Source organism: Phalacrocorax aristotelis, chromosome 3 (assembly GCF_949628215.1).
Source record: "Phalacrocorax aristotelis chromosome 3, bGulAri2.1, whole genome shotgun sequence".
Classification (NCBI taxonomy): Eukaryota; Metazoa; Chordata; class Aves; order Suliformes; family Phalacrocoracidae; genus Phalacrocorax; species Phalacrocorax aristotelis.
The window spans coordinates 83,028,975-83,240,132 of NC_134278.1; the positions used below are offsets into that span (position 1 = coordinate 83,028,975).

Genomic DNA, 211,158 nt, shown 5'->3' on the forward strand with positions numbered 1-211,158 from the left:
GCTGCCCGCGGCCCTGGGCGGCGGGCGGAGGCGGCTGCCCGCGGCCGGGGGAGGCGGTGAAGAGTGCGGCGCGGCCTGCCCAGGCGGCGGCTGTGGCGGCGGGGTTTCCCGTCTCCCCGCCGCGTTTCTCCGCGCTGCGGAGGTTGAGGCGGGCGCGGCGGCGGGGCCGCCGGGGCGGGGTAGGAGGGACGGGAGGGCAGCGCGGTGGGGGGGAGGGGGGGAGAGAAGGAAGGAAGGAAGGAGGAGCTGCCGCCGCTGTGAGGCGGGCGGGTTGCGGGGACACACACGCACACACCCCCACACACAGTGTGCGGAGGAGGAGGAAGGAGGAGGTTGTCGCCTTGGCGCAGCCCCGGCACCCAGCGCGGCGGGGCCGGCGGCGGCGCGCGCCCTGACTCCAGCTCCAGCAGCTGAGGTAAGGCGGCAGTGAGGGGCTGCGCGCGCGGGGCGGCGACTGTTGGGGTCGACCGTTGTGGAGGTCTGGCGGCGGCATCATCGCGCCCTTGGCGGATAGCGGCTCTGCCCGCCATCCCTCCGCCCCGCGCCGTAACCTTGGGCTCCCAACTCCGCCCGGGGCAGCCGCCGGGCGGCTCTGCCGGCTCCGGCCCCCGGCCTCGCTGCACTAGCCCGCTGCCTCTCAGGAGGTGGAGGTACGCGCACACGTACGTCTGTGTGTGTCTGTGCGGGGTTTTGTGTACATATGTGTGTGTGTGGCTGGTGAGCGAATGATTCTTCTCATCCTCGCTGCCAGCTGTGCAGCTTGCTGTAGTTTCTGAGTGTATCCGGATTTTGTCAGTGCTGGGCGGTGTGACAAATGTTTCTGTGTAGTTAAGTATAACTTTCTTGTGGTGTGATTTTTTTTTCTTTTCTTTTTTTTTTTCTTTTTTCTTTTTTTTTTTCCCTCGGAGAAATGAAGCGCCTTTTGTAGATTTTGGTTTTTTCTTTCAGATGAATAGAAAGGTCTCTCGGGATACAAGTGCTTGTGTCGCGTCTGTTTGTGTGATTTACAAGATGTTTTTAAATCACTTAAATTTCAAGGCGAGGTGCAAAAACAACATTTCTGTTTTGCCAGCAAACCTATGTACCGTATTTGATGCATGACTTTGAATTATGTGCAGTCGGACACCTGTTACTTAATCCTGTTTATCCTTTGCAGTTACAGTTACCCAGCCTCGGTCGTCTTTTTGTAATATCTGAAAATAAATTACAAGTATCTTTTTATGTTGACATCTACTAGAAACCCAGGAATCTAATGCATTTGTGAGGTATATAATGTATGTTAAGGAATACTTTCTCAAAGAGAGATGATTTTGGAAAGTTATAGGATAATCTTTATCTCTAGGGGAGTTTATATAACGTTAAAGTGTCCATGGGGATGCATCTGTAAGAAAGGTTACCAGTAGGGGCTACAGAAAATCAAAGTCTTGCACAGCATAAATCTTCAGTAAAGCATGCATCATGTTCTCTTAATGCATAAATAGTGTTCGTGTTTTCCAAACTTCACCTGATGTTGCACCATGGAATTTTCAGTTTAATAATTGGAGTTAATGAGGATCCTAGAGAAAACGTTGCACTTCTGATTCTGCAAGAGGATGGAGCAGATTCTTTCATAACACATTTGTGTTGATGTTGTATTCTCTAGTTTAATTGAGCCGTTTCAGCAAGCTCATGATGTTGCTTGCTTAGGTTTATTTTCTCTAACTTCTCTAAGTGTAATGTTGACAGTATTTGCAGGTTTCCCCAAGATCAAGGGTGCCTAATATTGCTATGTACAACAAAATAATTATTGTTATATAGAGCAGAATGATTTTGTATTATGTCTCTAAATACAAGTTGGGAACAGATTTATTTCTCTCTGCAACTGATAATTTCATAAATTAATTAAAAAGAAATTACAGATTTCAGGGATGAGAATTCTCTTCCGCAACTGTTAATACCACTCTGCCTTCAAATGTCAGTTTGATTAATCTCTTGGTGATATTGCTAAAAACCAGGTATTAATATGAAAGTCAAACTTCTGGTGAAAATACAACTGCATGTAGCTGTCAAAATAAAATTTTAAGATCCAATTTGATTGCTGGATGTGGATAGGTACTCACTAGAGTAACAATGCTCTTTGTTTTATAGACATGTGCCCACGCACAGGAGCTTTGTTCTAAAACAGTGTTTTCTGTCATGAATTTATGCATAACCTACACTCTCTGCTTTTTCTTAGCATGCAACGAAGAAAGAACCTTGAGGGGGAAGAGAGAAAGACCAAAAGTGGGAGGAGAGATGAATTTCCCTCACTGACAGAGGAAATACCTCTGTTATATATCATCCAAAATCACTGGTTGTGTTTTACTTTCACCTTTTCTAAAATAGTGGCGAGTTTTTTTGGCTTGATATACTCTGCTGACTTCTGTGGCAGACTTCGGCCATTTGTTCCAGTAATATCTGGCTGTGATGATGAACTTGGGGCTATGCTCTGAGCCTGTCAAATATTTGTTACCACTTTGTAGGAACTGATGGCTTTATTTTCACCAGGTTTACATATACTGTGTTGAAAACTCGTAGGGGTATAATTTCCATGCTTATTGAGATTACTTATTTTGTATTTCTTTTTCATTTTTTTACTTGTAATTTTTTTGTAGTCTACTGGCATTGCTTAGTGGTTACTTTCCTTGGTGTTTTTAACAGCCCAGTTGCTATTCCTTGCTGTTCATAATCTGATGAAGGCTGAAGTCTAAAACTTGTTTTAATGTTTTTCCTTAAAGCTGAATTAATCCCTTTTCCAGGGGAAAGGGAGAAAGTTGCAGAGGAATACTTACCAGAATTTTAAAAATGAGAACAAAAACTTAATGTGAGCATCTTGCCCAAGAGTGGCTAGATATGAAAATTGATACCTCATCAGTCTCGGAGAAGGCTGGTTTCCTCTATACTTTAAATCATCTGTCCCATTAGATCTAAGGAGTTGTTCTAAATTAGTTTAGAAGTGACATTTCCCAAATCATAAAATCTTTGGTTGGTTGTTAGTAGAAATCATTAGTAAAGGTTGCATAAGCATTATTTGCAGGATGGCTAATGAGTAGCCTGGGCTTAGTTCCATTTTCTCATAAATAGATGCATTGTGCTACTTCAAAAATTGCAAAATTGATGGCTTGAGTTCATTTGCTAATTTTGCAAGATACGTAATACATCCGGTTTTGGGAAGACTCTTTGTCTGCAGAGGTTGCACATAGTGGAGATGTTTATGACCCAGACTGTAAACTCTTTAAAAGTTCTTTGACTATGCTGTTTAGGACATCTTAATCTTATGAAAGATGCATGTGTAATGCTTACCACATCAAAATGACTTAAGTGCATGCATCAAAGGCTCAGATAGATATTATTTGGTGGGACTTTCTGAGAGCAGACTTTGTGGTCCTCTTGCTGGTGCAGGAAAAGTGTGTTGACTTGACTTTGTCCTGTGATTTTTGGCCTTTGTATTCCTAAAGATCTGACCTGTAGAAGGTTTGAATATATGGGATGGCAAAAGTGTAAATACCAAAAATGCTGTGCTTTGACATTAACCAGCCTCCTTTGCTTATGTTCTTGCCTTGTGAGCACTTAAGCTATGAAAATTTGTCTTGTTGGTCCTCACCCATCATCTTATGGTAGTGGTTTCTGGAAGTTTTGTGGACATGGATAGAGGCTTGTGAAACTGTGGAAGACAATGGAGTCCCAACCATTCTGGCATTAATTAATTAATTATGCCTAGTAGTAACTTCCATGTTCCAGGAAGACATGCTGATGTATCTGAGTGCCTGGAATAGGGCCACAATATGGGGAAGATTATCAGAACAGCCTTTTTGCAGCTGTTCTCAAAGTGCTAGTGCTGGGACTCCATAGTTTTCAGAGCAAGATGCTTCCGAGCAGTTTATGTGAGGCACAGAAATAGATGGTGCAGTACAATTGTTGCTTTAGAGATTCCTCTCCAGTAGACTTGTGGATGATCAGTTGCTGACCTTTCCCCTGAGATGTTGTCACTGCTGGGATCTTGGAGAAAAATCAATACATACATCCCTTCCTTTTGAAGATCTACATCAGCTTATATGAAGTACTGAAGTGCTGTGGTTTCTTCTGTCAGTACAAGTCATTCTAGGTATCATCCACTGAATGAAGAACTCATTAAAGCCATATGTGTGCAACAGCAAAAGACACTTAATTTTTGCAGAATAATGAAACAAAACTCTTCCTTTCCACCAGAGAGCCCAGCCCTTAGGCAGACTTACAAAGTCATACTGTCCTGTTTGTCTTGTTACTAGGCTTGGATGAATGGGATTTGTGAATGGTTGTAATGTTCTGTTTCACCTTTGGAGTTTGAAGAAGTACCAGTTGGTCTTTGTGTGAGAGCGAACATGTTCCTGGGGAGCAGTGCAGGTGTCACTGAAAGGTTAGGTTGCCTTAATGTAGCATATCTCCTCATGAGAAGGGAGAAATATGGGCTCTCCAGCTTTTAAGGCTGCTTGCCTTTTTCATGGTTTAGGCTTCCATGGCAGATGGGGCTATTACTTTGATCTTTCAGTGGCTTCCCATTCTTTTCCATCGCCAGTTACTGGTGTTGAGCCCAGTGTTGATCCTGTCCCACCAATGGCTAATAGCTGGTTGTGGGACAGACAGCCTAGATCAGAGACCATAGGTATGGTACAGAGCAGTCTCACCTGTCCTCCCCTTTTAATGATCAACTTGTTTAATGAGTAAGTGAATCTATAATCTGACTTTCTGTAATTGCTGCATGCTGTCTGATAGAAAATCTGTTCCATAACCAGTAAGTGCTTATAGTTCCTGATGTTGTCTCATCTTAATTTTTTTAATAGCAAGTGATCAAAACTTGAGTTAGGTTGGTGATTGGCAGCTGTCATATATCTAAAGTTAGGGCCTCACTTTCCACTTTGTATGGAACCTGTTATCATACCGTGATGAGGCCCTACACTTGGACAGTTAATGGTTTCTTGCTTGGTCTTTTCTCAAGATAAGAGTTTATTTCTTTAAGCAGTAACAGTAACTGGGAGCTATGGGTAAATAAGGTGAGACAGGCACGCACCCCTGCCCCCTCATTTCTGAAGAAGCTTGCTCTATTCAGTTGACTTTGCGGCTCTCAAATTGTAGCTTTCTTTGAGCTAATCTTGCAATTGGCAATTTTAGAAGACCATGAGAAGTCTGATGTTAGATGCTAGGTTCAAGAGTTACTGTGCAGATTGAAAACATTGTCGCTTTCAGATGTTGTACTTACAGATTATTTACTTGAAAAGTTTTAATCTAGGCTTGGTGTCTGTATTCTGTTGTTTTTATGTGTAATACCATCTGAAAATATGAAGAGAGAAAAAATTTACAGATGTCATCCACCTATCAAATAGTTATGTAAAAGCATCTTATATCTGCAGTTGGTCTAGCAATATGCCATCTGTATTCAACTTCAGAAATGTTTGCGTGCACTTTGGTAAGGAAGAAATGGGTATGAAAAAGGTATTAAAGAGTAAGCTATTTATTCTTGAAGTTATGGATAGATTTCTTTTTCTAACAATTTCTATATTGAACTTGAGCACACACACTCCTGCAGACTGGAAGCAATCAGTCAGGAGGTTAGTGACTGATAAAGGGGGCAAAAAGAGTAAGGACTTGAAAGATTAATAAGTAGCGTCTCTTGGATTGCAGTGATCTAGAGTTTCCACGATCCTGTGAACAGTGTGATGTTGTGGAAAATAACAAGTAATAAGGAAGGTCTTGTGAGATGTAAGCTGTGGTTTTGAACAAGATAGGTTGTGTGAAAGAGCTTTTCATAACAAAGTGGTAACTTTTCCTCCTTGATATTTTAGGCCATTCCAAAACTCTACAGGGTTTTCTGTTCCCATTTTTCTCCTTGAACATATTTATTTCTCATGCCTGAAATCGCCACGTCTCTCACTTGCTTTTTGGTTTTCCCTCCTAAGCATGTGGAGATGTTTGTTATTGATGTTGCTGTATCTGCTATGCTTGTTGCATGTACAGATCTTCTCTACTTTCCTCTTAGGTGGGGCTTTGTTTTAGATTCAGGATGCTTGTCCTTACATCTGTACTGCTGTTGCAGCTGCTAAAAGGAAATGTGGGGAAGAAAGGAGTTGATAGCTGTAGTAAGAGCCTATTTGTTTTGAAATATACAAATTAGGATAAAGGTTCTTAAAAAAATAATTTAAAAAAACAAACAACCAAACCCAACAATTTTGAATATGGGTAGCTTTATGGACATTGTGGTTTTTTTATGTAGACATGAGAGGGACATGTTACTCTAATTCTTACAGAATTCCCCTCGGGAAAGAGTGAGTGGGAATGGAGGATGAATGCCTTATTGGGAAGTAGGAAAGAGACCCATGACGTGGTTACTCTGGCTGGGCTAACGTGGTTTATTGAATGAAACCAAATTGGTATAATCCTTTCTGTGAAAGACCCCGATCAGTGAAGGAAAAGCATTTTTGAAGAAGGAGGGGTAGAATGGGATGAGGGGTTGGTTAATCCACAGTAGACTTGCGGCAGAGATGACAATGAAGCATAACTCTGTTAAAGGAGAGGTTGGGTGGCATGGTGTGGTGATGAAATGGACTGTGTATTGCTCCTAAACCTTGACTGCAAGGCAGAGATGGGCTGTTGGATGATTTGATTTGATTTTTTTTCCTTCAGATACAGTTCCTCAGGATTGGTGCAGATTAATTGGGCTCTCTGCTGGATTCATAGAGCTGTACTGCATATCTGACATTAGCAAAGAATAGACTGAGTAATTACTGCTTTCTGGTCTTTCAGTCTGTATTATTTGTGTACCGCTTCTCTAGCAAAATATGCTTTAGGAATAACTGTCATACATTAAATGACAAGGGAAGGTGGAATGTGATTGCAGGTATATCAGAGCAGCTTGCAAATTAGGTGCTGCAGTCTGGTATAAGAGCTGTTAGTCGCAGGTAATGCAAATACTTTGGCATCTCTGCTCAGCTTGTGATTTTCATGTTGGAAATCTCCTGTATCTGTGTATGCTGCAGGTGCAGGGGAGCTCTTGGAAATTCCCCTCAGTGTGTCTGCCATCCCTCACATGATGTGCCTAGCTGCTCTGATTGGTGAATTCCCATGCTGAAGCAGAAGGTGGGGGTTTCCAGGGGTGGGGAGGAAAGGAGGGGAGATCTGTGACCTTGGAGAATAATTGAGGGCTCAGATAGGGTGGTCTGAGTAGGGAGGAGATTCAGCTGCTGCTCGTTGTCCTGGCAGGTAGGACTGCCATATTCTCCCAGGCACAACAGCTGGGGCTGTGAGACCCTGGTAGGCTCTTCTCCTTGCTCTAGAGCTAGAAGTTGCCGCTGCTGTACATCTAGATTTACACTGGGGAAGAACTGTTGCTCCTGTAATCTCTCTGCTGCAACTGAACAGATAACAGTAATTTTCCTTTTTCCCCAAGTCCTTAAAATCTGGCAATATCTAGCCGAGTCTGGCTGTTCTTTTTGCTGATGCTCTGGTTTTCAGCTATGAAGTACATAGTGGCTTTTCATTGACCCGTGACTATAGCAGGTGGCAGGGAAGACAAATAACTTTTGAGAAGCCCTTGGCCCAGGCCAGAACAAAATGGATGTAGATTTTTAGTTGCACAGGCTGCTGCTTCCCTGCATTCAGATATCATTGGTATAATTTTGCTAACATCAAACAGACCCTCATCTACTTGGATGCATCCTAAAGCACTAGGTATGTTTGGCTCTGCATGCTTTTTTTAATTTCTCTTCTCCCCAGACTGAGGAAGTACTGGAATCTGCACAAATGCCTAACTTGGCCAACAGGTGCTGATAAAATGGTATCCTTTGAGATATCCTGATGAGAGCAGAAGGTTAACTTCTAAAAGTCATACAGGAATAGTTAGTAAGTGCGTGCCATTTTGTGTGTGTGCCTTTGTACAAGAAGAATCTAAATTAGTCTTTGCATCAGGTAATGGAAGTATTTGCATTGCTTTCATGGGAATGATAGCAATCACTTCCCGTGTTGAATTAATGAAGACTGAAACCTTGGAAGAAGCATATGGTACTTAACTGGACTTGTCCCAGAGAGAGTTAAAAAGTTGGCTTAGTGCCGGTCAACTTGGTAACCTGTATTGGTCCCTTTGTGAATGTATGTATGAATTGTGGTGCATGGGAGCAAGTTCTCTTTTGCAAACTTAGCTGTTAAATATCTTTACACTGAAAGACAGCTGGTGATCACTTAGTGTTCTGTATTGAGCTGTTAGTAAATATGTGTGGGCACTGGGGTGGAGAGGAAAAAGAAACAACAGTGATTGTCTTCTGTGTTTTGCTCTTCTCTCTAGAGAGCTGTGTGATCCTCACTATAGAGAATTGTTGAGTGCTGTTGTTCCTGTTGCATGCTTTTGGTTGATTGGTGTGGAAAGTATAAATCTTCATTTCTGCTAGTCTGGTCGAGTTCATTTAGAAGGATTCTTATTAATGAAGTCTGTACTGCACAGTTGTGGTCCGTGTGTGGATAGGGGAATCACAGCTCACTTAGACATTTATCTAGTAGTCCAGATTGCATATAAAAACTTAATAACCATTTCTCTGCTGCATCTTCACTTTCAGTGCTGATTCTTTCACTGAATTGCAGCCTCAGAAAAAAAGAAAATGTATTGGTCTTTGGCTACAATGACAGTCTGCCAGTTGATTTTGAGTGTGGTTTTTTTTGTTTGTTTGGGTTTTTCTTTTGTGGGGAAGAGGGATGTTTGTTCCTTTTTTTTAAAGGTAGATAAATGGTTCTCTCCAAGTTTTGTGCAGATCTCTGTGTATTAGTTTCTAACAGAGTTCCCCTGGAACTAAAAGCCTTGTGTAATGTAAATGCATTTCCAGATGTGAAGAGATGAAGTGTATGTTTGCAGTAATTCTTTGCTATATAAAAATGTTTATCTTGTAAATGCTTCTTGTATTTTAAAACACATAAGGTGAAAGCAATACTTATATGAGTAGCCATGAATTGGCATGAAGTAGACTACTTAAAAAAAGAGCTTTATTGCTGGGGATGTTTTTTATAATGATCTTTGTGACACTTCAGTTTTCAAAATTAAATCAACTGAATCAATCTGTCAAGATATGCATGCTCTGATTTTTTTATATATATTTGGTTTTAGTTATGCTCTGTTAAATAAAACTGTGCCCTGTAATCTTCACTGATGTTATCCTGCTTTCATTTCTAATTTATTCTTGAGAAGACACTGCTTGCTTTAACTTAGTATGACTACCTCCCCTCCCCACAGCAGAACAACTGAAGATGAATATTGTGAAAACAAAGATATAATCACAGGTATTTGATATGTTAAAAATCTATTGAATTGATCTGAAATTATGCAGAAAGATATACAGGTAGTTCTTCAGATAGTTCTAAATCGTCAGATGATTGATATGGTGAGTAGATTCCCATGATTGAGGTGCTGAGCAATGTGATGATTACTTTAAGGCTTTTGAAAACTGGAAAAAATTTTGATATTCACCAGTAGAAATGGCAGAGGGAATTGCATTGCTCTGTTAACTGTTGCATTATATGGTTTTTAAGAGGTTGGCTCCATCCCACTGTAATTTAGTGTCAGAATGTTCTCTGTGTATTTTCATGTAACTTTCATTCTCTCCTTTTTTTAAATGGAATTTTCTTTACAGAACACAATCTTAGTACAACAAAATATGAGAGATTTCCCAGTTACTTAAAATTACATTAGCCTTTTTGTGGGCTTAGCTTTTGAATGATTTGTTTTTTCTTTTCCCTTAGTAAAGGCTGGTGACATCTAAAAGAATAACCCCTGCCTTTAGCACCATTTAAATACTTGTGAAGACCTTCATGAGTAATTTGAAATTTTAATCAAAACTTGGACTGCGAAAGTGTTGCTTTGCCAGGTTAATCTGAAAGACCTGTGGATATATTTCTTCCAAGTGTTAGAGGTAGTAATTATCAGGATAAGGTGTCAGTTTTGTGAAGACCTGTAAAACTGTATACCTGAAAGTTGTAAAATTGTAGACCTAAGGTATTTGTTAGGTGAGGTACATATCTTCCTTAAAGTAATGGTAATTTAAATGATGATGACTGCTTTTCTGGTAATATTGCTTAATTTCAAAAAACGTTACATGGAATCCCTCAGTTACTAAGAAGCCATCTCATAATTTCAGTTAAAAAGTAGGTGCTTCTGTATACATACTTTTTGCCAAAGTTGAAGAAAAGATAATACTTTTAAGTTAATTTTAAATGATGTAAAGGAATTCTTATTTAAAGATGACTGAAAGAGGATGAATTTTTTTCCCTTCCATCTCTTCCTGCTGTCATCACATCTCAGGTTTTAGAAATGAAAGAATGTTGTCTTAAAGTTTTTGACAGGGCATTTTTTGCTTAACTGAATTGTCTTGAGCTCAGCTGGTAATTAGCACATCTCTTAATGACAGAAAGATAATTTAAACAGAGGTTGGCGATGTCTGACAAAAGTGTGGGTGTTTACAAGCATGTAACCTAAGTCCATTTGAACCTTGTATTCAACTGAAAATCACTTTGCACCTCATCTAACATGCCTTTTGGAAGCTTGTTGCAATTTATTTGTCCTTTTTTACTGTAATACTATTGCAGCTGGGTTTATACATCTGTAGTTTTATCAAGCAAGATTCATTGGCCAAATTCGTGCGTGTCCACTTACTGGTCTATTCCTTTCATCATTAAAAGGGAAGACAAGAGTAGAAAATTACTGTGAGGAATACATCACCAGATATGTAGTTTGTTCTGCTCTCAGTGCAGCTGTTTCTGAGCAAAGCCCATGAGATATAGATTAGTGAGATGGTGTTCTTTGAAGAACTGATGAGAAGTAGGGTATATAAACTCCAATGTTTATCTCAGTCTATCTTTCTTGTTTGGGCTTGATATGGTAAGTAGCTCTGTAGATCATGTCTAGCTCTGCAGTGCTAGTATTGCTTTCCCATTTGGGCTGTGTTTTGGCCTTGCAAAAGTTAGAACAAGTCACTTAATTCTTCCCTTCCTTGTGGGTTCTCATCTTGAGAAAGAGATGTATCTTGGAAGGTGACAATAAAATAGTAAAGCCTGGGTGATCCTTGTCTGCAGAGTGTTTTGACATCCTTTGGTGCTGTAGCTGTTGATTATTATTACTATTTTGTACCAGTGTACTCACTGCCTCTGAAAAGTTGACGGTTGCTTAATACCGATCAGAAGCAAAGCAGAAGACAGGAGGAGCGGGGAGGGGGGGAAGAAAAAGGCTATTCTGTCCAATGGATAATTGAGTATCTTTTGTTTCATTGGGGTTTTTATAATCTTGAAACTTGACCTGACGAAAGAAAGGTAACAAGAATCTAAATAGTGCCAGGAGTTAACCTGGCAGTAGGTATGCCATCTATGAGAAATAAAACTGACCTGAGTACAGCATGCTGCAGCTGCACAAACCCAGCCCTTCAGAATTTGAGATAGGATTAGATCAGTCTTCAGGTTTTGCAGGTGAAATACTTCATTTGGCTTCAGAGCTGCATCTGACATCATCCTATTGACTATACAACCAAGATAGGTCCAATTATTCCTTCCAAAATGAAGTGTATATCCACAAACTTGTCTCAAGATGCAAATGTTTCTGACTGTAGCACTAGGCTGACATGTACTTGCTAAAAATGCTCTTTTTTCAGGAAAAAGAAAGCCCCTTAGTTTGTGAGATCAGCTGCCAAAGACTGCACTTTTTCAGGATGGAGAAAAAAATGCTGAAATTGTAGATCACTGTATTGAGGCGGATATAACTTCTTAAAAATTAATTTCTAGCTCAGTTTCAGCAGAGCAAAGAGTGGCTGTTAGGACACATTTGATCCTGCAGTAAGTGTGGTGTTATTACTGGGTTAGAATACGTAACGTTTTGTGTCACAGGAGGGATAGGGGCCCAGCCTGAAAGCTCTTTCAGCTGTTTGATACCGGTTTGGTAATTCTACTGTCTACCCTTCTCCTCTCCCTGTCTTTTGCATATAGGCACATCTGGCTGAGGAGGACTTTTAAAATTATATTTTGTTGTTCTAAACTAGGGCTCAGGTTAAATACAGTAAGACACACACCCCACCACTCCCAGTGTTTTCATTATGGTATTTTTTCAATACTTATCTTAAATGTCATGATAATGCCTGACATGGAGGCTCATTGTATTGTGAACAATGAGATACACAATAGCCTTCAGAAGTGCACATCGGAACAATGTGCATACTTCCAGTTTAGCCCTTAAAGTATGAACTAAAGTACAGCACAATGTAAATGTCAGTTCAGGAATGTTAGGTAGGTTTGGTATGATCCCTCAAGGATTCTTCCTTCATGTCCTAAATTGCAAGGTTTCTGGGGCAGTAACTATCCTTGCGTTATTTATTTTATGGCATTTATTATAATGTGGCCTTTTTTTTAACCTGATTGGTACCTATTTGATGATACCTCAGATGAGACAGTACACTGCAACATGGTGTTTTTAACTAGAATGTATATATACACACACTATTTTATGCAAGTTAAAAAGAAATGGCATCCATGCTGTTCAGTTCAACATGCTGAAGTGTCTAGGGGTATAAAGCAGCTTTCAGAATGATTATGACAATTTTATATCTTTTAATATTCCAATTGTGGAGACTTCTTTTAGCGTGATAAGAGGGCTTTACAGAAGCCTGCAGTGTATGTGTTAGCAACAGGGAATCTGGTAAATTACTTCTTGACCTTGAGTTCCAATTGCTCCATTTCAAAATGTAGCAAATCAGGGGCATGGGCATGCTATGCCAGGACAAACTCACAGGAGTGCAACTTAAGGTATGGAGCAAGGCATTGCTCGTACTGTGTAGATGGACATGTCATGCAGTATCAGAGGCCATTTTGTTTAATGCCTTTGTTAAGGAACAGATCCAGCTTTGATTTATAGACCAGCAGTAGTTCCATTCTTTTCAGTTTTATCAGTATATTAAAAAAGGCTGCCTGATAAATATCCTATATCAAACTATAATCTTTGACACCAGTCCTCCAGCAAAAATGTAAATGCGCTTCTTAGGGAATCCTCATACCTAGAAATAGCACTGTGTAAACCTTGAAGTCAGAGCATAACTCAATAACTCAGGAGTGGGGTTTGTGGTTGGTGGTGTGTGTTTTTTTGTTTTTTTTTTCAACTGTGGACATAGTCTTAATCAGCAAAGCTTGCTTAAAGGGACACTCGCAAGTCAAAACCATACATACATACAAAAAAATATTTTTATTTCCAATGAACTGAAGTAGCTGCAGGTGTCAGGCCTGCCACTGAGCATCCCTGTTAATTTTAAAACTAATTTAAATGGGTTGTATTATTCCTGTTTCCTCCCTCTTTCTTTTAGTTCTGTGAGAGGCAACAAAGAACAAACTGTGAACAAACTACTGCATAGATGGGTGAGAAAAGAAATAGAAGAGACTGGGCAGAAATTGTAATCTAATATACAGAGCAGAGATGTGGAAAGATGTTTCAGCTCTTCTAAAAATTATTTGATGCTTTGCAGTCTTACAAAACTCAGTGATCTAATAGTGGTTCTGGAATCTTTTTTTAGGCGTTGTACACACTTGTTAAAAATGCGCTTTCCCTCAAAGAATTTGTAACACCAGTACAGCAGGGGCCTAGAGGTGAACACAATTCTTAGTATATAGGCAACAGAATGAAAATGAGGAACAATTCTAATTACATCTGGTAAATATCAGACTAAAAATGCAAGTTGCATGTTTTAATAGTTTTTGGTCAAGTGGGACTTGAAAGTTATTGACTTCCCCTTAAAGTGTAAGTTTTTACCTTGGGCAACCTAGCACAGACCAATACTACATACCATCACAAGAGATGTGTTTCAATAAAGCGTGTAGCATTGGGCAGGGGTGTTTGCACAATGAGGCTCTGTAAACCTCTGTTATAGATGTGTAATGCTTTGATCTGTTTACTGGACAAGTGAAAAATGAAACTGATGTCTCCCATTTTTTCTTTAGGAGAAACTAGTGGACAGGAAATCTGGCTAGTGGTATCAGATTTTGCCCCACAAAATTGTATCAGTTTTAAAAAAGAGGCATTGTACTTGCAGCTTCATGTTTAAACTCGGTGTCAAAACGATAAGGCAGAATAATGCGAACTGATGCAAACGGTTTTCTTACATGGATTTCAACTCCTGTGCTAGTATCTGGTAGAATATATTTATTTTCTTGAATTGAAATACAGTGTTATTTCTAGCACAATAATGCCACTTCTAGCTAGCTGGTTGCAGCCAGATTCAGAGACAGTAATAAAAATTGTTTTGAAATGTATGTCTGTTTAGTGTAATTTTTTCTTTTATACTTCACATTATTCAGTGACTAAATATGTTTACTTTGAATGGGATATGTATTCTAGATGGTAGAAGCAAGAAGCTTAAACTGTGTTTAAGCTAGCTGTAATTTAATTTCAGCTCTGTACATTTTTGTTGAGACAAGAAAAGCTGCTGGCATTTAGGCCTTGCAGTACATTTTGAAGTGACTACCAATCGGATTCTGCTATGGAATTAAAACAAATTGGAAAGCAGAGTGAGAAGGAGGAAGAGATATTTGTATGAATTGAATGTCTATAGCCTGTGGTTTGCCATCCTCTGTTGCTTTTCTTGATAATGTCTGGTTCTGTAAATGTCTTCCCACCACTTTCGTCTTGATTTTGCAGCAAAGCAGTTTCATTGTGGTATAACATCTGTTAGCATAAAAATGGTTGTAAATATATTGCTGCATCTTCACTGGGCAGCCCAGTAGGAAGGAAAGAAGGGATGGGAGTATTCTCTAAAAAAACACAGATGGTTTTAATAATTAATAATGTTCTGTGAAAATAGTTTAAAAAAAAGGTATAACTTAATATGACTGCTGAAAAAGGGACTGTATGAAAAAGCTGAGTGCATCTCTGATAGCCAACCCTTCCAAATGTACCATTAAACTTTCCTAGAGGAACATACCTAATGCGATCAGCTGTGTACTTTCCTGTGTGTTATGGGACAAAGAGGTTTGGATAAAAGGGCGTGCCCTGTCTGTGTTATTTTGAAGTGTATTTTGTAGTATGACTGATACTTAATTATCTCAGTAAATAGTCAAGGGGGAAAGTAATGCTGCTTAATCCCTTTCTCTTGCTGTTACAAAGGATTGGGATAATAAAAGTGTACATGAGAACATGCCATGCTGGAGTTGCTTGTCTACATTTCAAAACATGAATGACAAGGAAACAAGCTCCCAGCTTCTGATACATGGGGCACATCTTAAAAAGAATGACTGAACTGCAGTAGGATTTCTGTGGTGATGCTGAGCTTTTGCTGGAGACCTCGGATGACTGCATTTTATCTTACTGATTTTAAAGTGCTGGCATCTGGTGGCTTGCTGGCCTGAAAAGGAGTATCCATCCTCTTCACATCTTTTCACCTGCTGCATGTTCCCCAGTGCCTGCACTGGCTGCCCAGCTGCACGTTGGACTCTGGGGTTGCCCCTTAATTTCTATTTTCTTTGGGTATGGTGAGACACCTCTGAACTTCACTCTTTTTTTATGAAAATAATTAATTTCATTGGCCCAAGCAGAGTAAAAGCATTTGCCCGTAATTGAGTTGGATTCTTTGTAATGCCATGAGCGAAAGTTTGGATTGTTAATGCTTTTATCAGCAGGGAGTAATTTCATAGATTGAAAATCTCTTAACTGCAGCACAATAATTTTTGTTCCAGAGATTTACTACAGGTGACTGTAAAAAGAGTACTACCCCTTCCAGCCATCCAGCCCCCCTCCAGAAAAACCAACCAAAACCCCCCCCCCCCCCCCCCCCCAAAAAAAAAAACAAACCACAAAAACCAACAACCAACCCACCAACCAACAAAACCCAGAAAAACCCAAAACTTTTTTGTTTGGGGTTTTTTCCCCCAACGACCAAAGAAACCCAAACAAGCAAACATTTGACTGTCCTAAAACACAGGCAGAACTACCTGCAGGAACTTTACGGTAGTGTATAGTTGTTATGTCCAAAATACCATGAAATTCTTTGACTCAAATTGTAGATTGTTTTTCCTGTGTTTCTTAGGCCTGCATGTCGATAAGTTTGTAGTACGGTTTCATATTGCACAAATACTTCTGTTGTATGTGGCTTGGCTTAACTTCTGTGGTTTTATCGTATAAATACAATTAGTTCACTGCAGGAAGAAGTCAGATTTTATTATTTACAATAATTTTGGAGACTGTACTTAACTATTATTGATAGATATGTTTTTCCTAAAGTATAATTTCTGGGCTCCTAATTATTTAGGGTCTGTGGAAATAGTCTGCCTGTTTCAGGAATTCAGTGTGCTGAATCTTGCTCTGCAAACACCAAGAAATACTTTTACTTTTCGATGTAGCTAGATGCATCCCCATCCTGAGTCAAGAACTCTCTTGACTCATGACTCCATGGCTGGTGTCAGATGTGGGACTAGTACTAAAGGCTGTATTGTGTGTGGCACTAAAGGCAGGTCATGTACTTTATTTGTTTAATACATTTCTGACTTAATTTAGTGACATTAAATGTAAGTCTTTAATAAAACCATGTGGTTTATGAATTGGATTTTCACTGTGGTATTTCTTTGGCAGAAATGGATGAAATGTTGTTTGGGTTTTTTTACAGTTTCTGAAGTTATTGACCAATAATTGTGTTTAACTGTGTATTTAGCTGCTTCTTTTGTTTCTGTCAGTGGATCATACTGTCCAGTTTTTATTTACTTGGGAACAGCCAGCCGTGTGCCCCTTAGTGCCATCCAGGTCAGTATCAGTGAAGAAAAGGTGCAGAGTTATCTGGTAACTGAAGAGGCTCCCGATCTTGTGGGTTAGTATGTGAAATGTTCCAGAAATATATTCCAGAGGCTCAAATTATGTAATGCTTTGAGCAGGAAGTCACCAAATTGTGTGTAGAGTGTGTCACCAGCAACAGACTGTCCCTGGCAAGGCTCCACTCCAGGAAGGAGCTGAGGTTTCTCAAAGGCTTCACATGAGAATGAACAATTTGGCAGGGTGGCCTTTGCTAGAACAGCCTGCTTTATTGAAGGCAGGACCTGGCAGCACACAGCAGGGCTGTGCCCCGTTAGGAGGTAGGGGTCTGACATAACATTGTTTGGGTAAGTGTGGTTTCCTGCCCACAAGTGTGTACCAGCTGGCATTGTCAAAAGACCTAGTGGTAGAGTGAGAGGGATTTTTTTTTTTCCAGGTTTTTTGGTTTTGTGTGCTGGTGGGTTTTTTGTGGGGTTTCTTGAGTATTTTTTCTCCAGATCCTGAAAAAAATTACAAAGTAAGAAAGGACCTTTTTAGAAACTACATGTCCAGCTTGGTGTGTACAGAATTTAGGTCTACAAAATGTTAAAAATTGTGTGTCTAAAAATAATTGGATAAACTATGGCTGATGTTCCTTTTTAGCACAAAATGAGTGAAGGTTTGGTAGGTAGTGACTGTTTCAGAATAGCTGATATTGATGGACTAAAGTTGTCATGTTTAAGATTCTAATGGTCTCTTCCAAGTGGGTACTTTAATTAAAATGAGGCAAAAGGTTCTTATTGGAATTCTAAAGCGTCAGTCTCCTAGTGGCTAAATCAAGGAAGTGCTCTTTGTCCCTAGCCCAGTGTCCGTAGCTGGGACGTGCCTTCCTGCCAGGTTACTAGGTGCTTAAGTCATGTGAAGAGAGGGAAAGGAAGGCAACCTAGATGATATATTTAAGGTGACAGGAAACTTCAGGTGACTAGTCAAGAAACAAGTCTTGCCTTACTGAACAGTAGTTAAGACAGCTGTTGTGGCCAATTATGAACATTGGACAGTTCAGAATTTGATGTCTCAACACCTGGCTAGGTGTTCAGTTGCAACTGAGATCCTGTGGTGTCTGTCTGGTTAGGTGCTCAGGAAGTGAGGAACATGAAATTAATGATCCTTTGCAAAAAGTAGGTATCAAGCTACTTAAGACCAGCTTATTTACCTTTTTTAAAAAACTATTTGTTTGTTTCTTTGGAACAACAGATAAAATAGAAAATTCCTACAATTTTCACTTAACCTTTACAGCCAGCTGTGGAATGAAGGCTAAACCTGAGGCGGCAGCTGCAGTCCGCTTCCCTCCCCGTAGTTAGATTACTGTGAATTACAGATTGCTCAGTATTTCTGCCTCTGAGACTTGACTCTGACTCTGTTTCCCTCAAAGAAATACTTAACTGGTGAAAAGAAAAAGTTTTAGTATTTGCATAACTAAAAAGAAACTGATTTTTTTTCATTAAATTTATGAGATTGTACTCTTCTGTTTACATGGAACATGGACAATTTTACCCAGAAAGCTGTAAATTATTAAAACCAGTTGAGAAACAGATTCCGTTTCTGTTACATGCATTAGGTATGGTATGATGCTACTGATTACAGTGTAGCTGTGCTGGATTTTACACTGATGTAATCGTGTTGAAATTTGACCACAATCTGCAAGAGAACAAAATTATCTGAGGTGTGTACCTCATTGTGGACTAATAGAGTAGCTTGTATGCTTGGAAATATTTTTGTAATGTCTTTGTTTTTCCAGCAGAAACATATTTTGAATAGTGAGTTTATTTTAGCATTAAGTTGGCTTTAGCTGAAGCAGAAGTAAGTGTAAGGACACTTTTGTGGGCAGCTGTGGGGTGGTGGAGATCCAGTGATATCTTGTCACGTCATTATGAGCTACTGAGGCCAGCTGAAAATGAGAGACTTGGAGGCATCAGGAAAAAAATCAAACAAAGGCACTCTGTAGTCTTTTACAAGAAGAGCACGCTGTCATTATTTAATAAGAACAAAGTACCTAGCCATCATCCTCTTAAAGTTTTTCCAAAACATAAATAGACAACTTGGGACAATTCAACAGAACAGGAAACTCTTTAACTGCTCTTATTGCTGTAATTGTGATTGCCGTCGTTCTTAGTTCCTTTAGTGTACTACTTGGGCGTTTTATGCACTGTGAGTATTCAAGGCAAATGCTAGACCTACAACATTCTCTGGCCTCTCTTGGTTGAGACCCTTCTGTTCTAGAACCTCTCTGTTTCTAATCTTGCTGAGGCTTTTTCTTCTTTCTTTATTTCTCTCTTCTGTACCTCATAAAACTTAAAAGGTATCAGGTCAGATTTAATCCTGAGTATGTGCCTAGTGGATGCCTTCAATTATGTTTTCATATATTTTACTTTATAGGAAAAAAGATGAAGTTTAATGAAAGAGAAAAATACAGCTTCTCTCCTAATGTGCAGGAGCTCTTGACAGAGATTCGAGAGAGCTAGAGTTAATTTCATATTATTGTCAATGCTGACCACTTGTTTTTTCTTTTAAAACATCTTCTCTGTAATACATCAATTTCTAATGTAAATTTTGATTTGACTTTGTTTTTGAACACACTTCTGTCCTTTTCATTCCGGTTTCTATAAATCTGCTGCTTTACTTGCTAAGTGGCTGTTGTGTTCATGTCCACTTTAAGCTTTCATACAAATGACATAGAAATAATTGAGTTTGTGCATTTAAAAAAGGGGGGGGGGAAGTAACAGCAAAGCAGTTGGTATTATTGATGCAGGTGTGACAGCCACAGGATCTGCACAAGTGCTTCCTCCGAGGAAGCTTGGGAAGAAGTCAGATTTTCTTTGAAGCACTCAGCTTTCTGATGCACAGAGTATGTTGCAGAGGATGAAAATACTAGAATGTCACTAGAACCCTGCTCTGACCCTATGGCTGCCCTGATGTCTGGAGCAGAGGGAACAATGTGAATCCCTTTACCCACTTGTGCTGCCCAGAAGCACGAATTGTTGAATGCCCCTGTGCTGCCAAACCCCTCATACAAATAGAAGGGGGAAAGACACAAGTGGACATCAGTGAATTAGCTGATGCTTTCATCCTTCTAAAGTGTTGGCAAAAGCAATGGGAGATGTATGTTTTAGCACTAATAATGATGGTGTGATTTACTTTTTACCCAAAGCTGGGATGAGAAAGAAACCTGATTATATACCTCAGAATAATTTCTTTTTTTCTCTGCTCCTGACACACTGCTCCATTCTTGGCCTCCATTGTGTAGGGTTATTTTCTAGTTTTAAATGCTTGGAAGAATGGGTACTATGTTAGTTTTACCTGCAGCAATGATGCTTTTGCTTAGACAACAAAGACAAAAGGGAATTTCAAAAGAAAATTAATTTCAAACCAAAAACTCGCTGAATGTGCAATATTTGTGCTTGCTATAGTATACATATTCTGATCCATATGGAGAAATTATTTCTGGGTGAAAAAAAGGTCCTGAAGTAATTCACTGTGTTTTTATTAGGTAATTAAATACTAGTATACACAATTAAGGCTTCCTTCTTTCTTTTTTTTAGGTAAAGGAAGACGTTCTCTACAATGGAAACTTCTAAAGAATAATTTCTGATTTTTCAAAAGGTATGTGTTTTTCTGTTCTTTTAATATTTGTGTTTTTTACCAGAATACTTATCTCAGATTTAAAATAGGGTTTAATGTTTCACTGCTGTGCTGTCCATCTTAGTAGAGCGAGAAATGTAATCTGACAAAACAATGGTTTGGGTTCACGAGAGGAGAGAAGTTATTAGAAATTCAGGTCAAATCTGCAAATTCAGTTTGCTGCGCTCTCCTGAAAACTAGATGCCCTGACACAAGAAAGGAGTATGTGTGCAAGGATGATAAGTGACACAAACAGGTGGGGGTGTTCTAGGTCCTCAGTGGCCTCATCTTTTTATAGTAGCCTAATGTTCTGGGAAGTACAGGTAAGTAATAAACTGATCTTTTGTTTCCCATCCCTCAGGTCTGACTAAACTGCAGCGATATTGTGGAGCCATTCTTAAAACAGCTGCAAAGGCAATTTAAGTGTTCTACTCTCTATGTATGTATTCCAGCAGATTCTTCTCACCTCAAATTTGTGGAAAACTGGTGGTTGGTAGTTTGTTTTTAAATACTTGGGGTTGAGTCACTTGCACACCAACTTATGTTCACTTCATACGTACTCATAGTCTGTAGTTTTATAATCCCAATGGCATCAAGGATTCTTACTCTGTTGGCTTCTGCTGTCTAAAAGCTACTTTTTCTCCAGAAAATCAGCACAAAATTCCACTTGTTTCAGCATCCAGGCCTTAAGCAGGCCCAGAAGGGTTGGTGAGGCAAATGCTAGTTTCTCAGTAATACTGAGTTGAGAGCTCAACCTTGCCCTGTTGGGCAAGCCATTCAGTTTAGCTTAAAGTAGTTCTTTGATGCCTGTCCTCACGGCACAGGAGCAGAGCACTGCACATGCAAGTAGAGTGTAGAACTTCATTCACTGTTCTTTCTACTGAAACTTTTGTACATGACCATGAAGAGATAGTGCATTTACTTTTTGTTGCTGATATAAAAATGTATCTAAATTTACATCAGAATTCTCTGATATAATCTGAGATGATTTCTCACATGAGGAATCCAACTGCAGATAGATCTGTGGTGGGGGGATCTTTCACAAGAAAATTTCAGTACAGAAAAAGTCATTAACAGCAAAGGCTATGGTTGTGCTGGTTTTCTAGAATTTTAAAATTAGAAGTAATGGTACAATGGTTGTAGGCAGTGCTTTACATACATAAAACCTTGGTGTTAAATTCCACTTTTGTTTTCCTTATTTTTCACTTCTTGATTTTTGGTTTATCCCTATGTTCTATACCACAAGGATTTGGGGATTCATTGCACTGTGACCTGGCATTCTATCATGATTGGTTTGTTTATTTGTAACTAATAAAAACAATTCTTCTGTGGGCACAGTACTGTTTGCTAAAATAACTAAAAAAGAGAAAATTAAACCTACGTTCACCAGGAATAGCTTTCGTGGAAAGTAGAAACTACTGTAAATATTTCCTTAGAGCAAAAGTCTGAAAATGCAGACAATGTTGACTTCCTATCCAGGTGTAAGCAGTAGAACTTTTACTAGAGATTTAGGATGGAATCATACCAGTGGCAGAACTGCTGGGTCAATTGTCTCATTCGTTAAAAATCAATAAAGTTGGAGATGAATCAGTTTACCTTGAGTAGCTGTTGCATTTGAGCATCTTGCATGCTTTCAGAGCAAACCACTATGAAACAGAGGGAAAAGCCACTATGTATGGAGTTAGGTGAAGGAAGAAGTTAGGGATGTTGCTTTTCATTTTCCACTTGGACCCATTTTTAACCATTTAAACATAGCATGCATAAGGCTATGCTGTAGGTTTTAAACAACATGTTGAAAGTAAAAGACTTCAAAAGCTTCTGGAATTTGCTTTTCCTTTGTTCCAGAACGTCTGAATTTACATCAGGTAGATGTGAAGAGAAATTGGCTCAATAACAAAACAAAACCAAAACAAAAATAGCCCCAGGCAGTCACAATTTGTGCAGTCAGTTTCAGGGTCTGTGAGCAGTGTACTGTAGTAATACTAGTTACATAGAGGTTTTCAGGCAGCAAGCATGCTAAAACATCATATTATTAAAGGTTAGGAAAGGCCATCATGCATTATTGTCTCTTTAATTACAGTGTCATTCTAGACAGTATTTCTTCAGAAGATGAGGTCAGCCAGTGCATCCTTACAGGTTTATTCTGTTTATGTAGTGGTGGGAGGATGGGTGTGAAGATGAGAGATGTTGCCTTTATCATAACACATCATTACCTGTAATGATGCTGCCTTTAATGCCATCAGGAGCTGCAGGAACTTTTTCCCCCTCCCTGCTCTGAAAGAGATGGAGCTGAAGAGAGAACTAGCTAAAAAAAATTTTTTTTTTATAAACTATGGTTTCCAACACTACTGGAAGGAAGGAGTGCTGAATCTCTGTCAAAGTCTGTAATGTGAATCTTGGCATAATGTTCACTGGGCATTCCTGACTGGACTGATAATTAAAACAATGTACTGATTATCACAGTTACCTCGTTGATTTTATTCATCACCACTTTTTAGTTGGTTTTTATGGAGGTGAAATAAGATCCCTGCAGTATTTTTACAGGTTAGAATTGCAGTATTGATTGGTAGATTAAATGACAGTCAGATTATTTGGCATGTGTATTTCTGATGAAATTACTTGCACCCTTGTGTGGGTACTCGTGTGCCACTCTGTCTCAGATGGGGACCTAAGAGTAGCATTCAGCCCCAAAGGTATTCTCAGTTATCACTGTATCTTATGTTCAGTAAGATCCAGTTATGTGCTGCCTGTGTTAATCCTATTTATGTGATGGTGAACTTGGTCATTAAAAAAAAAAAGAATTATATTTACATGGAAAATAAGAGTCTCTGATTTGGGTACAGCCCAGCATTATGGAAAAGAGTCTGCTAATAATTCTGTTTAGGATTTAGCAGCACACTGGAGCAGTCTCTGGTTGACTCTGTTTATCCTGTAGGCAGGCAATAGTTGAATTGGATTATGGTGAAAGAACATGAATAAATTTCTCAAACTGATGTCTGACTCTCCCCTACTTGGAAAAAGTTGGAATGCCTTCTTGACTGAATGAAAGTGAAGGGAGAAATGCAGATTGGAGCAATCCCCAAATATAAGTTGAACTGTAAAAGAAAGTAAGGATTCCCACTACTAAAATGCTGTCCATTAATGTGGTTTAAAGATGCTTTTGAATAACTGGATCCTTAGCCTGGAATTTAAGAGCATCTAATGGACTACAGGTTACAATCACAAAAGGTCGGCAAGAATATTAGGAGCTAGTGTTAGGCATATTTCTGTGTGTTTGACTTTCTTTTGTTTCTCTTTTACCTGTTTCTGTATGTTCTGCAGCTGTGCAGTCTGTATTGAGTTCTAATTTTAAAAAAAGTACTTTCTGTATTTATCTTTTAGAGTTACATTAAGGAAAATACTGGGGTACTGGCAGGTTCCTTCAGGGTAGCAGTTCTTATGGTGTAGGTAATGAAACAGGCTTGAAGAGAGATACTCTCAACCATGTTCTTCCAGGTTATATAAATAGTGTTTGTCCACCCTGCTGTATATTCTGGACTGAAACCTGTTCGTCAAGGGGTCTGTGTGGTCTGTTGGACCCTGGCAGGGTGGGGGCAAAGGGCAGAGCAGCTGAACCTCAAGGCTGGTAGAGCGTAGGAGTGAAACGATACAACTTTGTCTTGTGTTCAAGAAGATCAGCAATAGTACAGTTAAGTGTTAATGAAGTTTTCCCTTACCTTTGTGGTTGCAGAAATAGAAGACTTGCTACTGGCTCTTCTAAAACCTAGGTTCTTAAGAGTATTGAATCTTAATAAAATACGTCTGCTGTGATCTTTATAGCTGAAGCAACTACTGTCTTTGCTTTAAGAGTTGAGGGAGTAGTTGGTAGATTTGCATGACTAACTTGTTGGCGTTTCTTGGGCGTCCAAAATAGTGCCATATAGCCACAGACATAATCTTGTATCTGTGGAAGTACTGTACGTGGAAACACAAATGCTGTTAATGTGGTGCTGCTCCCACCAACATACTTGTAAGAATGTACTGTAACTTCTAATGTAACATTGCTACTTGCTTTACTTGAAAAGACCAAACCTTGATGAACTTTTTTGTATGTAATCTTTCTGCTACAATCACAGAATTATTTTGTGCCTGTTTTCCTTACTCCAGTGTGAATCTACACTAACTCCATTTGTCACACCCACTCAGCATATCATAAATGAGCATGGATTTTAGTCCTAACGTATTTGCTTCCTGACCATTATATTGGGCATGGTAATTGCTCCCAAAATGGAACTGATACTTCAAAGGGGAGAATAAAGAGAAGTTGCGCTCTTGTTAGAGACAAGTGCAACTTGCTCAGTTTGTTCTGAAAATAAAGAGGTTTTAATCCTAGCTTTAGGCCGTCTCTCCACTGTATATCTTCTCACTGTCCCTGATAAGCACAGCAGTTCAGATATTTTGTGTGGGCGTTTTCCACCTGAGCTGCATTTTGCTCTGTAGCATGTATTTTGGCCATGAATTCTAATACTTTTCTCTTAATCAGGTCTGTTGAATCTTAGTCTGATTCTTTATACATGTTATCTCTGGCTTCTGGAAATTGAGTTCTTTTAGCTCTGCAAAGTTGTCTGCTGTTTGTAAGCAACATGCGTAGCTTACTTTGGAGTATACACTGAGTTTCTCTTCAGATGGACCATGTTTTCTTTATAAAAGTTCTCTTAGCACATTTTCTAGGTCAGGAATGCTTAAAATATCTTCTGTCATTAAAACTTGGAGTCAACAGTATAAAACAAAAATAGAGAGGCAGAAGAAAAATAAATGAAGCTTACCAGATGAAGCATTGTCTTCCAAACATTCCCTGCTGGTTGTGATGATCTAGTCTTTTTACTTTTCTTTGAAAGACTGTTCTGTTTAATTACAGCAAAATCCAGTGATGGGTAGACCTTTGTGGTGAGAAAGGTGAGCATGGAAGGAAAAGAAAATATATACGGTCTAAGACTGAGAAAGGTTGATGGTTCAGAGAGAAGGGAGAGCTCTAAAAGCAAGTGAAAACAAAAGGATACAGATAACTTATGGCAGTAGTTATTGTCTTAGTTGCCAGGTTCCCTGTAGTTTCACGTACAATTAAACTGATGCTCTAAGATAAAGAAAGTAGTCCCCAGTCTCACTCCCAGCCTCTAATTTCTTGTCCCTGGATACTTATTCACACCAAACGCCTGTGTGAGTAACTAGTAAATTGGGTAACTGATCTGGCTGAAGAGCAGACCTGCTAAATGAAATTCTGAAAGGTTCTTTTGCACTTGTGCTGGCAGAGCACAAGTTAGTGGGGAAAGAATGAGTAACTGGTAGACTTCTGTAGAGGACTCTTGAAGTTTACCAGACTACTGTCTCAAATTTTTCATGTGTCTCTGAGACAAGAGGTGTATATACTCCATCATTTCCATGGTGTCTTAAACCATGCCTGAATCTTCAGGCATTCTAATGCAGAAAAAGGGAGAAAACAAATCTTGGCTCCTGTATATTTTGGTTGTTTATGGTATGAGTTGTCTTGGGCTGAGAGAAGTTGTTTTCTTTTGTCTGGGTATTTCTTTAAGTGACAGACTTGTAAATTTTCCCCATAAGATTTATCTGCCACTCCCAAGGAACAAAAAGACTTTTTGCTGTTATTTGAAAAGGTATAGGTATGTTATACAAGGAGCTAAGCTATGGTGTTATTTTATTCAAAATTCGTATTTCATCAGTGCCCGAAGTTAGAACCTTGTTCTTTTAAAATGTGTAAAGACCTGGTCTTTTATGCAAAGGTGCATAATGTGAGAAGAACTGGTCAGAAAATGTGAGGCACAAAATGACAGCTCATATTGTTAGGCCTCAGTAAAGCCTGAATAAAACTGAGTTTTTGCAAACCATTTTTTCTGTGCAGGCTCAGCTTGCTAAGACATGTTCGGTTCTTTGTGGTTTCCCCTCTTCTCCCCCGCCCCCCCTTTTTTTCTTCTGGGTCGCTTTCTTCCTTTGTGGTGACTTAAATTGGCTCCAGGAGGAAGCCAGAGCACAAGAGTCTGCTCTAACTATCCAGCAGGAGTATGTCTGGAAATGGAGAGGGCAGAGTAGAAAGGAGTGGAGGAAACTATTCCCTTCCTGGTTTCCTAACCTAAACTCAGATGGCATGATTCAGCACAAAAGCTGAAGGGCAGTGGTGGCTGAGGCAGATGTAGTGAGTAACATTCCCAAGGGATTCCTTTGCAGACAGGTCAGTGGGATTTTTGCCACTGACCTCAACTGAGGCCAAGTGTATGAAGAAGAGAAACGGAGAGTGAAAGAATAAAGAGAACAGCCTGGAAGATATGGGAAGATCTGCAAAATAAATGAAGCAAGATTGGAAAGTGGGAAATGTAATCATAGAATTGGCAGATATAGAAAATACATATGAAGTGGGGAAGGAATCAAGAGGTTGTGTGCACAGCTGAGTTTGGACAAAATGTTTTATTAATTTCTGACTTTTCTCCTGCTGAAACTATCTGCCAAGCCCTACTACTGGTAACACCAAGATGACTTTGCCCAGTAGATGTTTTCTTTTAAACTGATGTGTCGTCTTATGCTACATAAATAGTGCATTCATCTTTTCGCTCTTACTGTTTTCTGGTGAAGCCAAAAAGAAAATTACTAAATTACTGCTGGAAAATGCATTGTATTTGGAAATTTTTTTTTTTCCTTCCAGTATTTTTAACTTCTCCTTACCCCAAAACTGGATAATTTCAGAGGGATGTTTTCTCTAATTACATTGGTGGTCTGGTTTAGAGGAGCAATGCTTGGTTTAGCATTTAAGTAGATTCTAATCAAAGGCAAAACTCCACATCATCCTGTGACCTTCCCAGAATCTGCTATTGTTCTAGTGTTCTTATCTGTTGTAATTTTGTTGCTCTTAAAATGAGTATTGCATCGGAGAACAGGGAGTGTGTGTGTGTGAGATAGTTATGGAGTCTGCCCTATTGGCAGCTGTTTGCCTAAACAAATCCTTTTTGATTGCAGTACCTGTGAAAACTGGAATCTGAGAAGATGGCATGTGCTGTTCTGCATCAGAATGATTTCTTGCAGTAAATGGAAATATCTGTAGTGAATCAAATTTGCATTCAAAACTTCATTTATAATTATTGTGCTTATTATGATTTCATCTTTCTCGGTGTACATCCTCTTAATCTACTAAGTGTAAATTTTCCAAACTCGACAGGTTGCATAAGCCAGAAAAGTAGGAAATAACTCCCAAAACAACTGCTGCCAGATCTTTGAAGCACGTATTGAATTATTGGATCTGAAACACAATGTGTAAGAGTTGTTTTGCCAAGTTTTGAAAGTTACAGTATGTGGAATGATGAGACTGCCATCTAGTTTTTTTCTGTAAAACAAAGGGGAAAGAAATATGGAATGTTGTTTATTGCTTAACGACCCACATTCCACTTTTCAATTGTTTATATTTTAAACTGTTTCTTCTTTTCAAAATTAATAAGACTTGTTAAACATTACAGTAAAGAGTAGTAAGTAAATCTACTTAGATTTCATAGCTGCAGTTTTTGCAGACTGAAAACTTGGATTGTAAACAAGATAATTACAAGATTGTTAGCAGTTGGGAGCACATCTTTGGAGCTGCTGTAGATGTTACAAGAAATTCTTGTGCTGACATATAGACTGTTTTTTCAGGATCTGTGGAGTCCTTTTCTCAGGCGTTTGTACATTTGGAAGACTTTGGCCAGTTATACTTGTTTTGCAGTGACTGTTTTCATAAATGGCTTAATGATCAGAGTCTTAATAAAAGGGTCCAGTGCTTCCCTTACCTCATTAAATCAGGTCTAGATGGTCAGATGTTTATATCCAGCTCCTGTTTGTGAGCAAACAGGTTGCTCAGTCTGACAAAAATTAATTGTAACTTTTTCCTGCAAAGCTATATTTTAGCCTTGAGAAAGCAACCCATCTTCCCTTCTTTAGAGTCCTTATGGGAGGAGAAAAGCCAGTTACCTCAGCTATTAAAATATTTGTAGCTTGTATTTGGTTTGAACTCACCCAGGCTGAGCAGCTAGCTTTATGAATTTGGTAGGTCCTTTCCATTGAGGCGGTTGGGCATCACATTAATACTTGGTTACTCTGTTCAAGTGATTTCTGAACCTTTCCCTTTGAAAACTAAGTAAATGAGATTTTAAATTTTGTCTAGTAAGACTTGGTTTTGCTCATGTTGAACTTTACCTGTAGTCCACATTTAATTCCATCTCTCAATGGCAGATCAAATATTCTTTAATACCTGAGTTGTTATAAGGGAAGTTTTTATTCAGACAAATTGGAACTTGAGTTTGCTGAATTTGAAGCTGGTGCCCATCTTTCCCTTTAAAAAGCAGTTCTGCCTGCATTGACTCCGAAAGATTCGTATCAGACATTGGTGTGGTATTTGGCTGTGGTGAAACTAAGTGAGGTGAAGTCTTTAATTAGATATAGTGTCTTTTATCAGACCGAAAAACATAGTTATATCGGGGGGGGGTGGGGGTTGGGGGGTGGAGAATAGAAAAATATTTAGGCATACAAGCCTGTCTACAAGTCAGTTGGGTCTATCTGCCTGAAAACTAGTTGGTTCTTTTCTACTTCTTTCTATTTTCTGTGGTGTTTTCTGTTGCCACATAAAATTTGGAATCAGATTTGTCATTTTTAGTACTTCACTTTTTCTGTGTTAATCGACAGATGCTGTAAAACTCTAGTAAAATTTTTTACAGTTGCTTTAATGTCTGTTTCATCTTGTGAGGTTTGCAAATTGGAAAGACCATAAGTAGGTATCAGACCCTAAGAAAATACTTCAAAATTATTATAACCAAAGCAAAGACATTACAGCAAATGCCTTTAAATATGAGGTAATACAGCTAAAGCAACACTGTACCGAATGGCTAATCCATGAGAGCTGGATCCTATTCTGTGATGCAGGAGCACATGGTTGTGTCCTGAGTATTCCTTATTAGGGTGTACTCTTCTACTCTAGTATGATTCTGCAGCCTACCAACTCTTTCTATTCATCCAGTGGGATCCAGGGAGAGCTTTAAAATGCTAGGGCTGCCTGCAAAGAAATGGAATCTGTCCTATCTCCTAAGACTGCATCTTCTGGAAGGCCTGTTTCTGTGTGGTATGGTTTCACTACTGTAAAAGATGCTTTGTAAACTAGATGCCTGAGGCTCATGTTGCTAAAACACACTCCTACTCTGGCATGTCAAATACAGACATGTAGAGCTGGGTACAGTGGATAGTTGAGGGTGTGTTGGTGGGAAGTTGGTTTTCTTGTGCTCTGTCAAGTTAGTGTGTTCAGGAATTTTGTCTGGCTGTACCCTCTCTGTCCCTTCTTGTCTTGGTGGTGCACATTAGCTACTGAACCTTGGCAGCAGGGTTATACAAGACAGCAGGTGACAGAAGAGCAGTCAATGATGCTGTTGCATCTGTTACCTGTTCGTTGTACTTGTGACCTCAGCAGAATGCACTGGAGTCAATGGTATAAAACCAGAACGCACGCTGTTTGACAGCTTACTGCTTATCCTTATATGTGATCTTTGCTGTACTTTTTTTTTTTTCTAAAAAGCTTCTGCCCAGAATGCAAGGGGTTTGTTTCTGTGTCTGAGTATTTTTGCTGGCACTTGATGTGACTTGAATATAAACAATAGGAACTTGAGTCAAGTGGTTAAATGTTAAAACAGCTTCCCATGTGTTGGTTTACTGCCAAGGAAAGGTGAATGTTCAGCATAAATACTGTATGTAAACACTAATCAAACATTTATTGTTGTTGAATCAATGACCTGACAAGAATGCAGTTGAACTAAAATGTACAGGTTATATTTCATGGAAGTGAAAAGTTCTATTAATATTTGAAGAATGGCTTTAATTAGTCTGACTGTTGGTGGGTGTGTTCATTTTCTCAATGTACATCCGGTAGAGCATTTTTCACCAACTTATAATTGGCAGTTTCCCTTAGGAAATAATCATTATTGGTATTATAAAAGCACTTTGTATCTATCACATTTGGGAAATGAAAGTTTTGCAAAGGTCAGAATACAGTGTGCCCCCAATTATGCTAATAACTCACACCACAAATGATCCCCTACAAGGTTTAATAGCTTGGTAGTCCTCTTTAGATTTCCTTAGAATAGGAAGAATTAATATTACATTTTGACACGTTACAGAAAGGTGAATAAAGAAACCTTCCTTCTCTCTAGTTTTTGAAGTTTGTACCTAAATTCTCCTAGTGACCTGGGGATCTTGAAGTGTTGGGTGGTGGTTTTTGTTTTGTTTTGGTGTGGGGTTTTTTTTTCTTCTAGAATTCTTTTAAAAAGCATTTTGTTCCACTTCACTGTGAAATCAGTATACCTTTTTTTTAAGGAGCCCAGGATTGCAAAAGACATGTTTTGATATTTGGAAATGTCTATACATTTTATCTGGAATTTGACAATATAGTCTAATAGACTTTGATCCTTTAGCTATTGGAGTGTGCTGAAGTAATTTAAAATAACCTGTTTAAAAATGATTTTAGAAAACCCAAAAATCTAGAATTTTAAAGCAAACTAAATTTTGATTTTTCTTTGTTCCTGTCAAGTGAAATACCCCTTGTGCAATATCCCTCAAAGGAAACATCTGCACTGCACTCCAAAGATTCAAGTAACTAAACCATCCAGAAGTTTTCCAAATATTAGAACAAATCTTCAGGATATAATTACTTAATTATTTGATACTGGATTTTCTCACTTATGTAAATGTCTACCAGACAGATTTCCTTTGAACCAGTAGGTATGTGTTGCTTGAAATGGCACTATCTTTTTGTAATTTTGAGATTAAAACATTAGTAAAAGGCTAGCTGTATAACTTACTCCTGAGACTGATTATTCTAATACACCCACAGTCACTGTGCATCTACTGAGTTGTTAAAGAAGCCATTAAGGGGCCAATCTGAAAAGTATCATTTGCAAACGTCTCCAAATTGAATTATGAATGTCTCTGGTAAACAAAATGTTTGCTGCACTGTGTCAGTTCCACTTAAAGCTCTGGCTGTATCAGGTACGTGTGTTTTGTAACATATTTTGAAGAGCTAGAAAAGGCAATGAAATACATAGCTCAGATTAACTAATCTCTATTTTTAGTGTAGAGACGTTTTTAATTTTACATGTTTTACTTTAAAATGTTCTCCTTTCAGTAAAGTGTTGTCTGTAAGCTTTACTTCAACAGAAATGCAGATAGTTTTAGTCTTTTTAGATGAGCTGTAAGAGAGGAATAATGACATGGGTGGAGATTGAAATAGAGGGTGGTTTGAAATTGGCATACATTGATTTTTTTTTTTTTTTTACAAGCTGCATTAGGAAAGCTGCTGGCTTCTGCTTTGCTGAAGGTATGGTTTTACTTCATACAGCCATTAGGGTTTTAGAAAGACCGCCTTCATTAAATGTCTGTTATAAGAACATTCCTTTATAACAAATTTTCAAAAAGCAGTACTAGCAAGGCCTTTCTCCTGCAAATGCTTCTGTATTGACTGCATTCTGGTGCAATTGACCACAGTGTAAATAAAGAGCAGGATGTGAGCAAGCTGCTGGTAGGCTTAAACTTGAATCTTGATTATGTCCTCCTGTAACTCTTTTTCTGTTTTGGTGTTTCTTTATCTTTTTTTGTCATTGTCAATTGTGATATGTCCTTAATACTAAGTGCAGAGACTGTTAGTCTCTGCTTGCTGTTTGTACTTAAGTTTTCTCCATAGGCAAATTTTTCTTTGGCATAAACACCTCGGTTCTCTGAGGGGACATTATTAACTGTAGTCAAGCCAGGCCTGTTTTTACCTAGATTATTTCTATGCAGAGACATACAATCCTGTACAGAAGGGATAAAGACAAATTTGTCAAATTTACCTGGTAAAATGCATACACATGTGATTCAATAAAGGATTCTGTTTTCCGTAGCCAACCTACAAACTCTGGTGTACAGTCCAAAATAAATTTTCCAAAACAAATTCTAAGTTTTCTGTATCAGGCATATAACGGAAGAGAAAGTTAGGGTCCAAAAGCAGGCTTATTTAGTGTGTGTAGTAAAACACATGACAGTATTTACAATTGGCTAGACGCAGCACTCCTTACTCAAGTATTGCTTCATTAAACTTTCAAAACAGTGTGGACTTTATTTCATAGCTATGTGAACAATTAAATCCTCTGAAATTTTTGTGACTGTCCTAATTATTTTTTTCATGTGAAGCTTGCTAATGCAGGTCTCATTGCTGCTCACTCTGCCAGTGAGTCAGGTATGTCTCTTGATGGTACTTGTGCTTTTAGATCAATGGGGACAAAGTGATCCAGTTTTTCCTTCCTTCCAGGTGCAATTACGGGTCTCAATATAATAAAAATAAAATGATTTAATATCTGCCGAGGTTCATACGGCATATTTTCCATTTATTTTAAGTTTGGAAGCTAAAATATCTTAATTGATAATCCCATAAGGTTTATTTTTTCATGAGCTTTCTCTTCTCTCTGAGGTTCTGTATTTTCAGGGTATTGCTAGTTCTGTAAATTTAGCTATCAAACTATTGCAATTTAAGGCCAAATCCTTCTCACAGTTGAAAGAGAAAATCCAATGTTTTTGTTGGAGTAGAATCAGATTTAAGGAGCAGAGCCTGAATAGTCTTTAGTTGCTCTAATCCCTGAACAGCTTTCCAGCCAGGATGCTTCACAGGCACTGTAACATTTTATATCAGCTGAGTATCCCTTGATGTGAAATATAAAAAAGATATACGTTCATGAGCATGCTATAGCCCGCTAAAATCAGCAGGATCAGTTTTTCTGGTTGCATTAATGGGCTTTAAGAGAGAAACCACATAGGCTTTTGTTGTGGTTCCTGTGGGTTTTTTGGTTGGGTTTTTTTTTTGACCCTTCTTTCTCATGTTACACTTCAATTTATTTAATTTGATTGGCAAAACTGTTGATATGATGAGGTCTTTTCACAAAGTCTTGCAGCTCCTGTGGCAGTTATACATTAGTTTGGTGCTTAAGTATCTCATATGTACATGTCTCTATAAGCATAGAATCTTGGAATCATTAAGGTTGGAAAAGACCTCTAGGATCGAGTCCAACCACCAACCCAACACCACCATGCTTCCTAAACCATGCTTTGAAGCGCCATGTCTACCTGTCTTAAATACCTCCAGGGATGGTGACTCTACCACCTCTCTGGGCAGCCTGTTCCAACACCTGACCACTCTTTCAGTAAAGAATTTTTTCCTAATATCCAGTCTAAACCCCCCCTGATGCAGCTTGATGCCATTTCCTCTCATTCTATCGCTAGTGACCTGGGAGACCAACACCTGCCTCACTAAAACCTCTTTTCAGGTAGTTATATAAAGCAATGTCTCCCCTCAGCCTCCGCTTCTCCAGACTAAACAACCCCAGTTCCCTCAACCTCTCCTCATCAGACTTGCCCTCTAATCCCTTCACCAGCTTCACTGTCATTCTTTGGACACTCTCCAGCACCTCAATGTTGTTCTTTTACTGAGTGGCCCAAAACTAAACATAATATTCAAGGTGTGGCCTCACCAGTGCTGAATACAGGGGCATGATCACTTCCCTACTCCTGTATGTTAGTCTCTTGCACTGATGTGCTTTTGCTGTTATCTTGTAGTCCCCTGTAAATCTATCAGCTGACAGGTCCAGTGGAGATAGCGTTGATCTGTGGTGCAGGAATAGGTCAGTTTTGTTCAGTCACTGTGGATTGCTCATATTGCTTTCTCACACCATTTTTTCATTAAGTAGTCTTCAAAGAAGCCCCTCTGTCTGTCAGCAGAGCAGTTAGCACAGTGAAGTTAGGATCTCTGCTGGTACCATGATGTACTTTCTCATTCCTAGAATTCTTGTTGCAGGAACCATCCTGTTTGAAGTATTCTTGCTCTCAGCTTTCCTGTTTGCATCCTAGTTGCATTAAGATTAAAAGAAACCTAGGAAAAGAGCATTGTAAGTGTGTTCTGGTGCCATGATGTGTCAGTCCCAATGATGACTCTTATTGACTGAACAATTAGTTAATTTTTTAGGTAGGCAAGAGCTGGTGTTCTCATTGTAACTGTTGTACTGAGCAATTTCAAAAAGCAACCAAGTTTTAATTATTGATTAGCAAGCTAATATGAAAAGAAAAAAATATGACAGACCAGAGTCATTGGCAGAAGAGTACTGGGTCAAGGATTTGTGTGACTTTTAACATGCCAAATTAGTATTACCATTTCTTAGATATGAAGAAATGTATCTCATGAACTTATTCTGAATTTAGTATAGTTTCAGCTAACATTGCTCTTATTTTCTCCACAGGATTTGTATGATGAGAAATATCTATAGTCAGCTTTTCTTTAACCGAACCCTGGCTTTGCCCTGTAACAGAAAATGCTAAAAATTGAGGAAGCTGTATCAGGCCCTTTTGTTAGGTGGAGGCTTGTGGAAAACGATTTTGTTGCTTTCCGTGTATGTGCAGAAGGACAAAGAAAAGTTCTTCCCTGTGGCTTCTCTAAGTCCTAATAAAAAAGCTAACCAAGCTAGAAGTTTCTACATGCTGTCGAGCTAAGCAAAATATACGGCTGCTTCTTCCCCCCCGTGCTGTTACTGAGACCTTATTCAGAGTAAAGAAGCGAAATGTGTATTTATTTGCTACCATGGCAACAGATGAAAATACCTCTCTCCTTAGCGTGTATGGGAACATTGCTCTTCTGGTTTGGGATGCCAGGATTTCACCAGCTGTGCCTATCTTAGGCATACTGGCTGCAGAAATTAAAACTAATTAAAAGCTAATTCTAGGTTACCATTAGGCTAGTTCTACTGAACTCCTTCCTGGCCTTGTCATGGATAATGTGCTTTTCATCATGAATGGATTCTTCTATCTTGTCTTTACTGACAACGTGCAATCCAATGCTGCTACATAAATGGTTGTTCAGTCCCTTCTCAGTAAAGTGCTTTCCCATAGTGTATTTCAGCTGTATGAATTTGCATTCTGTCTGCAGAATTGTAAGAAATGTTAGAAACAGCTCCCAGGGGTTTGGTGAATTAAAGCATTGTTGAAGAACTGCTGAATAAGACGGTAGAGCAGCATGTAGGTAAACATTTGTTGGAGTTGATGGGGTAGATACGCTGGACCACAGCAGTCGCTGTTCAGAGCTAAATTGAAGGACAGCAAAACACAGAATTCCTTCAAAAGTCCAAAGCATCAGGTGTTAGATTCTGGTTTTGTTTCTGAAGACGTAAGAAAATATGTATCACACCTAGAAAAGTAGCAATGAAATAGGGTTTGTTGGCCAGTGCCAGCTAAATGGTGTAAAAGGGAAACCCGTATCTTATGACTCTTGATTTTTATTTTTGTGCTGATATTAAACATACAAGTGGTTTTAATGTACAGTTTGAACAGTGGCATGTAGAATTTTGTACAAACAGTGGAGGGAAGTGTCACAGTTGTTTTGGTTTTTTTTCCTGCTAATGATTAATCTCTCTTAAAAAGAACTCGAACACATCAAACCCAGAACTGAGAGCTTTTTAACCTCAGAAGGAGTAGTCTCAAGTCCAGTTTCTATCTCGCAGGTAAAAATACATTTGATTATGACAGGTAAGGGCTGAAAATCGAACTCAAGCATCCTCACTTATAGGAGGAAAAAATGCTGATCTGCAGAGAAAACTATATATCAAGAAAGCTGTTATATAAGGAAAACTATACATAGAGAGTATATATTACCTCTCTTTTGTCTGTGCACAACTTCTGCGGGCTTTTGGAGGCAATAATTAAGGAGAATTTGGGGAACCAGAAGGCATAGTGCTGAACACTTGAAAGCAAAAATATGTGGAAATTGTAAGTAAATACTTCGAGAAGAAAAACAGTGATGCTCTGAATAACATAATAAAAGAATAACAGGACAAGAGGACCTTTTTTAGAGAGCTAGTCTTAAAGGGTATTATGTGGGGAAAAGTAAGACCAGTGGCATGGGTAACTTGCTGAGTGAAAAAGGGTGAGTCTGCAACAGAAGTGCTGAGGGTAGAGGTCAAGTATCGCACACTGGCTCTTCCACTTCACTGGAAGTGAAGACCAGGTGATTTAGCAGGAGGCAGGAATTGTCTTAAAAATGTGAGTGGCTATTCTTTGGTCCTTCGGTGTGCCCTGTGATACAGTTCTGTACTTTTGACCAAAGAGCTGTCTTTTTCATGTCCATAACATCACAGATGTGCATGTGTCCTTTTATGTCTGGGTAAGGGCCATGGGGATTACCATGATGGTCTTACCATCTCCGTTGCCTTTCCTTTCTCTTTGCCGACAGATGCTAACACCAGGGGGAGAATGTCAGCTGTCCTTTCCTCAGTTTTCTTTTTCTGGTATAGCAGCAGTGAAGAAAAGGATGTGTTTTTTTCATGGAGGCTCCTTGGATACTGGGGGGCTGAAGGGTATTTAGTAATCAAAGAGAAAAAGCTGCCAAGTTACTCCAAATAGTCTGTGGTTAATACGCAAGAAAAACATACTGTGACTTTAGCTAACAGGAGAAACTGTAGTCAGTCAATTGTTAGCATAAAGGGAGTTTGAATAAGTGAGTGATTATTTCCATAACATTTCAGTAGTTTCAAGGTATGTATTCTAAAAAGTTTGATGTGTCATCACTTAAAGTACCCCCCCCCCCATATAATGCAGGAGAAGAGAAAAGCCTCCTGGAGGCTAGCCATAAGGTTTGTTGTACAAATTTAATTTAGAAAGAAAAGTGAATTTGCCTGACGTTATAAAAAACAACTTTGTGTCCTGTAAGCTATTTCCTATTTGTTGTGTATGGGAAACTCTTGATCAGTGGAAGGTAAGGTCAACGTAAACAGCCCGCTCCCTAAATAATTTAATATTGATATGGTGTTTAATCTGTACTAAACAATAAACAGGGACAGTCCTTTTTTGTTTACATAGAGATTAGAAATATAATTATATTGCCCTTCATTCTTCTAGGTTTTATTAGAAAAGACGTTGAAGCCAAATGGAACAGGAACAAAGCTAATAATAGGTCTTTTATAGAATGTGACTTCTTTTTATTTTGCCAAACTAGAACATTTTTATATCCTTGTGATTTTAGATTGACTCTTTTGTAAAAGTGGAAAAAGGGGGATATACAGATTTGATTTAGATATTTTATTTCAGCTGTGTTGATTCAGGGCTGCTTGTTTTCTGTGAGCTCCATGTATAGTTTTTAGTCTGTTGTATTTTTTTAGAATTGAAGGAAACAGCTGCCTCTGCTTTCTTTCAGTCATGAAACATCTCTAAAGGTGTTCTGTCCAGTTTGCATATTTACTTTCTTGGTGCTTGCATGTGAACATGTGTATACGCTTACCTGCAGTTGCAGTTGTAATGTCAGTTGTGAAAACAGACTTAATGTTCCTGTAAATCACAAGGCAGAATGCTGGAGCCTCAGAGCTGGGAATGGGGCACACTTGTGCATGTTACTTTAACCTACAATTTGGCTTATTTCCTAGCATGCATTATGCTCACACTTCTGTGTATGTTTCTAGATGTTTCATACAAGAGTATTTGCCTATGTAATTTTTAAGACAGTACTTTTAAGTGCAGGATGGCAACTCTTACAGTGCTTCTGGCAGAAAAGGAATATGTAGGTGTGTATGAATAATTGAAAGTCAGTGATTAGGACCATTATTAAAATAGGAAGCTACTGTGACTGTATTTTCTGCTCATTGTCTCTGTTCTGTCTGTTCCTCCTGTAAGTGGTATGCTTGGCTGACAAAGTTCAATATTTCTTGCTTCCCTTTGGTGTTATATTTTTGTCTCACACAGTAGTGGCATTCCACAAATGATAACTACCATAGGTAGAAATTGAGTCTGCGGCAATGCTGTGTTACTCTCACCACCAAACCCACTGGCCTTGCAGAAGTGGGAATGGCAAAATATTTGTGTTCCTTGAGTGCAGTGGGGAAATGTTCCACAGGGTGATTGTTCTCCCCCAGCACGCATACCCTGTCTCTTCCCTCTCAGCTTTTGTAATAGGTGCTGCTTGTGTGCAACACTGGGAAGGGGCTGAGGTTTCTGCATGGGCTCTGGGTGGGAAGTTGAGTCTCAGAGCTGAGCCTGGCAAGGAACTGGGCGCCAGATTTGGTGCAGTGCCTCTGTGCTGTGGGAAGGCATGGAGCGACTGTTCTCATGGAGTGGTTTTTGGGCAGTTCTGATCAGTGACAGGGATTAAGGCAATATTGCCTTTGGGGATTTGTGCTGCTCTCTCTCCATGGGAGAGGGAGAAGACAACAGAAGAGCATGAGCTGGGCTGTTTGAGACTTAATATTTAGTGGCCCTTCTCTACTCCCCCCGACAACTGCTGACAACTTCCCTAAATGTGGGTGGAGTTCACCCATAGTGAAAAGGCACAGGCACCAGTATGTCCATCCCCGACCCCTGTAGGCGTCTGGAAATCCTTGCAATTGGCAGCTTGACTCCACTTCAGTATGGTTCTGGATTTCCTTCCTCCCCTCCTCTAATGAAGGAGGGATTCACCTTTTCAGATATAGAGCGGTAACCTCCTTCTCCCTCCTCCCACTTCTCTCAATTATCAGGTGTGCACTATATCTAGGAGTCTAATTTTAAATTAACTTGTCACCCTACATCCCATCTGTAGAGGTTTACAATTTTAAACCAATTGCCTTTGAGGTGACTTTATATACTGTTCCATTAACATAAACATATCAATTCTAGGGCACCTACAGTCTACAGAATAAAATCCCCTCTAGAGCAAGGCATCTTCAGGGAAAAGAGGTAGTTGGCAACATTGTAACATTGTAACATTGGGGCTGTTGAATTACTTGTAATAATTATATTAATACAAGACATTTTAGGGCAGTTTTAGTCTAGATTTTTTTATCTTGGTGGTGTTCACCTGTGGATATTTTAGTATGATGTAGGAGAGAGTGAAACTATTGTCTGAATGTGTGAATATTTGCATGGCCAGCCACCCAAGGTCTTGACCTCCCCTTGAAAGTGTTTTTACATTAGTCCTATTGAAGAATTATGTAAGTAAAATGATGGGAGCTTAGATTGTATTCGAGGCTGTTAAATCCCTGGATTTTGCTGTTGTATATCACAGTTCTCAGTGACAGTGAGACTCCTGTGTGATGCTTACCCTGTCTCAACTGCAGGAAAGGCATATTCACACTTAGGCCAGCAGTCTGTTATGGTCCAGAGGCTGCACTAGCTTGGGGCAAGAAATGGCTTTCTATGATTGGAAAGAGCAATATTTAGTTTAATGGTATAATGCATAGTTTGTGCTTCATTCTTTATCCTGAGATAAACAGGGTTAGTATCATGATCCAGAAGAGTAATTTTCCTTTGGAAAAGAGATTTTTCTTCCTGTCTGATGGCCCTACAGTTCTATTTTGCCAGCAAAAAAGTGATTTCGATTTCCATAGACTGTGACATAACTGATAGTTACTTTTAAAGCAAAAGAGAGCCTGCCTTGCACTTCTGTGGCAGAAGAGCTGAGACATAAATAATCTGAATCCCAAAAATTGGTAGAGTTCTGTCCCTTTCCCATTAGCCTGCAAGCATCTAACTCTGTTAGGCTCCCTTTTGAAGAAAAGGCAAGTTAGCGCTGAAAGGTCTCTTGGAAACAGCAGCATTGGGGGACAGGAGCCACAACAAAGGCAAAGAGAAGGTGCTTGTGAGGGAAGGCAGGGAAGAGATGGAAGAGTTTGGCAGAGCTGTAGTGTAGGGCCAAGGGAGGATGGCAGGTGTGTCAAATACCTGGATTAGTGAGGGACTAAATTTTAAAAAAAGCTGTTAAGTGCAAGAGCAAGATTTTCTTGTTCCTTTAAGAAAACAAAACAAAAAACTGGAGCTGGTTGTTCTAAAAGTACTTGAGCAGATGCTAAACAAAATCTTCCATTGACCATTTAAAAATTCAGTAGGCTGTTTGTCTTTTAGTTTGTGTATGCTAGTTTGCATGTTGTGTATGTAGTACAACTTGTGATGCATAAGTAGAAGAATACAATTATCTTCTGGAACTTTAGATGGTCAGTTAAGAGTGACAACAAATGAACCAATTGAGAGAACCAAAATACAAGGTAGCAAGAAGACTGGGGATTATTTATTCCAAAACACCAACAAGGAGCTGTATGCTTAGGATTGCAGATAGGCCACTAATTTGAACATAATTTTCAGGAATTTATTATGCAGGCCTTATTTCCTGAGACAAATATGCACAAATGCCATTATCTCTGGTTCAAAGGGAGTCAAAGTACAGTGAAATGGTAGAGTATTGTCTATAAAGAGTGTGAAGTATTCTTTCTTTAGAAAGAATGAATGCGCCTCAAATGGAAGACTTGCAGGCAGACAGGTGTCCAGCCATACAGTGTACTCAGAGGTGATCTTGCAGAATGAAGTTGAGGAGGCTGTTTAGCTCAGTGACAGTAGAATATTTTCCACAGCTGTGCCTAATTAATAGCTCCTGTGTAGACCTGGTTTTACTTTGTGGAGGGGTAAAAAGACAATCAGGTAGTGAAAGTGAGCATAATACTGCCTGTGGAAATAAAGCTGAACCATTTTAGGTTTTTAATCTTTTTTCTCTTTTCCCTTTTTTCTTTTTTAAAACTTCATTATAAAAATCCAGCTATTTCTTCAGTTAGTTGCTAAGTCTTCTTACAGTGTGTATCACGCAGTTCTGTGTAGTCGCATATATGAGGGCAGATGGCTGGAGATCTGGTAAAACTTTGGACTATGGTTCAGTTATCTTGCTGCTTCCTACATGGCTAATGTTCTGCAGTCACTAAGGCTTTGTCTAGAAATCCTTTCTTATGCTATTTCTTTGCTTATGGCTTAAGGAAAGTAAAATCTCTAACCATACAAATGTGCTTCAGATTAATACTGTGTGCGTAGTAAAGGCTAGTTGGTGAGACAGAAGGCCTACATTCCTGGTATTTACTTATTTTTAAGTAAACACATCTATTGGACTGACATTCACGTGTGCTGTGTGTATACGATCAAAAATGCCATCTCTTCCATGACACAAGTGTCCATAATACTTTAAAAAGACTCCAGAGTATATGCTGATGCAATTTTTTTTATCCTTAATGTCACTCTATTTAAAAAACATTCTTGAACAATGAAGCACATGCTGTACGTAGGAAAAAAGGGTATAAAAAAAATTTTAAAACCCTCAAATCTTGGTTTGATTTCCTGCCTCCCTCCTTCCAAAATAGACAAGTAGTATATTGTCCTGCTGGACTTCGAACTCAAGGAGGGAGAAGAAAATATACAACAAACTTTATATCTATCTGTCTATATCTTACCTGTAAATATGTGTCTATCCATATGTATATATACACATATTGTATAACTATAAATAACATATAAAAATGTTTATAAAAATAGGAATATGAAACCCCTCTATACTACTGTAAAGAGAGACAACTATATATAAGCCCCTGTGGGGGACCTGGAAGATCTGCCTGTCCTAGCCTGAACAGGGCTGCTGGAAGCACTTGGTTGGTGCTGGAGGACACTGACCAGGTTTGCTTCCATGGAAAGTTGCTAGGCATAGGAAAACTGTGCTTGTGGAAAAACTTGCTGACATTGACTTTTCTTTTCCATAAAACACTGATTTAATTTTTTTTTTTTTCAGGAGTTGTCACACGCTACTGGAAAAGTTGCCTGGTGAGAATATTCTGTGTGGTTTTCATTTGTAGTCTCACTAGCTGGTTTGGCTAAGTGAGATGTGACCTGGTGAGGGTTTTTCTCAGCTACTGGAAAACTGCAAAACCTAGAAAGCCAATAATGTTGCAAAACAAACTGCTAAAACATTTTGACTTCTCCTCAGTAATATTTGACCAGTAGCAAGTCACCTTCCAACTGGTAGATTTTAGCTTTCCCTTTTTTATTTATCAGAAGGTTACCACAAAATAAATAGTGGTGTGGTTTTTCATTCTACTGGTAGAATTCAACTTTCCCCTTTATATTTATCAGAAGGTTACCAGGAAATAAATAGTGGTGTGGGGGTTTTTTAATTCTTTCCCCAGTTTACTTTGTGCACTAGACAGTGCTCTGTAATTTATAGTTCTACTTTTTCTCTTGAATAGTCAGGTGTGTTCCTGTTTCATTTGTGCTGGAGATCCATTTAAAGGTTAGTCAGTCCTAGGAGAGAGAAGTATTAAAAAAAAAAAAAAAAAGAAAATGAAATAGGAAAATAGAAGAAATTGGGGGGAACTAGGGAGAGGACAGTAAAATGAAGTTTACTGGCTTTGTTTTGTTAATGTATTCGGATTGGTAATATTTTGTTTCTTAGATGTCACTCATAGCTTCATTAAAAAGTACTAATGAAAGCAACATTATTTTATACTGTGTCTAGATGTAGGAAAACTACTCCTTACTGAACTGGCAGTTTCGTTGGAAGTGGAAGACTTCAGTTATTGGGGCATGATGTTAATGAAATTGACTGCTAGAATCATGATGTCCTGCTGTCTTAGTGTGGTGCATTTTTTTGTCTTACTTTAAGAGCTTGCTGCTTTCATTCCTACCCATCCTTTTGCTTCCTATTTTATGAGGGTACAAGAACAGGAAAGCAACTGAACTGACCCAACTTTTTCTGTGGGTATCTTTTTGGGAGCAAATTGAAAGCAAAAGGCCAGGATGGAGGTGTGTTGCCTGGGAGTAAATGCAAGAAATTTTATTTATAAAGGTGGGCTTCCATCAATGCCAGCAGATTGCTTGGGCAGGTGTCTGAAATGGCTCAGTGCAAGGAGCCAGTAATCCTGCGTGTTCTGCATGGCTCAAACATGTTACACCTCGTGGTCCCAACGCAAAATTTCAAACTTGTATCTGCATTGCAGTTGGATGATAGGACCTGTCTTAGCTTCAGACGAAGTCAGGTACGCTTGTATGTGCCCTAAGCGCTTTGTTCATTTTTCTGTTTTGTAATCACAGTTTAAAACTATGTCAAGAAGAAGTAGGTATGGAAGGGAGGGGCATATCCAGTATAGGAAGATGTTTTGAGGTGTTAGCAGCTATGAAATGGCTTACTCCTGGTGCCACTGTACTGCTATCTGTTCAGGCTTTAAAGGATTTTTTTTTGGTGGTCTGCAACATTTTTTGCTATAAAACTGAAGATTAATCTTTTATGTTTTTTTTCCCATATTAGTAGTGTAAGTTTTGGAAAGTGGGAGGGCGTGGAAGTTTGCCAGTGTTAATGAGGTACAGTTTTCTATTTTAGTTTGGGAACTTAGCAAAGGCAATTCATGGAAAAATTGTGTTTTATAAGTATGAATAGTGGCTGTTCTGTGTTATTTAGATACTGTTTCATAATGTGCAGTTCAAGTAAGTGCTCAAATAATAGAAATATCAGTAGATTTATGGAGGAAAAATGCTACTTAAACACAAACTTGTGTAAAAAAAAAAGAGTTAAAATATAGGTCTCGGACATGGTTAATATGTATTGGACAACCAGATCAAGTTTAACTATTTGTTTGCTTTAATTATAATTGATTTGTGTAAGATTTCTTTGTACTAAGCTGTTTCTGCGATGCATCAGCTTGTTTCATCCTTCATGAGTAAAAAAAATTGCCTTTCTGATAGCATGCTAAGCGATGATCTTTTTGATTCATTAAATGTAGTAATGCACACACTAAACACATTTGCTGTCAATTCAGGGTTTAAAAGAAAACAGATTTCAAAGTTTAAGACAGGTGTATGCTGCTGTACAGTTTTGTTGCTTCTAAATGCTGATCATATTGTGGCACAAATGCTTTATGAATATTTATTAGGACATTGTTCAAGCTTGCCCAGCTATATTCCCACACTTAATTTATTTGTAGACTATAGGAGAAGAGTACAAAAAGGTCTTTCTCAGTACATCTCTACTTTACTAGTGGAGTTATGTCAACTCAAGTTGAGGAATGCTTAGTTTTCAGCTCTTCTGAGAGAAGGGTGGTTCTTCTTAGATAAGTGTTTGCAGTAGTTTAGTCTTTTTTTAAAATGAAATAAAAAAATATTAATTAATATCACTAACAGCAAAACCTAAATTATTTTATTCCACTTGCAGCTTTTAGAATAGGCCTTTAAATATCATTTTACACGGAGAAAATTTGATTTGTCGAATGTCATGCAATGTTACTTGTTGGGACCATTTTCATTAATGGTAGTGTGAATAACTGTTTTCCTGAATTTATTTTTGTGATTCTGCATGAGAAAACACAATCTTAATAAGCTCAGTGTGTGGAAAACTGTTATAAGTTATGTTTTTGTGGCTTCCAAGGGCTTTGTTAAGGAGCCTGTGCTTATGAAAATAGAGACGAGTCTTCTGTTAGTCAATGAAGACCATTTGGGTGACAGGAATATGTGGCAATTCTTATCTGTCCTTTCATCTGTGAGCTAAAAGAATTAAAATAGCTTTTAAGAGGTACATGTTAATAGCTTTACCAAAGGCCTAGTGCAGACTACATCTTGTAGATTCCTTTTGTTTTCTCTCCCACGTGCGATTCAATTCCTATCCCACTTTGTCCTTCATTGTAGGCTTGGCTTGCCGGCCATTTTCCATAGGACAGGCTATTAATTTGTCTTTGGTATGCCCTTGGTGATAAGAACGTAGCTCAGGAATAGGGTTTGTTTTTCTGAACTCCCTGGGACATGAGCATATAAAGTCTGTCTGTCTTCCCCCACCTTTACTACACTGGGTGGTGTTTAGTGTAAAATGCGGTATGTGGATTGTATTTCTTTTAGCCCTCCTGGAAAGAAGGGATGTTTTTGGTTTGATTTCTGGTTTTGGGTTTTTTCCCCTATTTTTTTTAACTTAGGTGATTTTTACAATTTGAATTCCACTTTACATTTTAAAAATAAGCCTAGTTTAAGATGGAATTTAATGATGATCTGATTACATAGTTTATATCAGTAAGAAATACAAAAGAAACTTATTTGAGGCTGAAACTTTAAATGCAGTCAGCTTTCCCCATAATGGCAATAACCACTGAAGAACTGGCATGATCTTTGAGAATCACAGGATGGCAGGGGTTGGAAGAGACCTCTGGAGATAATCTTGTCCAACCCCCCTGCTTGAGCAGAGACACCTAGAGCAGGGGGCACAGGAACACATCCAGGTGGGTTTTGAATGTCTCCAGGGAAGGAGACTCCACAACCTCCCTGGGCAGCCTGTTCCACTGCTCTGTCACCCTCACAGGAAAGAAGTTTTTCTCATGTTGAGGTGGAACTTCCTGTGTTCCAACTTGAGCCCATTGCCCCTTGTCCTGTCATTGGGCACTACTGAAAAGAGCCTGGTCCCATCATCCTGACACCCACCCTTTAGATATTTGTAGGTATTGATGAAATCCCCCCTCAGTCTTCTCCAGGCTAAACAAACCCAAGTCTCTCAGCCTTTCCTCGTATGGGAGATGCTCCAGTCCCCTGATCATCTTGGTAGCTCTCGGCTGGACTTGCTCAAGCAGTTCCCTGGCCTTCTTAAACCGGGGGCCCCAAAACTGGACACAGTACTCCAAATGTGGTCTCACCAGGGCAGAGTAGAGGGGGAGGATAACCTCTCTCGACCTGCTGGCTGCACGCCTTTTAATGCACCCCAGGATATTGTTGGCCTTCTTGGCCAGAAGGGCACATTGCTGACTCACGGTCAACTTGTCCACCAGCACTCCCAGGTCCTTCTCAACAGAGCTGCTTTCCAGTAGGTGATCCCCCAGACTGTACTGGTGCATGGGGTTGTTCCTCCCCAGGTGCAGGACCTTGCACTTGCTCTTGTTGAATTTCATCTGGTCCCCCTCGGCCCAGCTCTCGAGCCTGTCCGGGTCTTGCTGGATGGCAGCACAGCCTTGTGGTGTATCAGCCACTCCTCCCAGCTTGGTATCATCAGCAAACTTGCTGAGGTTACACTCAATTCCATCATCCAGGTCATTGATGAATATATTAAAGAGGGCTGGACCCAGCACAGACCCCTGGGGAGCACTGCTAGTGACAGGCCTCCACCCAGACTCTGCCCCATTGGTCATGACCCTCTGAGTTCTGCTGTTGAGCCAGTTCTCTGTCTAGCTCACTGTCTACTCATCCAACCCACACTTCCTTAGCTTGCCTGCGAGGAAGCTATGGGAGACAGTGTGAAATGCCTTACTGAAGTCAAGATAGACAACATCCGCTGCTCTCCCTTCATTGACCCAGCCAGTCACACCATCATAGAAGGCTATCAGGTTGGTCTAGCGTGATCTCCCCTTGGTGAATCCATGTTGACTACTTCTGATGACCTTGTTGTCCTCTACATGCCTGGAGGTGACCTCCAGAATGAACTGCTCCATCACCTTTCTGGGGATGGAGGTGAGGCTGACTGGCCTATAATTCCCCAGGTCCTCCTTCTTGCCCTTTTTGAAGATTGGAGTGACATTTGCTGTCCTCCAGTCCTCGGGCACCTCTCCTGTCCTCCGTGACCTTTCAAAGATGATGGATAGTAGCTCCGCAAGAACATCCGTCAGCTCCCTTAGCACTCGCGGGTGCATTCCATTGGGGCCCATGGATTTGTAAGGATCCAGTTTGCGTAGGTGATCTCTGACCCAATCCTTCTCAACCAATGGTAAGTCTTCCTTTGTCCCAATTTGTCCTCTCTCCCCTGGGGGCTGAGATGCCTGAGGGCCAGCCTTAGCAGTAAAGACCAAGGCAAAGGAGGTGTTCAGCAACTCCACCTTCCCTGCATCCTGCGTCGCCAGGGCCCCTTCCTTGTTCAGCAGTGGGTCCACTGTATCCCCAGTCTTCCTTTTACTGCTGATGTATTAAAAGAAGCCCTTCTTATCTTCGACATGCATTGCCAGATTTAATTCCAAGAGGGCCTTGGCCTTCCTTGTTGTATCTCTGCACACCCTGACAACGTTCATATATTCCTCCGTGGCCAGTCTCTTTTTGCACATACTTTGAGCTCAAGCAACTTCTGACAATGGGGTATTCCAGAGGCAGAGTGTGTTTTCTGTGTTTTGGTTCAATCAGCTATTCCATTTGAGTGATTAGCTCAGTTTGGTCACTGTTGAGGAAGTTGACTGAGAACTGAAGACAGTATCTTGTTTCACCTTTTTTTTCTGTGTACGAAAGTAAGGTATTAGGAGACAGGGCTACACGTCTGAAGTTTTGGTAAACATAGTAAAGCAAATTTGTTCTGTTCTTTCACTTACGAGAGTACCTTTATTTTGAGTGAAATCAGCTAAATCTAAAGTATGGACTAGAATGCTGCAAATTCAGATCATCTGCTTAAATCAGTGCTTTCCCCAAAGTAGTGAGATAAAAACAGACACTATTTCTTATTTTATTTTGAGATTAGGGTGTTTTAAAAAAGAAAAGGTGCTCTTTTTTGCATAGCTGACTCATACGTTTCTGAAAGTCAGCCTTTCCTAGGTTCTGCTTATGCACTCTTATATATGGGTTGATTTATGTGTCTGCTTATGAGGAGAAAGCTGTGTGCAAGGCCCAGGCAAATTTGCTTTTGGTTAATCAAACTGTCCTTGGTGTCAAGACAGCAGCTGTGCAATAGGACCAGCAGAAGGCATTTTTAAAATACTTAAGTCTCAGTATTGTGAAATGGAAGGTTACTTCTGCTGTTTTGTGCATGTTTGGTGGCAGGAATACTTCAGGAAATACTGTGTGACCAGCCAGGTAGTAGCATGAGAACACTGTAGTGTTCTTCTGTTTTTCTAATATAGTTGTAAGTCCACAGGTGTTCACACTGGGCTGCTGTCATACTAAATTAGGTCAATTCTTATACCTAAACTGCTTAACAGCATTTTAAGGGTCAAATCACGTAGCTTGATGCAATGCAAAATTACAGCCTTCTTGGTTTAAAATAATGATTAAAAAATGTACATGCATAATAAGGAATGTGTTCTTTAATATAAGTACTTTTTTTGCCCCCTTAAACCGCAAATATTAGCCTGTATCTTCAGATGGCAGTAACTTCAATAAAACTTATTGTTTTCATCAGACATGTGTTCCTTCCTTTTTCATACTTGCCAGGGAAGACACTTATTCTGTGTTCTCATGTAATTACTTTTTCCTGGTATTCACTGGATAACAACAGCCGCCAATGTTCTGATCTCTTATAATCATGAAATGTTCCACGAGTTAATTTCTGTAGCTAACTTGTGGTAATTTTGAAGTAGTTGTAAGCCCTTACGCTGTTTGCTGGCTTTGTTTTTCATTTTACTTCAAAATTGTTTTTTCATCTTTATTTTTGGTTCAGTTGAAGAATAGTGCATCAAGCCAGTGGTCAACACAGTCATAAGTGCTTAAAAGCGCCCTATTCCTGCACTCTCCTGAGCATTCTGTATTTCTCTGCCCACATTTTCATACTGAGCATTCAGAAAAGAGCTGTGACTGATACGAAGGTTTTTGTCATGAGTAACATTCTCAAGTACTTACACTACAAGATGTAATCAGTGTAGCAATATTGGCCTTCTGGTAAAATGCAGTGTTTCTAATGACTTCATAATTTCGTACATTGGGGAGATGAAGTGAATTTTTGATAAAGTTAATTAACATGCATAAAGGAAAACTTCACTTTTTTTTTGCAGAGGAAGTTCAGAATCTGTTGCATTGCATAAGTAAACTTACAATGCAATGGATGTTTCCAGATGTTTTAAAAATTCCTTTCAGTTACAGTGTAGTCTAAATGGAGATTTCCACAATTTTTAAAACCCAAAGCAACCCTAAAGCAACAGGAGCTGCGAGAGAGAAATGGGAGTGACAAATGTTTGCAGAAGGTATAAGATTAGAGGTTAGATGGGGGATGAGTTAAGCAGAAAGGAAGTATTAAGCTACTGTGCAGAAGAAAGGTTACATAAATAATTATTTCTACATGCACAGGGAAGTATAGATATAGTATTAGGGGACAGATTGTCTACCTCTACAGGTAGGATTTATCTTGCCTAGCTTTGGCTGCCTAAAGCTAGGCATGTGTTTAAGCTGTTGTTTTGTCTCCTAAAGTAGCAGGCGAGAACAAGGCACCTTTGGGGGAATGATTCATCTGTCTTTTGTTTTAGACAAATATCCTGGGATGGTATGAGTTGTCTAATGTTTTGCATCTGTTAGAGAGCACTAGACAGATAACTTATCTTGGGCACATAGCTCATAGGCTCCTGAGGTAGGAGAGGGAGATCTCATCTGTGTTAAAGTCATGTTCCAGCCTCTCATTTTCTCTGTAAATTGAACTGCAGTTAAGGTGATTTGTAGTCCTTCATTTTTTACAGCTACCACATGTACTGTTGTCCAAGGTTTACACAGAACCATTTTTTCCTTGTGTTATTGTTTGATTTCAAGTAGTTGCTTTTGCAATTGTCAAGTTGCTAAAAAAATTACTCATTTTGAAGTGATGCAGTATATAACCTGTAACTGAATTTTGTTCAATGTTATATGATCAAGTAAATAAACACTTTGTGGTTTGTGTAATTAACAAAGGGAAATAGTAGGCACTTGTTTTAATTTTAGAATAACTGAAAAAGACTATTTGTGGTTTTTTCCCCCCGCAACAAGCAGATAAAACCTGAACTGAAAACTAAACAGAAGATACATAATAACACAGCTATGTTCGCTAATGACAGTATCCGCAAAAATATGCGTTTGGTCTTTATCCTCACGCATCAAAACATCATCAGAAACTATTCGCTTGCTTATGGCCTGCATAAATATTGTAACAGTAAAGGTGGAAGAGATCTGTCATGTTCTTCCTAATGGATTAAGAATTTGATCTCACTTTTTTTAATGAGAAAGGTCACAATTACTCACTATTAAACAGAAAGTCATTCTAAAGGTTACAGAACAACAACTAACTTTTAGCAATGACACAATAGTTTTTGGCCTTTATATAGTTTGTAATTGGGCATTGCTTATTGACCTTCACTGATTAAAATTTTTTAAGCCTCAAATTAATACCTTTTTATTTTATAAAACTTTCATAAATGGAAGACAGCAAAAAACGTTGTCTTGCACACCTCTGCCACTGAAGGAAGCTTCTTTTTCTCTCCATCCTGCTAGTCAGCTGGCAGTTTATTGTGGTGGGTCTGAAGCCTTTGTCTCAGCCTCAGGCAGCTGTAGGAACAGGGCGGGGGGAACGATGACAATGATGGGACTCAGTTCTGCTCCCCTCTGAGTGCTAGCCTGTGTTGAGACTCCACAGCCCCTTCATTGCCATACCATCTTCCTCGCCTTCCTGAGGCCTGCCTTGCCTTATCCCTCCTATTTAGGGTGCCACAATAGAACTGGGAACTGAAAAGGGAAGGCTGTCATCTTCAATTAGTACTTGTTGTCTCTCCTTCTCCCACCTTGAACTACTGTGAAGAGCCTGGTTCATTTCCATGATAACACCATCATAGCTACTAGTGGAGCAGCTGATAGGTGTCCCCCAAAGCCACCCTTTCTCCAGGGCAAACAAGCCCTGGCCCTACAGTCTTGCCCCACAGGGCAAGTGCTCTAGGCCCTGGTGGTCTTGTGGCTTCTGCTGGACTTGCTGCAGTTTGTCAAAGCCTTTCTGGTATTAGGCATCCACAGACTGGACGCTATTCCAGATGCAGTCTAACAAGTGCCAAGTAGAAGGGGATAATCACCTCCCTTGACCTCTTAGCTATGCCCAGGATGCTGTTGATGCTCTCTCCTGCCAGGACATGTTGCTGGCTCATGCTCTGCTTGCTCTTTGCTGCCTGGACACCCAGATCTCTTCTTTGGAGCTGTTGTGCCCAACCACCTAGGTTTTTATGCACCTAGCTGTCTGGCTCTCAGGACCATAACATCCCAAATGGGAGATAAGGAGTAGGCCAACCTGTTCACTAATAGTTTCCTTTGTTTTCTCATACTAGCATTAAACTTGTGCAAGCCTTCATGTCTAACAGTGCAACGTAATTCTTGGTTATTCATCACTACATTATAAATGACTGAAATAAACCCAAGTTACAGGTGATTTGCTGATATTTATACAGCCTCCTGATTACTCTGAGAATATGGTATGTGTGTATGTCCTTTCCATGCCTATATCCACAGCTGGCTACAGAGGCAGGATCTTCTTGTTCCTTTGCCAAAGACAGTTCAGCAGCCTTGTATTTCAGCAAGGAGCTTAGTCTCAATGTATTCTGATCATCATATTCCTCTGCAAGAGCAGAGTGAAATTAATAAGAATCCTGATCAATTTTGATGATTCTCACAGGTTTCTTAAAAGCAATTTTAAAATTAACTAGTTTTTCGTTCTTTTGATTCTGAGATTTGAAGTGGAAAAGCAGTTTCGCATATTGATAGGGTATAGCATATAACTATATACATGGAAAGGAATAAATTACTGATGATCACAGCTAGTGTTTTTATTTGCTTTGAAGGCAGACTATGCTCATAACAAAAAAGCTGAACTGAAAATAGTTTGCTTTCTCCTGAAATATACTGAATAATAAGATAAATTTTTTTAGTCTAACATTCTCATTTGGTTTTCTGAAACTTGATACTATCACAACTGGAATAATTTAATAAATAGCACCTCAGTACAGGATGCTCTAGCTGCAGTGCATTTGGAGTGAATGTTAGTTTTCTAATCTATGCTATATCATACTCATCCATGTAAATAAGCAGAGCAGTACCCAAATCATGTGAGGGTTTCACTTTGGAATGGCTTTGGGCAGGATTCTTTTTGCTAGCCTCATATTTTGAGCTGTGGAAAAACAATACTTCAGGTCTTCAAGCTGCATTAAAAAGTTGAATGAGGAAGCAAAACTGTGCACTGCAGAGGTGTAGTGGAGCCCTGGATATCTGGGTTGATGATGATCATGTTCTGCTGCAGTCCTACCTTAAAGGGGAGCAGGGCCTCTTCTGGTAGGGATTACCTTGATACCTTGAACATCCATACTGGCATAATCTACAAAGGACTATCTAGATGAGATTGTCAGATAACATAATTATGGTAGCTCAGAATAAAGCCATTATTTTCTGAAATCAGAGTAAGTATGGGCTGTATCATTTTCACATGAAAATACAGTCCCAAAGGTTGATTAGAGATACTATGGGAACAGCCCCACCTCTTTCCCATGTATTACCAGGAGGCTTTTTTTGGAGGGGAAAGATGACAGCCCCAAAAGCAAAGAGCTTGTTACCCAACCACCTGTACCTTCTGCACAGAACTGACTTTCCTGTTATGTTAGAGCTGTTAGCTTCTTTCTTCTAGAGGCTCTAACATTTTGAGTCTTCTGCTTGTATTTACACATCTTTACCAACTCTATTTTTTAGGCAAGGTCTTTGCCAAGAGTACTGAAAGCTCTTAAAATTTTGTCCAGTTCTTAACACAAGAATACTCTTGTTACATTTTTTTGCAGCATTTAGATAAGGTGATTTTACCTGTGTGGGAAAGTCAAATAGGTTCCTTTGCCACAGAACCTGAGGTTTAATTTACATAATTTGCACAGTCTTTTGTATGTTTGTATGCAATGGCACCACAGGTTTTACATAGATCACATGGTCTGCCTTTATTTGCTTGGATTGACTGCTAAGGGCCGTAAGTTACAAGTATCTACATGATGGATGATACTAATATAGTAGTACCTTACAGCTGAGGAATTTGAAGCCCTTTGCGAGCAATAATTAATTAAACCTCCAAAAAGTTTAATGAGGTGGCATTATCTCCTGTCTTACAGACACGGAGCATAACGACTACATGTATTGTTCAAGATAAGGTAGCCAGGCATTGTCTATTAAAGCCCAGACCCCCTTTTTATAGGGTCATGTTCTAATCCACTTTGTGTTTCTAGTGCTTTGAAATTTGCTGATACTTACTCTGTAAGGCAACTTTTTCATCTCATTTGATCACTGCTGTATGAGATGATCCTTGGGAAAAACAGGGCATTCCACCAATCTGCTTATATTTTAAGTCTCCAGAAGGGAGTAGGCAATAAATTCTGTCCCTTCAGTACTGTCCAGGCTAACCCAAGATATAATCGCATACTTCTTCTTCAGACAATATTTTATGCTATTACTTTGCCTGTAGGTACAAAGAACAAGATTATGGTGCTGTGGTTTTTTTCCTTAGTGTAGCCAGTGTGGAGGGGGTGGGAGCGGGTATTACTGATACTCATATAAAGACAGCATTAACAGGGAAAGAAGGGAAGAGAAGGAGTTTGGAGCACTTCAAGAGCTGCTCATGTAAGAGTAAGTGTGATTTTAAGAAATTTTGCTCTTTAAAACTACTACTTGTGGTTTTATAAAGAGTTTATCCTGTTTGAGGTTGAATGATGTCAAAGACACTATCTCTGTTTTGGCATGTGATATCACACAGCAGCTGAGGCTCTTTGGCTTGTGAGACTTTTTCAAGTGAAGAGGGAGCACATGTTCCAGTAGGAATTTCAACATTGGCGTGTGCTTCCTTAGGGGGTGATGGGGATGTCATGTTGCGTCTGGAAGGCAATCTGGAATGCTGCCCTCACTGAATTTCTTTACAAGTCACAGTGAATGAAATAATCTGCTTTCTGTCAAAGGATATTATGAGAAGGAAGAAGATTTTTTTGATTAACAAAGTACTGTGTAATAAACTAGCTGACAAAATCCTTGTTTGGCTTGGTGCTTGTTTTAGGAGCCTTTCTAAAAACCTTGTCTCTGAAGTAGTCTGCGATAGGTTAAAGTATACATCCAGTGTAAAAACTCTTCTAACGTAACTGCTGACAGCTTTTAGTTTAGTGCTTCAACAAAACCTTAATGATGTCACTCTTGAGAATTCCACTGGTGTGATAAGCAAATAGTCATCTTGTGTTTTGATTTCATTAGAAAATAAAAGAAATAAGGAAATACGTAAAATTTTTTTTAAGCCTTTGGCTTTGTTAGGAAATAACCTGAGGACTACTGAAGTTAGTATTTCCTGCTTTAGTGTAATTTATTGCATTTTATATTACTTTTATGCACATCAGTTTTTGCAGAGTGTCTCAATGAGGTGAACTGGAAAACAGCTGTGGTGACAGACTTGACAAAAGCTTTCAGACGGCTGTAGGCAGTGTTTGAGATGCCAAGCACACAAACACAAGATGCAGAGTCCTCACCCAGAAATGTTTGGAAATACAGCTGATCACAACTTGTTTTATCTTCAGAAAAAAATTTCGTGATAGTATCAGTACAATGATGACAGCCCAAGAACTGAGTCACTCAAGAGAATGGAGGCTAGGCAAAAATTAATGTAATCAAATATGTGTTTTTCCATAAAATCTCATTTTTGAGTGGAAAACTTTAAAGTAGACCTGTTAATAATCTGGGTAAAAGTAAGACAAGATTAAGTGAGGAAGAAACTATTTGAGGAGGAAATTCATTGAGTTCAGGCTTAGTGTTGGCTTTCATCAATGTATTACCATTTCAAGGTGGTATTGCCAATATTGCTGTTTCGAGGAGTGGAGAAGTGGAAGGGTGAGCGGCAGAGAAAGTGCATCAGAGTGTATGATGGTAGTACTAATGGGGCAACATGGACAGATAATGAGAGAACAAGGACTTTTCTGAAAGGTGTGTTGGCTTGCTGGTAGGAACAGGGATGTAGCCTGGATTGCTTGCTCTCCCATGCAAAACTGAGGCAGGGAGAGTTTGGCAGGGCATTTCCATGTTGCTGGAAGCGTAAGGTAAATGGCCCATGCTCACCCTTGCTTTAGTAATGTTGGTCCCTGCCCTCTCCTTTCTTCCTGGTAAATCTTTCCTTAAGCTGAGGCAGGGTGAAAAGCTGGGAATAGTATGAGTTTTACCACCTGAGCCCTTTGCTCTGGAATTGCTCTGTTTGCTCATTTGCCACGCTCCCATGCTCCAGTGAATTTTCTTCCTCTGCTTTTAGGTCACAGGTTGCTTGGCAGAGAAGGCAGAAGGAGGCATTTCCTATTACAGAACGGAAGTTAATGGAGGTGGGGAATGAGAACCTCTGCTGCTGGCTGCTTGGGGATCCTAATGGTCCTAACTGCTTGTTGCCTATCCTTCCTCGTTTTAGAAGCTAGGTATTGTATCCTTCTCCCTAGCTCAAAGCTCCTTATGTGCCATCAACTGATTTATGGATTTATGTTTAGGGAGTCTTGGCTGTACAGAATTGAGTATCTGTGCTCAGGGAGAAGCTAGCAAAAGCTGTATTTGTTGTGAAGATATATATCTCTATATATATCTCCTTATAGTAAGAGTTCCCTGCTGTAACTTGCTCAGGAAGTACTGTTCATGCCAGCAGCAGCTTCAAATTCACAGGTTGCAGGTGACTAATTTCACAAGTCAGGCGATGTACATCTTCCCTACTTTCTCTAACTTCCGTAACTTCATGTTCTTTATCCTCCCTATCCTACTATGAGATCCTTCTGCTCCAACTTGAGGTATACCTTTCTCTTTGTGCTTTCTACCTCCTCCCCCTTCATACTACACACCTTCCCATGTGTAGCCTAGGTTTTTATACCTTTAATCCCAATTTTTGCTACTCTGGTTGCATATTTCCACAGCCCTGACCTGAGAGCATGGTTCCTGCCTTAGGCTGGCACAGTGCCTGTAGCTTAGGTAAACAAACTGGCTTCACAAGGTTGCACCTGCCAACTTCCATTCTTGTATGAGGTTGTAGCAAGAGCAGCAGCAGCTCTAGACTTTGCTTATGGGCAGGATCTAGCAGGAGGAAAGACGTGCTTTCTCTGTGATTCCTTCTAAATTTTGTATGTAGAAGAGTCAGGAACAGCCTCCACTGCGTGTTATCAACATATCACTTTGAGGAAGTTTACCTGCCAGACTTTACAAAACACAGTTTGATAATCTTACAAAAATAACCTTTTTCCCAAACTTGTCTTAAATGAGCAGCAGGACTATCAGATTTAGAAGTTTTTAATTCTCATTCTCTTTTCCTTTTTTTTTAAAGTGGGTGGGTTTGGTTTTCATGAAGGTGGAAAACTATTGAAATGTGTTTCAAATCCTTGATGCTTCAAGGGCTACCATATTGGCCTGACACGGGGGTAGGCAATAGTTTACCCTCCAAAGCTGCTAATGAATACCCAAAGGCAGACTAGGAGTCTATGTAGTGTTGCACATGGAATTCACGCTCTGTAAAAGTTAACTGGTTGCAGTGATTCCCCTCACAAGAAAACTTACCTGTCTGAGACTCTCTGGCTTTTGTTTGACTGCCGGTTAAACAACTTTGTTACTTTATAAAATTAATTATTATTTTTTCTTTTGTGATACTATATGATAATTAAATCCAAGCATTTTCCTTCCTGCATTCCTGCTAAGATAACTTAGCATCAGAATCATAAGGTAATTCTTGTATGGCTCAGGCTTCAGAAGTCGAGTCATTAGATTTGTCAAAAGCTCTTAAAATTTAACTCTTCCCTCATAAATAATTGGTGAGATTTTGAGAAGGTATCAGTTCCTGGCTAAACGAGTCCCACATTTTCAGAACCATAGAGTATCTAACAGCTCTCAGTACAGACAATGAAATTATTGAATGGTGTTGCAGTCATTTCAACTATTGAGTCATGCTGTTGCTAGAATTCCACAATAGGTATTTAGTTCCCAAGCTATTAACAAGCACTGCGTGGAAATGAAACCAGCCTTCTTTTTTTTGTGCATGTGTAGAAGTGTAGAATACTTTTTAAAAACAGTATATGCAAAACTTTCTGCTTTTTAGCTTACATGTTAATTGTATATGTTATGAAAGGTAAGTAGAATTATCTGTTGCTATTTTACCTTCTAAAGCCGATGGTTTCTTCATATTTTTGCACTTTATTGCTAAAATACATTTCTTATTAAACAAAATGGGTAGTTGAGTAGATTGAATAATAAACTTCTGATATGCCTGAAGAAGAACTATTTCCCTGACGAAGATGTGTACATCAGACAATATGCAGAATGAACAATGCATTCTTTTATTATATGTTCAAAACAGGCATAGTTTCTAAAATTTCACAGATATTTTTTTGCATTGTCACACTACAGCTTAAATGCATGATGTTTTTTGCAGTGTGATCAGTGTATTAGAAACTGTGATAACTTGCATGTGGCAGGAGTAACCTGAGTACAGACAATTGACTGGATTGTCTACCAAACATGACTGGGGCAGGCATAACAGTTTGTCTGAGATGCATCTGCAAATCCCAATGTACAACTGGAATTAGTTATGAAGACCTGAGGAAAACACCTGTTACTGCAATAATTATGACTGAAGAGAAACTGTGAAGCTACCGTGAAGCTTGAAATCCCCTGTAAAAACAACAAAAAAAACCCCAAAGCTCTTCACTTACCTCCTGTTTTACCAGTCACTTCTTTCAGTGTTCGCCTGGCCTCTTTCATGGTTAGAAAGCAGGAGAAGTTCCTCTCAAGGTGATGCTTTACAGCTACTACTGACACCCTGTTCTGCAAAGGTGTGCATTTTTGCTTCATGTAGGCATGGTGGGAAATTCTGCTGCTTTCCCTGGCAGTCTGCAGAATTACTTGTGATTTCAGTGTCTGGTAAAATCTGTGGCAAAATGCCAGTCTAGTTTAAGTAAAACTAGGAATTCAAAAGCCATTGTTTTCCAGCCTGATACTCCTTTTCATTTGATTTAATGAAGTATTTCTTTAGCCATGAAGAGCTGGACTGAAATGTCAGTGATATCCATTATTAGTGCCTGTATGTTATTTAGAGGGGCTGATCCGTAGCAGCTTGAGCTGTATAGATTATTGCTATGGATGTGTTTTTAAAGTTTGTGAAAGATTAGGTGTTTAGTAAATGTGAAGTTTTCTGGTTTTTTTCCATTAGTGAAGGGTAGTATATTTAGATTGCATTATATGGAAACGAATCCATGTTCTATTTACAGACACCCAATAAGGATTCATAATATGAAGAGAAAATTGGGTTCTGAGTAGCCAGAAAGATTTAATTAAACATGATATAAAATTAACGCAGCCTATCTTCAGCTTCCTTGAGATCTGAACAGCTATAAACAAAGGGGCTCTGGCTGGTTGTACAAGTGGATTCAGGGTATTAGTGTTCCGTGTGTTTTCTAAGTATTGACTGATTTTTTTCTTTTTATTATTATTATGTGTCCTTATACCCTTATGAGAGCTGTTCCTGTGTCTGAGGGCTGTTAAGACTGGATTTTTTTTTTTTTCCAACTTGCAGTGCCCATTGGCGCCCAGCATGCACTCATGTATTAGTAGCATTGAGATTTTTTTTTTTAAATTGGGCTTATCTCTAAGCACAGCAGTAAATTGAAACATCTCTAACTCTTGGAATGAGTATTACTTTGAGGGGCTGGCAGTGAGTGGCCCTTCTCCTCAATACCAGGGGGGTGGTGCTGACACAACTCCAGTTTTCTTGCTATTGGTGTGTGAAAGTACTGGGGTGGCCACATTTGTATTTGTTTTAATTTAGGACCATGTCTTCACTGTTCCTGTCAGGGTTTTCATCAATGGGACCTGTGTGAGAAACACTTTAATCTCAGTTTTACTATGTACTGAGGGGGCTACTTCCAGCCTCCTATTAGTAGAAGCACTGCACATCACACTTCTTGCAGGCCTACATTCCAGTTTTTCTTCATTAAAGGGATTTTTTTTTCTGTCTCTTTTTTTTTTCTTTTTTTTTCTGGTAGTGCTGTCTACGCCCACAGTTACAACTTATAAATACTACTTGCAAGGCTGTTTTTTTCTAAGAGCTTTTATTGCTTTGTTCACATTTAAAAACTGTATGTCATTCTGTTTGCCAACTCTTTAGTCTCTGCATGTCACCAAGTACTGTTTGAATGGTAAATGATGGTTCCAAATGTAAGAGTTTCAAATTAATGAGTAGTGTGAAGCACCAGAATGATTTCTAATATGAATGAGAGTGTATCTTGTATTGTCAGGGAGTGATTAAATAAGTAGCCTAAACTGTGGTCAAACATGAAAGGAAGTGGAATAATTTTAGTGGTCTTTTCCCTTTTCAGAAATGAAACTTAGCTTAATGAATGAGCAATATCTTGGATACACCAGCATCACTAGCTTCACCTCACTGATACATGGATTACTCATCATTTGATTTGTTTTAGGTAATGTTTAAAGCTGGTTGAATATATACTGACAGTGTGAAATTGATTTTCACCTCCACCCTTAACCCCCAAAGCTGAGCTGTCAGTCAGGTTCTGTGGTAAATGCCAGCTTTTCGGGAGACCAGTACACTTTCATCTCAGGTTCGCTGTCACCAGAACCTGCTCTTCTGAAAATCTGTTTGTGAGCATGAAGGTTGCGCTGTGTATGCTGAAAACACCTCTGAGAAGTGAGGATTTTTGAAGTGTCTGAGTGGATCTGGTCCTACTTATGGGTACACAGTGTGTATCCATCAAATAGCCTATTAGGCACATTGATACAAGTCTGTGTAGAAGCTGAATATATTTTAGGTAGTAATTAAAATCTTTTGGCATTATCGCTTCTCGTTTTTTGTGGGATAGAACTTTTCTTTTACAACTTTGTCATCACTTCACCTCAGTTTTGTGTTACAGCTACCATAATTCAATCTGAAAGGATTTACTGTCTTGATTTTAAACAAATGAAAGCATGTTTTAATGTTTGAGTATGCTTTGTTGAAGCAGACTATTGGCAGCAAGAAACGGAAGTGTTGGCCTTAAGTTAGAGGAAGTTGGCAGACAGTATGGTCCATTGCAGAACTGAAAGCTGCAATAGAGGAAAATATCCACAGAAAAATGTAAATTGATTGTTTGCTACTCTTCCATTACATCAGTAAAGATTTGATCAGCTTCAGATGAGATTTTATCTATTGTAGTTTCATAGTAGTGGTTTAAGTAATCAGAAAGGGCTGAAAATGAGATTTTAAACTTTTGATGCTATAAGATATTCCACCCTTCCAGGCACAACATTTATTTATACAAGCCAGAGTTTGCATTAGCTTTAATGAACAGTTGTGTCTGTGTACACCAGTTCAGCTTAAAGAGGAGAAATTCACACAACCTCCCCAAACTGGAAGCATACCTTCAATGGAAAAACTCTTCAGTCTCCATGGACTCCAGCTCAATCTGTGACTGAAAATCAAAGAAGATATAAGGTATTTATGTGAAGGACAGAAGTATGTGGTGTGGTGGTAATGAGGTGAGTCTAGGGATGAGGCTGTGGGAGTGAACAGTTCTGCTGGTATCTGCCGGCTGCCATTTAGGACCAGAGCCTTTTGGTGACCTTTGGCAAATCACACAAGCTCTCTGCACCTTGTCTTCTGTGCAAAGAGGATATGCCTTCTTCCTGGTAGTGTTTTGAGACCTAATTAAGATTTTCCAAGCAATTGCAGAACTTTGGATGAAAGGTATGTGCAGAAAGCATTATAGTTAACAGGAGCTTGTCAACGGAGCTTTACAGAATTAGTAGACTCTTGTAAACCTGAGTGCCTTTTTAGAAGCTTTTCACTACATCCCATCACTAAAAAGCTTCATTTGTAGAGAAAATATTTTAAGGTTAGTGAAAAATGTTTATTTTCTTGTACTGGGATATTCTGTGTGCATATCAACTCACATGCCTTACTGTGTTAGGGATCTGGAGGTTTGGGAGTGTGTGCATTGCTCTAGGCTATATCCACGTAAGGGAAAAAATTAGTTAGACTGTGTCTACAGATACTTACCCATTTCTCCTGTAAACATACGAGTTTTAAAATTCTTTTCTATTTTCCAAAGGCAAAAAAAATGCAGTTAAAAATTATTGACTTGACTGCCTTTTCTGGTGCATTTTCCTTCTCTACATTTGGCATATTCAAGTATTGCTACTACTGGAAGGAGAGATTGGACTGCTGGTGACTTTTAAGGCCATTTTGCTTACTCCTTTTATATGGGAAACATAGGAGTCACTGGACCTAAATTAGACTCAGGAGGGCTGCATCACCTGTATCGGAAGCAAGTTGTGGCTGGCTTGTGTGGTACCAAGAAGATACTGCCAGTATGCAGTAGTTACAGTTATTAAAAAAAAAAAAAAAAAAGGCAAGTAACACAAGTAGTGGGTGCAGTACCACTACCCCATAGTGTACACTAATGAATACTGACTCTGTAAGAGATGGCGAGCTCTTAGTTATACGTGCACTTACTTTAATAAGAGCACAAGGCCCAGCCTCCTGCTCTAGACAAGCATAGACTTTTATAGATTGGGGCCAATACTTGATGACACTGATTATTAATTTTCTGCAATTTAAACCATAAAAATATTCCTTACAAAATGGATCTGCAAGTATACTCGGGGAATGTATAATGGAATTGTATGTAATGATCTGGGTGGTCTGCTGGGTGGGGCTGTTTTGTATTTGACTATTAAATCTATCACCAGGCTTTCTTTCACAGCAGTTTGCTGTCCGGTAGGAAATGTATGTCAAGCAGAATCAGTATTATCATTCCTTTTAACTGGCCTCTGCTTTTAATCATAACTGGAAAATAGTATATATGGTGGGGCACTGAAACCATTTGTCACAATGCTTGTATTGTCTTCTTCAGCTGCGGTATAGCGTTCATTTACCTCTCTCATAGCATGTTATTTCCGTTTGCAGTACAGCATGAGGGAATTCTTATTTCATTTCCTAGAAGAAGCTTTTGGCAAAATTAGAAGGCAAGTAACTCATCTTTGCCATGTTTTGGCTGTTTTTTTTTTTGTCGTCTGTTTTGCGTTTTTGGATCAGCAAAATGGGAAATAACTGTGGAGACAGCACCAGATAATTTGGTTTCTTGGTGAGGTGGTGTTATGAAACAACAGGCAATGATGATCTAGTTGTCTGATGATGATGTGATGAAGCAGACACAGGTATTTATTTGCATTATGCTGTGATTTATCACTGTATTTATCATGGAGCACTTGAAATTTGGGATCTCTGTCCTGAATTTAGCATTTTGCTTGCAGACTTTAGGCCCTGCTTAGCTTGTCTTTTAATGGAGAGACGGTTCCTTGTTAAAGCACTATTGGCTTGCTTAAAAAATCAATGGAGAGACACGGAAGGCAGAGGGCTAGTGTGATAGAATGGCATGTGCTAGCAGATCATTTCACAGGTTTGCAGTAAGGGCTAGTTTTGTGCTAGGATAGCAAATATGACTGATAATGAATGTCCTCTGAGGGTCAGCCTCAAGCAAAGCAGTGACAGGCACTGAATCAACTGGTGGAGTTCCCTGGTGAGAGAGAAGGTACTCTCTCACAACAGCATGTGGGTTGCCACTGTGTGCGTGGGTGGAAGTACCTGACTTTGGGGTGGCAAAGGGTAATTAATTTCCCCTCTTTTGCTGCTTTTCTTTCCTTTATGCTCTGTACAAGTCATTCTGGCATAATGATTTTGTTGTGCCCTGCAGTACAGGGTGAGACAGTTCAGTCCTTAGGAGAAGGAATTGATTTCTCACAGGGAGGAGGTCTGATGGAATAGCACTGTCAGAGTTAAGTTCTTGCTGTGGTTACGCTATGTCTGTCCTGCAGCTAGCTGTGTAAGTCCAGCATCAGGAGTTACGTTTGAAGTGGCTCCCGTCTGCCTTGCTTGGGTGGGTGCCAGCAGTGATGCAGCAGTGCTGAGAGAGGTGTCAGCATCACTGGAGAAGAGGCTGTGTCTGGGCACCCATGCCAAGAGGCAACCCCCTGCAGCACCGCACTGATGGGCCTCCCTGATGTTGGCAGCCTGAACGCTGGCTGAGCGTGTCTGTGCATGCGGCAGTCCCACCTGTAGCAGCAGCGTTAACTGTCCCCCCTGTTAAAGGTTGACAGATTTAACACTGAAATGTTTTCAGGCTTTTTCTTGTCATTTGTTTTTTTTACAGAGAAATTGATGTATAAAGCAATGGTTAGATTGAGAATAGCATTGGGGTGAACAAAGAAGCAAACCTTTACTTATTTAAGAATAAATCCCTATTTATGATTCTGTACAGTTGCTTTGTGCAATTAGACTTGTTTGGATAAGAAAAAAATATTTGAAATTTAGTTTCTGGTAGGTTCTGATTGATATAATTAAACTCTCACCTGAATTTAAATTGTATTGATTATGATTTTGCCAGTTAATATTGGAATGCTTTTATTTATTTATTTTACTGGCTAATGTAATTGAATGAGTACAAGGCCAAGGGTGAAAGCAGTCATCTTAGTAATAATTTATTTATCTACTCTACAAGAGAATATGTATTTCTATTTTAATGATGGAAAACTGATAGAGCTAAGATCAATCTTCCCGTGTAGGTTAGGCCTCACTTAGTGGTAAGTACTAAACACTTGAGAAATATACCTTTACTGTTTCTATTTAACTTCTTCGAATAAATATTTTAACTTCTATGAAGCGTTTTTTCTAATACTTTTCTTGCTGTCAGATGCTTTTTGCATCCTTCAGAATATCTGAGCTATCTTAAAGGTTACAAACCTGTAGTACTAGTATGCTATAATTGAAAGACAACAGAAAAGAAAATGCCCAGTAAAACACAGAAGATTTTTACCTTGACAGTGGTTAATGTTATTTTTAATGTTTCCTTTATGCATTTAGTCAATTAGGACCTGTAAGCACATCCTTCGTGAGCAGTTCCACTCTGAAGTTGCGCACTTGGTCGCTTTCCTTGTCGCTTGTATTTTTGTTGCTTATTTGATTATTAGCTGGAGAACATTTATGGGAGTGGTAGAGTGTGCAATTATCTTTCACTCACACAACAGCATGCAACGAAAGCATAAGACATTGAAAAATACCACCATAAAATCATAAAAATGGGCCAGCAGTCTGATAGATTGAAGCTGTAATGAGGGGACTGTTATTGTTTAGTTTGAAATGCATCAGATTTTAAGTCAATGATACCTTCCTTAATTAACAGCCCTTCTAATTAAGGGAGAAGTGTTGAATTGTAATCTCCTAGTGGCATGAAGTCAAAGAGCTTTTTATGGATGGGTGGAAGACTGTTGATTGCATGGGGAAACAGGTGATATGAAGGGATGGCATGGAGCTGCTGGTAGGGGACAGCGGGGGAGTGCAAGTTGATGAACAGCAAAGGTTCACGGACTTGAAGGCTGCCTGGATACATTACTATTAAATTATGGTGAGCGTAGTTGGGGTATGCATAAGACATTTTCCTTTTCAAAAATAAATGCAATAAAATAAATACCAGTTGAGTTGAATTAATCAGTTGTGAACCATTTGTTTATTCAGTTTTGTTTTATAGAACTGCAAATAAGATGGTTACACATACACAGAGGCATAACTAGCCTAATACACAGTGATTCATATAAAGCAGCATTTTAATTCAAACTTGCAATTGGAAGTTATCTTACATGTCAGCTGACAGCTTATGTTTTCTTTTTAATTAGTTGTGCACATAACTGATACTGATTTTTTTTGGCAGAGGACTTGGCTTGTTGTGCCACAGACTTGTGCCTATTACAGCATAGAAAAGTTAGCAATTTGACATACCAAAGGATTTAAGAGGCTTTCTTCTGTAAGTTCTTATTCTTCCTTATTGAAAAAAAGACAAAACTTTGCAGAGACTGTGGGAGATCCTGTAAACTGTAATAAAATATCATTAATCTATTACAACTTAGCCTACAGAGTTACGTGAGTAATGCAGTTGTCTTAAAATAAGCAGAATGGTTCAAATACCTATAGAAAAGTTATGAAACATTGCAAGAACCTTTATGTAAATGTTAAGAACAGACACTTTATGTGCAAAGAATGAAGCAGTATTTGTAACAGAATCTGGTAAAGCATACCCCCTTCAAAATTCACTGTTTGTCTGGCTGGACAGGAACAGAGATCTGAATTATACATACTAGGGAGTTATCTACATGAAGAACTTCCATTGTAAATCGCTATTTTTGACTGTAGCGTGGTGAAGACTATTCCATGTAATCTGTAAATTCAGATAGGCTATATCTGTACAGCTAGTGATAGCTCTAGGCTTAAATCTGCAGCTGAACCTAAACAGGTTGGTGATGTAAGCTACCTACATGATGTCTGTTGTGGTAGTTGGAGCCTGCAGTGAGCCAGCTGACTTGCCAGGCAGGGAAACCCTGGGTGTCTGGTAGGGGATGCTCAGGTATTGCTGAGATTTCACACATTGTGCGCTGTACAGCACAGGCACAGTATCGCTGCAGGCCAGTCGCAATTACTCCGGCATTTGATCACGGTTGCTGCTAGCTGAAAAGTGTGGTTGCCCCTTTTTGATGTACAGGGCTTGTCATGCCCTGTTTCCTTCCAACAACAAACTTCTTGTATTGATAAAAACCCTAATCTAGTTCTGCAGGTAATTCCCTTTTCATCTATTTTAAGGCTTTTTAAATGCATCTTTCATCTCACTGTCCATGTAGCTAGAAGAGTCATGCTGACTGTCTCTTTGCATGTGGGTCAACTTATTCATGTTCAGTTGCTTTGAGCCAACAAGTTCTGCCTTTAATGTATGAAGATTCACGTTCTTTGTATAATTTCCTATCATTCCTATTTCCAGTCTTCAACAAGTCAATCATTTTGATAACTTGAAACCGGTCAGCTACTGTAGTGGAGAAAATTTATACTTAGGGAAGTTCCTGATTTTGCATGGTGAAATAACTTGTTAGCCTTTATGCCTTTTGAGTTTATTTTTTTTTTAATGAAAATGTTCTTTTGTAGAGACTGGAAAAAAAGGAGCTTGAGTTTATAGCATACAAATTTTGGAAATACGATGAACCAGGAAGTTGCTAGACAGTTTTCTGGTGCTTTTGACAGTCAGACTATATTTGACATCACGGTTTACGTTACAGATAATGTTAAATAGCATATGGTAACATTCTTTGGATGAAATTGTAGCTTCTCTTAAGTCAGTGACAGAATTCACATTAATTTCAAAATCATACTAATTGTCTGATTCATAACCAAAATTCTTTGAAAAATGGTATCCTTGGAAGAAATTGTAGCCTGCAAAAGCCAGGAATGCAGTTTACTGTTCTACTACCTTGTGGAGTCTAGGGGAAAGGAGAGAGTGAACAAGTATTGTAAACTATGTTTAACTGGGCAGTTTTAGCGTGGCTAGTGAAAGCTCACAGAACAGATCTTAAAAAGTGATTGTAGTTTTACAGCTCAGCTGTGGTTTTACAACTCTTGCAATACAAGTTTTTTTTATACACTAACTAGCATGAATTCTTTGGTTTCTTTCTGTAATCTTAATGTATGGCAAATATAAGAGACCAGAGAGATTTGTTTGGCTTTAAAAAAGGAATGTGATGTGGCTTCATTGGTGGTCCTCTTAAACCACAAAATAACTGTATTGTAAATTATTTAATGTGTTTTCTCTAAGCTCGTTCTAGACGGTTCTGTAATTAGGTCTGTAAGGGCCAAATGCAGTCCAGATTAAATCACTTGCATTCCACCTGAAGCACTGAAGCAGGCTTTGGACTATATGCACTAAGTGGGAGTAAGTGATAAGATCACAATGAATAGTCCCCCTGTTCAGTAATGATCATGGGGAATTCTAAGAATGCCTAAAGAAAAGCATCTTTCTTACGGAAAGAATGTATTTGTAGCTTTCGGAGATTTAGGTTGAAAGGAAGTTATATAGTGACTATGCAGACTATTGCCTGTATTCTTATAAGAAAAGCAAAGCCCAAAAACATTACTGTCAAGCTATTTCAAGTTCAAGTGGAGAATTTATCTCATCAAAATGATATAAATCTTAATTTGAAAATTATAGAAGTATATAGATAAAGAAATATTTAAAAAATAATATAAGAGAAAGATATCAAGTTTTGCATTTGTCCTTTAGGTCATTTTGTCTGATGACCATGATAGGTCATTAGGCACTTTGTCTTTTATCACTCTTGGTTTTGCTTATTGTTTGATTTTTCTGGAGCTCTACAAAGAAATCTTGAATCTTGTTCCATACAAGAGCTCCCCTGAATGCCCATCTGTTTCTAGATCTTGCTTTTAATCAGTTTCCCCATAGAATGGATTGACTGATGATTTTATTCTCAGTTTTGCAAATAATTATTTTTTAGCCATACTGTTTTTCCATGACAAGCCTTATCAAAGTGAGTACAATCATAGGCTTAAATATATGCAAGATTAAAAGATCAAGGCCTTTCTGTATTAGCATGCAACTTTATACAACTTCCAAGTAGTCTTTCTAAAAGTCCAAAGTGAAATTATTATATAGGGCTTTATTATGTTTTCTGTTCAGTGTGTTCTCTTAGTTGCAATCCAGGACACTTTGGACTGATCTTTTGTTTGTTATAAGGTGACAGGTAGAAGTACTTGACAGCCTACTCTTGCTTTTTTAAAATTTTTTAAAAATTATGTTGGATAATCTTACACGCCAAATGCAGTAGTGTTTTCATGATGTTTTCTTCTATATAAAACTTCATGAAAACAGTAGTAAACAGCAATGATCTATGAAGCTTTTTGTGGCATTTTACTGGTAACCATTACAAAATGAAACAGGGTTAGCATAAAGTTTGAGTAAGAGTTAATTAGTACATTGAAATTGATTAAAGCATTTAGGTGATGAATGACAATTTGTCATTTTGATAGTGAACTCAGAATAAAAATCTTTGCCCAAATTGTCTTATTAAATTAAACGCAAATTTCAACTGCTTACATCGTATACCTTCATCCAAGTGGTTGGACTATATGGAGTTTGCATATTTCCTTTATAAATTATACTACTTTGTTTCTTTACTATTATAATCTATTCATATCTCTAAATCAAATGGAAAATGTTGTCATTGCTTAGTTTTTATTGTTGGTATTGGAAATGTTTAAGTTAATGGTCTTAATGGAACTTTTTACTCCAGTCTGTATATGTTTTCATTCAGTTCTAAATAGGATCATTTGACCATAGGAAGATCATGTGTATTTGTGCGTGTTCTTGAACTCTTACTTGAATAAGAAGCTTCCAGTGCTGAAACCATTGCCATTCAAATGATATGAAAATATTCAAAGCTCATTTATCATGTGTAAGTTCCAAAAGGAATGCTTGGAAGGCATGGGAAAAGCCTGAGGACCTCACTGTTGGCACCTGCGGAGGGTGGAGAAGGGAGTGCACAGTCCTGTTCTAATCCCTCAATGTTGGCTGATCGATTTGGCACAATGATTCCAGTGTGGCTGCTGTGCAGTGTCAGTTTTGTGTCACTCCTGAGTCATTGGTGAAGGAATGCCTCTGGTAACCAACAATGGGTTTCATCAAGCTGAATGAGGCTCTTATTGCTGTGATCAAAGTATTTCCTTAGCTTTTTCTCTCTGTTCCTGCCACAGCCTGTCTTATAGAAGGTTCTTGCTTACTTTCTGTGGCAACCGTGGGCTTCTCTTTGAGCATGCTGCAAATATTTGTAATTGGGGTATGGATATGTGTTGATATTTTTCTTAAAATGGCCTTGTGATTTAGGAGATGTTCATTATTTTGCTTTGAATGTTCTAAAGTGAACACAGAAAACAATACAGAAGATTGAGTACAGTGCTGCAGGAAAGAGGAGTGATGTGTAACTTTATCATTCCAAGACAGAATGAGTTCCTATGAGCTCCTAAGGCTTAAGGCTACAGAACAAATTTGTTGCTGGATACTTTGAGCAGGCATAGATGAGTCTTTGCAAAGAGGGATGAGAGGGATTTTCATGTCAAAAACATATACAAGAACAGCCCCAGAACCCAAGGATCTTCTGTGGAACAGAAGGGTGTGGCCTTGGGCCCACAGGATTAGTGTGGTGCCAGTGTCTACATAAAGTAGCTGTAGGAGAAAGACGTAAGCGTCTCCAGCTTGCTGTGGGCTTATGCAATTTAAATTCCTTCAGCAAAGCAGCGAACTTCAAACTGGGTTTGCTCAGATAATACTGGTAGCAGGTGGTTGGGCAAGTGAGTTTGCCCAGCTCACTGTGTATGTACAGGTGCTTATTGTGTTCAGGTGAGAAGGCTGCATGCAGGCAGATACCCTGAGGCTGCAGGTAAAATCAGTGTGACAGGAGACCAAGATAAAAGCAGAGCTTTTACTCTCTTCAGGAAGAGCCATCTCTCTGTACTCTTCAAAAGTAGTTTCCTTTATCCCAGTTGTAGAACCTCTGCTATAGTTTATTGGCATCGGTGCAAGTATCTCCGTTGACAAATGTGAATCCAGGATTTCCCACTAAGGATATAATGGTGGGCAGGTCATTGGCCGCAATACATACATACACCAGAGCCAACAGAAAATGCTTGCATCAAAAGAGAAGCAGCAAGTGCAAAGTCCAGCAAACAGTTAAGAGTTTTTAGTTCTCTGTTTTCCACGTCATGCTGTAAATGTAGCATGTTACTGTATGCTGATTCTTAAAATCTCTTCATTTTTGAATACTCACTTTCTTCCTCACATCCATTTGGACATGACTTTTACTGGTCCTGTTATGACCCTCTGTAGAAGTCAATGTTCCTTACATTTGTAAAGCAGCTTGAAATCACAGCCTTTAAATCCTTTAAAACATTAATCCCTAGTTCCAGCATTTTGTAAGATGCCAACTGCTGTTAACATGCTGCAATTAAAGCACACATAAGGTGGTGCTGAAGAAAAAAAGATGAACGTGTCTGGCGTGCATGAAACGGAAATATGAGGATGCAGGTCCATCCTGTGTTGCCCTGGTTATAAAGCTTTTTTAGCAGTTCCCTATCCCAGCTCAGTTTTCTTTCTCTCCTTATTCAACTGTCATTTACTATACCCTGAGCTGTGCTCTTGTATGTGTTTGTCAATCAAAACCTTAACCCTCATCAATGAACTGAGTGTAGAAGAAAAGAGAAAGAAAGAAAGGTAGGGTTTGGTTGGTTTTTTTTCCTCCTAAAATAATTTGTCTCACAAACAGCTGCACAGATGTAGCCATGTGAATAAGATAGCAGCAAAATGCCAGTTTACTTAGTTATGCACAAAAGGTGGTGGGAACCTTGTAAAATGTCTTTGCCACAGGGAAATTGTAGTGGTCAGCTTAGATTGCACCTGCTGAAGCAGCCTCCCTAAAATAAGTACCAGTGTTCCTTGTGTAGCTCCTGTGTTCTTTGTATAAGTAATATATATGTTTTGGAGGGCCATCAGAAGCAGCTCACACCTGCCTAATCCAGGTGTTTGAACTTGGATGGACAAACCCCTCACTTTCCCTACTTGCTACAGTGTGTTTAGGAATTTCTCTAAGATCATGGTTTCTACTAGGTGCCAAACTAGGCAGATCTGATCAACTTGATCTGGGCAGAAGTATTTTGCTGTTGTTAAACTATCAAGACTGCTTTTCTTCAAGAAAAGAAAACAGCACTGCTGTTCCCCTCTCCCCTCCTACCTTTGTACCCATCCAGCAGTGTTGTGAATGCTGGGTTTACTAATCTTCCAAGTGGTCTAGAAGTTCTTGTATTATGAAAGAAATCACTGCTCTGCCTGGAATTCTACTGCGGTGCTTCCAGTCATAAATTTTACATACTGAAGCATACTACTAGAAAGCATATAGCAGCTGACACTACACTGGGGACCAGAAAGATTTTGCATTGTTGGCTTTGGCAGTTCTTAGATCTAAACATTGCTCTGTTATTATTTTTATTGTGTTCTCTTATAGCAATTGAATGTTTGAGTTTTTAGAAAATGTTTGCTATTCCCTCCCTTTTGGGTTAGTTACCCTGGTCATACAGTAGCAGTGCCATTTATGTTTGAATAGGTTGTTAGCTGTGAGTCTAACCACTTTGTTGTTGTCTCTTTGTTGATCAAGTCTCCAGGAACAAAGTTCACTGAGTATATAGAGAGCTGCAGAGGCTTTGCAGTGGGAAGCAGGACATCTCAGCAGCAGCTGTGCATTCACTCATCATGGATTTTTTTTTCGTGACTTCAGCTTTAGGTTGGAGGTAGACAAGTAGACTCTGTGTAAGCCCTGCTCAGCAGGAATGAAAACATCCCTGGGTTATCAACACTGTTTCCAGCACAAATCCAAAACACAGCCCCACACTAGCTACTGTGAAGAAAATTAACTCTAGCCCAGCCAAAACCAGCACATAGAGTGATATCAGTTGTCTTTGCAGATCTTTTTATATATCATTAGTGTTCATTAGCCCTTACCTCTCAAAGTATTACTTATTCCTTTCCAGACATCAACAAACTTCTCATAAATAATGCATTTATTTTTAAGAGAACTCAGAAAATTGTACAAAATTCTCACGTGTGCTTCTATGAAAAATTTCAAATGGTATTAGCTTGTACTGTAGACTGCAGAGCATGAAGAATGTGAATGACCCATCAATATGGTTGTTAAATCAGGTTGAGTTTGTGTTTGCTTAGTGCTTGGCTGATCTTGGCACTTGGTTGACAGCAGGCTGGCTGGGATTTAATCTGCATTAGGCATGGGCAACGTTTGCTTATCGAAGGGCAGGAAAAAGAAGTGACAAGTCGTTTCAGCTCCTGCTAACATGGTATGACTGTCATATCAAGCTCTGCTCTTGTGGACTGTGTTTCGTGACTTAATAGGAAGGTAGGGTTTCATGACTTCATTTCCAGAATTGCTATTTAGTCCCCTTAAAGATTAGTTTTTTCTCTTATCTCACAGCTCCATCTACTGTTGGTGCACTTGCTTATATTCAGTCTCCATCTTCAGATTTCTCTTAAACTCACATGTAGAGCTAAAAGCTGTTTTCACCTTTCGTGCACTCTTACTGTTTGTTACCTCCTTTGTCCTGTTTGGGCTCCCCCAAATTCCTCTGCTTATTCACTCTTGGCCTTGATTTACTTCAAGTGCTGTGAGCACCACCATGACAATACTCCTGACTGACAATTTTTAGGTGTTATTCAGTTCTCTTTGGATCACAGACTGAAGACTGTATGAGGGGATTGCATGCCAGATGTTAAGCATCTGTTGGAAATAGCTGTTTATCTGTGCACACATCTGTTTTCCCAATTTCTTACTATGTCACATTTCTTTTACTGTAACAAACTTACCTTGATAAATGCAGTCTTACTTCAGTCATACCAATTCAAATGATTCCACAGTTTTTAGACAGTTCCTTTGATGGTGTCATTGTCCTGTTTGCTTCTCCCTCTCCTGGCTTCTTATACATCAGACACAGACTGCCCTTTTGTACTTTCAAGGCTCTTCATGATTACCAGTGGCTGTCAACTCTACTCTGTTTCTCTCAGTAATAAGAAATGTACTCTTACTTCTGATCAGTCCAGGACTCAAGCCTTTCCTGTTTGTGGTTTTTTTTTTTTTTTTTCCCCATTCTCAAGACCTCTGTACTCTAATTTTTGTGGCCTCTTGCAGCAAAAAATACCGCTATAACATCTGACAAGCTGCCTCGTTACCCTTCTTTGGCTCCTCATCTAAATTAGTCTATTTTCTATAAACAAATGACTGAGATTCTTGTACAGGAAGTATTACCTCGTAATTTCCAAGGCCCCTCATACCCTTCCAGTTTATCTATGTGTATCTTTGACAACTTTTTCCATGAGCTGTTTGGGACATAGAATATCTTTGGTTCTGTTTTGGTATAACGCCAGACAAAATAGTGTGTGGCCTAGGATTGCAGCACTGAGATGGTGAGGAAATAAAGATGGTGCTAACGTGCCCTTGCTAAATATTTCAGTTGCAATAACTTATGGGTGAGACTTGGCCACATGGCAGGCAGGATGCTTAGAAACTTCCGGGACGGATGTGCAGGAGGATCTTTGTCCTCATAATTTGCAATGTTCATGCCCTACTCCTGTGTTACTAGTCCCATGTTACTGGAGCTTCTCTGTTACTCGTTCTGAAGCAAAATCTTTCCAACTTCATGTTGCTCATCCAAGGAAGACATGAAACAAAAACAATTAAAATCAGCTAGCATTTATTCCAGGAAGATATAAATGTGGCAGCACTGTTCAGCTGCTCCTTTGTGATGATTAATAATCATTCAGGATGCTTTATGAACATTAAAAACTGTCGTGGCATGGTGCAGTGGGGAATGGTGCACTTCATCCAGAGCTTCCAACACTACCAGCCACGATTTATCATCTTCTGTGCAAGGTTATATAGCAAAATGTTGCCCATGAAAGACTTAACAGTGATGTAACCAAGTCCTGTTCTGAAGTGTTCATCTTGATACTGTACTTTTGTGGACTGTGGGTGGGGTGTTTATGCCAGTAGAGAGATACAGCAGATAACACCATGTTCTATACTGATCATCTTGTTTTATTGCTCCACAGAAGGAAGAGTTTCCTAGCACATCAGTCTAATTAGACCACTCTTTATCCATCCAGTCCAGAACTGCTTTGTAAGTTGCTTGCTTATAAATTAGAAATTATAGTTAAGTAAAATTTGCAGATGTGGTGCTAATGGATTCTGTCCCTCTCTCAATGTATCAGTTTAAACTTCCTGTCCACTATTGTATGACTCTGAATCAGGGTTGGGTTTTTTTTGTGTGTATATATATATGTGTATGACTTGGCCTTCACATCTATTATCCTGTAATTAGTAAAATGAAACTGATTAAGAATATGAGGACAAAGAGGCTGTTACTTTGGCACATAATTGCTAGGTCTTACATGTTTCACAGCAGTATTGGCTTATAATATTTTGAAATCTCAGCCTGCCACCATCTTCTGCTGGTTTCTGTGGAGATGTCAGACTGTGAACCTCATGAGGACACAATTTTGCTCTTACAGAACAAAAGAAAACACACATGCTTTCTTTGCATTGTGGCGTAATCGCTGCTGGAGTAGCATATGTATTACAGAAACAGGAACACCTTGCTGATGTTGGAAGTAAGGTCAGAGAGCTGGTAGTGTCACTGAAATCTTTGTGATCTGATTCCATAGCTTAAGATAGCCAAGACCCAAAAGAGACCATGTTATTAACTGAGGAGGCAGCTTGGGGAGCAGTGGGGAGCAACTGTAGCATGTGGGGCGTAGGTTGTTGCCACTGGAAAACCAGTGACTGGTAAATTCCGAGATAGCTATTAGTAGCATTATGTCCACAATAAAAGCCTGCTAGGTTTGTGAGGGAATAGTCAGGGGTCAATGACGTGTGGGTGACCAGCTTGTGAAGGACAACCTGATGAAGCAGCAGATAGAAACACACTTGGTTATAGCAGGGCTGCCTAGGCAGCTATTAGGATTCCAGAAGCACTCCCAGTCTGCAGCTTAAAAAAAAAACCGTAACATAGCTTTTGCACTTGTCTAACTCTTGTTTGGCAATTACTAACCTCAGTAATTTTCATGACAAAACCAAGCCAACAAAAAGGTCAGCCAAATGTTCCATCTAGTTCTTGTTCTCACCAAATGGGAGACATCTTCATGATTGATTTTTGTACTCTGTTGCCATGCATGAGTGTCATGCAACACTGGTAACAAATGAAACTGTGAGGTGCAAAGCCTGCAGACTAGTAAGAAATATTGGATTAGCAGCCTACATTTAGAAGTACTTTTTATTCCAGCCAGAAAATCCAAGATTTCAAGCCCAAAGAAAAGTAACTATTCCTCCAGACATTTCCTTGTGGTGCACCTGCATGTCTTGCTCCTTAATGCTTATCTGTGTGTTATGAGAGCCCAGTGCTGTGGTCTCTAATCAATCTGTTAAGTCCTCCTGGAGAAAATAGGATGAGGTTCAGTGATAAACTACTGCATAGCAGTTAATATGGAGTGGTCAGTCTGCCTTAAGTGCTCTCATCTGCTGGGCAAGTGTCACCACTGCCTCTCGATCACCCAAGTGAATCTCATGGAGGACAACGGAGAATGTTTCAATCTTTTTCTCTGCAATTGGTGCTGTGCAGAAAAGTCTACACATACACAGCATTGAGGGAAAAGGGAGTACCATCTGGTACAGGCATTACCTGGAATTGCATTTTTTACCCATAAAATAGTTTTAGTCTAGGCCAAACAATTCAGCATCTCATATCCCCAGCTCCATATTCTCCATGGATATACAAGAGTATCGCTCTATTTGGTTTTCTCCTTTGCCATTACATGTGACTCAAGTGTCACTGATAATACTTAATCTGTTTGTTACTATTAAAGCCTGAATCAGTGATTAGAACAGTTGAAAAATATTACCATTTTCCTGGAAATACAGCTAGGGCTAAGCAGTACTTACTAATACAAACTAGAGAAATTGTGGGTGGATGTTGTATTCCCAAGCGGTGAAATAGTTGACAACAGCACGGCAGCTGACAAACAGCAACAGAGTCTTTTTTGGCATTCATATGAGGCCAAAGAGAATACATGCTGTTCAGGAATCAAGTGGATAATGAAGTATTTGGCTATAGTAGAACAACAATATCCAGGCTGTCCTGGAGTGCAGAAAAATGTTTGTATTGTTACTGAGCTGCAGTGGTTGTTTGGTGCAAATGGATGCACGTGTGTGTATGTATATCCTAAATGAAAATGTGTCTCCAATTATTTAAACTTCAAAATACCGAAAATGATTAGGTTACATTTGAACTTACTTTTAAATTAAAGTGCTCTTTAAGAATGATAAGTGTTTACTTAAAACCAAAACAAACTTCAGCGTCGGAGTCTAGTGCTAAACCTCTGACAAGATTATGTGACCCCAAAAGGCTCATCTTAATCAACTGCATTTGCATCCTGTAATTAAGCCTTATGATAGCCTTGCTGGCTTTGAATATTTTGTGTAGCTTGGAAGCCTGTTTGGACCTTTCTCGGAGTCAACTAGGTTTTTCACAGTAATCCTGAAAGTAAAAACCTGTACATGAGGACCTTGAAATAACAGGTATTAGAGAACTTTCTTTTATTTTAGTTAAATACACAGGATTGCACAGTGGATGAGATCTGTTTAGCACAGCAGCTTGCTGGAAATACTAGGCATGAGAGCTCATATTCAATAAGCAATTTTTAAAAAATGCAGAATTTGTTTAAAACACTTTGGCTCTTGTTGTGTCTGGTGCTTCTTGTATAATAAAATAACACAGTGACTTTACAGCAATTAACAAACTCCTTGTTTTGATACACCCTTGGTGCTTCAGTGTGAGTTGCCTAGCAATGTCAGGCTGCTGATAAAGCCAGAGCTTTTGCCTCGCAAGGGTACATATATTACCTTTCTGTCAGGTGTCACCACTTCTGCTCCTCAATCTTTCCTAAACGCTTGGATGTTCAGTTGTCTTTTGTGGATTTTTTTTCTTTTCTTTTTTTTGTCTCCTTGCTGCTTCTGTTTGTTACAGTTAATTGTTGTAAGACCAGGATGAGACACTGTGGTGAGGATGAGTAACAAAAGGAGCCAGGATATGTTGTTTGTTACAAAAACTTGAGTACCCCTTTTGTGAAATTTAACATTAGTTGCTACAAAAAAAAATACTTGCCCTTTCTTTCTGTTTTTCAAGTATGTCATACCTTGATGCTCTCTGCTACAGGCAGTGTTTTGTATTCTGTTTGCTGAGCTGGTGAAGTCTAAATGTTTCATAAAAGCCTCTTTGGGAGAAGGAACCAAGCAATTTCTCCTTCATGCTAGCAGCAGGGTTATAAGGCTTCATAACTTCTTACTCTCAGAGGTAGGAGCCAGAGAAAAGGGAGGTGGGCCAGACTTGCAGAATTGGGGTGGGGGTGGAGGTGGGGGAACCACAAGCAGCAATTTATTGCTCTAGTTCTAATCTAATTTACTGAGTCACTCTTCTGCTTGAAAGGTTTTGTATTCTCGTGTTGCACTGTGGTTCTGTAGTTTCGAGGCCATCATAAAAATGAAGGGAGGCCTGGAGGAAAAGATATAGGCATAGGCAGCAATCCCACTGCTGTCTCTCCTTGGATGTCTGTGCCTGGGTTCCGAGGGTGGAATTTTAGTCAGAGTTAGCAGATTAGGTTATGTATCTGTTAGTTTGGTTTCCCGTTATTTAGAGCTTGTTCTTATGAATTTAAGTTGATTATACAAACTCATGAAAGGAAAACTCATCAAGAAAACCATTTAACACAAAAATACTGCTCAGAAAATTCTGACCAAAATGTAGTTACGTGCTTGGTCTGATTAGGTATTGCCTCATGGCCACCATTGGTGGTAGGATCTTTGGTCAGGCCTTGTATGATCATTGTGTTATTGGATGGATACAAGTTAAAAGCCAGTGTTTTGTTGCTGCTTTTCTTTTCCAGGCAAAAATCAAAACTGCACAGGTGACATCACAATGTTAGCAAGTGTAAGGCACAGCATATACCAAACTGCAAGGAACAACCTGAGGGAGCAAAAGACATTGCTGTCTAGCATTTGCTTTCCTCTCATATTAGACAAGCTCTGTTTGCTGCCATCCTGTTGACTCAATCCCTGTAATCAGTAGTGAGCACAAAAACGGGAGTGTGTTTGGTTCTTCCACAGTGAGAAAGGGGTGAGAGCCTGCTGTGCCCCCTAAAGATGCATGCTTGTAAAACTAGCGTCACTCAGTCTTTAGGTTTTGATGAATTCCCTCCTCTTCCCCAGCACTTCAGTAATAAGGATGCCACCATGCAGCTGCCTTGTTATTTCTTGTTGTTAGTTAGAGAAGGACCAAAATCAGAGGAGTATGTGGCTTTGAACACTTCAGTTACTGGCTGAAGGTCCCAGTCCAACATCTGATGAGCAAGATGCATGCCTCTCACCCTCTTTTTCCTTTCCTTCACAAAAAAGTAGGTACGCAAAGGGCCTGACACTTAAGAAGCATGCAGAGGTCTTCTTGATGATTAACTGAGGCTTGTCTAGAGACCAGTGCTAGCAAAGACTATATCTGGCCATTCAAAGACATAGAGTCAAGACCTGTGTTCTCTCAAGTTGGTTTTCAGGGGCATGTTTGTATCCCCTTATGAATTGATGTGGACTTTTTGTACAGACACCGTAGGTCTCTCATGTTTAGCTTAGCAGTTTACTCATTAACCAATGAACTCATAAATTCAACGTAGACGTTAAAAGTACCAGTAAGTCATCTACCAAGTTCAGCTAGTTGTGCATAGTGTGCATCTACATGCTGCCGAGATAAAAAAGCAATTAAACAAAAAACCCCAGACATGACAGTGTACCTCGTGTGTTATTAGCAATCAGCAGTGTTACTCAAGTTAGCAAGCCTGTTAACAACTTGGTATTAAGATATTTGTCTTTTACAATATTACCATAGTATCTTAAAAAAAACCGCAGCCATACAGAGAGCCCCAGGACTTCACTGGGTTTGAAAGTGGGCAAATAGCCTACAAAAGAAGTTTTCTGCCCAGAACAGAAATAAACCGTGATCAGGGAATGACTTGTAAGAGTTAAAATTGGGAAGGTCAGGGCTAAAGAAGTAAGGTAGGAGTGTTTTTCTGGAAATGTCTAATTACTTGCAGCTGTGAGAAGAGGTAACTTTTAGGACTGCTGAAAATTAATTGAAATAAATACAAATCTTTATACACTATTTTAAGTTTCTTCCTTTGTTTTCTTTTGCCTGTCCATCTTTGCTTTTTTTCTTGCATGTGTCTCAGAAAAATTTATATGCAATTTATGTTAATTATCCCAGGAAATTCATAACAATGATTGAATTACATTCAAGAAAGCACTTATGCAAGTCTGAAATCTCCTTTTTACAGTTTTCTTTCTCAATTTTGGTCTATAAGAAGTCTAATTTATGTATGTATAACATACTATTCATTTGTATACACCCAGGCAGTGTATTTTCCTTGTAGAAACAATTTGTGTACATGGCTTCTTGCCAAGAAAACAGCTTTCCTGACATTTAGTATATCTCTGTGGCTCAGTCTGTCAGTTTAACTGACACAACTCATTTGCAGAGGACCTGTTTGCTGCGCAGAACACCTCTGAGTAACTGCCTTGACCCATGTGCTGGGATGTTAGTCATGGAGGGTGGCTGTGTTGGTATGGAGAAGGAGAAAGAGAAACCCAACATGACCTGTCTGGTTGCACTCCACTCTAAAATGGGCATTTCCCTGATCAAGGCCAAAACTAAATTTTAATAAATACCTTTAGAAAGGTCTCTTTGCATTGACCTTCTCCCTTCTTGTAAGGGAAAAATGCTGTGCAGAGATACAGCAGATTTTTTTTTAGACACATCTTTTGGGTTTTTCCTTACCTAATTCTAGAGTAAGATGTAGGCTTGGAAGTCTTTGACTCTCTGTATCTTAGCTTCAACTGGAAAAATAATTCACCTTAGGTATGTTCTGATTGTTAGAAATGAAAGCTTCATTTTGTAGTGGCTGCAGGAATTGTAATTCTTCGGGTCTGCTAACTGGTAAAAAGGTCCAGGCAAAAAATATGAGGTACAAGATCTTTTGCTGGACTACTTTCAAGTTGATCTGGGATGATAAAACCTATTTCAGGCCAACAGTCATTCTAAGGTTTCCATGGAGATTAATGTTGTTAGAGGAGCAACATCTGAGTGCAGTTTGCTAGAAAACAAGGCTATAATGTTATAGTGGAGAAGTCTTTGCATTTTTTGTGAACTCAGAGTAGTGCAGCACATTTTCTGAGTGGATTGCAATTTGCTTTTGATTTGTGCTGAACATGAGCTAAAGTAATGCTTTTGCAGTGTGGTGGTTTCCCTGCAGTTTACCTCTGTGATGATTTCGGTACCATCTCATATACTATCTGTTTTGGCTTCGATTGCTGTTGTCTTTACTTGCATATTTTGTGTATTCTCATATTACTGTATTAAAGTCTCTGCATTTTCTGTCTGCACTGAATTGCCTTGCCTTAAGGGTGATGCCCAGGTTTCCCTGTGAGTATATTTGCAATGCATGAGCATCAAAATTAGAGTAAGTTACAGCTCCGCTGAGTTTTCTGAAACTTAGGAGCTGCCACGAAGGATGGTAGGCATAAGAGAGGGGAGAAGTGGCAAAGTGAGAAAATATGGAAGTTTAACAGAGGCATGATTTAAAGAAAAAAATTGATCCTTAAGAATGTGGAAAGGGTTACCATTGCGTGCAGTTTTATAAAGATTAAAATGCCACTTTGCTGTGGAAAGATTACTGACCAAGGAACCGAATGCTTTAGAATCAGTACTGAAGGCACAGCATTTTTGCATGGGATTTTTGCAAAGGGGGGAGGGATTAGATCTGAAGGTGCCTCGATGCCACTGAAATTTTGTAGCTGTTCAGCAATTCCTGAATGGGAAGCAGGGTCTGCAAAAAGCGCTGGTTTCCTATTACTACCTAGGGGTTGTTTTTTCCTTAGTTCCACAACTGCAGTTTTCCTATGCATTATTTGAGGGATTCTTGTAAAGTTAAGTTTACCAAAACAAAAGTCAAGAAGCAGTACATAAATTTGGCCAATTTTTCGTGTCTGATCAGAAAATTGGGGGGGGGGAAGTTGTGTGTTCAAAATAAGAAATATGGGGGAGAAAAAGTCTTAAGATTTTATGCTTACGTTGAATTCAGTTTTTTTACTAAGCCATTTGTTGCTTCTACAGCACTGCCTATACATAGGTGCTTGTGCATACAGGCGTGTGTACTGAAGAACAGTCAGGATAACAGAAATGGTGGTAAACAATGTCAAGCCTCTGCTTTGCATGTTTTTCTCAGAAGATTATTAAACAGAGAACAGTATTTTCTGGAGCATCTACTCTTCTTCAGTCACCATGCTTGGCTCATGTTCCTTAACTGTAACAGAAACATCTTTTGTGTAGAGGGAAGCACCAGACTATGCAAACTTGCTTGTGTGACTTGCACAAATTATCAAAATGTACTCATATTTTAGATAATTTATTTTTAGAAAGTGAAGTGGCAAAGCCCCAATGAGCTCAGATCCTTTTGTGTCTGAGTTCCACAGAAAAGGAATTACTTTTTTCCCTTAAGCCAGTTTCTAAATTCCTGAAATGCAAAGCTTATGCAGCAAGAGAATGGGCTATTCTTGTACAAACCAACTGACAGTTTCTCCTGAAAATCGGTACGAGTTAATACATTCCACATGTTCTCTGCCCCAGTTTTCCAAATAGATTATTTTGAAAAGCTAAGTAAGCCTATCTTTATTTTGCAGGAAATGTTTGGTGCCATTAGGCAGCAATGCTGTTGAAAAGAACAAAGCTGGAACAGCTTTTGATAATGTCCTCTGAGAAATGGCCAATTGCGATACAAGTGATATGAACAGGACTGTTTGTTCTCACTGGGTGCTGGACACTGAAAATTCACCCACTTCTCTCATGAGCCTAAAAAGGAGTGCAATTCTTTTGAAGTCTTAAACATTGAGCCATTTTGAAAATCTGTCCCTGTATGTGCAATGCAAAGAATGCTATATGACTGTTTTACAGTGATGCAGTGATACATGTCTGACCATCATCTGGAGGGCTGAAGCTTTTGTGTTTTACTTGATTTAAAAAAAGGGGAAAATCTGTTACGGGATTATGTCCTATGGAGCAATACAGTCTTCTTGCAGGCCTGGGCGTAGTGGGTTAGCGAGTTTCATGCTTGGATAGTGGGCGTTATCTTGATGATGTGGGAAGTGAAGCCTGGGTGAAACAGCTACAGGCTGCAGTATTGTTCATGTTACTTTCTGTGAGGATTAAGTTTTAATTAAATGTTCTGTAGTCCGTAACAGTGTTGGAGCACCTTTGTGTTTGTTAAATGGACAGAGGAAGTGCAGAGTAGAGGAAAGTTATGGAGAAAGAATATTGTTCTATATGTTTTTAAGCACGTTCCTTCTGGAGAATAATTGTTAATGTCTACTGAGTCATGCAGATGGTTGCATAATTGATGTCTACATGCAAGTACCCACCCATCCTTCTCAATTTCTCCCTTCAAACAATGCTTTTTGACTCAGTTCTGTTACTAGCATACTATGTTTGGCAATATTTTGGCATGGTGAGTTTACTTGACAAAATACAAAGCTTACTTAAACAAATATAAAGTAATGGCCTGATAAATACAGAGATAGGAGTCACTAAGTTTACAGCAGAGCATACCATCTTTTTTTAACATTGCTGGTTCTTCGATATTTTGCTATTGTTAAAAAAAAAAAAAAACAAACCACAAACACAAAACAGATGTATGTTATCTCCTTAACTTCCCCTGACCTGTCACTTTTTTCTCTTCTCTTTGCCCATCGTGCCAGCAGCTTTGGCAATGACGAAGCCTGTTGTAGGTTCTGACCTCCATACCTGTACAGGTGTAGAGGCACCACACCTACTGGTACAGACTCTTCTTGGCCAGATAAAGAAGAGGGGGAACCCTCTGCCTAGGCCACATTTCAGGAAATCCTTTAATGTTTCCTGTTGTTGTTTTTAAAAACTGATTTCCCTTTCCACCAAAAGCAAGAGGGAGTTTATTTTGTACAGTAACCTCACAAAACTGGTACTGTTTTGTACCAGAAAGGTAGATGCATAAAGCACAAACTAAAAAGGAACATCAGACCATTTGCCTTAAACTGTAGCCATGTTGGACCTTGGTTGGCAGGAGCAAGGAGGGCCTCTAGTTGTAGAGGAATGAGAGCTAGGACTTCTTGTGTTGGATGTCTCGCATGGACAGTCTGCAGTATACAGCTCATAATTTCAGTTTTTCAGTTTAGAGGCATGAATGTTATGCCCTTCAAGTGCAGCATTTATACATGGAAGTGGACATTTTTAAGTACACACTCTGCAGATAGCTGCATGGCTGACTACTTGTTTATCTCAGCAGGAATGTCTGCATGCAGAGTTCTGCAGGTGCAGCCAGCATGCAAAGGTTTTTCCCATGATCTTTAGCCATCCTGTCATTTTAGAACAGTGCGCTGTACGTTGATATCTGATGCTCTGAGGCTTTTTAATCAACTTTACTATGCCACCATAATACTGTTTGTTTGCTGCAGGGGTGTTTGCTTTTAGGGTCAAGTAATTCACTTAGTGGAAGATTTTTGTATTGCCTACATCACGAAGAATAGCAAACAGTAAAAAGCTAGCAGTTCTTTACATATTCTTAAGAAAAGAAGCATTTTAATTAAATATTGTTTGATTTGTGTTTTGATGTAGTAGCATAAAACCCCCTGATATGTCTGTATGTCCTTCAGTTTATAAAAATGAGGGTTTGGTTCTGCATGGGGAAAAAAAAAACACCTGAAGTTAGTAAAAATTACCTCTTATTTGTTCCATATTAAGAGCCTTGAAGGTGCTCTAAAGTATGCAGGGAGAAGAGTTTCTGGCTCCTTCAGTTTGTACTCAATAAGGTGGTAGTACTGAGTCTGTGATGTCAATTGTCCATAGAAAATCATCCAAGTTTGACAAATTTATAGACTTTAAAAGGGTGTTCCTTGTATACTCAGAATTTTACACCTAAATTGTCCAAAGATTTTGAATCCGTCCCCGTGTCCGTCCGTCCCCCCATCCTCATAGTGTGAATGTTGAGGTAGGAAAACATTAACTGGCTATTTCTGCTGTAGAACTGCAGCATAAGCAGAGTTGCCTGGGCTTGGTACAGGAGCTGCAGTCAAATGGGAGATTGAACCAGTGTTTGAACTGAATCTTGGTAGGTATTGCCTGTGCGAGGAGCTTCCCTGCCTAATAAATAAGTTTTAAATACCTCACCAACAGTCAAATATGAAGGGGGTGGGGGGGGAAATTGGAATAAATGGTGGAGTCAGAATTTGGAGGACATGAGCAATTTGTATTTGGAGCAAGGAGACAAGGGATGAAGGAAGTATCATGATAAAGGAGAGAAAGAAACAAGATGGGTGTATGAATTTGGAAAGGAGACAAAGTGGCTTGAATAATACCAGAGGAACTCACCAGTTCAGCAAAACAGGGAGTCTGTGAAGAGCTGGGGGATGTCTGAACAGAGGAGACAAGTGGAAGGGGGAGACGTTTTGGGGTGTGTGTGGAAGGTGCAGACAGGGCACCAGGGTTTATACATACAGAGCCTGGGAATAGGAGAGGAGAGCTGCCTTACCTAGTCATGTTTGGTAATAATGAGTGAACATTAGTTTCTATCAAGTTGGAATTGTGATTTATCATAGAAAAAATCCCAGCAGTTAAACCAGTACACTCTTCTTTGTCTCTGCTATAGCTGTTCTGTAGAGTTGCCTTCATCCTAGGGACTGAGAGGTGTGGCTGTAAATGTTGTCAGAAAGATCGGGGCAAAAAAAGCTCAAATATAACCTGCATTTAGTTTCAACTTTGCTATTTCTGCTTCAGTTCTAAAAATACGGCTTCCATGTCCAAAGCTTGTCTGTTTTCTTTTCAGCTATTCTCAGTTAAAGTTACTGGGTAATATCTGTAAACTTCATGTCACCTAGAGTGCTGTACTAGCTTCATCAGTGTACCTCATGTGGATAACTTGAAACCTTAATAACTGGTAGAAATATATTGCACTTTTTTCCTTCTGCAATGTAAGTTTATTTTTACTTCTTTAAAATCAATGTGTAGACTTCTCTTTTTTTTGAAGTCTATGAGAAAACAGTGAAAAAAAACCCAGCAGGGCCACATGAGGGAATTCCATATTTATTTTTGGCATTTAATTTCCATGAAGAGGAGGGTCCTGTTGATGCAGAACATCTTTTTTTTTTTTTTTTCCCCCCAACTTGCAAGTGTTATGGAAGCATTAAAAGTTAGTTCCTTGTTGTCAAGATTCCGAAATAGATGTTTGCTTATTAGATGAGGTGTAATATTTGTGTAACTTTGAAAACAGCTTTTGGGCTGGCATTTTATAAGCAGGATATGAAGCTGTATCATGAGGAAAGACCATTACTTCTCAAGTGTGTGTTTCATCTGCAGAATTGATCAACTTATGGACAGTGTACCACAGTGACTGAAGAGCTGCATACAGATAACTAGTAGTATAAAACCAGAAGTAGGTACAGTTATAAGTGTTCTTCTCTATGTAAAGTATGGTTCGTTGTAGCTAAGGTCTCATGCTTGACTTGTGATCTTACCACTGCAAACCTCATAAGGAGATGTCCTAAAACTGAAGAATTAGAGCTTGGGAAGATTAAACATCATATATAGGAAAGGTGATTGTTGTATTTAAAAATAAAACTCTCACCTGCACTACCTGAAAAATCTGTGGAGATAAATTTATCACATGTAGGAAATCACTCCAAAATACTAATTCTCAAAGAAAATTGAGGAAATGCTTTGGCTTCGACCTCCCATTTCTTTTAGAAGAAAATATCAAAGCCACAAATAAGCTCTAAGAGGGCCCTTGGATTGCAGGATCACTTTCTTCTTTTCCAGTTGGTGGTCAAGTTAGTAAATTTGAGCAAAGTGGTGGTGGTAGCAGGGGGGAGGGGAGGAGGGGCTTAAAATGCACTATCCTTTTGAATGCAAAACTTTTGGGGGGCAGATCTGTTCCGAGGTTGGTCAGCACAGTACCTACCAAACCCCAGCAGTATCCAGGACTTCATAGTTAAAACACTGTCTGGGAGGTGTGCACTGTAGTGAGGAGTGATGGAGAAGCAAGGAACAGATTTTATCAGGCCTGGCTGCCAGTACTGCAAGCTAGAAGCTCTCCTGTTGAGGCCCAGGCCCAGGTCTGCGTACACAGTGGGAATCGTTTTCTTTCAGCTCTGTGTGCAGGAGATGCTGTTTGCTGTTGGAATGTGAATTGCCCTTGAAAATGAGGTTGTCATGAACAAAGCTGTACTTGGTGCCTGACAATTCTGAATTACTGGGCTACAGGTTGGTGTTCCTTAATAGCTAAATAGAGAAGTCTCTGGTATTTCCAGGGGCTATCACTGCATTCGTAGAGCCCGGGTGCTGCTCCACAGCACCGAAAGCAGTTGTCTTCCAGAGTTCAGCTTTGACTACGCTGGTACTTTTCCTGGCCACAAAGATAGTTGGATAAACCTAAGAACAACACCTATCTTCCTAGAGGAAAATTGGAATTGGGGTTGGATTTATTGCTTCTCTTGATCCAGCTTTTGTCGTCCACTTTAATGAAAGTGTGGTTAGACTCCTTGTGAGGAAATTGCATATTTAACTGTAAAACTGCAGATGTAGCTATTTTCAGAAATCTACCTGCCCATCATTGTACAGCTAAAACTGGCTTGTCTTGCCTCAGACAGAGGGATGACAAGATCTGCAAGCTAGCCAGCCAGCCTCTCTTGCCCCTTAAAGATTATACTGCTGGAATTCTTTTAAATACTGTTCTGCACAGAGTCCATGTAAATTAGCTAATTACCAGCCTCTGCTCAGGCTTCCATGTGGAACAGAATGATTTAATTTCTCTAGCATATTCTCTTGGCGCTTCTGCATGCAGAATATGTTGCTCTAAAGGATCCCTTGATACCAGATCCTTGGCAGTGTTCCAAAAGGAGTTCAAGTTAAAAACCATTCAGCGTAATCCAAGGGTTGGTAAACCTCGATTTGTCACCTTCCCTGCATCATATAATTTTATCATCTGTAATGTGGGCTTTCCTCTTTTCTCACAGAAGTAAAGATATGATCTTGCGTAAGTGTTTGAACTGAATCAGGGAGTATTGCTGGCAATGGTTATGCATGTTTTATTACTCTTGGGAGAGTAATTAAGCTGAGATGAAGTGATCATATGAATCTTAATTTTTGCAAATTCATTACACATTAAAAAAAAAGACTATATAGAGTTCTTAGAATGTGCTGAACTTGGGAGGAGAGCTGCTTTAGGTGCTGAGGAGCAGCACCGAGGCTCTATGAATGCAGTGATAGCCTTTGGAAATACCAGAGACTTCTCTATTTATCTGGTAAGGAACACCAAACCTTAGCCCAATAATCCAGAATTATCAGGCGCCAAGTACAGCTTTGTGCATGACAACCTCATTTTCAAGGACAATTTGCATTCCAACAGCAAATAGCATCTGAGTAAATGAGTGTAATTATCTTCCACTACGATTTTCAGTTTCACATTGTGCTTAATTTAAAATGTGTGCCACTGTCAGAGACAGTAGTAGTGTACTTTAATTCCCATTGAAATTCTTGTGAAAGAGTTTATATGTAGGGTAGAGGAATATTTTGACTGGCTGAGTGTAAATTATTTAAATCACAAAAAGTTTTGGCATGTGGCCAGATTGAAGCTAACAGGAAAAGGAATTTGTTTAAGAGGTTCTGTTTCTCCTCAGTAGTTGGGTCCAAATCCTAGAAATACTCTCAATATCTGTGAACTCAGTAACTGTACTACAACTGTCAAATCTAAATATAGGTATAAGCACTGGTAAGTAGTAGCCAGCTAGTTCTATTAAGTGGAGCATGCTGATGTCATTGATGATTCCTTTAATGGTAGTTGTATTCTTTAGCTGTCTAGATACCATTAAAAAAAACATGCCTAAGCCTCAGGCAGGAAGGAGTAGTGCCTACATGTTATTTATATTGTAAATATGTTATTTGATGGTTTATAAATAAACTGACCTTTCCTCTCTATCTATGTAAGGCAGGAGCTGGAACCCCTGAAGCAGCCAAGGGTGACAAAAGCTTAGATAATTAGGACAATAGTAATGATAGTAAGTAGGAATGAATTGGGGCTCAGTATCATGGCATATCACCTGCCAAAAAGAGTTATTCCTCGTCTTTACCAAGGTGGGTGGGCCACCTATACTTAACCTAGAAAAGCAACATGTATAATAAGCCTTGGCAATCAAGAAGAAGTTGTAGATCAACTAATTACATGTTGTAGGTTGCCTGTCTCTCATCTTACTACAGTGTTTCAATGACCAGAGATATCACAATTTCAAATTGAGAAAATGGATTTTATTTTCATTATGTTTAATAGTTAAACAATAGTGTTCTTTCCCTGTAAAATGGTAAACTTGGAACAAAAAGAACAGAAGTATGTATTGGAAGTTCAGAAGATCAGTGTAATGTATGTGTTTGTTTAGTAGAGCTTCCCTTTGTTGTGTCTTTCAAAAATAGTGGATTAAGGCCCCATTTCAATTTATTTTAACAGCACCAATCTCATAAATACCAGCATAAACAGAACACACACGCATACCCCCGCAAAGCACAGAGTAATTGCTAGGTGAAGCTAGCTGTAATAGGTGTAGTTAACCCTTGAGCAGTTGTAGATGACAGTATTGACGACATAGTTGGACCTTCCTAATCACATCTTTGTTTAGATGGGACTTCATGTAGGTTTGTCTCAAAGCTCATGTGTTTTCATTCTTCCTTAATTCCTTGCATCTTTTTAATCCAGGCTGAAGCTGGATTGCAAATTTTAGGTAGTAAATCTCATGCAAGAACTATAATATATTTCAGTGACATAACATAAGGATTGTGTGGAAAAGTGCTTTGGACCCTAATTTGTCTTCTATTTTAAAAGCTAAAAGCAGTCTGGCACTAAGCTAAAATTAAGTATATTTTGCAGCCCCTAAAGAACTCTATTCCTACTTTTTGGGCATCTTTACTTCTATAACAATTAATTTCGAATCAGACTAAATTTAAAAAGGAAAAGTATTTCAAAATTGTGTAAGCTGGAATGTACGTAGCAAAAACACTTGCCAGCTTTTCTTCAAATTTGTAATGGCTTATTCTTTAAGCAAAACATTCCCAGCCAAGTTGCATAAACTGGGATGCTGGACTTTGAAGATCACTTCTGTCCACTGGCCCAGCATGTGCTCCTATCTTCACTGTCACAGCATGCATGTTTTGTCATTTCTGGCAGAGCCTGCACATCTGAATTCCTGATTATAGGTCATACTGGAAATCACTATTTTTAATTACCACTTGTATTTCAGGGGGAAAAAAAAGATCATTTACAGTACTGTGAACTTGCTAGAATTCTTCAATTAATACCTACTGCTGAGTTTCCAAAGAGCCTGAAGGGAACGTAGCTTCTCTAGGTGTCCTCAAGACAGGGCTTAATGCAAGTCCAGTACTGAAGCTGACAGTCATGCCGGTTTTGGTTATTTTGTTTTTGTTTTGGATTGGGGGGGATTTATTACAGTCTTCCCCATGACTTCTGAATGAATGGTAATTACTGGAGTTTGCGTGCTTCCTAATTGTGTATGGTAACAAAATTCTAGGAAGGATTTGCTGGAGTACCCAATTTTGGGCACAGTGCCTCAGAGGAAGCGTGGTCCCTGGACAGAGAATTGAAAGGAGAGAGGTGGTATGATTAGAGTATGAGAACAGAGGAAAGATTGAATGAACTGGGATTGTTTAACCTAGAAACAGTGAAGTCTTCAGATTGCCAGTTGGATTTTTTGATTGCATCCAGTCATCAGCTAGAAAAAGCTGATAGCAGCTTATCTGTGTCCAGTGTTACTTTTTGTCTTTTGCCATTTACAATACTTGTGTGTGCTCTGAGATTGCTAAGAGATGATATTTAGTGAGTAGCAGTAACCATTTGCTGTGCGGCAGTGTTCAATGCCTCCTGTCAGTCTCTTATACATCTATGGTGTGGCTCAGGTGAAGGGCAGCACCAACCAGCAGTGCGTCTGTTCAGAAACAGCTTTTACATGGAAACTGAAAACCTTAATTGCCTCAAGAGTTTGTTGCAAATTTGTCATTCAAAAATACATGTAATTCAAAACAAAAAAATACCGGCCATCCTAAAATTGAGGCAGTCATTAGCCATTAGATATTATCTTTTAAGTACTATGCCACCTTGGTTTGCCCCCATTTTATTTTTTTAAAGATTTCCCTTAAGCCTTGCCTCATACCTGTTCATCTCCTCAATGGCCATTAGATGAAAAATTGTACTGATACATTGGATATCAGCTTTACACTTGTTTTACTCATGTCCGTTGCTGCCACTTGATGCAAATGTACCACATGGGAGTGCAAGTGATGATTGCTCATTTCACACCAGAACTGATGTTTTCAATACTACCCTACCTGAGATCTCTCTGAGACATCCTGCTTGTTATATTGTGCAGCAGACATTTGACATATCTTTGCCAGCTCAGACTGTAACCTCCCTCTGTGCTGTGAGGTAGTTTGCAGGTTGCCAGACTTGTCCAGATATCTGTTGTACTTTGGGACAGTGATAGTGGGATCTGCAGGTCTCTCCTGCAGATCTATGAACAAATGTCCCATGGGAATGCTCTTCTCTTCCATCAGCCACCTGGAGCTCTTGTAGGCAGAGTTGATTAATTGCATCAGGCAGGTAAAAAGACCTGTGCTTCCCTGAGCAGTATGGAAGTGTTTCCAGCATGCTGCTTTCTGATTGCCTGCCTGCTTGTCTCCCAGTGAAGGTCTGGGCTATGTCTGGGGCTCCAAAGGGTCATTCATTTTTGGACGCTAAGCTCTAAGATGCCAGCACTCTAGAACAAAAGCATGAAAATTCACTCCAGTATCTTACCCTGAGTACTTAAAAGCATCATGATGCATTGTCTGCTGTGTTTCTCTGCTTCCTGCAAGATGCTTTCAAGTTTCCAACTGGTTGGGTTTTATTAATTATTATTGTCTTTGTAAGTTGTGGCATTAATTTTTCCATCAAGTGACAACCAAGCTATGAGGCAGATGACGCTGCCTGTCCTAAACACTGTGTGGAGTGAACATGTTGTCAGCTCTCTCTCTCATTAGTCATCCTTAACATTAGAACATTTTATCAGTTGTATAACTTAGATTGCAGTCTCTGAAAATGATCATTGGAAAATTGATCATTGGTTAACCATGGGTTTTAAATACCTGAGAGGTTTCTGCAAAGAGAAAAGGAAAAATCCATGAACCATGGTGTCTAGTGTAAAAAATAGGGAAATCATTGAAGTGAGAATTATTTAAAGTAGGAAAAACTTTTTTAGGCTGAATAGGTTGCCTGCAGAGCTTGTTGCCTTCAGAGCACTGCAGGTGTCTGTGCAGACGTTAGTCATGTCTATCAGAATGTAATGGGTTTGGCCCTTCCAGGGCCTGGATAATTGAGTAGATGACTTTTCTGAGTTTCGTCCAGTACAAACACTACATTGTCGTCATTGTTGTTGGTTTTGGTTTACTTGGGTTTTGGATTTTTTTGTGTGGTTTTTTTTGTGTTTTTTTTTTTTTTTTTTTTTTTTTGGTGGGGGGGTTTGTGGTTTTTGTTTTGTTTTCCTTCTTTGGAAGGAAGAGATATTCTGATGAAAACTTTCTTCTAAAGACACATTCAGAAGATGTGCATTTCCATCAATTTAATACTGCAGAATTTGGTGGCTTTCTATCTGAAAAGATGTACACATCTTTCATGAAGCCAATGTCATTATTTAACAAAAAATGTTGAAGTTGTTGTACATGAACATTCAGAGATCTGCAAAACTGCCTGAAATCAGATATTTGCTGAATTACTGTGATTTAGTCTGTCAATCATTTATTAAAACTAACAGCTATGTCCCTTTGCCCAACTCTTGCAATCTTCTAAATCCTTTAGAAACAATTAAATTTTGCACAAAAATTTTAATAAGATCAATTAACAAAATAATGAAGTATCTCAAAACAGGCTCTGTGCATTAAATAATGCAAGTTTATGTTTATATTTATATTTACATTTTAAAATCATTATATATATGTATGCATGTGTGTGTATATATATATATAAAATCTGAAAAGCTTCTGTTAAGATACGGGCCGTTCTGAATGTGGTTGGCAGCACATCAGAAGATAAATCTTCCTGATTACTTTGGTCCTTTTAGTCACTAAATGTCAAATTTAGAAAAGTGTATTCATTTTATAAGAGAGAAATAATTTCATGTAAAGCTACCCAAAAGCGAAGATCTTATCTGGTAGCAGAACCTGCACTTGTTAATTTTTCCAAGCATGTAGAGGACAGTGAGAGTTTAGGCTGAAAAAAATCAGATTAAAATTAAGCTAGTGTTTATTCTTCATTATTGTAGTTCACCAACTAGTCAGAGCATTTGCAGCTGAAACTCACTTTGATATGCTCCTATACTTGATGACGTCTTTATATTGATTTTAATCTGTCCTTTTAAGTGTGCCCAATCTATTTGTATTGCTCGCCCTGTGTTAAGTGATCACTGCAAATAGGAGTACGAGACTTGCTACCTTTAGTATGACTGAAGCCATATTTTCAAGCAATGACCATTCTGGTATTCACAGTTAGAGTATCTAATAAAGGTGATTTAATATAGAGGGAGTTACACAGCTAAGCAAAAGTTTAAGTTGAGCTATAAATTACAGATTCCTCTGCGGCATTTAGATTGTGAATATTTGGAGTGTATCTTGGGGAAAATGGTTTTGGATCCAAGAGTATTCAAAGCATGGAGTAAGAATGAATAACCTGCAAAACAGCATGAAAATATTGTAGATCCAACATGTTGACATTACAAATTTTACTTTGGTTCAACTGTTAGAAACAACAATTTTGCTAGCTATGATGGAAGAGTACCAAAATGAAGTAGAAGCAGGGTGCTTGTTTTGTATTTGACTTGTATGATAATGGAAATCTGTCAGATACTTCTGTGGGGAAATTTTTCAAAATAGATTGGAGTAAATCCCAATGACAAGAACCAAAATTGTATGCTTTATGCTTCGAGAGAACTTCTAGGCTGTCCTAGAAGAATTTGGTAGGTACTGGGGCAGTATGTGACTTTCAGAAAGTTGACCTTATGAAAATGTAAAAAATCATAGGAAAAAAATTAGTAAGCAATGTGATGTTCAAAGGAGTGGACTGGGAGATCCAGGAAGAAAATTGTAATGCCCTCAGTACCTTCAGGGGAATTGGATTTTCAGGGGCCTAGCTGTGCTTTGATGTGGTTTTGACTTCAGGCACTACTTGGATCTGATTTGCAAGTGTATTGAAACGTGTAGTAGTGCAAGTAGTGGTTCACTGGAGTTATAGAAGGGTGTGAGTTAGCTGTGTCTTGGAGCTGATTCTGGCCATTTCACTAAGCTTTTTATTACTATATACCCCTGTGCTCCTGTGGAAGTGTAGTCTATGGTTTTCAAACCTGTAGATCAAGGAACTGTACATATCTAAATGAGCAAACTTCTCCCAGCTGGTTATTTGGGTGTCTATAGGTGCTTAAATGAAAGCACAAACGTGGTAGTTGTGTGATGGCAGATGAGGGGTTCTGGTGAAAATAGACCCTCTGGTATATAAAACTAATATCATTACACATCTGGTGGATGATAAATAAAATTATTCCCTTAGATAATCTGTTTACTGCCATTCGTAGTATTTTTCTTGCCTGTGAGAGGGGTCTGGTTTTCTGGGGAGCCTTCCAACCATCTGATGAACAATGCTGTATATAGTCAAGTTTATTACTGTACTAGAATTTGATTTTTAAATCCTGAAAAGATTTAAAGAGGAATTTTGCCCTTCTACCTCATCTTCCTATTTTTTAAAGGAAGAGTTGAATGTATATACAATGTGCTGAAAATTAAGATAAAAATATCAAATGGTGCTTTTTTAATTTAATTGATTCTTCCTGCTGCATACGTAAATTTTAACTTCAGGAAGCTGATTAACTATATTGCAGCATATGTTAAAAAAAAGATTAGCAGTCTGTGAAAGAGGTAAAATTGTACTATTATAAGCTTTGGGTGGATAAAATGTCTTATTCAATAGTATTGCCTGATATTTTCTCTTCAATTTTTTTCTTTACCATTTATTGCCATTTTCTGCCCATCACAAACTTATTCCAGTAATTTTCAGTAAATAATGTAAGACTTAAGCACAGATTTTTGCCACTCTATTGGTATGAAGCAGAATAATGTTATGTTACTAGAGCAGGAAATGAAACAAGTTAGCTTTAATTTTCTCTCTTCTTTCTGAGAGGTAGTATTAAATCTGGCACTGTATATATGAAGAGTACACATCAGGTGCATGCAACAAGAATTCATCACAAGGAAGAAAAAACAAGATGAAATGAAGGTGTTAGGTAACATCACCTATATAGCATCACTTTAAAGACACTAATGTTTAAAGAAAGAAAAAAGTATAATTTGTCAGTGCCTGTTAACTAAACTACTTTCTCTAGTCCTGAAACATTTTTCTTTTGTAAGATACGACATGCTAAGATTCTGTGATGTTGAAATAGGGTGAATGTATGATGTATCCAAGACTGTACTCATGTTATTAATTATCTTTAATCAGTTGGTCCTGGCATTGTCTGCAATGCACAAAACCTTAAGTACTATCACTTTCAGTTCATTCCACTAATATTCCTTACTGTTGTTCTTGTTTTCTGCTTATTATATCTGGTTAATATGGATATTAACAATATCTATTCCTGTTGCTTATTCTTTATTAGTGGTTATGTACAAGAAAATAGTCCCATGACTGGGTTTAGCAGAATCTGAATCTCTAGGTTCTGTACGTTTTGAGGCAAGACTTGCTAGTAAGGCATAAATTCCATTTCATTAAGCAGGTGGGACTGCCCTGGGAGGAAAATAAAAAGTTAGACTCGATATCTGGTTCTTCATCAAGGTCTAAGTCCACTGGGTTTGCAGTCTCTGTGACCATTTACAACTGTGTTTTCTTGCCCTACTTTGATTCAGCGTCAGAAACCTATTTTAAAAAATATTTGTTGACTGTATTTACATTGAAACTGTGCAAAGACCTTTATAAATGGTATATAATTAAGAGCTGAGCATAATTCTCACAGCCAAACCAAATGATATGTGCTAACATTTACCTGGAGGTTACTCAGGTTAGTGATTCTGGATCCAGCGTCCCTCTGTCCGTCTGACTGGGTCTATATTATTTTTTTTCTCCTTAACCTACAAGCTGTCTGCTGAGAGATTCATTCTGCACCCATCTCCAGTGTTTTGCAAGCAACTTTTTTCCTCCTCCTCAATCAGAATATTAAAAAAATATATTTCTACTGATGTTTCAGATGGCTTGTATCACTTGAGACATGTGAGGTGCCTCAGAGTACATTATACTGATGATAAATGTCTGTTACTGCAAGAGCTTCAAACTCTTCATGCAGCCAGAGCTGTACAAAACCATGCAATCTAACTGCTCAGGAGGTATCCAAAAGGAGTAACTAAAATTTTTGTGTGTTTGCATTTATTTGTCTCTGATCTTAACGATATTTCAGAGACAATTGAGTCAGATTTCAAAGTTTTATTTGCAACCACATGGAAAATGGATGCAGAGATTCTTGTTTAGTCGTGTGTTGTCAAGGGCTTTGGGAGAAGTAGAAAATGTTGTGAAAATTTTGATGAAAATGTTGTGTCTCACACAGAGTGATACTGGCTGGCCTTCTGCCAGCAGAATGATTGGGATCTGCAGCCTTTGCACCTCCCAGGTGTCCCACCATCCCACTTCTGTCCCATTGTTTATAACAGAGGCATTGGCCTTTTCCCTGAAGTTGACTGAGCAGTTTTATTTCATCTCTGTATGTTGACTCTTAGCACTTAAAATTGTTTGCTTATGTCTTCTACAGAATAAGAAAAAAGTAGGTTGGCATGCCATTCAAGATGTTCTTGAGATGGGTCACTTGAATCTAGCAAGAGGGTTGCTTACATGGAACCAACGCTTGCAAATGCCTTATGGGGTTCTCTTGGGTCCTCACTAGGAGCTGATGTGTAAGCTGAACACAGGTTGGAGTCAGTGGGGAAAAAATGCATGTTTCTTTCACAGTTTAATTTGCTTCAGTTTCCTGAGTTTGTTTCAACTTAATCCATAAACAACACTTTTATTGAAGTAAACTTTAAATTGTAAAGGCTAGAGTACAAACTTGGGGTTTGGAATTCACCCATGCTTTGCTCAAGTAATCTTACCTTGCTTGTACTGCACCTGCCTGGAGATGCTCACAGCTAGAAGAAAGAAATCTGTTAGAGACCAGTGTTTTCACAGTCTTGATATGCTACATAAAATCAGGTATTGTTTATATGTTGTGAAAATGAGTATTACAGGCACGCTGTTGGTACCGAGTATGGAGGAATTCAGTAACTGCAGGCTGTTAGCCTGAACAAAGACAAGTGTTACTGAAGTGTCTTTGAGAGTATTGCTGCAGTCTAAAAGCAACTCTGATTGCTTCAAAGATTGCTGTGCGATATTTTAAGGCTTTCAGCCAGCCTGTTTTGAGTGACTGTAAATGTACTGCGGAACAGCATTCACACTAGAGTGTTGCAGCAGAAGGTATGTTTGCCTTACATAACATAATGGGTAGAAAACCCCAAGATCCCTGGGCAAGCACTAAATGGAAGCAGCCTAGCTGTAGTAAGTGGAGCTCTGCATGGCTGAGAAGCAGACAAAATTAACCCGCACAGTTCTGCACAGTTCTTCTAGCACCTCAGAAAGCACAGCAAAACACTGCCAGCTCAGAGCTGACTCCCACATCTACATGTTATGCTGCACAGCATAAATGTGCCCACTGAAGACTTGAGTAAAACATTCATCTGCTATTGTAGTCTGAGCTGTTACCAGCTTGTGTACCAGATATACCTGAACTTTGACCAGTGTTACCACTGAGGGACCACCTAGTTCAGGTTGGAAACATGACTGAATTCATGCCAGAAGATTTTTGCATCTGAAGAAAACGGTGGATTGAGGCATCACCTTCTCCAGGAATCCTGTGTACTCTTGATGCAGGAAAAAAGGGAGGTGTCTTAATACCCATGTGTGGGTGGAGAAAAAATAATCTTCATTTTTATAATTATTTTTTTGTTTGCTTGTTTAACATTGAAATTTTAAAGACATAGCACATCTTCGAGGATATTTTTATAAAACAACATTGAGTTAACTAGTCTCATGGCATGTCATCTCTAAAGCAGGTCTGTGGGGTTATGTCTTAATTTCAGCCACAGGTATGATTACAGAGTGGGTCGCTTTGCTCTGCAGTGTAGTGTTGCTGATTAGACTTCGTGTTCCTTGAGTTCAATTTCTGGCACATGCCAGAGACCGCAGTTAGAGGGGTGCAGGTAGCATGGTTGGAGCTCTTATTTATAGTTGTGCCTTTTTGTTAGATTTGGATCTTGTGTCAGATTTTGTCCTGGTATATCAACCTGGTTTCATACTTCTGCTCCAAAACAAAGCCACACCTTCTAAGAAAGGCAGGTTTGGGTAGAGATGATATTATCTTCTGTCTATCCAAACCCGATCTGAAAGCAAAAGGAAGTCTGATTTCTTTAATTGTGACAGACTACTCTGTTACAGAAGCTTGGAAAGGGCAGCCTTTGTTTCCTAGATCTGATAGTTCTGCCACAGTGATGGGTTTGGCCAAGGAACTTACTACTTCTTATCTTGTGTGCGAGTTTGGATTTCCAATGGAAAGTGCAGTTTCTCTGCTTATCACATCAGCACCTGCATGATCTTATAGTCAACCTGATTTTTCAAGTATTGCCATCTTGAACTTTAAAATCAGGTGGTTCTTTAATGATAACTTCAAAAACCACCTAAGAATAAATTTTGTCCATCTTTGTTCTGCTCAGTGGTTCTGTTATCTGTTTCTTTATGCTCACACAACTTTTATTAAAAAAAAGTTAGCTCTTGAAATGTTTTGATTTACCAGCAATAGTAGCTGTAGCTGTGGGCTGTGGGTTTGCTTTTTTACATTACAGTAAGCAAGTTCTTAAACACCTTTGTAAACAGGTAAGTCTCTGCTTAATGCAGAGTTTGCAGTCTGTTGTAAAATTTACAGAAATATCCAACTTGTTTCAGAATTGGTAGATCAGTCCCGACAAAACAGACTGCAGAGAATCAGTGCTGAGAGAAAGCACACTTGAAGTCAACCAGTTTTCAACATCACAGTGGTCTTTCCCAGTAGCATGTGTGAGACCAGCTTGGCTGCCCTGGTATTGCAGTTCACTGCCACCATAAAAGTTCATGCTTTTGCTTCTCTCGAACATGCACTGCCAGTCTGTCCTTTACGCTTGTTCTGGTCATGACTTGACTTCTGTGTGACTGGGATACTATGCACAAAGCTAGCAGAAAATAACAAGTGAATAGCTTTCCACCGCCATACAGTGATGAACTCACCAAGCTGAGATCACTAGGGCTAGCAGGAATTGGATCATCCAGAAGGAAGCAGAAGCAAGGGGTAGGACCACTCTTTTCAGGGAGAGGGAGTTGGATCGGCTCCTTTTATCAATCCTGATCACTCCAAAAGGGCTCCTTTTTTGCTGGCACTCTGAACAAGCAGCTGTGTTGCATTTTCCTGGTTTTTCTGCAGTTAGGTTACTCTGGTTACCTCTGATAGGTGGTTGTCTCCAGCACACACTGGTAACAATTAACTTGGGTACAGTGGTGTCCACTGCATTGCCTGTTTACAAAGCTATTAGGTATTTGTGCCCTTAATGTGCTTAATCAAGGATACTCTGAGGTGGGCACAGTTAATTCACTTTCTTACACACCAATCTTTATGCATGTTAGTGTGCATGCTGCAGTGAACAATATTATTGATTAACCCATAACTAGCCCATGCTATCGAGATTCTGGAGAAAACAGCTTTCCCTTCCAAAGTTACATTTCTACTGTAACTATAAAATCTGTTCTTTCGGTTTCTGTGCCAGCCACTTCTGTTTCAGGAGGCAGTAGCCTCTCTATTCCCCGCGCTGCTTTTGTCTCCCATCCAAAAAAACCTTGTCAACAACCTGGTATCTCAGTAAGCACAGCCTGGGTGCCTGCTTTCAGGAGGCTTCTGCCAGCTGCTCAGCATAAAAAAAACTTGCAGACCACTCTGTATTACTTGGGGTGGCATGGGGCTTTCCAGAGAAAGACCAGCCAGGCCTATTCCCTTCTCCCTACATGTGCCATTTTACTCAGATGCCCAAAGGAACTGTGCATATATGGAGCAAAGAAGGGATTTAATTCAGCAGTGCCATGGTTTTGCAAAGCACCCTCTGGATGGGAACTGTACAGAAACAAAGATTTCAGGAGAGTGTGCTGATAAAAGGAAAGATTTATTGATCTAAAACCTATACTAATTTTAAGAAAACAAGCAAACAAAAAAAACAACCCCCAAAACAAACCAACATGCAACCTTCCAGATCTAAGCTTTCTACTTGCATGTGTAGTTATTTCACAGAAGGCTCATTTTAGACATTGGCACCTTGCTCAGTCTGTTCTTAGTTGTTTAGTGTAGTTGTGTAGTATCTGAGTGCTTTGAAACCAATAAAATCATTTTCCCTGATGATGCTGAAAAACCCCATTTTTGCTTTTAACAGAGGAAAACATTGTGACTTGCTCAGGAAAAACAGTATCTTAATGGGATAGGAAACCAGAAGGGCTCAGTGGTGGGCCTGTACTGTTACTGTACGGATCTTTCTGCCCACAGTTTCTTAATGTGGAAAAGCTTCCATTTTCTTGCCTTGAAACAGCCTTGCCGTAGATATTTGCAAACCCATAGTTGTCTTCCTGTGGAGTGGCCGGTTGTCTCTTCTTCAACTCCTCTGACTGGCAGTGCGCTTTATGGTCTGATCACAGAGAACAAGAGTGAGTTAGGATCTTGGATGAGGTTGAAGAACATTTTAAACAAAATATCCTCAGGCTGTTAAGACTGCTCTGGGAACAAACAGGGTAGGGGAAGATGGGAAGTGCAACTTTGATATGTGATTTGATAATCCCGTTGTGACTGTGCCAAAGTGATGTTTCTGTTGTATCCCATTGTCCATTAATTCTTTTGGCAAGTTGTATTTCCTGTGGGAGTCAGCGACAATGAGTGGCATCCAGGGATAGTGTTTCTTCTCGAGCTTTTTCCATGGTATGCAGCTTAGTTTCCAACATGCAAATTGCACATGCTGACAAGAATCAGATGCACCTGTTCCCTGACCACGACCCACTCCACAGATGCAGATTTATAGAGTCTAAAAAGAAAGGACTGAAGCGAGTGTACCAGTTAAGCTGGCTAATTTCACTGCCAGAGATATTTTTAGTATAAATTGTGTACTTGCATCTAAGTTTAGAGTGATTGTAATTATGTCAGAAGTTTTGTTATACAAAAATAAGCAGCTGCTAAAGGCTGAGGGCAACTAGGGACCACAAAGCATTGAATGCACTGATTCACATGTGGAAACACTTTTTCCAATATGCCCATGATTTCTTGCCTAAACTCTACCTTTACTGCCTGCTACAGCAAAGCATCTTGTTCTTTATCAATCTGAACAGAAATTCTTCTGGGTTTCTGCTTTTCTTGTTCACTGGACTGAGAGGTGCATGCTCTGTCATCTTTTCCTCAACATCTGCACTTTGATTATAACCTCCAGATTTTTCCTTGCAAAGCAACACTATACAGTTTTGTATGTGTATATTGTGTGTGTATTCTTCACATTTCCCTGGGTTCCTCTTTAAAATCTTGGAAGATTTATAAAGATGGCAGAAATGTATTTATTGTATGTATGCAGAAAGTGTTGTCTGCAGAAGTACAGCATGCAAATTATTGTGCTTACCAAGAAAGGAGCAAAGAGGTTTGCTAGCCAAGGGCAAAGAATTCTCTTTAAGTTTTCAGTCAAATAACAGTCTAGACATTTTTATCACATTAAACAGTCTAGAGCATTTAATAGGTATGTGACAGGAAGAAAAGCTGTCTGAACTAGCTGACCAGTTTTCTTATAGGGAAAAGCCTGCTGGGCCCAAATTTTTGTTCTTTGTGAAGGTGGTTGTTGTGCTGGAAATGTTTAATGGTGATATATGAAGCAAAGCTCGTTTTATACATGTAAAAATGGTGCCCTAGCTTTCTACAGAGTCTCCTGTGCTTTGTATGTGACACTGCTCTTGATTTTCATGGGCACTATACTTGATGAGTGTGTGTGCCACTTGTTACTGAACTGTAGGAGGCCAGAGTGGATAGTGGCAGCATTAGCTAAGCACCACAGAATGCTTCAGTGCATGTAGCCAGTGCAAATGGCAAAACATTGTCTTTGCTAGGGTCCTGTTATCAATTTTTATGGCATAACAAATTGCATATGTTTTCCACTGCATCTGGTGGCTTCCAATCAGACTCCTATATCTTTGACCTCCACCCTCTCATCTAGAATCAGTTCTTTAACTTTCCCAGGCGTTTTTCCCATGTGTCCCTTTGTTTGTCTGCAGCACGGGGGAATGCTGAACTCCTCGTCTCTGGGAGCCCTGCCATCCCCACTCCCAAGCTGTCACAGTAAATAATCCCACTTTGCTATTGCCTGGAATGTTGGCATTGTTCTTGCCACTTCTTTCTTCTTTACCCTCCCCCACATAGGCACCAGTGTTTTGTTTTGTTAGTGTATATTCCACCCTGTTCCTTCCTTTCCAGCGTTACTGCAGAAATCCAGCTTCATACTCGGAATAATCTCTAAATCTCTAAAAATAGCTTTGCTTGTGCTATCCCAAACCATTTCCATTTCAGCTATTCCAAACTACCCACTGTTCTTTTCTAGCATTGTGAAAATGCTGCTACCTTCCTTTTTCACTTTATCGGTGTTGGCCTGCTCAGGCACTTCATCATTCTGTTGAAGCGCATATCAGTGTCAGACATCCCATCCTTGCTTCTGCATTTTTCTGTTGTTAGTTCCCTTCTCTTTTCAATCCTTGTGCTCTTGCCTACACATCTGTTCCATTTCTTTCTCCCCTAATGGTTGTCCAGAATCAAGAATGTCTTCATATTCCAGCATGACGTGCATACTCTCACCTTTCTAGGGAGAGCAGAGAAAGCGCTGTGTCTTTGTGCCTACATGAACATGTTCCATTATGTACCTGTCCCAGTATGAGGGCAAAGGTATCCTTCATTCATACTGTGTGTCGCTTTCCATCCCAATAGAAGTGGAGATCCCAGCAGCAGGCCACAAGAAAGAGCAGTGATGAGGCTTGGAGAGGTAGCAGCTCCTCCTTTTGTTTCCTGCTGTTCAACACTGAATTGCATCTTCATGTTAGGAATTTAGAGAAAGTTACTCCCCTGACTCTATTTTCTCCAGTTGGTCTGGAAAAAACTGAATAAATTGAACCTCTTCGCATGCTGTAAAGCCTGTTGTTTATTAGGAGATGTTAAATAACTGTTCAAAATGGGCTGTGTATGGCAGCATGCCATACCAGTGCTCCTGACTAGCAGGCTGGCTCTCCTTTTGGTCTCCATACTGGACAAATAGGTTACATACTAACACTTTTATTTTTATTCCTTTTTGAATACTATGTCAAGTCATTCACTTGGAGTAATACATAAATTGAGATGCTTTTCTTCCAGGAATTTTGGTATATGTTATGAATAGTTGAACAAGGCAAAAATGCATCCAGCGGGAATATTTAGAGAGGCTGCTGGCTTGGAACAGTCTCCCACCCCTCTCTTCAGTAGCTAGCATGCCTAGTTTGGTCCATTTTTTAAACAAGCAATACATTAATATTCAGAAAGATGTTTTAGGGACATTGTTCTAAAGTAATGTAAACAACTGAATACCTCAATAATGACTGTATTAGCACTCTGAACTGGTTTATCAGATAAGTTTATCTCAGATGTCTCATGCAGCCTCATTTTACCTCAAAGAGACAACAACTGTCAATTTGATGATGACTGATGTGACAAGAAGCATAGCACAATGTTAAGAGAGTTGTTCAGTTTTTGATTAGTAGAAACATATTCAGATTGCACTGTTACTCTGAGGCAGGGATTAGTGAAAGAGACTGATGCCATGTTTTATGCATCCCCATCTTCCATTTATGGTTAACGACGAACTTACTACCAAAAGGACTGGTGATATTTATATTTTATTCTTGGTCCCATTACTTACACAGTCTCTTACTCTGTCTCTGTTGCTTTTAGAGCTTCTGGGCAGTGGCAGAACAGCCATTTAAAAAGAAATCTGGCTGAAACAAGTTTACAGGAAATGCTTACTCTGACACCTACCTATGATAATGAACTAACAATAATAATAATTTGAAGTTCAGAACAAGTTGCTTTTCCTTTTGAATCTCTAGGAAATTAAAGCTATAAATAGCTGATAACCTGGTATATCTCAAACATGGCTGTTCATATTTAGACAGTTGGCCTGCTAGAAAGAGGGCTTCTAGATTTCCAAATTACAGGCAGCATTTTATTTTTAGCCTTGCCTAGTTGTGATACATTGTGTTTAGAATGGTGGCAAGCTCATCTTCAGATAAATGACCAGTTATTTATTAATGAGTTACTACTGGGTGTTAGCAGTGATTAAAGGTGTATAACTTTAATAACTTTTAGCTCTGGGACACCTTGCTGTCAGCACTTTCAAACTCTCTCTCTCTCTAAATAATTAGCATCACTAAGTATGTAATTAAGACAAGCCTTGCTAGCCTCATTTTTTAGAGGTGGGGAAAGGAAAATGGGAAATGGCGAAGTGTTCTTCCCAGGACTCTAGAGCAGTCTGGCTAAACATGAACTGTAACCCAGATCCCTTGACACCCAGCTAGCCCAAAGAGGCTGTGTTTTTCCTGAACAATTGGTGATGAATGTTGTTTCTGCATACAACATCTAGAGTGTTTGGGAGTGAGGAAAGTAGAGAAATTGAGCCTATACAACATTGTTTAGGCCAGACAGTTCATGATTATTTTTTCCCCCATCTGTTAAATGTCATCCCAATGCATAGAGCTGCTTTTTGCACAGTAGTGTTGAAGTGCACACCATGAGCATTACGTGTGTTTCTTCTCCTGATACTGACTGGAGGGAATCAGAGAAAGAGCCTTTAATAAAGACAATTAGTGTGTTCTGTTTCTTTGGTTTTTTCTGTGATTTGAACCTGAAATATTGGCAGAAAAATAAAATTCAGTCATTAACACTAGAGCTCTGAGGGAGCTGCAGTCTGTTCCAGCCATGCATTAGCTAGGCCAGGCTGCAGCTGCTCTGCAGTTGCTCTTATTGAGCTCAAGTTGTGTCACAGAACTGAGGAAGGAAGAAAGGTTGTGCCTACAACTCTCAGCTGCCCAGGATATGGATTTACTGCAGTTGCTGGGGCTGGGTGGTTAGAAAGGAGATGGACAATTTCTATTCCAACCAATTGATAAGGCTGTCCCTGCATTCCCCTGCCTCCTAGCTGAGATTTGCTCCGGGGCATGAGCCAACATGCGCGTGAGCAGGATAACAGGGGCAGTAAAGGATGATGAAAACAAGAAAAAAGATATCAGGTGGAAGGAAGGACTGTACTGATCAAAGGCAGATACTAGGTCTAGGTTACTTGCTTTTCATTCTGTATTATCTTCTCTTCTTTAAAGAATCACAGCAGCACAGAATAGTAGGGGTTGGAAGGGACCTCTGGAGACCATCTTGTCCAACCCCCTGCTTGAGTAGAGACACCTAGAGCAGGGGGCACAGGAACACATCCAGGCAGGTTTTGAATGTCTCCAGGGAAGGAGACTCCACAACCTCCCTGGGCAGCCTGTTCCACTGCTCTGTCACCCTCACAGGAAAGAAGTTTTTCTCATGTTGAGGTGGAACTTCCTGTGTTCCAACTTGAGCCCATTGCCCCTTGTCCTGTCATTGGGCACTACTGAAAAGAGCCTGGTCCCATCATCCTGACACCCACCCTTTAGATATTTGTAGGTATTGATGAAATCCCCCCTCAGTCTTCTCCAGGCTAAACAAACCCAAGTCTCTCAGCCTTTCCTCGTATGGGAGATGCTCCAGTCCCCTGATCATCTTGGTAGCTCTCGGCTGGACTTGCTCAAGCAGTTCCCTGGCCTTCTTAAACCGGGGGCCCCAAAACTGGACACAGTACTCCAAATGTGGTCTCACCAGGGCAGAGTAGAGGGGGAGGATAACCTCTCTCGACCTGCTGGCTGCACGCCTTTTAATGCACCCCAGGATATTGTTGGCCTTCTTGGCCAGAAGGGCACATTGCTGACTCACGGTCAACTTGTCCACCAGCACTCCCAGGTCCTTCTCAACAGAGCTGCTTTCCAGTAGGTGATCCCCCAGACTGTACTGGTGCATGGGGTTGTTCCTCCCCAGGTGCAGGACCTTGCACTTGCTCTTGTTGAATTTCATCTGGTCCCCCTCGGCCCAGCTCTCGAGCCTGTCCGGGTCTTGCTGGATGGCAGCACAGCCTTGTGGTGTATCAGCCACTCCTCCCAGCTTGGTATCATCAGCAAACTTGCTGAGGTTACACTCAATTCCATCATCCAGGTCATTGATGAATATATTAAAGAGGGCTGGACCCAGCACAGACCCCTGGGGAGCACTGCTAGTGACAGGCCTCCACCCAGACTCTGCCCCATTGGTCATGACCCTCTGAGTTCTGCTGTTGAGCCAGTTCTCTGTCTAGCTCACTGTCCACTCATCCAACCCACACTTCCTTAGCTTGCCTGCGAGGAAGCTATGGGAGACAGTGTGAAATGCCTTACTGAAGTCAAGATAGACAACATCCGCTGCTCTCCCTTCATTGACCCAGCCAGTCACACCATCATAGAAGGCTATCAGGTTGGTCTAGCGTGATCTCCCCTTGGTGAATCCATGTTGACTACTTCTGATGACCTTGTTGTCCTCTACATGCCTGGAGGTGACCTCCAGAATGAACTGCTCCATCACCTTTCTGGGGATGGAGGTGAGGCTGACTGGCCTATAATTCCCCAGGTCCTCCTTCTTGCCCTTTTTGAAGATTGGAGTGACATTTGCTGTCCTCCAGTCCTCGGGCACCTCTCCTGTCCTCCGTGACCTTTCAAAGATGATGGATAGTAGCTCCGCAAGAACATCCGTCAGCTCCCTTAGCACTCGCGGGTGCATCCCATTGGGGCCCATGGATTTGTAAGGATCCAGTTTGCGTAGGTGATCTCTGACCCAATCCTTCTCAACCAATGGTAAGTCTTCCTTTGTCCCAATTTGTCCTCTCTCCCCTGGGGCCTGAGATGCCTGAGGGCCAGCCTTAGCAGTAAAGACCAAGGCAAAGGAGGTGTTCAGCAACTCCACCTTCCCTGCATCCTGCGTCGCCAGGGCCCCTTCCTTGTTCAGCAGTGGGTCCACTGTATCCCCAGTCTTCCTTTTACTGCTGATGTATTAAAAGAAGCCCTTCTTATTATCTTTGTATAACAAGAAGGGGATGTAAAACACACTATGGTGTAAGGTGGGTGCTGAGATGAAATCTGGCCAGCATTATGACTTCTAAGATAGATCCAAAACTTTCTGATCAGTGCCGTGGGTTAAATTGCACAATGACAATCTCACCTAAAAAATTATAAAACCCCATGTATTTTCATGGTGACTGTAGTTTATAGGCTTTATTCGGGGTACCAAGAAATTTGTAATTAATTTAAACTTTCAGCAAATATCTGTTTCTAACACACTCCCACCTGTCAAATAATTAATGCGGCTTTTGATATTAACGCAGTTTAGACCAACGATTGCCAAAGAAGTTCACCGAAGCTTTGTCTGAAATGTTAAGCCAGCGATGGGGCTCACTTCTATTCTCTCAGAAATCATCTAGAAAGCCAGTCAGAATTAAACCCTGCAAACTATAATATCACTTCCCTAATTTTAGATATTAAAGTAGCGTCTATGTTTCTCACAGTTTATTATTTTTTAAAATGTCTGTATATTTTGAACAAACTCATATTAAGTCACGTCAAAACTATAATAAAGTGTGGCTTGAACTAAAGTACCTGACCACAGAAGGGATTATTTCAAACACACAGAGATTTAGAAGTTATTACAAAAATGTCATCTTGACCTTTCATTACATTTTATTAATACAAGGTCTGAGTCTGTGCCATTGTTTAGAAACAGACAACTCTGTCCTCAGAATGTGGTCGTGGAGCAGCTGGTGTGTGTAGTTTGTTGTATTTTTGTTTGAAGTGCTAGCTTGTATTATTTCCAAAACTTTTCTTTGCACTTAAAAATGAAAGACTACTGCTCTTAATCTGGTTTGGAAGTTTGCGTTGCCTTTTCTATGATATTTGTAGATAATAAATTGGTTTTAGAATTTTAGACGTTTTATGTCCTAGGATCCCCAAGCTCTTGCATTCATAACAGGAATGATACTCATTTAAGGTTATTTGGTGTTTATCTGTACTCCCACCTGAATTCTTCTTAGGATTTTAATTTCAAACATTTATTTATGTCTTCCTATCACATTAAAGTACAGGAATCACTTCTGCTTGAGATCTTTTGGAGCACTAAGCCCCAGAAGGACGCTAGAAGGAAGAAACTGAAGTTCTAAATATCAAAATTGCTCATGGTTTTAATTTAAATAATTGACACAAATATTTCATACAGGTCTATTTATCGGACAAAAAGGGAGAAGCACTACTCACTGACTTAAAAGATGTATTATCTGTCAGCTACAGTTTAAACAACAGTAGAAATTAAGTACTGTATTAATTACCCAAAAAGCATATTGAAGACTCTGGATTTTTAACAAATATGTTAAGTCCCTTTCCTTTACAGCTCATTGCTGTAATTATATAAGGTCTCAGATTTTATGAGACTGTAAAGAGAGAATTTGTGCTTAAGTAATTCAGAAAATACTTGAGATATTTTGCAAGTCCTCATATTTGTGATTTTTTTAAAAAATCATTCCATCAAGTAGCCTTTGTTTTAACACTGTCTTCAACTGAAAGCCACAGAATGCAGTAATTAAACTTAATAAAAGTCACTGCTGGTTAAAGCAAGATACATTGTATACAAACATTATGTGCTATAGCAGTTCAGAAGAGATCTTGACAACTATTACTCAAACCATTGCTTTCATCAAAGTCATTCAATTTGTTCTTTATTACTACCTGGGGAGGAGATGGCTTCTAGGAAATGGAATGCTTGACATTATACTAAAAATAAATCTTGAATATCTCTGATACTTCTGCTTAACTAAAGATGAAACTGTAGCATCTTCCACATTTTTAGACAACTTAATTTTATATACAGTTAGTGTCTATTGTTGGAATGAGACAAAGTAGTGGAAGTTCTAGGTATAGGTTTTTCATCATATGTTATGAAATGAAGTTCACTTGACAGCTCAAAAGCAGAAAAGTTACTATTAGATGGATACTGAATAATACGCATAAATGAAAAGAAATCTTCATTTGTCGTATCTTCTGATGAGTCAGATTGCTAAACTTTCCATAAAATTGATGGCATTATGAGCATGAGCATGTCCCCTCCTGAAGTCATCCCTTGGGAAGATCTGTACCTTTCCCCTTATTTTTCACCTTTATTGTTCCAAAATTAAAGATGTGAACACCAGATTTTCTATCACCAGAAGAAAAGCACAACATTAAAAATAACTTTACTTATACGAAACTATAAGCTTTACTGAATGTGTGGTTCATTATTTTTTAACACTTGAATTTTTACTAACTCTGTTATGATAGCTGTGCATTTTGGCTAACCATGCAAATCATACTTTTCCTAGGAATGTGTGTAGATAAGCTTCTGTTATTGCTGTAGGAGTTTCCTTGTGGACTACGAGTAAAAACGTACCTTTTTATTTTAACACTTTGCTGTTGAAATTGCCAAGTTGCTTTTGTTTTTCCAGGCATTTCAAGCAGCACCTATCTAAAGCTCATTTTGGTCAGTAAGTGAAGCTAATAGTGTTAGTTTACAATGGTGGCACACAAGGACCAATCCCAGTCCTGTCAGAAGCTATGTGACGAGTCCAGATGACTCCATGATCAATTCAAAAGGGAAAATCTGCTCCAGTGACTCTGTGTTACTGCTGAGCATAGAAATAATTTGCTTTCTCGGGACTACAAGTGTTTGTTCTGAGGATGAGATGGGTTAACAGTCTTTCTGTTTTTCAGTAGAGCGATATTCATGATATCAAATTTAGGCTTCTTAATAGAGTGGAAAGAAAGGACCTTAATTTAGGTTCAGATGATTCAGCTCCATTAATGAAAGACGCAACTATGATCAGTAGGATTAGCATTTGAGCAGGTGACAAAATTAGATGGTTCATTGTTATTGACATTGGTTTGTTTTCTATTTTGGGGGGAGTTGGTAGTTACTCCATTAAATATAAGCATTTCTCATGTTGGATTTTTCTGCTGATTCTGTGTTAGTATTAGTTTGATTAAGCTGTCTTTTATCTTTATGGCCATAATCAGGGCTTTTTATTTTTCCTGTAGAGCATTAAAAATTCTATAATTTATGAGAAATAAATAGTCTATTTCTTGCATTGAATTTCTTGAATAGGTAATGTCTGTTGTATCACATTTCTTTTGAGAATTAATGAACTTTGAGTTTATAGTGACTTCTAGAGAAGTCTGTTCCCTCAAAGAATTTGGAAGTTTTCTTTTTTTCTGAAATATTCCTGATGCTGCTGTGAACATTTCTTTAAGATTATTTTGTGTGAGGTTTGTGTGTGTGTGCAGGGTTAAGTTGTTGGTCTGCACTGCATAAGACAAGCTGATAATGCACTCCAGATTTTTTTCACCTCATTCCCTGTTAAGCAGGCTTCTACTAAGTCAATTAATTTAGAAGTTTGTGAGGAATTAGGCCTGAGTGAATCATTTGTCTGAGAAGCTTTCCTTAATGGGTTATTTTAAATATCTTTCTAGTTGTCAGAACATAGTCTTGTTACACTGTTGAAAATGAACCTTACCCACAGTAAGTTTATTTACATAACCAGTATGTCTCTTTACGTACCATTCACTTCTCAGAAAGTGGAATGTCCGCCCCTACCCCCCCCCTCCCCCCCCCCCCCCCCAAAAAAAAAAAAAAGGTTGAGTGTTAAATACATGGCAGACAGTGAGAGTTTTAGAATGAATGGGAAGGCTGGGAAAAAACTGTAGATATTGACAAACTTGGAAGGCCTTAGGACAAAAAGAAAAAACATCTAAGGAAGCTGGGAGGTCATGTTTGGGTTCTGTGGTCTTTCCTGGGAATTCTACTTGTTAGAGATAATGGCTGTCATCAGAGGTGATGACTGAATCACAATTCAGACCTTAAGTTAAGGCAAGAGCCTCTCACTTTCAGCATTATAGCATAAGCAATTGTTTTCTGCTGTCAGCAACAGATTCACTTATTTCTTAGCCTGAAGCAGAGCTCTGCAGCCGGCAGCCTCACTGAACTTGTGTGAAATGCTGAAGAAGAGGTTAGTTAAGAATAGGCCACTTCTAGTTTTGGGCTTACCTCTTAGCTGCCCCTGCATGCCAATGCATTGCAGCAATTAAAAAGAAATGGAAGATGAGACAAAACAGAAAATAAGACCGTTACTAGACAATACGTGTTCAAACGCCTGAGCTCTGATGTATGTCTTTTGTTGCTTCTGGTGCTTGTTTTTGGGAGAACTGTTTTAAGTTGCTTGCATTAGCTGTGGAAATAATGTGTTTAAAAATAACCTGCTGAAAAAGCGCTCTTTTTAAAAAAGATAAAAGCAACAAAAATTGACTGCGGAAGAGCCTGAAGAGCTGTGAAATCTTAGAATTGCTTTATGAGAGAGAGTGGATACTGCAGAAATTCAGCAGTGTAGCTCTCACCATTAATTTTTACATTGGACTTGGACTGTAGTGGCTTTTATTTTCTAAATTTTCATAAAACTTAGTCTGAATTTTAAGTTCTAGTGTAGAAACCAAAGTTTTGCGTTTAAAAAACACCCTGTCTCTACATTTTGCATATGGTAATGCTGGTACATTTAGGACCAAATAAATTTGATGCTGAGGAGAAAATGTATGAAGATCTGGGTTTTCTTCCTGCAAATCTCTAGAAACAATTGTAGTATTTGAATATGAAAGTACTTCAGAACCTCATTACAAAATGAAGGCGGTATTTTTATAAGAATTTCAGTGTTGTACTAGATGTTTAGCCTTGGACAGCTAGTTTCTCACTCTAGTCCACAACACCGCAGGTACACTTTCTGGACTGGGCAATACTCCATAGAATCATAATATGCTTTGGGTTGGAAGAGATCTTTAAAGGTCATCTAGTCCAACCCATTGCAGTGAGCAGGGGCAACCAGATCAGGTTGCTCAGAGCCCCGTCCAACCTGACCTTGAATGTTTTCAGGAATTAGGCATCTACCACCTCTCTAGGCAACCTGGGCCTGTGTTTCACCATTAAAAAAACCCAAAAAGGTATCAAGGTCTGCTGATGTAGATCTGGTTGTCTTTGTTATGAAGAATCTTGTTTACCCAAGAGGGGTGGTGGTCAAGGATACTTCAAGGGGGGAAAGAGTAGGAAATACATTAGTTCTATTTTTTTTTAAATTACTTCCTTGTATCTGTAAGAGAAATATACATGCCTGGGCAAGATTACTAAACTCAGGATAGTGTTCTGTGGGTGCTTATACTTCACCCTTGAAACCCATATAGCCAGTAACTGGTGCAGGTTAAAGGCTGTGTGATTCGAAGTGGTAAGTGGTGAAATGGCAAACACAGTGTGTGGAGCCTCCTTGCTCTTCGCTCAGCAAGAGATGATTCATTCCAGAGGCAAAAATCATAATTGCTAAAAAAAAAAAAAAAAAAAAAAATAAAAATTTACAAGTAGTGTTATAACATTTGGGGATAAGCAAACTGCGGAAATTGTGAGTTGCTGTGTTTTAGATTGGGGGGATCAGCTCTAAGGAATACTGCTGTCCTTTCCAAAAGTGTCTCAACATTGACAGGATGTTTATGGGATCCAAGGAGCATCCTATCCATCACGCTAGCCAGCTCTGTGGGTTAGTTTAGAGTAACACCTCTTTCCACAAACATTTGTCTGCTTTGTATTAACAGAATCCTTTCCTTCTCCTGTTCAGCTACACCTTGTCCTTCTTTTGGTCAAAGAATGAAAAAACCCAGGATTTATGGTCCCTCCACCCCCCACACCCCCGATTTAGCTTAGTACAGCCAAGCTTACAAACGAGGAAGGCTTCTGTGTTAAATAATGCTATTCTGGATATGGTTAGTTTTGTGTCCTCCCTCTTTGGGTACTCAAGTGAATCAAAAGGTGCTTTGTTCACGTGATCCAAATCATGTCTTCTGGCATAAATCAGTGTTGAAAAAAAGGGAGATAGCTCTAAAGCCATTTAACAACTGCACTTCAGAGACTTCACCTACTTCTCTCTTGTGGTAATTTTTTTAATCCTGAGGTGTATTTTATACAAGTGGTCTTTCTGCTTTTGTGAACGGTATGTATTCAGAGGCATTTTTATACTTTTAAGAACCCTAAGTCAGTGAGAAGATTTTGATTTTAATTTTTAAAGGCTGATTAAAAGTTTTAAAATTAAAATTTTACTGTCTTTAAATTTAGTTCCTAAATCTTTTCTCTCTCCCAGTTGAATCTGCACATTGTTGCTAAATCTCTTTAAAGAGAGTAAGTCTTGATTCTCATCATAGCGAGGGTATATACATGCATATATTTGCAACCATATGAATGTTAGAATGTCGTGTTTGTTTGGGTTTGATGTGTGGGTGGGGTTGGTTTTCTTTTTTACTTTCTTTGAACTGCGTAAAAATTTCTGAAGATTAGTAGAGCTCCAAAGAGTGACGGGGTATATTTTCTATTAATTTGTTTATCTTAAAAGCTAACAGAGTTATGGAAGAATGGATTTTTGAGAGGAGTGTAAGGAATGCGAGAGACTGAAAAGAGCTTTTCTAAAGGCAGAGAGAATTTTCTTCACCTTCTGCACAGCTGCCAAAGCATATGGCTTTAAAATCTTGTTTGTTACAGTTCATCTGACTCCTTGCTATATGTACTCAAGCCATCTTTCCCTCACACTTCATCTGTCTCTGTTCATCTGTAAACTGTATTGACCTGTTAGAGAGCAGAGCTAGAGAAGAGATTGGTAAGATGGTAAATAACAATGAGCTTGAGTCCCTGAGACAGAACTTGATTGCTTGATAAATTATGAGCAATCAAGTGTGTTTTCTTGCAGCTAAATGCAAGGTTATGCAAGTAAGAAGACAGACTGTAATTCTGGTTTGTATGACGTAGAGCTGTGTTGGGCTACTATGTTCTGGTGCAGACCCCTGACTTTAGAAAGGCAGCTGGAAAAGTGGAGAGGGCTCAGGCTGACTCCAAGATTTGAAAAATGTGCATTGCAGCAGAAACTGAGAGCTCAACCTACTTAATTTATCAGCTATGAAGTAACAAGACAACTTCATCATACTGCGTGAGTACTCAGACAAGGAGAAGATATCCGTAAAGGAGGGATTTTGACAGAGCTATATTTCTGTGACTAGACAATGAACTCAGCAAAGTTCAAATTGGTAATAAAGTGCATGTTTGTAGTGCTAAGATAATAAGTCTTTCTGAAAGATAAGTGTCTGTTCAAGCACTCTTTACATTCAGGATTCAGACTGTCAGGTGCTGAATGGAATGTTATGACATGTCTTATACAGGAGTTCAGAGCAGTTGCAGAGCTTATAGGTTTTAAAATCTGTGTCTGCATGGGGCTCAATGTCAGTAATAAAGGGTAAAGGCCATGTATTTAGGCTAGGGGCTGTGGAAGAATATTCTTCACAGTCTTAAAAGTGTCGTCACATTTCCTATGATTTAGCGCAGAATGGATCTGCTTTTCCTAGAAGGGCTTCACATGCTGGCAGTATATATTGGTGCATGAACTACCTGTCATATTTGAAGTATCTTTTCTTCTTGGGAATGTTCTGATAGTAAAAGTCATTTAAACAGATAAGGGAGTGGTCAAAATGGAATGTTTATCACTTCAGGTGTCTATGTTTTAGGTTTCCTTTAGATCTAAGGTCTAAGGGATATTTTCCAAGACCTTTGAGGATCTGTTGTGTAGTATGGGGTTTTGCTGCATTTTGTTTCAACTTTGCCATTAACAAAGCCTGTGAAGTCAGAAAACAGCCTTCTGAAGCTGTGTCTCTCTAAACGTAGCTTTGCTGTAAGAACAAGCACAAAGTTTTCAACTTTGCTGAAACATGTTGAAACATGTTGAAACATGAGTTTTCAACTCATGGTGATTATACTGAGCTACTGTATGAAGTCTATGAGCTGCAGAGAACAAGATGCCATCATGCTACTACAGTGGGATTGCTGTCCTATTATGAAGCTTCCTCTGTGGAATGAGGAAAAAGCAGCTCTATGCCCATGTAAACTGAAAGAGACCCTAAAATTATAAGTGTCTTTTAAAAAAATAATAAAAATTTAAGAATTTGGCACAGTCCATGAGAGGATCTCAAAACATCTTATGGTCCTCATGAGGAAGATATTATTATTATTTTACAGAGTGGCAAAAGCCAAATGCACAGGTCTGGCAAAAAGGAAAGAGGGCTTTTGATGAGGTACTAAATGTAGCTGATTGCTTCTTGGACCTAGTTCCTTGTCCTCTGTTTTGTTCAAAGGATCTCTTCGTCGGGGGCAAAAAAAGTACAGATGAGTAGTCTTAAATATTGTTTAGCTTCTTTTTTTTTAATCAGAGAGTACAGATATGTTATTTTGAGTTTTTATCTCATTTTCAACAAAAGTGAATACTTAATGGTGTGTGTGTGAGAGAGAGAGATATATCTCACTGTCAAATTCTATTTTTGATAGTTAAGGACAATGAGTTCATTTATCTTATTCCTAAGGCATTGGAAACATAATGTGTGTTTTTGATATTCCTGTATCAACAACTGGAAAAGGACAGGCAGTAAAGAGATGGCAGCATCAAAATGTATTTTGCACTTTTTAGCAGTAAGGATTTTTTTTGGTAGAAAACTATCAAAAGTAGCTGTTCTTAAAGCTGGTGTTGGACAGAGTCTTTTAACAGTATCCTCTCAGTTCTTCTATTCTTGTTCTTTTTCTTGTTAGAGCATTTTTGATACAAATGAAAACAAGACAGAGAAGGAGGATACAAAAAATTCTCAATTTAAAAAAAATTCTTGCATCTATTCTGGGTTTAAAGTTCAAAGTAAACATTTCTAAGAATATTGTGCAAGCACTGTTACCTAGTGGGTGATATTTTAGTCTACTATTCAGAGTTTTGGCCTACTGAAACACTACAAAGATGGTTTTCATAGCATAGATTACACAGGCTGTCATGCCCTCCCTTGAAATTCACTTATGCTTTTTATTCTTCACACTTAGACAAGCTTTCCTTGGGCTAGGTGCCTGCATTTTAACGGAGTAAGAACTGTATGAGTTATGCTTAGCCCTATGTTATGCTGCTAGAGACGGTCAATAGTAGATGAACGTTGTCAGTTGTCAGAGGAGGGCTAGGCCAAGCAGACAAGAACAGGGTAAGGTGGTGTTCACCTGTGAAACAGGCAGTAGCATTTGGGGTCAGATTATTGTGACTGTGTGCTGTCTTCGTCCTCAATATACTGTTTCACAGAATGATTTGCTGACTTATGTGAGTCAGTCTTACCTGCTGCTTCCAAGTGTATTCCCTTTCATGCAATACTTTCTGGTCCAGTGTATAAAGGAATACCCAAGATAGCGTGTGTCATAGATGGCAATAGTAAGAAGGAACAATGCAGATGCACTTTATTTCAAATAAAATGAACTTCAGTATTTTGGAGTAAGTAGCTGGGACATTTCTGGTGTAAAGCAGCATAACCTCAAAGATATCACGGTGTTGGAAAGGATATGGAATAACTCATAGTGTTTATAGTAAGGTCTGTAAGTTATGACTTCTGTATTATATTATAATTCTAATTATATTCTAAATTTAGTTTTGTTCATACTCCTAAACTTGCAGAAATGCACAGTGCTACTAGCTAATTTTGTTCAATGCTCTATACCCCATCTAGTTTTTTTCCCTATGAATTTTGACTTATGTATTATCTGTATCTTGAGTTATGTATAAAATACCACTGAAAATACCCGTGACTTTATTTACTATAAATGGATTTTGAATTACAAAACACAGAGGAAAAATGTGTTTTGCCTATGTAGTATACAATTTAGAATGTAACATAGAATGTCTAATCATTTCCTGTAAAAAAGAAGCAATTGTGTGTATTACAGGTTGTGGTATTCAGTGTCACCCAGGCCTGTGTTAATCCCAGCCTCATTATACTCTACAAGTGATGTAGCAGATGTTTAAACTGAAGCAATGTTACAGTGCACATGTTTTTTTTTCAAATAATTAAGTTCAGATACACATTTTACAAGTATTTTTCATTTTAAAGTTATGAAACAAAAATAATCTTATGAGGAAAACTCTTTATATGGAAATGCACTGTGACTTTTTAATACTTCTGCATGAAGGGAAAAGCTAAAAGTCACTTTTTTCCCTGCTTAGACTTTGAAACACTCCTTTTCAAGACAGTAATTGAACACTGCTTTTTCATTCCATTTCAGGTTTTCCTTCTGTAATCATGGCAAAACCTTATGAATTTAACTGGCAGAAGCCAGTTCCCTCTTTTATGCAAGATGGAGCTGTGTTTGATAGATATGAAGAGGTAAGAGGCCAGCTGCATTTCATTTGCTATTCTCCTTTAAATATGTAGATGTTACAGGATATTTCATGTTTTGCTTTCATGGTATACAAATAAGCTTTAAAATAACTCCAGAAATGTGTGTTGGGACGAAATACCAACACACTTTATTGCCATACAGATTTTTGCTTTTAAAAGAAATAAATTAAAAATATCTTTAATCCCTCTGATCTGAAATAAGCCCTGAGGAAGAGAAAGGGCGATTTGGATCAAAATATCTGTAATATGCATAAGGCTCTCATCTTTGCAGACTCATAAAGCACATTCCTGAACAAAGTGAATCCTTACATTTTTTTTGTACATCTATCAAATTGGTGGGGGAGTGTGTCTTTAATATATAAACTGAGGACCTGAATTTCACAAGGGAAAGTAAGAGAACACAAAACATATATATTCTGATTCAAATGCATCATTTGAGATCTGGAGTGGGTTTACCTCCTTTAGAAAATCAACCTGTATTCTATTGGAAATATGATTACTATGATCCCACCTTCTGCTGTGCTTTTAATTGAAATCTGTTAAAAGATTACAAAACAGGACATTTTACACAGGCAGCTGAAAGAAATTGTTGAGACATTTACCTTATACTCAGCATTGATATGCCTGTGAGAATAATTTTATCAGGGTCTATTTTCAATCTTATTTGGACAGGAAGTCTCTAAAAGTTGAAGGTATCTCAGTAAGTGCCTTCAGGGTTATTAGTATTTTCCTCTTATCTTTTGAAATGTAAGTACAAGGTATTTTTTAATATGACGACTGCCAAGATAGGCACTGTTATTTAATCCTGTCTTTTCAGTTTTGTGGACAGAAAAACTAAGATGATATTGGTGGATGCTGAATTCCTTAGAAAGGAAGTTCATAAAAGCTTTATTTTTCTTTGGCAAATTCTGCTCCAGAAACATTAAAGGCTTTTACTTGGGTAATTTGTATATTTTATCTGCAATTTTACAGGAATCTTCAAGGGCTGTAAAAAATACCAGTGACTCAGAAATTAAGTTCTGTAGCCTGTAAACAGTGAGCACTTGATGGTGTGGCTGTTTGATATTATCAGATATATGATATATATAGACTATTATTTAATTGTGTTGTGGCAGTAACTAGATAGCCCACCCAAGAGAGAGACCATTGTTTTAGGAGTGCTATGCAAACATAGCAAGACCCAATCCCTGTGCTATCGGGCTTGCAATTTTCAAGAAAAATGTTTCAGATCTAGGCTTTTAATGTGCATGGAAACTCTGTGCTTAATTCCCCACCCTAACAGAAAGGTCACGCTTGAGAAAAGAGAAATGGTAAGTGAACTAAGGTCATACAGCAAGTCAGTGCAGAACTGGGGCTCAGGAATCCTAGTACAAGGTCTGGGTGACTGAACAGCTCTAGTACAGAATGAGAAGTCTTTTTTGTGCCCAAGGTTCATTGAATGGCTAGAAAAATCTGGGTCATTGTCATGTGGAGCAGTGTCTTGATCCATCTTTTGCTGATAAATGAGTCCCTTAACCAGCCGGATTACAGAATTATGGAAAAATCTGAGCCTAGAACTGAGTTATCTCAGCAGAATATGGGAAATAAAAATCAGACCTGCTTAGGAATCTTACTGATCATGTTTCATCTATGTGGTCTGATGGCAAGTGCTTTTTTTAACCATACATGAACACAAATTGCAGAAAAAGTAACTTGATGAACAGAGTTAAGGCTAGGGTGGAACATCAACATGAGTGCAGTTTACATAGGCACCTTTGTGAAAACATTTTTGGTATATCAAGAGCTTTTTGATAGATGGGGACACAGTAAATGACAAAAAAACTTGCAGCCTTTTATTGTGTGAGTAATCTTTCTGGGAAATGCAAGAGGCGCTCATTTTGATTGGTAGCTAGCTGCATTTTTATATGAAACAGGACTCCAAGGGCTGTAAAACTAGTAAATCTGAGGTGTCTGGCACCAGTAAGTTTCATGAGGGATGAGTGCTAGGCTGAGGGCAGGAAAATAGGAGTTATGGTGGAGAAAGATGGGCAGAGCAGTGCATGCTGGAAACTCATGCATAGAGGTGTTGGCTCAGGCTGAGCTGCAGCGACTTTATACTTTCTATCTCAGCTCCCCAGCCTGCAAAATTAACCTAGTTGTTTGCTACTTGGATGGCAAACTGAAACGTGTCAGTCCTTAAAACCTGTAAATCTTGTTTGAGGACCTAAAATGTTGTCCAGGAGTGGTAGACACCATTCAGTAATTAATGTGTCCAGAGAAAAGGAGCAATTATTCCAAACACAACGTTTTCCCTTTGTGCCCGTCTAGGAGGGCTCAAGGACATTACCCCACTGTGGATCCGGGAACTTGCTTGACCAGTGGCAAGCCCAGTATCAGGTCAGGATAAGACCTGACCAGAATGTGACCATTCTCTCTCCCACCCAATGCCCTCATTCCATGGCAGAAGCCAAAAAGGCACCTGTGACTGCCTCAGGATGTCCTGCATCCCAGGTTGGGCTGGGGGCCTGCCTCAGAGTAACTCAGCGAGAGCAAACTGTGCTGGATAGACTTACTGACTTAAAAGGATGCTCCACAGATTGAAGGCATTGGAGTTTTCACTTGGTTTTGTTACCTAAATTCAAATTCTCTCGTATGCAAGACCTTTGGCTTTGAAAACAGCCATGTAAAGTCGTGTGCTTGCTGCCCTGGCTATGTGCACAGCAGAGGACATGGCATTTCAGAAAGTTACCTCAGTCCATAATGTAGAACAAAGCAACGGTCTCTGAAATGGTAAGCGGTGCTGTAGTCTGCATGCATGCTTGTTGGTTTTCTGTTACGGAAGTCAGGAAGTCCTGGATCCTTTTTTTTTTTTTCATTTAAAAAAAAAGTGATTGATTCTGCGTAGTGTTATCCTGTTTTTAGCTTAATTCATGATGCATTGAGGCTAGAGGTGTGTGGAGGATATTTCTTTTTTAATTCAGCTAATCTGATTTTTCTGCCTTGTCTAGTCTCTTTGGTATGCCATTCCTTCTTGATTTGTCTACAGATCAATATCCTTCAAACTCTGCTTGCCAGATACTCTGGCTACAAAATGCTTACAACATGCATACTGTCATACTCTAACAGAATAGTGCTTCCCAAATTCTGCATGTTAAAATGAAAAGTGTCATTTGATCCTGAAGTTAGTATTGGCAAGTTAAATATTTGTAACCTTTATGTAGTTGGAAGCATTAATTTTTAATAATTTTAAGTTCCATTTCGGTAAAGTTTTTTATTATGTAGGAATCATTGCTTTTATTAAACAAAACAAATCTTTATAGTTGCAAAGGAGTAGGAAAATACTAATTAAGTGTGTCCTAATGTCTCAAATGGCAGCAAAAAATCAAATCATTAAAAATGATAATTTTTTAAAAGCCTGTCTCCCTCATTTCTGATTGCTTTGGGAATAGCAAATTCTCCAGGAAGGTATTTGGAGAGAAATGTAACAATCTTTTATTTTTGAACACAAAATAAGTTTATGACATTTGTCAAACTGACTAATGTAATGGTCTGTATTTTCTTTTCTATAGGAATCTTTTGTCTTTGAAAGCAACTGTCTCTTCCAAGTGGATGAATTTGGCTTTTTTCTGAGATGGAAAAGTGAAGGAAAGGTATATTAGAATTATGTTAGGAATATGTACTAGATATTACTGAACTTGGTTTATATTCTGGCTAGTTTTTTAAAATCTAAAATACTGTGTTAGTTTATTTACAAAACAAGCTCTAGTCCTATTCTTTTACAATTGGCCTAGTGAAGTATTTGAGAGGGAATTAACTAATATAAAAGGGAAATATACTGCTTAGTGTTAATTAACAGTGTTTGCAAATAAGTGCTATTGTTTGGTTTTGCTGCAATTCCTAATGGAGCCATGTGTCAACAGACCTTTGAACTTGTACATTTTTTTGCCATTTCAGGAAGGACAGGTGTTAGAATGCTCCCTGATCAACAGTGTTCGTTTTGGAGCTGTACCAAAGGTACTCTATAGTTAGTTTATACTCTTCGTTTAAATAAAGAATGTTTAAACTGAAGGTGAAATGCAGGTTGACATTAATTTCTCTAAAAAATACCAACAGCACAGCTTTTATTTTGCAATCACAGTCTAAAATTTAAGTTTTAAAGTAAAGTAATTTGGTGAGATTGCAGTAAGAAGGTTCTGTCATCTGGTCTTCCTGATGTAGTGCAGTGCTCAGCTTTCAGGATGCAGCGAAAGCTGAACAACAGACATTAAGAGCACATATCAGGAGTTTTAAATTATTTTGTGACAGTGTACTGTGGTACTTGATTTAGGGATCTGGGAAAAATGTTTCATATTCAAAAATTTGTTCACATCTGTTTAAATTTTGTATCTTCTTGCTACATTGACATAAAATGTAGAAAGTTTTGTTTGCATCCCTCTTTATACAGGCAGATGGTCAGAGAGTGCAGCTGGTCACTGTCTGCCATTCTGAAGAATATCAACAGAAGTACTAGCTAGGAGTTCTGGAGAAACCCAAAACTTTGGAAATACTTTCAGTGGTATTCTTCAGAAGGAATATGTAGAATTTTCTGAGGTGAATTGTGGGCCTTCCTCTTCCAGGCCTTTAATTCAGAGATTTGTTGTGAAGCAAGATACCCATTAACACCTATGCATTTCCACTTTCATGTGTTAAGTGTTTCTGTGTTACCTGTAGGTAACTATCGCTTAGTAGTTCTCTTGGCTATCCATAGACTAAAATCTTTCCCCCATAGAGAAGGGGCATGAGAAGTGGTGGTGCAGACAACCCCATGCTTCATGTGCAGGCAACATACCAATACGCTTCAGACTTCACCTCTGTCTTTACATAGGTAATTTGCTCTTTATGCCCATTAAACCTGTAGCACTTGACCCTCAGCAGAGATACCAGCTTGTAAGACGTGTCATTAAGAAACAGCCAAAAAGTCACACAGATCATAACTCTCAGTAACTATGGACTTAACTAGATTGGAATAATTTACTTAGAGATTAATACCGCTCCTCTATTTTCATTCCTTGGGGTGATTGATTTTTCTTTTTTGTGATGAGAATATATGTAATTTCTAATTTAACTTTCTAAAATATATTTAAAGTACTTAATTTACTTTTGAGTTCTCACAGTCATGTTCCTAATTGTTAGAATATATTGTTTTTCAGGTTTACGCACAATTATTCTAAGTGAAAGCAGTCATTTAAGATGATTGGCAAAGGTTTAAAGGTGTTAATATATATGAAGATGGAAGTGCATCTTTCCCATAGTGCATTGCATAATAAAAGTTTTGCAAATGTAACCAGCTATTTATTCTGTTTAACAGGATCCCAAAATACTAACTGCACTTGAGGCTGTTGGAAAATCGGAAAATGAGTTGGAAGGACGGATAGTGTGTGTTTGCAGTGGCACAGATCTGGTGAACATCAGCTTCACTTTCATGGTAGCGGAAAACACAGAAATAGCCAAGGTATTTCACAATTAAACAGTGTTAAAAGAAGGAAAGCGCCTCAGCAGCACTCCATTGTTTTTCCTAAGTCAGCCAGCCTACTTGGCTGACTGAAATACCTGTTCTAATGTCTGCTGCCACGCTCCAAAAAAGGGTAGCAAACATCCATTTGGAGCATTTTATAACATGTCTGCGTGCCATGGTGAAAAGGAAAGTGACTTTTACCAGCCTTTGCATGTATGGAGATTTATCAAAAGTAGATGCTGAGACCATTAAATGTAGGACGTAGCATTACCTTGGTTGTTTAGTATCTCCGTGTGGGGCTTGTACTGCAGACTATGTGATGATTATGCAGTAGATCTGTAATACACAGGGATACTGAAGGGAAGTGTAATTACTTTCATTTTCCTGGTGGGTGGAGCTCAACCCTCCAAAATTTTGTTCAACAATAGCCTAATTGTATTGTGTCGTTCATATTATTTGAAAAGACAAAAAGCAGGAAGGAAAATTCTCTACAGCTAAGGTGATTCCAGTATATCCAGGTTCTTTTCTGTTTCCCATTGACATGGAACAGCCTTAAGAAAACAATGGTGGTTTTTTACACGTCATCTTTCATGAGAGCTTAAGATTGCAGTTCATGATGCAAGTTCTGTGGCTCCACCAAGGCCTGCTACTCAATCTGTCTGCTATAAATTGCTCTGAGAAACTTGATCCAGAGTACTGATAGTAGCTACTAGCTTAGACCCAGAGATTCAAGGGATTTTAAAAATACACACATCTTGCTTTTCTCTTCTGATTGTATGTACTTACGGTATATGATAATCTGTTTTGCCCGTGAGATAAAGATTGACTAGTGATTGGTAACACACACCTGCTAAATCTTCTTTAAAACTGAGTATTTGTTTGCTGAATGCAGGATCACTAAATCCCTTGGCAGACCTGGTTCTTTCTTCATTGCTTTGAATCCATACCTCTTTAAACACTGGCAGTACTGAGTAAACTCCATGATAAGGAGAAATACTTGTATAACTTAGATGGGTACACTAAATTGATTTTACTGTGTGTATTTTCAGCAGACTTTCAGGGAAATGGCATGCCACAGTTATGTTTTGAAAACATTTAAGAAGCAAAGAAAAGGAGATGCCGGCTTTTATACTGTTATATTTAACACAAGAGTGTCTCTGATTTATTCTGGAAACAGAAAGTTGGAGTTGAAATCTAAGGTGGCTTAGGAACTTAAAAAACTGTATTAGACTAGTTGGTTTCTGAGGAGTATGTTGGTCAGTTGCATAGACTGTCACAACTGGTGAGCTAATTATACTGTCTAAAAGATCTACGGCTTCATTAACCACCAAGATACTTAACAAAAATGGTGTGTCATGCTGCGTCAGCTTGTGGGTAGGCTCTGAGAGGCCTGTAAATGTGAGAGTCCTGCAGCTGGGAGTCTTTCCACCAAAATACATATCCAGAACTTGTCAACAATGGTGATCCACCTGATCTGATACGTTTGAGGCACAAGGGAGAGGGTAAAGTAGATCAAGCCAAAAACAATGTAGAGCTTTCTAAGTTGCCTTCAGTGGGTTTCTGGGCATATGGGAAGTAATTTGGCCTGTACTGTATTGGTCTTTTGTAGATGGTAAGTACATCAACTGGCTAACATCCCTCTGTGCTAAATAAAATTTTCTAGAAATTATCTGCACATATAGCTGTTCCTGCTTAATTCTTCCTGTTTTGTTCATGAGAAGACATCTATCTTCTGGGACGTAGTGAATCTCCGCTAGAACAAGTGAGTCTTTGCATGGCATTAAGTAGCTATGCAGCTACAATTTAAAATAGGCCTTGATTTAACCAATGTTCAAAAGTAAGCCCCCCTTGTGGAGAAAAAGGGGAAAAAGGGGCAATGATTGTAGCTTAAGCAGCCCAGATACACGTAAAGAATGTGTCTGTAGTGGTTTTGGCTATTCCCTCTGCCCCATTGCCTTGAGGAATGTGAGCATTACTTGCTGTAGATCTTTTGCCCCTTCCTCAGATAAGCCAAGGTTGTGATTGGTTGGCACTTGACTGGGATACTTTAGAACAAGGAAATTTAGCGTCAGATCCAAATACAAAAGTCCAGAACATTTCTGGCCAGAAAGAGGGCAAAAAGGTATTTGGCCTCTCTAGATAATAATTTACAATTGGAAAAGAAGTAGTTTTTACTCACCGAAGGCTGGGTTATAATGGAAATGAGTAACCATGACAAAGAAGAAAGTTAATGCAAGTTCCTGACTTCTTCAGGCTACCCGTGTTAAGGAGTGGTGTCTGTGGGAAGCAGATTCTGCCAGGTTCCATAGAACAGGGTGGCAGGGCATGGAGACAGTCTCTTAGGGGTGCCCCAGCTGTGGCAGGGGGGCATGCACAGAGCTGCTGCCTGCTATGGGCAGTGGTGAAGCCTCCCCTCCAGGCAGGGCTTGTCACAGGCTGTTGGTTGTGATCTGTCATCATCTCTGCACTGGAGCAGCCCTATGTTCCTCTGCCTCTTGCGGTGATGTGCTCAGCAGGTCTGGCCAAGTCATCGCTGAGCTCCAAGTATAGCTGCTCCAGCAACAAGAGTGTGTTTACTATCTCTCCACTTGTCTCCAAGCCCCAACTCTGGTATTTACATTTATCTACTTAAATTTTATTGTTTTTTTCAGCTGAGAAACTGGTTTTCATTTCCACTCTTAAAGCAACCATAAAATAGGGTGTACTCTCTCTGATTGTGAGCAGCTGTCATGGTCCACTCCTAAAGCAACTCCACTGTGGTAGTAGAGAGTGACTATAAAAGGTGGAATTTAAAATCTAATGTTTGGACTCCTCATTAAGTGGGCTTATATAAATTAGACACACGCACACGCACACGCCATGTTGTGAGCGTATGTGTGTATTTTTCTTTTTTACTTCCCAGATGGACGTTCAGTGACCTAGTAGTCTGATAATCTGCTTTCCTCAATCTAGGACATTTGAAAAGGCCAGTGAGTATTTGGAGGTGAATTTCCTTAGTGCAGAAGTGATGTAGTGCTGATGTTAGGCCTTAGCACATGGCATGTAGGCTCCCTATCCAAAGGTGACATTAAGTCCAATAAAGCTCTTGTAGTTCAGCAGCCCAAAATCTGAACTTCTTGTCTTCTTTGCTCATCCACTGTGGCAATGCATTAAGGAGTTTAACTTAAAAGATTAACCTAATTCAAGTCAGCCCTTTTTACATCCTTCAATGTTACTGCATGCCAGGGATAAATTTGTACTGACAGCTGTTCTTTCCCAGATCCAGCTGTGTTGTTGGGAAGCACCATCTCTCCAGCTGATAGTTTCTGCCCTTCTGCCAGAAAGTATTGTTCCCACTGCCCTGCTGGCAGAGGACTTTGTGAACTTTATTAGGGGCAAACACTCCTTGCTTACTCCAAGGAAGAGCCATAGGGTTATTCTCACGTCGCCTATTTAGGGGCAAAGCTCACAGCAGTGTTCAAGAAAACCTGATGCACACCATTCCACTGATGATAGGTAGGGATGGGAGCAGCCACCAGGGAGATAGGGTGGGAAGGGGAGTGGAGTAACCTTTTATACTGGCGTAGCTGCATTTGTTAGAAAATAGATATTTTCCACAGGTGTGTTACTCACTGAGACAGTGAATCACACATTAATGGCTAATCTGTGAGACACCAGAATGAATAGCAGGTGCTGAAATGCATTATTGCTCATACCCTGACAAACAACATAAAGGTAAAATGCAAGCTTTATAATACAGCTAATAATACAGCGTTGAAAATGACTGCAGATGAAAGCATTTCATTTTGACATTCTTAAACTTCTCATCTTTTCAGTTGGGATAGTCGTCTTCATTTTTAAATTTACTTCAGTTTGTTTAAAATGGGTAAATGGACTGTCATGTTTTGGTAAGACCAGACTGATCACTTCTGTTGCTGTTTCTACTCTATGGCTCATCTCGACTTACAAAAAAGTTCTGGTTCATTTGACCCTGACTTTTTTTTTTTCCCATGAAACAAGCAATTAATTATTTGCCCAAATCCCATTGCTAGGAGGGCACCCAGAAGGTAGCAGAAGATTCCCACAGGAATATCCCACAGTCACATTAAAGAAAATTCTATTTTCCGATAGCTTTGGTTTGTTTTGATGTTTCAAAACAAAACTTCGCAAGAAACCTGCAGAATATAATTGAACAGAACTACAGTCTACTGCTGTTCTCTGTGTCCCATTATTTTAGTATGTGGCTTATGTTTCATAATCTACATGATAAACATTTTAAAACTATGACTGTCTTAAATACATGATCGCTGTTTACATATTTAGGTAGCCCTCAGCCAAGTATGTAACACACTGTTCTCTAGAGAAATCTTCATATCCTAGCCAGTCTGCAGTTAAGCGTCTGTGATGCTTGCTTTTGTGCTTTTTGTTGTTCTTTCTTGGCTATGCCAGGTTATCAGTAAGTTATCAGAAAGTTATCAGTAAATTGAATAATTGAAAGTTATCAGTAAATTTGGAGTTATCAGTAAATTGAAAACTTCAAACTTCAGTCCTTGTTCTCTGTAGCCAGGAGGTCGATTTCACTGTATGAAGCTCCACTATGTTTGTCTTAGTCTGCATACAAAAGCATACAAAGTGAGTTGTCCAGAAGCTTTCAGAGTAGACTCCTCCAATGCTGGAAAAATCATTCTGGGGTGAAAAGCTTTTTTGAAGGGTGGAAGCACCATGGACACGTCAGGCAACTCCCAATACAGAGTTGTGTGAGCCTCAGCTTTCCAGATGAAAGATTTGAAAGTCATAAGAGTCCCTTTTATCTTTGTAACAGAATTTTCACAGCATTATCTGCAGGTCTGTGCTGCAGCTGGTCAGGTAAGGGATAGGTTTTTCACTGGTCTAGACTCCTTGCTTTTGCTGTCGTGTACTTAAAGATACAGTAATTTTCATAGAACAGAAATGACTTCTGAGACATCTGTGTTGAGAGAAGGGGGACATCTACTGGTCACAGCATTGCTGGATGAGGGCAAAGTACCAGGGAATCCTGCCAGGCCATGTCTATCTTGGTAAGGAGCTGGGAAACATGGTTCTGTTGTCCGTGAGTTTCCTGAACCTTCAAGCTATCAAGCCCTTGACTCTGACAGCCAGTCACAGGCATGGAATACAAAATCAGAGGGCAATGCATTCTTGCCTCCCTAGCGTTCCCGATGCTTGAACTAGGGTAGAGTGCAACTGTGGAGAGACTACACTGAAAAAGTGAATGTAAAATCTCAAGACAATACTGACCTAATCTGTAAATAAGCAATTGATGACCTTGTCTAGAATTTAATGAGGGGTAGGTTATGGTGATTTTTAATCTTTCATAATTTTTGTCCTTTTTAACCCTCCTAAATGAGAGGTTGATGGCTAAAAGAGAGCTGAGAGGTCAGGCTTATCTGTGTGCCCTGCTACTGCTGCCTGTGTTTCATTGATGAACCCTAGCTAACACAAGGTTGCTAAGTGCCTCAGAATCATCTGAGTACTACAGCAAAAGCTGGAAGAGTGCTGCTTTTCCTTAGAGAGATGTTTGATGCTGTTGGATCTTGTTAGAGAAAAACAACACAGTCCACCTAGTCCGGCTTGCAGTGTACTTAGATTTTGGCCTCTTGTGTCTGCTGAAGGATCAGTGTTTAAGGTGTACTTGTCTTTGTTTTTGTTTCTTTTCATGGTTGTTGTTTCTCTAGGATTAGATAGCAGGGCCCAGATTCCTCTTTTATATGAATCTGGAATAATTCTTGGTATATGTAGAGCCATTCAGGAATTACATTGACAGATTAAAGGTACTGAGCCATATTTTGAAAATTGGAAAATATTTAGTACTAACATCAGTAATAATCAAATGTATCCTATATTTTTATCAGAAATTGTTATCGTGTAACTACTTTCTGTAAGACCCAAGTGAAGTGTTTCCTATCTATCTCACTTCAGAATTTAATCTTGTTATAGGATTTTCCTCCTTTGGAGAGGTAGTGATTTGGAAATGCTGAGCACAGAAGAAATAGGATCTTTTTTTCTGTTTACTTACATAGGTTTACAGGTCTTTCAGCTTCATCTGTAAAATAAGAAGTGCTGTCATAGCATTACAAGCGAGGCTGCTGCTATATTCTTCGTTGCATGTTAGCTGAGAAGAATCTGGCTCTTCTTTCATCCCTTCCACAAGGTCATCAGACAAGTTTACATTAAATCTGGGAATGGTTTGTTGTCAGGAAAGCAATATATTACCAGCTTGACATTTGTCAGAGTATTCAGGCTTTGGATATTCTGTGAATATCTGTGCACTGGATCACAGTGCCTTAAAAGTGATGATTGGAGACTATTCTGGCTCAGAAGGACAAAGAGTTTGAATGTGTTGCACTGAGCATGTATATTAATCTATGGGTGAGGAATTTTGCTTCTATTAATCTATGGATGAGGAATTTTGCTTCTATGAGTAATTTTGCTTCTATGTAGTATGTTCACAATCCAGAACATTTCTTTTTCCTCAGCTCTCTTATTCCTAGTTAATTTGGGACCAGCTGGTAACTGTGGGGAATATCTGATGAAAGGCTCCAGAAACTGCTTTAGCCCCAAACTGAAGTGCAAGCAGCCAGCTGCTACATTGTAGTGCAGCTGTGTGGTGTGGAACAGATAGGGAAATGTGTCTCTCGAACTGCCATGTCTTGCCCAGGGGGCGTCGTGACAACATAAAGATGATTCATAGATGGACAGACTCTTAGGTTACTCCCTTGCTTGGTGCCAGCAGAGATGTGATGCTTTTGTGCTTTATCAGTGTTTGGCTGTAGTTCTGTGCTCTTTTGGTGTAAGAGAATGAAGTTCCTGATTTGGTATCTCTATCAGGAAAGGGCATTATAATTGAAAATTGCTTAGGGAGTCCTTTACAGTGGGGGATCATCAGGACAACTCATGCAAAGAAATTACTTGGTGAGTGGTTAGTGTATTGATTTCTCTGTACTTGTTTGTTGGGTGGGTATTTTTTTTGTTTGGGTTTTTTTTTTCTTTTTCTAGCAGTGTTCTGTTCTGGCAGCTGTTCTCCATGTACAGAAGTAGCTTCAGAACTGAGTGCTGGGTAGCCTTACTTTTAAATGTTAGATGTTGTTGTATCTGGTGTAGTTGCAACCCATCGCCTTCAAACTGGAATGGATCTCTGTGTGTTTATTTCCTATTGAAATGGTGACATTGCCAGTACTGCATCGATGTCATTTTTAGCAGGAAAGAACAGGAGTTTTGAAAGACTGCAGCTTGTTCACAACATGCATTTTGCGTTATTTAATTTTGGCAGGGGTTTTTTGTTTGCAGTGCATATGCCATTTTACTTTATGTGACAGTATTGAAAGGTTGAGGAGCTTTTAAGGGACTGCAGACTAATCTAGACCATATGAGGATAAATTTTTGTATAGCTGTGACAGTGTTAATACAGCAGTAATGTTACATTTTACTTGTAAAAAAAACAAACCAACAAACAAAAAAATGCACAAAAAACCAAACATAGATAGTTGTTGATAGTTGAATGATGATAGTTGAATTTTGACAGTTCTAGGAGATGGAAATATAGGTAAGACTTTTTCAGGCATTTATCCTGAAATTATCTCAAGCACTATTCCTCTTACCATCTTAGGTGAGGGAACATTTGTAGGAAGAGGTAAGTGTTGCCTAAGTCTGTCAATAGCTTCCAGTTATATCAGTTCTAACAAATAATATCATCGTTCCCCATGCACCTTGCTTGCTTTATATCCCTAGACAGTACCTCCATACTATGACTAGCAAGCCATCTTATTCATGCAGTTGGGAAAAGAAATGGTTGTGCAGACTGTTACTGGTGGGTTGTTTTCAAGCACAGACCACACCTGAGAGAACCCTAAATGCTAGCTTTTCTCATAAGTCAGACTTCTATTTTCATATGATTCTCACATATGTGCTTATTCTATTTGTATGCATATTTTATGCAGTACTTCTTAAAAAGGAGAATTTGAAAAGGAATATTTAATATTAGTAAACATCTTAATAAATGGCTACTTTTCTTCATGCAAAATAGATTCATAAGGTCCATTTTTAAGGGAGTGTGATTAACTATTGTTTAAAAAGAAGTTTGTGATGTGCTTGTTATGTGTCATGAGTACAAGGGTCTACTTAAGTGTGCTATGGGCTGAATTGACACCTTAGACCTTGGTTTAGCCCATACAGATCTACTCCCATGCCATTTTCCAAAGACATTAGTATTCCTCCTATATAAATGATGATTTTTTCGTCTATTTTGCAGATGTACAACACTCATTCATGAAAAGAAAAATATACTCATCTGCATCTCTTTATAAGTGTCAAATTCTGGATCCTGCCCAAGTCAGTTCAAGCTGCATGCTCAGAATTTGGCCGGAAGCAAGAAGCTTCTTTATTCTTGCGGTTAATGTTAAGCAGTGGATCAAATCGCGTCTCAGTTCCACCAGTGTAAATTGTCTGTTGAGTAATCCTAGGATTACAATAGTATAACTGACATCGAACTTGGCTTGTAGGGCTGTCATTTTTTTCTCTTCCTGTAGCTTTATCCTGCCAGGATTCTTGTTGAAATCAATGAGTGTTCATGTTAGGACCTAATCCTTAAGCTTTTTCTATACAGTACTGCAAAGTCTAGGTGCAAGCTGTAGTAGAAAAATATATGTCTATAAAAAGGAATTACATAAGTAAGTGCTGTAATGCTAGTGTTGACTGAAAGTCATCCCACTGATTACTGGAACGTTTTGCTTTTTAAGGATGAGGGCAAGAAAGCAAGTGGGATTTGAATATGTAACAGGGTGTTAGATGAGGTCAGCATCACAGACCAATTGTTGTGTCTCCCTGTGGTTTGTTCTAGCTAATTAATATTTTATTTCATTCCTTTCCTAAAACTGGACCAGTAAAATATGCCATCAGACATTGTATAATGTTGCTTAGTAATAGCTAATATTGCCAGCTGCAGCTGAAAGGGAGACGTATGTTTATACAGGCTATAAATAGAAGGCTTAATAAATCAATCAATGGACTGCTTGCCTTTGCTGGCAATAAACTGTTTTAATAGCACTGCTGATGCTACATATGGTCCTTGGAAGAATAGAAAGCACACTCACTTTGTTTAGTGAAGAATGAAATAGTAATGGATAAAATGTGACTGAACTTTTCCATGGTGTTATAGGCTGTGAAGTGGGCAGGTTTTTCCTCAACTCAGGTTATTAACATTATCTATAGCTGCAAGGAAGAAGAGCCTTCCCCCAAGACAAACTTTCCTACTTTTTCCCTCTTCAGTTTTCCTGATGTGGTGTTTCTGAATTTTTGTGTTTTTCAGCAATGGGTAGAAGGGCTTGGATCCATTATACACAATTTTAGAGCTAACAATGTCAGTCCAATGACATGTCTCAAGAAACAGTAAGTTACTTTTCTTCCTCTCCTTTCTCCTTTATTTTTCTGTCCTTGTATTTTCCTTCTTGGAATTAAAAAAAAAAATCTTTGTTTTTCATAGTTCGACATTTGCAATCACAAAACAATGTAATAAAGAAAATGGTGATAAAATAGTTTAGGGTTTATCTTTCACTGTGACCAGAAGAGGTCTCAGGTCTGTATCTGGTATCTGCCCAGGAAAAACGATAAGAGAATTTATAACTGTACATTTGATTTATTGATATTGTATGTTTTAATTATTGTCTGGTTTGTTCTTTCACTAATGCATATGCAAACAGAACCCCATGAGTCTTTCTTGTCTTCACACTCATGCTAATTGATGTACTGATTCTTTTGGGCTGCTTTTTGCTTTTACAGTTACAGAGCTGCTCTGTCTCAAGCACTGAAAGGTTACAGAAAAATGTTTGTCTTGCAGAACAATTATTTGTTTGTGCTCATTTCACAGACATGGCAATAATCTTAATGTAAATATAAGTATCTAGATCCCAATTTTAGTAAACAGTATTTTAAAAATATTTTGGTTTTAATTTCAGCTGGATGAAGCTGGCCTTTCTAACAAACACAAATGGGAAAATTCCAGTTCGGAGGTAAGCACAATTGGGAATTCAAGTTTTTATCAGGTACCGGGTGTATAATGTTACTAAAATTCTGTGGCTTAAAAAGGAAATATGGTATCAATTTTATTACTAATACATATGTAAAAATAAGTACAGAACTAGACGTACTTAGCTGAGTTTCATATCTCCTTGGTAAACTAGGCAGGACTTCTTATCAGCCTACTAATTTTTGCAATGAAGATATGAGTGCTCATAATTGTTTTTGAAGTCACTTAGAGCTAAGAGCATCAGTTTTCTCAGCTTAAAACTCAAACTCTGGGATGGGTTTTTCAGGTTGTAAAACTTCATGAAATGCTTATCAAAAGAACCATAAAAACTTGCAGAACAGTTAAGTAGAGGACGAAATGGTCTGTTTTAAAATGTAGCTCCTTGTAAAAGAGACAGATATAGCTTTGCCAGAAATGCTTCTGCTTTTGTAGGAGCCCCCAGGATAATATTTGGTTTTTTCCACACGGTAAATGAATCATTGGGTTAGTTGTTGTCAGTAACAGAAAAGCTGGAACAGTGTATTTCTTTCTGAACAGCTACTAACTATTACAAGTTACTGATTTTCAGTCCTCTCTGGCTAGGCAATAATTCTGCCCACTCCTGCTCTAGAAATTAATTGCTGATACGTTGAGCTTCCTTCTTCTTCAGTATGTGAAAAACCATACTTTTGGGGCATGCTGTTTTTTCATAAAGAGAAAGTCACAGAAGGGAGCAAGAAGGAGGACTATGTAAGAAGCCTCACAGACATTTTTCAAGGGAGAGAGAGAGGATTTTGCATCTGTAGAATTTGCAAAAAGACAAAGGGCCTCCCATGCTGTCTTCCAGGTTTCTTTAGTTTCATGACTCAAGTGACGCCTTGAGAGTGTTAAGGCTGCTTCAGCGTATTAATCTTTCAACTCTCACATTGCCAAGCCCCTGCTTATTTCTCAGCCTTGAATTAAACTGCCGTGAGGCACCTTCTGTGCGGAAGTACTGTGAGGAGTATCAACTGAAGGGTAAAGATGAGGGAACAATACTACAAGGGCAAATTTATTTTCAAGACTTTAGAGGTTTATGCCTGTGTTTGAACATAGAGCTTGATTCCTCATTGTGAATTTATAGTGCACTATCTTGTCTGAAACTGTTTCTGCCTTGAAATATTTTACCTCCCATTTAGCGAGGCATAAATTCTCTCCAGTGAGCTACAGCACACTGATTTGTGCATGCAGACAAACCTGCATCTTGCTGAAGAGGGTCCAGCCTGCTGGTTCCAGTGTTTTAAATCTTCCTTCTGGATCTGTAGTTTTGGTTTTAGAAGACTTAAATGTTCTCTTAAAGTTGAATCCTTTTTCTTAAAAATATTTCCAGTTCCTAGAGTTTCTTTTTTCAAATTTGCACTGTTTCCAGGTTGACATAAATTGGTGTCTAGCAGCTTAATTTATTGCAAAAGTAGTTTGCAGTATAAAATTGTAAAGGATCTACTATTCTATGCTGTGCAGAGGGGAGCTGAATCATCTTTACATCTGGATGCTCCAAGGAATGCACTCTGTTGGTGTGGGTGAAATGCAGCAGCATCTTGGGGCTCATCCAGAAAGCACTGTATCACCCGCTGAAAGGACAAGGAGAGATGTCAGTGAGAGACTGGAGGAAAGTTGTAGAGGAGGAATGTGAATGAGGGGGAAGAAATCAGTCTGCTCTGTAGATCTACATTGGAAAAGAGGCTGAAAAGAGCCTTGATGGAGGACAGCAAGATCATGAGAGTAACGTGATCCAGCAACAGCTACTTATCATGAAGTGGGACACAGGCACCCAGGTCTCTCAGCTCTGGGCAGCCTGGGGTGTGGGGAATTTCATTGCTTCCCTCCTCCTCCCACAAACAGTGCAGAGAGGGAGCATGGAGAGATAAAAGAGGGAATGGAAGGAGGTAGATGCATAAGGAGAATAATGTACGTATGAGGAAAGCAAGCTAGGAAGCACTGGGAAAAGTGGGCAGACCAAGTTTTACATTATTACCCAAGCCCCATCCCCAGTACCTCTTCCCACTGGTTTAGACCACTGATGCTTCCCCTTCAACTGACCTCCAGATTGCTATGGTCAGGCCTTCCCATAGACCTGTTTTTAAACATAATATTATTTAGTCAGCCCTACTTCATCAAACCTCCACCTCCTCCTGCAGCTCCTGTAGCAATTACTGTAGCTCTGGGGATGCAGATAGGAAGGTTATTCTCTCAGAACCAGAATACCCAGCAGATCTGTTAAGCTGTAGGAGTGTATATCACAAGATCACCTTTATTTCATTTTTACACAGAAGTGCAGTAAAACACTGAGAAAAAAAAATCTCATCTGGGAAATCAGAGGTCCTTGTATTTCTTTTCACATTTAAGACAGATTTTTGCAGCCAGCACATGGCCATAGGGAATGATGAGCCTTGAGAAGGTGAAACTCCTTAGGCTGTCAGTGGTAAATGGCATAAATATTCCTAACTCCTCGTTAGTGCAATTGGGGGTTGCATAGTCATGAAGATTTCTTCTCAACTACTTTTAGATTTTAATGTACTCAGGGGCATATATCTATTACTATCGATCTACTGTGTTTGTGAGAGAAGAAATTCTGGCAGTTAGTAGCGCAAAAACCTTAGGAGGGCACCAGATTTGTCTTTTGGGCTTTAATAAATTTTAGTAGTCTGGGTCTAGAACTACATCTACAGATTTTACAAGGGCACGTCATTGGGTAAAATATTTTGTATTTTCAGATTTTACCACTACTGTAAACAATGACTAAAAAGGTCAGTGTTGAAAAAAATTCTGCTTGGTTTCAGCAGCTTTCTGTTGGCAGAAAATGGATTCTCTACATGTGCAAGTTGCACCTGTTCAGCTAGAGCCTGTTTAGAAATTAGCTTTGCTCAATCTATGCTTATCCCTTGTATAACTACATCTATAAAAATATATTTTAAAAGTTAAACTATGACAAATGAGGCTTAAATCTGTTTTACAGTAGTTTAAGTTAATTCGAAATTACACTTTTTTAGTAAATATGTTTTGTATCGATTACTCCAGAGTGCATAAAAGAAATCTGTTTCAATACTTAGCTGGTGGTTGGAAACCGTTTTAGATAATTTTTTGTACTGTGTACGCAGTGGTACTAGCCAAACTGATAAATTTAGTGGAGCCATGGTAAAAGATTGATTTGAACTGTTTATGTGTTGGCTTGATTTTTGAAGTAATGGTTGGAAAGTGGTGAAGGTCTGAAGTTACCAAGTAATTTAATCCATCAACAAGCGTGATAGATTCATACAGCTTAGTCCCAGATTTGGGAAGAATTTTAAATATTTATGAGGAAGTACATTGACATGTTACCATAAAAAGCCCCAAACCACTGGAGAACATGAGTAACTTGCCTGCCTCTGAAGTAGCCCAGTTTTCTTCCAAGGTGTACAACAAGGTGAATGTAAATGCGCTAGGATGAAGTCTTTTCTGATAGAGGGAAACATAGTTCTGTTTACAAAACCTTAGAAAAATGAAAGTTTTGTACTGTATTTTTACAGTCTTTTTTGATTTGTGCAATCTTTTCTAGACTGCTGCTCTCATTACAAATTACTGCTATGTTAGCTGTCATCTTTGGTGAAATAAAAAACAGTTTGGCATTAAAAATAAGTTCCCTGCAGCCATGGATCTTGGCTCACAGTTTCTGATTAATTGCTTATGCCAATATTACACATTTTACATTACATTTATTATCGGGGCCCGATTCATTAGAACAGACATAGAATTTTTTACAGGGCTGCAGAGAGGTGGTAAATTGTAGAGCTAACATTACACTGTGTTTTAGAATTAGCAGAAAAATAGATGCCTGAGGGTTTTTTAAGAAACAAGTGCCTAAACTTAAACTCAGTCTATATTTTAGTGAAAACGTCTCGGTACTTATCAGCTTTGGAAAATCAATAGCTTATTTAGGTGCCTAAATAGGGACATGGAAATCCAACTGTTGAAAGAACCAAGTAAAAAAAAATGGCCAAGATTTGTTAAAATATTATTCTATCATTTAGATCTTTTGTTTCCTGATCTTAACTTTATTAGTATGAAAATATTTACATAGTTTTGGAGAGTAAAACAACTATGAATTGCTATAGCAACAAATAATAGCAACAGGTTTTTCATATCTTTCACCATGTGAAATTGTTTACTATGCATGAGATTAACAAAAAGTGTCACCAAATGTTTGTCTCGCTTCATAATAAAGAGCGATATATTCTTACAAAGCAACTACAGAGTCCTTCCTAATGTACAGCTTTTGTTAGCTTTAGAAATAGATATTGGATACAGACTTCAGTGTTTCTCTCCAGACTGAGACACTGAAATCAAGAGGTTGTAGGACACATCATTTTAGATTAGACTGTAAACAGAAGGAAGGAGAGCCGTCAAGTTTGGATCTACTTTTCTGGAGTTAGAGGTTATTTGAATTCATCTCAAATGGAAACAGAAATAGACAAAATGCTTTCACATTAATCATACCGAATAACTAAGCTTTAATTGGGTTTATTTAATGTCAAGTGAAGCCACTTTGTCAGTTTCACACATGGTGAAATCACCCATTTTGTGGAAGGAAGGGGATGTTAATCAGTTTGGTGGAAATATTTGAGTGGCAGCTGAGACTTACTTAAAAGAGTTGGGCATAGTATGTCTAGAACAGGGATATTTGTAAGGTGAGGGAGCATTCAAAGGCAGGAGTGAGTACTGCAGCTGGTGAGGGAGCAGGGAATGAGATTTGACGTGCACATGGAAGTGTCTCTCTAGCAGTGACTGCTTGAAAAGGAAGTAAGCTGCCATTGGAAATGGTTCATACCTTACGGCTCACCTGGTAGGCAGAGGTTAATGCTTGGCAAGGAAGGGAAGCCACCACAACCAGGAATGGCTGGAGAGATGAGTCTCCTCACTTGTAGAATCTGCTACTTTTTAAACACAGTAATTTATCTATGCATAGAGGTGAAAAGAGCATCCAGTCCATTGTTTTGGTATATTTTCTAATGGATAGCTTGCAGGCAGACCGCTGCTGCTCTGTGAAGCTTAGAGCACTTTTTCAACCGCACTATTACTTGGGAGATGCTTACATTCATCAGTTAAAGTCAGAGGAAAATGTTGGCAGTAAAAGCAAGAGAGAGAGAACTGGTTGTTTAAAAAGTGACTAACATTTTTCCTTCCCCCCCCCCCCCCCCCCCGCTCTTTTTTCTTTTAGCATTACCAGAACCTTTGCATCAGGTAAAACAGAAAAAGTGATCTTTCAGGCACTCAAAGAATTAGGTCTTCCCAGTGGAAAGGTATTTAGTGGTTTTGAATAACCTTTTTGTATATTAATAAATTGATGAATTGTTCACATTCGTAGCTGTGATCCAAGTCATTTGCATCACAGAAAAACACGTGTATTGTTCATGAGTAATTTATTAGTCACTATCAATTGTTTACTAAAGCCAAAATGTAATTAAATCTGTATGACACAGTGGTCCATAAACGTCTCAGATGAGGCTTCCCTTCTTTTCTGTAACAGACTACCTTTTCATTCATTTATACACAGTACCTGAGCACAGAATATGCACATAATACCTTTTTGTTGCATGCTGTCCTCTCAGTTGCATTTCTTGGATGACTCCTGCTCTGTGCTCCCTTCCTTTGAAAAACTGCTGTCCAGCTCTCTCCCATCACAGCAGGAGCCCCTGCCAGCAGCCCCAGAAAGGTGACAGCTGTTTACCGTTGCAGCTAGTTTTTTCAGCTTTACTTCCTGCCCAGCCTCTCTTCTTTCATTTTGGAGGCTCCAGCCTCTGGTTCTTGGCCTGACTGCAGCAAGTGCTGGTTGAGGCTGGTGAGGGGCAGCCATACAGGCTCAGCAGCCTGCTGTCTCCAGCTGGGGAGAAGGGGTGTAGGAAGACATGAATCCCCAGCTGTAGCAGTGCCTGGCACCTGAGATTAATTTTTTCCTCATTGCTGAGGTTCTCATCTTGTTCAGAGAAGGACATGATACTGAATGTGTTAGCCATGTGTTCCCTCCCTCATGGAAGTTTTACATGCCCCTGTATGAGAGCTGATTTGTTTTTTAAAATGATTGCACCAAACCTGGGACTTTTTCCTCAACGTCCCTTGGCTTCAGTATAAGTCTCCTGAATTGTACACTAGTTTGGACTTTTGGGGTTGGTTTTTTTTAAGCTTCAGAATTAAAATAAAGACTGTTTTCCACTCTGTGTTTATGTAGAATTAATGTTACTGTGAGGTCAGAATATAAGCACATCAACAGATCTATGATAAAGATGAATTAAGAACTGCTTTCAGAAAATACCGAAGAAACTATGTAAGCATATACTAGGTAAAGAGCTAAAGTAGTTCTCGGTTGCTTTTACTGATATAAGATATGCTCTCGGGAAAAGAGCATATAAGCTCTCTTTTGCTGGATAAATGTACCTTTGCATTTTGTTGCAGAATGATGAAATTGAGCCTGCAGCATTTACTTATGAGAAATTTTATGAGCTCACCCAAAAGATATGTCCCCGAACTGACATAGAGGATCTCTTTAAGAAGATGTAAGTTTGAATTTAATATAATCTTGCTTTAAACTCATTTTGCTGTATTTTTAGTCCATATTTAATAGTGACAGAACACTGTAAAGATTATCTAACCTTGAATCCTAGTAGCATCAGCAGTATTTTAAGACAAACTCAAGTCTGTTTTCCCCCTTCCTTCCCTCTCAGATTGTTAATGTAAAAGTTCACTCTGTACTTTAGAGCAACTTTTACATGAGTTAGAGGAAGCACCTGGAACTTTTTTTTTTGCATTGGCTTTACTAACTACTGTAATTTTAACTTGCTCCTTTAGGTGATTAACGCAATATGTGAACTAATGAAATTAAATAAATATCTAAAGCTTAAAAAGTTTCTTCACAATTTATTCTCAGCTGGAGGACTTACATGTTGTTTTATGAAGTATTGTTTGTTCAGTTATAGGAAGTATGGGAGATATACTGTGTCAAGCATAGACAGTTAGTATATTTTCTGTGACTTCATTTTGAGAATATAGAGCTACTTCAGGTAGAAAAAGACATGGTTTTAAAAGTATCAACAATGTCAACATGTAAATCATACCTACTGTAGCATCGTATATGAAAACTTACATTCTCTAATAAATTTCTTTTCAGCAATGGAGACAAAACTGATTATTTAACGGTAGACCAATTAGTGAGCTTTCTAAATGAAGTAAGCTTTTTCATACATTAACTACCATACAAGTCTGTCTGCAGTGGCTTGCTTCTTCCAATCTTTCCATTGCATGAATCATGCCATTATTTGCTATGCTTTTGATCTGCTGATCTTTCCATTATGGTAACATCCAGGTGCAAAAATCAGCTCCAACCTTGTATGTTGTGCTTTCTACATGTTGGCTTTGGAGATTGCATCTGTTGATTACTTGCTGTTGTGTTATGTTGTGTGTTATGTATGTTTTATACATTTTGTACTGCTACATTCAATGCAGTCTCAACTAAAATACACCCAGTATTTTATTATAAGCAATTACTTCACCTGTAGGCCACAGCTAAATATATCCGCTAATCCTTCTGAATAATAGAAAAAAAGAAGTAGGCTTTTATAAACAGTGGTTTGATTCTTCTTGACAGTATTATTTAAATCTATTACAAATCTAAGAGCTAAGAGGATATTTTAAGAGTTTGTATATGATTTTTAAAATACTATGTGTGCAGAGTAAGAGGAAGCATTTTTTATTGCTGTATTTCTAGAATACAGTTGTTGGCAGGAGTATTTAGTATTTCTTAACATTGTGAGTGTGCGAAGTAGTTCAATAAACAGTGTGGGGTTGGGGTTTTTCCTATTCCTGAAGTACAGTAAGTTATAGAAGACTGACTCATTCACAGTTGCAACAATAAATGCAGCAGGTATATTTGACAAGAACTTACACATGGAAAATAGGCACATTCTACTTGCTTTTGCATCAGTAGTTTCTTGTCATCTGGAAAATGGATAGCTGCTTTACCTCTCTGCATGATCTTTCAGGGATTGGGTGCATTACCAAAAATCTTGCCATCTAAAATTATTTTACTAGTTATAAATCTTTTTAATATATATTATATATATGTATTTATATATCTGATACTGGTATATGAAGATTCAAGCAGCAAGTTCCCCATGTATCACATTTAGAATATAATTTTCTTTTTCATCAGGGAATGCACGCCTTGCTCTTCACCAAACCTGAATTACATGTAGAAAGAGTATTCAAAAAAAAAAAAAGATAGTGAGAAGATTATCAGCTTCAGGACTAATGGTTACCTACTTGGGCCCTTAGTTCGTGTCTCATAGTTCTCTCTATAAGCAAATGGGAGCATATCCTCAATCTCACTACTGTGAGACGTTCTTTTGTGACAGCTATGTACAAAGTTCAGTGTCTAAATGTTTGTAGGACTGGGTTCATAGCTAAGGCATGTAATTTTTGCTTCTGCATTGAAGAGAGAAAGGATAGTGTGATGATTTAAATTATAAATTATCCCCTTAGAGTACCTCAGCCCCCCCAATTCTCTTGTAGTAATAGACGCACTTCACTGCTTGAAGCACACAGCCCTGTCCCCACCTTGAACCATATTAGCTTCTGACCTTTTTTTTTTAGTGTTAATTCTAATTTTTCAGTCAATTACTTTAAAACTGATCTCTGTAATAGTTTAAAGTGTGCTTCCTTGAAGCCCAAGCTTTTGAAGAAGAGCTGCCAGCCATTGTAAGAACTTCCTGGCTATCTCCAGTAACCGAATAAAAAATTAAAATTGAATTGTTGTGCTCTCAATTTTGTATTGTTTTAGCAGTCCTTTTTGCAGAATTAGAAGCCTTATTTTATAGGGTGGTATTGGAGAAAAATGCATCTTTTTGGCTACATTCTTATTGACACAACACATTTTGCAATTGGAAATCTTGTAGTTGGCCCTTTAGTTGGTGACCAGAGCTGGGAAAATCTAGTCAAGTAGTTTTATAGAGTAGGACATTCATTCTGATGACTGAAACTAATGCCTTTGGCTCTGTGCTTTTGGAGGTCTTTTAGTCTCCAAATAGAGTTTAAATTTTTGGTCATGATTTGAAAGCCACTAAATGACCCAGAATCTCCCTCCTGAAGTGATCATTTCTGTCCCCTTGACAGCGGGCCAACACTGCAATTAGCAGTGATGTTTAATGCTGGAAAATATAAAAATATTATTATCATTATGTAGGAGAGGGGGGTTACTTGGCAGAGCAATTCTTCATCAGAGTCTTTAACCTAAATTATTTTGAATTTGGTAACCTCTGAGGCATCCTCAGAACCTCTATGTGTTATGGGTTTTTAAGGAAGCATGAGGATACATTACTTGCGTATGAGTGGAGAGAGCGCTGCTTTCCTGGGGTTCCTCCATACTGCTGTCTCTATTTGACTTTTAAATGCTGCTGGCTGACAGCTGATTTAATTGTGTATCAGTATGAAAGCTTCTGGAAAGTTTTTAGAAATATAATTATTATCAGGCATCTGACAACCTTTTTCCTGGGAAGGAGGTATGAGATCTTTTTCTGTCCCCCTCTTTTCCACTGCCCCCCCTCTTTCCCACTTCCTTGCTCTTCCTCCCTGCTTCCCACTTGCTTGCTTGCTCTTTCTCCCTCCCTGTTTTTCATTTCCACAAAAGGACAGCCTTCTTACCACTGCATGGAACACATTCAAGAGGCAAAACTGGTTCTGGCACACTAACAATTGCTGTACATCTTGGTTTGTATCCACTCAAAGAGGAGACTGGAGGCCAGGTTGGGGAGACTAAATTATCCTCCTTTCTTTACAGAACCATACAGGCATTGTTTCTCCCCATGCTTTTAGATGGTTCACCCTCATATGGTTAGGAATGTAGTCTGTGGGCATCCTGTCTAAGATTGTAACTAAAACAATCAAATGCGGACATACACAATTAGTCCTGGGGCATGCTGTCTTTCTAAATGAAGCTTCATGCTTTTAGTTTTGGTCGGCTTTTGTGTTACAGCTTTCTTGTGCCAACAAGCTCAGTAGTGCAGAACGTTTACCCAAGAGACACTAGTCAGTACTCTTTGAAGTAAAACTTCATCAGTTGTCAATTTTGCTTTATTTTTTAAACCAAGTAAACATAAAAACATGCTTTTGTTCAAATGGAAAATTGATAATGAGTGATGGCCATTGCTACAAGAAAAATATTTTGCTCTTAGCTCCTTCTGATAATTCTGTGACTCTTTCTCAAGAAGAGACCTTTTGCTTTATCCCATTTATTTTCTTCTGTTTGCTCATGACTAACTGTAGAAGAAAGAGGGTGGGGAAGAGCACTTTTCTTAAGAACCTTCCCTACTATTTCGTACAACTTTTTGAAGTAGTTTATTGTCACTAATGGTATAAAGCTTGTCATTTGTCACAGTAGACTGTACTGTTGCATGCCAATGTTGTGTTGCTGTTGTGCGCTGCTTAGCAAGTTGTGTCCTGCATCCATCTGCTCTCATATCATATCTCATCTGAGTTTTACTTAAATATCTAGACAGCCGATCTGTAGCAAATGAAATTGCTGTATTTTAGATGCTGCAGACTGTCAGTAGCATTACTTGAAAGATCCCTCCTTAATCGCATGATTAAATTGGCATTGGTTGTAATTTCTTGGAATTAAGCACATGCACCAATGTATTGATTGTAAGAAGGGAGATCAAGTGCCTATTTTTGATTGGATATTGGGATTTTTTCATGAAATAAATGTCAGAAAGTTTACACATAAGGAATTACAGCAAATGCTGATAGTGCTGAGCCAAGCCATATCAACACCATGCTGTCCACTCCAAATTATTGATCGCCAATATGGGGGTGGCCTGTTACATTTCTGAATTCTGCTTAAACTAAAGCTTGAAAACTGTGCACCTACTGGGGTAAAAGAGGGTTTTCACAGTCGTATTTATTTCTTTGTTTTACTGCATCTGCTTACATGCCACTACTCCATTCAATTCTGGTTTTAATTTTCTTTTAATGGAGAATCAGGCACACAGTGTGCAGCTCTAATCCAGCATGGAGAAAAACAAAAGTTACGTAGCACACTATTAAGTAAAACTTAAAAACTCTGAGTTTTAGTAGTGTATTAGAAATTACTGCTAAATTGTTTCTAAATATAACATATATTATGAAATCCTAATATTGTAAATTACTGTGAATTGAAGAGATTATATTGTGAAGCTCTTCTAAGTTGTACATATTTCTTCTAAGAACCTACACTGTTTTTTGAGTAGTTAATAGCACAATGTTTCCATGATTCACAAATAATCATCAGCAGTTGCATATTTCTAAACTTGGTTTTCAAATTCTGTATTTATAGTATAGCTTTATTTTACTTTTATTTTTTACTTTGGCTGAATATATTGTTGAAGACATCCATTTTTGCAGAGGTGGTTACAATGCCATCGGTCAAGTCTGTCAATTTACATGACCTACAAAAAAAGATTAGGAAGAGAGAGAATTTACAAAGAAGAGAAACTTAGCTATTTATTTCCAAACATTTCATTCACACGTATACCATGTGCAGTCATGTTATTTTCATTAACAAGCAAGAGTAAGACCAGTTACACGATTGCTCTGGATTTTTTTTTTATATATTTTTATAAGACTGCCTAGATTTCTTATGAAAGATAAGGTTCATTATCTGTCTAAAGCTAAAGTTACTGTTGAATAGCCTGTAAATTTTAGGGTGCTTTTTTTTTTTTAAATGTCCACTTCTTTCTTTCTCATCTGCAGTAATGAAATACTCTTGGATGATAGCCATGCACTATATTGTTTTGCTGAATTCCATTGTTTTCTAACCTTAGCATCAACGAGATCCTCGGCTCAATGAAATTTTATTTCCCTTTTATGACACAAAAAGAGCAATGCAGATAATTGAGACATATGAGCCAGATGAAGACTTGAAGAGTAAAGGTAAATGTGGGAGGAAATTCAGTATTCACTGGTTTTAGGCATTTGGGGAATTTGTTCTGAAGCATCCAAACTTTTAAATGGGAGCTTACAGTCCTTGTGGTCAGGGGCAAGCACTTGTGCAGCCACCCAGTGAGCTAGATTGGGAAACTGATCTGCTGAAAAATATCTCCCCCTCAAAACCAGTGTTTTTTTAGAATGATTATTTCCCTGACCCAGGTTACAGTGTGGCTACAAAGACAGCCATCCTGATGAAAAATGGAAGAGGCTAGAATTGAGTAAATGGGAACATGGAGACTCCTTCTAGCAACAAGACAACATTCATGTGGCTATGGCCAAGGTCTGAGAGAGACTACAAAGCTATACAAATATTGTGTAAAAATGAAAAAATTGCCATGTGCACCACTGGATATGCATCCACTTTCTTATAATATAATCTGTATAGCACTTGAGGGCAGTGGCCTAGCTTAGAACTGGGCATTTTGCATGGGTGTATTGCAAAATGTTCTCTCTGAGGAAGAAGATTGCAGGAAGTGTCTCCAAGCCGTTCTTGCACTGCTTGTGACCTGAGCTGCCATGGGTGTTGGATGTGTCAGTGGTTGAACTTGGCTACCAGTTCTTATCCATTCTGCTGAAATAGCTGTGTTGCGATCAACCGCAGTCATTAAAAATGTTGCTATCTGCATCTGTCCTCTCTGCACTTTTGCTGGAAGTTACTGTCATCGTAGCATGCAGAGGAGGAGACTCCAGGCTTGCAAAACCCACAGACCTTCAGGATCCTAACAGGTAGCCAATTCCATTAGACATTTAGGTTAATGTATCAAGCTAGCACTGGAGAAGCTGAATAGATTTTATACATCCACTAGTGCTGCTGCTGATGTTGAAGGATGTGGAAAGCAGACAACAGAAGGAGGCAATATCTTAAACTGCTTCAGAAAAGCCCGAGGCAGCTCTTACTCAGTGCTGCAGCCCTGTTGGGTTCCCAGTGTGCCTTTGTGTTGCTTTATGATCACAGGCGTTGACACCAGCAATGCCTTCCACAGCAACACCTGCCCCTTTCGTTTTCTTTGGACCAGTGGCTGTGAAGAGTTTACAGTTGTCTTCCTCAGTCTATAATCTTAAGGAATCCTTCTGTCACTAGATGTGTAGCTTTCACCATTCCTTAAAATACTTTAGTCCTTTTGACCAAGCTGCTAGAGGAAGAGCTTGTACTGTATATGCTGCTCCAGACATTGTGTTGTACGCTGGGTTAGTAGATTGCTCTCTTGGTTCAGTGAAAACAAGAACTTTACCAGAATCACCTGGGAGAGAGGGAGGTATTTCGTTTGTCATTTACAAACTTTATAAGGATTTTCTACTCACAAGCAGTGTAGCTTATTTCTCTTCCTCTCTACATAAAATAGAATTCTCCAAGTATTAATTACTTGATTTCAGTCAACTCTATCCTTTTTGTTTTTTTTAAAGGCACTCATCTGTGATTCCTCTTAATGCCAGTGCATTTTACATATTTTTCAAAATGAGGAAGGTGTACTAACATAGCTGCCACCTATTTGGGATGGAAGATGTAAAAATATGTTTTATGAAGGTGGAAATTAATTTAGAACTGGAAAACAATGTTCAGTAATTTGCAAAAAAACGCTTTTGCAAGCACTAAGCTGTAGCAAGGGAATGATATTGGCTTATTCTTTCAGTCAGTAGTTGCATTTTGGCTAATTATTTATCTTCTTTCTTTGATTTATACTTCTAACCGGTTTTAAATAAAAGTGGTAAACCTCCTGCAGGGATAGGATTATGGACAGTAACAACAGAACAGCAGCAGTGTCCTCTTACAGTGTTCCTCCATTGATCATATTCACTGATGCGGATTTTATCCCCATGCAATCAGTAGGGTAGAGAGATGGTTTCATATAATAGCATGTTGAACCTTAGCATGTAAAGAAGGCAAGAACTTATCTCAGCACTGGTTGTTCTCTGCAGTCTCTTTCCCCTTCTTAGATATAACTTTGCTGTTGAGCAAAATAATTAAGCTCAACAGCTTTTTTGTTAAATCATGTGATTTAAGAAACATGGCTGATGTACAACAAGGCAGTAGCAGTAAGCAACTGGCTCTTCCTCAGTTCCATTTCAGTAGCAGAAATAGTAAGTAAAGCTGAATAAGTTAATGCTGTGCAGTTTAGTAACCAAAGTCTGCTCAGGAACACCACAAAAGCAATTTCTTCCACCTGGTCAGTGCACGTCAAAAATAGAAAGGCCAGTCTGTTGAGCACATAGAGCTCTGTTAAGTTACTGAAGTCTCAGCCATTGTAGAACGCCTGCTCAGCTGTGACTTTCTTCCACTAGATGATGCACTAGAAGTGCATGTTGTCTGAGAGATTTTGTGCTGTTCCTTTCAAGTTCTCAGTGATCAACAAAATAAAAACATACTTAAAGTTGAAAATTCCATTTTGACCCCTTCCCCCCACCCCCCTCCACCTCCCCACCCCTTCCAAAAGTCAGAATCAACTGAGAGGATTTGAAAAAGGTGTTCCAGAATGATTCACCTCTGGCTGACACCAGGCACAGAAAATTGAAGCTTTGGTAGAGGATTTTTCAGAAAGCTAGGAGCAGAATGAAAAGCAGGATTACTGGAGTTCTCCATATAAGAGAAAAGTTGTCTTAAAAAAAAAATAAAACTCCTGCAACCTGTGCCTTAACAATAGCTGAGTATTCATCCATACTTTAGGGAAAGGAATCCTCAAATTAGTGCCAGATAACTATTCTCTGCCATGACTCCTTGTGAGTAATCCCTCCTACCCCAGATTACAGTCTCTGGGCCACTTTAAAACTGACATTACAGTACTGATTATTCTTACCTTGTTTTCATTAAAATGTATCCCTTGATTTATATTTTTTATACTTTATGAGCACGTAACAGTAGAGAAATAAGTGTTACGAATTCTGTCCTCTGAATTATTGTACATCCTGTGTTCATTGTAGAAAATGGCTTGTTTTTCATTAGAAAGGAATAAACCTGTATTTCAGACAGTAAACTTGAAGGCATCTTAGATTTTCCTAATGCTTTGCAAATGAACATGTGCAAACATGTGCAGGTACACCTCCACTTGTTTTCGTCAGTGGAGAACAGTCTCTGCGCATGCTGCAAGCTGATTAACAGCGATGTAGCGCAGTCAGGGCAAGACTAGATATGAAAGAGGGGAGGAAAGTGCCATAGAAGACTGGTATGTGCAAGCTCACAGTTTCTGGCTCACAAAGTCCCAGAGCTCAAAACTGTTGGGAGTATTCTGAGGAGATGTCACTACTTATTTGCCTTCTTCACATCCTCTTGATGCCTTAGGTCTACTGTGGTGAGTGCTGGACATAGACTATTGAGCTAGGTGGGCACCTGATTTTTTTTTTAGTTATGTGGGCACACAGTGGCATATTTTGCACCAGGGACACAGTTGCGGGTCAGCTTGGAGCACTGGAAGGGGAGAGCTTCTGTTTGCTTGCAGAAGCCCTAGCTTTTTTGCTAGGGTTCCTGCCCTGTGAGACAGTTTTATTCCTGCCCACTAAATTTCTAGTAGTAACTTGCCGTGATTTCTTCTTCCTTCTAGGTGTCATATCAAGTGATGGGTTTTGCAGATACTTGATGTCAGATGAAAATGCCCCGGTTTTCCTAGACCGTTTGGAATTATATCAAGAAATGGACCATCCTTTGGCTCATTATTTCATCAGTTCCTCTCACAATACATATTTAACAGGCAGGCAGTTTGGTGGCAAGTCTTCAGTGGAGATGTACAGACAAGTGCTTTTGGCTGGATGCAGGTTGGAAGCAGGAGATAACAGCCTTTAATATTTGTGGATCTAATGCATTAAACCCACACAATATACCTTGGTGGTGATATATAGTATAATTGAACATATAAATATATTAGTGTGGTAAACAAAAATATATATATTTAAGACACTTTTTCTCATAAAAAACATTGAAAGGCAGTGGAATGTAGAAATTGATGTCAGGAGACAGATTGTGGGAAAGATAAGAAAAGTTTGATCTCAGTGAAAACTGATGAATTTCAGGGGACTTTATGGTTTGTAATTAAGAAGTTTATGTGTAAATGAGAATCAGTTTATGATTTCCTTCTTAATTTCTTAATGTATTGGAATGTGTCACAGTTAACTGAGAAAGAAAATAAATTAGAAGAATGTTGCAGTGCTAAAAACTTTATTGTTCAGGTGTAAACATATTGAACCATGCTTAGTATATTGAAGGTAATATCTGAAAAGTCTGAAATTACACATGTGCAGCTTAAAAGGAATGATGTAATGTTCAAAACTGCTTTCTAACTTACTGCTCTGAACATCACTCTCAGAACTTGTCTCAGGTAGCTCACCAGTACTGAAACACTAAGGAAGCTGACATCATTTTTCTTGGGTCTTCAGGTGTGTTGAGCTGGACTGTTGGGATGGCAAAGGTGAAGATCAAGAACCAATAATAACTCATGGAAAAGCAATGTGTACAGATATTCTTTTCAAGGTAAATGCGTGAACTCTTCACCTGGCCGTAAGCCCCAGGAGAACCCCCAGACAAGAACCCTCCCCTCCTCAGTACCCAGATGCTGCTGCCTTGTGACAGACTAACAAATTGCATAGGCATATTTTCTCGTTCCCGGAACTTAGGGCTCATTTCTGACTCGCATCATACACCCCCACGTTATGTCTGCCTTTCCACAGAAATGGCATGAAGCAGGCTTGTTTGTTTTGCTTCATGTTTTCACACCCTGTGGCTCTTTGCACCATAGAATAAATATGTTCTCGGTTGTCTGAGAAGTTCCTTAGCTGTGGAAACAGCCTAAAGATGCAGGGGTTATTGTGGAAGTAGAAATTCTCCCTGGCAAGAGAATACAGCAGCAGATCCAGGGGTAGCATCAATGGGTCCTGGGTGAAGCTGCCATCACTGCTGCAGGTGCAGCGAGGCACCTGTTGGGCACTGAGTTGGCATTGCTGTGGGGAAACAGAGAAGAAGGAGCATACAGTTTGTTCTAGTTCTGCCTTCACTTGGCACATTTGAGACTCAGCTCTGTGTTTCCTGGAGTGGGGTGGAGAACAAAAAGTTTCTTTCATTATGGTTGTGATTTGATCTGCTCTAACTTGAATCCTATTATTGCGTTTTAAAGGATGTAATTCAAGCCATTAAGGAAACAGCATTTGTTACATCAGAGTATCCTGTCATTCTTTCATTTGAAAATCACTGCAGGTATATAGTGCCTTGTTTTGGTTTTTTTTGTTTGTTTTATAGTGCAATGTATGAGAGACATAATACAGCTCAAACATACTGTAATTTGAGTGTACCTAAAAACTGTGTAGGGATAGACAGGTATACTGAATGCTACTTGGAAGACACTATATTTTAATATGCCAGTCAATCTTTATCTAGCTTAATAATGGCAATATTTCTATCTGTGGTAAAGTTGTGAAATATATTTGGATATTCTGTAGGTTGTGTGGAATTCAGTTAATTTACCTTTTTGGCGTTACTAAATTAATATGTCCAATAATAGACTTTTATTGACACTTTAATTACAGTAAAGTAATACTTCTCAGTTGTGAGCAAGGGGCCAGTATATAAATCGGGATATCTACATTACTTAGTATTATTCTATTTTGCTGAATAATAGTGATCTCTTTTTTATATTTAAAAATTAACCATCATTATCTTTTCCAGCAAATATCAACAGTACAAGATGTCAAAATACTGTGAAGATCTTTTTGGAGATCTCCTGTTGAAGCAGCCTCTAGAAACGCATCCAGTATGTTGTATTCTGCCAGTCTTTGTATTTTTTTTTTATATTGACTGTATTTAAAAGAGATCATAAACTGGGATCATATCACCTATAGGGCTGTTCACTGCCAGTCCTGTGCTTTCAGAAATGACTAGTGATTTTGGATATCTATGCTTTTTGGTACAAACTTGTCCTTATGTGTTTTGTTTAATCTCTTCTGTACAGGGCTCTGGTGAGCAGCCTGGGGAAATCCATCCCCTTTATGTGTGACCTAATATCAGCAGCTACATAAAATACACCACATACATTGTATTTGCAGGTCATACATTACTCTGAAATTGCCAGTCACTGTTGAAAACCAATTAATTATAAATTGCATGGTCTCAGCTGAGGAAGCCTCTTCTTTCAGCTGCATTTTGCATGCTTCATGCTCCAGATCAGGTCCTGCAGTCTAGGTGGCCCCCACTACTGCATTAAGAATTAAATTAAGTACCTAGAGTTCCCTGCAGTCTCATTTGGACTATCAAGTGCACACTAGTAATCTGCATGCACTTCACTCTTCTGCATGGCAGGAGATAATGATAGCCACTCCTTCACAACCACAATATTTGAGACTTTAATAGCTTGTTACCCAGTGCTTGCAACTACTCCTCCAGGCCTTCCTTACTCTCCTGAGCAATGTGCTCAATGTCTGCCAGCAGCCACCCAAAATCTGCAGATGCTCATTAGTGCTGGGGGGGACCATGGCAAAGAGAGCTCTGCTTTACTTATCAGCCTCTGTCCACGTGACCCCTGCAAAGGGGCCTCCTGGCATTATCATGGGGCTTCCTTGCATGTTGCAGGGACAGCAACGCACAAGGCTCAGTGATTATCAGGTTGTTGCCCTGAAAAGTGCATCCCAAAGAACTAAATCTGCAGCATTCCCCTGTAACGTATGTAGCACCTTGCCAGCCACATTCCTCACAAATGACAGCTTCCAGCAGCTTTCAGGGAAGCCTAAAATGGAGCTGGCCAAAGGCTGCCATGCTGCTACCTCAGGGCCCAGTCTTAAGACTCAGCTGCCAGTGCCCTGTGAAACTACTGATCATTCTGCATTTTATGTCCATTCCTCCTTGTGAATGAATTCAGTCCCCAGGTGCTCTGAAAGCAGATGTTGCAGAGGTGGCAAGAGGAGCTTGAACCGTGTATTTTATGAGCGCTTGGTTTCTGATACCTTGACTGACTGAGGAGGGCACACTTGAGAGACATGGCACTGGCTGAAGTAGATTTGGTTTTAAGTAAAAGCAAATATTTGTCCAAATGGGCATCCAGCTATGCCCTGTGCTTGGGGATGCAGACTGGCATGCTGGAAGTCTGGGGATAAATGAGCTCTGTGGCACTGACATCTAGTGGAATTACACGCTGAAACTCCCGTGACTGAGCTAGCCTGGTGGTTGTGGATAATCATTACCCTCCTGTAAGGAGGTTTGCACCTATTCTTGTGAGGTTGGATTGGGCTGATTTTATTTATTTTTTTTTTGCTGGGTTGTTGTCACCTCTGCTGCTTTTATTTGGTTTCAAGTCGTGGTGCTTTGTTCTTTTGTTTCTTCATCTAGAAAGCTGCTTCTGCATAGCTCTGAGTTGGATTTAAGGAGAAGAATATCAGAATATTTATTCTAAGAGTTTTTACTACTCCTGGAAATATCTTCTACTCCTCTATCACTTGTGGTTCACTGGAAACCACATTCCATTATACCAGTAACTCCCTGCATAATAATCTTGCAAGGCTGAGGTGGAGACGGCACTAATTACCATACCCAGATCTCTGTTTCTTAGCTTCAATCATGTGATGGGGCTTAAATCAGAGGATTTTGTATGTTTTCTTTCCTCAATAATATTTTTTCTCCTTCCCCACACTGGAACAAACCTTTTAGTAGTACTTCCTTATGTACGTGAAACTTGCCATTTGCCTTTCACAAATACTGAAGATGTGACCCTGTAGCCCTGGCAAAAATAGTCCTCATTACCTAGCTAAGGACTGGGTAGTTTTCCATTCACCAGTGCCAGCCCATTTCTACTCTGTAAGTATGTGTGGGCTGCCTCACTTGCCTCACAGCTTGAAGGGACTATAAAAGGTGACTTATTTAGAGGTCAAATGATAATGGGCTAAACTGTGACTTGGACTGGGTGTGAACCACAGGGAGAGGTGGAGAGTAAGAAGTCTTTTGATGAAGAGTCCTAGGTCACATTCATGCCTGCTGCTAGGCAGGAGTGAGGAGGAGATGTTTTACCAGCGCAGCTGAGGATGGCATAGGCTGGAGACCAATGTGCTGGCTTCAGCCAGCAATTTACGTGAGCACAGCTTTCCCGTGGGATAGGGAAGAAGCAGAGGAGACAATATAACTAACTACAGTCACACCTACCTCCCAGGGTTGTGCCCGAGGTGGCACTGCTTGTTCACTGCCCCTTACATTGCTGTCCTACAGTCAAAATCCCCAACAGGGATACAAAAAGGCCAAATAGCTGTTATTAAGCCTTTTCTTTAAATTATTTTACAGCTTGATCCAGGTAAAGCCTTACCTTCTCCTAACGACCTCAGAAGAAAGATTCTCATAAAGAACAAGAGGCTGAAACCTGAAGTAGAGAAAAGTAAGTAAAGCTTGTCAAGTGTTAAATTAAACGAAAGTCCAGACAGATATGAATAGTCTTTATTACTAAAAGTTTCCAAATAGCTTGTATTTTAGTGCTGGAAGAATATGAATTATATGTAAATGACACTTTGTTTGCCCTTGTGTTTCATATGAGCGCCAGAGTCTAGGCCTTAATATCAGCATGTAGCATAGGCAGAGATAGACCTAGAAATGTAATCCTTGGACTCTTATCAGATTGCTTGGTTGAGCTAAAATATAATGCAGATAGAATCTCCTGTAAATTCTGCCTGCACTGGTATGTTTGCAATACTGTGTTTTTCCAGGATAAGCATAAAATGAGATGGAATTTCAAATTACTCCTCATGCTGTTGTTGCCAGTTCTAATATTTATCTTCTTTCAATAATAATAATGTTGCTGTATTAGTTTCCAGTGTGGCTGTAGCGATAAACCCTGGTCCTTCTCCATACAAAGATAAGCATGCAGACCTTCCACTGGCTTCAGTCATACATGATTGTGTTCATGCTGTCTAACTGAAATGCACATGGGAACACAATTGAAAATCCAAGCACTTTGCCTCCATTTGCATAGATCAAACGCCAAAATGATAGCTGTCTATTTATTCTTTGAAGAAGTAATATGCTTGCTCCAAAGACCCTTTGAAGTCTGTGGAAATATTTTTCTTAACTTCAGTGAGCTTTGAGTACAGCCCTTACTGACCACTTTTCAGATCTAACAACAGTGTATGTCTAATGATGCTTGTACTCTGTAAAATTTTATTGCTAACTGAAAACTTAGAGAACTCATAAATAAAAGTAGCTCTTGGGATTAGAGAATCATTTGTAATTGTCCTCATGTGTTTCTTTGTGCTACCAACTGTTCATGTCATGACTAATTTATTTTTATTTTTCTTATTAACAGAACAGCTTGATGCTCTGAAAAAGATGATGGAAGCTGGGGAAACTGCTGCTCCTGTAAATATCCTAGAGGATGATAATGAAGAAGAAATAGAAAGTGGTGAGAATTTCATAGAGAAGGACTCTCAAAAATTGCCTGTGGTAAATCAGGAGGCTGGCCTGAGCAGCTAGTGTAGTATGCACAGTACACACATGCCCACAAGCTGTGGCAGCAGCTGTAAGCCTGGGCTCAGTGCAGGACCATTTATACAGGCCTCCAGCCTTACCATCTCATCTCACATACATACCACAGCTGCTTCTGCCTCTGTGGCAGACTGCATTGGGAACATGAGCTCAATAGGTGGTACTAGTAGTAATTTTAGTTTCCACTTACTGTTCAGAAGTCATACTGGAGCAGCAACTTAGTCAGATTTTCACTGTGTGTATGTGTATGTGCGTGAGACTGGGAAGCTATAATCTTTGCTTTGAAATCAGATTTTGTCACTCTTTTTAATACTTGTGTCAACATCAGATTGGATTATTGCATTATACTTTAAAAGGATAAAATGAGGGATAGGATTTTTCTTGCCAAACTTCAGATATGTTCAGTGTAAACCTCTGGATCTGAGCCAGTGATGTGGAATGTGTTTATGGCCAACAGAGAAAAATAGACATATCTAGGGTATGATTCACCTTGTCTGTTTTAAATGTCTACCTTCAGAAGAGGTAAACTGTGCATTGCTTGCAAGTGTCTGACCCAAGGTACTGGCCTGTGACCCATGTCATACTGAACATCCCAGCTTTAGTCTACCCCTTGGTCCTCTCCTTTATTTCCTCCTCTCCCCAGCACAAACCCACTGCTCTTGCAGTCAGTAGAAGCCCTCACGAAAGATATTCTTTGTGATCCAAATCTTGGCATCTGTCCTTGCAATGCTAAAAAAGTGTGAAGTACAATTTTTTGGAGAGGCCTCTCAGTATCTTTCTTCAGGTGATCAAGGAGCACAGAGGAGATTCTGTTGCTTTGCAGGCTGATTTCCAGTGGAATGCTTATTCCTAATAGTGTTCTTATTGTGCTGTGTTATTAATTACATGCTAGGCTACCAAGAGGCTCAAATAACTATTTTCTAAAATTATTCTTTAAATCCATATGAATAATGTGATTAATGGTTTTGTGTTTGTAAGAGGCCTTTTAGCTTCTTTAAGTACACCAGGTTCTAATGGAAAAATCACCTTAAAAGCAAATGAAAATGATTCCCTATAGTAGGGGCACATAAGGAGACTCTAACAATGCACGTGAGAAGCCTGGACACCGTCAACTTTTTACAACTTTATTTGAAGAGCTCTGTCTTCGTTTCTTGTTATTTCCGCCAAGGCTATTGGATTTTTTTTTTCCACTTTTGCTAAGCAAATTACTGATTCCTTCAAAAATACAGTCAATAAAATGTCTCTTACTAACCATGGCAAAACTGTAAAAATCTCAGGCCTTAGCTGTAATTTACAACTAATGCTTGGAAATCTAATACCCTGAATTTCAGTTCTCTCTTAAAAAAAAATGCCCAAATCAAATCTATGTGTTTAACTGTCATTTGTTTCATGTCTCACACAAACCCAGCAGTTGCTTTTTTTTTTGCACTGATCCTTTTTCTTTCCTGTGCAGCTGACCAGGAAGAAGAAGCTCATCCAGAGTACAAATTTGGAAGTGACCTTAATGTAGATGATTACAGTCAAAAAGAAGCTGTTGCCATCAGTGTCAAAAAGGTGGGATTGCTTTTTATATATATTTCTTTGGAAACTTTCCATGGAAGTGGGTGTAAAAGACCCTCTGTGTTGTGGAAGTGTCACAGCACATGTTGTCAGAAGAGTCAAAAGAACATCACCAGATTCTGTATCTTTAGGTTCATGAGAAGACAGAATTTTGTAGCCGAAAAGACTCTCTGCTTGTTCGGGTAGAATACTTATTGAGGAAACAGACTAAGTATGTAGGGAAACAGTGTATAAGTGGAGGATTTGATCAAGAATACTAATTAAAGACAGCAAGCAGTTTCTCGCTCCTGCCTCTGATACTTGACTTTGCATCTCAGTGGCAGAGCCCTAATATGAGGTAGAATATCAGCTTCCTTGCTCAACAATGTTTTCTTGCAAGGCTGCATTCTGTGTGTTTGTTACAGGGATTCCCTGGGTCATTTTTTATTGTTACTCTTAGGGTAGATCCTGCCTTCCACCTGCAGCAATGAAGGCCATATAGAATGATCATGCCCCAGTGGGGTAGTGTGGAAGTGGGGCTATACCAGAGAGCCAGCTGGCAGGCAGGGTAAGAGTCCCCTTTATTCCACTCATACCTGATTTAGTACAGTTTATCATTCTGTGCTCCGTAACTTGAATATTACTTGACAGTAATTAGATACAGAAAATTGGAATTCAAAACTAAGCCTGTTCTGGTACTGAAGGCGTTATTGCTGCTTCTAACAGGAAAAAAACCCCACATGTGAGTGCTAAGGTACCTTATCAGATCATGCTCCTCTGTCACTCAAGTATTTTGACTACTACTTCTCTCCTGCCTGGCTACCTTTGGATCTTACTCCAAATAGAAATATAGGTATGGAAAATCTTATATAGCACAGATTGCCCGTGGCAGTATGTCTCTAGCGGTATCACTGAGACATCAGACCTGCCTTCTTGGTATCTCTCCAAGTCAACATCTTTGTTTCTTCAGGACTTTTATGAATCCTCCCACTGAATTATTGTTTAACTTCTGTGCTCTAGGGCTGGTTTCACTTACTAAGTCAGCTGGTTCTTAACTACCTGAGCGTTTTGGGGTTTGGGGTTTTTTTTTTTTCAGAGTAGTCACTCATCCTTAGCATATACCCTTGGGTAACTTCTCTGCTTTTTTGCTGATCAGTGACTCAATCCTTATTCTTTAGGAATGTACCTTCAGTGCCAAGTCAACATTTATCTGCCTAAGATTCTCAGTAGTGGCAGCTTGTAATTGAAGATAGACAGCAGACCTTCCTATTGCAGATAACATCTTGAGATAGGCCTTTTCCAAATGTGGACATTTAAAGCACAGTTTACAATAGCCTTAACCCTTAAGTTTTCAGAGCCTGGGCATATCTAGGTCAGATGATCTTTTGTCTTGTCCAGGTGTGTCATTCTTTCATTCTTCTCTGAAACTTCCTGTCCCCAGCATCTAGTGATAGCACAGGTTTGAGCTTAACTGTCTGGCATCTTCCCTCCTATTTCCATCACTAGCCAGCTGTTGAATTTCATATCCTTGTGTACCCAAATTTTTGCAAATGTATGGGACAGGTGAGCCACACAGGAAGGTAGAAAAGCGTATATTTTTTGCTAAATGCATTAACTTTTTGAGGATTTTTTTTCCTTACTGTGAGTGTTTCCTGTTGCTTTTTCTTTGGGTAATGTATATATATTTTTTTCCCTTAGGCTGCTGAAGATTCTGAGCAAGAAAACAATAAAAAGGTGACACGTAGGATGTTATGTAGTTTGTTTTATTGCTTTATATCTAACATACATATTACTTACCATGCATTCTTAGTGGTTTAACAATTTTATTCACAGCTTCACTGCACCTATAGAGTATTTTTGAAAGTGACTCTACCTCTTTTTCTCCCCTGGGGTTTCTTCTGCAGTACTTTTATACTGGGGTTAGGGCTGTCAGAATATTTGGGGACAGGCAGGAGTGCATGATTTTTGCCTCCTTACAAGTGTCTGGTCTCAGTCTCAAATGTGATGCACTGGGAAACAGCAGATCTTTGAATGGTGTTAAGATGTATCATCCTACTTCTTTTTTTCCCTCTTCCCTTACCCTGACTGCACTTTGTTTTCCTCTCTCTTTTACTTCCTTTTGCTTTCCCTTGGAACTTCTGCATTTATCTTCTCCTAGGAATCCCTTCTGTAAGACTCTTCCCACCTCCTTCAACTCTTGTCCTTCCTTCTCTTCTCTCATCAAAGCTGCTTCTGTTTGTAACCACACTTTGTTTCAGTCTGTTGTTTTCTAAGTGGGTTCTGCTTCATTTCTTGAGGGGTGGGGAGGTGTAAATAACCTAGAGAGATCAACTTTCCCCCATTGTTTTCTCTAGCCCCTGAAAGGGTCGTGTGCTGTTGTAACCATTCCTTTGTTTCCCTAGGCTTTAAGAAACATTCCGTCCTTACCCCTTTCTAATTTTTAAAGTTGTGAACACTGCAAAGAGTATAGCCCATTCACTCTAATAATTATGGGTCTGCAAGTAAATAAGATAAAATCAATGACAGTGGATTGTCTCAGAACATTTTCTTAGAGCCAGTGTGTCAGTAATGCAGTGATACAGCTATAGTCTGCAGAGTACTATTGCCTTGGCACTAAGGCATGCATAATCCCCTTTGACTTCCTTTTCACTGTAATTCATTACTTAGATGTTTACGGATCAACATGGTAACATAGCATTAGCAATTCTGAGCAGTCAGCAGGAGGCACATTGAAGGAGCCTGGTTTTTGGAAAGTGGGTGGTCAGTTCTTTCTGAGTTACTGGCCTCCCAAAAATGAAGACAGTGAAAACGAGTGGTTACTTTGAAGAAATTTGGCCTTAATTTGATCTAAACTCCATTAACAGACCTAGTAACTCATAAAAGTATATACCATGTGGCATATTTAGGGAGCAGATCTGTGAACACTCAGTATGTGGATTCCTGAAAAGCAGTTGGGCTGAGCCCTGGTGATAAGTTTAATTCAGTCTAAAATGCACATAAAACCACGTGCACCTGGACTCACTCTGGTAACTCAGCTATTCTATGCAGTCAGAAAATAACCCTCCTTGTGGCTGTAATCATCTTATCATATCAAGGCATAAATTATTTCACTTCACATTGAATTCATTTTTTGAAATGTGTCCACACTATTTGGCAGGTGGAGGTACATGCCTGTAATAGTGGCAAGTAGTTTCACATCTCCTTTCCTCTCCTATCTCCTGGGTAAATGAGTTGCAGTAGTGCAGGTACTGTGAACTGCGTTCTTCGTCCATGCTTTAGTGCTGTTAGAGATGCTGAGACTTACTGCCTGAGAAAGGACTTTGCAAAGCTTCCTGTTATTACTGTTTCCTGATAAAATAATGGAGGAGAACTTTCTGACAAACCTGGGTTGCATTCTGATGGTAAAAAGCTGTACTGTAATAATTTTTGTATATACTTAGTACTTCCTTGCAAAAGTTCACTGTCAGCCTGCACTAGGTTAGGTTTTTTGGTAACTGGTTCATTGGTAGGAGGACAAGCAAAAGTGTGCATGCCATGAACAGTAAGCCTTGCAGAGTTTGCTTAGATTGACAGAGATCTTTCTTTTTCTTTTCTTTCTTTCTTTCAGTGAAAACAATGTGTTTCAAACTGGTTTAGGGAAAGGCAAAAGTTGGACAGATAGATCCACATGAGAAGCGCTTCCTGTTGTGGATTTCTAGCAGACAAGATACTTGTAAAAAACTTTTGAAGTTGTGTTATAAATATAGTTCATCTTTATGTGAATGATGGATTCAGATTTTTATCATTTTAAGTGGCCAGGAATGTGAGCTTGGTACTGCGTCTGATGTTGGTCTTGTGACATCTGTTTGTCCAATGAAGGTTGCAATCCCTATATTTTGGTCTGCCTTTATTAGTAAAGATTAGCAATTGAACCTATTTTAGTTTTGATGTTGAGAATGTTCCACTCAATACCAAGTATGCATTACCCCACCACTATGAGAAAATGTGCATTAAATCACAGTTCTTAGGAATTTATTTGACAAAGGTAGATCATTATCTCCCATCATTGTTCAATCTGTTGTAATATTTATCTTTTATCCCAAAGTTATCCTACTAACATAATGTAAAATTTACCCACTGCTTAGGAGCTTTTCTGTTATCAGTCCTTGTGCATGCATCCTGTAACATTGAGAGTGTTTGGTGCCTATATCAGCAAGAAAATAAATCTTAATTTGTGACATCAAATTTCCACTTTTCTTGTATTAATTTGCACTTTCTTTAACTTTCTGCAGATTTGGGTATAATTTTATATCACATTTGAAAATTCCAACACTGGTGTTTGCACGCAAAAATAGTGATTATTCTTTTCAATGTGTTTTCAGGGTTTAGTAACTGTTGAAGACGAACAAGCGTGGATGGCATCTTACAAATATGTAGGTGCCACAACCAATATACATCCGTATTTATCAACAATGGTCAACTATGCTCAACCTGTAAAATTTCAAGGTTTCGATGTAGCAGAAGGTAACATAAAAGGTTGAATGAAATAAAGTATTTGTCTGTTTATTCTAGGTAGTTTTTTAATCTCTACATTTTCTGAGTTTAGAAATAACGTAAGACTTTTATAGTTTAGTGACCATCATCAGTATATTTTTAGATCTCTGTTTCCTTGAATGTAAAGTTAGCATGTTATTCCGTCAGTCATCCACACGGAGTCACTAAATTACTGGGAGAACATGAAGCTGTTGAGGTTGATTATATTCTATAGTCCTTTCCTGCTAAACTGTTTTTTTTTTTAGTTCATCTTTCTGTAAAGTAAGGTAAGCGTGATTGTCACAGTGGTCAGCAGATAGCTGATGCTTTCATTTTGCAAACTAGACCATTTATCACGTTGTTTTGCCTTATCTAGCCACGCAACACAGGCTTTGAATAATGATTTTGCCCTAAGCAAAAAGTGAAAGTTTTGTTGATATCCCAGGAAGTGAAAGAAGAAGGCAAGTCAAAAATATTATGAAATTTCTCTTCAGTATAATTTGATTCTATGAGTGACAGTTAATGGGGAAACAGACCAGAATATGCTATATCCTGCTATTATGTATAGTGCATGATTTTGAATTTTGATTTGTCATTACAGCAGTGTTTTGAAATGTCTTGTCTTTTCTTTCTAGAACGTAATATTCATCATAATATGTCCTCTTTCAATGAATCAGTTGGACTAGGATATTTGAAGACCCATGCTATTGAGTTCGTGAAGTATCCTTTCACCTCCTCATACCACTTCTCTACTAACGCTACAAATAAACAAGTGTACCTTTCTAGATTTACAATCTTTGTGTCTATAAAGGAAAAAGGAAAGTAGCTCATAGGATGAGAAATAGTAAGATTAATGTAAGAAATATTGAAGATACCAGGATATGACTGTACATTTCTATGATGTTTTTATTTGCTTTTCCTTGATGAATTATACAGTTATAATAAACGACAAATGAGTCGGATATACCCAAAGGGAGGCCGAGTGGATTCCAGTAATTACATGCCTCAGATTTTCTGGAACGCTGGCTGCCAGATGGTCTCACTGAACTATCAGACCCCAGGTAGGCAGCAGCGACCAGTGAACCTCAATCCTAAAGAATGGCTTGGGCAATAACTCAAACAGATGCCATGGATTTGCTTCTGGCATTTTTTGAGGAAACAGACATATGGCTAAATAATACGGAGGGTTGGAATTATGGAAGCGTAAGACAAGGAATGATAAAAAAGCCATACATAGAAGGAAAATTCAGTCCCCTTTCATGGAAAAATAACAGACTACTGTAACTTTTCACATAAATGATAATGTTTTATTAATAAAAGGTGTTAATTACAGGGAAATAACTGTTTTCACAAAACACAGCTTTGGCATGGTTGGGTGCATGTCTCCAAACTAAAGCTGAAGGAGTGTACAAATTAAGATGCCAAAAAGTAATGACTATGTGCCAAATGCATTTCTAGACCAGTTATTATGCAGTGTTAAAGAGACGTGTTCTGCATCAGAGGATGGGGTCTGAGATCCCAGCTTAGAGAATGATGCCTGGGAATGGCAATGCCTCTCCACAGCATAAACGGAGAGGAATGTATTGTTCCTATTCAATGAAGGTATGAGTATAACCAACAGGGTAGAGTTTTTTGTTATTTTGTTGTTGGGGTTTTTTTGATTGGTTTTGTTTTTTGTTTTTAAATTAATCTAGGAATGTCTTCAGTCATATATGTAACAGACCATTTTTTTCCATTTTCTCTATCTAGCTGTGATAGTGCTTTTGTGCTTTTCCCTCCTCTCACCTCCCAGCCCCCAAATGGTGTCTTTGGTACTGCAGGCACTCCTAGCGATCATACCCTGAGTTCTGTCCTGCTAAGCTTTGCACAGATTTCACTAGCGGTGGAGGAAAGAGAAAGCTGTAGTGGGATACACTACTTGTAAAGCACTCCACTGGACATTATTTGGAGGTCGGAGCAGATAGGCAAGCTTCACTCATCTCCTAACACTGTCTCTGCCCGCTGCATGTCATTCTCAACCTCTTTATATTGCAAAATAAGTGTTAATTGTATAATTAGAAGTGAGCAACTTTCCTGTATTAGTCTTCTATGATCCAACTGTGCTGACAGGCTGAAGAATAATTGAGGAAATACAGGCTAAGGCTGCCCAGTAAAGCAAATAATAACTGATGAGGGCATAGGAGAATCTTGTGTTTTGTGTAACAGTGAATGTATACAAAAGAATTTGTCCCTTTTGAAGGCAGAGTCTGTTGGGCAAGAGAATACCTGTGTTATTGCTAAACAAAAATATTGTATTCTAGTGTAATTGGAAACCTGCAGGAAAACCTATTTTTTTAAAAGTTTGGGAGAGGGTTGGAGAGGAGGGGAGTTATGTGTTTGCTATTTTTTTTTATGTACAAGTGCCATAATAATGTCTTGAATAACATTCAGATGCTTTAAATGTTGGAACTAAGCAATGCTGCTGTAATCTCTGCAGTTTCTTTTTGTGGTATTTTATTCAATTAAGTCCATAGAAAACCAGTGCAATCTTCATTTCACCTTCTTTAAAACTTTAGGATACAAACAGCTTTGTCGGAGGTAGTTGTCAACGGCCGTTGTAGACAAATAGACACTTCTAGGATGTCTCGTCTAGTGTGTTTTATATGGCTGCCTTAGAATGAGATTATTGCACTGTTAAAAGTGCCAGTTTCCCTCCATTATTCAAAATTACTCTAGATCAGTAACACGAATGGAGACATCTATACTGTAGATACCAGAAATTAGATGATGGAAATCCCATCCCAGGCATTTAACGTGACCACAGCCTGATGGTTCTCTGTCTACCCAGGTGTGCTTGAATTCAGGGAGAGAGTGTTTTCTAAGCACAGTGCAGACCTCAGCTTGGTTGATAAAGCTGCTACTACTGTAAAGAAATCTCAAGTTTTCCTATTGCTTCCTTTTATTTCTTAGATATGTGCGGTTTATATGCATTAAATTTAGTTTTCATTTAAACTGATTATTCTGTACAAACTGTCTTATTTTCTTTTTTTAAAAAAGGTTGTTCGTGATCTGTGTTATTTAGAGGGAAAGATAGTATTTTTTACTCTCTTGACAGATTTAGCAATGCAGTTGAATCAAGGAAAATTTGAATATAATGGATCATGCGGGTGAGTAATATGATTTAAACTGTTGTCACTGTGTATCAGAATCCTTTACTATGGTTTTAATAAAATTTTGTCACTATTAATTATGTGTTACAAAAGAAAAATGGGACGCTAGGTGAAGAGTAGAAATTAGCAGAATTCAGGGAGAATTATCTCCTGTAAGGAGGTATTCTGATGAATATGATTTTTAATTATGCCTAGTTTTGAAAGATGAGATAGAAGAGGCTTTGTGTGCAAATTATGAAGAAGATCATGAATACCATACACAGTTATTTAAATACATCTTCAGCTTCTGTTCTCAGCCTTTCTTTGAAGATATGCCACAGAATGGAGATTCATTGCATATTTCACAGAATTGCCAAATTTACTTGGACAGGTTGAGTCTTAATACATAGGGACCTTTTTTTTAATCTGTGTACTTCAGCTGGAGACCAGATTTCACAGAGAATACTGAAGTGTTTCATCTCTCTTAAGTCCTTGCTCTGGACTTTTGCATGAAAAAGGATGCTCAAGTGATCATAGATTTTTCTCAAATGTTGAGTTTGTACCTTACTAGTATAGGCTAATCATTAACGGGGACGGGGAGTTTTTAATGAATTATAGGAAATGACAGTCCAGAAACACATTGAAATCTCCAAGCTCATCCTGGAAAGAAACATTTATTTTACTAATGCAATCTTATTCAGAAAAATCTGAATAGATGAAACTCGGTAAAACTCCTCATCTGCAGAATGGGCAACATCATACTTGGCCACTCCTTGCCTTTATTTCAGTTGTGAGCTCTTCAGATAGAGGCTGTTGGTTTTGACAAAGGTGCAGTCTCTGGTCATTTCAGTCAGCATAACAAAAATAAAAGGAAAAAAAAAGCTATTTTTATGGCACATTATGACTCCTTTCTTGTTTGACCCACAAGCCTAGTAAAAGAGCACATATTCACTCTTGCCAAATGCTTTTAAGGACAGGCATCATTATAAACTAAATTACTTAATTCTTATGTCAGTCTTCTGGTATTACAGTAATATAGTGGTAATATTTTGATATGCATTGTAAATGTGGTGCTGTTTCAGTTACAGAAAACACATGGGGCAATGAAAATAGAAAAACTACGTTTCCTTCTGTCTGTACTCCTTAATTTACTCTGATTTACAGTTTTCATGCTGGTGAAAGAAGATCAAGTCACTCTAGTTTCAGCATTTTTTATTTCAGCAGGCCAGAAGCAGAGGCTGAAGATGTTTCTAATAGTTCCCTTCTGCCCATAACCTACCTTAAATTAATAAAATATTATTAAATCACACACATTTATAATGTGAGAAAAATGAGGAATATTACTTTCCTAAACAGAAGCCACATTATAAAATGGGAGAAAACACTGATCTTTTTTTCCACTGGAATTTTTCCAGCATTTTAAAATTGTTTCTGAATTCTGTCTAGGCCTTTATAACATTGTGTACCAGTGATTCACTAGAGGGACTAAGAGTGGGTAAAAAACAATCTTGTAACAGCAGTTGTCTGTCAGGCTGCAGAATTAGCAAGATGAATCCAGTTACACTTTTTTCCCACCAGTGGAAGAGAACCCTTCATGTCTAGCACAGCATTTCTGTGATCAACTGCTATTTCATTTTGATGGCAGAATCCTTGGGTTTTAATTCATCAGAGTGTGTATCGGCTTCATTGATATGTTGATCCAGTGTATAGTCCTCAGGGATGTATCGTAAGCATTATTATGGTAGTACCTTTCATGCCTGCTATAATTAATAATCTGTCAGCACTGACATTATCAGCTGTTTCCCCCAAGGTTTTATAACTGAGATGAAAAAAGTGGCTTCAAGCTGAAATTTATTTTATGAGTCTTGACTCTATGGAACTGCTTCATTTAAAAAAATAAGACTGAGTAAGCCTTCTGTATTTTTCCAGAGTGTTAAAGAATTAAAACAAATGAGGGCATCTAGTTTTTATTATATGATAACTCACTGTATTTTTAAAATGTATTATTAAATTATTTTGAAATGTCCTTGATTATATTACATTTATTTTCATCTTGAAATCCAGGGTTGATTTCATCTCTCAGTAGCTGGTAATTCAAAATTAAGATTAACATTTGTCTGTAATCTAGACAACCGTAATATTTCCTTTTACTTCCTCAGACTTGCAGCTAGAATGATAGTCTGTATTTTACAGTGCTGCAGGAGAGTTCATTGTTTAAAGCTTCAACATCCATTTTATTTGTATTTAATAGAATTTTATTTTCCACACAAGAATAATTTTCTTCTTCTTTTGCTTGAAATAAGGTATCTACTTAAACCAGATTTCATGCGACGACCAGATCGAACATTTGACCCTTTCTCTGAAACTCCTGTAGATGGTGTAATTGCTGCAACATGTTCTGTACAGGTAAAACAGCAATAGACAAACTTCTGTCATCTTATCACATCCAAAATCATGTTTAAATGTCAACAGAAATAGGATGTCTACAGAAAATGTGTTTGGATTGTGTGGATTTCATCAAATTGTTTCCACTGGGGTTTTTTATATTGCTGGCGAAGACATCTGTGTTTACTTGATCTGAGTGGAACACAATAGAACTAGAAATGGTTTGTTGTTATACTTTATCACTGAATTTTATCGCCCCTCGTGTTCTTTTTGAATTACATCAGCCATTGACCTAAGTTTCATTTGCACCTCCAGAAGAACAAAAACTTTCTATTAATGTTTTTTTTCTTTAATGTTAATGACAGTACAGTCCCTCCAAGAAGGAAGTGGGATGTGGTGGTGAGAACATAAGTTCTAAGTATCACTAGAGATAGTTCTTAGATCACTTATTTTGCCACGTACTCTTCTTGTGTGACTAAAACTAGTATAAAATTCCATATAAATTCTGTTATAAAGGAGTTGAGTGGACCAAAGGCAGTGATGGTACCCCAAAGCCATATAACCTTAAGATTTCTAATCCAGAGTGTTCCCTGGAAGAATGTTAGATCATGAAAAAAAAAGGACTAGAAATGAGCTTAGGTCTGTGAAATAGTGTTTCAGGTTTTTTTCTTCCCTCCTTGATCATAGTAATGAAAAGATAAGCTGTATTTTTTAGTAGTAGATCATCTTAATGGAATAAAAATTTTCCCTGAAGTACTAACCCGCTGTGGCTAGATTAATCTTGACTTGGAGTAAAATTGCAAAAAATCTTCATTTACATAACCATATAGAGGAGTCATGTGGGTTTTTTGTTTGTTTGCTTTTTAAGCATCCTACAATTCCCAGACAGATAATATGGAGTTAGACTGACATGTGATTAGTTCAAAACCTTTACCTAAGTAAAAGCAGAGCAATACCTTCCTTTCACCAATTTGTACTCAAGACGTACAATAGATGACAGTACTTCCGAAGAGAAAGTTTCATATGATTAAATAAATGTATTTGTTCCATATAAAGCATTTTTCAGACTGCTGTCAATAAAAAACCCCAGTATTTCCAGTATTCATAAAATGCCATGTACTTTGTATTGCTTTTCTTTACTGCTCTGTTGTTATGTTGCAGGTCATATCTGGTCAGTTTTTATCAGACAAAAAAATTGGTACGTATGTAGAAGTGGATATGTATGGTTTACCCACGGACACGATACGTAAAGAATTTCGAACACGCATGGTGATGAACAATGGTCTGAACCCTGTTTACAATGAAGAATCATTTGTATTTCGAAAGGTAGGATATTTGGAAAGCACAGTTTGTGGTTGCCAGCCCTTTTGCCCATGAGCATCCTTGCTCACTTGAGCCACCCTTCCCTGCTTCAGTCTGACTGCTCACATGAATAAGTACTGCTCCCATGAAAAAGGGTTTGTAGGGTTCCTGTTTACTACAGTAAACAATCTAAAGCTGAAATAAGCTTTCAAGAGGTTGGTTTTTTGGTTTTTTTTTTTTAATTTTGCTTGGCTTTATTTTTCTAACGGATAACTTCTGTAGCTGTCACATGATTTTTTTTTTTGTTTGTTTGTTTCTGTTTGGCTTTTCCCTCCCCTTTGCTTCCTCTTCCCACTTGGAGGTAGCCACCTCCTCTGTGGCCATGCCTGTGTTCAAGGTATGCAGTCTGCTCAGAATGAGCCCCCGCTGGTGGACACCATCATTCCTTGGAGATTTCTTCTTCCCTGCCCTGGCAGTGGCTGCTATCTTGCACTGTTCCTTCAGCCCAGAGGGCAGGTGAGATGCTGCATCCAAAGCTAAGGTCAATGTTATTACATGGAAAAGTTGGAAGGGTGCTGTGTTCCTCAGATGTGTTGCCAGCTCCCTCCTTCAGTAGTCCATGTGCATTATGTACCTTTTTTTTTCCTCTAATAACAAAAAGAAAAACAAACCTTTTTTTCTTGATATGGGGGATTTAAAGAGAGAGATCAGTCATCTGTGTTCAGTTTTTATCTCTCAGTCTTTATATATATGATACACACACATATATATATTTTTTTTTTTTTGTCAGCTGGAGTTTCATCAAGACTATCTGTGTTAGCAGTGCTGTCTTTGATAACATCTGTTTTACTTACATCTGTTTTGCTGTCATGCAAAATTGTTGCTCTTTTATTCCAAAGTGACAGACTCTGCTGAGTGGTGATAACACTTCACACTTGAGTATATTATACACATAATCAGCTTTCTTAACAGTATAACCAGTTTTTAATAGAAATGTAGTTAATGCACGAGGTTTTTCTGGACTCAAATATATTCTGGAATCAATGTTACTTCAAGTGCTTTTCTCTGCATAAGAGGAGGCACAGGGAAGATGCTTAGGTACAGTGACAGGCAATCACGCTGCCCATTGCTTGCTGGCCATATGGCCAGCATCTGCTGCTTTCTGATTTCTTAAATCAAAAGCCCCATAAATTACAGGATGCACACAGCTCCAGTCTAAAAGAGGGGTACCTGTGTATCATGGTATTGGTACAGTGGCTGATAACCAATATTCCTTGGACTTTCTGCTGTGCTCTCCGATGAACAATTACATGGTCACACATTCTCCTGAATAACTCATACTTTAAGCCAGCCAAGAGATTATTTTCCTTCATCTCAAGCCCTTATCATATCAGGCTTAGCACTGTAATCAAGACATACGTTGATGACCAAGCAGATGAGTGATATAAATACAGCAGGAACAATTCTTCTAGTTGGAGGAAATGAAGGTGTGAGGTGTCGTGAGGGTGGAAGTGGCTACCAGGATACCATAGAACAAATTAATGGAGAGGGAACAATACACTACTTAGTACCCATTCCTGCTCCCTAGCAAATCTATGTCTCACCCCATCACGTAATCAAAGATGTGCTGATCTGCGGCCTGTAGAGGAGAGATCTTACCTTTTTGGGTTACAGTGTTCTCCTCAAGCTGATGTTTAATCCTGCACAGTTGTTCTCAGGTAATATATTTGATTTTCTTCTGTCATGTTTTCTTGTTTTTATTTTAATTAAAATAAAGCTTCTGTCGTTCTAACCCAAGTTCCATGTTGTCACTCTGTTGTGTAAGGGGGAGAACGGGGTGAGCGCTCGGAGTGCTAAGTTATAATCAAGTAGAGCAGCAGGTGGGTTCACATGCCAAAAACATACTTTATTTTGTGCCCTCTAAGACTGAAAATGAAGGTGGCAGGGGCAAAGTCTAAGGGAGATAGTAGATGCAGTTTTTCTTAGGTCTTTCCTTTTGTCCTATAAGCATTGATACACAGAGCCAGGTAGAGAAGGAGTTAGAAGACCTTTCTGAAGTGGCAGAGGGGCTGCACCTCTCAGTTAGGCTGTATGTTCCTCACTGCTCCATGCACAGGGGCAGCACTTCTGTTCCAAGGAAGGCAGGGGATTTTTTTGTTACTGTTTTGGTTGGTCCAGATGGGGGCTGACAGATAGCTGGCAGCATCCCTGACCACCATGCATACCTTGTACCCTTCATGTCCTGAGTACAGCACACCCACTTCTGCTGGCAGCATGCCATTTCAGCAGGTCTGTCACCCTGTCCTGCCCTCCTGTGTCTGCTTCTCCCCTTTGCAGAACCTGTAGTTCAGCATACATCCCCATCAGCTTGTGCTTGCACTCTTCCGGTTCTTCACTGCACTTTTGGATACATCCCAAATCCCATCTTTCTGTAATAGTTCCTCCTGATTCAGTGCTATCTGCCCTTTGATTGCCACTGTATTTGTCATTTCCCAGGTAGTGTTTACCTGCCTTCTTATCAATGTCACCAGTCTTCAGTAATGAAAAATAAATATTAAAAATATTTATCTAATGTAACTGCAAGCTGTAGGATTTGCCTATTCTGAAATCTACCCATTATTTAGGGTGAAAAAAAGCTTTTCTAGGAAAGATTAATCTCAAAGTGTGTAGTTTGCAGGGAATGGCATTATCTTACAGTAATGATAGTCTGTTTCTGGCATACAAAGTGAATGGTTCGAACATGGGAGGCGGGGAGGGTGCAACTATATTAGTAATTTAATTTCTTCATTTTATGGCTTTCCAGGTTATTCTCCCTGATCTTGCTGTCCTGAGAATAGCAGTGTATGATGACAATAACAAGTTGATTGGTCAGAGGATCCTGCCTCTGGATGGTCTTCAAGCAGGTTACAGACACATTTCCCTTCGGAATGAGGGCAACAAACCACTCTCTCTTCCAACAGTTTTCTGCAACATTGTGCTTAAAACATACGTGCCTGATGGTTTTGGAGGTGAGATAAACCTGTACCTCAGCATGCTGTAGATCTTGAGTGTTGGTGTGGAAGTAGTAAGTGCTGCAGTGTCAGTATGCCAGCCGGAAGCAGACACGCAATCCTGGAGAATTGGAAACCCTGCGTATTCAGTTAAGAAATCAGCTTTTAGACCAAGTGCCTGCCCCAGTGTTAATAATAATGACATGTATCTGTTAAATGACAAAATAATATGGAAAGTAAGCTAATACTAGAGTTAGCTCAATTTTATTTTCTCTGTTGACATTTTAGGAATATTCTTATTTTGATTTTTTTAAGATTACATTTTTTTCTGACATAAATATTTGTAAGGTAATAGTGTATTTTAGCTATATTGTTTGGCCTATAGATATAAGCAATTGATGCAGAATCTAGGCATATTTTTTTCAAACAAAATCACTTTTGTATTCTTGAGAATATTGGCATATTGTTAAAAATGTGAAAAAATTTAGCATCTATAACCTTTCTGAAATTTTCTCTCCTAATTTTACATGGTTTTGGTGTGTTTTGATTATTTTGGGTTTTTCAGGGAAGAAGTTTTTGATGTGACCCATTTCCATGATCAGGTTGGCAGGGCCATGGCCATTTATACTGAGTGGTGGCAAATTGCCACATGTGGCTAGAAACAAACAGCTGAGAATAATCATTACACCACTTAAATCAGTGCGATGTGTAAGTTCACCCTGAGGGTGTACCTCTGGGAAATGTTTTCTTCACTGCAGATAAAATTCAACTGTACGTTAGACAATAAGTAAACCATTTAAAACTGTAAAATAGAAATTGCAGTCCCTCTGTGTGGCAAAATGAAGTTCACCTTAGAGTTGATTGGTGAAACATTATTGGTAAAAATTATATTTTGCTCTTTGCAAAAATTATTTCAAACCTGCTGTCTATGCAAAGAATTACTGCTGCTTCTCTGCGTGTCATTTCCTTAGTACAAACTGGAGAAAGGGAAGGCTTTCCTAACATATTAGATTGTGTATCTGCAAGTCCATGTTTGCTGCTATTTATCCAGGCTTTAAAAGAATGAACAGGCCTAGACTTCAGTAACAATATTTCATGGAAAAAGTTAAGCATTTACAGAAGCGTTTGTGTTGTTCATATGTGAAACCCTGGTTGCTGGCAAGTCAGCTGGAGTTTTGCCCCAGGTCTTGGAGCACTACCATGCCTTTATGCAGCATGTTTCATCTGCAGTATTTAACTTCTGGGACTTTGTCTCAAGACAAATCTAAGCTTCTGCTTAAGCTTGAGGTTCTCGAGGCAGCAACTGAACCATGAATCTAAGGGACGCATTTAAGCATGTGCTTTAATTCTTTCCTGAACTTAAGCTTTTGACAGTAAATGACTCAGTTAAAATGTTTTCTTAACTAGGGACATGCTTCTGATTTGGGATTGATGCTTTTCTGAATGATATCCCACTTTTTCTAAGCGTAGAATTTAAACTCTGCTGATTTTGATGTGGCTTAATCTGCTGAGTATGCTGGTTACATAGGGAGAAAATATTTTTTATTTTCTTTTTTAAACTGCAGTATACAAACTCAGAAGTGAAAGACTTGTTTTTCAAAGAGAATTTGAACATTAGTTCAGAATTTGCAAATTGTGTGCAGTTCAGTACTAACTGATCTACTGCATTGTCAGCATTGGTACAGATGGTTTATCTGGAGAGGTGGGGACATAGAAAAACTTTACTACTGCTAAGTAACAGTAACATTACAGTAAAATGCTACTAGAATGAGTGAAATGGTTGTCATAGCTTACTCTTAGTGTTGGGAAAAACAGACTGCATATTCACAGGAACTAAATGGGTTCCATTATTAGTTCTCCTCTCCCTTGCCAGAGAGTTTTGATGTATCTCAAGTATTTTTCTCATCGATACAGAACAACAGTATGATGAACAACTGGGATATAACTTTTGACACTTGGGTGGAATCACTAGTATTGTAGCTGCATGTGGTTTTTAATTGCTTATCTTCTGCAGTGAACCTCTCATTGTTTTATGAACTATTGTTAGGATCTCCATGGTTGTTTTAGCAAACTCGTAGGAAGGTATGGCTCAGTTCAATAGCTGCCTCCTTTCTTTTTTATTTCTTTTTTTTTTAACCTGCATCAGTAAGATTTAAAAAGTTGTACCGAATAATAACTGGAATGGCTAATGCATTGTAGGCTTTAAAAGATGCACAATTTTATTTTTCATATAACTTGGTACTTTCTTGTGGTTTATTTGCATCAGCTATGCTGTTCCAAATAAAGCACAATACTGGTGCAAATTAATGCAAATGAAGAAGCATTCTCCAGTGAGAGGCTTCTGTAACAGAAGTCCATACATAAGTAAGCATGGCTACTTAGGTTAGTGGTTAGAGTCCTCTGTAATGTACTCTTCAGTGATTTTCCTAGTTTTACATTTAACCTTCTACAAAATGCTATTCCCCACACCCACTTTACCTCACTGGGGATAAAGAAGAACGTAAGCAGAGGACACATGACAATGTGAGAAGCAGCGATGAGTCACATCCCCCTCGTAGAAATGCTGAGCCTTTGGTGATGTGCTTATATGGTTAGTAATAAAATTTACAAAGGTCTTGCTCTCCCAAACATGTTAGTCATTTTTACCTTGAAGCTCATGATAATCATGTTCCATTTTCAAGTGACGCATCGCATCCTATTAGCAGGGTAGTCCTGGATTTTCATTGAAGAGTACATGTGAAGGACAAAAAGACATGCTTACTAATTTAAGGCAAGGGGAAACAGCTGGTGCTGAGCTACAAGGCCATTGTTATGGCTGAAAATAAATTCTACATGGTTATTGTGTATATGAAGTAAGTTTCAGAAGACATCATTGGGTCACTGCAGTTATTGGAGACAACATATTTGAGTAGATAAACAGAGCTGTCAAGGGTAATGCTATGTATTCAGTACAACTTTTGTTGGAATGGGAACCCTGTCTGTGCTTTTTTTCGCTTGAGAAATGCATCTGGTGACTTCAGAGGAACAATTCATAGAACAACTTAGGTGGGAAGTGAGATGATACAGTCCAGCCCCTAATCTGCACAAGAAGGAAAGCAAGTGTCTTTCCAAAGCTTTCGTTGGGTTGGACCTGGTCAGTGGACCAGCTTCCCTGTCTTGCATCACTGTAAGCTAACTTGGAAAATGGCTGAAGAGATTACATGAAATGTGGGCAAAATTCAAATGATTATGAAAACCTGGAGTGTCAAGACTGTCATTGCAGAAGTAATGGCCTATTACGTTAATGAGACCATCAAGAATATAAGGGTACAAAAGCATTAATTTTTTACTCATATAGAGCCAAAAATAGGGCTTTGCAGCGTTCTGCAAAGAAACAGCTTCTTTGCAAGTGATGCGCTGTCTATGGTCCCCCTAACGGACGTGACAAAAAATGGAATTAATTAAATGACAATATTTTGTAGAGAATGATGAGTCAGTTGGGCTGCAGCATTCAAACTTTCTTTCTTAAGTTACTACTCTGACAAGGAAGGCTTACTAATTGAGACCAGTGACCTTTTTCTCCGTAATCCTGAGGTTTTAGAGGGATCATCACAGCAGATTGCTGCTGTGGTCTCTGAATGCATTCTAATTGTAGGTGCTGAATCAGTTTAATTTGTAAAATAATTTCTTGCTGTGGAGGGCCTCCTTTGCCATTTGTGAATTCTTTGACTGTTGAAATTAAGCATGGAAAGGGATTATTCAGTATGCAGGTAAAGATTCATGTGTCATTGTCTTCCTGTAAACCTATGCTTGCACATTTATCACTGCATATGGAAAACAGATTGAATAATCTATATAGTATCCGGTGCTGGGTAGTGCTACAATACCACTAGTGGTGCTGTGTCATGTGCAAGATTGAAATATTGGTCATTATGGTTCACAGAAAAGCCATTTCACAGCCTGCCATGTTCTAGACATGGTGCATCGCAAATTTGAGTGAGAACAGATTTCCCCAGTTGCTTTAACCACCCATCTGAAACTGCTATTTAGCTAGGAAATACAACAGCATTTTCTACAATTCCCTGCAGTCCCAAGTCAGTCAGCACCCCCTCGAATAACCACGAGACAAAGTTGTTAGTACTTTATGGATCAGGAGATCCCATTTTGGTCTCAAATTCTAGTGTCATCAGCTGGGACTAAGATAGGGTAACTTCAGTCAGATGGAGTCAGTGTGTTTTTCCTAAATAAGGTACCTGGATTAATACCACTGCCTTGGTGCATTGTAAACTGATTCATGCTCGTAGTGTGTTCAAGCACTGTGGCGATGAGCGCTTTCAGTCCTGCCAAGTTCACTGTGGAAAGTTGGACTATTGTTGCAAGCTATGGCTCCTATCTACAGGGGTAGAATAAACCTCTTGTAAAAGATTTCTTTCCAAATGCCTCTGAAGATCGTAGAAAGTTGATTTTTTTTTCTTACAGATATCGTGGATGCTTTATCAGATCCAAAGAAATTTTTGTCTATCACAGAAAAAAGAGCAGACCAAATGAGAGCTATGGGTATCGAAACTGTAAGTAGAACTTAATGATATTTATGTTCATGCTGTATTCTTTTTTTTAACGTAAACTGGTCTTTCTCCAACTGATGCATGTTACTTTATCATTTCTCATTTTCATATATAAGCCTCTTCATCCTGCTCTGAAATACATTGGCTTATGTTAGTTCACATGTCATGAAATACTATTCACTGACTTTTCACAGATGGTACTAACACATACCTTAGAAGTAGAAATTTTAAGAAATGAGGAAGGAGCCGTATTTTAGTAGGTAGCCATTTCAAATAGGTTACAAATATTTTACTGAGTGTAGTGTTGTTTGAAAGTATGTTGCAGTTTTCTTAATTATGTTTAAAGTAAGCAAGTTCAGAAATTTTCCATACCCCAACTTTTATACTACAAGTAAAACAACAATTGCTTTATTATGATGTGGATGTTTCTTTCAGAGTGATATAGCCGATGTACCAAATGACACTTCAAAGAATGATAGAAAAGGAAAAGCCAATAATGCCAAAGCCAACGTAACGCCTCAGAGTAGCTCTGAACTTCGACCAAGTACCACTGCAGGTTTTGGATCTGGGACTGATGCTAAGAAAGGTAGACAAAAATCATGTGTGCCACTCATTCAGTTCTGAAGTGATTCAGAAAGTCACAGCAAAGTATTCATTACTCAGTGTTAGTTTTGCAGTCATAGAATCATAGAATTGTTAAGGTTGGAAGAGACCCTTAAGATCATCAAGTCCAACCGCTAACCTATTACTGCCAAGTCCACCACTAAACTATATCTTCCTATTCATTCATACCCTTTTAGAAGGTAACTTCTTTTGCAATTGAGAGTAGTCTTTGTCTAATTGCAAATAAATTTTGTTTATTATGAAAATGTCTGTATAAAGCCAATTCAGCTTTATTTTACTAAGTGACCTCTTTGTGTAGCTGTATACCTACTGCCAATAGTAGTAACCTGCATGACTCCTGGAGTAGTTTACCAAAGATCTGCTGGAGGAACGCCAATAGGAATGACTGCTTTCTGGTATACTCCATAGAAACTCTTCTGCTTTATTTCTCCCTCCACAAATCCCTTGGCAGAGTTGCAGATTTAAGGAATTAAAGGTGTTTAGAATTTATTGGATTCTGTAGAGATTTCCCAACAATTAGAAATGTTTTCAGTGTGTGGTTTTACTCTGAGTAGCGATTATGGAAATGGCATGTTTATTGTAAAAAATATCCGTATTTAATATGCTCATTTATAAGTGAATAAGTCTTTTTCCTCACTATTCACCATTCACTATACAAAATCTTCCTTTAGAGTCAAATGGGATTATTTGTTTCTCACATGTCATCACAGGTAATGAAGATTAAGTGAGAAGACAAATTTGTGCAGCTGAATGAAACAATAAATATTTCTGTTAATGGGTCACAAGAATTAGGATCTGGTTCACTCTCTTTCATCCACCTTGGCCGAAAGGGATTGGTGGGAGTGAAAAGGAGTACTGACTGCTCTTGTTCTTAAACTTAAGCAGACATGGCTGAATACACACATGTGAAAGGATCTCTTGAGAATCAAGATACCATTTCTCTGGAGTCACTTTTGGCAGTAAAACAGGTTGTCTCTGGCACCTGAACTCTTTCAAAGTTCTTCCCTGGTGTAAAACCCAGATTATTTTATGCATTGAGGTATTTTCATATTTCAAGTGTCGTCACCAGGGTGCACAAGTATTTGTTTTATTGTGCATTAATTAAGCATGAAGTTTGCTGGGGTTGGCAACTAACTCCTGGTTGCCACGAAGTCAGACCTGGTGAACAAAGTAAATGAGCCTGTGTTTTAAAATAAAATCCTGAGGAAGTTTGTTTAGAACACAGCATGCCTGATGCAGCTCTGGTCTTAAACTGAGACTTCAGTACTTAAGCACTCTTGTCTGCAACCATTTTTATCCATGTTCTCACATGTTAAAATAGAGCTGTTCATCTTTATATTACAGGTAATGGTCCTTATTTTGTATTACTTACCTCTGTGATCTTTTAAGATCTGAATAATTCTGCCATTGTTAAAATATACAACTCACCTCGCTACTAGAAATTACGTATCCAACAAGATAGGATGTCTGGGGAAGGCTTTTGAATGCACAAGCATGTTGGGGTGTTTTGTTCTCTGACTTTCAGTAATAGTTAAGTGATACGTGTTTCTGAAAACTTCAGCCTCTAACTGTGCCTAAAGCTGTTCCACTCTCATTTGCTAGACTAATGTTAATATAATACAATTGAAGCAGTATATTATACTTTTATAAAAATTAAAAGTTTGTGTTACCTGAGGAGGTTGCCTCCCCCCCACCCCCACGCCTTTTTTTTTTCTTCTACAACATCTGAATATTTTCCAGTTAAATTCACCTTATAAGTCAGAAAGCCCTTTCAAGGCAGGGGAAAGCTTGTAGGCCACAAACACTATTAAGAGCACTTAACTAAATACGTTTGCAGTGTATTTATGTACAGGTGAACATTTTTGTGTAAGAACTCAGAAAAAAACTATGCATTACAACTTCCATGTTGTATTGACATTTTTATTAATGATTACATGTAGGATGTGTTTAGTAGTTTAAAAAAAAATCATAATATGTTGCAAAACATTTAATAAAGCATAAACATGAAATGAGATTGGTTTTTGCATTGCAGTTCAGGTGATCAAAATATATTTTCATTCATCTGAATAGTACTGTTAGTCTTGTATGATAGATCTGCTTGTTGTATTGGATTTTTATTATAATTTTCACTTCTTAGGGTTTTGTGTTTCTCCTCCATTTTTAACTCTCCTTTAGTCTTGGAGTGTACTGTTGCTCCTTTTCTCATAGCGTGGTATCAACAAAATGCAGTTTTTACCTCCATTAACATAAAGGCTGCAGGTAAATTTTCACTCCTATGATTTTTGTGTTTTAAATTGAGGAGGAGAAGTATACCTAACCTCAGTTAACCTTTATGTAGACATGTAGAATCTTACCCAAGAAGCCTCCTCCCTGAAACAAGTGATGCCAGAGCAATCTCCAGCTATGGACCAAAATTCTGAAGTTTTCACAGTTCAATTTTAATGTACATAAATGGTCTGCTGTGTTTTCAGAAAACGAGCTTTTTCAATTCTTAGATTGCCGTGTTTTGACATTTCAGTCCAGAACTGTAAGAGATTAAAATACACTCATTGATTCATTTCTTTTTTCACAAGGCAATTGATTGAGCAGTGCATTTGAAAAGGAAATTAACTATATCGTACCTATATCTTGATGAACAATTTTCTTATTAACCTGCGATTATTTTTATGAGGTGAAAAACATTAGGTAATTGCTAACTTAAATGTAGGTTTCTGTGGTAAAACTCAAATTTAAAGGTATGAGATATACTAGTGTGAACTAAGTTTTAGATAAACTCTATCAATACCTTCCTAGGTATAGACCTTATTCCTCAAGTGAAGATAGAAGATTTAAAGCAAATGAAGGTAAGTATGGACACAAGCTTTTCAAGATGTGTTCCTAATTATTTGTTTTAAGTAGCCAGGATTTTATCTGGTTAAAGTCAATATGACCACAGAAAAATTGATCCAACTTCTCTTTTTGCAGGCTTATATAAAGCATCTAAAGAAGCAGCAGAAAGAGCTGAATGCCTTAAAGAAGAAACATGCAAAGGTATGATCATTAAGAGCTCTCTGAGCAACACTAATTGAAAAAAGTTGGAGCACTCACTAGCACAGACAGCTCCTAATTAAATCGTAGGGAACAGGAACGGGAGTTGGACTACCAAGAAAGGCGTATGTGTTTTAAATGTACTGAAATATGCTCCAGTGAACAAATTTTCCCTTTAGAAATCCTTTGCATGTCTCCCTGAGTTTCAGTGCACATTTGTTTGTCCCATCTAAGCACCCAAAGCTCACCTTTTTCTGGTAATGATTTTACCTAGCTCCCTCTTGCATGACATATTGACAGGCAGCTTGGAAGAAAAAAGGCAGTAATGATGTGAGAGAGCACTGCATCGAAGACATGCACTGGAGAAACTGCAAAATCACCAAAGAGAACTGGAATATGTAACTGAAAAAATGAAATGCCTTATTCCTCCTCACTTATATCCAAGTTAATCACTTGGTAGTCAGCCTTTTGCTTGCTACTGTTGGCAGTGAAGTCCCAAATAGATACAACACTATCATAAATTTACTTTACATTAGAAAAACACAGGCAATTTTCTCCTGCCCTTTATCATTAGAAAACCGTTACTCTTGCTACAGAAAGAGGCATAGCAAGTGAAGAAAGTGTCTTAAGTTCTGAATTTGACATACAAATCCATTCTGGGCTTTTGGGGCAGTTATTCCCTTGCTGTCTTTGATTGCAGATTTCATTGCAGATCTGAGGTAATGGAGTTGCCCAAGCATTTTTAATCAGTCTTTGTGTTTATTTTTATTACATTCGTTTGGGTGTGGGACTCTATGTTTATACAATGAAGTATGAAGAAATTGCTTTCCCTAATTGGCACTTTTGTGGGGCTCTTAGTATTAAAAGTAGTATAAGAAAATTAAATAGTTACGTTTCAGACTCCTTACTGACCCTATGCAGAAGGGGAATGAGTAATTTCTCCATTTCAGTGTTGCATGCAAAGCCCACACTCAAGAAAAAGTGTCTGTCATCCACAATTCTGGGCACGGACAGTTTCTAGACCTTCATAGGGTTGATCTTTTAGGGGGCTTCTTATTTTTAGGGACTACTTTCTCATTCATTGGACAACATCCAACAGTTTGCTATAGCAGCTTTTTGCAGATGAAAATGGTACCATGGTTATGAAAGAAAACAGCCATACTCAGTGGTCTGTTTGCCCGATATATGTGACTCACAGTAGCATAAGGATATCTTAAACAAGACTGTGCTTGCTAATGTTAAAAATTGATCCAACTGTTCAGGCTTGCACTTGCTTCCTCTAATCTGAGGAAAAAATTGACAGCCATGGTCTGAAAATGCTGAGCACTCAGAAGGGCTTTCAGCATTAGCTTGAGCACAGCTATTTTAGGTCTGAGCCAGCCTGTGTCTTGCTGGTCTTAAGTACAGAGAGCAAGTCTGTCCTAACAAGTAAGTGCCTGTCTAGAACATGCCTTGCTAAGCCTCCAGTAAGGGCAACTTCTTGAATTTGTAGAGGAGAATCTGAGCAGAAAAGTGTGGCCATATTAGCTCAGAGATGATCTTAAGGAAGTGCTTGGTGTACTTACCACTTTTTTAATGCATTTTATGAGCTGGGATTTTATCAGCTGGAAAAAGAATTGTTCATGTTGTTTAAGAAAACAAAAGTCTCCATTTCTTTTCCATTCAAAGTTGGCCTTGGAAAATGCATTACAGAAAACAAATGCATGCAAGTGTGGAAGAGAGAGCAGGCTGAGAGGAAGGAGCTCTGATCTAAGTGGTGTAGGAGCTAATCTGGTAGCCCTGGGCAGAGCTAGCTAAGGAAGACGATGGCAGTAAGGGTCCCTTTTATGATAGCATCCACTCAGTGTAAAGACGTATTGGCAGCTCCACTGAAATGCTGGCTGGAAGAGGTTGGTTGCTCTGTACGAAAACATGTCAGTCTGTGTTTTCTCAGGGTATAGGACTGTTAGACACCACATTTCCAGACTAATACAAAAATTAACTAGTGCGAGTCTTTTCAGGATGCAACATTCTCTGTGTATTTTCTTGATACTATATCTCTTTTTATCTACTTCTGTTCAGTGTTTCAGCCATTTTGACTCCAGTGGCACAATAAAATTCTCCTAACATCCCTCTGCATATTATCACTAATTTGTTTTTCCTATGTGGCATAGCTCCTTACAACTCTAACACCCAGCGTACGCATACACACACGGACACATCACACACCATGACTACACCTTATGATGGTGATTTTACTAATCTGGTTTTTTAGGAGAAGGATGATTCAGCAGGTGGAGTTACAATCTTCACTGTTCCTTTTTTCACTATTGTGTGAGAAAAATAAGACATCTGGTCTAAATAGGATAGAGATCATTAGATTGTCGGGAGGACCACTGTTCTTAATATCATTGTTACTAGGCAGCCAGTCTGTGACTGACAAAATTAAATTTGCCCATTCCTGATGTCAGATTAGTGGCTTGCAAAAAAAATGCAGAATTTTAGATTTCACAAAGTCTATGAATAGTTAAGGATTGAGATTTTACTTAGGATTGAGAATTGTGTAAAAGGTATATGTAATAAAGCTCTGCAAAGACAGGACAATGCTTTTAAAGAAATCCTGAGGGATTGTAAGGGAATAATAGAGCACGTAGAAATTAAAGTCAGGATGAGCTGTAGTGAATACTGGAGAGTGTCACTATTTCACAGCAAGTTTAGTTTCAGAGTCAGTGTGCAAGTATAGTTTCTCCATTTCAGAAGAATCTGTTCAGTTCTGCAACAGAGCTGTTGCCTCTAATTTTTGAACCGAATACTCTTAGTTTGTGGCCAGATATACAAAGAACATGGGACATAATTCTTTAAAAAGTCAGGGGGAGAGGCCAAGGAGCAGGAAGCTAACAGAGATTTCTTTGATGATACCATCAGAAATATAGTATTTTTAGGGCGGAACATATTGCAAGGATTATATGGAAATCTTTGTAGTTAACTCCTAGGGCAAATTCTTTGTCATATGTTGGATGGTGAGCAAAGCTGGTCCTTTAGGCTGGGACAGGGAGAGAAAAAAACTGAGTAAGTGTCCCTGTCAAGAAATGAGTGAGCTTTGTCAACAAACTGAGTAAGTGTCCCTGTCAAGAAATGAGTGACCTTTGTCAACAATCCTCACATTCACAAAGGGAATTAGGAACAAAAAGTCGCTTGTAAGGAAACTACTGTCAGCATTATCTTATTGCCTGAGATTATTGAGGTGCCACAAGAATCAGTGGGATCTGAGAAGCTGGTACCAAAAAGGCCAGGCCCCTGGGATTCTGTCTGCGTGACAGATTTCATGTTCTGTCACTTTAAAGCAGATTAGCAGCTGCTGTGAGGAGTTTGAAACTGTTGGCTTATGTATGGATTGTGTTCTTTTACATCATCTATAATACTGCCATTATTTAAGGGGCAGTGAGGCAGTAGCAGCAAGATCTTCAAAAGTGCAGAAAGCAATAAAGGTATTCTATCTTTCATGGGTCTGTTTAAAACCCGAGTATGTGAAATGCACCTTTTTGACAGAGTAGACAGGACTGCCAGCAAACAAAACAGAACGCTTTTGTAGTGGCACTTATTTTGCAAGCTGTCAACCTTTGATGCTGTAGTATTGCTTTCATTTGATTTAGTTTTGATTTTAGTCTTTTTATATCAATTAGGTGGCCTCTCAGAACCCTGGCTGAACTGTGGCTTCAGTTTATTATATAATCATTAAATGTAATTTGTGAATATATTCATGTAAACGGTGTGTGAATTCAAACTGCAAATTCCGTAGACTTGAGGAAATCATGAGAGACCTAGCTGAGGAGACTTATGTGCAAACATATTCTGAATCAATCTAGAACACATTACCACCTGAAACATTATTTGTGTCTGAAAACAAGATATACTGAGGGTGTTTTAAGATGCTACAAAACCACTCGTATTTCTCAGAATCTTGAGATAAGTTTAGATGCAGCATCTAAGTGTGATGAATTTTCCATTGAGCATAGATAGAAAATCAAACTCACATCAGCTAACCCATTTTAAATTAGTGTTCCAGGGGTTGAAGGTCATATAATTCAGGAGACCTGTGGTAGGGAGTTGGCTCCTAGTGCTCTTTGTGCCGTCCATGTGGAAATTGTTAGTAGCCCATTTTCGTCTTCCAGTTCTCTTTATATTGTGCACAAACAAATGCATGTTCCATGAACTGGATGGGGAGGAGGACCAGAGAAAGAAATGAGGGGGATATGTTCTTCAAGATATCTGTTTCAGATACAAGATGGGGTTGTGTATGAACAATAAGTTGCAGTAGAGGGGAGTCTGCAAAAGATTACAGTGGGTTTGTGATAAAGAGAGAAGGCTTAAATCATGGTTGTCCTAAGGGAAAAGCAGGGATTCTAGCCCTACATGATGTGCCCTTCCAGATTATGGAAGGGTGCCACATGAGTGGGCAGATGTCTTGTGCTTTGCAATGTTTGTGCTTAGTCTTTTATAGCAAGAATTGTATTGTTCTGTTCATCTAGGGGGAGAGTGGGTAGTTTGAGAGATGCTCTCAGTCACTCTACCTGTGGCTGGCTGGTGCTGTCAAACTTAGGTCATTAAGTCCGTATTTTTTCCTACCTGCTTAGTCAGTGTAAATACTGCCTGGTGAAGCTGGCATGTTGTAATGTTGATGGAGTCTCTTTGTTTCCCTTTAAATTCTCGATAGAACAGAAAATTTAGTTCCCCTCTCTAAATGCAAAATTTGGAAGCTGTACGCGTTTCCCAGGGAAGTGCTTGGCAGATGATGGAGTGCTCAGGTACAGCCCAGGGCTAGATTTTTAAAAGCATTGCAACATTTGTATTAATGTTTTGGTAAAAGTGAATGTAAAAGTCTTGAATTAGTATTTTTAGAGGAAGAAACAGTGATAAGGCAAACAGAGGTGTACAGAAAGTAATAATAAAAAGCAGTAGAATAGTGAGGGTAGAATAAATACAAAATGAGCTATAAAACAAAACAGAGATAAAGCCCTGGAAGAGGCCATATTAATTAATGCAAGGCTTTTTGTCACAATTAGATAAAATGCGGAGCAATTGGACATTAATAAAATAACAAATTAACAAAAAACAATTTTCCCCACTGTAATGTAAATGCAAAATTTAGTGCTTTCCATGGTAGTTAAATATTTGCATCATTACCAGCAGCTGTTCTGATAAAGGAGAATACAAAGTCAAGTACAATAAGGAAGTCTGCATGGAAAGGAACTGTCTGTATGCTAGCCCCAAGTGTGGAACATGCATTAGTGATTCATCTTTTCATCATAGGAGCAGTTTTTTTCCTCCCCTTCCATAGCTAACCTCCTCTGACACTTCTCCAACGTAAGTCACATAACTACAGTAGTGACAGCGGGTTAGTATTGATGTGTCATACTCCACAGGTAGCCCTATATGTCCAGTTTATCAACATGTGCTGTGTTATTTGGGGGGGTGGGGGTGGGGTGGTGAAACAGGGGGCAATGGTTATTTGCGGTCTGCATGTTTAGTTGAAAATTGAATTGCACAGCCTACTATCGCTTGCAAAGGGAAATGCTCTGCATCAAGGTGGAATTTCTTCATGATGAGATTGCTGCTGTCTTTAGGAGTCATGGGCCAGCTCTTCAGCATGTCAGTTGTTAATGATTTGATTTTTAGCTAATGTTTGGACTTGGATCCATTTGATTTGCGGTGGCCAAGGGCCTAGCACTGGCAGTATGAGATATCTAGAGGAAGGGAGGACTGGGTTGAGTTTTGTTCTTCTCTGCATTCAGAATATTTGAATGATACGATCTAAGCTTGTAAATCTGATTTTTTACATTGCACTTAAATGGACATTTATTCAAAACTATGAAGTTTTTTCCCATCTTTTTTTTTTTAAGGTATACCATATTTTTAAGTTCTGCTACAGATTTTCGTTTTTCAAAGAAGAAATGTTTTAGTGCTTATCGTGGAATATCTGGAACCTTTAATACCAGATGGCTAAATCGATTAAATTCCATTGTCAAAGTTTTCTGTTCATACACTGGTGTTTTTACACTGTAAAAAACCTAAGCATTAAAAATCCAGCAACCTAATTGTAAGGTCCTACTGTTTTCCAGGAGCACAGCGCTATGCAGAAGTTGCACTGCACACAAATTGACAAAATAGTGGCACAGTATGATAAAGAAAAGGTATCATATGAGAAAATGTTAGAGAAGGCAATCAAGAAGAAGGGGTAAGATACTATTTTAAAATTTTTTTAAAGACTTAAAATAGGTTTTATGCTTTTGTGGTGTGGAATAAAACATTCATAAAAAGGTCATTCAGATTAATGAATTGTAGCTTGAACCAGCATCCTACATCAAATTGAGCATGAGCTGCTTGAAGGCTCTAGCAACGGGCCATAAATGTTGTACTCACTTTGCGCTTCTCTAGTCTTCTACTCTCAGAGTTTTAAAGTAAAAGCGAAGGAGTTGCCTCGAATTTTTATTTCTGTGGCCTGATCTGGTCTCACTGCATTCCCTGGGGAATGTCACTATTGTGTTCAGTGAGAGCAGACCAAGGTCCTCCATAGCTCTAATGATTTGACTCTGGGGGAAAAGAGTTTTGCTGTGCTATCAAGTTGAAGTTTCTTTTTAACAAAAAACCTTCAGATCCTCAGCTGGGATCAATTAGTATTGTTCCTTTGACTTGAGTGAAGCTGTCTTGGTTTGTACTAGCTGATGGCCTGGGATGTTATCTGTGTGAATATCTTAACTGTCCCAGAAAAGTTCCTGGAAGATACTGGTGACTTTAATAAAAGGTCCCTCTTACAGTCCCATTTGGAATTATATAGCAGGACCTGCTGTTGCCTTGCTGCTGTTATGTAATCTGGCAGCAGTTTCTCTTCTCCAGCTTTCACACTATGACTGGCATTTCATTGAGACAGCTGTTTATACTATGTTACCGTGACCTAAAGCAGGAATTACTTTATTTAGTTCTATATCAAGCTATGCTAATAGTTAGCCTTAATTTCATATTGTTGGCATCTGGCAACAACAACTGGCAAACAACTCGCTGAATACTGAATTACTGAATGCTCCTGTTTGGCATTGGATTCTTCCACAAATACTTTTTGTTTCATAAAGTATTTGGAATGGCAATGGTTTTTGAGTGTGCATGTTATAAACTTGCAACAGAACAGAAATAGAACTGTCAGAAGTAAACAAGGTAGGGAGAATTCTCCTCACTAAATTATTAAAAGCTCACAAACTCTTCAAGAAGCTCATGTTGGTTGTTTTGTCCAAGGAGAACTGTAAGCACCCAAATACTTCTAATCCAAGTAGTTCCTTCCAGAAAAACACTGCTTCTCCAAACAGAGAGGGAACAACTACAGGACTAATTAATTTTGTGTCGCTTAGATTCAATTTCCATTGAATATAACACAGCAGAAGGTTATTGATATAGCTGGATTTATAATTACAGTCAGGGTATTTACTACAGTGGCAGTGAACTAAGCCTATAATTTTCATCAGGGGAGAAAGGCTTCCCCGTGCTCTGGTATTTAAGAATTTTGCATCAGAAGAGTCATGAATCACTGTTCCTGTTAGCCTGAGAAGAAGCCAGTGTCTCTGCCTGTCTAGGCAAAACAGCAAATGGAGGTGTGTCAGAAAGTTAAAGGTGAGAATGGCTGTCTCTGCACAGTAAATAGTGGAAAGCACTGGGTAATCGGAAATGGGACAAGCATAGAAGTAGTTGGTAATTTGATTCCCAGTTTGAGATCACTTCACGGGCAACTTGCAGTGTCTTTCCTAATTTTATAACACTTCTGCCATGGATGCCAAAGCCTTTATGATAGTTTTGAATGATCATAAAAAGTTTTTTAAAAAAAGTTGGAAATGACTACTCCAGAAGCAGATCCAAACAGTGTTCCTCGCTGTGACTCTCTACTTTCCATGGACTCCAGAGCAATTAAGTCATCTGATGGCTCTTCAGTGTTACAAGAATAACGATTGCTATCTAATTAACAGCCAAAGGAAATCCAGTATCAGCACAGACTTTCTGTAAAAACACTTTTTAATTCTGTATCAAAGTGCTTTAAGGGCTTCCCTCAGGGTCATTGTGTATGCAGCTCTGAAAGCCCATTCAGCAAGGTACTTACACATTTCTCTTCACCCCAACTGTGCAGTATATTTAAGGACGTGCTTAAAAGTGAACACATGGGTTGACACTCAAAAGACATTATTGAACTGAAATGATCTGATGAATAAGGGGTCCTGGGTTTAGTGAGTACAGGACCTGCTCTGTTTCCTTGGAACTTTTACAAGCAATAAAAGTTGTAAAGGAACGTAAAATGTGTTTTCCATGCATTCATATTGAAATTGTCAGATACTACCTGAAAAAAAGGCTTTTTAATAGGTATATAGAAGACTTTCTTTTCTGATTTTTTTGTGCAGTTTTTCATGGTCCATTTCTGCCACATGGTGTGACAAATGTCAACTGCATATTGTTCAGCAAAGTAGAATTTTTTAATCACATGCTAATTCACTGACAGATGGACAGGATTTTGCTCCCTCTGCTATTTCTGTTGTACACTTCAAATGCATGCAGATCTCGGAGAGGCTTATGGGGATATGTATGCTCATGTTCCCACCCTGAAATGGAGTTGGGGGCACACAAAGATCCTTCTGATTTATTTGGGCTGTCCAGAAATTCAAGTGTATGTGTGTGCATGATCATGGACATGTGACATTGGGTTGGGGTGTCCCTGGGTATTTGTTCCCAACTGTGACTCGATGGTTTAACCATGGACTATGCTACTGCAGTTAGGGACAAGTTTCATTACATCCAGCCTGGCTGGAACTTGCCTTGAGATACAATGAAAGCTGCATTTCCGGAGAAGGGATCACCTGGTGGTTTTGATGTCTGGGATTCTGAAAAGTCCAGTGATTTAATCAATTAGACTAATTTGGGATAAAATATGTTTGGTTCACCTAAGAAGCAGTCTTTTTCATAGTGTATGACAAATCAGGTATGAATTATAGCCAGACTTTGATTGCAGCTACCCACATGCATAATCAAAGGCACTTTCTTTCCAGCTGGGTTTTTTTTTTTCAGGCAGAGGTAACAGTGGTCAGAACCTGTCTCTATGCCTTTATGTTACCTCTAAAGTGTTAAATGAGTGTTAGAAATCTCTACAAAAATTTCCTTGCTATGACTAGAAAATAAACAACTAGTCCTTCTGGTAGACCTTGGGAAAACAAGGCACATCACACTACTGTTTTCAGTAAGGGCTTTCCTGGTACTGTTTGAAGATAACATTTTCTGCTAATTTCCATAAGTTTAGCAGTACTTTGATATTAAAATAGGATCTAAACTTGTTAAGAGTTTCATAAATCTCCTTTTCTAGAGCAAACATGGATTAATATTACTGCAGTCAAGAAATAGCCATTCTTATTAGGGCCAGCTTCAGATGATAAAATGAACGTGTCTCCATCCACTTAGTGGAGTTACACCATTTTACATCAGTGGATGATCCAACACAGAAATATTACAGTGATGTTAAAATAGACTCCTCTCAATACATTGTATTATTCCAGAAAAAAAACCAGACACTTCCAATGTGTGAATTTATATTCTGTTGTAAAAACGCTTCACTGCAAAAAGGGAACAAGAAGATTGGTAAAGATGGAGCTTGTCAGCCTACAAAAACTTATTGACTTTGGTGAGACAGTAATAGAAATTCCTGTTGTAGCTGCAGTGGAAGAGTTTTTCTGTACATCTGTCCCACCCAGTGCGTGGCCCAAGTAATTGGGCTTAGTGAAGGAAATTCTGTGGGTGAGAGGTAGAAGTCATCCGCCTCGTAACCTGCAAGCACGTCAGGGGAGCTTCAGCATGGGCCTTCTGCAGGCATTTTACCAGCCTGTTCCTTAGAATCATGAACTCCTCCTGCATTAAACAAGGTTTGCAACTTGCATTCAATCCCATTAACTTTACCCAAACACAAAGGCCATGCTGTATTCAGCTTATTGCAAGAGTGGGGACTGTCTTCAAGTTTTGTTGCTTTCCAAGTCATATAATGTATCTAATAGCTTGGATTCATCCACATGGGTTGGCATGTTCTGCAAGGGTAATGAGGACCCCTTCTTTGAAACCCATTCACTTCTGTTTTCTTACAGAGGAGCACTTACACTTTCAATAGGTGTTCACATTCAGTATGCCCAAATTGCCCTCTGAGGTAGTTATTCAAACAACTTCTTTTTCTCTGCCTCTAACTAAAAAAAAAAAACAAACAGCAAAATATACTTTTAAAACAGAGGATAAAATCATGGCAATGCAATGAATGTGTCTATAAGTTTTCAGGCAGAAGCTGGTTTCTCTTGGCAAAGTTTTTTAAGCCTGGAAAAGGAACCAAGTACATAAATGGAGATGCTTGACATATCCTCAGCAACAGAATAATTGCTGGGCCAATCTAGAATTAATCATGTGGTATTTGGATTGAATGATCATTAATCTAACAATATTTTGTTAAGTTGTGAATAAATTGCCAGAAGAAATAATTTCATTCCAATACACTGCAGCACTTCAACTTTGATTAACATTTTAATTAGTAAGAGCTGACTGAATGGGAAGATGTTTAACTTGTGGCACACATTTGCAATTTTCCTTTTTTTAGAGGAAGTAATTGTCTTGAATTGAAGAAAGAAACAGAAATTAAAATTCAGACACTAACATCAGATCACAAGTCTAAGGTAAGCAAACAGCCAATTTTAACACATAAAACATCTGAAAGACAGATTTTGAGACCCAAGTGGTAGTTACTTTTCTGGGAAGCATGTGAATGATTTTCAGCAGTAATAACATGTTGAAAAGAATGGGAGTAATCAAGTGTCTAAAAGTGTTTCTTAAAAAATTTTTTTAAAGCAACTCAATTTCCTGCCCTTTTAACATTATGGAAGAAAGTGTCATATTAATGCCTCATGAAACTAAACTGGTCATTTGTGACAGTTCTAGCTAAAAAAAGAGAGGAATGTATTCTGTATGAAATTTGGATGCTAAATACTTTCCCAAAATATATACATAAAGAAGTTTCTTTTTCATTTTCCCTCATTGTCACCATGGACAACACTTGCTAGTTCATCTCTTAGGGAAGGAGGAGTCCAAGTTGCTCTTGAACCAAGTGCCTTCTTATTTCTAGTGTTTTTCTCTGTGGCTAAGTTGTGTTGTTTTCTTCAAGGTGCTGAAGAATAAAAGTGCTCTGAGTTAATTTGAGAAATCTGTTCTCAACTGTGATTCATGGCTCACATTTTGTTGCTTAGAACTACTTCCTCTATACTTCTATTCTACTACTAAGCTCACTAACTTCATATTGCCTTTGAAAGTTTTGTCTACCACCTGTTGACATGCTTTCAAGTTTCTGAAAGATATTGAAACTAGAGAGTGGCAGGTACTCTAGAAGACACATCTATGTACAAAATGATCTGGAGGGAGAAGAGTACAGGAGACTGACCGCAGTACAGGACAGTTACTGAAACCTGTGAAAGGAATCAAGACAAGCATAGAGAATACAAACAAAAACATGCACATCTTTGAGACTAGAATAAAGTAATTTCCATCTTCTCCTAATTTTATTCTTTGGTTTTCTAAACAAGGTTTCTTGTTGCTGCCTGCTCAGCCAAAGATGTAGGAAAATGCCCAGGAATAAAACCTAGTGTACTGTCTTATCTCCCTGTCTTCTATGAAAAGTCCAGGATTGTTTCCTTAAATTTGTTGACAACTTTAAAAAAAAAAAGATAATTCATTCATTTCTTAGTGAAATAAACTCTGTGAGGAGCACTAGCTCCCTATCATCCAGATATAAGCTGCAAAATTCATCTGAAGTTATACTGTGTAGAAAATTCTTATGTTGTGTTATATTGCTGTGATCTCTGCTTCTCTCCTGTGTCACTCACAGTCTGGAGTTAAGAGGTGTGATTTGTACACAAGGGACATCCAAGTGTTCATTAATCCTCCAAATCCAGTAAATGCAACTCACGTTTTCCCCTTTCCATGAATGTATGCGGTTTCTGAGCTCTGTTCCTTTCAAAATCCTGCTTTCAAACTGGTTCCCTTCAATTTAATCCATACCTGCAAAACAGATTGATTTTTGTACACTTCCATGTTGGGTTTTAGGATGACATTTTCAAAGGAGACTTAAATGTAAGCTCCTTTGAAATACCAAGCCTCCGTATGTTGGGTAGTTCCTGAAGAACTGCTCTGCTAGTCATCTACCTCTGTGGTTTTCTCTAGGTCAGTGATTTTCAATATCTTGCTCACTGTGGTTCCATGAAAATTGTACCGATTTTAGTATTCTCACAGACTTCTTTTGTTTCAATTGCCATGTGAGAGCCCTGGAATTATTCCTGGAGATCATTCAAAGGTTTGCAAGCAACAGGTTGGAAAACAGTGCTGAAGACTATAGGGAAATTAACTTTTCTCCTAGATGAAGGTACATGCAATTAAATTAGATTAAATTCTGAGATGCTGAATGCATTACACTGATATAGTGGGAGTTCGATTAATTAACAGTAGTTCAGCATTTCTCAGCATTTGGCCCACTAATTTTGATATCAGATTGTACTATAGTTCAGCTTTAATTACAGCTCATGTTCTCCAGTGTAGATCTGTGTCACAATGTGCATGTACACTTTTAGCACCAAAGAGACCTTTTCATCTACAAAAGTCTTCCTGTCATGAGGAAACATCCAGCCCAAGTTTGGCATAAAATATTTAAACTAGATCTGGATGTCCCAACGTGTACCTCACACACAATTAACCTAGCAGATGCGAATTACTGCCCTGCATTAGAAAAGTAGGTCCCAATATCAACCAGGGAGAGGATGAAAAGAAAAAAATAGGAAAGATAACTTCAAAGATTATTCCTGCTTGAACTTTGTGACTAAACAAACATCTTGCATATATGCTGTGCAAAAGAAAGGACCTTATCAAGATTTTAATTAGTCTCTTAGGCCCAGTATAGGAACAGATGAAAGGATAGGATTGCAAACACAGTCTGTAGAACAGGAAAGAGAGAAGTTAGCTAATGGTTATTTTTCATATCCTTTTGGATAAGCAACGCTACCTTAATAGTGGAAAGTAGGACAAGAGCATACAGTGCACATGAAATAGTAATTTTAACTATGATGCCAACAAATTGGAAAAAAGCAGAGAGGTACACTGAATTTACTACATCTGAACTTTGAAGTGTGTCACAGATCTGCAGCAAAATTGGATTTCAGATGATGTAATGGTCTTGAGTTCTAAGGGCTTCTCAATCTGAGTCAAATTGGGTATTTCAATTCTTGTAATTGGTGTTTGGCAAATCCCTTACATCCTTCTCATCAGGTTATATCTTGCTCTGCCTGAAATGAGACATCTAGCTTGCAGGATATTTAAGAAAAGAAATCTTCCTTTTCTCTCCCATCTCCCAGAGAAAAACTTGTTTTACGAGGAGCTGTACCTGAGACGGCATGCTGATTTTGAAATTAGTAGCACATCACTAGCATATCTGTCCATGAACACAGGCAGGTTTTTTTATGATTCTTGCTTCCCATCTTCTCAGATTAAATACCTAAAATACTGCATGCTTAAGTCTCCTTGCAGGCTTCTTCCTTGGGAGTTGGAATTGATGATCCTTATGGGTGCCTTCCAAATGGAGATATTCTATGTTTCTTTGGTATCAGTGTACCTGAGATACAGGATTCCTGCCTTCCTGTTCCTCTGTAGTCTATAACATTAACCATTTAAAAACAATGATCACATTAAGCATTTGTAATGGGCACTGGAGTCTCCATTTCTGTGCATTTGTTTGGGCTTTGTAACCACTAAGTCACAAAATGCTTGCTTTCACTGTGGCTTCCACTATTCATACGCTTGTTTCACTCTTTTATTAAGTGATGATTCTTTTTTTAATGCAAAGATTGTTTTGTACTTCTACAGCCATAAGGAGGCTTTAAATAAATGCAAACTCTTTTTTGTTTACTGGAGTGCCTGCCTGTCCTTTTAGGGCAATGTAAAACATTCTTACTGTGACTGGAAATCAGATCTCATATGGTAATATCCCCTGCACTTCCTAATACTTCAAATTAGTCTGAAAGCCAGTCCCAAGTGGCAGAGTTTATGGAAGATTCTCAAAGCAGCAAGAGGTGGAGGAGACTGCTTGTCCAGCTCTGTCTCAGTTCCCACTACAATTTTATTGATATTTGAAAGGGGGCAGAGCCCAGTCAGAGCATTCTCTGCAGGAAGGCAATTTGAAACACAAATCTGTGTAAGGAACCCTGTGTCAGCTGCTGTGCCAAGGTGGAGTGGTACACAGGTGTGATTTGCTGCTGACTCTGCCTACTTCCTGGGTCACATAATAGCACTTGGCTTTTTAAAATATTAATACTTTCCAACACTGTGAACATAAGTTTTCTGAGTACATGGTCCCTCTTCCACTGTGGTCCTAATTACACCGAGTTACTCAGGACTTTGGATCTACCTGTACCTTTTTTCTCCAAATTGCAGATGCAGCTGACTCCATCTGGAAACTCTGCATTTTAAATAAATAAATAAGGAATGGGTTTTCCTGAGAACTTTTAGCTCCCCTGAAGTCTCCCAGGGGGTTGATAAGCCAAGTAAGGTCACTAGTGAGAAGAGATTCATGCAGCCTAACTGAAGCGTCTAGTTGCTTGATGCCCTCTAGGTATCAGTGAGTCATCTCCAGGCAGTGTTTAGGGGTGATAAATCCTGCTTTGAAACTGCTCACCTTTTTGCATCAGCAATACAAGGGGCTTGTATTAAACTTAGTTTTAACTTAAGTGCCGTAGGTGAGTGCCAGTGGTGACCCAGAGTGTCTGCTCCTCAACCTTTCAAAAACTCCATCTGAAAAGTTAGTGCCTTTTCCTTAGTAACATCCAAGCATTTGTTTTCACCCATTTTAAAACTGAATCCTCATGTTTTTCTGGCTCTGAAGGCAGTACTGGCCTTATGATCATCTTATTAAAGATACTACTCCAACTAACTGCTCCACATCCTTCCATGTATTTACCACTTCATAGTTGATAGGCTCTGGCTTAGTAGTACACTTACCAACATGCATGAAAATAAGCATGGCTCATTTTGCTGGAGGTACGCTCGCTATATTAGGCCTATATTAGTCGTGCCAATCTTCTGTCTCAAAATGCTTTTGTTATTTTCTGACAGCTGCAGCAAACTCCAGGTAGTGCTCTATCAGCTGCTTCTGCCTCCAATCCTATCTGTTTTGATATAAGACCACTATTTAAATATAGTTAAATGCAAGTCTGGCTTTCACGTAGTGGTAGGCACTCTTACAAAATTACTCGCTTCTCTTTTTCATTAGGAGCCCAGCTTTGTTACATAACACGAGCTTTGTGTAGGAGGGCCTTCAGAGGAGCCTCTCCAGGGCAGAATGGAGCCTGGGGCTCTTAACGTCCCCTCTTTCACTATCATCAGTGTGTGCAGGGGAGTCTGTTCTGCATTATGCAGAGCCCACATGTGGGCCCACACCTAAAATACCAGCATCAGTCTTTCATTTTCTGAGCAATAATGTGGCAATTTATGATTTGAAAAATAAGATTTAGCTTTCAGAGAGGATGACCCAGATGCTATTAGTTACCATAGCAGCAGATGAAATTACTACCTGAAAAATAGGTTTATTGTGAGGCATATTTTGTATACCATTTAATACTTATCAAGTAGGATAGCTTGTCAAAATGCCCAAAGATAATTATTAAAGGATAATAAAATATATCTTTCTATTAGCTTCTTTTCTAAATCACTGAGTGCAATATATTCTTACAACAACAACTCTGGTGATTTAGACTTCTTCATATTGTCTCTTGGGAACTTTCCAAAACTTTAATCTCATTATTCTTGTGTGAGTCTTGGGAGATAAGCAAGAGAAGAATACTTGTAAAATTCCCCACTGACTTAATGAATATAAAACAAAGATGCGCAGCCCATCTCCAGATTCAGGTTGTATTAAACATAGGATTTCTTTGTAAACTGTGTTTGTGAAACTGTCTCCACAAAATCGAGGACTGTATTTAAGTCCCCAGAGAAATCCCACTCGCTAGGTTTTTTACATTGTTAATTTCAATACTTTTAATATATATTTTTTCTTGGCAACCAAAAACGTGAAACTGTTTTGTTATGAACTCAGTGTTAGAGTAGGTTTTAAAATAACAGAAGTACAGTCAAGAGCATAAATGCAGCCCATTTATTCAGGGCACTTTAGATAATAGAGTTCTAATGTTAGGGGTTGTTTTCCATCTGCTTTTGTAAGGCATTGTAGCTCCTCAGTGGCTTTGTTACGCTGCAAAGCAACTTTATTTGTGTAACTTATTTTTTCACAATTTAGCTGCATTCTTTATAATAATTTTTATGCTTGTCTTTATGTCATCTTTAGCAGCTGTAATAGCTGATCTCCTAGCCTAGCTGAGAACCTCTAGCAAAGCTGCTGTTACTTCTCTACAGGTCAAAGAGATAGTGGCACAGCACACTAAAGAGTGGTCTGAGATGATCAATACGCACAGTGCCGAAGAGCAAGAAATCCGTGATCTACACTTGAACCAACAGTGTGAGCTACTGAAGAAACTGCTGATTAATGCTCATGAACAACAAACCCAGCAGCTAAAATTTTCACATGACAGGTGAGCAGGACAGTGCTACCTGGTAATAAGGGTTGGTTTATGTCTGCTTTGTATACTGTTTTAGTTTCTTGTGTCAATAGCTTCTGTACTTCTGTCAAAGGTACTGGGCTGTATGCGTGGTAGAAATAAAAGAAGTGATCTAATCAAGGTTTAGATAGGTGCAGGAATGGGCTTCTTAGCTGGGTTAGGTTATCTGAACTTCATTAAAGGCAGTGGATGCGATGATGCAGTGGTAGTTTGCATCAACTGTGGACACTTAGACTTAACCCAGGAACTTCAGTTCAGGGGCTGGAAACTGAGAAGTATCAGATATGGAAATATCCTTTGGAGTTGCTAGCAGTTACAAATGCATGTGTTTAATAGCATTGGTGATTATAAGAAAGATCCATGAAAAGTAAGATCATAAAAACAACAGGTAGCAGGATAAGCTACATTAGACTGACATATTGTCTTCATACAATATCCTGTCATAATCACTGGGAATACAGAAGATATTGCGTGACACTGCTGTGTTGTTGCTTTTGTAATTAACCATATTGCCCATTTGAAATTAAATAAAATTAAATACACATCATATCCACAGTGTTAAAAATGGCAGTAAGAACAGGAATCATTTTTTGTGCTATAATCTATTGCGTAAAGCTGCCTAAAAGCACATGAATGCAAAATGTGTGTGTACTTTCATACATATATATAGTCATATGTAATTGTCTTCAGCACCTTTCATATAAAAAGCATGGGGAAAACAGAATAAATCATATTTGAAGAAGGAACTGAACTGACTTTTTAAATTCCTGAGTGAAAAAACAGCTTATCTTTGCATCAGAGAGAACACATGCTGGGACCCGCAAGTCTTCCATCCAGCAGAGAATTGTCCCAGCAAAAGGCTTTTAGTGAGCTCATCTTTACGTTAATCTCTGTGTTAACCCATCTATTCAAGCTGTCCTGCAATACAATAAAAAATAAAGTCCAAAAATTGTTAAATTATAATACAAATGCATCATTCAAAACATACTAGCCAGAGGAAGGTGAGGCCTTGGAATTGTATCTCTAAGTCATACCATCAGCCCAGAGAAGTCACATCACTTTTTTTTTCTTAAGAATTCTGTTTTCTCTCCCATTTGAAATTCACTACAAAGCTTAAAGGTCATTTACTAATATATAGCCTGTGAAAGTAAGTTTGTGTTTTCTTTTCCATACATATTTCCTCAGTCTCTTAACTTTGCTGAAGGCTGTCATTGTAGGCAGATATTACATCTACACTAGGGCAAAATGTAATTTTTTTTAAATCTTCTTCCTCATAGTTTTTCTCCTTGGGTTTAGAATTTCTGTATCTCTGTGTTGTTTAAACAGCCCTGTACTTTTTCTTGGAAACAGTTCTTATATTCTTAGTAATGGATCTTACTCTTTTATTAGAAATCATTTGTGTTCAGTCCATGTATTGTTCTTTTTTCATAGCTATTAAGAACCAGACCTCAAAATCTACATCCTGATAAATACTGAGAACTTCTTCTTCTCAGCTGTCCCAGGAGTAGCAACCTTTAAAATTCTTTCTGTTCTATTCATTGCAATTTAGTGTGTTTCTGCTTATTTGGGAATTTGTGTGTAACACCTAAATGTGTAGACTGGGGACTTTCCTCTTTAAAACAAATATGTCAGAAGAATTTGGAATGTGAAATATTGAAATGTGAATAGTAATGCCCCAAAGAGTTTTTACACTTAATAATTTGTAAACTTTTTGGTAGAATATATTGTGTGTAGGAATATGTATGGATTTATCTGTATAGGTCTATATAATAGCCAAGAAACAACTCGGGTAACCATAGGGAAAAAAGGATGTATCTGAGAGCAGCACGGTAGGTAGACCACATTCTCAGCATGCTGTTCTCGCCACTTCCCTCCCTGTGAGCTGGGGTAATGAGTTAGTGAGCACAACAGAGGACAGGGCTAGTGGGAAAGCTCAGTAATCTAAAGTGGTGTAATTATCTGCTGTAGGGTAGATACTTACCCCTCATGCGCAGTACAAAAAGCAATTACGGTTTGTGCTTTGAGCTCATTTAAAAAGAAAGCAGAAGACAGCAGATACTACTAAAAATCAGAAACTTATTGAATTCCAGGGGTGTTGTACCCCCTGCCACCCCAGACTGGGCTAGCTTGATTGACTTCGATGTAGTGAGCTTGCGGCATTTCAGAAAATGGGCATGTGAAGCTGCTAGTCACAAGCATTATGTGCTCCAGGTAAAATGAGAGAGAAAGAAAAATTATCTGTGGTTGGATTTTTTTTGTTGCTTTGTTTTGTTTTGTTTTCTAATAGAAGAGATTTCTAGTCATTCAAACAATACTGGTGACATAAAATGACACGTTAATGTACTTTAATGTCATCTAAATATATGTATAAATTCCAAGGATAGACTTCCATGCTTAAAGTTAAGCATCCTTTTAAAAGACATGTCTGTATAAATTTCAGTGTCACAGTCAGTATGATACAGTAGGAGATCAGCAGTTAAATGCTGTAGTTCATGTGCCACGTTTTTCAGGATCCTTTTTTAATTTACCATCCTGCCGTATCTACTTCTTCCAGTTAACTCTGGCTATAGGCATCACCACCACTTGTAAGCAGGAGAGAGTTCTCTGATGGTGGCGTAGCGCTGCCAGCCAGGGCAGCATGGGCGGACCTCAAGACTCGACATGAAGTCCTACACCAGGCAGTTGAGCAGTGAACTGGCACTAGAACTTTGGCCCTGTCTTTGGGAAGTGCTATTTTAGAAACAAGGAGTGGTCTTTACACGTGCTTCTTGGTGATTTTAGAAGGAAGATAAGATTTTTCATTTTTTCTGTTAACAATACTTCATTCTTACAAGTAGCGAAAATCCAACATACCCAGAAAGACCCAACAGCAGTGCAACTCAGAGCTAGATTATAGTTTGCAGAATAGAGAAACAGTTGCGTATAGATGTGTTGGCTCTTTCAGCCATATCCATGGCCAGTGTCTCATTTTGAAATCATCACTGATGCACAGTAGTCCCCTAATCCTCTTAACTTCTTTCATTCTAAAATTTTATCTGATGCAAATAGGCTAAATCAATTTAAACATCTACACTTAACTTTTTTTCATATCCTTAAGCACAGTAATAAGAGCAGTACTGAAATAATTTATTTTTAAGATAGTGTACTTGAAAACTACTTCAAATTCAATATAATAATAGTAAAACAACAATAATAAAAGCTTTCATTTGGAGAAAGGACTGTTGGAATGAAATGTGCTCTTGAGACAACATGTTGTAAAACCCAGTCTAATTTTTGCTGATACCACTGCTTTTAAATCTGTATTCAGGAAATGTTTCGCCTTATGAACTCTGGGAGGAAAAAAAAGCACCACAATTAATTATAAAAATTTTAAACTATGGAAAATGTAAGTCATGGAACAAAGTTTCTTCATGCTACTTAATCATTACTGTCTTTTAGAGATGAAAGAAAGCTCAAAATGATTCAGTGACAACGTTTAATTAAATTAAGCACTCTGTTATGTGCCACACCCCTCCTGTTCTGTGCATACAAAATACTTAGAATTTTGGGTTAATAAGTACAATAATTGTTAAGTGCTCTACTGAAGATCATGTCCTGAAAAAGAGACTAAGGCACTGCCTTGGCATGCAATGGGTAACTTTTAAATGCTTATGTACTACTGGGGACTTTACAGTAATCTATTATTTGCTGCCTAATTTCCGTGTATAATTCCTGTTTAAATAAGCATCCAAGATTGGGAGCTGCAAGTGCTGAAATGCTAAGGAGGCAGAAAGCAAGAGTTAGCCTTCAGGGATGGCCTTTTTGGAGCTTGGCTGGCTTGCCCAGAGTGACAAAAAGCCTTCTGCTCACTCACAGTTCATAAAGCATTTCTGAAAGTCAGCATCTCTGCTGTTACTCCCAACAAAGAATCACAATCTCTTTTTTCTTTTTAAAGCAATGGATATTTATTTACTTGTTTTCTGGTTTTCTACTACACTGTCTGAAACACTGAAGAAGTTTTCCATCTCCTGAGTCAAACCACACCACTCAGGATATTACCCCTGGAAGGTGATTGCCACCCTCCTGTTAAAGCTATCTTGTTTCACACAAAAGGCTACAAGGTTCACAGGGCCAGAAGAAGAAACCAAACACAAGTCTGACCGTGGTCTGAACCACAGACTTCTTTTCAGGGCTAAAGTAGAAGTCTTAAAAGGAAGTCTATCAGCTCATACCACAACTAGCAAATATTATTAATGTTCGTATTGCAGTCATGTTCTGAGTGCAGGTTTTGTGAATTTTTTAGGCAGTTTTAAAAGACAAGTTGCATTTTCTAAATGCCTCATAGTAGCTCATACTGGGACAACTCTCCTATACTAGGGAGAAAAGAGTATGTTATACCCTTTTAAAGCATTCAAAGAGTAAAAATGCTTTAAACTGTTCTTTCAGATTATACTCTCTGGAACAAATGGAAATTTCTGAGTGCTTGCTCAAATTGTGTAAAGTCTATCCAAAGGAAGGAAATTTTTGTATGGTTTGTTCTTTACTCTTCCTTAATGCTTCAAGGACAAAATTAGCTACAGTGTAGAGTAATGCCAGGAAACCAACCTCAACAACAGTTGCATCTTAAACATTAATGGCTTGCTTTGGTTTTGCCTAGGGAAAGCAAAGAAATGCGTGCCAACCAGGCTAAAATATCTATGGAGAACAGCAAAGCCATAAGCCAAGACAAATCTATCAAAAATAAAGCTGAAAGAGAGAGGTAAGTGTCAGAACTCCCTTCCTGAGAAGGCAGGAATGCTGTGAAAGGTTGACAGGTGAACTTGTGGATTAATACTGTTAAAACCATGCTTTTATGTATAGAAACTGTCTAATGATTGTGCTGAATATATATTTTTAGATGACCATTTTAGGAAAAACGTTGCTTTTCTTGTATTTACCTTTTTAATAAACATAATGCCCTGATCAGGGAAATAAAAAGGTTCTTAACTTTATACTCATCAGGTATGACTGACTGCTGTAGGTCTAATCACACTATTAAATGGAAACACATCTGTAAGTATTTAATGATTGTGCTTGAAGGGAGTCTGAGGTTTGGTTCTAGCTGGAGTTAGAATTAATAACTGGAGAGGCAGTATCACTGAAAACGCAGGAGGTGGTGACAGTGAAAGGCTTTCTTCCTCATCTGCTGATAATACAGAGGAGAGGTGGAACAGAAGGAGGAGTGCTAAAAATGAAATGAGGATAATCAGTGGAGAGGGTGATGGAAGATAGGAGTGAAGAAGCAGGAGATGTACTCCACAACAGCACACGTGTTGCTTCTCTGCTCCTGAACTGAACTGCAGCCCTATCCCTCATTACGTGCTGGCATTGGAGACCTGGCCAGCATCCAGGCTCAGCAAACCAAGGACACTGCTGCACTTGGAAAAGAGCACGTTTGGGGATGACAGCCTTAATTGACTTGAGAAACTAGATAGATGCTTGCCAGTACCAGCTACTAAGACTTTTTGGAGGACTGATATGCATTATAGCTATTTTAAGTTTCTTCTATTTATCCTAAAAGTTTCCAAATAAATAGATAAAAGCAGAGTCTACATGATGATGTCTCATAAGCCTTCAGGGTTTCCCCTTCACTTTGGGCTTGCCGTGTGGCTCATTCTTTCCTTGTTTACATCCCCACCTTGACACTGGGCTATTTTGGTCAAAAGGCTTGAACTTGTTCCCACTGAACCAAGCCCCTTGAGTGTTACAGACTCCTAGCTCATCCGGAAGACAAGTTGTCAGAGCCCTTGGTAACTGTATGCTTAATTAATGCAAGACTTCCAGTAATGACTCTGAGATAAATCTGTTCCCAGATTTGAAAGCGGTGTGAGTGCAGTTCTGGTTTTCAGGCTTTGTGATTAGTCTGATTCAGCTCTTTGAACTATTTTTGGTATGTTTCATGATGAAAATCTTAGGAAGAGACACTTAGCAGTTAGGTATTTTATGTAAATATTAATTCTAACTTATCTTTTTGCTTAAATAACAGCTTTAAGAACCTTACAGCATTGGTAAGCTCTAAGTTTACTTATGATCATCAGATGATTTTTCCATTACCACTGTTAAGACGTGTAGCACTAGTACCAAAATAAATTGAGAGCAAAGTGCAGAGGGACAGTAAGGGATACACAGATGAATTAAACATTAAGTTCTGTGCACCACCCAGGAGTAAGAGAAAAAGCAAACTTCATCCAGAACAGTCTCTGGCTTTTCTTTTTTTTCAAGTCTTCAATGATACTGTCAATGCACTTGGAAATCTTTAAGTGTAAAGGTGCATAGCCAGAGGATTGTTCAATTTGCCATTAGTCTCACATGGTACAGATAATCAGAACCCAAAATACACCGTATGAGTTTGTGATTCTCTCTATTGGGTTTCTTTTTTTCCAGTGAGTCTTATGGACAACGTTTGCTTTTTTTTTAGGAGAGTCAGAGAACTGAACAGCAGCAACACAAAAAAGTTCCTGGAAGAGAGAAAAAGGGTAACTATAACCTTGACAAAGTCACTGGGCAGTATTTCTCGATATTCATTTTCATTTCTCTGCATTGAGAATCCAGCTCTAGTAAACAAAGAGATGTTTGTCCTTGCTTTGTTCCACATACTTGTAGTGTAGAAGATGTAATATCTGTGTAAGAGGAAGCTATTTTAAGTTAACAACATTACTATTCATTGTTGTGTATTTGCTATTTTTACATAATATATATGTAATATATATAATATACATATTATATTAATAGTTCTTAAGATTGGGTGGTATAATAGGCCTCCTGTGATGTTTTTTGCCATCCAAATGGGGCAAGCCAGTATATGTATGTGTATGTTCCAAGTAAATTTTTATTTGCTTGATAATAATGTGTTATATTTCCCCCCATTATTTTCTCTCACAGCTGGCAATGAAGCAGTCAAAGGAAATGGATCAGTTGAAAAAAGTTCAGCTTGAGCATTTAGAAGTCTTGGAGAAGCAGAATGAGCAGGTATCTTGTTTTAAAGGCTTAAAAGAAAAGTAAGCTAGTGAAAAGCAGAATCAGGCTGAGCAGAATGCTCCTGAATGTAAGTCATTACCAAACGTGGGAAGATGACCTTGTTCATGGTCACTCACCTACTTGGGGAGTTAAAATGAAGAGGTGAGGTGACATAAGTAATGATACAGAACCAGATTTTTTTCTGATAAGCATGTGAAAGCTAGACTGCTTAGCCGGAGTCTGTCCTTTCATCTGTTCAGCCACTCTGATACTTGTTAGCTAGATATGACAGTCATAAAAAGCCTAGCATATCTGTTTTGGTTACTCTGAAAAAGTACCTCAAGCGAATCTGTTTCCTTCATTTTGGAACTTATATTTCTAGTGCTGATTGGAAAATAGAGGTGAAACGTGCACGGAGCATCTCTGAACTCTGAGAGACAGTCTGGACTGAATTCTAGAGATGTATAGAAGCATGGGGAGTTTTAGCTTTACTAGTACACCCTTTCCTAATTAAAATACCTCATTTTCTTCAGGTTTATAAGCTTTTTTTTTTTTTCTTTTTTTTTTCTTTTTATTGAGAAAGTACTTGGCAAGGAAAGGAAAATTCTAAACTTACTTCTGGTAGAAGCAACGCTCTGTTCTGAGCAGTTCCCTTGCTGAAGGTTGAGCCAGCAGAGCTGTAATAATTGCATGGACTTGCAGTACTGCACTTACAAAAATGTAAACTGCAAGGGGAATATACCCAGCAGTTTAGAGAGATGAGAGAGAAGGGGTGCATTTAATACGAATTACTTTCAAAGGTTATGTACTACTTTCTTTATTAAATTTTCAGAACTTGAACTCTCTGACAGACATTATAGTATGAATTTAAGCCATCTTGCAGAGTGGGAGGGAAGAGAAGAGTACATGCAAATCAAGTATTTCCAGTGTCAGGAAAGAGTCCTACAGCCCCAAAAGCTGCAGCCTGGTTAACTTCTAGGGGGGTGACAGCATGTAGGATCGCAGGCAGCTGCTACCACTAAGCCCCAGCCACCATGGCTCTGTCTTGTGATCCCCCACCGCCCTTCTGGACAACAACCAAAACTTTCTAGTGTGTTCCTTCACAGGGTTTCTGTAGGCACGGTCTCTAACACACAGCACAAATGGATCTGTCAGTCAGTCCACTCCTGAGCAATATCTGCACATAATCAAAAGGCGGGGAGGCAGGGATGCGGGGGAGGCAACTGGGCTACAGTGGATCTGTAGCATCACTGTAGAGAGCGTGACACAGAACTCCCTGTTGTAAACTGTGCTAGTTGACAAAAAATTATGGGCTTGATCCAGAGATAGGTGTTATCAGTGGTTTCCTTCCATTGGCTTCAGAGGGGTTTGGATCAATTTTTTAAAAACATAAGGACAGGAGGGAATGATTATAGTTGTGCTTTTAACCACAACGTGATAAACACGGTATGTATAAGGGAGGAAGGTTGCAGGGAAATAAGTATGAGTCATTAACGGAGTCACCTCTTTCGGCAGTTAGATACTTACCTCACCTGGGGTTACAGCTTCCACTGCTGAGAGATAGTAACAGCCTACACAAGCTTGCTTATACTCCATTTCAGCGCAGAGATGAAGTCAGCTTAAGTCATAAGTGATTAAATGGAGCAAGATCATTCACATGCTCGTTATCACTTTGGTGTGGGCATGTAGTGGCCTCTGCCACTGGGGTAGTCCTTAACAACTTTTAAATTCACTCTAATTTGATCCATCAGAGCATATATTTTTGTGCCTGCTGTTTTGACCACTTCCTTTTAGCCCCAGAAGTGCACCACTGCAAACCTCCAGCTGGATCTGGTTTTGTTATACACATTGATTTGTGAAAGCTAGTTGGATCAAGATAAAGGTGGTATTTGTTTAATGAGAATTTCAAAGCGTGATTTCTTTTTTTTCCGGATCAAACAAGAGAAGAAATTTTTCATACAAATATACAATGCAGAAAAGTGGAATTATGGGTGGAAACAGCCTTCAATACAAACTGTTGCGAATTTAAATTTGCTTTGGTTTATGTATGTTTTTCTTGCATTAATTTTTCAGTCTCACTTCAGTTTTCATTCATTTAATTTGCTTCTTGTTGTATTACTCAAATTTGACATTATTATTTTTGTACAAACAGCTTTTGAAATCCTGTCATGCAGTGTCTCAAACACAAGGTAGGACGGATGTATAATAAGCAAACTATTATTTCAGTGTGCTTTCCTTCTAAATTAAATCATTGTCATTGGAGCCCTCCTTGTAAATGCAACCATTGGGAAGTACCATTGACATAGTGAACACAATGTTAATCTTTGTTTGCACACAGATATTTGAGCCTGACACAATATTAACAGTATTTTGTGCTTTAGCGTCCCAAATTCAGATTCATATGAGCAGTGATGTGCAGAGGAAATATTTAGAGATTAATTTGTATTGTGCATTACCTGTCGTTACTGAAAAATATGGAGTTCTAAATTGTGTCTGTGAGCAGTGTCTATTGATCTAAGAAAACTCTTTTAGTGTTAACATACATATGATTAACTGCTAATGCTGATAGACGGGCAAAGAGTATTCACGTATATCAATATGGCAATAAAATAAGTAATTCAACACTAAGAATAGCAAAATATAGAACAGATTACTAGAAATTGCTTTTTAGCATCTAAAGAAGAGAGGCTTCCAGCACTTCAAAATTCACCTCAAAATCTAACACATTACAAGGTATGGCAATTATATTTACCACGTGGCTGTGCTGCTGTGGCTTCCTAAATAATCACTACTCACAAGAAATCTCCGTCAACCTTTCTCTTACTAAGGGAAATAGTTGTATTAGGCTTCAACATCCAATTGTACATTGTTGCCTGATCTGAATTATTTTCTTGAACTGCTAACATACCTGTACCTTGCACCACTGAGTCTGACAGAACCCGCTTTAGCAACTTTTATTTATAGACATATAATGAGGGGAAAAAAAATACTCTTTTACTGTATATGGTTCTTAGCCTGTCTTAGATCTCACTAGAGAGTGAACATCTTGAAAGCAGAGTCCATTAGCTGCCGCTCCATGAATTCACTGTAGCTTCAACACTGCCTTCCAGAAGGCTCGTCTTCAAGTATCATGCTTGTGTGTTCACATTAGATTGCACTGTCTGAACCAGCCTCAGACTAGCAAAACCAAGCATCCTGGTCCTATGCTAATGTGTTCTTTGAAACTAAGTTATCTCTAAAACAATTCCATATGCCATACATTGGCATGCAGAATATTTATAGGACATTATGTGCCAGTAGTTAAGTCACAAGCTTAAAACATGAAATGTGTGAGTCACCAAGAAACACAGGGGTTTGTGTTGTCTGGAATTTCATTTCACACACAGGCAAAATCCAGCCAACATTTCAGAATAGGTTGTACATATTGATTTATTTATTATGTTTCCATATTTTCATGTTTAAATTATTTCATTACTTTCAAGCTTTTAACTCATTTAAATGGAGAGCGTTGATTAATTTTTAATCATATTTATGACAGTTGCTTTGCTATTATCATAATTACTTTTTTCCCCAAGATGATGATGCAGATTATGAAGGTACAGGGCTGGGTTTTTCAAGAAGGCACATACATCACATCTGCACAAACCCACATTTACCTTGCAAAATGAATAGCTGTGCATCTCATTACTTTAGATCTACATCTGCCCGTTTTGGCATATGCAAATATGTATTGGCACATCCAGAATAGGTGACTCCTTAACTAGCAGCTTGTATAGCAAAGTTCCCTGTCTAAGCAACACTGACAACTTTTTGAGGAACATAGTTCACATAAATCAAGTCCAGTAACCATTTTTCCCTGCATGACAGGCACAAAGCAGTTACACCAAAGAAAATATTATCTTGGTTTGCCTCTTCCTGAACCTGTCCTAAGCTTCAGGAGCTTGGTTGTAAAGATAGATGGGTTAGTTAGCCCCCTGGGTCAATTTATTCAGAGTCCTTTGGGATATGGATTTAAATATCCTCCCAGATTGAGAGCCCTCAGAGAAAATGGTGACTCCTGGTTCCTTTACACTGCAGAGTTTCAAACCAAAGCACAACTTCTAATCGGTAACTGAGCTACAGGAGTAAGTGTGTGTGTGCATGTTAGGGAGAGAGAGAGAGGGAGAGGAAGGGAATTGAAAAAGCTCCTCTAAGCAGGGGATTCCCAGGCCAGTTACCATTTATATACGGGGCTTTAACCCTCCTTGCAAATCTTATAGCAAGACCTGGCATACATTCATTGCTGTATTCTGTACAACGCATTTGGATACAGTTTCAGGTGGATTCCGTGTGTGTAATCCCATGGAGTACACAGCAGTAGTCTAATCCTGAGGTGAAAAACACCATATCTCTAACCATAAGGATTTCCAGGCCACATGGAGAGTCTTTTCTAAAAATTATCATTTAAAAAATCTTGCCTGTTGCAAGGAAGATGTTACACTGATGAATTTTTGTCATTCATTGTCTATGAAAGAAATGAGTCCAGATCATAGATGAAGTCTCTACAGGTTTCAGGAAGTAACACATCACAGTACTCGCACAACAGCAGTGAAGCATACATTCCCAAACACATTTCCTATCAGGAGAAACAGTAGAATCAGCATCTGCCTGGTTTTTCCCCCGAAACTGGAGCTTTGCATTTTACCATACACTTCTTCAGAAAGTCAATCCATGAGTTCTGGAATAGGATCAAAAATGTTTTCCAAGGATTTGTAGACATAAGAATTATATCTAATTTTGAAAACAGAATGACACTGGGGGGGTGGTGGTGTAAACATAATGTTATTACATATATCTTCAGTGTGTTTTGCCTGTATTTCACTCAGACACTATCATATAAAACATGCTTCATTTTGAACAAAAGGTCTAACAGAATGCTTCATGCGGTTATTTTGGTTTGCAGGCAAAGGAGATGCAGCAGATGGTGAAGCTGGAAGCAGAGATGGATCGCAGGCCAGCAACAGTGGTCTAAAGCCTCAACAAGCAAATTGAAGTTGGAGAACATGGCTTCCTTAAAATGGGAGCAAAATGCAAAATAACATTGCTGAGGTTGAAAAGTGGGATTTTTTCTTTTTTTTTGGGGGGGGGGTGGCATGGGTTATTTTGTTTTTAATATATAAAGTGTAGCTATGGACCTCCGAGTCTTAAGGTTTGCATTATTTCTTTTTTTAACACTGGGCACTGAATTTCCTTTGTTGGATTTCCATGATACGAATTTCCTTTGTTCAGAAAAACACTAATTGGAAGATGAAGACAGTTTTTAAACCCAGTCCTGTGTTGCTTTCTGTATCAACAGGCAGCTTGCCTGCATCAGAATTGCACAATAAGAGCCTTGAAACACAACAGATATTTTTAACATCATCTCAAATGGCAACAAAACCATAGCCAGGTCATGTTATTTACTGTTTGTGTTCTCATCTGTGATATACTGTGTAGAAACCCCATGCTGCCAGATCCCGACAAGCAATGACTCGTCAGATGCTCAGCACCTGATGTCATCGAACCCACTGATCTGGATCTTCTGCTAAGTCACCGTAATAATCAGTACAGTAAGAAGTTGAGTGTGGTCAATTTTAAACTATATTTCCAAGTATTTTTCAGGCAGCAGACAACAGGCAGTTGAAAGTTAACCGCATATATTCAAAAGTACAGTATGTACAAAGTCATCAGCCAAATTCATCAACTGTAACAGTAACTTGACAGGATATTTCTGCGGTCCAGTGATGTCATTCACAAGTGCCATATCAACTCTGTCATGTCTGAAAGAAGCCAGTATCCTGTAAAAGTTACTGCAATGGTTAGCTTGAGGGAAATACAGTGTATTTGTGCCAAAACTGATCAGTGCTGTAAGGACCTGCGTATTAGGCACTTTGAGAAAAGTTTACATCCTACATTGCTTGTATAGAGATTGCATTTTGACCCTGCCACAGCAGATCCCAGGTATTACAGTTCGTTGTAACTTAAAGATTGTTTAAATGGCTTTTGGCAAAAACTTTGTAACTGTGAAAATGTAAAAAGTATTTATACACTTCAGAATCACAACATTGTAGAAAAGCCCATTAATGTTGCCACGTGATAAAATTAGTAAACAGAAATGCTAAGAGTATGTTTGCATGTGATACAAATGCTACTAAGACTGTAATGCCTACTATATGACCACAGTCATTCTACTAGCTGGTAAATACTGAATAAATGTATGGCACAGAATATTGTTTGATTAACTACAAAGACTTTTAGCATAACAAGGTCTCTCTATATATGTGTGTATATTAATTATGTGGGCATTCTTGATACTTGTAGTAAAAGAAAAGTACATAACTAATTTAATTTTACACAGAAGTATTTATGCAGATTTTCAGAATTTCATATCAGGAATAACCTTTTTATGTCCATTAGATAAAAAACCAATTTGCTAATGTGTTAATTTGCATGTTTCCAGCGCTTGCTGTAGTTATACCGCAAAACAATGCATGTAAGCATTCCACTTGGAATTTGTCCATGCTGCCAATTCAAAGATGACTGCATGGAAAACTGGTAGTTTAGAACAAATCAGATTCCTGATTTCAATGTACTAAGCACCAATTACTTTGTTGTATATGCTTGTACAAACAAATTCTACATATTCCTATAAACAAAATAAATGAAGAGAGATAATTATGGTATTGTCAGTCCTGAGATGAAACTTTCAGCTTCTCTAATAAAAACCTTAAAAATTCAAAACCTTTAGTTTTGACTGTAGTGAACTGTAGGGGGGTGGTGGTATTGGTACTTACAAATTTTTAGTAAGTTGTATTTCCTGTAAAAATGTGCATAGTATAAATATATTTCTATCACAGCTTATTTATTCAAAGGAGTCTTATTTCTTTTAAGTGATAGAAGAATTGTGCAGCATTGGTCCTCACAGCACTGCAGAACTACCCAAGTAGAGTGTAGCAGCACTACCTTGAGAAAGCAACTGAGACAGAGGTCAGTGAAGTCTTTAGGTGTTTAAGGCAGGGTTTAAACAAACTTGGGATGCCTATTCAGAATTCCCATTCTGATGCCACTTAACCTGCAGAGACACCTCTAGCTCCTTATGGTCTGTAATGTTATAAAGACAAGTTGTACGTGCCTGCACTACTGGGAGCAGCTCTCCCTGCTCTCTGAGCTTAGCTGGTGCAATTCCCGAGTGCTGGAGCGAGGGAGCTGGCAGCAGCAGCAGTCTCGGAGTGTGCTGGATAGGAGCTGGCATCTCAAGAAAGGCAATGAATATTTTTTTATTTTTTAATTAAAAATGCGTTCTAAAACAGAGCTGGTGGGGACGGTGCTGCGGGGTGGGATTTTATACTCTTGCCTCCCATAGTGGTTTCTAGCCAGCAGGGAGAAGAAAATGACAGACCAGATGTAGAGGGAATCAGATGGTGAAGCATTGAACGTTACTAGTTTTCTCAGGCTCACTTACAGCCTGACTAGAAACCACTGCCCTACCTGTTCAAGAAATAACTGGAAATGGAGGAGTTGGGTTCAGCTCATGTCTCTCTCTCAGGAAAATCAAACCTGCCTGTCTTAATCCCCTGGAGAATAACCTGTGCATCAGGGAATAGGCTGGTTTTGGAAGGCTAGAAAATACTCTGCACAGCCTCCTTTTGAGTCTGTGCTCGCTGCTCAGCCAGGAGCAAGACATTTATCAAGTCAGAGAGAAAATATGCTTCTGTGAAACCATGGAGCTGGGTAGCCTCAGCTTCCAGGCTTAGCTCCCAGAACTGTTACATATTTCATCCAGTGACAATTTAGCATAAAAAGCAGTCAGTAATTTGAAATTAAGTGATTAATTTTGTCAGCTAAGTATTTTGAAATACTGTTTAAGTAGTATTTGATTCAAAAATTATTTGAAGTTTGGCCGCTAATGTAATGAGGTGAGAAATTCCATTGAGATGAAATAGGCTAATCAATTTGAACATTGATACTGAGTTAAAGCAGTTTAAAATGTCATTCTCCACTGGGGTGATGGATTCCACTTCAGTGAAATTTCATCGAGGAAGTGGCAGATTCTCCCTCTCTGAATCTCTTTAATATAAATTCAGCAGTGCTGTGATGGTGAGGGTCATGACACCCTGGCCTCACAGGCAGCCCTCATTCACTTCCACTAATCTGGGGGTTGGTCATTAACTTGACTGTTTCCAAATGGGTGTCTGTTTAACCCCAGCCCCACTCGAGTGCAGTCAAACTGCATTGCCAGAGACCCAAAATACCCTTCAGGAGATTATTTCCTTGCAGAGTCTGCATGCTGTTGCCCACGGGCTGCCTGTGAAACTGGCTGCCAGAGGCAGGCACATCCCAGAGCTGCTCAGGCAGAAAACCCTGCTCCCAGGGATGCGCCAGCGTGGTCCAAGCACCGCAGCCTCCCTGCTGCATGCTCCTTGCAAGGAGGCTGGTAAGAGTTCTTGCTGTCTGGTAGCTAGGGGGGTAGCAAGGGGGATTCAGCCTTCAGAGATACACAGGCAGTCCCCATAGCTGGGGGTAAGGGCAGGTTGCAGGTGATCCAATCTGGGACAACAAATCCATCCTGGTCACAGAACTTCAGGTCAGCTCATGCTGAACTGGCTTCCTCAGGTGAGACCGTTCTGTCAAGGTTTTGGGGCTTTCTTGGTGTTAGGAGATCTTAGGCCTTTCACTTTTTTGCCATGGAGAACAGGGTGAACACAGCTCTGCAGGCTGGGAGTGAGGATTGTCACTTAAACTGAGGGCTTTTTTGTTGCACTGTGCAGCTGGTGGGTGCTGGGAGAGCATGGTTCTATGCTGCGGGGCACAGGTAGCTGTGGGTCAGGCTTGCCCCATCTCTAGAACAGCTGCTCTCTCCCAGCTGCTCCCTGTGGTACCCTCCTACACAGGCTGGATGCTGGAGCAGCTGCTCAGGACCACAGATGTCTTTGGAAGCTTAGAAACCTCAAAAATTTGGAAATTAAATAAGGGGCTAGAGGACGAAATACAGACTAGTTAAATACTGAGGTCATCAGTGAAACATCTGAGGAAGCCAGGCATTCATATCACACAAATACAGTCTGTTGCAGTGAAAGAGTCCCTATAGAAGAATTTTTTTTCTTTTATATAGTCCCCTGAAACTATTATCTGTAGATTAATCCTGTATCACTACTGACACAGGTCTGGCTCTATTTTGGGGGCAGGAATGACTCTCTATCATGAAACAGGAGAGAGAGGAAATGGCCAGAATATAATATTTAATACGTACAGCAAGCAGAAAAGGAATGTGAACAGAATAGTTACAAAAATCAGTATGTTCCTTCAGTATCTGCTTTTATTTTTAAAGAGCTATTTCCTAGCAAGAAAGCCCCCCTTCTGCAGGTGCGCTCTGGCAGAGGAAGGGCAGCTTCCCAGGGTCAGCTGCCCACGATCAAAACTCACCTTACAATACCTTGCTTTGCAAAACCCTGACTGTTTCCAGAGTCCTCTTCCTGAACTAGAAATGCGAATTGCTAGTGAATCCGTGTAACGCCACATAGCTGTTGTCCTTTTGGCTTTTTATGAAAAAAAAAATATATATATATATGAAGGACCGTAAAACTCCCGATCAGAGGAGGAAAAAAATATTTTAGCATTGCATCGCCCAGCACGAGGGAAGGGCACAGCTCCCTCTGTCCCGTCTCCTGCTGGAAGCGTCTCCAGGGGAAACCAGCTGCTCCCCGGGCGCTCCGGGCTGGGAAGACGCCTGCTCCTCCCCGGTATCCCCCCCCTGTGACCGGCCACCCCCCCGGCTTTGAAAGGGGGAAAACACAGGCGTACTTTTAGAGGGAATAAAGGGTATTGCCCAGCTCGGGGCTCCGGCAGCGCTGGTCCCCCCGGGACGAGCAGGGGCGGGGCGGGGCTGCGCTGCGGTGCCCTGCCCTGCCCTGCCCGCTCCCCCCCAGCCGCCTGCAGGGCTGGGCTGGGCTGCGCGTTGCTTTTATTCCCCCCGCCTTGCCGCGTGGCGGTGCAAGCGCGGCCGTACCTCTGCGCGCGGCGGGGACAGACCACTCCCGCTCCCGACGGCGTGGACGCGATCCCCCCTCCAACATGGCTCCCCATCGGCACGGCCTGCGTGGCTTTAGTGCACCTTCTCGGTGCTGTCAGGACGGCTCCCGTCGCGACGCGATATGTTTTATGTCACGGCACGTTTCATGGCATGTCGCGACATCGTAAGAACTCCGGTGCGTTGACGACCGTTTATAGAAAAGTACCGGCTTTGCTTCTGACCTTGACACGCAAAAGTATTCGCGCGTTTCTTTCTAAATTAAAACCCGAAGCGGCC

At 38.9% G+C, this 211,158-nt stretch overlaps 1 protein-coding gene across 4 annotated transcripts; it reads left to right on the forward strand.

Moving 5' to 3' along the window:
* Positions 1 to 206: 206 nt before the first annotated feature.
* On the forward strand, positions 207 to 207,712 carry PLCB4 (phospholipase C beta 4). Of its 4 annotated transcripts, XM_075088219.1 has the most exons (41): positions 207 to 415; positions 20,371 to 20,431; positions 20,811 to 20,888; positions 42,075 to 42,106; positions 116,069 to 116,169; positions 119,733 to 119,813; positions 120,118 to 120,177; positions 121,511 to 121,654; positions 130,980 to 131,059; positions 131,626 to 131,679; positions 136,909 to 136,990; positions 138,141 to 138,241; positions 138,853 to 138,910; positions 143,537 to 143,645; positions 147,236 to 147,446; positions 148,065 to 148,158; positions 148,799 to 148,878; positions 149,347 to 149,431; positions 151,942 to 152,032; positions 152,954 to 153,049; positions 154,586 to 154,686; positions 156,370 to 156,405; positions 159,033 to 159,174; positions 159,819 to 159,903; positions 160,120 to 160,244; positions 162,278 to 162,329; positions 164,615 to 164,717; positions 165,858 to 166,022; positions 168,802 to 169,006; positions 173,447 to 173,535; positions 173,968 to 174,118; positions 176,950 to 176,999; positions 177,121 to 177,186; positions 183,282 to 183,397; positions 187,817 to 187,892; positions 193,657 to 193,832; positions 198,496 to 198,597; positions 200,296 to 200,353; positions 200,760 to 200,846; positions 202,987 to 203,023; positions 205,777 to 207,712. In XM_075088219.1, coding segments are annotated over exons 3-41 (3,672 nt in total). In that variant the 5' UTR covers positions 207 to 415; positions 20,371 to 20,431; positions 20,811 to 20,886; the 3' UTR covers positions 205,866 to 207,712. The 4 variants fall into 4 exon arrangements, with proteins under 4 accessions (XP_074944320.1, XP_074944321.1, XP_074944323.1 ...); XM_075088220.1 differs by lacking the exons at positions 20,811 to 20,888; positions 42,075 to 42,106 and adding an exon at positions 73,489 to 73,556; XM_075088222.1 differs by lacking the exons at positions 20,811 to 20,888; positions 42,075 to 42,106; positions 156,370 to 156,405 and adding an exon at positions 73,489 to 73,556.
* Positions 207,713 to 211,158: the final 3,446 nt, after the last annotated feature.

What these genes read in the sequence shown, in the direction of transcription:
- PLCB4 (XM_075088219.1), top strand. An exon ending in GTGCTTTTGGCTGGATGCAG is followed by an intron (nt 147,447 to 148,064) that starts GTTGGAAGCAGG and finishes TTGGGTCTTCAG; the next exon opens with GTGTGTTGAGCTGGACTGTT. An exon ending in CTGCAACATGTTCTGTACAG is followed by an intron (nt 164,718 to 165,857) that starts GTAAAACAGCAA and finishes GTTATGTTGCAG; the next exon opens with GTCATATCTGGTCAGTTTTT.